At 37.3% G+C, this 201,997-nt stretch overlaps 1 protein-coding gene across 4 annotated transcripts; it reads left to right on the forward strand.

The window, feature by feature from the left end:
• Window positions 1-57,827: 57,827 nt before the first annotated feature.
• Window positions 57,828-186,300, forward strand: LOC131432916 (probable 3',5'-cyclic phosphodiesterase pde-5). 4 transcript variants are annotated; one of them, XM_058599503.1, is made up of 8 exons: window positions 57,828-57,909; window positions 78,433-78,483; window positions 139,137-139,711; window positions 139,765-140,461; window positions 140,531-140,925; window positions 179,946-180,104; window positions 180,159-180,413; window positions 185,234-186,300. In XM_058599503.1, the coding sequence occupies exons 1-8, from the start codon at window positions 57,855-57,857 to the stop codon at window positions 185,486-185,488; spliced, it is 2,442 nt and encodes an 813-aa protein (XP_058455486.1). In that variant the 5' UTR covers window positions 57,828-57,854; the 3' UTR covers window positions 185,489-186,300. The 4 variants fall into 4 exon arrangements, with proteins under 4 accessions (XP_058455486.1, XP_058455488.1, XP_058455487.1 ...); XM_058599505.1 differs by lacking the exons at window positions 57,828-57,909; window positions 78,433-78,483 and adding exons at window positions 107,882-108,285; window positions 108,610-108,863; XM_058599504.1 differs by lacking the exons at window positions 57,828-57,909; window positions 78,433-78,483 and adding an exon at window positions 107,882-108,863.
• Window positions 186,301-201,997: the final 15,697 nt, after the last annotated feature.

Genomic DNA, 201,997 nt, shown 5'->3' on the forward strand with positions numbered 1-201,997 from the left:
GAATCAAATTCAAACAAGCATGGAATTTCAATTCCCTAAAGCGGAAGCACTGCAGTGCATTCCAGAGTTCGATGGAACTACCGAACAGTTAGATGCGTTCATCTATCATATTGAACATTTCGAAAAACAATTCCCAGAAGAGACATCTAGAGACGATCTGATCTACGTAATATTATTGAAGTTAAAAAAAGAAGCAGCAGCTAGATTACTGCACATAAAAGCCGAAAATTGGCCTAAAATCAAAGAAAATCTTATACGCGAATTTGGAGCAATCGAAAGAATCGAAGACGTTGTTTTAAAAATAGAAACTTTGCGGCAAGAACCCAATGAACCATTCAAAAATTACAAAAAGCGCATAATGAAAATTAAAGAGCAGTTGGACAATTACAATGAAGGGTGCTTTGCTCGGGAATCGCCAATGGAAGTCAGTCTAAGACTACATTGCTTAGCAGGCTTATACAACGACGAATTGAAACGAATGGCACAAGGCCACAAAAAAAAAGACATTGTATGAGTTACTGGAGTATTTAGAAGAAATTGATATAGAACGAAAACATATCGAAGTACTTGAACACAGACTTCAAGCAACAGAGCTGGGCTATAGAGTTCTTATGAGGAATCAAAAGTTTAGAACTTACGAAGGGTACCAATATGAAAATAATGAGTATCAGCAAAAATACGATTTAACAAATCGGTATGATAATAGAAAACCACCTAATAGATACAATGGTAATATTCGAGAGGAAAATAATGGGCTTGATAAAAAACACTACGAAAATAATGAAGTACAGTTATGGGTAAATTGCATGACTTACGATAATAGAAAAATATTTCGAAGATATGATCATAATATCAGGACCAGAAATATGCCTGATCAAATGAGATATGGAGCATCAAGAACTCCGAATGCAAATTTAGCCAAGCAAACATGTAAAATGCAAAATTGGGATCGATACGGGGAGAATGAAAATGACGATAACAGTAAACCAATGAAGAGTGATGTGTACAAAAAACGTAAAGAAGGGATATGGGTCAAATTACATAAGACGAAAGACAACGAATTTATGATGCTGTTGAGATCGGCAAACGAACCAAATAACGAGATGGGGTTGCTGGTAGACACTGGAGCATCTGGCAACTTGATAAGTAGACGAAATGCAGAGTACATGGGAGCATATACAATTAATGATAACGAAATCATAGAATATTCCGGGATAACAGGTACTGTTATGAAAACATTAGGTACCGTAGAACTAAACTTCATCATCGCAGGAAGAATTTTCCAAACGAAGTTCGACGTAGTGGAGAATTTGACTCCAGGGGGCATTTTGGGAATGACATTTATGAATAAGTATGTGACTAGCATACACAATGACCAAGGTTGGATATGCTTACGGAAAATAGATCTAACCTTTGAACCAAAAACAGATTCATATGAAGCTCATCAAAAACAGGAGAAGAGAGTCGCGAAATATGAGGCAGAGAACAATGTCAAAATACAGGAAAAATACCAAGCGTATGATCAATCCAAGCTTAGTCCACAGGGTACGCAGTGTACAGAAACGACAAAAAAATATACGGGGCAATGGCAAGAAGGTATGCCGCCTCACGAAATGTTAAAAATAGATTGTGCTAAAAACAACCAGTTATTTGTAAAAGTTGCTGCTGCAAATAGACCTAACGAAAAAATTAAGTACTTGCTCGATACTGGAGCATTTTATAACGTAATGAGATGGGATACTGTCGCGAAAATAGGATCAGAGAAAATAAACTATAAAGATAATTTATACATCGCAGGTTTTGATGGAACTCAATCACAGACTATTGGGTCAGTAAAAGTCACGTTGGTGATTGGAAAAACTCATTACAGAGTTAGATTTTATATAGTAAAAGATTTGTGTGTTCCTGGAATCATTGGAGCAGAGTTTTTAAAGATATACACAATTTATGTCACTCGGAATTTCGAGTACATATGCCTAAGTGTACCAAACGAGCACAATAATGTAGCAAATATACCAGTAACAGGAAAAGAAAAGGTACATGCAACTGAGCATTATGGGATGCGTCCTGCAGATAATAATGGGTGCAACATTGAGTTAGCCACCCGCATAAATAATGAAAGAAATAATGAAGTAAATGATAATAAGGAGACGCCAAAGATGTCTTCAAACAGTGCAACTAAAGCAAAGAATAATTTTGAAATAAAAAAATCTCCTAGTAGAAATAGGACAACCGAAAAACATATTAAAACTGATGCAAAGAGTGTCAAAAATGAAGTAATTATCGTCAATGCTGAAGTCTTGGAGGGCAGTTTAGCGAAGTATAATAAATATGAAGTGAATAAAAAGCACGTGAATAAAAATGATAACATTAATGCATCGTATCAGAGCAACTATGAGTTATACAAAAACGACTATCGTTCAGATAGTATGCTTCCACGTTGTGGAACTAATATTACTAATGAAGAAGAAAAAGATTATATAGACAGAGAGATTGACGAGGAAGACAAATGTTTCCTTGATTTAGATTCAAATCAAGGCGTAATTCTTACGGAAAATAAAAGATACGGTCAAATAACTGGTCGAGACCGAACGGAAAAAGTATTAGAATCACTAAATATGAATCATCTAAAAAGAGAAAATTTTAGGGATATAGAGAAGATTATGGCATCATATAGCGATGTATTCTATCTGAAGGGGGATAAATTAACTATCACTGATGCGGCAGTGCACGAAATTGAGACCACGTCAAACGTGCCTATCAACAAACGGCAATACAGATTTCCGGAAGCTACAAAGAAGCATATTAATGAAGAAATTGAAGAAATGCGTAGACAAGGTATCATAAGGCCTAGCAAAAGTCCGTGGAATGCACCAGTCCTATGTGTTCCCAAGAAGGACGATGAATTTGGTAACAAGAAATACAGAATCGTGGTTGACTTCAGGGCTTTAAATTTAGTTACGAAGCCATTTGTATACCCAATTCCACTAATTGACGAGATTCTGGATAATCTTGGAAACAGTAAATATTTTTCTACCTTGGATTTAAAATCAGGGTTTTACCAAGTACCAATTAACTCAAAAGATGCAGCCAAGACTGCGTTTTCAACTCCAAAAGGCCACTTTGAATTTACAAGAATGCCTATGGGCCTGCGTAACAGCCCGTCGACGTTCCAAAGATTAATGAATACGGTACTTTATGAGATAGAAGGGGTTAAAGCAATCGTCTATCTGGATGACATAATTGTTTTCGGTGTTACTATCGAAGAACACAATGAAAACTTACGCAAAGTTTTAGAGGCTCTCCGTCGACATAATCTAAAAGTCGAGCCAGGTAAATGCCAAATTTTGAAAAATGAAATAAAGTATTTAGGACATGTAATAGACAAAGAAGGAATTCGCCCTATGGAGGACAATATAAAAACAATTAAAGAGATGGCGGCACCAAAAACAGTCAAAGGTGTTCGGTCATTTTTAGGAACAGTAAATTTTTATGGAAAATTCATACCGCACATAGCAGAGAAACGTAAACCTTTGAACGATCTCTTGCGAAAGAATGTTAAGTTTACTTGGACAGAAGAGTGTCAAAAATCTTTTGAGGAATTGCGGAATTTTTTAACTTCTGACACACTGTTAGTTAGACCGAACTATAAAGATACGTTCGTGATCACGACAGATGCAAGCGAGTACGCTATTGGAGCAGTACTCTCGAATGAAAAATCGATCGACAGGCCTATTTCATATGCAAGCAGAGGTCTAGTAGGTGCTGAAAGAAAGTACCATACGATTGAAAAAGAGTTGTTAGCCATCGTATGGGCAGTGAACCGTTTCAAACACTTTATTTATAATCAGAGATTTATTGTATACACTGATCATAGACCGCTAATTTCAATATGGCATTTAAAAGAAACCTCGCCTACGCTAACGCGTTTACGTCTGAAACTTCAAGGGTTGGAAATGGACATTCGCTATAAACAAGGCAAAGACAATGTCGTAGCAGACTTTTTATCCAGACTGCCCGAACAGGCCGAGTCCTTACACCCTATTTCAATAGTCACTAGACAGCAAAAGCGTCGACAACAGCAGCAAGCAGAAAAAAATGAACTTGCGAAGCGGAAAGACGCGGAGAATAAAACAACTTCCCCAAAACAACTGAAAGACGAATCAGGCAGGTTTACGCTATATAAAAATAAACAAAAGACAGAATGGAATCCGCACATGGACGGATTAGAAAATATCGATTTTGGATGGGACGAAAAGGAAGATTTGGGAGTACTCTCACATTTCGAAGAATACGAAATATGCATAAATAACAATGACATCAAATTTGATCTGCTGAAATTTTCAAAACAAAAAACTAACGAAAGTGATTTTGATGGTACTTTCGTAATAGTAAACAGTAGATCAGCATATAAAGAACTAGCCGAGCTGATACACTTACCACACGGTTTAAAAGACTACCTAAATGGAAGAGTATTTTCAATCCCAGATCGTAAAATATGGGGATTGGTTCTAAATGGCTCGAGTAGATCAATAACCGATACAAGAATTCTAATAGATGGGTTAGTAGATGCATTCACTAACTGCCCTGAAGACATGAAAAATGCAAAGAACATGCAAATTATCTCTTTTCGAAACATGCAGAAAACCCCTGAGGCAAATGTGTTGAGATTTATTGCCGAGAAATTTGATAAAATTTTCACACTATATGCACCGGAAAAAGACAGGATGTGGGTGCCAGAAAAAGACCGCGAAACTATATTGAAAGAATTCCACGATGCTCCTCTAGGCGGACATGTTGGAAGCAAACGAATGTTGAAAAGAATGAGTCCACTATTCCATTGGACTAATATGCGGAAGGATATTGAAAATTATGTTAAACAATGTAGCTCGTGCCAGAAAAACAAAATCGGTCGAGCGAACAAAATTCCAATGAGAATTACCACGACATCGTCCGAACCGTTCGAGAAATTGTATATGGACATAGTGGTTTTACCCGAGTCAGAATGGGGGAACAGATACGGACTTGTGATGCAAGACGATCTGACTAGATATCTAATTGTAGCACCGATGGAAAATCAAGAGAGTGCCACGGTCGCGCAAACTTTCGTGAATAATTATATTTGTAAATATGGAACACCCGTCGAATTGGTAACCGATAATGGAACCAATTTCGTTAGTTCTCTTATGAAAAATGCATGTAAAATTTTAAAAATTAAGAAAATTACTACAAGTACATATCATCCACAGGCAAACTTGGTGGAACGATCGAATAGGGAACTGAAAACCTATTTAAGACAATACGTAGGTAACGAACCGAAAACATGGGATCAATTACTCCCATTCTTCAGTTTCGAATATAATACCACTGTAAATTCCTCAACGGGTTATACACCGTTTGAATTATTATACGGAAGACGGGCGAACATCCCAAACTCCGTCTACAAATACGATAATGATGGTCTCTACTATGAGGACTACGTCAATGAAATGCGATCTACATTTAAACGACTTCACCATCAAGCCCGGGAGAATCTAATTGCGTCTAAACACAAGCGCAAAGAATTATATGATAAAAACTCCAACGAATGGCAGCCAATGTGGGGAGACTTAGTGTTAGTAAAAGCCAATCCCACAGGCGCAGGACAAAAATTGCAATCACTTTGGAGAGGACCGTATGAAGTAGTTGCTCTTCCTAGTGAGCAAACAACAACTATAAAGAATGGGAATAGACTAGAAAAGGTTCACAATAACCGATTGAAAAAGTATACGGATTGAGAAACTGAACCTTATCACAGAATATTGAGATGATTAAGAAATTATCCAAGAAACATTAGAAAAGTAATAAAAAGATTCAACATGTATACAAAGTGATACACGAAAATAAACATATTGTACTAAAAGTTTCATCGAAAAACTAAATACAAAGGAATAATAGTGAAAACAAAACTAAATTGAAACTCTGAGAGTAATTGAAATAAAGAAAAATAGGATACAGTTATAAAAGAAATTAACAGCAAACATCATACAATGATACGTTGACATAAGAATTCAACGAAAAACTTAAAACCACAGTGTAAGGAAAACAATGGATAAAATAAAAACATGAAAAATATACCAAGAAGGGAAAAATGTCAGCGACATATGTAAGATGAAAGTCGAAATGAATCAATTCGAACACGAAAAAAAAACATGATTGCGAGCAGAAGGATATTAAAACCGTTAAGAGGGTAATATACACATGTTTTACGATGTTATTAAAAAAAAAAAGTACGAGAGTCAATAAGAAATAAAATTATACTTCTGCGATGAAACAAACACAATGAAAACAAATGGACACCAAACGAAGAAAAAAAATAAGGTGAAACTGATGATTATAAACTGATGATAATAAAGATACATCAGAGGGACAATAAAGCAATAGGTTACATTGTCAAAGAAGATATATAATGGGGGGGAAAACATATGAAGAAGAAAAAAAAGAGAGAGTATACTTAAAGAAACGCAAACATATGGTTGAAGTAATACAAAGTGGAAACAAACTACGGGAAAATATGGGATTCTAATGATCCTAGATGAGTCAACCAGTCTAGAATATTCAAATATTTTATAAACATGGGAATCATGTCATACACAGCAATACCGTGCTGGTCGTAAGAAAATAAAAAAGTTAAATTCAAGAGGAAGATTATAGATGTGAGCAAAATGTGTTTTTGGGAGGAAGCTATAATGCTACAAATTAAAAATGAACTGGGGAAAAGTTACAATGCGTTTAGAAAAAAAAGAAGAGTACATTACACAAGGAAGGTAAACATAATGGTATAGAATACGGGAACAATGTTATAAATAAGGAGAATTTCTATGGTGAAATAAAATGGTTTATCATTCAATAGCATAAAACTAACACTGGAAATATACTTCGAATAAAAAAATAAATAAAATAGTGATGAAATATGACTGATACGACAAGAAAAGGATAAGACACAAGCGAACAGACTATCAAAACGACGCTGGCCAGCAAATAATTTCTATATAATGTATGCATTTATGCAATGATACTAGTATGAGTGATGAAGTGTGTGTGGACAAGGGGATCGCGACCCCGGAATGAAAAAAAAATGAAAGATGCATACAATATGAATGAATTGAGGATTTCTTAAGCGCAAATTACGCACTCAAATCAAAATGTCAATAAAATACAGATACGACAATATGGACATGTAAAAGTTACGAAAACACAATGAAAGTAGGATACAACAAATAATTAAAATATTATATACCAAAGAATTCATGGGGGATTACAAAAATACATATATATGAAAACTCTGCCACTAACAAACTAATAATATTTTAATACTTTATGGGTTACCGTTATTATTGGAAAAATATTAAAACCCAGATTTGAGTCTATTTTTAGAAAGGAAAAACAGGAACACGTACCGAAAGAACCAGCTCAAGTAGTGGGGGTGAGAAGCTGCGGCATGAGCACTACACAACCGACCAGTATTAGAACGGAAGGACGACTTCTGAAGCTATGGAGGCAAGGATGGTAAGACACCATTAAAATGAACACGGTATAGAAGCTAGTTGCGGGAAAAAATTAGAAAAAAGGGTTTAGAAAAGATTCATTATAACCTGCAACAAGCATTCGCATGCCGCAACTTTAATAACAATTTTATATCCACAGACAGACGTATTGTCGACAGACGGGTTGTCGACCTGTATCTACAGGTTAAAGGTACCTCAACAAAAAAAAAATATAAATATATATAAGTAAACAGAAAGAAGAAATATGATAATGAAAAAAAATACGATGCACAAAGTTACGATAACGAAAAAAATATAAGAGAATATGATGCACAATGCGATTATTAAGAGAAAAAAAATATACATATATACAAATAATAACAATCACAGAATAGACAATAGATCACGTAAGACGTTTATAAAAATAATAACAAGCATAGAATAGAAAAATGTTTACACTAAAAGCACAGAATCATACAAAACGAATAAAAGTTTTTTTTTTAAAGTCCCGAACTGTGTGTGAGCCCGAAAATAGTCGTCGCAGAAGGAAGGATGTCAGTAGTTAGCCAAGCTACCTAAGAGAACGAGAGGGTGTGATCGGATGCGGTGGCAAGTTGAAGACAAAGGTAACCGGGGAATCACCAAGATGTCAGAAGGAAGAACAGCAGAGTTGAAAATCGAGGCAATTACGAGTTGAAAAAAAAACGAGGCAGAAAAATTACGAAAAATTTTTATATGGAAGACGTGATAACAAATCGAAATAATGGCAATGCTACAAATTGCTACATCAACAAGTACAACTGATAACAAAACAAGAAGGAAGTAAATGCAGTCAACACAGTTAAAGATGACCTGCGTGGGTATGCCACAACGTTACAAACTGCTACCCTATAATTTATTCAGTGAGCATCGTCAAAGCTCAGCTGAATACCATAAACAATTATTGGAAAATCAAAGCTTATTAATACGTAAAAAAAAAAAATTAAACAGTTGGTTGTTTAAAAATACACTACGAAGAAGATAACCACGAATTCAAATGCAATGCATAAAAGTTGCTAGGAGCCTCAACACATTGTACCAAACGAGAAGCCAGGATGAGAAGCAACAATACAGAATACCAATATTACTGCTGACAGTAATCCCAATGATGTCCAAAATGCAAAGGAGTCAACGGTCAATTTTCAACTATGCCCAATGAAGCGAGTACATAAGCAATGAGAAGCCCTAATACGTATCACCAACACAGAAGAACGAGCTATTAGGAACGAGAACGACACAGAACCCAGAGTCCGAGACTAGCAACCGTTCGATCACTCCCACAGATAAAGCAACAATAGAAGCATACCATGGAGCAGGATGGCGTCAGAGGAGAACACACACACACACACGGACCATCGTAAGGTTAGGAAATTTAACTAACGTATAGCCAACAACGAAAAATAAACCAATTGGCAATTGTAAATACGGAAATTTGTGATCCAGCTACCAACCTCAATGTTATAAACCAACGCATTCGACTTGATGTCTACCCTTCAGGTAACATCAAGCTCAGTAAGTAAGGGGGCATGCAGCGCCCTTAGCAAATTTTCCTTCGAATTTGCTAATATTGTAGAAAAAGTAGGAAATTGTGAAGGAAACTCTCATATCAGCGTAGCTGCAGCCTTCAAGTATAAAATTTGTTATTGAAACGTGCACATTTGCGAACATTAGTCATCGCAACGATGTTTAAGAAACTTTGTCATAAAACCATAGACAGTTCCGGGCATTAGTCAGCGCAGCAATGTTGTAAAACAAAAGCTATTGTTATAAAACCATAGACAGTTCCGAGTGTTAGTCAGCGCAGCAATGTTGCAAAAACAAAGTTATATCTTTTTACGGACACTGCCTCTGGCCTAGCGACAGTGGTTTCGGCTGTCGGTAGAACTTCGGGAGAAAGTCGGATGAACTTTCTACTTGAAACAACAAGCTCGGCTTGTACTAAAATCTTCGGGCTTCACCCGAAAGTAAATGTTAGGAGCTTAAAAACCCATAGTTGGGTAGAGTTAGGAGTCAGTTCAATTTTAACGAGTGCGCGGTAAATAGCCGTTGGTCTCGGGCGTCGGCCCGTAGACAAATTAGCAGTTAGTTCAGTCTCAGAGTGCGCGGAAAATATCCGTTAGTCTCGGGCGTCGGCCCGTAGACAAGTTAGTGGCTAGTTCGGAGTATAATACAGTATCCATAGAAATATGTGTGCATTGTGAGGCTTGAGCATCAAGTGACCTCAAAGTCAAGTAAGAAATATTGTTTAAAAATGGGATATAATAAATTTCTGAAGACATTTAAAGAATTGAGTGAAAGATTGCTGTAATGAGTGAAGATTTAACAGTTTCATGTGCAGTGTTTGATATTCACATGCGAAAAAAAACAATAGTTAGACACAACCATTGCTCGTGTCAGGGTAGTGTTGATAATATACGACAACAAAAGTATGTGTTGAAGAATAACTTCTTTTATTAATGTAAGCAAGTAAATGTTGAGACATATATTCGACGAGATCATCATGAAGTGTTGGCCTTATTAATAATCGTTAGTGACTTTTGTTAGATTGTGGGAAAGAACTCCCTAAATAGCCTAATCCTTCACTATTGAGAATAAGTAGCTGTCAAGTGAAAAGCATAAAAAGAAAAAATTGAAACTCAGAAAAGGTGAATTTCGTGATATTAAACTAAAGTACGTGGATGAATCAATATAATGACATAAGAGATAAACCGAATGGGAGAGTGTTACTCCGTATAGAACTGAAAGAAACATCCTCTTCGTTATTCCTCTTCCGCCACCGCTCGGCCGGGAGATTGCACACGATCGTCGCACTGTTTCCGACATTTGAACCGAAAGTTTTCCAATATTTCCAGTGGTTCCGGATTGAAATGATTCTCGAGAGTTTGCACTTGTGTGAAACAAGGAGAAGAGTTGGCATCACTGGTAGCGCGAAGCGGTGTCCTGGTGATGCTCTCAAAAAAGTATAATTTCAATGTGTTGCTTGATACGTATAGTTAAACATTTGGTTTAAATAGTTATTTTAGGTGATAGCGCAGGTGTGGCAAGTGTGTGTTTAGTAGTGAGAGCGCTATTTATTGAATAATATTGATCCGCGAAACTAAAGATGCTCAAACGGCGCAAACTGAGAATTTACCGCCCCAAAATTCAACGATGTTAACCGATCGAAGCGCCGTCTGCATGTCATTGTCGGTGTTGTTGGATTTCTATGTAATGTGTGAAAGTTTACAAGTCGATCGTGTCATTCAGAATGAAGGTTTAGGGTTGGTCTGCCGTGGACCCATTCGCGAGTGTTTTAATTTCATTCTTTCAGTGGTCGTGTTTCATCTCGCGTTGCTGACAGCAGTGCAAGCAGGAGAAAAGGCATACTGGTGAGATCGTTCCTTGGAGATATTTTTTATTTTTCTTATTTGTTATATTTCTCCTGAGTATCGAAAATCAGGTTTTGTTTAGATCATATTGTTTACCAAAACATATCCGGATCTCTTTCCCTCCCTACTAACAAATCTCCTATCCCGTGATGCTCGTGGAGATACAGTGGTACCCGCGGTCTCTAGAAACAACGAGTGTCGAACTAACATTCCTTCCTTTCCCTCAGTAGCACAGCCTTTGGTCGTAGCCAGCGTCGTTATTGATCATTTAATAAACAGTTAGGAGTGAGTGGGTATGTACAGTGAAAATGATTTGCTTCTCCCAAGCTTCATTTTCTTGGTTCATTGTACATTTTCACTCATTCGGTCAATCACGAAGTGCAACTACGGGCGATCTACTTCAGCTCAGCTCAGCTCAGTTTGCACTTGTGTGAAACAACGTCGCCAGTTTGTCTGAAACAACGTTGCATGTTTCCGCAGCCATATAGTGTAGCAGCATCGGCAGCTTCGCGTCATCACGAACTCCGAAAAGCTGGAAAGCACCCTCCAATCGTTCAACCCATCGAGACCATTTCATTTTATAACGATCAAATGGCTCGATTGTAAAAGTAAACTGCATCGCGATTAGAGCCACAACAACAGCACCTCCAGCAGGAACTCTTCCACCATCCAATAAATTTCCGTCGCCGGTCATCCTCGAAGTCATAACTGTTGTGGCCGAGGTTTATTTAGTTATAAATAAATACAACAGTTAGCAATTTTAGATTTAATGAACACATTTTCTTTCGCGTGGTGAAAGTGTAACGTTTTTCTATTTACTTATATTCTTATTCTGACTCAAGGGAACGGAAGCAAAACAAAGAGAATACACACTGGAATTTAACTAGATCCTTTGAAAGGCAAGGCGTAATACTAAAGGTGTAACTATAACAATGACAATTCCTAATAAATTTTGGAGTCAGAAACAAATTTTGAAAAAATAACATGGCAACTCTTGTTATAGGCACTCTACACTGAAATGAAAATCTTATTTATATTCATTAGATTTGTCATATGAATCATATGCAGAATATAATTCATAGAAATTATATGGAAACTTATAATCTTTATTTAATGTGTACGTCAAATCTAAATGGACGTTATCATAATGAAAGTTATAAAAATATCCAATATAATTTATATGGAAATCCGATGGAAGTCGTGAATCGTACTGCTTGAAGCTGAAGAAATAGTTGTGTCTCCGATATTCATCAACTGCTCCAGACCATTTTTTTTCATGAAGTTCCGCATCTCAATGTAATTTAAAATCGCTGACAAGACAGCTCATCCAACTTCGTTCAAGGATATGCGTTAACGGACCATGAAATATATATCCGGTACATTTCATTACTCTATCTGTCTAGTAAGATTCATTTTTATTTTCAGTCTCGGGATCTCACTTAGCAAATATCATGAGGTGCTCCCTTACCGAACGGAATACTAGTAAAGCAATCCTCAAAGAAAAGTAGTAGTTGGCGATTATCTGCTATTCGTATGAGCTCCATTGAAAGTTATATATATATATATATATATATATATATATATATATATATATATATATATATATATATATATATATATATATATAAATTTTATAAAACTAGTCATATGGTATATATGAACCTATCTAAATAAAATCGAAGTAAATATAATATGCGCTTCATAAATTGTTCCAATGTATGTTGTGCGGATATCTAGTAATGGTTATAAGACGCGCCAATCAATTTGACTCAGACCGAAAATTTCATTCGTTATATGGAAATCCTGTAAAAAAAACGTTAAGAAGAGTTTTATGTTTCAAAAGATTATCTCATATATTTGACATGATGTTGAACACATCTTGTAACTATTATTGGAAATGCTAATAGTGCAAAATCATTAGAATATCATATAATGTGAAAAAGAAAATTTAGCTCAGTGTAGTATATACAAGTACACTGAAAATAATCTGCACGGCGCTTCCGATGGCTTTAGATTTGAATTTATGCTAAAAAATTATCTAGTTGAAATGCATGTTCGAACAACTTGAAAATCTACCAGGGTGGCGCACAACTAATTCAACAGTAAAATACGTGTTTTACACAGAAATCAATGAACCTTTCTCTCTGCAAACAATAACATTCCATAATGAAATCAATATTGTGATTAATTATATATTTATTTATTTTTTTGCTTAACTTTTTATACACAGCCTTGCCAAGTGAGAATAATGTGATAGTTTAGATTACATTTCAATATTCCGGTGGAATCTGTTTTCTACATAAAACTCGCAGCAGCTTTTCTCGTTGCTCCACAAAATCGATACAGTTAAACAGTATGTGATTTGCTTCTGCGATTGCGGAACCGCAGGAACACATAGCATCATCGACTATGCATTTGCGACACAGATGAGCGGGTAGCCGTGAATGGCTGCTTTTTTTTTTAATAACTATTTTATTTGAATATGAGTTAAAATTAAATTATTAAGATTTAAATTGGGTGTTCAGTCACAAGTGGTGACTTTTCAGCCCTGTTATATATATATATATATATATATATATATATATATATATATATATATATATATATATATATATATATATATATATATATATATATATATATATATATATATATATATATATATATATATATATATGATTTGGTTATTACCATGAAGACATCATTTGCTTCCGCAATTCTGAGATTTTTGTGTATGGAAAATTCTAAACCTACTTGTATTGTGTAATGGGGAAAAGGAACTTACTTATATACTAACTTACTAACTAATACAGAGAGCGAATCGATTCAAATGAAGATTGCATCGATTTTTGTCGGAATTTGCTTATAATATTATGTGACATTACATCTAATGGTTCTATATTTGTGAGTCTGTGTAACTCATTTGTACTAAACCAGGGAGGACGCTTCAGAATCATTTTCAGAATTTTATTCTGAATCCTTTGAAGCGGTTTCTTCCTGGTGGAACAACAGCTTGACCAAATTGGTACCGCATAAAGCATGGCTGGTCTGAAAATTTGTTTATAAATTAACAATTTGTTTTTTAGACAGAGCTTAGAATTTCTGTTTATAAGAGGATATAAACATTTAATATATTTATTACACTTCGCCTGGATTCCTTCAATGTGATCCTTGAAAGTGACTTTTTTGTCATACGTTAAACCTAAGTATTTAGCTTGATCAGACCATGTCAATTCCAAGCCATTCAATTTGAGAACGTGATTATTGTTTGGTTTAAGAAAAGAAGCTCTTGGCTTGTGAGGGAAAATAATTAATTGCGTTTTTGCTGCATTTGGTTTAATTTTTCATTTTGACAGATAATCACTGAAAATATTTAAACTTCTTTGTAGGCGACTGCAGATCACTCTTATACCATGTTCACATTAGCGCTTATATCACTTGATATACCGAGATGATATGCATATTATGTCGAAGTGTTCACATATGATCGAAATGATATCGTTTGACAATCAAGTTGTCATATAGAATGTTCCCATTAGAAGTAAGATAAATAATATTGCTTTTCTCTCCTAAAATTCAATCAATAATTGAGGTCTCGCATTTATCGGTCTCCGAACGCCAATATTCGTTGATAAAATCAAAATTATAATGATTGGTTATTGTCACTCTCAAAGTGACGTTCATAAATGAGTGCGTTCAATGCCATTATCCGTGTTGCTAGTTGCGATTTTTGACAACTCGACATGATATCTCGAATATCATGCTAAAATGGTGATACGCGTTGACATCAAATTCTATGGGATATCAAGTGATATCGCACATGATATCATCGGATATCAAGTATATCCGTATATCACTTGATATCAGCGCTAATGTGAACATACAGACTTGTGTCGTCACAGAATAGCGATTTCTGACAACCAACGGGTAGATTTGGAAGATCAGAAGTGAAAATATTATACAAGATTGGAGTTACACTCGAACCCTGCGGAACACCGGCTCGTACGGGTAGCAATTCAGATTTACAATTCTGATAGCTAACCTGAAGAGTACGATCAGTTAAATAATTTTGAATCATTTTGATCAAATAAATAGGAAACTGGAAATCAGACATTTTTGCTATTAAACCTTTGTGCCAAACACTGTCGAATGCTTTTTCTATGTCTAGAAGAGCAACTCCAGTGGATAACCCAGAAGATTTATTTGATTTTATCATGTTCGTTTCTCTGACAAGTTGATGAGTAGTTGAATGTTCATGACGAAATCCAAACTGCTCTGGTAAAAAAATTGAATTCTCATTTATATGAGTCATCATTCTCAACAAGATAATTTTTTCAAAAAGTTTACTGATAGAAGAAAGTAAGCTAAATGGGCGATAACTTGATGTTTCTGCTGGGTTTTTATCAGGTTTTAGGATAGGAATTACTTTAGCGTTTTTCCATCTTTTTGGGAAGTAAGCTAATGAAAAACACTTGTTGAAAATTTTAACCAGGAGTCTCAAGGCAACATCGGGAAGATTTAATAAGAATATTAAAAATTCCATCATTACCAGGAGCCTTCATGTTTTTGAGTTTCCTAATAATTGATTTAATTTCATCAAAATTCGTCTCAATAATGTCATCGTGTGATAACACTTGGGTTGAAATATGATCATATATCAGTGAGACTTCATTTTCAATAGGACTCACAACGTTTAAACTAAAATTGTGGACACTCTCGAACTGCTGAGCAAGTTTTTGAGCTTTTTCACCATTTGTAAGAAGTATTTGATTTCCTTCCTTGAGAGCAGGAATTGGTTTCTGAGGTTTCTTAAGAACCTTAGAAAGTTTCCAGAAAGGTTTAGAATATGGTTTAATTTGTTCAACTTCTTTAGCGAAATTTTCATTTCGCAAAAGAGTAAATCTATGTTTAATTTCTTTTTGTAAATCCTTAACTATGTTTTTCATAGCAGGATCACGAGAACGTTGATATTGTCGTCGACGAACATTCTTCAACCGAATGAGCAGTTGAAGATTGTCATCGATGATAGGAGAATTTAATTTAGTTTGAGCTTTGGGAACTGAAAGATTTCTAGCTTCGATAATATAATGATTCAAATTATCAATTGCTGTGTCGATGTCCGCAGAATTTTCTAAAATAGTTTCATGATCCACATGATTTTCAATGAGACATCTGTAATCCAACCAATTAGCTCTATGATAGTTGAAAATAGAACTAATTGGATTAATTAAAGCTTCGTTGGAAAGTCTGAATGTTACTGGAAGATGATCTGAGTCAAAGTCAGCATGAGTAATCGGTTCACTACAAATGTGACTTTGATCTGTTAGAACCAGATCAATTGTAGACGGGTTTATCACGGAAGAGAAACAAGTAGGATTACTGGGATGAAGAACTGTGAAGTAACCAGCTGAGAGTTGATTATGAAGTATTTTACCATTACTGTTATTTTGCCTACAATTCCACTGGACATGCTTAGCATTTAAGTCCCCTATTACGAAAAATTTCGATCGATATCTTGTAAGTTTTTGCAAATCGCCTTTAAAGAAATTTAATTGTTCACCGGTGCATTGGAATGGCAAATATGCTCCAGCGATGAAATAAATTCCATGAATGGTTTCAACTTCGATTCCCAAGCTTTCAATAACTTTAGTATTGAAAGAAGGTGAAATTCGATGTTTAATTTGCCGTTGGACAAAAATGGCAACTCCACCACCCATTCCAGTAAACCTGTCAAATCGATGAACCACATAATGTGGATTACTTTTCAATTTTACATTTGGTTTAAGAAAAGTTTCTGTCACAATGGCAATATGAATTTTGTGAACTTTGAGAAAATTATAAAATTCATCTTCACTCGATTTCAAAGATCGAGCATTCCAATTTAAAATATTCAAATAATTATTTAACATCACTGTTAAATTTTAAATTCATTATAATATTATTTGCAAATTTCCATCCGATTTGAAATGCTTCAAAAAGTGATGAAGTCGAATTCATTTAGATGATCATTTGAAAAAGTTGATCTTGTAGGTAGATCATTTTATTTTCAGTTATATCGCCTAAATCGACTTCATTTAAAGAAGCGAATGGCATTGAAGGAATATTTGTAGGTAGACTGCCATTAGAAGAAGATGATTTGGCCGGTCTACCTATTAATAAATTGTTTTCGTTAGAAGAAGAACTGCAAGGCGGTCCTGTGTTTTGATTATTTACATTAGAAGAAATAGGTGATAGATTTCTACCTAATATACCAGCATAACTGACATTAGAAGAAGATGATGACGAGGTCGATCTACCTGTCAATAAATTGTTTTCGTTAGAAGACGAATTGGCAGGCGTACCTGTTTTTTGTTTCGAAGAAATCAGTGCCTTAGAAGAATTAGGCGTGGCATTTGTAACGGATTTTTGATTTTCAGGTATGTTCTGTAAATTTAAGGTCGTTGATTTGACTTGTTGTCGAAGCGAACGAGCGTTTAAAATTTTTTCCCTGACAGGACATTTCAAATAATTGGATTTATGATTTCCATTGCAAATTGAACATGAAAATTTATCAGTGGTTTCATTCATTGGACAAACGTCTTTCGAATGCGATTTACCACAATTCAAACACCGTATATCCATATGACAATTTTTGGTTCCATGACCGAAGCCTTGGCAACGACGACATTGCGTTAAGTTTGCAATACGATTATGCCGTTTTGAATGGTTGCTTATTATTTTGCAAAGCATCACTATCTGTCTTCATGTAAGATTAAGATGCTCAAACCACGGTTTAATCGATATCTTGGGTAGAATATCGTAGCAAAAACGTCCTTTACTACCCTCGGTTCACATCGTCTGCCATCTTTCTTTAGTGCGTAGTCTATAGGGGAATGTGATGTCAAAGCTAGTAATATGATAGTCTTTTTCACTGGTGCCATTTCTCAAGGCTGACTTGGCTGCTTGATCAGCAAGCTCGTTTAATATGATTTCCTCATGTGATGGAACCCAAAGGAAAGATATTCCTCCTCCTCTGTTAAAATCCAGAGAAGGAGGAATATCTTTCCAACTTCTCGTTTGATATCGTACCATGCCACTGGTAAAGTAGGATCCAATTTAGTACTAGAAAGGCTCATTATACTGTTTAAACTGTCCGTTATGATGACATACCATGAAGGTTCCATCGAAACAATTTGTTGTACAGCTTTACGTATGGCATGTAATTCCGCCATGTATACTGAGATTGTAGAAGGAAGTTTGGTAGATATGGTGGGATGATTGACGTTATTAACTACAGCATATACTACCAGGAAGAAAACGCTTCAAAGGATTCAGAATAAAATTCTGAAAATGATTTTGAAGCGTCCTCCCTGGTTTAGTACAAATGAGTTACACAGACTCACAAATATAGAACCATTAGATGTAATGTCACATAATATTATAAGCAAATTCCGACAAAAATCGATGCAATCTTCAATTGAATCGATTCGCTCTCTGTATTAGTTAGTAAGGCTGTGAACCATTTCGCGGTTAATTTTAACTTTTGGTTAAAATCTGACACTCGAGTGGTTAAGTTGATGTTGTCAAAAACAACCCTGCTCGAGAGCATGGTTATTTTTGACAGATCGATAGTTATTTTCCAACACTGAAAAAAATTTCGCAATGAAAATTCTAATACTAATTCTTTAGTTGAAATTATTTCCAGTGGAAAATAAACCCAAATAACTTTCCGTCCGTCAAATTTTGAAATGGGCCACAGTTTTAGTCAAATTCAACTACTCGACACCAAATAACCACTCAAGTGTCAGCTTTTAACCAAAAGTTAAAATTAACCGCGAAATGGTTCACAGCCTAAGTTAGTATATAAGTTATTTTTCCTAATTACACAATACAAGTAGGTTTAGAATTTTCCCTACACAAAAATCTCAGAATTGCGGAAGCAAATGATGTCTTCATGGTAATAACCAAATCATATATATAATAGGGCTGAAAAGTCACCACTTGTGGCTGAACACCCAATTTAAATCTTAATAATTTAATTTTAACTCATATTCCAATAAATAGTTATTTAAATAAAAAAAAACTAGTTTGACTAATAGTAATACGTATTCCCACACTGGATCCTCGAGAGGTACGAAAGGCCCAGTTATCAACGTAAAATAATGACGAAAGAATCGCATTTCGGCAGATGTTATTCGCGATTTTATCGATTATGATTTGTATTTTGAATCGTAAGTATCTTCCAAATCTGGCAAATGCAATAACGATTCATTGTAAGCTTGTTTTTTTTTTTGCTATTATTCTTCTACGTAAATTATACTCCACGAGGATGAAGTAATTTCGGGCGTATATAAAACGTCTCAAAGCATTTTCGAACCCATGTTTACATACACATACATATGTTTTTGGTTACTTGGAAGAACGGAAGACTGGAAAATTCTGTTCTGCCTTTGGCACCAGTATATTTCATTTTCCCGAATAAAATATTTTGATTATAACTTGTGTTCGTCTATATCGTATTGAAGTTTTTGTCGTGAATACGGCTTACTTTACTATGGGGCGCCTTTTTAAAATTACTCATATGGAGGCATGGATAGAACTTAATCGTGAATATCTCGACTTGTATTAACATAATTCGTTCACTATTTCAAAAATATGATCAGGAATTTAGGATAGTATTTTGAACAGTGTGAGATAACCATAAACAACTGCAGCGCCCTTGGCAAATTTTCCTTTGATTTTTTTCCCATGAATACGTTTATTTCATAGGCAATATACATAAGTTTTTTCCGCCGTGGCATCCACAATACATAGTACTGTAAACCTAATACATTTCGAATTTCATATTAATATTTTGGTATTTATTAGTTAATCTAAACACTGTTTATATCAAGCGATTTACTATTATAAATTACATTAAATAAAATACATTCATTTTGTACATGATCTTATAACTATTTCAAGTTTGTTTCATCACTTTTATTAATTATAAACGACATGATCAATATCGTGATAACCTTCGCCACAAGCACAACGATTAGTCTCGGAAAGTCCAATTCGAAGGAGACGTGCATCTAACGTGTAGTGATTGGACATGAGTCTGGACATCACACGAATGAAGTCCCTACTCACATCCAGTCCCCTGAACTAAGCCTTTGTCGATATTTTAGGAATAATTGAGTGCATCCACCGACCCAGATCATCTGTATCCCAAGAAGCTTTCCAGCTGGCAAGTGTTCTTTGGCGAGACGCGCTATAGAATCCGTTGAAAGCAATCGGTCTCTCATAAATTTCACCCTCAATAGCACCACGTTTGGCTAAACTATCGGCTCTTTCATTGCATGGAATGGAGCAATGAGCCAGAACCCAAACTATTGTGATTTGATAATTATTATTCAATATGTCGTTCAGACACTGTTTTATTTTGCCCAAGAAAACCGATTCATTTTTGCCAGCAGCGTTTAATCGAATGGCTTCAATTGCTCAGACTATCTATGAAGAGAAAATAATGGTTTGGAGATTATGTGACAATTACACTCAAACTATAATGAACTGCTGCTAATTCTGCAATATATAGACAGATGCAGGTTCTTGAAGCCTAAATGAAGCCGAGACATTATTGTTGAACCTACCAAACCCAGTTGCCTCTTCAATTCGTGATCCGTCCGTGTAAAATATTTTTTTTTTATAATAAAATTTTTATTGGGCTCATTTGCGTTAGCTTAACGTGGCCGATTGTCTTATTGTTAGGTGGAAAAGAGTGGAAGCCGTATTATGGGGCGACCTGCTCCCCTAGAGTTAGTAAAGGAGTGTCAGGAGGGTGGGACCTATACTGTATTGATTTTGAACATATTTTGATATTACAAATCATTCATTAATAGCTTGCATCTTTTAAACACACTTTGCATTTCCGGGTTCTCGACGTTCTCCAGATTGTAACGAGGAAGAGACTATACTAAATTCGGATGCTTTGTTGGTGTACTTTGATGTTGGTGTGTCATTTATGGATTGTTTCCAGCAATTCAGCTTGACCAGTGTTTAGTTCGTTTGGGGTAGGACCACTGTATAAGAAAGAAAGAGAAAGAGAGGGAACTAGATTTGCACGTTTATAGCTTTGAGGAAGTTATAGAGGTAGGTCATGTAAAGGAGATCTCGGGTTGCCAAAACGTCACGGACTGGAACATAAGGTGGTCTACCTCGGGCCCGAAGGGAATCAATTAGCTGGAGTCTGACGTCGCAATACTCGGAGCACACCCAAACAACATGTTCGATGTCATGATAACCGTCTCCGCAAACGCAAAGATTACTCTCACTAAGGCCAACACGATGAAGATGCGCTTTGAGCCAGAACCCAAACTATTGTGATTTGATAATTATTATTCAATATGTCGTTCAGACACTGTTTTATTTTGCCCAAGAAAACCGATTCATTTTTGCCAGCAGCGTTTAATCGAATGGCTTCAATAGCTCAGACTATCTATGAAGAGAAAATAATGGTTTGGAGATTATGTGACAATTACACTCAAACTATAATGAACTGCTGCTAATTCTGCAATATATAGACAGATGCAGGTTCTTGAAGCCTAAATGAAGCCGAGACATTATTGTTGAACCTACCAAACCCAGTTGCCTCTTCAATTCGTGATCCGTCCGTGTAAAATATTTTTTTTTTTATAATAAAATTTTTATTGGGCTCATTTGCGTTAGCTTAACGTGGCCGATTGTCTTGTTGTTAGGTGGAAAAGAGTGGAAGCCGTATTATGGGGCGACCTGCTCCCCTAGAGTTAGTAAAGGAGTGTCAGGAGGGTGGGACCTATACTGTATTGATTTTGAACATATTTTGATATTACAAATCATTCATTAATAGCTTGCATCTTTTAAACACACTTTGCATTTCCGGGTTCTCGACGTTCTCCAGATTGTAACGAGGAAGAGACTATACTAAACTCGGATGCTTTGTTGGTGTACTTTGATGTTGGTGTGTCATTTATGGATGGTTTCCAGCAATTCAGCTTGACCAGTGTTTAGTTCGTTTGGGGTAGGACCACTGTATAAGAAAGAAAGAGAAAGAGAGGGAACTAGATTTGCATGTTTATAGCTTTGAGGAAGTTATAGAGGTAGGTCATGTAAAGGAGATCTCGGGTTGCCAAAACGTCACGGACTGGAACATAAGGTGGTCTACCTCGGGCCCGAAGGGAATCAATTAGCTGGAGTCTGACGTCGCAATACTCGGAGCACACCCAAACAACATGTTCGATGTCATGATAACCGTCTCCGCAAACGCAAAGATTACTCTCACTAAGGCCAACACGATGAAGATGCGCTTTGAGCAAAGAGTGGTTGGACATAAGTCTTGACATTGTGCGAATAAAGTCCCGGTTCACATCCAACCCTCGGAACCAAGCTTTCGTCGATACCTGCGGTATAATGGAATGTAACCACCGTCCTAGATATCCATCATTCCAGGAGGTTTGCCAGCTGACGAGTGCCTCTTGACGAGAACGACTGAAAAATTCATTCAAATTGGTCTTTCATAGGTTTCACCTTGTAATGCGCCCACCTTGGCCAGTGAGTCCGCCATCTCATTACCCCTTACGGAACAATGTGATGGGACCCAAACCAAGGTAATCCGGTATGATTTTTCAGATAAAGCACTCAGTTGTTCCCGTATTTTCCCCAGGAAATACGGCGAGTACTTTCCATGCTTCACTGAGCGAAGAGCCTCGATAGAGCTGAGACTGTCCGATACAATGAAGTAGTGGTCTGTGGCAAAGTTTCAATGATCTCAAGGGTATACTGAATTGCAGCTAGTTCTGCGACGTAAACTGAAGCCGGATCACTGAGTTTATAGGAGGCGGTGAAATTTTCATTAAAAATACCGAAGCCAGTGGACCCGTCGAGATTTGATCCGTCAGTGTAAAACATTTTATTACAGTCGACTTCTCTAAATTTGTCATTAAAAATATTTGGGATCACTTGAGGGCATACGTGATCCGGGATTCCATAAATATCTTCTTTCATGGATGTGTCGAAAAACACCGTAGAATTAGAAGTATCATAGAAACGAACACTGTGAGGATTGTAGGAAGAAGAGTTATTGTTACGTGACATGAAATCAAAGTACAATGTCATAAATCGGGTCTGAGAATTAAGCTCGACTAGCCGTTCAAAGTTATCGATAACCAACGGGTTTAAGACGCTACATCGAATGAGTTGTCGATATGAGAGATCCCACAAACGGTTTTTCAACGGGAGAATTCCCACCAGTACCTCGAGACTCCCCGTATGAGTCGACTGCATACAACCCAAGGCTATACGCAAGCAACGATACTGGACTCTCTCCAGCTTGATAAAGTGTATTTTCGCGGCTGAACGGAAACAGAAACATCCATACTCCATCACTGACAATATCGTTGTTTGGTACAGCCTTATAAGATCTGTTGGGTGAGCTCCCCACCAAGTCCCGGTCACTGTACGTAGAAAGTTGATTCTTTTTTGGCATTTTCGTTTCAGATACCTAATGTGACATCCTCAGGTACCTTTGGAATCGAACCAGACTCCGAGGTATTTGAATGTGAAGGCCTGAGCTATGGTTTGACCCATTAGTTGAAGCTGTAGTTGTGCAGGTTCACGCTTCCTGGAAAATACTACCAACTCAGTTTTCTCCGTGGAGAATTCGATACCCAGCTTTAGAGCCCATGTAGACAAAGTGTCTAAGGTAGTTTGTAATGGTCCTTGCAGGTCGGTAGACTTGGATCCTATAATAGACACTACGCCATCATCTGCAAGTTGCCTTAACGTGCAAGAATTTTCAAGACATTCATCGATGTCATTGACGTAAAAGTTATAAAGAAGGGGGCTGAGGCATGAGCCCTGGGGAAGGCCCATGTAACTAATTCGTGAGGTCGTCAAGTCTTCATGTGTAAAAAACATGTGCTTTTCCGATAATAAGTTGTGCAAAAAATTGTTGAGAAGTGGGGAAAGACCATGCTTGTGCAGCTTCTCCGAGAGAATTTTTATGGAAACTGAATCAAAAGCCCCCTTTATGTCCAAGAATACTGATGCCATTTGCTTCTTGTGGGCGAATGCCATTTGAATTTCTGTAGAAAGCAGCGCAAGGCAATCGTTCGTTCCTTTGCCTTTACGGAAGCCAAATTGTGTATCTGAAAGCAAGCCACTTGTTTCCATCCATTCATCGAGACGAAACAGAATCATTTTTTCCAGCAGTTTCCGAATACAGGAAAGCATTGCAATCGGCCGATACGAGTTGTGGTTGGAGGCTGGTTTGTCCGGTTTCTGAATAGCGATAACCCTCACTTGTCTCCAGTCTTGAGGAACAAAGTTCTGTTCGACGAACTTGTTGAACAAGTTCAACAGACGTTTTTTTGCGATATCGGGAAGATTTTTAAGCAAATTGAATTTAATTTTATCACGCCCTGGGGCATTGTTGTTGCACGATAAGAGGGCAAGAGAAAACTCCGTCATCGTAAAGGGGGTATCGTTTTCAGTGTATCGAGAGGACGCGACGCGATAGGTATTCGATTCCCGAACAAAATCCGGGCAAACTTTCTTGGCGAAGTCAAATATCCAGCGATTTGAATATTTTACGGGTTCGTTATTAGTGGTTGTATTTCTCATACGACGGGCTGTATTCCACAGAGTGGTCATCGATGTTTCCCTAGATAGGCCATTGACGAACCGACGCCAGTAACCTTTTTTTTTGCTTTAATCAGATTTTTCATGGTCTTTTCTAATGATGCATATTTTTCGTAGTCTTCGCGCTTGCCACTGTTCCCGAATTTTTTATACGCGGATGATTTTGTTTTATATATTTCCGAGCACTCTTTATCCCACCATGGGGTTGAAGGTCGCGTAGTGATTGTAGTTTTGGGCACTCGTTTGGTCTGGGCTTGAATCGCGGCGTTGAGGATCAAGTCAGCTAGGGATTTGTATTCTTCTTCAAGCGAATCTGGTTGTTTCGTTTCAAGAGCTTGGGATACCGCGGTCGAGTAGGAATTCCAGTCGATGTTTTTCGTGAGATCATATGTCATATCGACTGATGTCGGTTTTTGTGCACCAGTGGATATTGAAACCAAAATCGGCAAGTGATCACTACCGTGGGGATCAGGGATTACCTTCCACTTGCAATCTAGCTGTAGTGATGTCGAGCAAAGGGATAAGTCCAGCGCACTAGAGCGGGCTGGCGGTCTTGGATTGCGTGTCATTTCACCCGTATTTAAAATTGTCATATTGAAGTTGTCGCACAGATCATAAATTAACGAAGAACGGTTATCATCATATAGGCAGCCCCACCCCGTACCATGCGAGTTAAAGTCTCCTAAAACGAACCGCGGAGTGGGAAGAAGCTCCATGATGTCTGCAAGTTGTCGATGCCCTATCGAGACTCTGGGAGGTATGTAGATAGAAGCTATACAAAGATCTTTGCCTCTAATTCTGCTTTGGCAAGCAACAACTTCAATGCCCGGGATCAAGGGGAGGTTAATTCGATAAAATGAATAGCACTTTTTGATCCCTAAAAGAACCCCTCCATAGGAGTCTCCTCGATCCAGGCGTATAATGTTGAAATTGTGGAAGTCAAAGTTTATATTTGAAGTGAGCCATGTTTCACACAATGAAAATACGTCGCAGTTACGCGAATTTATCAAAAATTTGAAAGAATCTAATTTTGGGATGATACTTCTGCAATTCCACTGGAGTATAGTGATCATATTCTCGATTTCTGTAGGTATTTCAGCCATCGATAGATACGATCGCTGTAAGGAGGGGCCGTTGTTCAGTAAACTGTTTTAAAAATGTTCTTACTGTTGGTAATAAAGCCGTTAGAATACTTTTAAGAGGATCAGTTATATTGAAGGCTGGTAATATCCAGTCCATGATATCAGAGAGTTTCAGTAATCCAACGTTTGTCGGGTTTTCTGGTTGTGTTTTGGGATCACTTGGGATTTTCAGTGTCCCTGGAAGTGCTGGAAATTCCTGGTTGTAATTCGATTTTCGAAATCCAGGAGGTATTGGCTTCGGCTCTGTGACATTGTTGTTTTGGTTCCGTTTCAATATTTTAGTTTCTAGTATTTTAAGACCTTTGCGAGGAAGCTTAGGAGAGGACATAATTGGTCGTTTCCTGTTTGTTCCTAGCTGAACAGAAGAAGGTCCTTCGTCGGGGTCATTTGAAACATCAGCGTCAGTCGACAAAAAAGCGAATGGGTTGTCAGAGATATGTGGAGTAGCTCGTTTGAGGATTTCCGCGTAAGATCGTTTGGAATGCTCCCTCACGGTTCGCTTGAGCTTTTCCTCGCGTTGCTTATATTTCGAGCACTCAAAAAGAGCATGCGGATTCTCACCACAGTAAATACACTTTTCGATTGACTTCCTGCAGGAGTCATCTCTGTGTCCCTCACCACATTTACCACATCGTGGTTTGTTACAACAGACTAGAGCCGTATGTCCCATCTGTTTGCAGTTTGAGCAGTGCATTACTTTCGGTACATACAACCGAACAGGTAGACGAACCCCTCCCACTACAACGTAATTCGGAAGTGCAGAGCCGGCGAAGGTCACACGAAAAGAGTCTGATGGATGATACTTTCCATCTTGTGTCGATTTAGAGTGCAATTGCTTGCACTCCAATATCTTCACTGGTTGAAGGTCGGGATTTTTGAAGCGGCCAATCCCATCCTTCAACAGATCTTCGACAGTTAAACTTTCTTCGCGGACCACACCGTCGATCTCCACCATCCGAGAAGGTACGTAGACGCGATATTCCCTCGTGAAAATCTCATTGGTAGCAATGTCGTTTGCTTGTTTTAGATCAGTTACGACAACGCGCAGTTTGTTCGGAGATACCTTGTCCATGTGTTTTACTGCCGAGTAGTGTTTAGCCAGATCTCGAGCAATATTGAGGACTCTGAGGGATTTAGCTATGGGCCGGAAGTATACCACCCACGGCCATCCGATCCGTAATCCTGATAGACCTTCCGACGGATTGGTGGTTTTCCCAGAGGGGGAGCGGGGATATCCATTTCAGATGTATCACTATCAGGATATTCATCCAAACGTTCCTCATCTCTAGGTTTATCATCATCTTCGACGAGGTTCCCCTCATCGGAAGACATATTTTCTGTGCAGGAGAAACAAAGTCTCCCACACTATCAAGGAAAATAGAAAAAATAGATAGGATAGTGAGAAGTAGGAGAAAAGTTGAAATATAAAATGAAAAAAAAACTACTTCACCGGTATGGTTTGTTGAGCTGATGGGTGAGTTGGTCCTTTGCTTGGATTATTTCTCTCGCGTGACCTTGATGATCCAGTCACTCACTGCTGCTGCCGATGCTATTGAAGCGACAGGTAGAAATGGTCGCAAGCAAGTGTGTATACCACTGTCTGCTGCCGGTGATTATCACTCGATCAACCACTGGATCTAAGAGAACAAAAAAAAATGTTTCCTCCAGCCCTTGCTAGGGAAACACCTTCGCACTCGAGGTTTTGTAATCGATACCGTCCCGATACGGAGCGAAAAAACAACAAGTGTATCGCGGACGACTGCTCGGATACGAATGTGTAAAATATTTTCTCAGAGTCATTTTGTCTGAACTAAAATATATTTTTGGATTTCCCATCGAGCGTAGGTGTTCCGGGATTCCACGCACGTCACGCTGCAAGGATGTAGATAGAGTTGAGTCAGGGACATTTAGGAGGGTGTCACGGATAGGAATATACCTTGAAGGGTTGATTTCCTGTGACATATGGTTAAAGTATACTGTCATGAATCTTGTTTGAAATTCATTCAGTACCTCTTATTAGCAGTCGCGATGAAAGCTCGATCAAAAACGATATTTCAATGGAAGAGCTCCCACCAGAACTTCAAGACTCATTGTATGTGTCGAATGCATGCAGCCTAAAGCAATTCGCTAACAACGATACTAAATTCGCTCCAGTTTGATAATATGAGAGTTTGCAACAGAACGAAAGCAAACGCATCCATATTCCATCACTGAAAGCATAGCCTTGGTATTGCATTCCTGTAGTGGAATTTGACCTTCTGTTTCAACAGACTTCGCAGCCGACTCAGAGGGTACAGAACCATTGCATGGCTAGTGCTACGATTCTTATGACACTACGAATCCATCCAGGTCGGGGCTCGAACATACTGGTTTTTAAGACCAGAGCCATAAGCATTGAACCGCCAACCCGGGACATATATATACAGTTCTATTAGATCTTTCGAATAAGCATCCCACCAAGATCCTGTTATTATTCGAAGAAAATTTACTCTTTGTTGGCATTTTGTTATCAGATACCTAATGTGTCCTCCCCACGTGCATTTGGAATCAAACCGCACCCCGAGGTATTTGAAAGTCAAAACCTGTTGGATCATTCTTCCCATCATATGAAGCTGAAGCTGCGCGGGATCATGCTCTGTGTTCTCCGCAGAGAATTCGATACCCAGATGAACAGCCCAAAAGGACAAGTTATCTAAGGTATCTAGCAATGGTTTTTGCAGATCAATAGCTTTGGGTCCAGTAACTGAAACCACGCCATCAACTGCCAATTGTCTTAGTATACATGGGGATACTAGACAGCTGTCAATGTCATTCACGTAAAAATTATAGAGGAGCGGACTGAGGTATGAGCCTTGCGGGAGACCCATGTAGCTAATTCTGAATGTTGCCGAATCGCCATGTGAAAAATACATGCATTTCTCTGACAAAAGATTGTGCAAATAATTATTTATAATCGCTGGAAGTCCATGTTGATGGAGTTTGTCTGAAAGAACATCAATGCAAACTGAATCAAACGCAATTTTTTATGTCTAAAAATACAGATACCATTTGATGTTTTTGAGCGAAGGCAATTTAGATGTCAGATGAAAGTAATGCAAGGCAATCATTCGTCCCATTATTTCTACGGAAGCCAAACTGAGTATCCGACAAACCGTTCGTCTCGACCCAAGTGTCGACACGTCGAAGAATAAATTTTTCGAACAATTTTCTGATGCAGGACAACATTGCAATGGGTATAGGGTTTGAAGGCCTTCTGTTAGACGATGGACCAAGAAATCGTTTGGTTTGTGCTTGATCTGCGGCCTCCAGAATCGAACAAACGAGGAAGTCATATTCTTCAAGTGGGTGAAGCGCTTTTATTGAGTTCAAAGTACTTGAGATACTACTTTGGTAATTAATCCAGTCAATATTTTTTTGTCAAATCATATGGAATATTAACTGAATTAGCAATGCCTTTGTTACTGCTAATGGGGATGAAGATTGGTAAATGATCACTACCGTGTAAATCAGGAAATACTTTTCAGGTGCAATCTAGTCGAATTGAAGTCGAGCTGTCGCTGTTTAACTTGAATATATACCGAAGCAATGCAAATGTCCTTTCCTGTAATGTTTATTTGACAAGCAAGGCTACGATGTCATTATAGAAACGATGAATCCTAGAAAACTTTACTCGCACGAGAAAGTATGAAAAATGACTTCTCCATCATGTGCAACGAAAAAACGAAAGTGAAAATTCGCGGATTACTAGACGACGGCCGATTTTTTTATGTCATTTTGGCTTTGACAGCCGTCACTGAATCGGTCTTGGTAGCCTTTTTGTTTTCGGGGCTATTCAGGTAGCCAAAACGCCATGCGGGTATTGTAGAAAAATTAGGAAGTAGTGAAGGAAACTCTTCAAGGAAACTCTGTTATAGAAACCTGGACATTTCCGAGCATTAGTCATCACAACGATGTTGTAGAAAAATTTGTTATAGAAACATGGACATTTTCGAGCATTAGTCAACGCAACGATATTGTAGAAAACTTTGTTATAGAAACATGGACATTTTCGAGTATTAGTCAACGCAGCAATGATGTTGAAACAAAATACGGACACTAGTCACTGCCACTGGCATAGTGCCAGTGGTCTCGGCTTTCAGTAGAACTTCGGGAGAAACTCGGATGAAGCTGCAAGCTCAGCTTGTACTAAAATCTTCGGGCATCGCCCGAAAGTAAATGTTAGAAGCTTAAAACCCATAGTCGCCGTAGTAGTCCGCTAATCAGCAGTCAGTTTCGGAGAGTTCGCGAAAAATATACGTTAGTCTCGGGCGTCGACCCGTAGACAAGTCAGTCAGTTCTCGGATAGTGTACGGATAGCAGTCCGTCAATCAGTGATCAATCAGGTGCGAGTCACGATCGTCATAGTTTAGAGCGTAGTCAATTAAATTTCAGGACGAAATGAAAATATTATTCATTGTGCGATTAACATAAAAAAGAAAAAGGTCGTTGTCGTGTTAATAATCAGTATTTGAGAAGTACCATTCCGTGTACAATATCGTTGTAAGAAACGTATCCGCTAAATGTGGCTGACAGAAATACATGAAAACAGTTTCTGAATAGTGATAAGAAAAGAATCCGCTAAATGTGGCTGACAGAAAAGCATGCAAGCAGTTTTGAATAGTGATAAATAAAAGTAAATATCGGATTTGCCAGCACAAAGTCTGATGGTAGCAAGTGACAGATTAAACATTCACTGAGGGATAATAGCTATTTTTCGTGAACAAAACATACAGCACAAGAAACGTAGATCCACTTTAGTGTTACCGAAAAGAGAGTAACAAGTCGAAGATTGCAAAAGTGCCAATGAATAAAAAGTTTGTGTAAACGGCACCCGTTTTTTTATATTCACTGGCACTGGCCGCGGGCGGAAGAAAGATGCGGTAAGAAACGCCAATAGTGCTAGAGTAAAAAAATTTGAGGCAAAAATGATGATCAACGGATCAAAAATAATAGGGTGAGTAAAGTAAAATTGATTACCGCCATTTACTTTGATCGGAGCTGGCATGAGCTCGATCAAGTTTCAAGTTAGTTAGGAGAAAGAAACGTAGAGACTACGTTTGCATTTTATTTGTTTACGCTTTTGACCACGGTCAACACGGAGCACATGTACTAGGGGCACATGAACTAATGAAAAAAAACCCGCGGGTAAACTATTGAAGTGGCCATTCTGGCGTTAAGGCGGAAGAATTTTTATTTTTTTCCTCACTAAATGCACAATAAACCACGACCAGCAAAACAGTTGGCATTGGTAATATGTATATAAAGTCAAGGTGACTGCGAGGGGGCCAACCGAACCTTACGCGTATGAGCGAGGGAATAGGTATTTTGACGCATCTTTTTGCGAGTAAGCAAAGGTCAGCGAATTCGGCAACAGGAGTGCATGCCAAGAAGTAGGGTAAGGGCTCTCTATTTCATCTCATTTGTAAGGACTTCGCCTTCAAACCCCGATTTAGCCACTAAAATCACTATAACTATTACAAATTACTGCTTCATTCGCCTTGCTCCACGTTGAGAATTGATTCACATTTCTTGAAAATTTAACTAATATTCATAAAACAGCTAAAAACACTTATGATGTGTTCAAAACTCTGCTCCTAATTACATCTCAATGGATTTTTATCCATCCTATCGTTGATCCTTTATTCATCGTATAAATCAGCAATGGCAACAGCAATCAAAACAAAATATTCCACTATTACACTCTCAGGTTCAAAATGTCAGAATTCTTCTTAAAAACGGCCTAATGCAAACTATGATTTTTTTAGAACCAGTTTGAAATCATTTCAACGTTTAAAATTTTTTCGGTCGTTTCCGTTACCTTTCGCTTTGAATTTAAAATTTTACTGTAAAGTTAATTTGGTGAACTTTAAATAAAAACCAAAATGTAATTGTTACTATTTATTCATTAGCCCTTCTTAAAACAAAGTGTAGAGCCAGAGAGTATTGTATAGATTTTTGCGTGAACACTTACAAACATTTATATTAAAATTTTGAACCAATTTGAACTGATATATATATATATATATATATATATATATATATATATATATATATATATATATATATATATATATATATATATATATATATATATATATATATATATATATATATGTTTATATATATATATATATATATATATATATATATATATATATATATATATATATATATATATATATATATATATATATATATATATATATATATATATATATATATATATATATATATATTGTTATTATATCTATTATATCTATTTTCTATGAAAATATCTGGCATCTCTGTGCACAGCCGATGAAACACACACACTTCACAGCGTTATGTTGACGTATAGCGGAATGAAACCAGTGTTACTAAATTTGCCACAATGGTTATTTCATTAGTATTTAACACGCTCTTTCTGGTAATATTCAAAGCAAAAACAGTTTTATTGAAGTATTAATATCTATAATATAATTAAACTAGTGTCACGGACACCAAAAACATACTTTTTGATAATAATTTGAAGAAGAAAAACAATTTATTTTTTGTAACATTATGAGAAAACTTGGCAACTTTGCGAAACTAAATGAGATGAAAACAAAGCGCAATCAAGTGAACTAAGTGAAAAACTTTCATCTCATATTTTTAAAGACTTTTATTGTTTGTCGGGTAGTTTTTGAAGTTTTAATTCGTTAATTAAACAAGTGGCAAGTGAACAATACTAATTATGAAGTCATCCAGCATTCAATGGTGGTGTAATTGTGCGAAAAAGTGATCATGTTTTGAGACGAATCGATTAGTAGATAATCAGAAACATGACGAACTGTAAATCTTGAGACGAAAATGTGTCCTAAATTGAAAAGTGAGTTTATTTTAAATGAAAAAAACGATAAACGAAGAACTTAAAACCATTTCTTTCAATAGGAAAGTGTGACAATAGCTTTAATAATCATTTTGAAACATTTCACAGTTTGCTTCAGGTAGGTTGTAAAATATTATTCATGCTCAAAGTAATGAGGTGAACGGATGAGATGGAAATAGGAGCTGAGATGAAATAGGGAGCCGTTACCCTATATATTTAAAAAGGTGAAGAACCAACCCGTATTAGGATCTCTGACAGCTCACTTACAACCACAAATGCAAATGAGATTGGTTTGTTTTCATCAGGAAACGCATGCATTAAACACTATTCAGACGATCAATCAACTGCCGTCGACGTCCAGATTATTTTTATTAATTTTTTTAGCCGAACATTGCTCACGTATCCGACGTTGAAATTTTCCGTGAACTTGACGTAGTGTCCTTTCATATGAATTGCTTACAATTAATGTTGTTGTTCCGTAATCGTTCCATGCAGGCGATAGTCGCTTGATGCTGCGTGTGAATCGCTTTTACATATTGTTTTGTTTTCATCAGGAAACGTGTAGGCCACCCATTTTTCAGTAGGGCCGCCGTTCATTTTTCACCGGGCATAGAAACCTCAATGGGCGGAGCCTACAGCAAAATGCGTTGCTAGGCAATACACCAAAACGATCGCGGCCGTATTTGCAGCTAGAAGTCTAGCAACCAAAAAACGAATAGAGTACGGGCGACGACACGACCAGGCACTCCGAAGAAAAATCAGCATTAAAACTATTCGCTAACGATTCACCGCCAGTTACCACAAATCTAGCGACCCCTTGTAAATGATAAAAATAATCTTCTCGAGCAACACTGTTTAAGTTGCTATGGACTAGTTACCAAAGAACCCCAAAACAAATAAACATGTTTTGAAAGCGGTGGAATAGTTCTATTAGTGTTAAATTTTGTCCAAATTAAGCAGAAATGCATTTAAATGAACTCGATTTTCGTAATTTAATCGAAACTATGGATGAAACCAACGAACGAGGACAATGATCTGCTTCCAGCGATTCATCCGTACACTTCAACTGCTAGCTTTTCTGGGTAGTAGGATTCGGTGTAATATGCCGGTGTCAAAATTCTTTTGTGTCGGTTGATTGCGCAGCAGTGGAAACAGTATTTCACCTTGTTGGCCACTATTCGAGGATTACTAGTGGAATTCCACAAAGAAATCATTTTACCGTACGTTATGCAGAGCACTAGCCTCGCTCAGCTCGTTGTCGATCATTTCCAAGTCTTCCTTTTCACACAACGGTTTTAAGTCAAGACCTGAATTTTGAACTTGGCTTTATAAAAGACATAACTCATACTCCTCAATTTTTACATTCCGCTCGAATCAGGTAAATCCTTAAAAATGTTCCGTAATATAATAACCGATCTGAAATTTATTTTGTTTACATTCATCTTGCCTTCGATATGCAGTAACCAAGGTTATGGAGACTGTTATTCAAAATCAATAAATGTATCAACTTGTGCTGCCAGTTTAAAAAAATTTACTAGCGTTTCCGATTTGACATTTCCAGTTACTGAGGGGTAGTTAAATTTACGATACAGTTTTGATAGACGAGTGGCAGGTCGTGTCGTCGGTACGGGGGTATGTGACAATAATAATAATAAACCAACATTGACTTTGAGTCGCGTACGGTAACCAATAACGTTCAACCACGAGTATGGTACGGTGTGTTGTGACAGACTATGGTGTCGACCCTTATAGCGGAATTATTCTTGTCTGGAAATGATCTTGTAGTAAAATCAATAACATTGGTACATTGGTACTAATAAAAGGGGATCGTACTTGCATATTGGGTTTTCTTGCAACAGCCTGCAATATTGTTAGGGAAAGAAAGTATGGAATCAGTACATGTGACGCGACGTCATTAATCCAAGTTGCACGTATACCGCAACAAGAATCAAACGGCTCCATCGAGCCTAATGAGCCGATCGAATATAGGTTGCACGACTTCTTTTTAAAATAATGAATGACATCGACAGTTTGGTATTTTGTGCTGATCGGAAATGCGCACACAGAAACCTCTACTAAATGTAGTACTAATGAAATTAAAAGGTAAAGCGGCAACCTTTATTAACAGAATATGAACCGACACAGTAAAGGATATGTTCAGGAATTTAAGAGACATATTCGGTTTGAAAATCACAGTAGAAGAGATTTTTATGAGGATCGAAACTCTCGAACAACAATATGGAGAAACATTTGAAGAGTACGCTACGAATAATGGAATATATTGACACTCAGCAAAGGAATCAAGGCCAAGAAAAAGTACAGAAATCCTTCGCAGAAAGAGGATTAACGATTCATTTTATAGCAGGATTATCGAATGAAAGCTTAAAACATTTAGCCAAAAATCATAGGCAGCTTAAGTTTCAAGAATTAATAAGATTCCTAAAAGAGGAGTCGGAATTCAGCTATATATTATCAAATATTGAAAAAACGGCTGCTATCCTACCAAGCAATTGATAAACCAAAACTCTGGACAAACAATAAATATAAATGTTCTTCAGAGGGACAAATCGAAAATTCTCATAAACACAACCGAAGCTTACGCAACAAATATTATCGCAACGACGGGTGCTTAATCAAAGTTAACAATTTTGATAATAAACATATCAAACACAATGCGAAACTATGGGCAAACTGCGTGACATACAGTAACAGAAAAATATTTCGAAGATATGATCATAATATCAGGACCAGAAATATGCCTGATCAAATGAGATATGGAGCAAAAACCCGAATGCAAATTTAGTCAAGCAAACATGTCAAATGCAAAATTCAACATTCGTGCCGCAACCATCGGATCGGTCGGACGTAAATTCGCCTTTCTCCAATCGTGTATTGAGTTGAATTATTTCGTTATCAAGGTCATTCCATATTCAATTGTGTCTGCATTAGTGCGATCGAGTGATAATCCGAATTAATCCGTTCTCAAGGCCGACTGTGTGCTTGTGTAAAGCAGCACTGCGTGAGGTACCGTTAGCCAACGCCAGCGCAGGGCGCTGCGTATATATTTTTTACATATACATTAGAAACAGTAATGAATATATAAAGTGATAAAAAGAGAAACGTTTCATTGGACAGTGCAGTGAGAAACTGAAAAAAGTGCTTTTTCCTCAAGAAGGTTTTTTGCGCTCTACTGGAAGGAATATTTACCGATTGCCTCGGACCGGGTCTTGGCAGCCGTTCACCGTATTTGGAGCCTAAGCTAAGTAAAACTTTCTTTTCCCTTGTTGATTAATGCCACTTTATTTGCACCCCGATTTTGACCGCACGGACACAAATCCGTGATATGACAAGCAATATAAAATTGTCTGACCTTCCCCCCGATGATCGAATGGATGCTTCTGATGGCAATAAATCTCGCATTAGAAGCTATCCCGATGGGCTTGCACTCCCGGCCGGACCGTATGCGGTTTACATTCGGACCAAAGCCAAGTTTAAAAGTTCAAAAGACCTAACCTCGCGATACAATACTGTACAAAAAATTGAACAAGTACCAAATTTTGTGCTAGGGCACATAACCGTTTTCATTATTTTTACGTTTCGTCTTTGACTCATCAGTGCAGAGCAGTTCAAATTGAACTGCTTAGTGCTAAACTCGGCAGTTCAATTTGAACCGCTAAGCAGACGTAAAGTTTCTGCTACTTACAGAACACTTTTTGTTTTGCAACGAAGTGCAATGTCTTTTCTGACGTGCCGAACGAAAACGTGTTTTCGACTTTTCTGGCCGATGCAGGTATGGTCATTTAGGGGTTAACCAAATTTTGTGCTAGGGCACATAACCGTTTTCATTATTTTTACGTTTCGTCTTTGACTCATCAGTGCAGAGCAGTTCAAATTGAACTGCTTAGTGCTAAACTCGGCAGTTCAGTTTGAACCGCTAAGCAGACGTAAAGTTTCTGCTACTTACAGAACACTTTTTGTTTTGCAACGAAGTGCAATGTCTTTTCTGACGTGCCGAACGAAAACGTGTTTTCGACTTTTCTGGCCGATGCAGGTATGGTCATTTAGGGGTTAACCAAATTTTGTGCTAGGGCACATAACCGTTTTCATTATTTTTACGTTTCGTCTTTGACTCATCAGTGCAGAGCAGTTCAAATTGAACTGCTTAGTGCTAAACTCGGCAGTTCAATTTGAACCGCTAAGCAGACGTAAAGTTTCTGCTACTTACAGAACACTTTTTGTTTTGCAACGAAGTGCAATGTCTTTTCTGACGTGCCGAACGAAAACGTGTTTTCGACTTTTCTGGCCGATGCAGGTATGGTCATTTAGGGGTTAACCAAATTTTGTGCTAGGACACATAACCGTTTTCATTATTTTTACGTTTCGTCTGTGACTCATCAGACGAAACGTAAAAATAATGAAAACGGTTATGTGCCCTAGCACAAAATTTGGTTAACCCCTAAATGACCATACCTGCATCGGCCAGAAAAGTCGAAAACACGTTTTCGTTCGGCACGTCAGAAAAGACATTGCACTTCGTTGCAAAACAAAAAGTGTTCTGTAAGTAGCAGAAACTTTACGTCTGCTTAGCGGTTCAAATTGAACTGCCGAGTTTAGCACTAAGCAGTTCAATTTGAACTGCTCTGCACTGATGAGTCAAAGACGAAACGTAAAAATAATGAAAACGGTTATGTGCCCTAGCACAAAATTTGGTTAACCCCTAAATGACCATACCTGCATCGGCCAGAAAAGTCGAAAACACGTTTTCGTTCGGCACGTCAGAAAAGACATTGCACTTCGTTGCAAAACAAAAAGTGTTCTGTAAGTAGCAGAAACTTTACGTCTGCTTAGCGGTTCAAATTGAACTGCCGAGTTTAGCACTAAGCAGTTCAATTTGAACTGCTCTGCACTGATGAGTCAAAGACGAAACGTAAAAATAATGAAAACGGTTATGTGCCCTAGCACAAAATTTGGTTAACCCCTAAATGACCATACCTGCATCGGCCAGAAAAGTCGAAAACACGTTTTCGTTCGGCACGTCAGAAAAGACATTGCACTTCGTTGCAAAACAAAAAGTGTTCTGTAAGTAGCAGAAACTTTACGTCTGCTTAGCGGTTCAAATTGAACTGCCGAGTTTAGCACTAAGCAGTTCAATTTGAACTGCTCTGCACTGATGAGTCAAAGACGAAACGTAAAAATAATGAAAACGGTTATGTGCCCTAGCACAAAATTTGGTTAACCCCTAAATGACCATACCTGCATCGGCCAGAAAAGTCGAAAACACGTTTTCGTTCGGCACGTCAGAAAAGACATTGCACTTCGTTGCAAAACAAAAAGTGTTCTGTAAGTAGCAGAAACTTTACGTCTGCTTAGCGGTTCAAATTGAACTGCCGAGTTTAGCACTAAGCAGTTCAATTTGAACTGCTCTGCACTGATGAGTCAAAGACGAAACGTAAAAATAATGAACAAGTACGCCCGGACAAGCTTAGGGTCTTGTTAGCCAGTGTAAAACAGGCTATTGGGATCGTTCAAAGTGAGCATTTCACGCGGGAGTATCGCGTATACGTACTAGCTCGCGAAGTCGAGATAGACGGCGTGTTAAAACATTTTTGAAGCAGTTGACTGCAAAATGGCCCCTTTTTTCAGCGATCGTATCCTTCGATGGCTAAGTCATCCCCTGAGGTCACCGATACAATCACTGTTATTCAGTGGAATTGCAGAAGTATCATCCCAAAAATAGACCCTTTCAAACTAATCTGAAATGTGAGGCATTTACATTTTGAACTTCTGAAATACCCTTAAACTTCCACGATTTTAATATTATTCGCCTGGATCGAGATGATCCCTACGGAGGAGTACTTTTGGGGATCAAAAAGTGCTATTCTTTCTATCGCATTAAGCTCCCCTCAATACCAGGTATTGAAGTTGTCGCATGTTATGTTACAATCAAAGGCAAGGACCTTTGCATTGCTTCCATCTATATTCCCCCACGAGCCTCGTTTGGGTATCGGTGGCTCAGTGATATCATTGAGCTCCTTCCCTCACCGACGTTGGTTTTAGGAGACTTTAAACTTTAACTTTTAAGATCAGCTATGCACGTTGTGTTTTGCTTGGGTTGCGTCAACCGGACGAATTTTGCGCTAGGTTTCCGCCACCCAGATTCTTGAAAGTTCAAGTGTTTATGTTATGAAGGGAGATTTTGTGTGTGTAGAGGAGAGATCAAAGTAGCCCAGATTGCAAAGAGTACTCGTAGCAGGCGGTTACTCCTTGTTTTTTTATTGCGTGTTATGTTCGGGCTACGCCATTCGGAATTCTACTTGTACTCGGTCTTGCATTCCGAGTGTTCAAGGATTTTAGTTGAGCGAAGCGGATAATGATTAGAAGAATCGCTGCGCAGATGGCAAAATGTCTAGGATTCATTTTTGTTTGTTTTTCTTTTTTGTAAATACAGCAAGAAAAGACACTATCGTATTCTACCTACTAAATTAGGGAAGACCATCTCGAGTGCATATTCCCTTTCGGTAGTAGTGCGCCATCTAGTGGCGGGTAGCCAATACCGTGTTAAAAGTTATAGCTGCGCCCAGGCGCGTATACAGGGGGGGGGGGGGGGGTTTAGGGGTTCAAACCCCCCCCGAAACAAAAAATTATAACCCATGGGAAACATTGTGATATAAATTGTACATGTGTTGATTTGTCACCATGTTCTAAAACCCCCCCCCCGAAAATTTTCTCTGGCTACGCGCCTGGCTGCGCCATATAGATGCAGATTTCAGCAGCAAATTTTCGGTCGGTATTAATAGGACTGATGGCAACTTTGGCAAACGTACTGGAAGTACCCGAGCGCATTGATGAAAATGCCGGATATCGGTGAGATCGTTTCATATTATTTACTTGATGAAAGTAATACTCTTCCGACACAGAAATGTGTGCTTTCAAAATATAATGTAAACGTTACATAATAATACAGTATACTGTTATTTTATATTATGTTATGTTGTATTATATTAAATTGTACCATATTATATCACATTATATTATATTATATTATTATATAATATTATTTATTATAACATATTGAATTGCATTACTTTATCATATATTTTAGTACATCATATTTAATTATATTTTATCATATTGTATTACATTGTATTATATTATATTGATAAAAAGCATTTATCATGGGAACGTAATGGAAGGGAGCATCAGGGCATCGGACGAATTGATGACTGGACGAGGGATTGTGGATAGCCAGCCCAAGTCACTTGAAGGGAACTTGTTTCCTTCTGTAGGTTTGAAATGAGTCTGACGCGCCTTTCTCAAACAAACCATCAGGCGGGTTCAAGCATGTAAAGCGATATGCTTCACCCATGCATTGGATATTATGGTTGGAAGAGCATCTTTTATGCCCGCGGAATACGTGTAAGTGACTCTGCTGACATATCCGCCCAATCCTTTTTGTTCGCTTTTCGATAACAGCTATAGTAAGAAGGTGAATGGGTGAACCATATCGGGGCTACTGTAAGTCTACCCGCATCCACTGGCAAGACCTTGAACTGATGGTGGCTTAACTTCACATCACATCACATCAGATCACATCACGACGATAACAGATCAGCTATGATCCATGATATCTGCGACAACTTCAATATGACAATCTTGAATACGGAAGAAATGACACGAATTCCTGCACCACCAGCAAGACCAAGCGCGCTGGACTTATCCCTTTGCTCGACATCGCTACGGTTGGACTGCACGTGGAAGGGGATCCCTGATCCCCACAATAGCGATCATCTACCTATCGTGATTTCAATCACCTACGGATTAAGACCATCGGAGACAATCAATGTATCGTATGACCTCAAACGAAATATTGGTTGGAAATGCTTCGCAAATTCGATATCTGAGAAACTTGTAACAACACAAGAACTTCCTCCGGAGGAAGAGTACACGTTTTTGGCTGGCTTGATTCTCGATACCGCGACTCAAGCTCAGACGAAACGTGTACCCGGCGCGAAAACTAACATTCGTCCTCCCAACCCGTGGTGGGACAAAAAGTGCTCAAAATTAAACACGGAGAGAGATTCATCATTGATCGAGTTTAGGAAAAGCGGAACACCTGATAATTTTAGAAACAACGCGGCATTAGACGTTAAAATGAAAAGCTTGATTAAAGCAAAGAAAAGTGGTTATTGGCATCGATTCGTAGACGGATTATCGAGAGAAACATTAATGAGCACTCTTTCGAACACAGCAAGCGAATGCGCAACAAAAACACCACGAACGAAAGCGAGGAATATTCTAACCGCTGGATGTTCGATTTCGCTAAAAAAGTATGCCCAGACTCTGCTCCGGACCAGAGGATCTCCCGCACCGTGACGTCAAATACAAACGAAACACCGTTTTCGATGGTAGAGTTCTCACTTGCACTCTTATCGTGTAACAATGAAGCTCCCGAGTTAGACAAAATCAAATTCAACTTGTAGAAAAAATTACCTGACTCTGCCAAAAGACGTCTATTGAATTTATTTAATAAGCTTCTTGAGAAATATATTGTCCCACATGACTGGAGACAAGTAAGAGTTATTGCCATTCAAAAACCAGGGAAACCAGCCTCCGGTGACAATTAGTATCGGCCGATTGCTATGCTTTCCTGTATCCGGAAATTGTTCGAAAAAATAATTTCTGTACACAATTCGGCTTCCGCAGGGGCAAAGGAACGAACGATTGTCTTGCGTTGCTCTCAACCGAAATTCAAATGGCATTTGCTCGCAAAGAACAAATGGCGTCAGTTTTCCTAGACATCAAGGGGGCTTTTGACTCAGTTTCCATAAACATCCTATCTGAGAAGTTGCATCAGCATGGTCTTTCACCAATTCTGAATAATTTTTTTGTATAATCGTATTTCGCTCATGGTGAATTGTCGACAATACGAATCAGTTACATGGGTCTTCCTCAGGGCTCATGCTTGAACCCCCTTTTATACAACTTTTACGTAAACAACATTGATGAATGTATCAACACATTTTGCACGCTAAGACAACTTGCCGACGACAGCGTCTATTATAGGACCCAAAGCTGCCGATCTCCAAGGACCATTGCAAGATATCCTCGACAACTAGTCGACATGGGCTCTTCAAATGGATATCGAGTTCTCTACGGAGGAAACTGAGCTGGTTGTATTTTCAAGAAAGCGAGAACCAGTACAATTACAGCTTCAACTAGGGGGTGGAACCATAGCACAGGCCTTCACATTAAAATATCTCGGGGTCTGGTTCGACTCGAAAGGCACCTGGAGATGTCACATTAGGTATCTGAAACAAAAATGCCAGCAGAGAATCAATTTTCTTCGCACAATAACCGGAACTTGGTGGGGTGCCCACTCAGGAGACCTGATCAGGCTGTACCAAACAACGATATTGTCCGTAATGGAATATGGATGCTTCTGCTTCCGATCCGCCGAGAACACCAATTTCATTAAACTGCAAAGAATTCAGTATCGTTGTTTGCGTATTGCCTTAGCGTGCATGCAGTCGACTCATACGATGAGTCTCGAAGAGCTTGCGGGCGTCTTACCGTTAAAAAATCGATTCTGGAATTTCTCATATCGATTACTATTCCGATGTGACATCTTGAATCCGATGATGATTGAAAACTTTGAAAGGCTTCTTGGATACTTCTTATTCTACTGTGTTTTTCGATATATCCATGAGAAAAGAGATTCGTGGAATTCCGGATCACGTACGCCCTCGAGTGGCCTCTAATATATTTTCTAATAAATTTAGATCAGTCAACTGTGAAAAGATGTTTTACACTGACGGATCAAACATCGACAGGTCCACAGGCTTCGGCATCTTCAATCAGAACATCACCGCTTCGTACAAACTCAGTGATCCGGCTTTAGTTTACGTCGCAGAATTAGCTGCTATTCAGTACACCCTCGAGATCATTGAAACCTTGCCCAAAGACCATTGCTTCATTGTCACGGACAGTCTATCAAGAATCAGAACAAATTGGCTCAAATGGCACGTTCCCTTTGATATTTGGAGATTTGTGCCTTGCCATCAATTTGTTTTTAGCATCATTAAAAAGAAAATAAAAGGAAATGGTAAGGGTTGGACTAGGAGGATGGGAAAAATTGACGACACAAAAACACATAAAAGCAGAAGTAAATTCTGCACCCCCAAGGGATGCTGAACAATCTGCTGAGGATCACATTTAGTGGAAACAGAAGCAAATTCTGAACCTCTACGAGGTCCCGAACAGTCTGCTGTTAATAAAACCTCAACCCCCGGGAGGATTTAGAGATCTTACAAAAGCGACACCATTCTGCAATCCCGGAAGAATGCAGAACGATTCGCAGTATGTACGAGCAGAAGTAAATTCGGTACCCCCTAAAGCATGCCAAACAATCTACTAAACCCTATTTAAGGTGATTACAAAAGGGATTCATTCACTCCAGGAAGAACGATGAACCCTTCTGACTATAGCTCCTTACCACATTGGGTAAGAAACGAGAGAATATCCTTCAATTTTAGCTTCGCATACACAGACTCAACCATGTATGGAGAACCAAAAACCCGGATACGTAGCTGCGTCAATGCAGGACAGTTACATATCAGATGATATGAAGTACCATAATCGCATTCACACAAATCACACGAATAATACTCAGCACGTTGAATAGTAGCCATGTGATAATTGAGTTTGCAATGTCCAGTCAGGACCAACGGAATCATTCGTTGCACCAGCTCTAGCCAACTCATCAGCCCATTCATTTCTAGTAATACCAGAATGGCCGGATACCCATAAGATGTAAACAGCATTTGAAATGCTGAGGTCTTCAATTTGAGTTCGACATGCGATCACTAGATTCGACCGTGAGTTATTCGAACTGAGTGCTTGTAAGGCTGACTGTCGGAACAAAACTAAATTCGTTTACCACAGATCCTCTGCTGAAGTGCCGATTGTACTCCACACAGAATTGCGTAGGTTTCTGCTTGGAACACAGTACAGTATCTACCAAGTGAAAGAGACTGCTCCAGCCTCATTTCACGACAGTAGACACCAGCACTACCATTCAACAGAGAACCGTCCGTATAACAAACTATGTGTTCATCAAGTTGTCGTTCCAGACAACCATTCCTCACGAAGAGGATAGCTCACATAGAATGTTTTGAAAGGAAAACTGCATGTGAGAGTTAGATCATTAGGAGCGAGTAAATACTCATCCCACGTAACCATTTGATACCACAAGCGAGTGTGGCTGGTAGCATAATCTAATGGGTTACTGTTCCAAAGCCCTGTAACCTTAAGACGGTATGCACAAGATAATGCTTCTTGTTTTAGGAACACATGTAGTGGTTTAATGCACAGTAGCGCCTCTAGAGCAGCAGTAGGAGTTGTCGCGAATGCTACTGTAATCGCCATTAGGACCATCCTTTGGAGATGATTTAGCTTTGACTGAACTGTCGCGACTTCTCCTATCTGCTACCATACAAGACATCCATATGCTAAAATTGGTCTAACGATAGTTGTGTAGATCCAATGAATATATCTGGGTTTTAGTCCCCATGATTTTCCAAAAGCTCGTCTGCATTGGCCGAAAGCCATGCAAGCTCTTTTAATCCTGAAGTCAATGTGAGCAAACCAATTCAGTTTTGAGTCAAGAATAACCCCGACGTATTAAACTTGATCGACCACAGTGACCTCTGAACCAAAAAACTGCAACGGACGAGCTCCTGTGATTATCCTACGATGAGTGAAAAGAACCATTGATGTTTTGCCCAGATTTACAGATAATCCAACCTGACAACACCATTGTTCAACAGATCGCAGGGCTTGCTGCATTAAATCAAAGAGAGTGTTAATGCTTATACCGGCCATCAATATATGATAATCGTCGGCAAAACCATAAGTCGGAAATCCAAGGTTATTAAGTTTTCTTAACAAACCATCAGCGACTAGGTTTTATAAAAGTGGGGATAGTACACCACCTTGAGGACACCCACAGACACTCAGCTTTTTAATCTCTGCTTGCCGAAGCGATGAACAAAGAAGTCGATTGCTAAGCATTGCGTGTATCCAATTTGTGATACTTGAAGGTATGCCATGATCACGGGCTGCTTCCAGAATTGAATTGAAAGACACGTTATCAAAGGCACCTTCAATATATAGGAAAACTCCCAAGCAAGATTGCTTTAGTGAGAAAGCTTTTTCAATGTTGTACACAACATCATGTAACAGGGTTGTAGTGGACTTTTCACGCTGGTAAGCATGTTGCATTCTATGTAGCGGATGCACGCTTAAACTAACATTCCTGATATAGTGATCTACTATGCGTTCCACTGTTTTAAGAAGAAATGAGCTTAGACTGATAGGCCTGAAACTCTTCGCTTCCTCCAGAAGTTTCCCTTTTGGAAATATGTTTCTTGAACCAAAGCTATAGAAGCTTTACCTTCTTGCAGAAGTCTGGATAGATTCATAATTGCTGTACGTTTATGCTGAAGATTGATTTGTGCCACTCTTACCATTATCAATTAGAGTAACGAACATTTCACCTCCAGCACTAACCGTACAACAACTACAAGAAACCAAATATATTGGCTTATAATCGCCTATAGCGAACCATATAAGGATTTTTTCAAATGTTTTAATCATTTAAATCCCACGAGTTGCGAAGAAAGAAGTCGTCCACTGTGCCAGAGCTTCGCTTAACACAGTAAGAGAAAACCCCAAGATATTCCGTCAACGACTGCATTGCTTCACCTCCTGCAGCCATCGGCACGGAAATACACCTTGACTTAGGAGTTCCTATTTTTGTGGCCTTTTACGACATGGAACAGGAAACCAGTGGATCAATTCTTGGTAAAAAATAATTCCGCCGGATGCCACACGGCTTACCTGTTTGGTGGACTTATACCACCGGTACAGGTGGATCGTAGCGTTATTCTTAACCAGTTGGGAAACCGCTACCGACACTACACGGCTATCTAGGCTGCTCAGAGAGGGAAGTTGACATTGATGGTCAACTTCCATGGATGGCCGAGCAGCCCAAAGACCATTACTTCTTTGTCACGGACAGTCTAAGTTCAATAGAAGCTCTCCGGACAATGAAGCCAGGAAAGTTTCCCCCATATTATCTGGGGAAAATACGGGAACACTTGCGAACTTTATCTGAACGGTCTTATTCAATATCGTTAGTCTGGGTCCCTTCGCATTGTTCCATTCCGGGTAATGAAAAGGCAGACTCATTGGCTAAGGTGGGCGCATTAGAAGGTGACATTTATGAAAGACCAATCTGCTTCAATGAATTTTTCAGTATCTCTCGTCAAAAAACTCTCGAAAGTTGGCAAACTTCATGGAGCAATGGCGAACTGGGACGATGGTTACATTCCATTATCCCTAGGGTATCGACGAAACCTTGGTTCAGGGGGATGAACGTGAGTCGCTATTTTATTCGTGTTATGTCGCGGCTCATGTCAAATCACTACACTTTCAACGCACATCTCTGGCGTGTTGGGCTCGCGGAGAGCGGTCTCTGCACCTGTGGCGACGGTTATCAGGACATCGAGCATGTCGTGTGGTCGTGCGTAGAGTATAGCGATGCCAGATCGAAGCTACTAGAATCCCTTAGGGCCCGTTTTAGACCACCTGAGGTTCCGGTTCGGGATACGTTGGCGAGTCGGGATAGTCCATATATGCTTCTCATATACCATTTCCTCAAACACATTGATATCCAAGTGTAATGTGTTATTCCTCGCTTAGAAAGTATTATCTCCATCTATAGGTACGACACTAACATCCGCTCGATTCTCTCGATCCCCGTCCCTGTCCACCATCTTCATTAGAACTAACAAGATCATTTTTTTTGTCACTAGCTTTTTCGTTCCCCCGTTCTTCGTCTCTTCACCATCTCGATGGCAACTAATTAGGTCTTTGTAGTTTTCAGACATTTTGTTTTCATACTTGCTTTTTTACCTCACTTTCCACAATATTTACTTTTTTTTCAGTCTCTTCTGTAACATCACCATCACCACCCACGGAAGACCGCTCCAGTCGATGACCAGCATGCGGGCCACCCGCCGGGCCTTCGTAGCCTGGGGGTGTATCCCGCGGACCCACACAAACCGAAGGAAACGGCCATAGATATTTAACAACGCCTTCTGGAAGACTCATGCAATATTAAATTCACCGACCACTGTCGATCGTCAGCTGAAAGCTGAATTATAGAAAATCCGTGACGACATAATCTAATGATACTATTCTAGTTTTGAGTTAGTCGTTAATTAAGATTAGAAAATACCCTTGGCATCTTAGAGCTTAAGCAATGTTCCTAAAAATATATTATATTATTGAATAAAAAATTGCAAATTTGGGATCGATACGGGGAGAATAAAAATGACGATAATAGAAAACTAATGAAGAGTGATGCGACCAATCACCTTGAAGAAAGAGATAGCAAAAAACTACAAGGATCAGCCCCATGGGGTTGTTCGAGCCATTGATGTGGAACAAGGCAACCAATATTTCTAATGATCTACAATCAATCGTCACACTTGAATTCGCAAATGCAAAAGAGTCTGCTTAGATTGAACTTTATTAGGAACCAAAACCGAACACGCGAACCCAGAATATAGACTTTATTTGTAGTGATTTGTATTTGTTTTGTAGCCGACGAAATTACACCAATAGCCCAAATGTATGCAATTATATGTTTGTACACGATACGGATATCGATATTTAAGCTTGCGATACGGATATCGATATTTAAGCTTCTCTTCGCCAAGCTTGTGTTCAAGTTTTGTATGCAAGCAGTTATTTTTATAGCGTTTCTCTACCATTACTACCACTCTGCGATTTCGGTTGAAGCGATAAACTTTTCTTATTATCAATCGAGTTCATCTTATATAAATTGGAAATTAATCTTATGTACTCCAAATTTACCCTGGGGTAGTTGTCAATTTATCAGGCGAAACGACATAACATGGAATTTCATCCGAGCTTGCATGACACAAGATCAGAGCATACCAATTAAACCTTCAAATCGTTTTATGGCACTTTTTGTCTTGCTGTCTTGCAACAACCTATCTCTAGCAAGCTATGCGTAGGACTGAAACGTTAGCTATAATTTTGCTTATATTTATAGATTCGCGTGCTTCCAACAGCTTCGCTTTCGCATCGATTGACCAATCAGAGCAATGCTTTCCCTTTGATATATCGCTTACTCCTTCAAAACCGTAGACTATGGCAGGAAAATCAAGTATGCCGGAGATTTTTTGCAGACAAAATAGGACACTGCTAGCTATTAATCAACATTTCAATGATATACAATTAAAAATACATGGCTATGAACATTCAAATCAATACGTAGAAATATTTCCAATCAAATGGTGACATAATATTAATAGTTGATACAAAATTGACTGAGCTGTAATTGTTCAAAACCTGACCACATTTCTACGTGTATTCATCATGAGTTTCTAATTTGCACCCCTTTATAGAAAACAAAAATGTGTTCCACATTAAAACCTAAAGAAGGGATATGGGTCAAATTACATAAGAAGAAAGACAACGAATTTATGATGTTGTTGAGATAAGTAGACGAAACGCAGAGTACATGGAAGCATATACAATTAATGATAATGAAGTCATAGAATATTCCGGGGTAACAGGTACTGTTAGAAAAAACATTAGGTACCGTAGAACTAAACTTCATCATCGCAGGAAGAATTTTCAAACGAAGGTTGACGTAGTGGAAAATTTGACTCCAGGGAGTATTTTGGGTATGAGATTTATGAATAAGTATGTGACTAGCATACACATTGACCAAGGTTGGGTACCCAAGTAACAATGTTTGTTATGCTAGCTTATTTGTGACTAGTTTGCAACTAGATATTTGAGTTATTGTTACTAACATCTAACCACTTGCGTGACTCAAAAAGCGCAGTTTCTACTAGTTTCTATGTCGGTTAAAAATAAGTTGTCGTTACGTTGTAATGCCATACTGAAATAACTTATTTTCAATAACTTGAATATAACTTATTTTCAAGTAAACTAGTTGAAACTTTGTTTCCATCGACATTATAAACATTGAATGAATCCATAATGTTTTCCTATCAACAATAAAAAGACAGTATAGTACTTGAAATTAAAAGTTTAATACAAGGTACAAATTTCACAACGATTATAAAACTGTCGAGCGGAATTCTATTTTACTTAACTGTTTTTTTATGCGCCGTCAATCAAAATCTGTTTATAAAAATATAAAGAATAAACAACAAAATAATTATATGTTCAAAATGCTCAAAATTGTTCCAAGTAGAGTGATTTCTCATCATTTTAAATTCATATATCATGAGAATTATAATATTATCAGAATCGATGTTTCTATATTGTTTTCTTCGAGTTTATAATAGTACATAGAACAAAAATTATTTTCGTCAAAAAGTAGTTTTAAAAAAAGTAATATCCTGGTTTTATTCACGTTTCATACACTTTTTGAGACTCCACATTGTGTTCGCCATATTCAAGCCAATAAAAGTTTTTTTGGTTACATTTTCGTTATCATAACGTTGCGAAAACCTACCGATAACTATCTGAATCAATGCAGAAATTGTATGTTATAATCCTATAACATCAAAGTTATTGCTACATCACTTAACCGTAACGATTTACATATACGCTTACGCATTTATAATGGTTTCGCAACCTTTTTTTAACTAGTAGCTAAAACCAGAGCTGTGATTAAAGATATGTTAGAATCAAGTAGCGATAACTTACAAATGATAGCTAGTTCAATGTTTATGTTATAAAGAAACACTGCTGTCACCTTGTTTCAACCAGCATAACATAAAAAACATGTTCGTGTTCTTGTTGCAACATAGTTGGGCTAAGTGATATCAGAACTAGTTACGGGTTGCCAATATTGGAGTCAAATAAACTTATTTTCAACTAGTAGCTAGAAGCATAGTTGTTATTAAAGATATGTTTGGATTAAGTAACGATAGCTTATAAATTATAATTAATTCAATATGACAAAAAGATGTGGTGATTTGAAACCTAAATAACTATTTCGTAACTAGTTGTGTTATGAAGAATCATTGATGTCACCTTGTTTTAACCAGTATAACATAAAAAACATATTCGTGCTCTTGTTGCAACATAGTTTGGACTTAGTCGCATCAGAACTAGTTGCGGATTGCTACTCGGGTATGCTTACGGAAAATACCTCTTACCTTCGAACCAAAAACAGAATCATATGAAGCTAATCAGAAACAGGAGAACAAAGTCTCAAAATACGAGACAGGTAACAATGTCAAAATACACGAAAAATATCAAGCGGATGATCAAACCAAGCTTAGTCCACAGGGTGTGCAGTGTGCACAAACAAAACAAAATTACACGGGGTAATGGCAAGAAGGTATGCCACCTCACGAAATGTTAAAAATAGATTTTGCTAAAAACAATCAGTTATTTGTAAAAGTTCCTGCTGCAAATATACTTAACGAGAACATTAGGTATTTGCTCGATATTGGAGCATTTTATAACGTAGTGAAATGGGATACTGTCGCGAAAATAGGATCAAAGAAAATAAATTATAAAGATAGTAAAAGATTTGTGTGTTCGTGGAATCATTGGAGCAGAGTTTTTAAAGATATACACAATGTACAGGGTCAGCCATGTAACTTTTTTTTAAACATACAATAAAACACAAACGGTTCATCCGAATTCGAAATTTATTTTTTCATATTAAAGTACGGTTAATCGGGAAATATAATTTCAATCAAATGGCTGCCTCGGCTGGCCTTGCAGTACGCCATACGGTCGGTCCAGTTTTTTAGTACATTTTTGATTGTATACAGCTTTATTTCAGCAATGGCTGCACGAATGTTATCCTTCAAGGCTTGAATTGTCTCTGGCTTGTACACATAACACTTATCTTTGACAGCCCCTCAAAGATAATAGTCTAACGGCGTCAAATCACAGCTACGAGGCGACCAAACGACATCTGAATTTCGACTGATAATTCGATCTTCGAAGACTGTGCGGAGAATATCGATCGTAGCGTTGGATGTGTGGCATGGAGCGCCGTCTTGTTGGAACCAAATAGTGTCCAAGTCTTCCTCGTCAAGTAACGAGAAGAACCAATCACTAATCATGGCGCGGTAGCGTGGCGGCGGATCCTGCCTCATTTTCGAAGAAAAATGTCCCAACGATGCCGCCAGACCAAAATCCGCACGAAACCGCCACTCTCTGAGGATGGGCTTCTTCATGATAACGTGCGACATATAGATGTGAGAAAAATGTGATCTTGGGAGGAAGCAATAATGCTACAAAATAAAATGAACTGGGGAAAAGTTACAATGCGTTTAGAAAAAAAAGAAGAGTACATTACACAAAGGAGGTAAACATAATGGCATAGAATACGGAAATAATGTTATAAATAAAGGGAATTTCTATGATGAAATAAGATGGTTTATCATTAAATTACATAAAACTACCACTGAAAAGACACTAAAATAATACTTCGAGCTAAAAAGAAAATAATGATGAGATAAGACTATAATACAAAGAAGACACAAGCGGGCAGAGTAACGATTATCAAAATGACGCTGGCCAGCAAATAATGGCTATCTAATGAATGCATTTATGCAATGAGCTTAGTATGAGTGATTAAGTGTGTGTGGACGAGAGGGTCGCGACCCCGGAATTAAAAAAAAGGAGTGCGTACTATATGAATGAATTGATGATTTCTTAAGTGCAAATTACGCACTCAAATCAAGATGTCAATAAAATACAGACACGACAATACAGAAATGTAAAAATTTAAGACAACACATTTAACAAGGAATTAGAATCTAAGTTTCGTCCCCCATCTGCGACAATTTTGCTTATTAACATACCCGCCGAGATGAAAATGCGCCTCATCCGAGAAGATGATTTTTTGGCAAAATTCGGCGTCTTCAAGCTGATTTTCAAAGTAAAACCGCACTATTTTCACGCGTTCCTCAAGCGAATACACAACCATTTTTCGTTCAGCGGAAGTATAAAACAAAGTTTCTGTCAAATCAGAAGTGACATTAAGGTTACCAATGTGGAAATAACCGCTAGTTAAAAAAAAGTTAGATGGCGGATCCTGTGTATTGAAAGAATTCTACGATACACTTCTAGAAAGCAAACGAATGTTGAAGAGAATGAGTCTGCTATTCCATTGGAATATGCGAAAAGATATTGAAAATCAGTCGATCAAACAAAATTCCGATCGGTCGATCAAACAAAATATCAATGAGAATTACTACGACATCGTCCGAAGAATGGGGCAACAGAGACGGACTTGTGATGCAAGACGATCTGACTAGATATTTAATTGTAGCACCGATGGAAAACCAAGAGAGTTCCACGATCGCGCAAACTTTCGTAAATTATTATATATGTAAATATGGGACACCCGTCGAATTAGTAACCGATAATAGAACCAACTTTGTTAGTTCTCTTATTAAAAAAGTATGTAAGCGAGAGCTATATTGATACAACAAAAAGGGAATATCCTAAGAAAATCAAACATATAGTTGAAGTAATACAAAGTGAAGGAAAGAATATCGGAAAACATGACGATTCTAATGATACTAGATGAGTTTGGAAATCAAGAAAAAAAAGATAAATTCAAATTATCAATATGGGAATCAACAATACCGTGCTGGTCAGAGGGATAAAAAATGTTAAATTGTAGGGGAAGATTATAGATGTGAGAAAAATGTGTTCTTGGGAGGAAGCAATAATGCTACAAATTAAAATGAACTGGGGATTACACAAAGGAGGTAAACATAATGGCATAGAATACGGAAATAATGTTATAAATAAAGGGAATTTCTATGGTGAAATAAGATGGTTTATCATTAAATTACATAAAACTACCACTGAAAAGACACTAAAATAATACTTCGAGCTAAAAAGAAAATAATGATGAGATAAGACTATAATACAAAGAAGACACAAGCGGGCAGAGTAACGATTATCAAAATGACGCTGGCCAGCAAATAATGGCTATCTAATGAATGCATTTATGCAATGAGCTTAGTATGAGTGGTTAAGTGTGTGTGGACGAGAGGGTCGCGACCCCGGAATTAAAAAAAAGGAGTGCGTACTATATGAATGAATTGATGATTTCTTAAGTGCAAATTACGCACTCAAATCAAGATGTCAATAAAATACAGACACGACAATACAGAAATGTAAAAATTTAAGACAACACATTTAACAAGGAATTAGAATCTAAGTTTCTTTATGGGTTATGTTATTTTTGGAAAAATATAAAAATCCAGGTTTAAGTCTATTTCTAGAAAGGAAAAACAGGAACACACGCCGGAAGAACCAGCTCGGGTAATTGGGGAGAGGAGCTGCGGCATGGATATTAGACAACCGATCAGTTTAGAAGCGATTCCAGTAATAGAACGGAAGGACGACTTCTGAAGCTATGGAGGCGAGGATGGTAAAGTACCATTAAAATGAGTACGGCATAGAAGCTAGTTGCGGGACTGTTTAGAAAAGATGGCATATACATTATTGAAATTAATAACCTGCAACAAGCATTCGCATGCCGCAACTTTAATAACAATTTTCTTTTCACATACGAAGACGGTTAGTCGGCCTGCATCTACGGGTTAAAAAGGTGCGAGGTACCTCAAAAAATTAAAAAGCATAGATTCAACTAATAGAAATAACAAGTATGATAACGAAAACATAAAAAATACGATGCACAAAGATATGATAATGGAATAAGAATATGATGCACAATGCGATTATGAAAAAAAACCGTATATAAAAATAATAATAATAACAATCATAGAATAGAAAATAGATTACATTAGAGGCACAGAATCATACAAAATGACTAGTTTTTATAGAGTCCCAAACTGTGTGTGTGCCCGATAATAGTTGCCGCATAAGGAAGGATGTCGGTAGCTTAGCCAAGCTACCTAAAAGAAAGAGAGGGTGTGATCGAATGCGGTGGCAAGTTGAAGCCAAAGGGAACCGTGGAACCACCAAAATGTCAGAAGGAAGAACAGCAGAGTTGGAAAATCGAGGCAGAAAATTTACGAAAGCTTAGTATGGAAGACCCTGATAACAAAACAAGAAGGAAGTAAACGCAGTCAACACAGTTAAAGATGACTTGCGTGGGTATGCCACAACGTTACAAATTGCTGCCCCATATTTCCCTCAGTGAGCATCGTCAAGCTCAACTGAATACTATAAACAAATATATGAAAATCAAAGTTATTAATACGTGGAAAACCAAAACACTACGAAGAAAACAGTCATGAATTCAAATGAAATTCATGAAAAAACCGCTAGAAGCCTCAACACATTTTACCCGACGAAGAAGCTTCATCACATTTTTGCGGAACGATTATCACTACTGGCAGTAATGATGCCCGAAACGCAAATGAGACAGCGATCAATTCTTATCTATACCCAATGAAGCGAATGACTAATCAACGAGAAGCTCTAATATGAATTACCAACACAGCAGAACGAGTCATAAGGAATGAAAACGACACGGTACCCAAAGTCCGAGACTAGCAACCGTTCGATCACCCCACAGGTAAAGCAACGATAGAAGCATACCATGGAACAGGATGGTATCAAAGGAGAACACACACACGAGGACCACCGTAAGGTTAGGAAATTTAGTTCACGTATAGCAAAAACGAAAACAAGAAAAAAAATCCCATGTGTAAATAAGTTGGGCAACAGTAATTAGAAACACAGAAATTTGTAATCCAGCTACAAACCTCAATGTTATAAGCCAACGCATTCGACTTGATGTTTACCCTTCAATAGCATCAAGCTCAGTAAGTAATTTTCCTTTGAATTTGCTAGTATTGTAGAAAAAAAGGAAGTTGTGAAGGAAACTCGTCAAGCGAACTCTCATATCAGCGTAACCACCGCCTTGTTGTAGAAGCACTAGTCAGCGCAGAAACAAAGTCATTTTCACGGACACTAGTCACTGCCACTGGCATAGTGACAGTGGTCTCGGCTTTTGGTAGAACTTCGGGAGAAAGTCGGATGAACTTTCTTATTAAAATCGCAAGCTCAGCATGTACTAAAATCTTCGGGCTTCACCTGCAAGTAAATGTTAGAAGCCTAAAAAACCCATAGTTGGGAAGAGTTAGGGGCCAGTCAGTTTCGGAGAGTTCGCGGAAAATATCCGTAAGTCTCTGGTGTCGACCCGTAGACAGAGCCAGTCAGTTTTCGGATAATGTACGGATAGTAGTCCGTAATCAGTGGTCAATCAGTCGCAAGTCACGGTTGTCAGTGAAACTTTAGGACGAAATGAAAATATTATTGATTGCGCGATTAACACTAAAAGAAGAAAAGTTCTCGTCTTAGTAACCGTCTTCAAGTAGTGCCAATCCTTATACAATATCGTTGTAAGAAAAGAATCCGCTAATTGTGACAGACAGAAAAACATTGAAAACAGTTTTGCATAGTGATAAGAAAAGAATCTGCTAAATGTGGCTTACAGAAAAGCATGAAAGCAGTTTTGGAATAGTGATAAATAAAAGTAAATATTGGACTTGTCAGCACATAGCCTGATTGTAGCAAGTGGAAGAAGAAACATTTACTGAGGGATAATAGCTATTTTTGTGAACAAAACATGCAGCACAAGAAGCGTAGATCCATTTTTAGTGTTACCGAAAAAAAGATAACGAGTGATAGCGGTTTTGCGAAAGTGCACTTAGAGTGTTGATTAGAAGAGAAGCTGGAATCCAGAACCGGACAGTTCAGTCTACTTTAGAAGCCAGTATAGCAAAGGCATCCTCCTACAATTACGAAAATGAGAGTAACAAGTCGAAGATTGCAAAAGTGCCAATGTATAAAAAGTTTTTGTAAACGGCACCCGTTTTTTTATATTCCCGATCAAAAAGAAACACCCCTCCAATCCTCGACGCACGTCGCTCGGACTGCGCGGCAGAATACAGGCTACTCATATATCTAACATGAATAACCGTTCTGTAGCAATTGTGAAACATGCTAATTTTAACAAGTTTTATTTGCTACTTCTATTAAATATATAAAAAAGCTGCATGCTCAGAGCCTGAAAGCAGTTTCGTTTAAATATTTGAAAACCGCTTCTTAGGGGCAATTTACAATCTTAGGAAAATGGTCACTACTGCAAAATTCAAGAGCAGTTTTCTTCATTGTTGTTTAGCGGAAATTTAAAAGAAAAATATCAGATTGTTTGGTACATTTTCAGTAATTGTTATTTAATCAACTCAAACCAAACAATAGATTGTTTCCTGTTTTTTTTTGGAGCGTTTAGTTGCATGCATCTTGTACACACTAAACATCATAGGGGAAAAGGGTTTATTGATTATTTTCGCTATTCAAATGAGATATTTATGGCGTATAGAAACTTGCTTTGTCTTTAGTAACTAATAATCCGAATAAAAACTGTTTTTATCCTGAATATTCGTAACATTAAGTAATTGTTCAGAACGATCTAAAAAACTTTTCTTGGGGTCTTTATAAAATCCTACGATAATACTTTTAACATTTACATTTATTTATAAATATTTGAAAAAGCAATATTCTGTCAGCAATTGATGAAAATTATTTATTTCATTTCTACAAAAACTGTTAGATTACATCTAGTACAAAATTATCTTTGGCATATCATTCAGTCGAAAAATTTTTTTAAAAAAACTTATACAATGAGATACCTCACGTGCGATTGAAAATTTCGAACGATTCTAATGACGCATTGAAACAAAAGACTTGTATCTTCAATATAATATTTCTACAAGAAAATTGACGAAAGCACATCTTAAAGCTCGAAGGTGTTCCAAAACGAAATTCCAGATTTTATCGGTACCTGTCACGAAATAGAAATATATGAGGAAATATCATTTTGATTGAGTGTCTAATTAAAATGTTGTATAAAGCAAAAATCCCGCAATTCCTTATTTACTATGATTTAGAGTCAGGGAAAGCCAACGAATTAATAAAAAATTTAAATAAATGCTTGAGCAAGGAACAAATTTTAGATATTCATTTAGTTTTTTTCAATTCGATACTTTATCGATTTCGGAAATTGTGTCACTTATATTCTGCTATCACTTTACCTCACAATATTTCTACTCCCGTGAGCAACAAACATTACTATTAGTTTACGCCCAAAATAGATCGAAAGATAACGCAAATGGAGTCCCAAAAGATATCCTAATAGTCAACGTCTAAAACGACATCAGAGCTAGGATGTGTCATATCGTATAGCATTAGAAAAAAGATCTTTGAATAATTTGCATGAGTAAAACCCTTTATGAATATTAAAAGTCTGATTAAGAAACAAATGGTGAAAATATTCCTTCTTCCATTAATTCAAAACTATCCAATCAAGTATTGAAGCGTTCTAAGTAGAATGTATAATTGGATTTCTATCACTTAAATGAGTGGCAATCAATCAAATGGTAACTGTACCAATATTCTTTTCATCCGTTAAACTAATTTTTTCAAATCGTTTTCTACTCAATACATAAGCTCAATTGTATGAATGAACTTAAACTTTCCCATTTGAATGAATATCCTCCCGCATTTTTATTCTTTATTCCCAGTTAGATATTATGTATGAATATTAAAGAACAAAAATCTATTGAAAGTGTAAAGGCAGTGTACAGTATGTTGTTGATTATTCTAAATACGGATGAAACACAAGGGTAGAAGTATTTCCGGTTCTGTCGAGTAGGAGATAATATTATTTTCTTTATAATACTGGAAAAACTATTTTTGTTGAGAATAGCAAACGTAGTTTTCTTCAAATCTGCTAAACAAATTCATATTAAAATTAAATTGTTCTACTTACCATTTCGCATAGTGAAAATTAATGTCTGAAAGATAAACTTTTTTAGTGTGAATATTTTACAATATTCTCAGTACTGACTTATAATAGACACAGACACCCTACTCATCACAGTATGATGAATTCATTCAAATGCCGAACAAAGCAAACTATGTTTAATTGCTATCATCAAAAAGGTGATAGTTGGGAGAGAGTTATCAATAAAGACCATTTTTGTCATTATGTATTGCTTTTCCATACTGTATATAGTGACACGATTCAAACATAACATTTTATAAACCCCCTTTCTTTTAATTCCAGCAGTACACTAAACTTGTTGTAATGAATGCAAGTTTAGTCATCAATTACTACTTCTTGTTAGAAGTAGATGCTAGTGTTTCTCTAGGTTAACAGTGAGTAGCAATGAATCCAACAGAACTAGGAAGGCGCACGACTTCAGTAGAGAGAAGGAATGCTGGTACGATTTTGTTTCATCTATGTGAGCTTTACAATAATATTACTGCAACATTTAAAATTTAAGTCTCTGTCCAAACCATTGGCTCGGTTTGTACAGGCACTTGTTTCCTCAAGTGAATTTAAAATCATAAATGATTGTTATGGGGTGTAAACCATTTTATGAATAAGTTTTAACTTTGGATAAAAATTAGCAGGTCGATAGTTGCTTTTAAGCTAATGATAAAATTTGATTCCAGATATGACCCATTGATTTTGCTTATACCGTTTTCGTTTTTGAACCTAGATTCGGGCGACTCTGACTCCGAGTAAAACGAACACGTGGTACGCGCCCTAAACAACAACACATGAAAAAAAGAAAAAATAAACAAACTTGCATGGATGTGTGGTGCGACCCGAGAAAATTTTCAGAGCGAAACTACGCGATTGGAGTCCGATCTAGAGCGACCTCAGGTTGCTAAAACAAACATATCAAACGTTGTTTGGGCGACTCTGGATCAGCTTTCGGGCTGCTCTGATCAATAAACGAAAACGGTATTAGTAAGTAAAATCATGAGGAGTAATGTGGTAACAATGAAGAAAACATGAGGCAAGCTTTGAGAAAAGCTTAGTTTCAGTGACAATATGCATTGCGTTGATTAATTGATTGGTTGACTAATAAGATTTTATCGCTATCCACCTGCGCGCCTCATGTGATAATTTTTTTTTAAATAAATATTTATTGACATATGAGTGAAAATTGACTTTGCAGCCCTATTATATACATGATTTGGTTATTACCATCAAGACATCATCATGCTTCCGCAATTCTGTGATTTTTGTGTAGGGAAAATTTTAAACCTACTTTTATTGTGTAATGGGAAAAAGGAACTTATATACTAACTTGCTAACTAATACAGAGAGCGAATCGATTCAATTGAAGATTGCATCGATTTTTGTCGGAATTTGCTTATAACATCTGTGTAACTCATTTGTACTAAACCAGGGAGGACGCTTCAAAATAATATTCAGAATTTTATTCTAAATCCTTTGAAGCGTTTTCTTCCTGGTGGAACAACAACTTGACCAATATACATATCGTTTGACGCGCAACGAGTAGTTTTGGGTGGAGATTTTACATGCATAATTGATTCGTCATTTGGAAACACGTGCCTAATAGGGTATCCAAATCATCACTTGCCAAATGACCTTATGGTGGAATGCACATGACTGTTTTAGCTATACCATAAATAGAAGCAAAAGTATTGATATCATTTACCAGTAGATGTAGTTAGTTGAATAATGTTGGCCATCGTGGGCGTGAGTTGAACAAATCAAATTATGTAACGATTTTTTACGTATCAATGACAGGATTCTGCTGTTGAAATAATGAGTTCAGATGAAAATATTTTCCTGGCATTAAGCATGCTGAAGTTCGTTCAGCCGCTTCGGGTAAGTTTTCAAGAATGGTTCACTTCAAAACGGTCTGCTTAGGATGCTATTCATGACATTTGTGAGCTGCTTAAGCCAAATCATTTCATTTCCCGAACTTTGGATTTCTTGACGAATTACCATATGCGAATCGTGAATATCATATCTGAAGGAGGAATCGTGGCATGTGAGAACCATTAGTTGAGATCTGCTGTTTTATACATTGGCTTTAACGATAAGAAGAATACTGGTATGTTCACTCCTCATATTCACTCCGCTAGAACAGAATATTGATTCTCAGGACTAAATACTAAGCATGCGTTCATTTAAAAGTTAATGGACACAATATTAATAAAAGGGTAATTTGAACTTTCAAATGTCCAAGATATTTACATTTTATCGCTAATTCGTTAATCGAAAATTTATCCTGTGATTATCATGCTACGAACATTCATCAAACACGACCAAGTAATACACCTGCGGTGAAGCTGGTTATGGACAACCGCTCGAAACAAATTTATTCCTTCCGATAATCCCTAAGGATGTCAAACCTTTAGTTTGAGGGAGATCTGCAATCTCTCACTGACTCGAAGTATGAGATAGCAATCGGTGCATTTGTTTAGTTTTTGCGTAACAAAAGCATTGAACATATCCACAATAATTATTGATGATATTTCTTCAGGACGAATATGAATTTGTCGTAATTCGTTTATTGTAAGCCAAGTAATTAGTAGAATAATAAGAGAAACATTAACGTTTGACAACTCTGCTGTACGAAAACAGAAATTTAAAAAAATAATTTCAGGCAAGACGAAGTTCGACGGGTCAGCTAGTAAATTGATAATTTGTTTTTTAGACAGAGCTTAGAATTTCTGTTTATAAGAGGATACAAACATTTAATATATTTATCACACATTAATATATATATACCAGGATTCCTTCAATGTGATCCTTGAAAGTGAGTTTTTTGTCACACGTAAATCTAAATATTTTGCTCGATCAGACCATGTCAATTCCAAGCCATTCAATTTGATAATGTGATTATTGTTTGGTTTAAAAAAAAGAAACTCTTGGCTTATGAGGAAAGCTAATTAATTGCGTTTTTGCTGCATTTGGTGCAATTTTCCATTTTGATAGATAATCACTGAAAACATTTAAGCGACTGCTGATCTCTCTTAGATTTCTACCTGTGGTTAACAGACTTGTGTCGTCGCAGAATAGCGATTTCTGACAACCAGCAGAACTGTTGTTGTACCGTTGAATTCCACTATGTTATATCACGTCATTACACTCTCACAAAGTCACTATTTTTCCGAAAGTGTATCAAACGTTATAATACAGATACGTATTTCGGAATGCTATTTGCATCCTTCTTCAGTGTATCGGTTTTATAAGTTTATTGAAAGAATGCTGCAGTGAAGTTCCTTTTATACAAACGTAAGTAGGTAGAAACGTAAGTAGGTAAACCACAAAATGAAAGGTAAAAACAGGTAACAGAAAACTGGAAGAGTTAAGTGTTTTCTATGTTTGTTTTTATCTTGGATATGGGTAGTAACTGGAAAAGCCAAGAAGATCTATTCCCTTGGTCTCGGTTTAATAAAGAGATGGAGTTGTTTTTGAAAATTTCTAAACTTTCTGCTGAATCTAATTTCCATGGATTGGAAATTTGTCTTAAGATTTTTATGTCATTAGTAGTGAGTTCATGATCTTCAAAAAAGGCATGTTCTGCTACTTTTGACTTGAAGTGATGTGGTAGTCCCTTTTCCAATTCTTTGGATGCTTTCGCTATTTCTGAGATATGTTCCTTGAACCGAATGTCCAGTGTTCTCTTTGTTTGTCCGATGTATATTTTATCGCAATGAGGACACGAGATTTTGTATACCCCAGACTTTTTCAAATTCTCTGTAGGATCTTTTGTAGAACCTAGTAGAGTTTTCAATTGGTAGTTCATACTGCTGAACACTAAATCTAAACCAAATTTTCTTAGTTTTGATTTTAGTGGGTGTGAAATGTTTTGATTGAAGTCCACTGATATTCTTTTAAAATTTTCAGAAGGGGGGGTCAAAGTTGTAAGTGATTGTTTTTTCAACAGTCTTAATTTTTTATCGAAGATGGTTTGAATTGTATGCTCTGGATATCCATTGAACTTTCCAATTTCGAAAATAAAGTTTTTCTCTTTTATCGCAGCATCTTTTCTAAGGGGCAAGGATAGCATTCTGTGAATCATATGGTGGAATGCTGCCATTTTGTGTTGATGGGAATGATTAGAAGTATTTGGTATGACACGGTCCGTATTGGTTGGCTTCCTATATATTTCGAAAGTTAAGGATTTTGCCTCCCGGACAATAAGAATGTCTCCATTTTGACAGATAATCACTGAAAATATTTAAACTTCTTTGTAGGCGACTGCAGATCACTCTTAGATTTCTACCTGTGGCTAACAGACTTGTGTCGTCACAGAATAGCGATTTCTGACAACCAACGGGTAGATTTGGAAGATCAGAAGTGAAAATATTATACAAGATTGGAGCTACGCTCGAACCGTGCGGAACACCGGCTCGTACGGGTAGCAATTCAGATAGCTAACCTGAAGAGTACGATCAATTAAATAATTTTGAATCATTTTGATCAAATAAATAGGAAACTGGAAATCAGACATTTTTGCTATTAAACCTTTGTGCCAAACACTGTCGAATGCTTTTTCTATGTCTTAAAGAGCAACTCCAGTGAATAACCCAGATGATTTATTTGCTTTTATCTGCTACTCTGGTAAAAAAAATCATTATCGTTTATATGAGACATCATATTTTTTCAAAAAGTTCAATGATAGAAGAAAGTAAACTAAAGTCGCTAACTTGATGTTTCTGCTGAGTTTTTAACAGGTTTGAAGATGCGAATTACTGTAGTGTTTTTTCATCTCTTAGGAAAGTAAGATAATGAAAAACACATGTTGAAAATTTTAACCAAGAGTCTCAAGGCAACATTAGGAAGATTTTTAATAAGAATATTAAATATTCCATCATTACCAGGAACCTTCATGCTTTTAAGCTTCCTAATAATTGAATTAATTTCATCAAAAATCGTCTCAGTAATGTCATCTTGTAACAACACTTGAATTGAAATGTGATCATATATCTGTGAGACTTCATTTTCAATAAGACTCACATCGTTCAAATTAAACTTCCATACACTCTCGAACTGCTGAGCAAGTTTTTGACCTTTTTTGCCATTTGTAGGAAATATTTTATTTCCTTCCTTGAGAGCAGGAGTTAGTTTCTGAAATTTCTTAAGAAACTTAAAAAATTTCCAGAAAGGTTTAGAATATGGTTTAATTTGTTCAACTTCTTTAGCGAAATTTTCATTTCGCTAAAAAGTAAATCTATGTTTAATTTCTTTTTGTAAATTCTTGACTATTATTTCATAGCAGAATCACGAAAACGTCGTCGACGAAAATTCTTCAATCGAATGAGCAGTTGAAGATTGTCATCGATGATAGGAGAATTTAATTTAGTTTGAGCTTTGGGAACTGAAAGATTTCTAGCTTCGATAATATAATGATTCAAATTATCAATTGCTGTGTCGATGTCCGCAGAATTTTCTAAAATAGTTTCATGATCCACATGATTTTCAATGTGAGATCTGTAATCCAACCAATTAGCTCTATGATAGTTGAAAATAGAACTAATTGGATTAATTATAGCTTCGTTGGAAAGTCTGAATGTTACAGGAAGATGATCTGAGTCAAAGTCAGCATGTGTAATCGGTTCACTACAAATGTAACTTTGATCCGTTAGAACCAGATCAATTGTAGACGGGTTTATCACGGAAGAGAAACAAGTAGGATTACTGGGATGAAGAACTGTGAAGTAACTAGCTGAGAGTTGATTATGAAGTATTTTACCATTACTGTTATTTTGCCTACAATTCCACTGGACATGCTTAGCATTTAAGTCCCCTATTACGAAAAATTTCGGTCGATATCTTGTGAGTTTTTTCAAATCGCCTTTAAAGAAATTTAATTGTTCGCCGGTGCTTTGGAATATATGCTCCAGCGATGAAATGAATTCCATGAATGGTTTCAACTTCGATTGTTTTTTTCTCTGAGAGATCATTTTTAAGAATTTATAAGATTTACGTGCTCTAACTGCGACATCAAAGTCGCTCAGATTCCACTTCCGGATTTTTACTTTCCATTTGTAGGGAGAATATCTGGAAATTTGTTAGCTCTACTCATCGCCTGATTGAGTCTGTTTAGCGCTGTCTCCCGCTTTGGGGTCAAAGGAATCCTTGCAGTTTTGATGACCTCAGTTGCAGAATACTTCATTTTCTTCGTCAATAATTGATACGCTTCATTGATGTCACTTTTCTCCCACTCCATTTGCATCTCTCTTAGCTTTTTATGGTATTTTTCTTTGATAGGTTCTTCCTTGAGTGCCGAAATATCCAATCAGTTTATTTTTGCCTTTCTCATATAGAAAGGCTATGCAATCACTGTGAAAATCGACATTTTAACCGAGGCCCGGAGGGCCGAATGATATATACCATTCGACTCAGCTCGACGAACTGAGCAAATGTGTGTGTGTGTGTGTGTGTGTGTGTGTGTGTGTGTGTGTGTGTGTGTGTGTGTGTGTGTGTATGTGTGTGTGTGTGTAACAAAAATATGCACTCACTTTTCTCAGAGATGGCTGAACCGATTTTCACAAACAAAGATTCAAATGAAAGGTAATATGGTCCCATAGTTTGCTATTGAATTTCATTTGAATGTGACTTCCGTTCCGAAGTTAAATGGTAATATGTGAAAATTTGAGAAAAAGTTTACACTCAATTATCTCTGGAACAACTCAACCGATTTTCGCAACGTAAGATTCAAATGAAAGGTCTTATAATATCCTAAAAATTTGTGGAACATTTTATTGGGATCCGACTTCCGGTTTCTGAACTAAACAGTGATAAGTGGAAAATTACCAATTTTATTAGTATTTTTCCACGAACGATGGTTAAAAACAGGTAAAAATCCCATAAAACTGTCTGATAAATTCTTCTAGTTTGCAGAGCTTGTTAGTTTGTGGGCATGAAAACTTAATTCGGCACTACTGGTCCCCTCTTCTCCTGTTCCGAGAGCACCGAAAGTGTAGAAGAGAACTCCTAAAACTAAATTTACTTCGATTTCTCTGCGATGTTTGAACCGATTTTCACAAATCTTGATTTGAATTAAAGTTCATACTGTCTTTAAAGCTACTGTGAAATTTCATCCGGATCCGACTTCCGATTCCGCAGTTACAGGGCGATGGGTGTCAAAGTTTTTAAATCGCTATATAGAATAAAAATAATAATAATAATAATAATAATAATAATAATAATAATAATAATAATAATAATAATAATAATAATAATAATAATAATAATAATAATAATAATAATAATAATAATAATAATAATAATAATAATAGTAATAATAATAATAATAATAATAATAATAATAATAATAATAATAATAATAATAATAATCCTACTACATGTTTTATGCTGCTGATTCATGATGTTTAACTTGACTTACATATGCAAAAATAACAGAAACGCAGGTTCGTTTCGTTTGTTAGATTTCGTTCAATTGGTTTAATCGAAATAGAGCATGAGATAGTAAGTATAGGTTTAACTACGTTCAAAACTGTTCCAATTTGTAGGTCATATTTGTTGGTAGTAAGCGAACCAACTTCGGCTATTCCGTTTATCTGAATCCGGTTTCGGAAGAATTGGAAATAGTGAACAAAAACTGCAAAAAGGATCACTTACTTTTTTTGGAGATGGCCAAATCGATTTTCACAAAGGTTCAAAGGAAAAGTCATACAGTTTCATACGGAATTCCTTAATTTGTTGTGGATACTACTTTCGGATCCGGAACTACAGGGTAAACAGGTTTTATAGAGTTTGTGAGATTAGATCCAAACAAATTATCATATTTCTATACAATAAACAGTTGTTTTAGCGAATTTCACGTTTATATTGATGATGTAATGAGTAATATGAGAAAGGCATCATTACACCACTAGGTGGATTAAAATAGGTTTTTTTTTCTTCCTTTTGCTGCATTTTAACTGTCAGTTTTGTTACAGTTGCTAACAAGAATTTATGGTCAGTATAAATTCTCGTCCATTTTTTTCCATTGGATCTTATCCTTAGCCTTCCATCAATTGGTTTAACAATATGGTCTATTTGGCTTTCCTTGCTCTTGTTGCGCCAAGTTATTGTTATGTCCGATTCTATCACCGATGATAAGTTTATTGCTCTATGTATATGTAAAAACATTTTAAATCCCTCTCCATTATCGTTGCTGTTATGGAAGCCTAACTGTTTCCCGATGTATTTACTATCCTCTTCCGTTATTGATTCTTTACCCATTTGTGCATTCCAATCTCCGATTAATATTATTTTTTCAGAGAAAGCTGAGCCGGTTTTAACAAGCCTAGAATCGTTTGAAGGCTATTATTGAATTGTGGATAAAGTTCGTAGCTCAAATGGCTGGTTCTTCCGGTTCTGGAAATGTAATGGTATAAGTGACAAATATAAGCGGAAACACCGTCGTTGGCGTTCTACTGAAACTAATAAAAACGTCAAAAAGTCTAGCGATGAATATCGTTTACTAAATACCGGTTTATGGAAAGCTTATGTTATGCGAGTGCAGAATGACTTACGACGGAACCCTAAACAATTTTGGAGCTTTGTCAATTCGAAACGAAAATGCTCGTCTATTCCTCCATCCGTTCGTCTTGATGGGTTTGTTTGCGTCCACGTCTTGACTGATCCTTTGTGTGTGATATTCAATAAGTCGTTCGAACAAGGCATATTTCCGACAATCTGGAAACAGTCTTATGTGTTCCCAGTATTCAAAAGTGGCGATTGTCTAAATGTACGAAGTTACCGTGGTATAACCAGTTTGTCAGCAGCGTCGAAGCTTTTTGAGTTGGTAGTTAGCATTGTCTTACTTTTTCAAACTAAAACGTACATCTCTTGAGATCAGCATGGTTTTATGCCTGGGCGATCGGTGAACACGATTCAGTTGGATTTTACATCAACCTGTATCACTCGGATAGAAGAAAAATCTCAAATTGACGCAATTTATACTGATCTGAAAGCAGCGTTTGATCGAATAGATCATGAAATACTTTTTACGAAATTTCTTTAACGATACTACTTTACTACTTGGTGCTGGATGCAGACTGGTTTACGCTGATGATCTGAAGCTGTATCTGGTAGTCCGATCTATTGAAGATTGTGCTCGTCTCCAGGAATTTTTAAATAATTTCGTTTGCTGATGTAGAAGAAACCTTTTAACTATAAGTACCGTGAAATGTCATCGCAAAACCAACCCCATAATATACGACTCAAATCAAATCGATGGACAAACGCTTGGCAGAGTCGATGTTGTCAATGACCTCGGCGTTTCACTGGATGCTAAGTTTACCGATCAACTTTGATTTCCAAAGCAACACAACAACTCGGCTTCATAGCGAAAATTGGCCGAGACTTCAAAAAAGACCCGTACTGTCTAAAAGCGCTATTCTGTTTGCTGGTGCGTCCGTTACTCGAAAACGCGTGTTTGGTTTTAGCCCGTACCAACTCGTTTGGAACATGCGAATAGAGCGTGTACAGAAGAAATGCGTTTTTCCCGCTCTGGGCATCTTCCATGGCAAAACCCACTGGATTTACCACCGTATCCTAATCGCTGTCGTCTGATTGGCCTGGAATCGTTAGAGCGACGAAAAAAGATGCAGCAAACGTTACTTGTGGCTAAATGGCGATATTGATTCCCCAAAAATGTTATCTCTCCTTGACTTTCGTGCTTCTCAGTGATCTCTAGGCTCGACGAGTCTACTTTAACCAAGATTTCATCGTACTACATTCAGACTACATGAACCAATGACAGCATGAAAACGTGCATTTTCCAAAGTTGAGCATCTCTTTGAATTTGATGAACCGACGCACAAGTTCTCGCAGAAATTATCAAGTGTATCATTTTTCTTCATGCGGTTGTATCAACATAAGGAAACTATTTCGATAGAATATAATCAAACTATAATAAACCACAATTTCTTTTTCTTATTCAAAAAGAGGTCAAATTACTTGTTTTATAGAGAATACTTGACTAGAGTTATATTTATATTGTTGAAATATACATTTCATCCGTGGTAGCGGTCAATTTGTCATTCTTGTCAATATGTGCTTGTGAATCGCTATCAGCACAAACTAAATACGGCGAGAAGATATCTCACCACAAGAAGTAAGAAGTGACGCAGAAAGCGAGCGGGGAACGCAAGCTTTCTGCGCACAATAAACAACAAGACAATAGTAGCTATCTCTCTTTGTGTGGATACGATACGCACTGCTGCTGAACAATACCATATGATCGACAGTGGCCGATCATTGTAGTATAGTTAAACATCGCTTGAGTAATATGTATTATATTAAGAACTAGGCTAAGCTTGTAAATAAAGTTACCTCAATTTAACCTGAAGTGAAGTACTCTGCTTTATTTTGTTCTGCTCATTTCAACAAGGTTATGGGCCCAGGATTGTAAGGTTCGAAGGTTATTCGGTTCCTTACATCTTGACAAACAGAATCGAAAGTTATTCGATTATTCGATCAAAGGTTATTTGATCATTTCTAGTAGGTGGTTAATCTACGGGACAGTACAATCGTAGATATCGATTGAAGCAAACGGACAGTTTGTTTACTGTGCAAACGGACAGTTTGCATAATCCAGCGAACTATTTAGAACTGTACAACGTTCTTTTCGTTCCAAATTTGGAAGAGAACTTATTTTCGGTTAGAAAAGACATTGTGGAAAAAGGGTTACTTTTATGGATAAAGAGGTCATCTTTGAATCTAATGAAGAAATCATTGCAGTCGGAAGTCTCATTGAGAACTTATACTACCTAGATTTGATTGACGATGAGTCGTCATTGGTGGATAAGAATCCAGCAGCGTATGTCGGGAAACAAGTCAGTCTTAAAACATGGCATGAAAGACTTGGACATTTGAGTTGGTCAAGAATCGAAATGCTTTTTAAAAAGCAAATGGTTGAGGGTATCAATGTGAACCCTAGAGATTTTCACGAACGGGAAGTTTGTGACGGATGTTTAGCTGGGAAACAGCAAACGATGAAGTTTATTAACATGGAACTACCAAATTCTAGAAGACCGTTAGAGATAGTTCATACGGATGTTTGTGGAAGTATGGAAAAGGACACATATGATGGTTTTCGCTACTTTGTAACATTTACCGATGATTTCACGCATTTTGCGGTAGTTTACCTCATGAAAAATAAATCAGAAGTCCTCGAAAAAATGAAAGAATATGAAGCAATGGCAACGGCATGTTTTGGTCAAAAAATGTCGATGCTACGTTGTGATAATGGCGGCGAATATACGAGTACTGAGTTTTAGAATTTCTGTAAAGAAAAGGGAATTCGAATAATGTACACAGTACCATACACGCCACAGCAAAACGGTGTAAGCGAAAGATTAAACAGATCTTTGATGGAAAAGGTTAGAGCAATGTTGTATGCTAGTGGTTTATCTAAAGATATGTGGGGTGAAGCATTGTATGCTGCAACATATCTATTAAATCGTTCACCTACGAGTGCTCTAACAGAAGCTAAGACACCATTTGAAATGTGGTTTGGAAAGAAGCCAAAAGTTAACCACCTTAAAATATTTGGTTGTAAAGCTTACAGACAAATACCCAAAGAAAAACGTCATAAACTGGACTCAAGAACACAACCGTTAATTTTTGTGGGATATGCAAATAATGGTTATAGATTGTGGAGCATAGAAACACGTTCAATTGTAATTGCCAGAAACGTCACATTTGATGAGAAATTGATGGGTAATCATAAAGAAACATCAAATGACGAAGGACAGGTTACAATGTGCCCCATTGATGTTGTAATCCAACCCGAGAGAAGCCAGACAGAGGGTATCTACGAAGAACTGGAATCGGAAAATGGAAATGATACAACTATAATAGAAAATCTACACAATGCTGATTCGACAGAAGAAACTGACTACGAAAGTACGTATGAGGACAATATAGATTATGAAACAGCAGAAGAAGGCACTGCTGGGGAACAGCAGGAATTGCGAAGAAGCGCTAGAAACAGAAGAAAGCCTGAAAGATTTTCAGAATACGTTGCTAAATTGACATTAGCCTATGATGATGAAATTCCACAAAACATTGAACAATTGAAAAAGCGGGATGATTGGCTAAATTGGAAAGCAGCAATCAAAGAAGAGCTCAAATCTTTGCATCAAAACAAGGCATGGACAGTGGTTAACTGTGTGCCAGAAGGTTTTAGAGCAATTCATTCAAAGTGAATTTTCTCAATTAAGGAAGACGGCAGATATAAAGCACGATTAGTCGTCAAAGGGTGTTCGCAACGTCCAGGATTTGATTTCAGTGAAACATTCGCACCTGTGGCCAAATTGGAAAGTGTTCGTAATCCTAGCACTTGCAAACAGCATTTCTCAATGGAGAATTGGAAGAGGAAATTTACATGAAATTACCTGCGAATGAAATCAGAAAAATTATTCCTGTCCGTCTACACAGAAGTATATATGGATTGAAGCAAGCAAGCAGATCATGGAATAAACGGTTTGACGATGAAATTAAGCAACTTGGATTCATCGCATTAAAAAGTGACTGCTGCATCTACATGGAAAAATCAAAAGAAATATTTCTGATTTTATATGTAGATGACATACTGTTGATTTCCAAGGATATTGGTAATTGATTGGATAAAAATCGAGCTTGGAAGGATATTCCAAATGAAAGATTTAAAAGAAGTGAAACATTTCCTTGGTATGGAAATAATTTGCGATATTGAAAAACAAACGTTGGAAATTTCACAAGCAGAATATGTGGAAAAGGTCCTGAAAAGGTTTGGAATGATTGACTGTAAACCAGTGGGGACACCGCTGGATGCAAATGCAAAATGGTCAAATAATGGTGGCAAGCCAACTGAGCATCCTTACAGAGAACTAGTAGGGTGTTTACAATATCTCTCTTTAACTTCAAGGTCGGATATATGCACTGCAGTTAGCAAACTTAGCAGATATAACAACTGTGCAACAGACGAGCACTGGTCAGGATTGAAACGTATATTAAGGTACTTGCAAGGAACCATGCATACCAAAATAGTGTATACACATGGAAATGATCAATCACCATTAGTAGGATAAGCTGACGCTGATTTTGCAAACGATACTGATGATAGAAAATCTGTATCAGGTTTTGCTTTCCTGTTATATGGAAACTTGGTTTTGTGGTCAAGCAACGATTAGCTTATCAACGAAAGAAGCTGAATTAATTGTATTATGCTCAGCGGCAACAGAAGGAATGTGGTTAACAAAGCTTCTGAACGAATTGGGCATAGTGGTAACATTTATCATCATGGACGACAGCATCCCTTGCATGCATATTGCAACGGAACCAATGTCACATCAGAGAATAAAACATTTAGGCATCAAATATCTTTTCATCAGGGAGCTGATCAATGAAGGAAGAGTTCATCTTCAATACATCCCAAGCACCGATCAACCAGCCGATGCATTCACCAAGGGGTTACCAAAAAGTACGCACAGAAGGTTATTCAAAGTGCTGAATGTACAAATTGTGGGGAAGTGTTGAAATATACATTTCATCCGTGGTAGCGGTCAATTTGTCATTCTTGGCAATATGTGCTTGTGAATCGCTATCAGCACAAACTAAATACGGCGAGAAAATATCTCACCACAAGAAGTAAGAAGTGACGCAGAAAGCGAGCGGGGAACGCAAGCTTTCTGCGCACAATAAACAACAAGACAATAGTAGCTATCTCTCTTTGTGTGGATACGATACGCACTGCTGCTGAACAATACCATATGATCGACAGTGGCCGATCATTGTGGTATAGTTAAACATCGCTTGAGTAATATGTATTATATTAAGAACTAGGCTAAGCTTGTAAATAAAGTTACCTCAATTTAACCTGAAGTGAAGTACTCTGCTTTATTTTGTTTTATTCACTTCAACATATATTGAGTTGAAGAAATTAACTTTTGACATCAGTGTGGAATGATTGTATGTTTTGAACGTAGCTTAACATATTGTTGACAACAGCGTCACCAAAACAAAATTCGTCAGTTTCAGGAATCAACTTCCATAGCAGGAGGGTAATTTTAACAAGCCTAGACTCGTTTGAAATCTTCTGTTGAATTGATATATAATAGTATAATAGTATGAGTGACGTGACCGACTAGCCGCACATTGTTCATCGGCTGAATTTTCTCGCAGGTGACTCAATAAATTCCGATTAATTTATTTATATGTGACGTCACCGATAAATCACAGTGTTTTGCAAAGCAACAAAATTATTCGGAGATGAAAGAATCAATTTCGAAAGACTTAGACTGGTTTGCAAGGTACTAATAGGTTATTTGATAAGCTTACAATACTAATGACCGAGGATAGAATCTTACAATGTTTTAATGAGACTATTTAAATGGTAAGAGAAAGACATTATCGCACCAGTTGAATTAAGAAGAGTTTTGCCTTTCTCTATAGAAAAGTATTAGAATTGATGGAAAAACCTACTTTCGAACGGAGCCTCGGAGACCCATAGTGTTATATACCATTCGACTCAGTTCGATGAGATCGGAAAATGCCTGTGTGTGCACTATTCGAAGATATTTATACGCGCTTAATTTTCTCAGAGATGACTGGACCGATTTTAACAAACTTAGGCTCGTTTAAAAGTTACTGTTAAACCATTGATCAAGTTCGAAGACCAAATGGCTGTGACTTTTGGTCCCGGAGATATAATGGTATAAGTGACGTAACCGGGTAAGGGGTGCTGCCCAGCGGTTAAAGTTTGAAAATTTTAGACCTTGAAAAAGCACAAAGGGGAAAGCACATGAAATTTCCGAAATCGAAAATTTTTTTGATGCCAAAAATCTTAAAATTGCACGAAAAGTCGAGATTTAACCTGACTGGCGTTTTAGAGTGACTAAAAGAAGATTCAGAGTGGCGAAATGGTAGTGCGTATGCACGGAATGCATAAGAACGCAGCTTCGAGTCCTATCTCTGAGCGTATCTTTTTCCAATAAATCATCTTTTTTTAATATATATATATATATATATATATATATATATATATATATATATATATATATATATATATATATATATATATATATATATATATATATATATATATATATATATATATATATATATATATATATATATATATATATATATATATATATATATATATATATATATAACACTTCAGCTTGAAGCACCAGTGCCGAAAATAAAACAGCGCCACGAGCCTAAGTTTGTTAAAATCGGCTTCGGATATTGCGTTTCGTGTTTCTCTTTGTGCACTGGCACGCAATGGCATTCTCAATACACGCGATGGCGGTGGTGAAGCACGCAGTGCAGTGCAGTGTTTGGACATGCCTGATTTGACACTTTACCCTATATTTCCGGATCCGGGAGTCGGATACGGATGAAATTCAGGAATTACGTATGGGACCACAGGACCTTCCATTTGAAGTTTGTGAAAATCCTGAGTTTGTGAAAATCGGTCGCGTCATCTATGAGAAAAGTTAGAACACATATTTTCATTTTTTTGCACATTCTACCCCATAACTCCGGAACCGGAAGTCGGATCCAAATAATATTCAGGAATTTTGTATGAGACTACAAGACCTTTCATTTGAATCTAAGTTTGTGGAAATTGGTTCTGCCATCTCTGAGAAAAGTTGGTGCAAAATAACGTTACATACACACATACGCACATACACACACAAAAACACAGACATTTTTCGTACTCGACGAACTGAGTTGAATTGTATATGATACTCGGCCCTCCGGGCCTCGGTTCAAAAGTCGGTTTTCACAGTGATTGCATAACCTTTCTATTTGAGAAAGGCAAAACCCTTCTTAGTCTACTTAGTGGAATTTTCATATATCTTGAAAAATCACCATAGGAGGGAGTACATTAAATTTTCGAAAGCGAAAAAAAAATTTTGATGCCAAAAGTCTTAGAATTGCATGAAACGTCGAGATTTAGTGTCATCTCGAAAAAAAATTTGTTGAAAATATCGACCTTCTGGGACTTTTGTCTAAGTCTCAGAAAGTCGATTTAAAAAAAATAATTTGAGATAACACTAAATCTTTACGTTTCATGCTTGATTGATGGTGCTTTTTCAAGATCGAAAATTTTCAAACTTTTACCGCTGGGCAGCACCCCTTACCCATGTTCGATTTAGCGCAAATTTTGCATGAGGCCTTTTTTCGAGATGCTCAAACTTCTGAACAATAGCGCTTTACGAAATTAGAGGTGATCCCAAAATATTGGCACCCTTATATACATTAGAGCGGTAACAAACAACGTATTTTATCGGTTACGTCACTTATACCATTATATCTCCGGAACCAAAAGTCACAGGCATTTGATCTTCGTACTTGATCAATGGCCCGACAGTACCTTTCAAACGAGCCTAAGTTTGTTAAAATCGGTTCAGCCATCTCTGAGAAAATTGAGCGGTAAAAATATATTCGAAAAGTGCACACAGACATTTTCCGATCTCGTCGAACTGACTCGAATGGTATATAACACTATGGATCTCCGAGGCTCCGTTCGAAAGTCGGGTTTTCCAGCAATTCTAATACCTTTCTATAGAGAAAGGCAAAACCCTTCTTAGTCCACTTGATGGAATTTTCATAGATCTTGAAAAATCACCATTTACATGAAATTTCCGAAACCGAAAAAAAATTTTTGATGCCAAAAGTCTTTGAATTGCATGAAACGTCGAGATTTAGTGTCATCTTGAAAAAAAAAAATTTTCGTAAAATTGACTTGCTGGGACTTGGAAAAAAATCTCAAAATTTTTCTAAGTCCCAGAAAGTCCCCGATTTTTTTTCTGAGATGACACTAAATCTCGACGTTTAATGCAATTTCAAGACGTTTGCCATAAAAAAATCGAATTTCGGAAAGCTCATGTACTCTCTCCCCTATGATAAACTTTCAAACCTTAACCGCTGAGTAGCACCCCTTACCTCTGTCCGATTTAGGTCTAATTTTGCATGAGAACTTTGTTCGAGGTACGCCTAACTAAATTAGAGGTGATCCCAAAATATTGGCACGCGTATATGCATTAGAGCGATAAAAAAAAAAGTGTTTTGTCGGTTACGTCACTTATACCATAATATGTCTCGTCTGTCTCGATCAATTGTTTTTGACGTAAAGCCGCCATAACTAAGTTCAGTTTTGCAATGTCTGAGCGGATATATATATATATATATATATATATATATATATATATATATATATATATATATATATATATATATATATATATATATATATATATATATATATATATATATATATATATATATATATATATATATATATATATATATATATATATATATATATATATATATATATATATATATATATATATATATATATATATATATACTTTTCTCATAGATGGCGCGACCGATTTTCACAAACTCAGGATTTTCACAAACTTCAAATGGAAGGTCCTGTGGTCCCATACGTAATTCCTGAATTTCATCCGTATCCGACTCCCGGATCCGGAAATATAGGGTAAAGTGTCAAATCAGGCATGTCCAAACACTGCACTGCACTGCGTGCTTCACCACCGCCACCGCGTGTATTGAGAATGCCATTGCATGCCAGTGCACAAAGAGAAACACGAAACGCAATATCCGAAGCCACGGTGCTCGTGGCGCTGTTTTATTTTCGGCACTGGTGCTTCAAGCTTCGGCATACACCGAAACCGCGTGTTTTCAGTTTCGTTAAACACCGAAGCCGATTGTTTTGAATTTCGCGAAGGCACCGAAGAGCGCCCATGCGTTGATTATATTGTTAATCAATTGAATTCAATCAAACGCGTATTGATGAGAAAAGAATTATTAATTCAAACGCATTTTTCGTCATAAAGTGGCACTTTCAATTACACGCACCTACGGGTGCTGTTTTTGCTGCGTTCGGTGTTTGTAATTCAACACGGACACGAAGCGTAGCGTTCAATACTCCTGGTGGTGTGCTCACAAGTGGAGGTGAGAACCGTGCGGAACGGATCCGTGTTTTTGCCATGGTCCAACTACTTGGTTTCGCTGATGATATTGACATTATAGCACGCAACTTTGAGAAGATGGAAGATACGTACATCGGACTAAAAGCTGAGGCCAAGCGGATCGGAATAGACATCAATGTGTCAAAGACAAAGTACATGAAAGGCAGGGGCTCGAGAGAAGATAACGTCAGCCACCCATTACGAGTTCTGATTGGTGGTGATGAAATCGAAATGGTCGTCGAGTTCGTGTACTTGGGCTCACTGGTGACTGCCGATAATGACACCAGCAGAGAAATTCAGAGACGCATATTGTCAGGAAATCGTGCTTACTTTGGACTGCGCAGGACGCTTCGATCGAGCAAAATTCGCCGTCGTACGAAAATAACTATCTACAAAACGTTGTCTAATCAACGGTTATCCTCTACGGGCACGAGTCCTGGACAATGCTTTCGGAGGGTCAACGCGCACTAGGTGTTTTTTTAACGGAAGGTGTTGCGAACCATCTTTGGCGGAGTGCGGATGGAAGTCGGTACGTGGAGAAGGCAAATGAACCATGAACCAGGTGCTGGGAGGACCATCCCTCGTCCAAACGGCGGTTGCGGTGGGCCGGGCATGTTGTTAGAATGTCGGAGAACAACCCGGTTTACAAAAAGTCCCGAAGACCTTATATATTTCGAAAGGAAATGACGACGACACGCCGTGGTTGAGAGATAGATAGAGTTGTGTCTAATCTTCGTTATTTCATGTAGGTCGAGTTTCAAGTACTTTTTATAAGTTTCAAGTACTTTTTATAATATAAAGAATGTTTGCGTATAGAACTAAAGAGTCGCAACTTCACATCCAAAGAGCCGCAGGCTGCCGACTCCTGCTTTAGGCGGCCTAAAGAAGGTTTTCAATTATTCATTCTAATCTCCGTTCTTTTACAAATCAAGTAATTCGAATTTCGATACTGCTTGCTGATACAACAGTACACGGAAAGACCGAAATTAGCATTTTGGCGAAAAAATTAGTTGATTTTCTGATTTTAGTTAGTTATTTTTTGAGACAACTAAAAAAATCTTACTTTTGCTAATTTAGATTTTTTAATTCTAATTTTCTTAATAATAATAAAATATTTGTTGAAATGGCTATTTTTTTAGTTGAATTCACCAATTAAACGTGCTGTCATTTCTTAGCTAAGGCACGCTTCATATCCATTCAACTCATTTTTTAGTTGAATTAGAGAAATAAAACGTTGTTTTCAACCAACATAAATGGTTGAATTGGTTTCTGCAATTAGCAGCTATATGGCGCTCGTTAGCACGTTAATGACTACTAGCCACTAGATGGCACACTACTACCGAAAAAAATTTCAGTCGCGGTTATCTTTTCTATATTGGTAGGTATAAATACGATATTGTATTGGAGAAAAAGACATAAGCGAAACATAAACTTCTTTTTGAAAATTTTACTTCTAAATCGCTGTTTTCTTCATTCGACTTCGCGAAATCGACTCTCTCACTGAAAACTTTGAGCACTCGGAAAACAAAAAACCGAATACAAATAGTACACCGGAGAAGATACAAAAAAACATCATTTGACGTGTACAATTAGAGTGCAACATTCGAAACTCACTTCACTGTTTCGCGTAAAAACATTATTACCCACAATCGCTTTAACTGCGCACAAATTCTGAATAAATACACTTTCCACTAACAGTTTACGTCATTTTTACATATCGGTTTAGAAAATTATATAGCACATGCGAAAAACATCTAAACAATTTGCGAGCAGTTTCAACAAGACTGTCCCTTTTAGCTTTTTAATGGATTGTTTTGCTTTGACACTGCTGTCCTTCAGTAATGACGGTGATAGATAAATAGAATCAAAGTTTCTGATTTTAATAACGAAATTAGTTGTCAATGAGAATTTCGTGTTGGATTGAAATATTGCTGGTTTGTGTCCAAAATATTCGCCAACTAAACACTTTCTCTAAAAATAAGAGTTTTTTTCAGCACAGTAAATTCTAAATTTTAACTAATTTTATAGTTATTTTGGAAATTTTGTTGTTAAAATCAACTAATTCAAAAACAGTAACACGAATTAGGCGCAGAGCTAATTTCGGTCGTTCCGTGTATATATTTGATTTTCAGAAGAATCAGAGTTCGATCTTGTTGAACCACCAGCAATTCGAAGATTAGAAAAGAAGATTTATATATTGAAGAGGATCGTTCAGTTATTGAATCTATATCTTCAATATTTTAGATATCGCTCCGCACTTTAATATGATAGATATCGTTCTCACATAGCACTAAAGGAAAAGAGATAATCAGATGGATGTTTGAGCTCGAATTCCATTTTTTTTTCAACCTGATCCCATTCCAACGATCTACGAATTTCTGTCTATTCTAGAGATTTACAGACAAACCACTTGAGATATACGGATTTGTCATTATTTCTCCACAAACCTCTAACTTTTACGTAATATCTCGATGTTTATGCAAAAAACTGTTCCAATGCACGAAGTGCTGTAACGATGCACTTCTCGCAAAATATTATTAGACGATTCTATAAAAAAATTATTGGAAACTTGAATAAAATTTAAATAGTTTTTTTGGGTATATACTAACATAACCGGTCAATTTGTAAACAATCTCCCATTTTTTTGCATATTCGTCCTAAGTGACGGTTCGGAATATATAATGAAACTTTAATTTTCAGAAACATGATATCTTTGTCAATACTATTCTAAAATTATGGAAGATTTGAGAAAATAACACCTTTAAAAAACACTCGTATCTTCAATTGGTTACAATTTTATTCTAAATTTAAAACATAATATAAGTAATTTAATATACATAGTTGCAAAAATACTGAAATGTACTTACGTCACAGATAGATGAACATTTGGTCGCTCACGATTCCGCAAAGCATACATACACAGCACGTCATTACAATATCATGTTTCCAATTTATTTCAGAGACATCTCCAACTCCCTTAATCAGATGGTATTCACATCAAAATAATATCGGTAAGTTTTGCCTTTCTCATATAGAAAGGCTATACCTGTACTGTAAGGACCGACTTATGGAACCAAGCCTCGTGTCACACACAATTCGAATCGATTCGTCGATGTCGCAAAATGTTTGCTTTTTCACTTACTTTCTCAGAGAAGGCTTGGCCGATTTCAACGAACTTATATTCAAACAAAGGATTTTACGGTTCCATATTAAGAGCTATCATATTTTTCGGAGACGGCTGAATCGATTTTCACAAATTTAGTTTCAAATAAAACGGGATTCCATAGAAAAGTCCTGAGCTTCATTCAAGAATAAGGGCAAAATATTCGATTTCAATAGTGTTTTTTATAAGTGATCATGCAAACAGAAGCGATTTCTGCTATACTGACTAGCAAAATACTCTGATTTGCAGATCTTTTTAGATGGCCAATTACCGGTAAAATTGATTAAATACTTCAAAATTAAACCTAATTCGGTTTTTCGAATACAGTTCGATTGATTTTCACATATCTACATTCAAATGCAAGATCGTATTTATAATATTTTCTATCTTATAATTCTAAAACCGGTTCTAAATAGAATATGCATGTCTTGTTAGTTGATGGCCAAAAAAAAGGTTATCATTCTTAATCTAATTAACCCCCACACGGAACGACCGAAATCAGCAATTTCGCGAAAAATTTAGTTGATTTGCTGATTTTAGTTAGTTATTTTTTGAGACAACTAAAAAAATCTTGTATTTGCTGATTTAGATTTTTTATTCTCATTCCCTTAATAATAATAAAATATTTGTTGAAATGACTATTTTTTTTAGTTGAATTCACAAATTAAACGTGCTGTCATTTCTTAGCTAAGGCACATTTCATTTCCATTCAACTATTTTTTTAGTTGAATTAAAGAAATATAATGTTGTTTTCAACCAATATGAATGGTTGAATTGGCTTCTGCAATCTGCAGCTATATGGCGCCCTGTCACCGAAACGATAACACCGTAATGACTACTAGCCACTAGATGGCACACTACTGCCGAAAAAATTTCAGACGCGGTTGTCTTTTCTATATTGGCAGGTATAAATACGATGTTGTATTGAAGAAAAAGACATAAACGAAACGTAAACATCGTTTTGAATTTTTTTTCTTCTTAATCACTGTTTTCTTCATTCTCACTGAAAACTTTGAGCACTCGGAAAACAAAAACCGAATACAAATAGTACACCGGACGGCGCAGCTCGGAAGGTTTGAAGATACAAAAAAACTTCATCACAATTAGAGTGAAACATTCGAAATTCACTTCACTGTTCCGCGTAAAAACATTATTACGCACAATCGCTTCAAGTGCGCACAAATTCTGAATAAATACGATTTCCACTAACAGTTTACGACATTTTTACATATCGGTTTAGAAATTTATATATGGATATTACACATGCGAAAAACATCTAAACAATTTGCAAACAGTTTCAACAAGACTGTCCCTTTTAGATTTTTAATGGATTGTTTTGCTTTGACACTTCTCATGAGTTTTTAGCTATTAAACTTGTTAATAAAACCAATTTCATTTTTGTTTTCTTTGTCCTGTCCTTCAGTAATGATGGTGATAGATAAATAGAAACAAATTTTCTGATTTTAATAACAAAATTTGTTGTCAATGAGAATTTCGTACTGGATTGAAATATTGCTGGTTTGTGTCCAGAATATTCGCCAACTAAACACATTCTCTAAAAATAAGAGTTTTTTTCAGCAAAGTAAATTCTCAATTTTAACTGATTTTATAGTTATTTTGGAAATTTTGTTGTTAAAATCAACTAATTCAAAAACAGTAATACGAATTAGGCGCAGAGCTAATTTCGGTCGTTCCGTGCAGTGTACAATGGGGTTAGGCCAAACCCACCACTTTTTTATCGTGAATAAGACTTACTTTACTAAGGGGAGCCTATTCAAAATTGAGAGAGTGATAAGTTTTTGATCGTGAATATATCTTGTGGTATCTAAGGTATAAACATTTTTTTTTCTACATGCCACCTGAAAAATGATCATCAACATATGATAACATTTTCAATTGTATGCCATAATCACAAATAATTCAAAATTGAAGGTTTTTAAAATTTTTGGTATCAACAAGTATCGAAAAAGAAAACTCATTACGCCTTTTTCATGCCTGGGAAGGTATAATAGGCTAAAACTTGATATATTTCGTTTATTCTACACTGAAATGAAAATCTTATTTATATTCATTAGATTTGTCATATGAATCATATGCAGAATATAATTCATAGAAATTATATGGAAACTTATAATCTTTATTTAATGTGTACGTCAAATCTAAATGGACGTTATCATAATGAAAGTTATAAAAATATCCCATATAATTTATATGGAAATCCGATGGAAGTCGTGAACCGTACTGCTTGAAGCTGAAGAAATAGTTGTGTCTCCGATATTCATCAACTGCTCCAGACCATTTTTTTTCAGGAAGTTCCGCATCCCAATGTATTTTTAAATCGCTGACAAGACAGCTCATACAACTTCGTTCAAGGATATGCGTTAACGGACCATGAAATATATATCCGGTACATTTCATTACTCTACCTGTCTAGTAAAATTCATTTTTATTTTCAGTCTCGGGATCTCACTTCTTTTTCGCAAATATCATGAGGTGCTCCCTTACCGAACGGAATACTAGTAAAGCTTGAATCCTCAAAGAAAAGTACTAGTTGGCGATTATCTGCTATTCGTATGAGCTCCAATGTATGTTGTGCGGATATCTAGTAATGGTTATAAGACGCGCCAATCAATTTGACTCAGACTGGAAATTTCATTCGTTATATGGAAATCCTGTAAAAATGGATGTCGTGAATACGAAAAAACTGACACGCTCCCATCACTTTTCCGAATATCAGTTAGTTGATTGATTGTATGAATTGTGCAAGCTTTCCTCTTTTTCACTAATAGAATTTGAAGCGATACACCTACATTAAAGTACAGATTAGTTACATTAAACAGCTACTATTCTACAACTATATATTCCAAACATGAAACAATTCCTTTTTAATTTGCTAATATAGGAAGCTAGGTACAACAAATTTGTAGTTTATTTTTATTGAAGCTATGACGTTCGAAGATATCTGATTCTTCTCGAAATTTCAGTACGAGACAATTGCAATGGCCTGGTCTGAAATGTATCTACGATCTTCGGTATGCAAGAGTGATTCTAATAATAATAATAATAATAATAATAATGATGATAATAATGATAATACAGATTAATCTGTATATATGGCAACCCTGTTTCGCAAGGCATATTTTCACACGACCCCATACTAGTATAAAGATGTGTTCAACATTCGCTTTCGCATTGCCGTTCGTAATTGAATGTGTTAGTAATGGTACAAATCTGCTTTTCTACCTGTTTTCGGAGCCATCGTTCTGACGGTGTCTCGTACGTACAGAGTAGCTGCTTTAACCTAAATGACGCTATTTCTCACATCACATTTCCTTTTATACGTGCTAGTAGTAGCGGTGGACGGACATCCCCTTTGTTAGAATTCCTTTCCTATACGCAGAACGGGAAACAGTGAAACGATATAAAAGAGAGAGTTAGCAGAGCGGCTGCCAGTACTGAATTGGTCATCGAGCTGTTAACTGCGTATTGTGGAATTTTTACGCAGAAACACGCACGCAGGAGGAACAGTTGAAGGCAAGGCAAAGTCCCGCTTAAACCGTGCTGGTCTGAAGTGCCCAGTTGGCGGCAGAATCCATCGTTTGCCTCGGAAGGGGAACTACGCCGAGCATGTCAGTGCTGGTGCATCGGTCTATCTGGCGGCAGTGATGAAGTACTTGGTTGCCGAAGTGTTGGAATTGGCCGGTAACGCTGCCCATGACAACGAAAACGAAAATCATCCCTCGCCATCTGCAGCTGGCCATCCGTTGAAAACCCCGTCCTTTTCAGGATGACCACATCACTGTGATAAAGAAATGTTTAGAATTGCTTTAAGTTTAGCCAGTTCTGATACGCCTGGAAAGTAGAATGCGCAAATCAAGTGGAAACATTTGTTCTAACAATTTTTGTTTTCGGCCGCATACTAAAGTAATCGCGACAAAAATACATATTGATCTGTGGCAACTCTGTTTCGCACGGCATATTTGTATACTAGTATAAAGATGTGTTCAAAATCATCACTTTCGCTTTCCCATTGCCGTTCGTAATTAAATGTGTTAGTGACGGTGCAAATTAAATTAACTTCCATCTTGATGAATCTTTTGGTAGGAAATATTGAGATCTGAGATGGTTCTCGTGTGTGTCTTGTTTCGGCAATGGGCCTTGCTGGACTTTTTGGCTGCCTTTTTCGGTGTCATTGTGCTGACGGTGTCTCGTGCATTCATATCGGGAAACAATGAGACGACAGGTCCTCGATGTTGCTGTCGTGTGGCTTGTTTCGGGAAGAGTTGCTCAGCAAATGGTAGGAAAAATGAACCATTCAACTTTTATATGGATGCTCTTGTATAGATACAGACATCTCGCGTTCTGATTGGCTGGTGCTGTCATGGGTTAAATCAAACAGGTTTTTCAATAGTGTACTATTGAAAAACTTCAATATTGTTGTAATACACGTTCAAGTTGAAGATTTTCGATTCTATTGGTAGTTAGATTATATAAATCCTTCTACAGATCACTGAGCTATGAGCTTTCAAAATACGAGAAAGGCAAACGCGCCTTATGAATTATCTTCTTTGATACTCGTTTATATATTTCAGAAAAGTTTAATTGTGAACTATTTAAGAATATGTCACACAACTGAAAGTTTTATCATAAAATTGTGATCATATTTCCGATGGCATGTAGCAAGAAATATGTTGATTCGTTAGATATAACAGGAGATATTCACGATCAAAAACTTATCACTCTCTCAGAGGGTAAATTTTGAAAAGGCGCCCCATAGTAAAGTAAGTCGTATTCACGACAAAACGTTAAGAAGAGTTTTATGTTTCATAATATTATCTCATATATTTGACATGATGTTGAACACATCTTGTAACTATTATTGGAAATGCTAATAGTGCAAAATCATTAGAATATAATATAATGTGAATAAGAAAATTTAGCTCAGTGTAGCCTGCGCAGTTGACTGAGCAGGAAGTAAGTTCAGTTCAGTGTTGAATCAATTGCGGGACGTTCGCAGGGCCAGTTTCCCTTCAAAGAATATCCATTGCGTCATCCTGCTACTGGTCGTTTGCATTGAAGCAAAATACAACAAAAAGTGAAGAGCGATGGGAAACTTTATGCAAAATCAACCCTTCTAATAGCTCCAAATATTATCCAATGAACTATAAAGACTGTTCCTTTGCAAAACGGAGATAAAAATCATCAGCTTACAGCATTTTGATAGTTTGTTTCGTTGAAATAAACAAATCCGGAATGAAACAATGAACATCATAGTTCTATGGATCATTATATAGAAATTTTACATCCAAAATTTATATTTTCAACCAGTATTTTTATTTATACTTTATTCTAAAATATTCGATACATGTTTTTTATTTTGCTGTACGAAGACTAATTTGGAATGTATGATTCGCCCGGTCGTGAGAGTGATCTTTTTCAACTATTTATAATAAAAAAAATATATTTGAGATAGGATTTTTTACTTAGTATTCTCAGTTGTCTTAATTTTTATATGAAGGGGCTGGGGTACACTAGAAGATTGATAGTACCTATTAGTTCTCTCCGGACAGTACCAGCCTAGATGCAGTGTGGAATCCGGCGGAAAAAAATGAACCAAGAATAGATCCACTGGGTTCCTGCTTCCATGTCGTAAAAAGCGACAATTGCAGGAGTTTCTTCTTCCTTTCAGTTATCTGATATTTTCAATGTTTCAATTCTGATTACTCTATTTTACTAAATTATCTCTTCATTCAACCTATCAATTTCCGCTTCGGTGAAAAGTTTTATTTGGAATGTTTTCTTCTTCCTGTTATTGATTGTCTTTCAGGATTATAAATTGAATAATAAAAATCATCTATTGCGCAAATCCGTTAATATTACAAACTTAATAACAGAGATAACATATATCGGTATATTGAATACATAGTAAAAAACACTTGATATTAATATTTCAAACAATAAATTAATATTTTTCTCGGTATGTATTAAAATTATTAATTGGTTATATCGGTACCCAGATCAACCAATATAACCAATTATTAATTTTAATACATAGGGTAAGGGCTCCCTATTTCATCTCATTTGTAAGGACGTCGCCTTCAAACCTCGATTTAGCCACTAAAATCACTATAACTATTTCATATTACTGCTTCATTCGCCTTGTTCCACATTGAGATTTGATTCACATTCCTTGGAAAATAAAATAATGTTCATAAAACAGCAAAAAAACACTTATGAAATGTTCACTACTCTGCTCCTAACTTCATCTCAATGAATTTTTATCCATCCTATCGTTGATCCTTTATTCATCCTATAAATTAGCAATGGCGACAGCAATCAAAACGAAATATTCCACTATTACACTCTCAGGTTCAAAATGTCAGAATGCTTCTTAAAAACGGCCTAATGCCAACTATGAGACAATATACGATATTTTTAGAACCAGTTTAAAATCATTTCAACGTTGAAAAATTTTTCAGTCGTTTCCGTTACCTTTCGCTTTAAATTTAAAATTTTACTGAAAAGTTAATTTGATGAACTTTAAATAAAAACAAAACTGTGATTGTTACTATTTATTCATTAGCCCTTCTTAAAACAAAGTGTAGAGCCAGAGATGCCGTTTATACATATTTATATGTATAGTATAGATTTTTACGTTCGCATACTGGTTTAAATCAAAGTACCGATTTTGTAAAGATTTCCTAAATTTAATACAGATTTGTACAGGTTCATAGAAAGAAAGAAGTAAAAAATTAGACTTTTCTCTCTGAGTATCTATTAGTATTTGATTGCAGTGATTCTTTAAAAGTTTATTAATCAACGGACAAATCACATGTTAAAGTGGAAATCTTTTATGTAGATAATTGATTATGAACAATGACAAACATTTATATTAAAATTTGAAACCAATTTGAACTATTTAAAGCCAGATATTATCATAGAATATGTATTACGTTGCATAGAAAGTCTATATATGGTCTATCTGTTTTCACTAATAAAATGATGTTAACAGATTTTATTAGTGAAAACAGATTTAACATCATTTTATTAGTGAAAACAGATAGACCAGATATAGAGTTTCTATGCAACGTAATACATATTTTCTATGAAAATATCTGGCATCTCTGTGCACAGCCGATGAAACACACACACTTCACAGCGTTATGTTGACGTATTAGGTTTTTTATCGTGACGACACAAATGAACAAGTATTCATCCTTGACAGTTCAGCGGTACTGTTTACAAACAAGCTTAAACAAAAATCGAAGAGCACATCTAAAACAATCATCTTTACACTTTGCAACTAGTCACTTTTATTTAATAAATATCAAAAACGAACCGTATTCAATCGGGAACAAATGTTTTAAAACTTTATTTAAGCGATACGGACCGTAAATGGTCTGATCCAATTTGTCAATAAACAAACAAAAGAAATTTCTGTTTACAAACAGTACTGCTGGACTGTCAAAAAGTGTTCATCCGATTGAGGTTAGCAGTGACGGTAAAAAACCTAATAGCGGAATGAAACCAGTGCTACTAGATTTGCCACAATGGTTATTTCAATAGTATTTAACATGCTCTTCCTGGTAATATTCGAAGCCAAAACAGTTTTATTGAAATATTAATATCAATAATATAATTAAACTAATGTCACGGATACCAAAAAACATACTTTTTGATGAGATTTTGAAGAAGAAAAAAAATTTTTGTTTTGTAACATTATGAGATAATATGGCAACTTTGCGAAACCAAATGAGATGAAAACAAAGCGCAATCAAGTGAACTAAGTGAAAAACTTTCATCACATATTTTTAAAGACTTTTATTGTTTGTTGAGTAGTTTTTGAAGTATTAAATCGTTAATTGAACAAGTAGCAAGTGAACATTACTAATTATGAAGTCATCCAGCATTCAATGGTAGTGTAATTGTGCGTAAAAGTGATCATGTTTTGAGACGAATCGATTAGTAGATACTCAGAAACATGACGAACTGTAAATCTTGAGACGAAAATGTGTCCTAAATTGAAAAGTGAGTTTATTTTAAATGAAAAAAACGATAACCGAAGAACTTAAAACCATTTCTTTCAATAGGAAAGTGTGACAATAGCTTTTATAATCATTTTAAAACATTTCACAGTTTGGTTCAGGTAGGTTTTAAAATATTATTCATGTTCAAAGTAATGAGGTGAAGGGATGAGATGGAAATAGGAGCTCAGATGAAATAGGGAGCCGTTACCCTAATTAAAATAATAAAGCGGAAATAATAAAGAATCAAGACGCGCGTGAAATCTGTTTACCTTTATTTGGTGATTTAAAATGATTATACAACAACTGTTTAGAATATGTCAATGCAATGAATCAACTATTTTGTCTAAATCCTATTCACTCGTTTATTTTGTATCACGTAATTTCATTTATAAAAAAATAGGGAAATTTTTATTCTTTACGCGATAGTATTGCAAATTTTTCTTCAGTTTCCTCGAATAAGAGCTGTAAATCAAGACTTCCCGGGACTTCAATATAGGATATTGCTGAAACGTTCACTCGGGAAGTCAGTGAGTTTAGTGGTGCATCCGAGCATCTTGAAACCGGAACATACTGAGTCGCGCGCGAAACCAATACTGAATTTTACTAACAAATATCCTTCTCCCGTGACACTTGTGGAGTGCGCAGTAGTATATACGGCCTCTAGTAACAACAAGTGTTGGACTAACATCCCTTAGACGATCTAATACGATCGGGCCTGGCCGGCGCCGGTACTAATCAATGAATTCTGGGATTACCAGAAGATGTACATTGAAGGATGATTCACCAGTCCCGGGTCGGATCATCTAGAATTGTACAATTTCAGCTAATCCCGATCAGTAACGAAGTAGCAACCAGGGGTGGTCGCTTAAGCTCAAGCTCAATCTCAGTTGTCTTAATTTTTATATGGGAAACATTATAAGAAAATTGCATAAAATTTTCTTAAAAATAAACTGTTCTTTTTTTATAAACAATCGGGTGTTGTAAAAAATGGAACTTTATTTCATTCATTTTTTTAATTGGATTATATTACTGTAGCACCACTGAATTGACTGCAAAAATTTAGTAATGGGGAAATGAACAGTTTCGGAGTTACGATTTTTCAAAGTAGAAGGGTTTCACGCGGTTTCGTTTCTCGAGCGCGCGCTATCGGAGAGTTCAGACTAATTCAGACCTGTACATTACTGTCGGATGTTTTGAAAAAATGTGACATTCTGTGTTCAAAGTGCAGATTTGAAGCACAAAAACTTCCTGTTGAAAGTTCCGGTAAGCTTTTTAAAAATAACTGTTTCACTTGATATGTGATGTTTCCTTGGAATATATACTAAAATGTCGAGTGACAGAAGGTCGAATGACAAAACGTTGATGAACAAAATGTCGAAACACCAAAAGGTCGAAAGAACAGAAGGTCGAATTCAACAAATGGTCGAATACGACATAAAGTCGAAAAAACTAAACGTCGAATATAACGATAGGTCGAATGTAACAAATAGTCGAATAACCATAAAATCGAATACACCATAAAGTCGAAAAGGACAAAAAGTCGAATAAAACGGAAGATAGAATACAACAATAAGTCGAATACAATGTAAGGTCGAATTCTGGGTGTGTTGAATGGCATATATCCATTGAATATCAACTGTTAAACTAAATTAATGGCCAGGGTTAAGCCGAGGCAAAGTATGCAAAGTGTTTATTCCCAAATTTTTAATTGTTGTTGGTAATCACTATCACTTCACGTAATTGCACTTCATAATTATTTGTTGAAATGAGCAGTGTCAATCTTTAATTGCTAAAGCATAAAATATTAAAATCATTTTTAATATGTTTTAGTGAGAAGTTCATAATGTATACGAAAAGTATATATATACAATTTTACTCCGTGATTACTATTGCATCAGCAGAATTTTCCCTCACAGCTGAATAGTGAAAATTGCTTCATTTAGCCACTTTTCCAAAACTGTATGTCATCATTATTTTAATACTCACGTAAATCCTCTGCCCCAATTTTACTCGCTTCATGCTTACACAGTGCACACAAAACATCATTTTTTTATTTGTTTAATAATTTTTAACTTTTTTCATAAAATAATTTACATGCATATACCACCTTGTAATTACGAAACCGAAATTCGGATACGCATAATGTTCACGAGTATCGTATAAAATTATAATACCTTTTAGTTTATGAAAATATACTCATTCATCTCTGAAAAATCTCCACAAACAAAATTCACTATTTTCCGGTACTTACTTAACCAGAAACTAGGGACCGGTATAACAGTAGTGCGATTATTTTGTGATCTGTCAGCAAGAACTAGAAAAAATTATGATCAGTTTTCAAGCGAATCGCAGCTCTCTACACGGCCAGTTATGAAAAGCACCCTTAAAATAAAAATTTTTAAACTCATCTCCCTGTAACTCCGTAACCGGAATTCCGATTCGACTAAAATTCTTGAGCATTGTATAGGATCACAAGACCTTTTATATGAATCTAAGTTTATGAAAATCAGTTCAGCCAACTGTGAGAGAAAGTGCACTCAATTTGTTGTACACACATATACAGACTTTTCCGATCTTGACGAACGGATTCGAGTTGTATATGACACTCGACCCTCTGGGGCTTGGTTCAATAGCAGATTTTCACAGTGATTGATCAACCTTTCTATATGAGAAAGTCAAAACACAGTAATCAGTGAATGTAAATTTGTAAATCAATGCAAACATCGGATAAAAACATTGAGTGTAAAAAACAGACTCGGGTCGTATATATATAATGCAAAAATTGTTGTAAAACATCTTCATTTCTAGACCCGCACAAAAAAATTGTATGCAGAAACAGGTTTATAACATCTGCTTAGCTGGTTCTTCCGAAAGAAATGCCTATATCCGATTACTTTTGGGCCGACGGGAGCGGGTCATTTCGCCGAATATCATTTCGCCGAATGAGTAATTTCGCCGAAAGGGTTATTTCGCCGAAAAAAACATTTCGCCGAAAGGGTAATTTTTTTTAGGGTCAAAAATATTTTTTTGCTTTGAATTTCCGCATGTGGCGCAGCCACATAACCGAAGCTAAGATGGCTCGGCGGCACCAACAAAACGATGTGGCGAAGCCGCATTAGATATTTTTCCATCTGCACTCAGTTATCGGAAAATTTCACAAACAATTGCCTGATAGCTACACTAATAAAGTCAACAAGTTATTTTGGGAATTCCGTTCTGAGGATCATGAATAAACCTACGAAAATTATTCAAGTCTCTGGATCATATCAGAAGTACGATTGTAGGCGAACAAAACGGGAGTAAACATAATCATTTTTTATTTGTCTTCTTCTATCAATTTCAATTACGATATTAAGGCTAATGACGAATTCGTCAAAATTACCCTTTCGGCGAAATGACTTTCGGCGAGATGACCCTTTCGGTGAAATGACTCTTTCGGCGAAATGGCATTCGGCGAAACGGTTTTCGGCGAAATGACCCTGACCCTGGGCCGACTATCGTTCAGGAACGCAGCGTGGATCAGACCCTGTAACAAATAAACAAATTGTTCTTCGTTCGCAGCAAAATTCGGCCAAAACTAAACTCGTTTATTCGATACAAATGTCTGTTCAGTTCTCACAACATACTTTTTTTCTAAACGATTTTAGTAATGTTAAGTCTGTGTTCGATTTCTGCATTTCGATTAAACTGCGATTTCTGCATTTCGATTAAACTGCTTTTCTAAATTTAATTGTATTCATCCGATATTGACATATTAAAAGTTGTCAGTTAATTTAGTGACGTGATAAATTTGTACAAGCTTTTGGTTGTAAATTTAAGTAAATTGAGACATAAATTTACCTGATTTTCTCTTAGTGTGTCCCTTACAAACATTTACAAAAATGCCTCTTCAGAAATGGAATAGACGAAACGGATTCCGGTAAACATATATTCTGTTAAGTCTTTACAAAATGTGTTTTTTGGGGGACGGGTCTAACTCCATGCTAGTTCCCTGCACATTTGAAATATTTTCTTCCTTTGTATTATCGAATTACGGTCTGTAGTATCCGCTTGTCATAAAATTATATGTGTTTTTCTGCTAAAAAGATTAACCTTATTCCTTTTCAAAAGCCGTAATAATTAAGAAATCGTTTGTCTGTCGATTCCAGAACTCTGTCAAAACATTCGAAATTACTGCAGTGTACCGCAATATTATTTACGTAGAATAGAATTATAATTTCGTAGAGGTGCGATGAACAAGAGCTCATTGCGTGGTTATTTACTTGAAAATTGTAATATACACACTAAGATTTAATTTCTTTGTTCGGTAATATTTTTGACGAGAACTTTCGGTAATCTATAGAAATAACCGATATTTCGGTACATGGGTTTTATTTTACAACAATTATGCAAATTTTCACCGAAGGATCAGTTTAACGTAAATTTTCATTACACAATTCTGTATTAGATATACAATTGATACGGTAAACCTGAACAGTCGCCGAATACGGTAAAAATCATACTGTCCGTTTGGTAAAGTTATCTTCCAATAACCGAACTTCTGTAAAAACTGATTGTCATGACACTAACTGTCAAACAGTTATTAAAATATTCAGTGAGTGTCTTTTTATTAACCAAACGAAAACAATGTTGAAGGGTTCATCGAATCGATTGAGGTACAGGTGATAAAAGTTTTTAAGACACTAGAGCCACTAACAGCTTTTTGGAGAAGAGTTGGCATCACTGGTAGCGCGAAGCGGTGTCCTGGTGATGCTCTCAAAAAAGTATAATTTCAATGTGTTGCTTGATACCAGACCCTGTCAGCTTGGAGCGAAATCAATTTTCAGTTCAGCAACGCCATCGCACGGCATCACATTCAACATATCATGTCAATTGTATGGGTGCGCAGAGTTGCTATCTTGGCGCGCACGAATTTGACATTTCTTCCCTATACTTCTACGTAGGAGATTCGATGCGGACTCACCTGAGGGCGCCATGCTCACAAAAAAGGATGTTGCCAATGATTTGTTCGAGAAATGTGAGAGCTGGATATCTTGTTAATATGATATCTTTGTTGATACGTATAGTTAAACATTTGGTTTAAATAGTTATTTTAGGTGATAGCGCAGGTGTGGCAAGTGTGTGTTTAGTAGTGAGAGCGCTATTTATTGAATAATATTGATCCGCGAAACTAAAGATGCTCAAACGGCGCAAACTGAGAATTTACCGCCCCAAAATTCAACGATGTTAACCGATCGAAGCGCCGTCTGCATGTCATTGTCGGTGTTGTTGGATTTCTATGTAATGTGTGAAAGTTTACAAGTCGATCGTGTCATTCAGAATGAAGGTTTAGGGTTGGTCTGCCGTGGACCCATTCGCGAGTGTTTTAATTTCATTCTTTCAGTGGTCGTGTTTCATCTCGCGTTGCTGACAGCAGTGCAAGCAGGAGAAAAGGCATACTGGTGAGATCGTTCCTTGGAGATATTTTTTATTTTTCTTATTTGTTATATTTCTCCTGAGTATCGAAAATCAGGTTTTGTTTAGATCATATTGTTTACCAAAACATATCCGGATCTCTTTCCCTCCCTACTAACAAATCTCCTATCCCGTGATGCTCGTGGAGATACAGTGGTACCCGCGGTCTCTAGAAACAACGAGTGTCGAACTAACATTCCTTCCTTTCCCTCAGTAGCACAGCCTTTGGTCGTAGCCAGCGTCGTTATTGATCATTTAATAAACAGTTAGGAGTGAGTGGGTATGTACAGTGAAAATGATTTGCTTCTCCCAAGCTTCATTTTCTTGGTTCATTGTACATTTTCACTCATTCGGTCAATCACGAAGTGCAACTACGGGCGATCTACTTCAGCTCAGCTCAGCTCAGCTCATTAGAGCCACTAACAGCTTTTTGTTTACTTATAGGCAGAAAATAATTGTGTATCACTTGTCCACTTGCTGCCAACACAAATCGTTCAAGGTTAATTTTTGTTGAACTCGACGGATTGTGCAGTGTTTTGGAAGGCGCTCATAATTCCGGCCAGTCGGAACATCTGACACTTTTTAAATTTCTCGTGGAATAAAACCATTTTCTTCATTCGTTTTTGTGAATATGTGTTGTTTTTTGAAATCCGAAAATCCAGAATTTTAACCAAAGGAAAACAAACAAACAGAAATTACCGAACAATCTGTTAGATCTATTTGGTTTACAGTTTACGGTAGTTGTTTGACAGTTCAGCAATTACCGAACGATCGGTAATGAATTCAATTACCGAACTGATTACCGAACGTTCAGCTGTTGAAAATTCGGTAAAAAATTACCGAATACTGCGAAATTTTCTAAGTGTGTAGTAGTTATGTTTTTACTACATATCACATGGATGTACTTGGAATGCATGCACAAAAGTTCATTAATCTTATTTATTATTTGTATATTTTTGCATCACATCCATTGATGAAAGAAAATGAGAGTCTTTGAAGCCGATAAACGTTTTTTAATACCCAAGTCAACTCAAACAAATAATAAGTGATAGTAATTAAACGTTGAATTTTCACAGAACAACCAGAACCATCCCGCTCTTATTCCACGAAGACTTAGAAAGTTGCTTGTCGAAGTAAATTCAATATCTGTATCCCTCATTCACATTCAACAAAGTATTTGTTTATGCTTGAGAAACGATTGATTTTGATTTTAGATAAATAATAGTAAAAGCAGACCAGATTTTGTAATTCGATAATTCATTACCACGAAAAGCGAAACGTCGAACAAAAAGTTAAACAGTTCGAAGCAGCGATGAAAGCGTTCTCATATCTGTGTGACGAAGTCATTTAGTAGGGCTTATAATATAATGGCTGTATTTCAACTCACTACCAATCGGATGTTATTGCCTTGCGTTGAAACTACCGACTTCCACTTTTAAAGCGTAGGTTCGAAATTGCTTCGTTTTTAAAACAAACATGTTCAATAATATATTTCCATAACTAAATTTAGCCTTCAAGTATGCAATTAAGCTCTCTGCACCGCAATTATTTCTATGGCAAATTTCATACGCCTAAATGTTGGCTATAAATACATTAAGTTTGTGATTCTATTTTTAGATCAGCACGACTAAATCGTAGTAATCCAAATTGGGTACAAATAGACATCAAGAGTATAAACTAATATTCCTGTGGTATTGTTCTGGTATCTTAAATAGCTCAACTAGTTATGAATCTGGTATGAATGGTGTTAATTTTTTGTATTCAGTTTTTATATTTTAGCTCTTAATTCAACCTAACCAATACCAATTAAAACTATTTAGCTATTCTGGAAAGAATGACATAATATGGTCTTCGTTTGATATTCTCTTCTGATCGGGATATGTTTATATGACATTCAAGAAAGGAGAAGCATTGGCTTTTGTACTACAAGAGCACGTGCCAAAAGCTTTTCAAATCATAAAATCTTATGAAAAATTATGTTCTCGGCAATCATAAAAAAGCTCAGAGTAATGGAAAGTGAGGTAAACCATTATTTGAAATAAGTTTATGGAATGTGCACTAAAGTGTTCGAACCACTAATCCTTTGGAAGATTGACACAATAGATAGCGGAATCTGAAAGATTAGAAAACAGATGGAAAAGTATGACAAATTATTTAAAATTGTGGAAAAGTTTGCAGTAACAGACAACACTTATGATGACATTACGGGTATTGCATAATTATTAGAAGAGTATTAATTACAATAATTATATTCATTTTGTTTCATGAACGTCTTTCTTTCTGTGATTCCCTACTTTACATGTTCAAGAATGGTTTTTATCAACTTCATGAAGACATTATTTTATGTTACAAAATAACACACGAGATAATATTTCGAGCCAACGGATAGATCACAGGTTTGAGTGCCGTCCGACCTCGCTACCGCTCGATCGAACCTAAACAAGACAAACAAACGAGTGGATCACAGGCTCGTATACAAGAGGCCGCCGCTTCCGACGGCGGGTCGGCGGCCAAATCGGGCTGACGGAAACCTCGGCGGCTTAGTGCCGCACCGGTTCCTGTGAGCATGTATCACCATTTTCTTTTTGTATTTCATGACAGTATTTCTACTACAGACTTTCTCACCATTCACCATTTTGTCGTATTCGACCTTTCGTCGTATTCAACCTTTAGTGGCATTCGACCTTCTGTTATATTCGACGTTTCGGTATCTCGACTATCTGGTACTTCAACTTCTTGAGTGTTATCGAATAATTATCAAACCATCAATTTTAAGTAACGAAAATTCATGAAGCTGATACAATTTCATCGGATATTGATGCTTTTGACGACGATGATGATGACAGCGACGAAGCAAAAGCATAAATTACACGTTCATTTGCAACTATTTTCTTGGATTTTTAAAAACTAAACGGACTTTCAAAATATTTCACACGAATTTATTACACTATTGAAACAAAAATTTCACGGCGGTAATACCATTGAAACTGAAAACGTGCTAGTTTTAACACTTTTGCCAAACAATTGGTCATTCAGTAGAGCTGCTCGTGAAATGGGGCCCAGTCGATATTTCACAAAAATGCAAGGCAGTTGAGAATTGAAATCGAGATTTTGTCGACTCCAGAGAGAATAAGTAAATTACTTTTTTTTACAAAATGTAAAAAGTATTTCATGAAGAAGTGTTTCTGTTTTTGAAGGGGTACTATTTTCGGATGAAACAATTGAAAAAGTGTTACAGTTTTTTGAAGATGATGATGTCAGTTCAATAATACCAGGCCAAAAAGATACAAAAACGGTAAAAGTAGATGGGCAAACTCACATTCGTCAGAAGAGATTTATTATTGAAAATCTTAGATACGTTTACAGTTATTTTACTCGTCAACATCCGACTATAAAAATAATTCTCAAAATTTTGCTCATTATGACCAATCACTGTATTTAGCAGGCTCTCGTGAACCCACACTGTCTATGTTTGTCCTATCCACGAACATATAAATCTGATGGTGTCAGATAATTAGTACATATCAGAGCTTGAAATTGTCACGCATTCTCAATAAAAGATTCCAAAAAAAGAGAATATAATTGCCAACGGCGCTTTTTCCTCTATGACAAGACGAAACCAAAATAATGTCTGCAGGGAGAATCAGCAGAATTTTAATTCTCATTCTTTCATCTATGTATTGAAAATATATGACGCTTGGCTATAAACAGTAGCAAAAATATAATAAATCGAAGTAGTTACACCCCAGAACTTCTACAGACTCGAGCACCAACAGGTGAAGGTCATTGTGAATCGTTTTCTGTCATTATCTATTTGCAAAGCTACGGTTGAATATCGACACTGTATACTGTAAGATTTCACTGAAAACCGAAAATGACTGAAAGGACAAATAAAGGATCATTTTGAAACTTCTGTTCCGCTTAAGTCGTTGACTTTACATGGGTTTCGTTCTCATAGTTTGGAAGCGAAACTGAGAGTGACATTAATTACTCGTCATTTTCGTCTATTTTGAGTCAATGAAAATGACCTTTATTAGCTCTGGTACACATTGACTGATACCAAATATACTATATATCAATATGGATCACTCTTCCGATTCAGGAGGGACAGCACAGTAACAATGCGGTGACAAAAAACGGTTACTAATACATAAAAAAAATTTATGCACATAAGACAGCTTTTACAATCACTACACTAAATCAAACAGCCCTAAATATATCAAACATTTCTCAATATGCACTGTTCGAAAAAAACTGTGAATGCGGCTTAAAATACAGTCTTTTACCGATTCGAGAGAGAATACATTGTTAACGCAGAACGAAACGAATTCATCGTAATGCTAATTCAACAATTTCGCCAACATTTCAGAAAAAAATATTTCAATTTCTTGATTTTAGGGATCAATCCAGGTATCATTGTATTCAGTTTTATGATGATGATGATTTCCAATTCCAAAGGTATAAATACATAATATCAGGTCGTTTTATTTTCAGAACCACTTCATCACTTTTAAATGTGAAGACGATAAAATTGTTATGTTGATTGTCGTATTGTTCATAGGCGATATTTTATTTCACCAGTAAAAAAACACTTCAGTATAGAAAAGTTTCCACCTGTAAGTGGGATCAATTAGTTTTGACATTTCAGATTTGTATGCATGCTAAACGCAAACTAATAAACAATATTGAATTAGCAACCTTTTCCGTCACGAGATGGTGTAACTTTGATGTCGTTTTCGATTTGTGTTGAATTCCCTGGAGTGATCAATATTGATATATAATATATTTGCTGATACATAAGAAAATTTGACAAAATTTATTTCAATTTTCTATAAAATTAATCGTGTTATTTTCCAAATTGCATATTTTTTATTGTTTCTTTTTTGGCATTAAAAACACCTTGCTTTTCACTATACGGGGCCGAGTAGTTTCCAAAATAGCCGCGTAACCTTTTTCTGTCATAATTTTGAACGATTATAACTGAGTCATTTGTTGATGGATTGATATAATTTATCAACCAATCGATTCGGAAACATTTAACTTAAACATGTATGGCAACGTCGTTTCAGTATTTCGAAAGCATATATCTGAAAAAAATGGTTTGAATCGACCTGTTTTAACGAGCCAATAACAGCATGCCATAATGATGTCATCCGTTTGATTTCTCTCACACGGCCGATGGTTTCGATCGTTGCTTACTCCTCGAATTTCATTTAGTAGCATTTTTTCTTCGATCAGTATAGGGAGACTTGGCATCATGCATTAGAAAATATCGCATCGTTCTGGATAGTAAGAACCTTTGCATAAAGAGGAATCTATAAATGTAGGCACCTGGATAAAGTTAACAAAGAAAAACTATCATTGGCACTTAGGACTAAACCTAATGATCATCGAAATTTAACAACCAGTAGGTTAGAAATACTATTTGCTATTCATAATAATGATTGTTTGATGTTTAAAAGTGTCAATCAGAGCACGTCAACCAGCTTCATGATTATTGTTGTCGATACTATTTCAAATCTCTACATATGGGTGTTTTGGAATTGGTTCGACGAAAATGTTTCAAACATTGATGTTTTATGTCACTATTAAACCGACTTCCACTTTATCGAGGTTGAAGCAAATTTTTACAATAATTTTATTTTGGAACAAGTATGGCGAATTGCTGTCCAAAAGTAATGTTTTGGGTTATGTTCAAATCCAAAATGGCGACTTTCTGTGTTGTCAGGACTTAAAAATGATGCTTTAAGTTATTTTCTAAATCAATCTTGGTAGTGTATTACATACCTTTCCTTATTTTTAACCACAATGCTGAAAATAATCAGCATTTTCAAGTTTAATTGGCATGTGCTAGTAGGCAATACTAATCGCTAATTTTATTTTAACTGCTTTAAATACGCAATAGCAATTTTCAATATAAATTTAGTGAAAAATATATTCCATTTTTAAGCTGGTAACAGGGGCGCAGTATTTTTCTTGTCTTGAGCACACAGAAAGCACACCGTTTGAACGCTTGTTTGTGTTCAATGTATATGCTGAATTTGCCAGATAATTGCAAAATTTGGCGAAAAGACCTTTTCGGTGATCTTGGCCAGTGAAATTGTATTGAAAAACCTGTTCTAATCCACATAAGGGTGTAATGATGTCTTTCCCTATTTCATTTTCTCCTATATATTACAGCAGAAATTGTCGAAGTACTACAGTTTAAGAAAGTTTAGAAAATATTTTTGAAGATTTCTGTTGCATAAAACTACTATAATATACTACATTCGAATTTAAGTTAGTGAAATTCTATTTAAGCGTATGTGAGAAGATGAAGTGAGCTCCATTTTATCACATTTGATTATTATTCTCGGTACTTCCGGACCCGAAAGCTAGATATCGGTATAAAGACAATCAATTCATTCAACTATACACTAATATGGCCTACAATTTTTTTTAATGATTCTGTACGACGATTTGAATTTTGGAAAAAATGTAATGCTAGTCGGACTTGGATAAAACTCTGCTCTAAGTCATTTATGGGTCTATCAATGGTTTATTTGTTTACAGAGTCTCATGGTCTGAAAACTGAAGAAATTCACTAGTCAATATAAAGAGGTTAACTTATGAAAATATATTCTTGAAATTGACATTTTTACAATAAGCACCCTACCTCCATAACCAGGGTTTGATCCGAATGAAAATTGGAATATTTCAGTAGAATCTAAGATGGTGAAAATCGGTTCAGCCATCTCCGAGAAAAATGAGTGACATATTTTCACATTTTTGGTGCATATCACCCCGTAATTCCGGAACTGAAAATCGGATCCAAATGATATTCACGAACTATTTATGGGACCATAAGACATTACATTTGAATCTAAGTTTGTGAAAATCGGTTCAGCCATCTCCTAGAAAAGTGATTGACATTATTTTCACAATTTTGGTGCATATCATTCTGTAACTCCGGAACCGAAACAGATAGTTTAGATAACATTTAGAGCTCTTCAAAGAACTGACTTTGTAGAATGCTCCCCATCGTTGTTCACTTTTCATTGTATTTTACTCCAATGCAAACAACCAGCACCTGGATCTGTGAACGTCCCGCAGCAGAACTGCTTCCTGTGCGGATTCAACTAAATTCTTGGAACTGGAACTGAAACTGAGCTCTGGATTTGAACCAACCAGAATCATGTACTTGTTTTACTTCTTATTTACCAAGTGTTAACCTTTTATATCTACTCAGTAACTACTAACTTATCACTCTCTCAGAGGGTAAATTTTGAAAAGACGCCACTCACTATTACTCTCTGCTATCGTGCTATCGCTGCGGCAACTTAGGCCACGATAGTAAGACTTGCACCCGAGCAGAGATACTGTCAAGACCAACACTCAACCCGGTTACGAAAGTGTCAATTCTATGTACGAGAAGAAGAAATAATACGGGTAAAGATTGACCGAAATTTGAGATTTACCAAAGCAAGGAAACTGGTTATCGGTCAACAAATCACTCAATCATACATAGACACTATTAGAAACAACAACAACCAGCAGCAAACCCCAAACATTAAGTTTCTACAAGACCCAATTATTTACATCAAAAACTAATACACTGAAATCTTTTTTTATGCGAATTTACGTACCGCATTAAAAAAACCGCATAACTCTGAAACTTCGCATAAAAAAAACCGCATAACTCTGAAACTTCGCATAAAAAAAGACCACAGAAGGGTAAACCGCAAAACTCTGAAAATTCGCATAAAAAAAACCGCATAACTCTGAAACTTCGCATAAAAAAACCGCATAACTCTGAAAATTCGCATAAAAAAAGTCGCGTAAAAAAACCGCATAAAAAAAGACCTCAGTGTACTGCGCCAAGGTCACCAAAATAGTCGCCAGTAAAGACCTAGAAATAAACCAACTAAAATCCGAAATGCTAACCAACAGTCCAGAAATCTATTACAAAAACTGAATCTGGAACATAATGAAAAAAATTACAGGGTTGTGTACGACACACGATCGATCATAATGACATTAAAATTCAATTTTGAAACTCTCTCATCAACAGATTTAAATTTGAAAAATATCCCAAGTAACAATTTTTGTTACGCCAGCTTGTTTGTAACTAGTTTGCAACCAGATATTTGAGTGATTGTTACTGACATCTAACCACTTGTATGACTCAAAAAGTGCAGTTTCTACTACTTGTTAAGTCGGCTAAAAATAAGTTGTCGTTACGTTGTAATGTCATACTGAAATAACTTATCTTTTCATAACTTGAAAATAACTTGTTTTCAAGTAAACTAGTTGAAACTTAGTCACCATCGACATTATAAACATTGAATGAATCCAGAATACTTTTCTATCATCAATAAAAAAAACAGAAGAGTACTTTAAAACACAAACTTGATACAAGGTACAAATCTCACAACGATCCAAAAACTGTCGAGCGGAATTCAATTTTACTTAACTGTTTTTATGCGCCCTCAATCATTATCTGTTTATAAAGATATAAAAAATAAACAGCAAAATACCCTATGTTCCGAATGGTCAAAATTATTCCAAGTAGAGTGATTTCTCATCATTTTAAATTCATATAATATGAGAACTATAATATTATCACAATAGATGTTCAATCCCTATATTATTTTCTTCGTGTTTATGACATAGAACAAATATGACTATTCTGCCTATTCACTATTTTCGACAAAAAGTAGTTTTGAAAAAAGTAATATCCTGGTTTTATTTACGTTTCATACACTTCTTGAGACTCCATATTGTGTTCGCCATATTCAAGCCAACAAATATGTTAGAATCAAGTAACGATAACTTACAAATGATAGTTAGTTTAATGTTTACGTTATAACATATAAAACATCATTTAGGGGTTAGCCAAATTTTGTGCTAGGGTACATAACCGTTTTCATTGTTTTTACGTTTCGTCTTTGACTCATCAGTGCAGAGCTAACCCCTAAATGACCATACCTGCATCGGCCAAAAATAGTCGAAAACACGTTTTCGTTCGGCACGTCAGAAAAGACATTGCACTTCGTTGCAAAACAAAAAGTGTTCTGTAAGTAGCAGAAACTTTACGTCTGCTTAGCGGTTCAAGTTGAACTACCGAGTTTAGCACTAAGCAGTTCAATTTGAACTGCTCTGCACTGATGAGTCAAAGGCGAAACGTAAAAATAATGATAAAAAAAACATGTTCGTACTCTTGTTGCAACACAGTTTGGTTAAGTGGTATCAAAACTAGTGCCGGGTTGCTACTATTGAAGTCAAATAAACTTATTTTCAACTAGTGGCTAGAAGCATTGTTGTGATTAAAGATATGTTTGGATTAAGTAACGATAGCTTATAAATTATATTTAATTCAATATGATACAAAGATGTTATGATAAAAGTCCTAAATAACTGTTATGATGAAACATTGCTGTCACCATGTTTTAACCAGTATAACATAAAAAACATATTCGTGCACTTATTGCAACATAATTTAGACTTTGTCGTATCAGACCTAGTTGCGGATTGCTACTTGGGTAGACAAATAATTGTGAAATACTAACGTTACTAACATACCATCGTCAACTGCGTTTAAGAAGTATTTATAATAATATTCTTTGTTTTTTGCGAACTTCGGCTTCCGTTCGTAAATAAAGATTTCTGTTCACGATCAGCGCAGTCGCAACCTAATCTAATGTTCATCGAGAAATAATATAATTCAATCCAAATCGTTTAAAATTACGGTAATTCTAAGCTTACTCTATAAGTAAAGCGTTTTCTGCAACCAGGCTGCCGGGCCGCACGTATATTTTTAAAACATTAGTTTGAAAAGCGACAATCCGATAAATATTATGTAATTCAATTTTAATTTCCGTGTTGAGCATTAAGACGTTTCTAATCGTCAACAGTTTCATTGGTGCTCAGTTCCAGTTTTCCTCAATTCATCCAACAATCCCCCACCGCTCACGTGCGAATGGTTTTTTTGCGAGAGAAGGTTGTAACCCTAGCAACCCACTCTCTCACCGATGAATCAAATGCAGTGAACACCCACACAAACGAAAACATATTTGGCATACTGCGCCGCTCTGTACACATGTCGAATGTGACAAATCCATCATCAAATTACCGAGACATAAGCGCTTCAAATTGGGTCCAAAAAGCTATTTGAATTATCCTGTTATCAATAGGATGACACCATTTGCTCTGCTGTGATTGGTTAGTGAAAACAAGTTAATTTAAACCAATTTCCAGTAGGATGCAATTTAAATACTGAAACAACGTTGCCATATATGTTTAAGCTAAATGTTTCTGAATCGATTGATAGTTAAATTATATGAATCCATCCGCAGATCACTGAGTTATTAGCGTTCAAAATTAGTACAAAAAATCTAAACCGGCTAGTTTTTAATTTTTTATTAACACCCGGCCACGTATAGTGAAGAATAAGTCATTTTTAATGCCTAAACCCACGGCTCACATGGCATCAAACCAAAATACAACCCAAGTTCTCCGACTCGTACCAACAAACCACCCAGATCTAACGGGTCCTCTAGCTCAAAGTCAGACAAACCCAGAACAACACTGAAAAACTTAATCTACCCGGAATTACCCTCATCAAAAGAAAATCTGATAAATCCAAAAAAGGAATCAACATCCAACCGCCAAGAGCCCAAATCTTTTCTTTCTCTCAGATCCCGAAAAAGATTAGATTCAAGAACCATTTTCACTGGGTTGTCGTCCGACATCCTTATGACATGCCCAGCCCATCGTAGGCGTCCGATTTTAGCTGTCCGTACGATGGGTGGTTCTCCTAGTAGCCTAAAGCAATTCGTGATTCATATGCTGTCTCCACGTTCCGTCTTCCATCTGCACTCCGCCATAGATGGTCCTCAGTACCTTTCTATCGAAAACACTAAGGACGCGTTGGTCCTCTGCCAACATAGTCCAGGTCTCGTGGCCATAAAGAACAACCGGTCTAATGAGCGTTTTGTAGATAGTCAATGTCGAGCGGTGTGCGTACTTTTCTCGATCGAAAAGTTTTTCTTAGTCCAAAATACGCACGATTACTTGCCAAAATAAGTCTCTGAATTTCTCTGCTGGGGTCATTATCGGTGGTCACCTGTGAGCCCAAATACAAGAACTCGTCAACCACCTCTATATCGTCACCGTCCATCAATATATGTTACATGGTGGGAGGCGTAGTATTTTGTTTTTGACGTATTTATGGCCAGTCCGATACGCCTAGCTTCAGCTTTCAGTTCGATGTAGTTTTCCATCATCTTCTCAAGGTTACGTGTCACAATATCAATATCGTCAGCGAAGCCAAACAGTTGTACGAACTTTCGGAAGATCTTGACTCTTGTCGATCCTCGCTCCTCGAATCACACTATCCAAAGCAATATTGAACAAGATACAAGAGAATCCATCACCTTGCCGTAGCCCTCTCGGAGATTCGAAAGGATTCGAGAGCGTCCCAGATACTCGGACGTAGCACATCACTCTCTCCATCGTTGTTTTTACCAATCGTGTCAGCTTTGAAGTCAATAAATAGTTGATGCGTGGGTACGTTGTATTCACGACACTTCTGGAGCGAATATGTGATCCGTTGTGGTGTGGGCTCCAGTAAATCCCGCTTGGTACGGCCCTATGAATTCCTTAGCTATTGGTGATAGACAACAGCAAATGATTTGGGAGAGTACCTTACAGGCGGCGTTCAGCAATGTGATTGCGCGGTAATTGCAACAAACTAGCTTATCACCTTTTTTGTAGATGGGACATACCACTTCTTCCATCCATTTCTACGGTAGAATCTCGTCCTCTCAAATCTTAGAAATCATCCAATGCAGCGCTCTAGTCAGTGCCTCTCCTCCATGTTTGAGCAGCTCGCCTGGAAACTGGCCATTACCCGCAGCTTTGTTGTTCCTCAGCTTGCCGATCTCCTCACTTATCTCCCACAGATCAGGTGCAGGGAATCTGTCGCCGGTTGAGCGTGAACCCAGATTAATTCCTGTGTCGTTCTCTGTATCTTGTGCTTCGCCATTCAGATGCTCGTCATAGTACTGCTTCCACTTTGCCGATAACCTCACGTTCGTTCGTGAGAAGATTACCACTTTTATCTCTGCACATTTCGGCCTGTGACGTGTAGCCTCTATGTGAGCGGTTCACCTTCTCATAGAACTTACGTGTGTTATATGGGCGGTACACCGAGTTCTGTCTGTTCCGTGCCTGTCTGTATCGTTCCTCGTTCGCTCTCGTGCGGTGTTGCGGCATCCTCGACCTAGCAGCATTCTTCTCTTCGGGCAACTGCTGACATTTGCCGTCAAACCGGTCATTTCCTCGATTCAATAACCTCGTACCTAGTACGGTTTCAGCGATGCTACTCACAGCGGACCTTATATTCCTTCAGCCGCGCCAAGCTTCTCTTCTATTAGTATCACTAGTACGAACGCTACGTAGCTGCTCGAAATTGAGTCCCGGCTTTCCTGTGCGACGAGTGTTGTTCACCGTCGATAGTTTTGAGCGCATACAAACCTCGGCAAGGTCAGAATCAATGTTGGCACTGCGGTAAGTGCGGACATTGATGACGTCGGAGAAGAGTCGCCCGTCGATGAGAACGTGGTCGATTTGATTTTCTTCGATTTATAGTGTTGCTTAAGTGAAATTAAATTTCACCTCATTATAGGGCATCACGTTTCGTCAGTGTCCATTTTCGAAATATACAGTTTTATTTTAAATAATTGGCATGCCTGTATCTTCTCCATATAAAGACAGGTTCAAAGATTTTATCGTTGATACTAAATCACACTCATACTAGTATAAAGATGTGTTCCACATCAATACTTTCATTTTCGCATTGCGTTTGAGCCTTGACCGTTGTAATTGAATGAATTAGTGATGGAGCAAACTTTTTTCAACTTCCATTTTGAAGAACCCTCTTTTCTCTTTTGAATGGGCCCCCATAGTAAAGTAAGTTGTATTCACGACAAAATTAAATTTTCTAAGTATATCATAGGTTCATACACTCATCCGTTTAACATCTTACAAAACTAAAGTAAACGTTCTTGTCGGTTGACAAACCGACCGACCTAGAATCCGACTTTTGATCGGAGCTTCAGAGACCTTAGTGTTATATACCATTCGACTCAGCTCGACAATATCAGAAAATATCTGTGTGTGCGCGTGTGCATGTAAAGGGTATTTTTTGGGAGGTTTGTTGTTTCAATTGAGATTACTCTATAAGTTGTTTTGGCAATGTAAAGTGACATCTCTACTCAGTATCAATAAAATCAGTTTAAGTAAAAAGCTCAGCTGTATTAAAAACGTTTATAGAGCATTTCGTGACTATTATGGTGCACATAATCGTTCGTCTGAGACTACCATAAAGATCGTAATTATCAAATTTCAGTCTATAGTCTATATTTCAGATGCTTTCAGATCAAACCATCGACAATAATGAGAAGAGTACAGAAGAAAATGTTGTTGTACTTCAGTGCGGTCTATGGGCTGGTGGAATCATCGGTCCTTATTTCTTTAAAAATCAGGAAGAACGACGCGTTACCGTGATAGGAAATCAATACAGAACCATAATGAATGAATTTTGTCGTGAACACGACTTACTTTACTATGGGGCGCCTTTTCAAAATTTACCCTGTACAAGAATGGGCAGAACTTTATCGCGAATATCTCTTGATTTACTCAACCCAACAAAATATTTTTTTTACAAGCTATCAGAAATATGATCAATATGAAATATGATATGATGAATTTTAAACAGCGTGAGATAACCATAAATAACTGAAAAACAAAGTTTTCGAACACTTTTGGAAATAATGAGGAAAATTCATAACGCTTACTTGCTTTTTTCGCACCCGGACGACGGTTTTGAGGTAGTCAAGCAAATATCAGTTCCAATTGCCTACTAGATGAGTATAAAAGGTAAACTATGATTGAAAATCGTTCATTTCTTATAGTGCTTGAGACGGAACTGGATGTCGAGGTGAGGTTCTCCCACCAACATCAGTAACAACAAACCAAGTATAAAGCTTGAAACGTTCAGATCGTGCTTTCATTTGGATTTAGATCGTCGGGAGGAGCAGTCGGCAATGAAAACGCAGACCTTTTGCGAGGTACAAAATCTCAAATACACAGGTCGCAGAGCCAGTTTCCATTCAAAGAGAATCGATTGCATCATCCTGCTGTTGATCGTTTGCATTGGAGCGAAATACAACGAAAAATGGACAACAATGAGGAACATTATGCAAAATCAGCCCTTCTAGTGGTTCCAAATGTTATCATAAAAACTACAAAGATTGCTTCTTTGCAAATCGGAAATTAATACCTTCAGTGTACTGCAAATCTAAGATAATTTGATTAATTTTGTGCAATTTTCGCAGTGCCAAATTCGCAACAGTGTTTAATTTCGTTTATACCATAAAGAACTATGCTGGTTATTTGGTAATATTTAAATGTATGTCAGAATGTTTAACATAACTAATCTGTACTTTAGTTTAGGTGTATTGTTCCAAATTTTAGTAGTGAAAAAGTGGAAAGTTTGCACAATTCACACAGTCGATCAACTAATTCATATTCGGAAGTATAAATAAGGAGTGTCAGTTTTATTCGTATTCACGACATCCAGTTATGTCTCTTACATTACGTACCCTAACTTTTTGTTACCAAATCTTCAAGATGTGGATGGATATGGACAAAATGTGGTTTCAACAGAATGGCGCCACTCGTCATACTGCGGCCGAAACAATCGTCTTATTGAAAGAACATTTCAACAAAATTATTTCGAGAAATGGACCGGTGAGTTGGCCTTCGCGTACGTGTGATTTGACGCCACTCGATTATTTTTTGTGGGTATACGTGAAGTCATTGGTTTTGTTTGGTTGCTACTACCAGCAAAAATTTATGCTGTAAAAATTAAATGACTGACACTTCTGATTTCGGAGATATGATTGTAGAAATGACGTAACTGACAAACCGCTCTTTTTCAAATCACTTACTATTCTCGGAGGTGGTATAATCAATTTTAACAAGCTTAGGCTCATTTGAAAGATACTATTAGTTTATTGATCAAGTTCGATGACAACTAGCTAACTGTGCCTAACTTTCGTATCTGTAGATATAATCACATGAGTAACGCAACCGACAAAGAGAACTATTTTCTTTTAAGACTGTGTGAATGTCAAGAGATGCATAATCACACCACTAGGTGTGATTGAAAATAGGTTTTCCTTCTGTCGAAATATTGAACGAATTATAAAGACGTCAAAAATGCACTGAAGTGATCTTGATTTTAATTAAACAATAAATTAATTCACATACTTTATGTTTCATCTTCGACTCGTCAGTACATATCAGTTTATGTTGAACAGTTATGTGACCCAGCAGTTCAACATAAACCGCTAGGCAGACATAGAACAAATTAATTATTTTCTCAAAAAGTGACCCCCTTAAGTGCAGAAGGAGATACTCATCATGCACACCACGAATTACACACTAAATGTTCTATTTATTCACTCAAAGGGAATATATACAACTTGTGATCTGGCGTATCCTCGTAATCACGAACACCATTACATAAGACACTTGTTGCTACAATAGAAAATCTACTCATAGGAACAAATAAACCAGACGAATATTACTTGGAAGTATTGAAATATCTACCGAATTTTAAATGTATCTCATATATACTCTCTCCTCCGCATCGCGAAATATTTCCCCTAAATCACTACATTTTCCATTCCACTCAGTATTGTAGATGAAGAAGCTAAACAATGGGAAGTGGGGTAGATCGGCGATAGCGAATTCCAACCCCAATCGAAAAAATACGATTCAGTATGATTTTTGGTACGACGCTGTATTGTGCTCTTTTACTTCGCAGGGACACGCATATGAGCAAGCAGCAGTTAAATGAGATATTATTGCACAGACGCCGTATCTGGAATAGAGATGTTGTCATTTTGTCATCAATAGATAAGCTTTAGTAGTAGCAGTGAAGTGTAAAATAAAACTGATAACTTCATTGAACTTTCAATGAAAACAAATTACACCTAGTGTATCTGTAAGAAGTCGGTAAATTTAAGATTGAATGAACAATACAGTAAACGGATAATGGAAATGGAGTTTATTTTATCCACGCATCACAAAATGTGAATTTTATTAGTTTTCAATCACAGGTGAAATTAAAAATAATAAAATCAGCTGGTTCTGGATAAAGTTCATTGATAAATGATGTATTATGTGTTTATGTTATTGGTGTAGGAGTGATAACAGCAGTTGTGAAAGAACAATTTACTGCAATCCTTAACTGAAATTTTCACTGCTATGATAAAAATTTACAAATGAAAAACCATTTGCACTTAATTGATTTTCATAAAAACTAATTATCTATCAGTCGTTACTATGCAATTATAGATTAAATTTACAAAACCTCAAAATCGAGGAAACAATAAAACTAATGATTAGGATCAACTCTTTTTCCAAATTATGTGTTCATATAGTGATGCTTTATGAAGTGGTTTCGCCGCAAGCATATCGTAGAGCCATAACGAAACGAAAAAATATACTCAATCGTTAATATTTTCGTAAATAATTGTAAGTGTCGCGTAAGAAAAAACTGTCTTGAATGAAAATACGATGCCATCACTATATAGAAAAAGTAACGGACTACTATTATATACAAAACACACAATTTAGATGGAAATTTTAACACGAGTAGCCGGCAGCTTCGCTGGTTTTTGGAGGAGTCGAAGACGTAAGTAGGCCTTGAATTATATTGTTGCATAGCGGACATTTGTGATAGTCAGCTACATTTCTGATGGTCAGTGATAGTTCAAAACAATCTAACAAATGTGGCGGCAGTTAATTGAACCATTCCGTCAACTTGATATTTTAAGATAATACACAAGATTATTAAGCGGCCCTACCTAATTGTAGACATTCAAGATTTTTCTAAACAAAAGTTTTATCGCTTTTCGTAGGATCTTTCTGCTATGTGAGTTTGGCAGTTGGCGTTTGCTGGAAAATATGAAAAAAACTTAAAATATCATTAGGCAGCTTCTCGATGTAAGCTTATGTTTCGAATAAATAAGCATTTCATGCCTACAAAACGTCTAATGATCGGTTGCTATTTAGCAACTAACTTTTAGCAGTGCTAATGGTCTCTTTTTACGGTATAACCATGCAGAGAAACAAATCCATTTCTATGATATACTTATTTTCTCATAACAGTCACTCTACGGACATTATGTCCAACCCTCGATTCAACAGTATGCGTCGATATAAAATATTGTTTTGAAGAATTATAACGATCATTAATACAAAATCGTTGGATAGGTCGAAAATGTTGTTTCCTGGTTGCTATTAGTTGAATAATTTCAGATGCAAATAATATTTCAATAATAATAATAATAGTAATACTAATAATAATAGTAATAATAATAATAATAATAATAATAATAATAATAATAATAATAATAATAATAATAATAATAATAATAATAATAATAATAATAATAACAATAATAATAATAATAATAATAATAATAATAATAATAATAATAATAATAATAATAATAATAATAATAATAATAATAATAATAATAATAATAATAATAATAATAATAATAATAATAATAATAATAATAATAATAATAATAATAATAATAATAATAATAATAATAATAATAATAATAATAATAATAATAATAATGATAATAATGATAATAAAAAAACCTGTTTTAATCCACCTAGTGGTGTTATGATGCCGTTCTCATAACATTATGAATATTGCTGTGAAATTCCCAAAAACAACTGTTCATTGAAAAGAAATAGGAAAGTTTGTTCGAACTTAATCTAAAAAAACTCTACAATTCCTGTTTACCCTCTAGTTCCAAATCCAGAAGTAATATCCACAACAAATTTAGAAATTCCGTATGAAACTGTAAGAATTTTTCTTTGAACCTATAAGTTTGTGAAAATCGATTTGGCCATCTTGAAGAAAAGTGAGTGAGATCTTTTCTGCAGTTTTAAATCACCAATTTCAGTTCATCCGAAACCGGATTCGATTGACCGGCATAGCCGAAGTTGGTTTCTTTTGTCAGCAACAAATATGACCTCCAAATTGGAACAGTTTTTAACCTAGTTAAACCTAGACTTATTATCTCAAGCTCTATTTCGATTAAACTAATTGAACGAAATCTCTCAAATGATGCGAACCTGCATTTCTGTTACTTCTGCGTATGTAAGTCAAGCTAAACAGCATGAATCAGCAGCCTAAAACATATAGTAGGATTGTTATTATTAATATTATTATTATTATTATTATTATTATTATTATTATTATTATTATTATTATTATTATTATTATTATTATTATTATTATTATTATTATTATTATTATTATTATTATTATTATTATTATTATTATTATTATTATTATTATTATTAATATTAGTGAAAACTGCATATAGGATCAAATAAATTTCTATTCATGAACATTTTTTAATTCATTCAGTCACACTTCTCATAAAATAGCGAAAATATTTATCAACCGCAGCACCGTCTTTTATCAATATCACACACTAGTAGCAGACATGGTTGTCAAATGGTGAGATAACTAAGCCCTCACAAGTTCCTATCTCATGCCTCCCCAAGCGTCTATGATGACATTTGGTCAATGTAACGGCGTCGACTGTGTGCTATCGCCTTCTGCGTCGTTAGTAGCAGAATGAAAAATGGTCCGAAATGGCTTGTAGGTTGAAGCCCATCCTAAAGTGTAATATTTATCATAGCATATTGCAACATGTGGTTCTGTTGTTTGTTGCATTATTTGCTATATATTGTATCATGTTATACTATGTTGTATGGTATTATGCTGCATTGCATTATATCATATTGTATTGTATTATATCATATTATATTATATAATTTTTTTCCATGAATACGTTTATTTCATAGACACTATGTATAAGTTTTTCTTCACCGTGGCATACACAATACATAGTACTTTAAACCTGATACATTTCGAATATCATATTAATATTTTGGTATTTATTAGTTAATCTAAACACTGTTTTTATCAAGAGATTTGCTATTATAAATTACATTAAATAAAATACATTCATTTTGTACATGATCTTATAACTATTTCAAGTTTGTTTGTATTATTTCATCACTTTTATTTAATATAAGATAGCTGGCTATTGGTTGAACTCATGGAAAGGAAAACAGTGTAACATAAAAAAAAGTTAAATTGGAACTCCAATGGACTTAATGCAATGATAAAGAAGTTTCATGAAAGGAAGGTCACGACAAGCAAGAATGTCGCAAACGGGGACATTGAATAGTCTACCTTGGGAACGCAAGGAATTTATTAGTTGAGATCTGACATCACGATACTCCACGCATGTCCAAACGACATGATCAATATCGCGATAAGCTTCGCCACAAGCACAATGATTAGTCTCGGAAAGTCCAATTCTAAGGGGATGTTTATCTATCGTGTAGTGATTGGACAGGAGTTTGCTATATAAACAGATGTAGGTTCGTGAAGCCGGAACATTATTGTCGAATATACCAAACCCAGTAGCCCCTTCAATTCGTGATCTGACCGTGTAAAATATTTTCTCAGAGTCAATATGCCTGAACTTACTTGTAAATATTTTTGGGATTTCCACCGAGCGGTATTCCACGCACTTCACACTGCATGGATGTGTCGAAAAATAGATTTGATTCAGGGACATTTAGGAGGGTGTCACGGATAGGAATATATCTTGAAGGGTTGATTTCCTGTGACATATGGTTAAAATATACTGTCATGAATCTTGATTGAGATTGAAGCTCAACTAGTCTTTCGAAGTTATTAATAACCAGGGGATTCAGTACTTCTCATCTTATTAGCAGTCGCGATGAAAGCTCCCAAAAACGATCTTTCAATGGAAGAATTCCCGCTAGAACTTTAAGACTCATTGTATGTGTCGAATGCATGCAGCCTAAAGCAGTTCGCAAACAACGATACCCAGATGAACAGCCGAAATGGACGAGTTATCTAAGGTGTCTTGCAATGGTTTTGGCAGATCAATAGCTTTGGGTCCAGTAACTGAAACCACACCATCATCTGCTAATTGTCTTAGTGTACATGGAGATACTAGACAGCTGTCAATGTCATTCACATAAAAATTATAGAGGATCAGACTGAGGCATGAGCCTTGCGGGAGATCCACGTAGCTAGTTCTGAATGTTGCCGAATCGCCATGTGAAAAATACATGCATTTCTCTGACAAACGGTTGTGCAAATAATTATTTATAACCGCTGGAAGTTCATGTTGGTGGAGCTTGTCTGAAAGAACATCAAAGGAAACTGAATCAAATGCTCCTTTAATGTCTAAAAATACAAATGCCATTTGTTGTTTTTGAGCGAAGGCAATTTGGATGTCAGATGAAAGTAATGCAAGGCAATCATTCCTTTATTTCTATGGAAGCCAAACTGAGTAACTGTCAACAAACCGTCGAAAAATAATATTTTCGAACAATTTTCTGATGCAGGACAACATTGCAATGGGTCTATATGAGTTGTAATTGGAAACTGGTTTCCCCGGCTTTTGATTTGTGATAACTTTCACTTACCTCCATACAGGTGGAACAATATTTTGCTCAAGAAACTTGTTCAACAATTCCAACAAACGTCTTTTTGCAAGGTCGGACAAATTCTTAACCAAGTTGAATTCAATTCTGTCCAACCCAGGAGCGTTATTGTTACAAGACATGAGTGCTATGGAAAATTCCATCATTGAAAAGGGGCTGTTAATGGAACCATTATTTGGAGAAGACTCCCTAATAATGCTATGCGTAGAAACAGAATCTGGACAAACTTCCTCGCAAAGTGAAATATCCATCGGCTCGAGTATTCCTCACTCTCATTTCCTACGTTACGATTCCTAGATCGTCTGGCCGTATTTCAAAGAGTGCTCATTAAGGTTTCTCTTGACAAACCTTCGACAAAATGTCTCCAATAGCTACATTTTTTGGCCCGAAGTATGCTCTTGTGCTTGGTTTCAAAATCAAGATTTTTTCAAAATTCCGAGGAGTTCCACCTCCTCGTTTTAAAAACGTCTTGAAATCATTTTGTTTCGCGTGTTTAGCATCTGAGCACTCTTTTTCCCACCAAGGGTTTGGAGGGCTTCTGTTAGGCGATTGACCAAGACATCGTTTGGCTTGTGCTGGTTCTGCGGCCTCCAGAATCGAACAAACGAGGAAGTCATATTCTTCAAGTGGGGGAAGCTCTGCCATTGAGTTCAAAGTACTTGAGATACTACTTTGGTATTTAATCCAGTCAACATTTTTTGTCAAATCATATGGAATATTAACTGAATTAGCAATGCCTTTGTTACTGCTAATTGAGATGATGATTGGTAAATGATCGCTACCGTGTAAATCAGGAAATACTTGCCAGGTGCAATCCAATCGAATTAAAGTTGAGAAAAGAGATAAATCTAATGCACTTGGACGTGCAGGTGGTCTTGGGATTCGTATCATGCTACCCATATTTAATACCGTCATGCTAAAATTGTCGCAAATATTATATGTTAAAGATAATCTGCTATCACTGTAAACGAAATCCCACATCATTCCGTGCGAATTGAAATCTCCTATTATCAAACGTGGATCAGGAGGGGCTTCGACAATTTTATTAAGCTGTCGCTGTCCAACTTGAGCTCTTGGATGAATATATACCGAAGCAATGCAAATGTCCTTTCCTTTAATGTTTATTTGACAAGCAACAACTTCTATACTAGAAGTCAAAGGAATGTTTAATCTATAAAAGGAATAACATTTCTTAATTCCTAAAAGCACTCCACCATATGGGGAGTCTCTATCGAGATGTATAATGTTAAAGTCATTAAAATTTAAGGCTATGTTTTATGTAAGCCATGTTTCGCACAAAGCATATACATCACATTTTTGACTATGCAACAAAACTTTAAATAAATCAAGTTTTGGCATGATGCTTCGACAATTCTACTGCAGGACAGTGATTGAATCATTCGCGGCGAATGATAAATTATCCATCAAATGATACAAAACCTGAGAGAACTGGCCATTGAGCTGATAACTGTTTCAAAAAAGTTCTAGCTATTGGAAGGAATGCCGTTATGATGGTCTTTAGAGGTTCAGAAATATTGAATGATGCGAAAATCCATTTTACAATTTCCGAAAATTTCAGTAATCCTGATGGTGGCTGTGAAACTTTTCTTGTGCTAGCTCCTGGATTGGTTTGAGAATTTGACAAACCAGGAGGTACAGTTTTTGGTTTTAAATTTGACTTTTTAGATTTAACACGGGAATCTTTTTTGAAGGTGTAATTTTAGGTGTCTTTTTTGGTATTTTGTGGTTTGTTAATCTCCTCTTAACAGACCCTTGAGGAGTGAAAAACAAGTATCTTTACTATTTCCGTCAGAGTCAGATTCCTCTGACTCCGCGAGATATGAAAAACCGTTTTCGGTTTCCAAAGAAGGGACATCAATGATCGTTTTAAGCATTTCTGCATATGTGCGCTTAGACCGTGCTTTAAAAGATAGCTTCATTTTGTCTTTACACCACTTGAATGCAGCGCATACCGGAAGATCATGAGGACTCTCCCAATAATAAACACTTAAACATCCGGTCATGAGGACTCTCCCAATAATAAACACATAAACAGATCCGGCAAATATTACACGAAACGAATCTATGGGACGATAAGACTTAATACCATCAACAATAGATGCTGAGTACAATTGATTGCACTCGAGTATCTTAACTCCATCAAGCATGGAGTTTTTAAAACGACTAACTCCATTTTAAATAAATCATCGGCTGTCAGACTTGCTTCAGTCACAACACCGTCAGTTTCCACCTCTTTCGATGGAATGTAAACATTATATTCAACAGCGAATAATTTACAGGTTACAATATCGTTTGCCTGTTTCAAACCGTTAACAACAACTCGAATTTGATCACTATTAACTTTAGAGATTTCTTCAACTTTTGAAAAGTGTTATGTCAATTCCTTTGTAATTTGAATCAAATTTAATACCTTTTCTTTTTTTCGAAAATAGACTATCCATGGCCGTTTGGTACCCTCTGGATAATGTTTAGCCCTTGGAGTACTTGAGATTTTACTAGTATCCGGAATCGGATTCGGATGATCTTCCATGTTATTACATTAACTGTTTCTTTTTTTTGTAAATTAATAACATCAAAATGAAAACTTATGTATAGCAAAATTTCAGTTATAAGAGAAATATAAAAATTCAATTAAATTAAATCTACCTTGTTGCTGTTGTCTCTGTTCCTCTATCGTAAAGAACGACGTGAAGCTCATCCAAAGATTTCCAATTGGCAGTCTTTTGGTATCGTCTTCTGTATTATATAATATTATAAGTATATGTATTGTGTGATATTGTATATTATATTATATTATATTATATTATATTATATTATATTATATTATATTATATTATATTATATTATATTATATTATATTATATTATATTATATTATATTATATTATATTATATTATATTATATTATATTATATTATATTATATTACATTATATTGTATTATGCTCAAATATGTCGTCAACGGAGAGGGGCAGGGAGTGCATCAGGGTATCTTACAAGTGAATGACTGGATGATGGAGTGAATTGCCAACCTGAGTCACGTGGGGAAAGCTTTGTGTTTCTCCCTGAAGGTCTGAAATGAGTAAGACGCACACTTCTAACAAACAAACCATCAGGCGGGTTTAAGCTGGTATAGCGAAAATCTTTATTATATGGTTGGATGTTCTTTTTCGACCCGGGTTGGTGGTTCATAGGACGCTGGTCTTACAAGCCAGTTGTCGTATGTTCGAGCCCCGACCTGGAAGGATTCTTAGTGTCAGTATGATCCATAGTACTAGCCATGCAATGATTCTGTACACTAAGAATCGGCTGCGAAGTCTGTTGAAACAGAAAGGCCAAATTCCACAAAAGGAATGTAATGCCAGGACTTTGCTTTATGTTCTTGCTGGAAGACGCCTGGTTCTCTAAACCCATTTAGGCTTTCTTGCAGCAGTTATATGAAAGCTATCTGATAATCAAATTCGGATCTACTGTAAGTCTACCCGGATACACTGGTAATGCCTAATGGTGGCTTAACACATACATACATACACATCACACACATCCGACATCCGTTTCGTTTTCTTTATACCGTGTGAAAAATAGAACAAAACACGCATCGTTCTGAAAAACAATTTAGAAAATTCATAACCTTTCATTTGATTCTTAGTTTGGGAAATTAGGCTGAGCCGTTTCAGAGGAAATTGAGTGCACACTTTTTCTCTAAATTCCACATATTACCATGTAACTCCATAACCGGAAGTCGGATCCAAATGAAAATCAATAGCAAACTATGGCGCCATAAGACCTTTTATTTGAATCTTAGTTTGTGAAAATCGGTTCAGCCATCTAAAAAATAATGAGTGCATATTTTTTCTAGCAAGAACACCCAACCATATAATAAAGAATTTCGCTATACCAGCTTAAACCCGCCTGATGGTTTGTTTGTTAGAAGGGTGCGTCTTACTCATTTCAGACCTTCAGGGAGAAACACAAAGCTTCCCCCACGTGACTCAGGTTGGCAATTCACTCCATCATCCAGTCATTCACTTGTAAGATACCCTGATGCACTCCCTGCCCCTCTCCGTTGACGATATATTTTAGCATAATATAATATAATATAATATAATATAATATAATATAATATAATATAATATAATAGAATATAATATAATATAATATAATATAACATAATATAATATAATATAACATAATATAATACAATATCACACAATACATATACTTATAATATTATATAATACAGAAGACGATACCAAAAGACTGCCAATTGGAAATCTTTGGATGAGCTTCACGTCGTTCTTTACGATAGAGGAACAGAGACAACAGCAACAAGGTAGATTTAATTAAATTGAATTTTTATATTCTCTTATAACTGAAATTTTACTATACATAAGTTTTCATTTTGATGTTATTAATTTACAGTTAATGTAATGGATGATCTCATGGAAGATCATCCGAATCCGATTCCTGATACTAGTAAAATCTCAAGATCTCCAAGGGCTAAACATTATCCAGAGGGTACCAAAAGGGCATGGATAGTCTATTTTCGAAAAAAAAGAAAAGATATTAAATTTGATTCAAATTACAAAGGAATTGACATAACACTTTTCAAAAGTTGAAGAAATCTCTAAAGTTAATAGTGGTCAAATTCGAGTTGTTGTTAACGGTTTGAAACAGGCAAACGATATTGTAACCTGTAAATTATTCGCTGTTGAATATAAAGTTTACATTCCATCGAAAGAGGTGGAAACTGACGGTGTTGTGACTGAAGCAAGTCTGACAGCCGATGATTTATTCAAAATGGAGTTACTCGTTTTAAAAACTCCATGCTTGATGGAGTTAAGATACTCGAGTGCAATCAATTGTACTCAGCATCTATTGTTGATGGTATTAAGTCTTATCGTCCCATAGATTCGTTTCGTGTAATATTTGCCGGATCTGCGTTGCCTAGCCATGTCTATGTGTTTATTATTGGGAGAGTCCTCATGATTTTCCGGTATGCGCTGCATTCAAGTGGTGTAAAGACAAAATGAAGCTATCTTTTAAAGCACGGTCTAAGCGCACATATGCAGAAATGCTTAAAACGATCATTGATGTCCCTTCTTTGGAAACCGAAAACGGTTTTTCATATCTTGCGGAGTCAGAGGAATCTGACTCTGGTGGAAATAGTAAAGATACCTCGTTTTTCACTCCTTAAGGGTCTGTTAAGAGGAGATTAACAAACCACAAAATACCAAAAAAGACACCTAAAATTACACCTTCAAAAAAGATTCCCGTGTTAAATCTAAAAAGTCAAATTCAAAACCAACAACTGTGCCTCCTGGTTTGTCAAATTCTCAAACCAATCCAGGAACTAGCACAAGAAAAGACAATAATTCAGTGGGCTCCGTTTCACAGCCACCATCAGGATTACTGAAGTTTTCAGAAATTGTAAAATGGATTTTCGCAGCATTCAATATTTCTGAACCTCTAAAGACCATCATAACGACATTCCTTCCAATAGCTAGAACTTTTTTGAAACAGTTATCAGCTCAATGGCCAGTTCTCTCAGGTTTTGTATCATTTGATGGATAATTTATCATCCGCCGCGAATGATTTAATCACTGTCCTGCAGTGGAATTGTCGAAGCATCATGCCAAAACTTGATTCATTTAAAGTTTTGTTGCATAGTCAAAAATGTGATGTATTTGCTTTGTGCGAAACATAGCTTACATCAAACATAGCCTTAAATTTTAATGACTTTAACATTATACGTCTCGATAGAGACTCTCCGTATGGTGGAGTGCTTTTAGGAATTAAGAAATGTTATTCCTTTTATAGATTAAGCATTCCTTAGACTTCTAGTATAGAAGTTGTTGCTTGTCAAATAAACATTAAAGGAATCGACATTTGCATTGCTTCGGTATATATTCCTCCAAAAGCTCATTTGGACAGCGACAGCTTAATAAAATTGTCGAAGCCCTTCCTGTTCCTCGTTTGATAATAGGAGATTTCAATTCGCACGGAATGATGTGGGGTTCCGTTTACAATAATAGCAGATGTTCTTTAATATATAATATTTGCGACAATTTTAGCATGACGGTATTAAGTATGGGTAGCATAACACGGATCCCAAGACCTTCCGCACGTCCAAGTGCATTAGATTTATCTCTTTGCTCGACTTCAAATCGACTATATTGCACCTGGAAAGTATTTCCTGATTTACACGATAGTGATCATTTACCAATCATCATCTCAATTAGCAGTAACAAAGGCTAATTCAGTTAATATTCCATATGATTTGACAAAAAATGTTGACTGGATTAAATACCAAAGTAATATCTCAAGTACTTTGAACTCAATGGCAGAGCTCCTCCACTTTTAGAAACCAAGTACAAAAGCATACTTCGAGCCAAGAAATGAAACTTTTGGAGACGAAGGTTTGTCGAGAGAAACCTCAATGAGCACTCTTTGGAATACGGCCAGACGAATGAGGAATCGTAACGTAGGAAATGAAAGTGAGGAATACTCGCACCGATGGATATTTCACTTTGCGAGGAAAGTTTGTCCAGATTCTGTTCCAACGCATAGCATTATTAGGGAGTCTTCTCCAAATAATGGTTCCATTAACAGCCCCTTTTCAATGATGGAATTTTCCATAGCACTCATGTCATGTGACAATAAATCTCCTGGGTTGGACAGAATTAAATTCAACTTGGTGAAGAATCTGCCCGACCTTGCAAAAAGACGTTTGTTGGAATTGTTCAACAAGTTTCTTGAGTAAAATATTGTTCCACCTGACTAAAGGCAAGTGAAATTTACCGCGAATCAAAAGCCGGGGAAACCAGCTTCCAATCACAACTCATATAGACCCATTGCAAAGTAGTCCTGCATCAGAAAATTGTTCGAAAAAATTATTCTTCGACGTCTCGACACTTAGGTCGAGACGAACGGTTTGTTGTCAGATACTCAGTTTGGCTTCCGTAGAAATAAAGGGACGAATGATTGCCTTGCATTACTTTCGTCTGGCATCCAAATGGTCTTCGTTAAAAAACTACAAATGGCATCTGTATTTTTAGACATTAAAGGAGCATTTGATTCAGTTTCCATTGATGTTCTTTCAGACAAGCTCCATCAACATGGACTTCCAGCGATTATAAATAATTATTTGCACAACCGTTTGTCAGAGAAATGCATGTATTTTTCACATGGTTTATTGTCGTTTCGCTGCACACTCTCATATTATCAAACTGGAGCGAATTCAGTATCGTTGTTTGCGAATTGCTTTAGGCTCCATGCATTCTACACATACAATGAGTCTTGAAGTTCCATTGAAAGATCGTTTTTGGGAGCTATCATCGCGACTGCTAATAAGAGGTACTGAATCCCCTGATTATTAATAACTTCGTGAGGCTAGTTGAGCTTCAATCTCAGTACAGTATATTTTAACCATATGTCACAGGAAATCGACTCTTCAAGATATATTCCTATCCGTGACAGCCTCCTAAATGTCCCTAACTCAACTTTATTTTTCGACAGATCCATGCAGCGCGAAGTGCGTGGAATCCCAGAACACCTACGCTCGATGGAAATCCCAAAAATATTTACAAGTAAGTTCAGGCATATTGACTCTGAGAAAATATTTTACACGGACGGATCACGAATTAAAGAGGCTACTGGGTTTGGTATATTCAACCATAATGTTTCTGCTTCATTTAGGCTTCAAGAACCTGCATCTGTTTGTATAGCAGAGTTAGCAGCAGTTCAATATAGTTTGAGTGTAATCGTCACATTATCTCCAAACCATTATTTTCTCTTGAGTGATAGTCATATTGAATAATAATTATCAAATCACAATAGTTTGGGCCCCGGCTCATTGCTCTAGGCAATGAAAGAGCAGTTAGTTGAGCCAAACGTGGTGCTATTGAGGGTGAAATTAATGAGAGACCGATGGCTTTCAACGAATTCTATAGCGCGTCTCGCCAAAGAACACTTGCCAGCTTCTTGAGATAAAGATGATCTGGGTCGGTGGATGCACTCAATTATTCCTAAAATATCGACAAAGGCATGGTTCAGGGGACTGGATGTTAATAGGGACTTCATTCGTGTGATGTCCAATCACTACACGTTAGATGAACATCCCCTTCGAATTGGACTTTCCGAGACTAATCACTAATCAGGGCGACGGTTATGGGGATATTGATCATGTCGTTTGGACATGCGTGGAATATCGTGGAATAAATTCCTTGCATACCCAAGGTAGACTATTCAATGTCCCAGTTCGCGACATTCTTGCTTGTCGTGACCTTCCTTTCATGAAACTTCTTTATCATTTCAATAAGTCCATTGGAGTTACAATTTAAATTTTATTTTTCGTTAGACTGTTTTCCTTTCCATGAGTTCAACCAACAGCCAGCTATCTCAAAGACTGTTCCAGAAAGTATGGACGCACTTTGATTTCGCTGTAAATAATTCACAAGTGTTAGATATTCAAATTTTATTCGATATACTGATAATATTAGACTACAACAACAGAATATTATTCTCAACATTTGCTACTTAGCCATTGTAGACTAGCTGGCGCCAGTCCCGTACCCAGGATTTGGTTTCGGGAGGGGCCCAGAATGAAAAAATAATATTACTGAAAATTTTCTTAAGCAGATAATTTTCGGTGCGTTTTTAACAGACACCTTAAACTTTTACACTAAAACTATCATTAGTAGATATTTAAATAAAATTTGTGACTAAGGAGTGTATCGAAAAGTAGTTAGCAACATTGATTATTGAATAAAAAAGCGACAAAAAAAACATATTTTGACATCAGTTTTCGATATATTGTAGGAAAATTACATTTTTATGCATTTCGCTGATTATATTGAAGAAAATCCTAGGTTCTGTAAAACGCTCGCACTTTGGACTTGACATTCTTCATTAAATTATGCACAATTACTTTTGTGACTTTCCTGGTGGCAGCTGTCCAGTTTTTGTTTAGCTCCTGCATGTTTTGGGACACTGTACCATCCTTCCGAAAGTGCCGCTTGACAATTGCCCAATGCCTTTCAATTGGCCGTAGATCCGGGCAGTTCGGTGGTTTGATGTCCTTTTCCACGAATTGTACATTATTTTTGACAACCACTGTAGAACGGAGTTGGCGTAGTGGGATGAAGCCAAATCCGGCCAGAAGAGAGGAGGAGCCTTATGCTTTCTGTACAGTGGCAGCATTCTCTTCTTCAAACATTCTTCCTCGTACACCTTGGCGTTAATTGTGCCCTTCGTGAAGAAAATCGACGACCGCAAACCACAGGTACAAATTGCTTGCCAGACCAACACCTTCTGCCCAAACTTTTCCATCGCCACCGTGGTGTCCGCGTCGTCCAGGTCCTGGTACACCGATTTCGTTTAATATTGCGGTCCGGGCAGCGCTCGGGAGTCTTCCTTGACGTAGGTTTCGTCGTCTATCAGAATACATCCGTCTTTATTCTGTAGAATCCGGTTATACAGTTTTCGCGCTCTTGTTTTGGCTTGAACTTGCTGTACCAGTGACTTTTTCGACACCTTCTGTTCCAAACTTTGATCCGTTGAATCATCCCGATGCTGATGTTGAACTGCTTGGCCAAATCCCGCGTCGACGCCGATGGGTTTTTACCGATGTACTCAACCACTTTCAAGTCCCGGCCGGGCTGGCTGGGACCCGTTTTCCTACCAGATCGGGGCAAATCCTTCATGGAAAGGGTCTTACCGAACTTTTCGATAATATTTTTTACACTGGTGTGGTCCACTTTCACCCGTTTTGCAATTTCGTTGTACGTGACACCACTTTCTGAGCAAGTGTGCAGAATTTTCTTTCGCCTTTCCGGATCAATTCGACTCATCATTGGAACGATAAATGGTACCGAAACCAATCGATTGCGCAGCTGTTATTGACATGTAAACAAACATGTCACCGCAAAACACGCTGCAAAAAATTAAGCCATTTCAGAGTAATAACTGTTTGAATATTGCTAACTACTTATCGATACACTCCTTATGACCGAGAGAAAGTTATTATATTACATTTCTTAACGTTTAATGTTATGCCATTTCAATCCCACAGACCTTCTAAGGCTGTGAACCATTTCGCGGTTAATTTTAACTGTTGGTTAAAATCTGACACTTGAGTGGTTATTTTGTGTCTACTAGTTAAGTTTAATTAAAACTGCGGCCCATTTTAAATTTTGATGGATGGAAAGTTATTTGGGTTTATTTTGTACTGGAAATAATTTTGACTAAAAAATTGATATTAAAATTTTCTTTGCAAGATTTTTTTTCAGTGTCGGAAAATAACCATCGATCTGTCAAAACTAACCATGCTTTCGAGCAGGTTTATTTTTGACAACATCAAAATAACCGTTCGAGTGTTAACCAAAAGTTAAAATTAACCACGAAATGGTTCACAGCCTAAATGTCCATTTCTAGAGCAAAAAAAACCCCAGGACTTATTGGTTGATGGCCATACAAACTTACTTTAGCTATACAGGTTTCGGTATCAGTAGCGGTTCCGAAAGTAGCGGTCTAAAATTCCAAAATTCACATCGATTTCTCAGAGACTTCCTTTAGGTTTGGGAATAGATAACAGTTCGAGTAGACCAAATCAGGTGAACAAGGTGGATGGGCAATTAATTGGAGCACTAAATCGTTGATTTTAACTATGGTATTGATGCTCACGTGCTGCATGTAAGACCCTTTCACAGCGATTTCGGTCTTCAATCAATTTAGTACTCCAAAACTATACTATGACAATCCCAGAAAACAGGCATCATGATCTTTCCGACCCATTAAGCCTCCCTTCCAGGCACTCATGCCGCGACGACTTCAGTCCATTGTCGTTTAATCATTCATTTCTCTGGCGTATAATAATAGATCCAGCCAAACTTGTACTCGAAGTGCACTTGCGCTTGTCTTTTTAGTCCTAAACAAGTATGTGCGAGATCCAGCAACAGGATATCTTTCTAATTTGCAGAATCTTTTTTTTTTCAATTATAGATGTTTTAACCTTATGGTCATTCGCCTCTTCGGGGTAGAAAAACTTTCTGATCCTATGTTCGGGTTTGGGAATCGAACCCAGGCGGGCTGCGTGAAAGACATCGACTTACCCATCACGCTATACCCGTCCCCTTGCAGAATCTTGCTCAACTATGGTAAGCTTGCGCACTTTCATATTCCAGTCATCCAGAATAATTAAGTGTATTTTTATTATTGTCGTTCATTTGGCCCGTATTTAATTTTCATTTTATTTAGTTTTGACACTGTTCGCTTCGAATCAAACATTTTTTATTTCTGTTTCTCATTTCGGGAGGGGCCAGGGCCCCTCGGGCCACCCCTATGGGTACGTGCCTGGCTGGCGCACCTTCTTGCGAACGTTCCTTATTAAATTCCGTACAGACTTCTTGGCGACAAGTTTTGACACTTTTTTCCAATCTTTCTCGAACTGTTGAATGGTTTCTGCTGCCGAGACATGTTTCCTAAGATGTGCCTTCGTTAATGCCCAAAATTCCTCAATTGGTCGAAGTTGTGGGAAATTTGGTGGATTCATGTCTTTTGGGACGAAAGTGACATTTTTGGTAGTATACCATTCTACCATTGATTTCGAGTAGAGGCAAGAATCAAGATCTGGCCAGAAGACAACATGATCCTTGTGGCTTCGAATCATGGGTAGAAGTCGTTTTTGTAAACATTCCTTGGTGTATATTTCGCTGTTCATTGAAGCAGTGGTGATGAAGGGTTTCGAAATCTTACCGCAGCTAAAAAATTGCTTGCCAGACCATAGCTTTCTTACCAAATTTTTCAACTTCAATCGACGTCTCGGACTGGTTTAACACTTGCCCTTTTCGCGCCGTATAATATTGTGGTCCCGGCAAAGATTTAAATTCGAGTTTCACGTAGATTTCGTCGTCCATGATTATGCAGTTCAAATTTCCAGCAAGAATCGTATTGTACAGCTTTCGAACCCTCGGCCTGATCGATGCTTCTTGTTTCGGACTACGTTTTAATTGTTTCTGCTTCTTATAGGTTCGAAGATTCAAACGTTCTTTAGCACGAAGAACATTGACTTCGAAGTTCCCACTTTTTTGCCACAACCCGAACTGAAACTTACTTCTTTTGCTCGAACGTCTTCAGTATACGTTTATCCAACTGAAATAGAAATCGACAGATTCTGAACCATTGCGAAATGGCAGCGGTTTTTGGTTGTGTTCATATTTTCTGGAACAGTCTTTAATCAATATTTGGAATGATTGATACCATTATTTCGGAATTCTCTATGTAATTTGGCCATTTGTTTATTATTATTAGTATTATTTTTATAATGCTAAAAATCGATATTTGTTGAAAAAGTGTTTGAAGTGAGCGGGACCAAAAATTCGGGTAATAATAATAATAATAATAATAAGCCATCAGATCCGTAAAACTTTATTCTTCATAAATGACACACTTGAGCATATTAGTTTCCAATTAGAAGCACAATACGGAGCACTCCGGGACAAAAAAAAAACTACGTCGATGGCACATGTCGGGGCCGGCGTACCTTATAAATGCGCACGCCTGCAGCTGTCATAAACGAAGAGATAAAAATAGATCGACAGTGTCGCTCACGACCAGGTGCGGTTAGACCTTAAAGGTGACGAAAAATAGAAGCTAGGAAAAATAATTTTAAAAGTATTGGTGAAAATATACATTTACATACAGTAATGACATTTGTAAGCAAAGAGAAATACATTTGCAAAAACAAAAATAAAATGTGAACAATAAAATTTATTAAAATCGATTATCTTATATTCTTGCATTTTCTGGATCTCCAGATGTGCGATCATTATGCATTATCATTTATTCAAGAAATACAAACACATCCAGCCCCCTGAATCAATGGAATGGAGCAATGAGCCGGGAATGGAGCATTGAGCCGGGACCCAGACTATAGTGATTTGATAATTATTTTTCAAAATGTTGTTCAGGCACTGTTTTATTTTTCCCAAGAAAAACGGTTTATTCTTGCACTCATGTTTGAGCAAATGGCTTCAATTGCGCTCAGACTATCCGTGAAAAGAGAATATTGGTTTAGTGATAATGTGACGACTACACTCAAACTATAATGAGCTGCTGCTAGCTCTGCTATATAAACAGTTACAGGTTCTTGAAGCCTAAATGAGACCGAAACATTATTGTTAAATATATAAAACTCAGTAGCCTCATCAATTCGTGATCCGTCCGTGTAAAACATTTTCTCAGAGTCAATATGCATGAACTTACTTGAAAATATTTTCGTTTGAATATATGGTCGTGATGAAAGCTCCCAAAAACGATTTCAATGGAAGAACTCCCGCCAGAACTTCAATACTCATTGTATGTGTCGAATACATGCAGCCTACACTGAAAACCATGTCCAGCTAGCGACTGGCACCCAGAGATGTCTATCTCCTCTGTGTGACGAAGAGCAAGCAAAATTTCTCCCCTCGCACTGACAACTTCAACGAGAGCTCTTCTCTTTCACATTTATACACCACTGTTGTGTAAAGTGTACACGCATCATGAGTGCGTTTGTTTATTTCCTTTTATCTCTTCCACTGAATCGCACCAAAGTGCTAGAGCATTAGCTAATAAATTCTCTGAGGTGGATGCAGATACTTTCACAGAGGTGTACACGCCGGTGAGCACTCTGCTGTATGGTTTTCGTAGATGAAGCGTGGACACGCAAAATCAGCAAAATAAAACAATTTATCGTAAAATTTTCGGTTTTCCTTGCAAATTTTTCATAGCAAGGCCAACAAGGCCTCTATTAATTGAAGTTCACAGAAGTGTTCGCTCTCCATCACGCGCCAGTGGTCACTTGGGTGTATTTAGACGAGAGCGCGTGTGAGCGATTCATGCGAAGAGAATGTGTTTCACTCGCGCCAGCTGCTTTAACCACAAGCACACACTCAAATGCTGTCTATTCGACACTGAGAAGAAGTGCGCTTTCCTCCTTGTGCGGTGCTTCGTTTTTTTCATCCTCGGTGTGGCAAAAATCTGACTCTAGCGTGTATCTCTCTGGTGAAATGCCATCTCTGCTGGCACCATTAAAGAAGATGACAAGCGATTATAAATACACTCTCCTACTCCAATGCTTGATCGGAGAAATAGGTATAAAGCGAGAGGACTAGTGTTTGATGGACAGAGAAGATGTTTGGATATAAGGTATCGGTCGGGTGACGGCCAGGATGTAGACCATGTTCGATGTACGTTGCTCTATGTCTGTGAGTTTTAGTGTGGCTAAAGCAAGATCAGAGTGGCGAAATGGTAGCGCGTATGCACGGAATGCATAAGAACGCAGGTTCGAGTCCTGTCTCTGAGCGTATCTTTTTCCAAAAAATTCATCTTTTCTGTTAGTTTTGCTTTCACTTGGCTTCTCCAATATATATTTCCGCTCAGTCATTTCTACTTATTTTTTGAGGAGAAATCACTCATTGCCGAGCTCTTCTATAAGCTACCCAAAATTAGGTCGTTATCTACTCAAACTTTGAGTTGATCGGTAAAAATGGGTAGCGTGCTTTGTTATGGCATAACATTTGTACTTAACTTACAGTTACCTAAATTTTGAGGTCATCACTCGTTACCCAAAATTAGGGAGATGCACTTTAGTTGATTTTGGGTAGGTTTTGACCCAAAATTAGGTAGCGGCTGGTAAGAGTGTAAGACGATTCGCAATTAACAATACTAAACTCGCTTAAGTTTGATAATATGAGAGCTTGCACCGAACGAAAACAAACGCATCCATATTCCATCACTGAAAGTATCATTGTCTGATACAATTTTATTAGATCTTCCGGATTAACACCCCACCAAGATCCTGTTATTGTTCGAAAAAAATTTACTCTTTGTTGGCATTTTGTTATCAGAAACCTAATGTGTCCTCTCCACGCGCATTTGGAATCAAACCACACCCCGAGGTATTTGAAAGTCAAAACCTGCACGATAATTCTTCCCATCATATGAAGCTGAAGCTGAAGCTGAGCAAAAAATTGTAACTGAATATATTTTGCGTTCCTTGACAACGGTAGATAAGCGAATAGAGTTACGGATAACTTGGAGTTTGAGATGAAAATTATGAAAATGATTTCATTATTTGCAAAAAATAGGAAGTTTCAAATGGTGATAAAGAAATATAGTTAAAATCCGTTAGTTTCAATAATAAAAACCCTTCTTAATACACCTAGTGGCGTGATAATGCCTTTCTCTTCCTTCAAAACAATCTCATAAAAACATTTTTTATCTTTTTATAAAATAATTTGTGACACTAATTTGGGCTCATTTTTAACACCATTTGATTCAGATTGAATCGAGTAGTTCACAAAAGCATTCTACAGTGTTTATATCACATAGTAGGCATCATTTTTTCAACCAAGCGCTTGACATTTGACTTGCCTATTTGTATGAGAAGGGTGATGCTAATCTAATGTCGTTTTCGTTTTTAAATTGCACTACACCGGTGTAGCGAAAGCTGCACCTAAACCGTTCGTTTTTACCAATTGCACTACACCAGTGCTACACTTTTTCTGCACCGATACCACTGGTGTAGCACTCATGAAAAGTTTGGTGTAGCTCTGTGCAATGGAATCGTTTATTGTAGTCAATGGTTACTGTTTATGTTTTCGTCATTTTTGTTCGTTTATTCATGCCTCAGTGTAGCACTGCACCGGTGTAGTGCAAATTAAAAACGAAAACGCCATAAAAAAACCTGTTTTTATCCACCTAGTGGTGTAATTATGCCTTTCTCATATCAATCATACTATCATATAAAATACAAAAAAAAATTTTTTTCTTCGATTCTTAAAAGAATAACCGAAATCGGTTTGTTTTACCGTCTACTGATAAAAACCATCTAATTGGGAAAGATTTGAGGTCGATTTAGAATTTTTTTAAGGTTTTTCCCCATTTTCAGTGATGGTATACAACCGGAACCGGAAGTCGGATCCGCATGCAATTCAGGAATTACGCATGGGACCACAGGACCTTTCATTTGAACCTGAGTTTGTGAAAATCGGTTACGACATCTATGAGAAAAATTAGAACACATATTTTCTTTATTTTTGCACATTTTACCCCATAAATCCCGAACCAGAAGTCGGATCCAAATAATTTTCAGGAAATTTTTATGGGACCTCAAGACCTTTCATTTGAATCTAAGTTTGTGAAAATCGGTTCAGCCATCTCTGAGAAAAGTTAGTGCACTTATTTTCACAATTTTTGCACATTTTACCCCATAATTCCGGAACCGGAAGTCGGATCTAAATAATATTCAGGAATTTTGTATGGGACAACAAGATCGTTCATTTGAATCTAAGTTCCGGCTGAAAATCGGTTCAGCCATCTCCGAGAAAAGTTAGTGCAAAGAAACGTTACATACACACATACGCACATACACACACATACACACACGCACACACACACACACACACACACACACACACACACACACACACACACACACACACACACACACACACACACACACACACACACACACACATTTTGCGTACTCGACGAACTGAGTCGAATGGTATATGAAACTCGGCCCTCCGGGCCTCGGTTCAAAAGTCGGTTTTCACAGTGATTGCATAACCTTTCTATATGAGAAAGGCAAAACCCTTCTTAATCCACCTAGTGGTGTTATAATGCCTTTCTCTTTCTTCAAAATTAGTCTCATGATTTTTTATCTTTTTATAAAATAATTTCTCACACTAATTTGGGCTCATTTTATGATTTTATTTTTAACTTTGAGAAAAGTGATGCTCATCTAAAAAACCCTTCTTAGTTCACTTAGTGGAATTTTCATAGATCTTGAAAAATCACCATTTACATGAAATTTCCGAAACCGAAAATTTTTTTTTAACGCCACAAGTCTTAGAATTGCATGAAACGTCGAGATTTAGTGTCATCTTGAAAAAAAAATTTCGGAAAATTGACTTGATGACTTGATGAGAAAGTCGATTTTTGGAATTTTTTTTTTCAAGATGACACTAAATCTCGACGTTTCATGCAATTTCAAGACGTTTGACATTAATTTTTTTTTATTTCGAAAATCTCATGTACTCCCCCCTATGGTAATTTTTCAAGATCGTAAATTTTCAAACCTTAACCGCTGGGTCCGATTTCGGTAAAATTTTGCATGGCGACTTTTTTCGAGGTACTTAAACTTTTGAACAACAGCGCTTAACTAAATTAGAGGTGATCCCAAAATATTGGCACCCGTATATACATTAGAGCGATAAAAAACAACGTGTTTTGTCGGTTATGTCACTTATACCATTATATCCAAAAGTCACAGGCATTTGATCTTCGAACTTGATCAATGGCCTAATAGCAGCTTTCAAACGAGCCTAAGTTTGTTAAAATTGGTTCAGTCATCTCTTAGATAATTGAGCGGTAAAAATATCTTTGAAAAGTGCACAAACAGACATTTTCCAATCTCGTCGAACTGAATCGAATGGTATATAACACTATGGGTCTCCGAGGCTCCGTTCAAAAGTCGGTTTTTCCAGCAATTCTAATACGTTTCTATAGAGAAAGGCAAAAAGTGATCATATAGAAAGAATATTCAATCACTGTAAAAACCGACTTTTGAAACGAGTATTATATACCATTCGACTCAGTTCGTTGAGCACGCCAAATGTCTGTGTGTGTATGTAATGTATTATGTATGTAACGTTTTAGAGAAGGTTATTTTTTCGGAGACGGTTGAACCGATTTTCACAACCTAAGATTCAAATGGAAGGTCTTTTTGGAATTATGGAGTAAAATATGCAAAAAAATGAAAATATGTCCAATAACTTTTCTCGGAGATGTTGAAATGGAAAGATCGATTTTTAAAAATTTATGTTCGCATGAATGGGCCAATCCCGAAGCTCGGTTTGGAAAACACAAGCGAGTTCATCAGCACAGGAGCACGAGTTTTCAACCGTTTTGAAAAAAAAATCAGAAACACGGTGCAGCGACGAATTTCTGTTCCCGGTGCGTGATTTTTGTTGAACATGGTTCTGAGGTAGAAACAAATTAATAGCCACTTTACGAAATGTACGTCCAGAAGAAAGAAAGAATTTCAATGTATTCAAGTTCATTTTTAAAGATATATTCGTCGGAATGTCATTTTTTGCAATTTACATGAAATTTTTACAGGCAGTAGTACAGTAATATCTTTCCTGTGGTGTATCGATGTTAATGGAAACTGTAAATAGTATTTACCTACTATACATTCAAAAATAAACAGGTATAGCTTGATTAGCTTGATTTTCATATACAAAAGTAACAGAAGTGCAAGTTTTAGCTTGTTTCGTTTGTTTTATAATTCGTTGGTTTAGTAAAAATAGAGCATAAGAAATAAGTCAAACAACTCGAATTAAAACAATGACTTTGTCTCTATTCATTTATTTGTTCATTTGCTCTTACGATTCATCTGACAATATGTGTGTATATTAATGTAAAACGTGCTTAATCCGCCTAGCAGTGAGATGATACCTGTTTTTATCAATTCGCATGTGTTTTTTTCATGAATTTTCTTCGGTGTTTCAGTTTTCATGACATTATTGTAATGAGCGACGTTGTAAGCGGCAGTTTGAGATTTTAATTTGAATCTAAAAGTGTAACAATCGATCAAACATTCCACGATATGTCGAAGTAATTTCCACTTTAGAGTTTACGGTTATTTACGATACATCCAGATCCGGTATTCAGGAACTAGCATAGCTCAAACCGATTCGTAAGCCATGAATTGACTTGCCGAATAAATTGCAATAGTTTTGAGTCCAACTTTAATGCTTTTAGGGATTGTCATCTCCTATATCGGTTTGAATTGTAAAAAATCATCTTCCTGTAATTCCAGAATCGGAAGTCAGAATTGGATCAAATTAATTAATTTTTTTATGGGACTATAAGTTTATTTTATTTTGAATTTTTGTTTCTTGAATTCGATTTGGCTTTTTTTGAGAAAACGATTAAGTTATGAGAAACGATTCGATACTGGAACCGGAATTCGATAATCGGAGTAGCCGAAGTCAGATAAATTCACCTGAGTAGCTGTATAGTTTACATTTGTTTCAAGATGTTTGAAAATCAGTGTTGACATCTTTGAGAAATCGTATCTCACGGAAAGACCGAAATTAGCATTTTGGCGAAAAAATTAGTTGATTTTCTGATTTAAGTTAGTTATTTTTTGAGACAACTAAAAAAATCTTACTTTTGCTAATTTAGATTTTTTATTTCTGATTCCCTTAATAATAATAAAATATTTTTTGAAATGGCTTTTTTTTTTAGTTGAATTCACCAATTCAACGTGCTGTCATTTCTTAGCTAAGGCACACTTCATTTCCATTTAACTATTTTTTTAGTTGAATTAGAGAATTAAAAGGTTGTTTTCAACCAACATAAACGGTTGAATTGGCTTCTGCAATTTGCAGCTATGTGGCGCACTGTCACCGTAAAAAAGGTTAACACCGTAATGACTGTGCCACTAGATGGCACACTACTACCGAAAAATATTTCAGTCGCGGTAGTCTTGTCTATATTGGCAGGTATAAATAGGATGTTGTATTGGAGAAAAAGACATAAGCGAAACATAAACTTCTTTTTGAAAATTTTTCTTCTAAATCGCTGCTTTCTTCATTCGACTTTGCGAAATCGACTCTCTCACTGAAAACTTTGAGCACTCGGAAAACAAAAACCGTATACAAGTAATCCCACATTATCGAAATGACGGAATGCGTAATGAATTCTTACTCGACTGCAGAATTTTCGCCTGAGTTGGCTACTCGATCAACCTGATTGACAGTGACATTATAAATGTCATTGAATATTCGCTCATTTTATGAATGTGTTAGTGTAAAATTTAGGCGACTTAAGCCATTTCATTACACTCCAGCTAGAGGAATGGATGATGCTGACTAAGGTAGGCCGTTCTGTTAATTTCCAGCGAATTTCAACAGTTTATGTTGGAATTCTAAGAAGAACTGGTTATTTACTAGCTTTGTATATCCGAAAACCATGAATATTTCAATGTGTATAATCAGTTATGTAATGTTTTCATTTAAAAATAAACTGAAAGTCAGCACGAAAACGTGCAAAATCGGGAAAGAAGAAGAAGAAGAAGACAAATTGACAATTCAGTCCGCATCTTCTCACTCAATTCCGACTGATTTCCGAATCAACCGGTTGTAGGCGAAATGCATTCGGAATCGGTTGTTGCACTGGAGTTGGAATTGATTCGGAATTCATTATGATTTCCACATGAAATTCCGAATGAAAATTTCTCGCCGATTTGGAATCCATTCGGAATCCATTCGGATCTGATAATGTGGGATACACCGGACAGCGTAACCCGGAAGGTTGGAAGATACAAAAAACATCTTTTGACATATACAATGAGAGTGCAACATTCGAATCTCACTTCACTGTTCCGCGTAAAAACATTATTACGCACAATCGCTTCAAATGCGCACAAATTTACATATCGGTTTAGAAACTTATATATGGATATATCGTAACACATGCGAAAAACATCAAAACAATTTGCAAGCAGTTTCAACAAGTCTGTCCTTTTTAGCTTTTTAATGGATTGTTTTGCTTTGACACTTCTCATGGGTTTTTGGCTAATAAACTTGTTAATTAAACCAATTTCATTTTTGTGTTCTTTGTGCTGTCCTTCAGTAATGATGGTTTTAGATAAACAGAAACGAATTTTCCGATTTTAATAATAAATTAGTTGTCAATGAGAGTTTCGTGTTGGATTGAAATATTGCTGGTTTTTGTCCAGGATATTCGCCAACTAAACAAATTCTCTAAAAGTAAGAGTTTTTTTCCAGCAAAGTAAATTCTCAATTTTAACTAATTTCATAGTTATTTTGGAAATTTTGTTGTTAAAATCAACTAATTCAAAAACAGTAATACGAATTAGGCACAGAGCTAATTTCGGTCGTTATTGTAGTGGCGATATCTGTTGCTTCTAATATTTATCAATATTCAGAAAGGAATATATTTTTCATTAAATTTTTTGTTAGTGAGTATTGAAAATGGAACGAACTACTTAAAACTAGCATGTAAATTCTTCCAGTATGCAGGTCTTATTAGCTTATAACTAAACAAACTAACCGCGACTAAACTGATCGAACCGATATTTAATTATTCCTATTGAATGAAGTTGATGGGTGTGATGAAATGTCTAACCTTCCTGTAGCTGACGACACAAAAAAGTGCGATCCAGTATGTGTTGATCAGTCGTTCACGCCGCACACGAAGAGCTCTTGACTTCGTGTCAAGGCTACCTGAATCATTAACAGTCTTTTTGAAGAATAATAACTAGTCAGCCGTTTGTAAGGCTATCCAAAGAGTGATATTCCGACCAAATCCGTCTTTTTCAAGACTAATAAATTAATCAGCCTTTTTTAAAGCATGCTATCTACAGAAATATACTTCGAGCTAATTAGTTCTTCTTAAGACTACCACAAAATCAGTCTTTATTAAGACTTATCAAAACTAGGAGCCTATTTCAAAACTAGTCTTAAAACAGGCTCGCCTTCAGCTTCGCCTTCTAATGAAAAATTATCATTACCAGGTAAATTTGTCCCGTCATCTTCTTTATCTGGTGACAGTTACACTAGCGTGACAGGTAGACAATTACCTACTACTAATCCTTTGATGCTACTGGCTTCTTTTAACGAAGGCAAAATAACGCAAAATTAAAATTGTTCAGCAATCTGTAGCTGTAATTTTCGTGTGCCTCATTTCTCGAATGGACAATGTATGAAACACTTGTAGGACTATTATGATACTATTTTTTGCTAAGGAAAGTATGTTGATACGTTAAGGAGTTTAAGAGTTATGCAATGTTTTTGAGTTTTTTGAAGGTATTTTTAAGACTAATTCAAATGAGTTAAAAAATAACACCCTTCCAATTTTCTCTTAAATGTTTACTTATATTATGAACTTTCAGGAACCGCATAGGATACATTTTGATCGATCTGGCATCTAATGAATAATGATATTTAACGGTTGACAAGTTTTTGATGAAACAATAATCATCACTTTTAACTGGTAGCTGATATGAAAAAGCTTGTTTCTTTACTTTTACTCGGGAAAATTGATGTTACTCGATCAAATGAAAAGCTAGAGTATATATGTATGTATGTATTTTTATAGACTTGAGAAGATAACTTAGGGAGTGGAGTTGGTGGTAGATCGACCCACTAAACTCACCCAAGTAACATGTTATTACTTGGATTACCCTCTTCTTCTTATAACTCGATCCAGTACCAGTGTTGATTCTCTGATCAGACCACCACTTCCTCTGCAACTTTGAGAGTATCCGCGTGACTTCCTTTTCGAACTCGTTCCATGTGCTTTCCTCGCTTCAACATTATTCACTCGTACTGCCTCAAATCGAAGGCATTCGAGTACCACATGCTCCGATGTCTTCTCGACGTTCTCACGCTCCAGGCACAGCGGTATTGTAATGTTCTTGAAGCATTCGTGACTCGACAGGAACTGCATCAGGTAAAAGTTCTTTTTTCCGTGCTTTTTAAACCTATGCGTCCACCTTACTTTCTTTGCACTATCCTATTCCTATTCCATGTATGGTGTCTATCTGCTGGTAGCACTCGATATCTTCTGCCAGGGTGATGCAGGTCATTCCGGCGATAACGCATGCTGCCTCAGACAATATTGTCCTGTATGCACTCGCGACTCGTATGGCCATCAGTCGGAGTGCACTGTTCCGCTTTGTTTCAAGTGGTCTACTCCACGCAGGGACCCCATACCGCAGTATCGATGAGGAGACTTTAACCAGCAGTTTTTGAGTTATTTCTCGGACCACCGACGATTGCCATGATCCTCGATATTGCGTTCACTGCCCTTGCCAAATTTTCACAGGAATAGTTGATGTGGCCGTTAAAATCTAATCGATCGTCACTTCCAGGTATTTTAGAGCACGCTTTGATGTTATGTCCTCCGACTTACCCCTAAATTTATGCTAGGTGCACATGCTCATTTTGGCTAATTTTACGTTTCGTCTTTGACTCATCAATTTATGTTGAAATGCTACCGCGATCTGACGGCTCAACACAAACCGCTAGGCAGACGAAAAGTTAATGCTATGTACAAAACACTTGCATATTATCTAAACTGACGTCTCGGACGAAACCAGATTGTGGTAATTTGTTTTTTTCTCTTCGCATTAAAGTTGCATATTGTCAAAGTGATGTAAATATTAGAAAATCATGAAAAAAATATTTTTTTATTTTTCAACGAAATTTTAATTTAAATCAAAATTTGGCCATATGCTACCGTTCTCGAGATACAGCGGTTTAAATATAAAAATTCGGAAAATTTTCATTTTTGTAACTCATTCCACCTAGCAAAGTAAGCAAGTCTTGGCATTACATTCCTTTTATGGAATTTGGCCTTTCTGTTTCAACAGACTTCGCAGCCGACTCTTAGCGTATATAATCATTGCATGGCTAGTACTACGTTCCTACTGATTCTAAGAATCTTTTAAGGTCGGAACCCGAACATACGACAACTGGCTTTTAAGACCAGCGCCCTATGCGTTGAACCACAGACAGACCCATTAAAATATGTTTTGTCTCTTTATTGATATAATTGGTGAAAATATATTGGGCTCATTTTTTACACTAATATATATATATATATATATATATATATATATATATATATATATATATATATATATATATATATATATATATATATATATATATATATATATATATATATATATATATATATATATATATATATATATATATATATATATATATATATATATATATATATTGCGTATGTAAAGAGTTTCATAATGAAAATTTATTTTAATATTTCAACTACACTTACTTCTTTGGAACTGGCTGATCTCATCGGATATTTACTGTTACTAGGCGAATCAGATGCACAACGAGACGGAAGCTACTTCTTTTCTCGAGGATTTAAGCTATACTAGTTGTTAGTTTTGTAAGAGAGCACCTCCTGATATTTGCGAAGGAGAAGTAGGATCCCGAAACTATAAATAAAAAATTTAAATCCTCTTATTAGACAGACAGAATGATGAGACGTACCGGGTATTTATATCATAATCCGTTAGGGATCATATCCCTAGAGATATCATATCCTTGAACGAAATTGAATGAGCTGTCTTGTCAGCGATTTAAAATAACGGAACTACCTAAATAAACTGTCTGGAGCAGTTGATGAATATCGAGGACACAACTCCTTCTTCAGCTTCAAGCAGTACGATTTATAACTATTCTTTCGTAAAAACAAACTCCATTATATGTCTAAGTTAAAAAATTATTTCTTTTTATTTTCTTCAGCTGTCTCGTTTTCTTCCTTGTTGCAGATTTGATGTGCGCTTCCAATGAAAATTATAAGTTTTCGCACGACTTTTATTAAGCATAATCAGCATGCGATTAATAGAAAAATGTAATGAATATTAAGTTTTATCGACTTTTCGCATAACTTGTATATGGTATTTTTATCAATATCATAAAAATTATGAAGATATAAAATTTATTCAACATCATTTAGATTTTATGTAGAGTTCCATTAAAGGTCATAAGTTATCATATGTCTTTTGTGAAATATCATCTGCGTACGCTTCATAAAACATATCCAACGAATATAAATTATGTAACGAGTTAGGTTTCCATATAAATTATATAGGATATTCTTATAATTTTCATTATGGTAACGTCTATTTAGATTTAACGTACACTTTAAATAAAGATTATAAATTTCCATATAACTTCTATAAATTATATTCTGCATATGATTCATATGACAAATCTAATGATTATAAATAAGATTTTCAGTGTACTTTACCATATAATTCTGGAACCAGTAAGCCGGGTAATTCAGCTATTTGTTCTACTAAAGACAATGTAATTTTTTATGCGCAATGAATATTTCATTTAAATAGTGAAAATAACCATTAAATCAAAATGTTTCCGTTTTGCCAGTGTCAACAAATTTACTTGAAAACAAATTGTTTTCATATGATGGAAAGATAAGTTTTTATAGCATGGCACTGCTATGTATTGATAACTTATGAGTAACCGATCTCCAATATGTTGCTAGTCACTGGTACAAACTGCGCTTTTTAAGTCAGGCAAGGTTGGAGATCCAAGGTGTTTTAGTGGGTAGTTCCAATCAACAGTTGGGTAGTCCTGTGGAGAGTCCCACACTCCGTGCGTAAATGCATTTCACCTTGTAAAAAAAAAAAAAGTCAGGCAAGTAAATATAGATGTTAGTAACAATCACTCAAATTTCTTGTTGTGAACTAGTCGCAAATAAGCTAGTGTAACAAAAATTGTCACTTGGGACTGTCCCCACTTGTCGATCACCCACATTCGTTAGGGAGATGGTATATCTGCACATTTCAGCCTGTGGCGTGCGGTCCCTACGTGAGCGATCCACATTCTCATAAAGCTTCTGAGTATCATTTACGTGGTACAGCTGTTCCATCACTTTGCGATTACTACCTTGCTGGTGGAAAACCGGAAACCGAGTTCTGTCTGTTCCAAGCCTGTCGGTATTAGGTTTTTTACCGTCACTGCTAACCTCAATCGGATGAACACATTTCGACAGTTCAGCAGTACTGTTTGTAAACAGAAATTTCTTTTGTTTGTTTATTGACAAATTGGATCAGACCATTTACGGTCCGTATCACCTAAATAAAGTTTTAAAACATTTGTTCACGATTGAATACGTTTCATTTTTGATATTTATTAAATAGAAAAGACTAGTTGCAAAGTGTAAAGATGATTGTTTTAGATGTGCTCTTCGATTTTTGTTTAAGCTTGTTTGTAAACAGTACCGCTGAACTGTCAAGGATGAATACTTGTTCATTTGTGTCGTCACGATAAAAAAAAACCTAATTGTTCTTCCTTGGCCCTCCTGCATTCTTTTCAACCGCGCGATCGATTAAACGGGCGGATTATATTTTAACGATTACTGTTATTTTTCAGACGCATTAGTTGATACTTTCTGACCACGTTTGACGGAAAGATATCAAAAATTAATGATTGTGTTTAAAAATCCTAGATGACGACATCCAGATTGTTGATATTATTCAACATCATTATATAATCTGAATTTTCAAGACAGGTTTTAAAAGCTGCTTTTATAATCAATGTCATTATAATTCCTAGCTTTAATTTTGAAATTCTAGATGGTGACACTTTGTGTATTTTCTAAATTTAAATGCATTTATGATTGAATTAGAAGACTGCACTTTTAATTTCACCGTTATCAGTCGTGTCTTGTACACATCCCTGTAATTTTATTAACTATTTTTGGTTTACTTGTTTGCTTCAGGTACACACCAAGAAGATGATACCTCACGTAATCAAATCATGGGAACATACGAAGAGCTTTCTGCTATTCAAGTTAAAAAATATTTGCAAAGTAATCCAGAATTCTTGGATACATACGTCATGGATGAAATGCAGCTTGAGCAGCTTGAAAGATGGATGATACGAAAAACACAGCGTGCTAGAAAAATTCCACAACCTATTGGCAAAAATGGAAGAAAAACTAGTCTTAGCCGATGGAAATTTTGCGTTCACGCTGATAAACGACAAATGTTACAGGATTTGATAAACTCTTTACAATTGAGGCCAACCAAAATGCATGTGCTGTGGGAGCTGGCTTCCTGCATATGTTCGGCAGTGAATGCCGATGGGTTTCGATTGTATCTCACCGATGCTGTGGATACTGAATGTCTTCATCTCTGTTTAAGTAACAATTTCATCGATGAGAATGGAGATCCGAAACCTCTAAGAATAAAATCCGATGCAGCCATACCCAACTATGTGGCTAAGACTAGGGAACCAATCCGTTTTTCCAAAGGAGACTGCGATCCACGATTTGATCAGAATGTGTTAGACAAAGTATAACGGCTACGGTAAATCATAATCAGATTTTTTTCATGTTTTTATTGTAGAGTGAAATGGTACACGTTATGTGTCAGCCTATTGTATATCCTGATGGATCACTAGTGGCAGTACTTGAGTTATGGCGTCGAGATTGTGGAACACCATTCTATGAGGAGGATGAAGAAATTGGCTGCAGTTATTTAGTATGGGGTGGTATCGCTATACATTATGCACATTTAAACCTAGTTGGATTGAAACAACGTAAACTTAATGATTTTCTATTAGCAGTAGTCAAGTCCATATTTCAAGATATGGTTAGCATGGATATGCTAGTATCAAAAATAATGAACTTTGCTCAGCGACTTGTGGATGCGGATCGGGCTTCCTTGTTTCTAGTAGATTCGAAAAGCAAAGAATTATATGCAACAATTTTCGATGTGGGTTGTGAAGAAAAACCTTCTAAAGAAGAAAACGAAAACGATAATAAAGTACCCAAAGAAATACGATTTCCTATTGGGACGGGTATAGCAGGTCAAGTTGCTATGTCAGGTGAAGTTCTTAACATTGCAGATGCCTACGCTGATACAAGATTTAATCGTTCCATTGATCAATTAACTGGGTATAAAACAGAATCTATTTTGTGTATGCCTATTTTTATTCGTGGGAATGTAATCGGTGTAGTACAAATGATAAACAAACGGATAGGATATTTCAACAAGGAGGATGAAGAAGCGTTTGAAATGTTTGCAGTTTACTGTGGATTAGGTAATTGAGTTATTAAGTTATTTAAATGAAATAAAATTGCACATATATATATTTTTTTTTAATTTTTAGCTCTTCATCATGCCAAACTATATGATAAAATACGACGATCAGAACAAAAATATCGCGTAGCTCTCGAAGTATTGAGTTATCATAATACTTGCTCGGAAAAAGAGGTTACAAAATGTCTTGAAGTGGGTATACCACAGAGAATATCGAACATCGACAAATATGACTTTAGCCCATTCGAAATTAACGATTTCCAAAAAGCTTTGTACAGTGTTTATATGTTTAAGGATTTATTCGGTTTGGGGAGATTCGACAAGACTAGTTTAATTCGCTTCACTCTGACAGTCAAAAAAAATTACAGAAGAGTTCCATATCATAACTGGACCCATGGATTCTCAGTTGCTAATACAATGTACAGCATGATAAAAAATTGCAACACAATATTTAGACCGAATGAGGTAAGTTCACCAGATTAATTTTCTTACATATTTTTAACCTTCCTGTATAGAAAGATAATAGAATTGATGAATCGGATCGATCGAGTTCCAGAGTTCCAGAGACCCCTAGTGTTATTACCATCCGACTCAGCTCGATGAAATCGAAAAAAATTGAACCTTTCAAAAAATTTTCTCTATGCCATCTCTCTCGAGGTTTTTCATTGAAAGATGGCACCCGGCTTTGCGAAATATTCGAAACGAAAAATGAAAAACAATATATTAATAAACAATTCGTTTTTACTTATTGTTTGGAACTTACATGAAATTGTTTTAAATATTAGATGACGACAGTCTGATTAAGCAATCACGTTTTTTGGCATTGAAAAGGCCTTGCTCTTCACACGATATTCATGACCCAATCACTTTAAGCCATTTTCTAACACAGCCGATGTTTTTGAGCTTCGCTTCGCATTTTAGAAATTCTTTACTAGGATGTCAGACCCTTCTGCACAGCATGAATATTCACTAATATACACATCATTAGTAGTATAAAATGATAGACTTCGTGCTCGTGCTCTAACCAACCGAAGCGAACATTTGATTACAAATACTCACTTCACGTTTAATGAATTGCGATGGTCTTATGGTCTTATACAAATATTCCGAATATCATATCATTTCCGACTTCCGATTCCAGAGTTACAGGGTGATATAAACCAAAAATGTGAAAATAATATCATTCAATTTCCTCGGAGATCTTCCGGTTCCAGAATTACTGGATAAATAAAAAATGAAAATGAATTTCATCTGGATCCGACTTCCGGTGCAAGATTTACAGGGTGATGCATAAAAAATATGAAAATAATGTCACTAATTCTTCACAAATTTCCTGAATTTTATCCGGATCCATTTTTCAGTTCCAGAATAACTGGATTATTTGTGTTAAAAAATGAGAGTACGGTAATTTCACCCACTTTTCGCGAATATGCCTCAACCGATTTCATTGTATAAGATTCATAGGAAGAGTCTTGAGATTCTATAAGAATATTCCGATTTTTATTCAGATTCAATTTTCTGTGTAAAATGTCAAGTAGTAGCGAATTCTTTAAATCGACTCAAGTTTGCAGATCATGATATGACCAAATAAAATCAATTCAATTTGAATAAAACAACCAATAGTCTAAAAAAAATTACTGAATTTTCTTTCGAATCTAACTTCCGGTTCTAGAATTGCGAGGTGATAAGTTTCTAAAATTTCATGCCGATATCGAAAATCGGAAAAAAAAACTCTTCTAAGCTGGCCTCAAAACTGCTTCAACTTATAGGTCATGTTAGTTTACGGCCAAAGAACTGTTTTTGGTTATACTGAACTTGTAATCTATTTCAAACTGTCATTTAAATCAAAGGTGCAGAAAATTTATAAATTGTTTTATATTTGGCTCAAAACCATTTCAATTTGTAGTTTATATTATTTGATGATTGAATGAATCAAATTTCCGTATATCAATTTATTACGTTTCGCCTTCGGCAATTAGCAGATTATGTTGATGATCTGCTGGACTTTGACTTTTTAAAATGTTTGTTTACTAACAACACTTGTGATACTAGCTTCAAGTTGAATTGTTATTGATGTTTTTAAAAAGATTGTGTTTTCGCGTCCGTTTGAGCAATGTCTGTTTGTGACTATGTGTCAAATAATGTCACCCCATGCTCGATAAACTGTTGCGAATAGTATAGAACATTTAGCCCTCCAGGCCAATTTTCACTAGTCAAATTTTTCAAGTGATTGCATAAACTTTCTATATGAAAAAAGTAATGAGTGTACTTTTATAGAAAAGCATCGTTATCATGATTTTGTAATAACACTAACAAGTAGGCACAAATTGAATAAAAGTTTAACAAATTTACATATTTTTCACCTGAAAAATATAGATTAACCCTGCACGCAATACGAAATTGAACAAAGCACACTGTGAACAGAGCAAAGTCGCACGTACCGACGCATACCAGTTTTGCATTGTCATTTTCAATTACGAGTTGAATGTTTTGACACTCATCGCCCTATAAATTTGGAAGTGGAAGTCGGATCTGGATGAACTTGCACAGCATATTTTGGGACAACGAGAGCATTAATTTGAATCATGCTTTCAGCAACGGAAATCGGGAACTAGTAGTCCTAAAGTAGTTTTATATATTCTCTAACTAACAAGATCTGTCAACTAGATGAATTTAGTAGCAAGTTTTACAAAACTGTGCACCTCGTTTCACCATCGCTTGTGAAAAAACACTCATGAAATTGAAAATTTTCACTAATCGCTCTGTAATTCCGGAACTGGAAGTCGGATCTGGATCAACTTTTTGGGGACTTTTTAAAAAATTTCAAAACCTTTCATTTTTATCTTAGTTTGTGAAAATCGGTTAAGAAATTCCCGAGAAAATTGAGTGCACTTTTTTCCTCAAATTAAGTTTGAAACATTCCTTTTGCTAAATTCGCCCTTCCTGTTTCAACAGATATCACAACCGATTCTTAGAGTAGAGAATCATTGCATTGCTAGTACTACGATTCTTCTGACACTTTAAATCCTTCCAGATCGGGGCTCGAACATATGACTGGCTTGTGAGACCAGCCTCGTATGCATTGAACCGCCAACCCGGGTCGACGTAACGTAACCGACAAAGCATGTAGTTTTTTCAAAGCTTAATTCTCTCACAGCTACTATTGAGTTTTGGATAAAGTTGTCACTTCCGGTTCTAAAGATATAATAGAATAAGTGACATAACCGACTAACCGCACATTTTTATCGGCTGAATTTTCTCGAAGATGAATCAATGAATTTCGATAAACTCGGGCTTGTTTGAAAGCTAACAATGTCAATAAAATTTGAATAGGTTATGGTAAGCATTTCCGGTTCAAGAGATGTAATATTACGTGCTACGTAACCGACAAATCCCAGTATTTTTCAATGCTACAAAATTTCTCGTAGATTTCGAGAACAGAATCAATTTCGTGAGACTTAGATACGTTTGAAAGCTACTATTAGACTATTTGATAAGCTCACAATACTCATGGCTGAGGATAGAATCTAACAGATAATAATCAATTTATGATTAAATTTTCAACAGTATAACATAACCATCAGTAAATCAAAAATTAGGTTTTCTCAAACCTTTGGAAATAATGAGAAAAACTTATCACGTTTGCTTACCAGTCCCGATGTTCAAATGAAGGAGTATAAAAAGAAAATCATGATCAAAAATCGAAATTTTTCCTCGTGCTTTACATGGAACTGAACGTCGTAATGAGGACCTTTCACCAACAGCAGCTACAATAGATTATCAGTAATCGCATTCAGCTTCTGAATGCTGGATCTGGAATCGGGAACTGAGTTTTGGATTGGGTTCTGGAACAAAATCCTGAAACTGAATTCTAGAACCTGGATTCTGGTCCACCTGAATTCTAAACTTAATTCCAGCTATAGGATTCAGATCAACCTCTGAATCTTGGAACAAAATTCAGGACATGAATTATAGATCTGGATTCTGGAACTAAATATTAGATCTGAATTTTAGAACCTTGACTTCTGAACCGGAATTTTATTCCTGAATTGAGTTTTATAATTTAATTCCTAATTCCCGTTTCAGAATTTAATACCTAAATTCAGTTTCAGAATTCATTTCTAGTATCCAGAACCTGCATGTTGAATCTAAATTCGGAACTTGGATTCCGGAACTAGAATTTGGAATTTAATTCAGTTACTTTATTCCGGGTCGAAAGTCAAGTCTAAATTCAGTTTCATAATTCTAGAACCAAACTTATAAACTGAAGTATCTATTTGGATTCCGAATCAGAATCTTGAAACTGCGTTCGGAGTCTAATTTCAGTTCTTGAATTCAGTTTCAGTTCTTGAACCCTGGTCAATAATTTTGGTTATATGATTAATGATCAGGGTTTGGATGAATGAAGCAGTGAAGATGAGTATACATGCTTCACAGTGTATGATATTCATGAATATACCTGCTTTATGAACCATGTCGCTTTTGAGGAAGCGTGAGCCTTGTTGCTTTATTGAAGTGGCTGTCCATTAGAGATGGTCGGGTATAGAAATTCTTATACCCGAACCCGACCCGTACCCGAGTGATCAGCAAAAAAAATTACCCGTACCCGACCCGTACCCGATTAAAAATTTAAAAAATTACCCGTACCCGACCCGTACCCGATCAATAATAAAAAAAAATTACCCGTACCCGACCCGTACCCGATAAAAAATGAAAAATTTTACCCGTACCCGACCCGTACACGATTAAAAATTACCTGTACCCGTACCCGACCCGAGTGAGTAGTAAAAAATTTTACCAAAATTTAGAATGGAAAAAATAAAGTGTTTTAGATAGCGAGCCGTATCAGGCTCTAGTTTGTAAGTAAAATACATTAAAATGCTTGTTCACATTTAAACATATAAATACACTGTGAAACATGAATAGATTTCCAATGTCTTTGGTACTTTATACTCATTTACAAATGTCAACGAAAGGGAGTAATATCTACTCAAGTTTTTCGAGAAGCATATTTATCCAAAATGTCGTAATACCCGTTGTATTCAATTTTGGGTAGGTATGGTTTTTACGAAACAGTGCTACTTTTGATTCTATTCTTTAAAACCACAAGTAAGCGTGCTCATTATCTTGATACACAAATAAAAATTCACATTCGAATTACTTGAAAAATCACGAACATCCCCTAAAATGAATAGAGTATCATCGGTTCGTTTACGTGAATTGACCAAACATTAAATAATGTACGTGTATTCCCGGTGTGAAAAATTCAATTTTGAAAATGGTGAACTGTGAGTCCTTCAAGTGTATGTAGTTTGAACATTTGTGAGCAATTTTTTTTGGTTACATTTTTTTTACTACAAAGCGAAATGAATTATGATTTTGATTTAAATTAATCTGTCAAATATGCCCGTTTTGTAAGCCACACAAACCCACACCAACGATGTTAACGGGAGCTGGTGACGATTTATTAATTTTTAGTTTGACGTAAAGCCGCCATGACTATGTTCAGTTTTTGCAATGACTGAGCGGAAATATATATTGGAGAAGCCAAGTGAAAGAAAAACTAACAGAAAAGATGAATTTTTGGAAAAAGATACGCTCAGAGACAGGACTCGAACCTGCGTTCTTATGCATTCCGTGCATACGCGCTACCATTTCGCCACTCTGATCTTGTTTTAGCCACTGCAAAACTCGAAACAGACACAATAGCAACGTACATCGAACATGGTCTACATCCTGGCCGTCTCACCCGACCGATATCTCACATCCAAACATCTTCTCTGTTCATCAAACACTAGTCCTCTCGCTTTATACCTATTTCTCCGATCAAGCATTGAGTAGGAGAGTGTATTTATAATCGCTTGTCACCTTCTTAATGGTGCCAGTCGCTGGCTGGACATCGTCAGCGACAGACCCCTACGAAGGTTGTATTGATTGTCTGCCCTTTCCTACCAGAAGCAGATTGTTACGGAAAATCAAACCGCAATTGTTTTTAACGATTTATTAATTTTTAGTTTGACGTAAAGCCGCCATGACTATGTTCAGTTTTTGCAATGACTGAGCGGAAATATATATTGGAGAAGCCAAGTGAAAGAAAAACTAACAGAAAAGATGAATTTTTGGAAAAAGATACGCTCAGAGACAGGACTCGAACCTGCGTTCTTATGCATTCCGTGCATACGCGCTACCATTTCGCCACTCTGATCTTGTTTTAGCCACTGCAAAACTCGAAACAGACACAATAGCAACGTACATCGAACATGGTCTACATCCTGGCCGTCTCACCCGACCGATATCTCACATCCAGGTATAAAGCGAGAGGACTAGTGTTTGATGAACAGAGAAGATGTTTGGATGTGAGATATCGGTCGGGTGAGACGGCCAGGATGTAGACCATGTTCGATGTACGTTGCTATTGTGTCTGTTTCGAGTTTTGCAGTGGCTAAAACAAGATCAGAGTGGCGAAATGGTAGCGCGTATGCACGGAATGCATAAGAACGCAGGTTCGAGTCCTGTCTCTGAGCGTATCTTTTTCCAAAAATTCATCTTTTCTGTTAGTTTTTCTTTCACTTGGCTTCTCCAATATATATTTCCGCTCAGTCATTGCAAAAACTGAACATAGTCATGGCGGCTTTACGTCAAACTAAAAATTAATAAATCGTTAAAAACAATTGCGGTTTGATTTTCCGTAACAATCTGCTTCTGGTAGGAAAGGGCAGACAATCAATACAACCTTCGTAGGGGTCTGTCGCTGACGATGTCCAGCCAGCGACTGGCACCATTAAGAAGGTGACAAGCGATTATAAATACACTCTCCTACTCAATGCTTGATCGGAGAAATAGGTATAAAGCGAGAGGACTAGTGTTTGATGAACAGAGAAGATGTTTGGATGTGAGATATCGGTCGGGTGAGACGGCCAGGATGTAGACCATGTTCGATGTACGTTGCTATTGTGTCTGTTTCGAGTTTTGCAGTGGCTAAAACAAGATCAGAGTGGCGAAATGGTAGCGCGTATGCACGGAATGCATAAGAACGCAGGTTCGAGTCCTGTCTCTGAGCGTATCTTTTTCCAAAAATTCATCTTTTCTGTTAGTTTTTCTTTCACTTGGCTTCTCCAATATATATTTCCGCTCAGTCATTGCAAAAACTGGGAGCTGGTGGTTTTTACAGCTATTAAACTTCTTTTCAACCTCCCTTGGAACCCTCAACGAGTGAACACGGTGAAAATTTGAGCACTTCGCGTGAAAAGATTTTCACCCGTACTTTTGCGACTGTCACGCATCGAGATTTTCAGTGAAAAGGAACTTAAAATAACTCGACGTCAACATTTCAAAAATAGGCCTTTTTGAAATGTTGACATCGAGTTAATTTACAATCGACAGATTTTCTTTGTTTACTTTCTCTTTCGACTATATCTGCGTTATTATACAAACGTTTGGTAATGTTGGAAACATGGGGATATTGTCTTTAATTCTACACGAATACTTTGTAGGTAGACGTGAAAATTAAGGAGATATTCACAAAAGAGAAAGTAAACAAAGAGAAACTCTCATTGGTTTATGTGCCCTTATGAAATGTTGACATCGAACTGGCAATATAGCTCAACTTGCTGTGCCATCAATCGGTGTCATTTCAAGTGAGGTGACACCACCCAGAAGTGAAGAATAAGAAGAACTTCTATGCAGATTTTCTGAAATAAATGTTCATGTTTTTATGGTTAGAAGAATAATGATTTATATGTCAATTTTGAAAATCTCCAACCAATATTTAAAATAACAGTTTTCTGGTATCTGAATGTGATATGAGTACTACACTACATTTTATATATTAAACAAATAATTTTTACTAGATTGTGCATTAAACAGCTTTAAAATGGCAGTCCATTAAAACCTGATCCAAGGCGCGAATGTCAAAACCCCTTGAATCAAATTGTTTATTTTTCGGAACAACTGTTTTGCAATAAAAAATTCTCGTCAACGAGTAAACATATTTATGTGAAGTACAAATGGTCGGGTAATCGATCAGAAAAAAAAAATTACCCGTACCCGACCCGTACCCGAGTGAGCAGTAAATTTTTTTACCCGACCCGACCCGTACCCGAGTAAGCAGTAAATTTTTTTTACCCGTACCCGACCCGTACCCGATTGAAAATAAAATTTTTTACCCGTACCCGACCAAAAACCCGTCGGGTACGGGTACGGGTCGGGTTTCGGGTAGAATACCCGATACCCGACCATCTCTACTGTCCATGCACGAGAATAGAAGAGAGCGAACAATATTCACCCCTACTACTGTTTCTCCTTCTCTCGGTAAGAGAGAAACTCTAGCCCAAGGGGAGGACGCTTAGAACAATGTGCCAATCACACATTAACACAATGCGTTGGTGCATTCATCAATATTGGCACTTTCGTTTTCATACAGTTGCACAGTTGCGGCACACAAAGGGCACAGTTTTGACAAGTTGCTGTTTCATAGAGCACAGCATGGCACACTTAGACTCACAGTATATCACGGATGTTTTTAGAGGCACAATATAGTTTGTGTTAAGCGACTCTCCCCTTGCTCTAGCCCCATAATTCACTGCAAGCAAATTAGCTTCACGGTGCAAGATAGTGATGAAGATTGAATATTCAGTTTTCGCTAGCAGACTGATGACTGGCTCTTAACTGTCGCATGTTTCTTCGAGGTCCGAACGCGATTCACATTTGTTTATACAGAATTGCACATACAGGTGTGCACTGCCACCGCTCGAGCGTTTATTGGAGTAAAGGTTTTGCTGTAATGGTAACATGTGTTTCTTACAGCTCTCGAAGCTTATAGCAATACACAATGAAAATTCAATGAAAAAATGTTCAATGCGGAATACTGATTAAAGACTTATTTTTCATCCTATTGGTTGATTACCTACTACGATTAAACCCAATTAAACACTATTCAGTAGGAATTTGATTTACACAAGTAACAAGAGTTCAGGAGCTAGTTTCTCTCTAACAGCCAACAAACGAAGCGTTTGTTTGTTTGCAGTATTTGGTCGCTTCGCTCCTGTTACTTCTGTTTATAATATTCAAGTATAACTAAGAATTCTTACCCTCTACTAACTTGACACGAGTTGAATAAGTGATATGCAACAGTTTTCGTGGCATAAAGTCATCATTAACAGCCGTTCGCGTCGGAGAGCCAGTCATCAGCCTGTTAGCGAAAACTGAGTATATAATCTTCATCACTTACTAGCCCCGTGAAGATCGTTAGCTTGCAATGAAGTGTTTGTGAGAAGAACGACGTTCAGGACCACGAGAGAGCAAACTATATTCACGGCTACTGTGCTTCATGAAGACTCTAATACCAGCACACTATACCATCTGTGCATATGTGGAATATATTTGCTTCCACTAGCGTTTTGTTTGTGTGGTTCTTTTTGGCTGGAAAGGCGTCCTCTTTGTGAGCGGTGGAATTGTTCGCTCACAATGCAATGGAAACTATATATTCATTCACCGGTGAATGAATATTCCAAACCCTGTTAATGATGACAAAAAGTACTCAAGTAAACATCGGCTTAATTCCGTAAATTGGTTCTTTTCAGAGTTTGAGGTAATCAGTCTCATATCAGTTCCGACATTCTACTGGACAAGTATAAAAAGTAAACCATGGTCGTCTTGGGGAGATCCTTCGACCAACAGAAGCAGCAATAGACCTTGTATAAAACCTCAAACGACGTTGTATAAAACCTCAAACGCTCTTCAACCATCATGTCGAGCAGTTGCTTTCTTAAGCGCTATTCACACTAGGCCGTGACGTATCCGGAACGGGACCGCAACGTGCCGGGATTTATTTGTAAAATATTCTCATCATACCGTGCACTTTCCGTGTCGCTGACGTTGCTATTGGTAACATACACAATCGTTGCATTTGATGTTTTCCTGTTCCTCACGAAAATGGCACATTTTTCCAACGAAGAATTGGCCGTAATTGCAATTGCTCTGAATTACGGAGATAATCAGTTTAAAAACAAAAAAAGAAAGAAGATTTGGATGCACGAACTTTGGCGAAAAAGAGCAGTTGAGGATGAATTCACCACCTTATATAAGCAGCTTGTGAATGACGAGATCAAGGAATATTTCCGAATGTCAGAAGCCTGTTTCAACTCGCTGTTGAATAAAATTCATCCGTGTCTTAAAAATCATGACACTACATTTCGATTAGCAGTGACTCCCCGAGAGGCTGGCAGTTTGTTTAAGATATTTGCATTGATTTATTAACAAGATTTCTTTGTAAATATCAAGAAAACTCCAACCAAAAATTGTATAACGATCATTGAGATGGCTTATAGTTTGTGTTCGTCTCATGATTTCCGATATGTAGCAACTAGAGACACGGAAAAAACCATAGCATTTAGTTACAGCCTGGGGGCTGCCTTCCAGATTGTTCATGCGATATGTCGTGTGATTACCCATAAATTATTCGACGAAACCAACAATGCCAATGCCGAAACCAACAGAAGATTGCTAACGATTTTTGTGGAATTTCCCGCTGTGTCTTGGAGCCTAGGAAGGAAAGCATGTAACAATTCAAGTACCTGCCAATAATACCTTTGAGTCAACGCATGCTTTGACCGTGCTTCGAACGTGTGTAGATGCAGACACGGTCTAGTGAGAATATTCACATGGAGCTGCTAGGCCGTGACGTATCCAGAACGGAACTGGATCGGATCCCTTCCGGGTTAAGGTCAAACCGCATTCGGCCGACATTGCCATCGCTGACCTTTTTTCGCTCTTCGGTTTTGACTGAGCTGCCGGCATGCGCATGTATAGGTACGCCGGACCCTACATAAAATTCATATCTTTGGCAACGATATTCCTTGCCGAGCTTTTCGCACCGTGGCAACTGTGTCGGGTACGGCGTACCTATACATGCACACGCCCGTAGCTTAGCCATAGCCGAGGCAGAGAAAAAGTCAACGCCGAAGAGCTCGGATCGGTCGGATCGGTCGGATCGCCCGAACGCGGAGAGCCCTTTACGCTTCAAATTTGTTTAATGCAGCTCCATGTGAATATTCTCACTAGACCGTGCCGTAACTGTGTCTGCATCGACACACGTCCGAAGCACGGTCAAAGCATGCGTTGACTCAAAGACATTAGTTCGTTGACAGCTAGTCTGTATACAAATGCAAGTGCCTTTGAATATTAGCATGTCACATGCTTTCCATCCAAGGCTCCAAGACACAGCGGGAAGTTCTACATAGTGTGAAAATCGCAGCAATCTTCTTCTACATATCTTCTGTTGGTTTCGGCATTGCATCGTCGATTAATTTTGCGGTAATTACACGACATGTCTTGTGAACAATCGAGTGGACAGTACTTGCCCCAAGTCTGTAACTAAATGCTATAGTCTTTTGCGTGTCTCGTGTTGCTAAATATCTGAAATCATGAGACGAACACAAACTATAAGCCATGATCTTTATACAATTTATGGTTGGAGTTTGCTTGACATTTACAAAGGAATTTTGTTAACAAATCAATGAAAATACCTAAAGCAAACTGCCAGTCTCTCTCGGGGAGTCACTGCTAATCGGAATGTGTGTCCAGTCTTCGAAACACCCCTGATAGTCACTTTTTGTAATGCTCTGTAGCACTCTCAGCGATTCTGCCTTTATCTCTTCAATCGATGAAAAACGCAGTCCTTTCATGGGTCTCTTCAACTTTGGGAACAGGAAAAAATCACACGGAGCGATATCTGGTGAATAAGGAGGTTGGGGCATGATTAAAGTCTTGTTTTTAGCCAAAAAATCACGAATAAGCAACGATGAATGAGCATTTTTTCCACTTTTCCCACATTTTCATCGATTATTGACGTGCTGGGTCGACCGGAACATTCGTCGTCTTGAACGTCTTCGCGGCAATCTTGGAAACGCTTATACCACTCGTAAACACTTGTTTTTTTCATAGCAGACTTACCGTAGGCTCTCTGTAACATTTCGCACACTTAGTTACACTTTATTTCATTTTTCACGCAAAATTTAATACAAATTCTTTGACTCTTCAATTCTTCCATTGTTTAAACTAACAAAAATCGCGGAGCTCAAAAAAACACGTCTACACCAGACGCTACAAGACAGAATGTAAACAATGAATACAGCTGAAAATTTCACCATTAAAAAATTTCGGGAACTTTCTTGAACAGACCTCGTATAAGGTGGCGAAATCACCCTCAACTGCTCTCTTTCACCAAAATTTGTGCACCCAAATCTTCCTTTTGTTTTGTTTTTGAAAATGTTGATTAGCTTCGTCATCTAGAGCAAGTGCAATTACGACCAATTCTATGTTGGGAAAATGTGCCATCTTCGTGAGGAACAGAAAAACATCAAACGCAACTGTTGCGCATGTTACTAATAGCAACGGTAGCGAAACGGAAAGTGCACGATATGATGAGAATATTTTACAAATAAATCCCGGCACGTTGCGGACATGATCCGGTCCCGTTCCAGATACGTCACGGCCTAGTGCGAATAGCGCTTTAATCAGCAGCACCAACAGCAGACTATCAGCATTTGGCTTCTGAGTACTGGGTCCGGATTAAGGAAAAAAATTTTGAAACAAAGTCGGAAAACTGAATTTTTTAACCGGTCTCAGAACCTGGATTCAGATCCACCTGATTTCTGAACCTAATTTCAGGTTTAGAAATTAGTTCAAAAATTAAAATTGTGATATTGGAACTGAATTCTTATTCTGTAACTGGTTTCTTGACTTGATTTTGGACCTGAATGTAGAGAATACATATTCAGAATTTGAATCCAAATTCACTTCTGTAATAAAATTCAGAGTTTGAACTTTTGATCCTTTACATTTACATTCATCTGAATGTTAGATCTGAACTACGAACCTAAATTTTGGAGCTGATTTTAATTAGCACCAGCATTTAATTCCGAAATTCAGATTTATATATTGATTCCTGAATTCAGTTTCAGAATTGAATTCCTAAATACAGAATTCATTTCCAGAATTCAGCACCTGCATGCTGGAGCTTAATTAGAAACTTGGATTCCGGAACTAGATTTTGGATTTCGGAACTTTAGTCAATTTCAGAATTCAGTTCTAAAACTTCTGGACTCTGAAAACAAGTTCTGTTTCATAATTCTAGAACTGAATGCACGAACTGGATCAAGATTCCGAACCGAATTTTCAAATGAATTCTGAGCCTATTTAGTATATTTAATTCAGTCTTTGCATTCAGTTAGAGACCCTGCAAATCGATCATTTTTTTAACGATTATTAACTTATTTTGCTCAATTATACAATAGGCCTGTGATATGAAAAGTTTGAAATATATCTACGGTTTTCTACATTGATGTTCCTAGCAAATACGAGATCAAAACATGTGCCTCCAAGTGTAGTAGCTTGTGAAGGAGGAGATTCCATATCCAACTTGATACACTTTCTCATTAAATCAATAAATTTATTATTATATTGTTTTGAGGCATCCATATTGAAACACCCCACAACTATCATCGGCGTAACCTTACGAGAATATGAAAATAAATTACGCGTGATGAGAAATTGCTTCTCTGTGTAGGTTATATCTGGTGACATATATAGAACAACCAACAGTATTTTTATCGATGTATTAATTTTTAGTTGGTTTGACGTAAAAGCCGCCATAACTAAGTTCAGTTTTGCAATGACTGAGCGAAAACATATATTGGAGAAGCCAAATAAATGAAAAACTAACAGAAAAGATGATTTATTGGAATAAGATACGCTCAGAGACAGGACTCGAACCTGCGTTCTTATGCATTCCGTGCGTACGCGCTACCATTTCGCCACTCTTAATCTTGTTTTAGTCACTCTAAAACGCCAGTCAGGTACAGTAGAACGTACATCGAACATGGTCTACATCATGGCCGTCAAGTGTGGATTTTCAGCGTTGTTAAGAAAACTTTTCCTTTCGCAACATTTAAATCTGTATTTTCAGGAGAAATTAAATGCTGTATGTGTAGCAACCCCTTTTCGTCGGCATATATCGAAACGACAGCCAGTCTAGTATAAAAATGTGTTTTGCACAATCTTTTTTAACTTCCATTTCGATGAATCTGATGCTTTTGGTAGGAAATGGAGAAAATTCAATCAATTCCTAATGATGATCTATGGCAGGGATTCCGAAACTATTTTGGGTCATGGACCCCTATACTTAGGCCTCAGACCCCCATCGTCAAATTCCTTTGAAAATTCAATTTCTTGCTTTTTTGATATTGATGTAAAATACTTACCAATTTCTGCGGATGGTCAAATAAACACAACTTTTTTAGCGTAAAGCTTGCTTCAGATAGAATTGGAACAAAGACAATTGTCTGTATTTCAGTTATTTATTATTGAATTCAAGATGTTGCGTTTTTTTCATACTTTAAAAAATACGGGTAAAATTATTCGCCTCGGTTTCGAAGGAATTCTCGATTTTTTTCTGTAATACGGCTCATTAGGCGGCGCACACCTTCTTCGTCCATCGTTTTAGCTATCTTATTCCACCGTCATCTGATTGATGTCTTCGACAACCTTTTCCTTTGCATTGAGTCTCCTCTTCATGATTCTCAATAGGGCGGAACTGGGGGCAGTTGGGTTGGTTAAGGTTTTTCGGAACATACTGGACCCCTTTCTCTGCATACCATCCTTGAACGACTTTGCTGTAATGACAGCTTGCCAAATCTGGCCAAAACATTACGGGATGGTCGTGGGATCGGATGAATGACAAAATTCGTTGTCTTATTTGTGACGAAACCTTTCGTTTTTTTGCCACAGCTGCAAATGCCCTGCCAAATCATGAATTTTCTTGCAAATTTGTCGGCAAAAACAAATTTAAATTTGTCGGCAAAAACAAATTTAAATTTCCCTCCGAGCCGTTGCCAAGTAAAATTTTTGACCTGGGATTTGCCCGAAGTCAGCCTTGACATAGGTTTCATCGTCCATCAGAAGACACCCGTCGAACTTGGTCAGCACCTGTTCATAACTAGCTCGTCACTAACTAACTCGGAAACTAGCACGAATTTTGACCATACTATTCTGTTTTATGGTCCGATTTGGCTGTTTGCTAGCTCGATACGACTTGATTCCTTCCCGGAGTTCTGGCCAAATCACGGTCCGACAGATTAGCATCCTCTTAATCTTCTTCAAAATCTTACCACGCAGTTTCTGGTCGACAGTTCCACTCTGACGATTAGCTTGAGCCTTCTGAATCGTCGTCAATGTTTCCTTATACCGTTTGATAACGCGCCATATGGTATTTCTGGGCAATTTCAGCTGTTTAGCAGCCTGGATGCAGACCACAATGGATTTTCCAAATAACAAATAACATTGTTTTCCTTTCTTTCGGCTTCCATGTTGATTGTTTACAAATTACAGTCGATTTGGGGAATGTGAAAAATCATACGTGAAGCTGACAAAATTCCCGACACGTGGGTGCTAAGAACTTCCAAATCCGTTCACCAGGAGCGCCACAATATGAGCAAAAGTTTGTTCCAATTCTAAATGAAACAAGCTTTAAATATTTCAAATAATAACTTATATCAAACAATTGGGGGTCGATTTCTAGACCTCGTCGACCCTCCATAGTCAGTTTTAGTTTACGTCGACCCCCGCAAAAAGGATATCGACCCCAAGGGGTCTATATCGACCACTTTGGGAACCCCTGATCTAACGTATAGTGATTGGACATGAGTCTGGACATCACACGAATGAAGTCCCTACTCACATTCAGCCCCCTGAACCATGCTTTTGTCGATATGTTAGGGATAATTGAGTGCATCCACCGACCCAGATCATCTTTGTCCCAAGAAGCTTGCCAGCTGCAAGTGTTCTCTGACCAGTCGCGTTATAGAATTCATTGAAAGCAATCGGTCGCTCGTAAATTTCACCCTCAATAGCACCACGTTTGGCTTAACTATCGGCCCAAGAAAAACGGTTCATTTTTGCCAGCAGCGTTTGAGCGAATGGCTTCAATTGCTTTTAAACTACCTGTAAAGAGGAAATAATGGTTTGGAGAGAATGTGACGATTACACTCAAGCTATAATGAACTTCTGCTAACTCTGCTATATAAGCAGATGCAGGTTCTTGACGCCTAAATGAGACCGAAACATTATTGTTGAACATACCAAACCCAGTAGCCTCTTCAATTCGTGATCCGTCCATGTAGAACATTTTCTCAGAGTCAATATGCCTGAACTTACTTGAAAATATTTTTGGGATTTCCATCGAGCGTAGGAGTTTCGGGATTCCACGCAATTTGCGCCACATGGATGTGTCGAAAAATAACGTTGAATCAGAAACGTTTAGGAGGCTGACACGAGTAGAAATTTATCTTGAAGAGTTGATTTCCTGTTACATATGGTTAAAATATACTGTCATGAATCTTGTTTGAGATTGAAGCTCGACTAGTTTTTCGAAGTTACTAATAACCAGGAGATTCAGCACCTCACACCGGGGCTGGTGGTTCAACGCATAGGGCGCTGGTCTTACAAGCCAGTTGTCGTATGTTCGAGCCCCGACCTGGAAGGATTCTTAGTGTCAGTAGGATCCATAGTACTAGCCATGCAATGATTCTGTACACTAAGAATCGGCTGCGAAGTCTGTTGAAACAGAAAGGCCAAATTCCACAAAAGGAATGTAATGTCACACACACTTCAGCACCTCACATCTTATTAGCAGTCGCGATGAAAGCTCCTAAAAACGATCATTCAAGGGAAGAAATCCCGCCAGAACTTCGAGACTCATTTTATGTGTCGAATGCATGCAGCCTAAGGCAATTCGCAAACAACGATACTGAATTCGCTCAAGTTTGATAATATGAGAGTTTGCAGCGGAACGAGAGCAAACGCATCCATATTCCATCACTGAAAGTATCGTTGTCTGATACAATTTTATTAGATCTTCCGGATGAGCACCCTACCAAGATCCTGTTATTCTTCAACGAAATTTTACTCTTTGTTGGCATTTTGTTATCAGATACCTAATGTGTCCTCTCCACGTGCATTTGGAATCAAACCACAACCCGAGGTATTTGAAAGTCAAAACCTGTTGGATCATTCTTTCCATCATATTAAGCTGAAGCTGCGCGGGATCATACTTTCTTGAAAAGACAACCAGCTCTGTTTTCTCCGCAGAGAATTCGATACCCAGATGAACAGCTCAAATGAACAAGTTATCTAAGGTATCTAGCAATGGTTTTTGCAGATCAATAGCTTTATGTCCAGTAACTGAAACCATGCCATCATCTGCCAGTGTACATCTGTTTTAGTGTACATGGGGTTACTAGAAAGCTGTCATGAAAGATGTCATTCACGTAAAAATAATAGAGAAGCGGACTGTGGCATGAGCCTTGCGGGAGACCCATGTAGCTAATTCTGAATGTTGCCAAATCGCCATGTGAAAAATACATGCATTTCTCTAACAAAAGGTTGTGCAAATAATTATTTATAATGTTGATGGAGCTTGTCTGACAGAACATCAATGGAAACTGAACCAAATGCTCCTTTAATGTCTAAAAATACAGATGCCATTTGTTGTTTCTGAGCGAAGGCGATTTGGATGTCAGACGAAAGTAATGCAAGGCAATCATTCGTCCCTTTATTTCTACGGAACTGAGTAACTGACAAACCGTTCGTCTCGACCCAAGTGTCGATACGTCGAAGAATAATTTTTTCGAACAATTTTCTGATGCAGGACAACACGACATGGGTCTATGTGAGTAAGTAATTGAAAATTGTAATTTTTACGCTAATCGCCCTATAATTCTAAAACCGGAAGTCGGGTACAGATGAAATTTACCAGTTTCGCAAAGGACCATAAAACCATTCATTTGAATCTAAGTTTGTGTAATTCGGTGGCGCCATATCTGAAAAAGTTACAGAGAGCGAGCCTACCTGAGCGCCTGTTGCCCATGTTGGGGCGGTTCGAAACAGCGTCTATTCTCCATGTTAGGAGCGGCTGATTACCGTCCTTGTGTCAGTGTGGGGCTCTAAATAGTGCTGACACGACGGCCCTCCGGCTTGCATGCCTAACAAGCCGCCCGGAAGACACATGTTACGCACAATCAAATAAGAAATAAGACTCGGAATAATCGCAAAGACCTAGGCAACGAACAAAGAACTACGATTGGAAGCTTGGCACACGGAACTGCAAATCGCTTGGCTTCCCAGGATACGACCGAATGCTGCATGGTGAGCTTCAAATCCGCGGCTTCGATATCGTAGCACTACAGGAACTTTGTTGGACGGGACAGAAGATGTGGAAAAGTGGGCATCGAGCGACTATCTTCTACCAGAGCTGTGGCACAACCAGCGTTCTAGGAATGGGATTTATAGTGTTGGGCAAGCTGCGTCAGCGCGTGATTGGGTGGCAGCCAAACAGTGATAGGATGTGCGTATTTAAGATCAAGAGCCGTTTCTTCAATTATAGCATCATCAACGTGCACTGCCCACATGAGACGAGACCCGATGACGATAAGGAACCATTTTAGGTGCAGCTGGAATGAATCTACGACAGCTGTCCACCGCGGGATGTAAATCTCGTCATCGGCGACATGAATGCTCAGGTAGGCCGGGAGGCAATGTACAGGCCCGTATCGATCTGGAGAGCCTGCACGCGGTAACAAACGACAACGGTCAACGATGCATAAACTTTGCAGCCCCCTGCGGAATGGTAGTTCGAAGCACCTTCCCCCGCAAAGATATCCACAAAACCATCTGGAGATCACCTGATCAAACTACAGAAAATCAAATAGAGCACGTTCTCATCGACGGGCGATTCTTCTCCGACGTCATCAATGTCCGCACTTACCGCAGTGCCAACATTGATTCCGACCACTACCTTGTCGCGGCTTTTATGTGCTCAAAACTATCGACGGTGCACAACACTCGTCGCACAGAAACGCCGGGACTCGATCTCGAGCAGCTACGTAATGTTCGTACTGCAGAGGAATACGCGCAACAACTGGAGCTAAAGCTACCAACAGAAGAGCAGCTTGGCGCGGCGACTCTTGAATACGGCTCAAAGAACATAAGGTCCACCGTGAGTTGCAATGCTGCAACCATACTATGTACGAGGTTATCGAATCGAGGAAATGACTGGTGACGGCGAATGTCAGCAGTTGGTCGAAGAGAAGAATGCAGCAAGGGCGAGGATGCGTAGGAAACGAACCAGGGACTCAAGAAGAAGGCTCAAAACCACGCCACGGGCGGCGCCTTCTGCCCCTTCGACGGAGGAAATAAGACGGATGAACGTAGTGCAACTAAATTTCAACCACTATGCAACTGCGCAGTAATTGCTGCATCAGTCTGCTGTATAATGGAGCGCAGACGTCGTTATCCTCTCTGACCCCTATCGCATCCCCGCCGACAATGGGACAATTGCGGACGGATTCAGGTCAGCGACCATCTGGACCACGGGTCGATATCCAATACAGGAAGTGGTGACAACGCAAGCCGAGGGAGTAGCCATTGCGAAGATAAATGGCGTATGCTATTGCAGCTGCTAGGCCCCATCGTGATGGTCAATGGACCAGTTAACCCAACTGGTCGACAGTAGACCTGGCTGACAGTAGACCTGGTGGGCCCAGCATCAGCACCGCTACCAACGACGAACGAAGAGTTGTTGTCAGCGGCGAGATCACTCGACACTAAGAAAGCCTCCGGGTCAGATGGTATCCCCAACGCGGCTCTAAGAGTTGCGAAAACTTAAAAATCGGATATGTTCAGGGCGGACATGCAGAGATATTTGGACAGCGCAGTAGTAACGGTTGACGTCAAAAACGCTTGCAATAGTGCTTGTTGGGTGAATATCGCTGAATCCCTACTTCGACTTGGAGTATCAGAAGGGCTGTACAAGATTCTGGAAAGCTACTTTGGTATTGCTTTACGACACCAAGGAAGGCTTACGCAGCTCTCCTATCACGGCCGAAGTACCACTGGCATCCATCCTTGGCCCACTCCGGTGGAATATAATGTACGATGGTGTACTGAGGTTGAAGCAAGAGGCGTCGGCTCATGTTGGTGATTGTATGATTCCCTCCAAGAGATCACTGAAGCAATTGGATGTGATACTTGACGACAAGCTCAGTTTCGGCTAGCACGTTGAATATGCCTGTAAGCGCGCTTCAATGGCGATTACGAATGATGGCCAACAGCTCGCTGGAGCGTTCCAGCAAACGCAGGTTACTGACAGAAGTGGCAGTTTCGATTCTCACGTACGGAAGCCCGGTATGGGCGTCGGCACTCAGTATAGAACGCAACAACCAATTGCTAAAGAGAACGCACAGATTGATGTGTCTTCGTGAGACGGCAGCACACGTCCTGTTTTCTTGCCCTCGCTTTGAGACTCAATGAAATGGTCTACTGGATGTATGTGGCAGAGAAACTACAGCTGGGAACATAGTCCAGAGCATGGCACAGTGAGAACGCAGTGCATCCCAGATCGCGGGCATCTTGCTGCGGAATTGGAGCGCAAAACAATTGGCAGCCGCGACCGCAGGTCGCTAAAAAGGGATCAGCGAACTAGCGTCGGCTCGGGAGTTTTTCCGTTGTCGGGGAACTCTCCGACGGTGTAGTCTAAGTCCTTCGCCGGGGATTAGACGAGTAGATTGTGACGAAGCCCCGGTATGGATCGTGACAGCACCAGTGAACCGGAAGCCATCCTCCAACCAAAATCAGTCGAGCGACCCAGGCATCTTGCCGATGCTCAAAGTCAAGAGCTAAATCGTCCAAAAGTAGGAGAGAACGATGCAGGTAGGGTGGGAGATCCAAGGTGTTTTAGTAAGTAGTTCTAATTATACAGTTCACATTATAAAAAAACAATGATTTACAAGGATATGGGGGATAAAAGTTTAGAACATGCCGGTTCCAAAAACACAAGAACCTGGTTCGATCTTTTGTTAGACTAATAACGTACTATGGTCGATTTTTCATTAGTTTGAGTACGATTCTGTATCCGCTCAATAATCGTTTAAAGGAGGACGATTTGTTTGTTTGAAACAAGAAGTGTAAGAAATCTTTCGGGTTCGTTAAGAAGAAGATGTAGTCTGATAAGGTTCAAGTTCCCTAAAATTCAACTGGTGTGATGGCGGTCCTTAGTCATCAAACTGTTATTGTGTTTAATACGAACGATGTTTAAAGACAGGTACAAATCCCATAAAACTGTCTGATAAATTCTTCTAGTTTGCAGAGCTTATTAGTTTGTGGGCAGCTTATTAGTTTCCGGTTCCGCAGTTAGAGAGCGATGAGCGTCAAAGTTTTCAAATCGCCACATAGAGTGACAATATGTACAACACCGAAAGAAGAAGAAAACACAAAACGACCAAGACGTGCTTTGTTCTAGTTCGTACACGTTGTGTAGTGATGTCAATAATAATGATAATAATAATAATAATAATAATAATAATAATAATAATAATAATAATAATAATAATAATAATAATAATAATAATAATAATAATAATAATAATAATAATAATAATAATAATAATAATAATAATAATAATAATAATAATAATAATAATAAATATAATAATCCTACTACATGTTTTATGCTGCTGATTCATGCTATTTAGCTTGACTTATATATGCAGAAGTAACAGAAACGCAGGTTCGTTTCGTTTGGCAGATTTCGTTTAATTGGTTTAATCGAAATATAGCATGACCTATAAGTTTGTGATAGTAAGTATAGGTTTAACTACGTTCAAAACTGTTCCAATTTGTAGGTCATAATTGTTGGTAGCAAACGAACCAACTTAGGCTATTCCGTTTATCTGAATCCGGTTTCGGAAAAATTGGAAATAGTGATTAAAAACTGCAAAAAGCATCTCACTCACTTTTCTTGGAGATGGCCAAATCGATTTTCACAAACTTATAGGTTCAAAAGAAAAGTCTTACAGTTTCATACGAAATTCCTTAATTTGTTGTGGATACTACTTTCGGTTCCGGAACTACAGGTTAAACAGGATTTATAGAGTTTGTGAGATTAGGTCCGAACAAATTTTCCTATTTCTATTCAATAAACAGTTGTTTTTGCGAATTTCACGGTTATATTTATGATGTAATGAGTAATATGAGAAAGGCATCATTACACCACTAGGTGGATTAAAATAGGTTTCTGTCTAAATGCATTAAAACATACGAAGATGCGCATATCGGTTTCTGTTTCGTTAATGTGCAGCGAGATCTCGTTCGAGCAGCTGAAAAACGCGGCCTATCACCAGCGCATTGTTTTTTGATAATGAGAATTCTTAGTGCAAAAGAGTGGATTTTGTTGGCTTCGTTCCTATCAATGATCAGTCTTCCGAAAATCTTACTGAAGTTTTTCTGAAGCGGTGCAACGAGCTCAACTTAGACATGAGTAAGTGTGTTGGCCAAGGATATGACGGAACAGGAAACATGGCAGGTAACTTGAGTGGAGTTCAAAGGAGAATTAAAGACCAATATAACAAAGCAAGTTATTATCATTGTGCCAATCACCGTTTGAATCTTGCTGTCAAATGCGATGTCAACGCCCGAGATACGCAACTGTCAATTAATCGTTAGTCAAGTTGTTAGCTTATTCAGGAACTTATCGAATGCTAGTAAGACCTTCAAAAAATATAGAAACGCAAGCTCCAGAAATAAAAAATAAACGACTGCTACACCTTTGTGAGACCAGATTTGTTGAGAGACACGAGAGTATAATTACATTTATTAGACTGTTTGAATGCATTGCTATCAGTCTGGAGAAAATCTTTGGCAAAACTTGGTCCATATCTTCTACAGCCGTCAACCTTCTCGCTGCAATTCAAAATAGTGATTTCATCGTGAACCTCGCACTTTGTGAGAAGCTGCTTTGTCTGACTTTTCCATTATCTGTACTTCTCCAGGCAGAGATGTCCATCTCCTCTGTGTGACGAAGAGCAAGCAATATTTCTCCTCTCACACTGACAACTTCAACGAGAGCTCTTCTCTTTCACATATATACACCACTGTTGTATAAAGTGTGCACGCATCATGAGTGCGTTTGTTTATTTCCTTTTGCCTCCTCCACTGAATCGCACCAAAGTGCTAGAGCATTAGCTAATAAATTCTTTGAGATGGATGCAGATACTTTCACAGAGGTGTACACGCCGGTGAGCACTCTGGTGTATGGTTTGCGTAGAAGAAGCTTGGGCACGCAAAATCAGCAAAATAAAACAATTTATCAATAAATTTTCGGTTTTCATTGCAAATTTTTCATAGCAAGGCCAGATCTACTCTCTATTAATTTAAGTTCACAGAAGTGTTCGCTCACCATCACGCGCCAGTGAACACTTGGGTGTGTTTCGGCGAGAGCACGTGAGAGCGATTCGTGCGAAGAGAATGTTATTCTCTCGCACTAGCTTCTTTCAACACAAGCACGCACTCAAAGTCTGTCTGTCTGGCCACTGGGAAGAAGTGCGCTTTCCTCTTTGTGTGGAGCGGAGCAAATGTATCCGCAGTTTATAATTGAAACCTACGCCCTGATGTATCACTCTAGTGAAATGCCATTCTGTCTCCAGGAAAAATCGTTGGATTTTGTCTTCGTAATCAACCGTTCAAAGGAAATTATATATTAACTTAGTTAAATTCGGGAAACTAAGGATAAATTTTTTCAATGAAGTATTTTAATATGCCTCACAGCTTGCTGAAGAACTTTTTAATAAAGATTCCAAACCTTATTCAAGATCTTAGTTCAGTTCCAAAATCTAGTTCCAAATTCCAAGCTCAGAATTATGTTCCAACATGTAAGTTGTGAATTCCGCACCTGAATTCTGGAATTGCTGAAACTGAATTCTGGAAATAAATGCTGGTTCAGAGGTTAATTTTAAAATTCTGGTTCGGAGATCAAATCTAAAATTTGGTTACAAAATCCTCAGATCTAAAATAACTATCTTGAATTTTACCCCAGAATTTTGAAGTTATGTTCAAAGTCTGAAACTGTATTTTGGAAATAAATCAGAAACTGGAAATTAAATTCTAAACTCGAAATTGAATTCAGAATTCAGGTTCTGAATCCAGTTCCAAAATTAAGGTTTAGAATTTAGTTCCAGAATCCAATCCAAAAATCAGTAATTAGTAAAAATCAAGATATTTACGATCAAGCTCGAACGATGATACTGACAAATTTATACTCGCGATAGTGGTTCGCTTTTTGGTTCGGAACGAACACGTTTTGCGTGCTCGGAATCCATGCTTTACCACCACTGCTGATGAGTCAAAGACGTCCGTTACCCGAAACTTTCGACTTTCAAACAGAATAGTGATATAAAAGAAAATCTTTTTAATCACATTACAATAATCGAAAGAGGGAGTGATTGAAGAGAAACTGTCACTTGCTTATACGCCCTTTTGAAAAATTGCCCGAGAATTCTCGGTGTGCCTTTTACGGGTGTTTTTAAGAGACACTTTGAACTTTTCCACTGCAACTGTTATTGTGTTACATTTCTTTACGTTTACTGTCTTGTTATTTCTGCAACACATGTCTTAGACCTTCTAAATAACTATATATCTGTTTTTGATTTCGGAAGGGGCCCGGGCCGTGTTGGTAAAATACAATAAAAATATTTGTTGAATTTAGTTTATTATGGGTTCAAATTGTCTTTAGGCATTTTTTCTAATCTTGCTGCAAACACTGCGAAATACGATAAGAATAACCCTGTGGTAAAAAAAAACAGTATAACACCATAAACATCACAGTGGCTCCCATATTTGGCTTTGAAATCGTAACGTGAGCTGTCTTGTCTTGTCTTACAGCGAGAGTAATGCAAAAATGGAATATACGCAAACCAGTTCTTGTACCGTTTTAGTTAAAATTTGTTCTAGTAAAATTGCCATTTTTGTATGGTAGCGTTACTTAACAGCCTATTCGGTATATTGTAAAATCGGGCCTGACCATAAGAAAAATAGTCAATAAGATTACCAGAAACGTCAATTTATCATTTTCTGAACAATAAGAGAAAATGGAACGGAACAATAATTTATCCTCGAAAAACGATTCCTGAGGACGTAAAGATATGGTTCCGATGTATTCGGGTGGTAATCATTTCATTGTTTATTCATTCAATCGGTTGTATCTTAACTAAATGGCCTCAATGGCATGTTATAAATACAATTATTCCTTACTTTAGCTTTAGCGAAGTATAATTATTCGTTATTTTATTAATAGTAATACAACCTTTTGAATTTTATTATTTTATATTATCACTTTTTCAGGCCAATTCAACTGTGTAGATGTTCACTTATTAGGAAAAAGCGGAAAATTTACGTCTTCTGAGACCGACATATTCCAGCATGCAAAATGATAAAGTTTTACAATTGTTCTAATACAAAATTCGTGCATTTTGATTTGAGCCTGCGTCAAAGAATGGGTATTACTGATTCAGAGTTAAAGCATTCTTGTAAAATTCAGTCATTTAACGAATTACGCATTTATAAATTAGGTCATGTGTGAATTTGTCTCAGTTGTAAATTTCATTACTCTTTTCTCTGTATGCTAACCAACTTAATATTATTAACTGCACTAACTCACATCACCGTATCGGTCGCACATGGAAATACATTGGAATTGAATAGTTGTTTCATGAATTTGAATCAATATTCAAAGCACATTTGTACCATTCCTTCCTTTGGTTTAAATGCCTAATGAGTTATGTTATACCATTTATCGGATTGCGTGTAGTTTGTCGCCAGTAATGGAATGCAGTAATTTTTATTCCTAGCAAATTTATATACGTAATGATGAATACTCGTAGGGAATTCGTAACACGTACAGAGGGTTTGCTTATTTTTTATGAGTATTTCGTAAGCTTGCAGCAATCGATGTCTATTGAGTATCACAGCGCATTTAGGACAACTACGCTATTTTCTATCTTAATTGCAGTGAGTATTTCAGGATATACTGTTTCACCCACATTTAATAAGATATTTATGTTCAAATTAGAGATGTGCATTTTGTTTGCAAATGGTTCAAAATATCTGCGTTCTAGCCATCAGAAAGGATATTGCACCTGAACAGTCGTTCGCACCTCACGGCTCTTGGAAAAAATTCTGCCTACCTAGAGTTCATTGATTCAAGGCATCAGTCTTTTTCAAGGTTACCTGTATCGCTAACAGACTTTTTGAAGATTAACAATTGGTCCGTTTTTCTTAAGGCTATACAAAGAGTTACATTCTAAATTAATCAACCTTTTTCAAGACTAAGAAATTAATCAGCCTTTCTTAAGGCTAGCCATCCAAAGAATTGTGCTTCGAACTAATTAAACTTTATTACGACTACCACAAAATCAGTCTTAACCAAACTAGGAGTCTAATCGAAGACTAATTTAGCCTAGTTAATTTAAATTCTTCAAAAATGCCTGTGACCAACCGGAAAAGCAACAAGCATAAGGTTAAAAATAATAAAATACGGAAGAAATCCCAATCCGTACTTCCAAATCTTCCTAACAACATTGACGATCTTACAGAGTCTGAATGTAAAAATAAAAGACAACGGACGGCCTCTTCCGTTGATCCTATGCCGTTCAACAATATTTAGGATATTCTTCCTGAATCTGATTGTAGCGACATAGAAGAAAATTCTTCGCAAATTCCCAAAATGGACACTTGCCTTTCTGGGAAGAAACAACAATCTATGCCTCAAGTGACGGTGATGACGCTTTTTACTTTTTCTCTCATTTGGATTAGAAAATTACGAACATCTTATCCGGTATTTGTTCAAAATCTTCATAATTTTTATTCATATTATATAAAATCAGACAGACCCTTCAAGGTTGTCTTGATAGGTTTATCAAATGATCAAAGTACTGATAAACTAAAGGAATTGCTTGGTTTTGCCCATTCTCAAGTAATAGTTATTCTAAATCTAGCTCTGGAATTTCCCATGAACTTTACCTAATACACTTCAATCGATGTAAACAATTTGAAAACTTTAAAAAAGTACGTTTGATTTTCCTCATTAAAATTCATTGGGAACATTTTAAACATAATGGTGTTGCAAACTTAACGCAATGTCGTCGTTGCCAAAAACTGTCACATACGGTGTTTGAATTGCGGTAAATCGCATTCGAAAGACGTATGTCCAATACATGAAACCACTGATAAATTTTCATGTTCTAATTGCGATGGAAATCATAAATTGAATTATTTGAAATGTCCTGTCCGGGAAAAAAATTAACTGCTCGTTCGCTTAGACAACAACAACGAAGTTAATTGCACATCTTAGAACAAATCTCAGTTTTTCTTTTTGCCTTTCTCTATAGAAAGGTATTAGAATTGCTGGAAAAACCGACTTTCGAACGGAGCCTCGGAGACCCATAGCGTTATATACCATTCGACTCTGTTCGACGAGATCGGAAAATGTCTGTGTGTGTGTGTATCTGTGTGTGCACTTTTAGAAGATATTTGAACGCGCTCAACTTTCTCAGAGATGGCTGAACCGATTTTAACAAACTTGGGCTCGTTTGAAAGCTACTGTCGGACCATTGATCAAGTTCGAAGATCAAATGACTGTGACTTTTGGTTCCTAAGATATGATTGTATAAGTGACGTAACCGACACAAAGCGTTGTATTTTAACGCGCTCAATTTTCTCAGAGATGGCTGAACCGATTTCAACAAACTTGGGTTAGTTTGAAAGCTGCTGTCGGACCATCGATCAAGTTCGAAGATCAAATGGCTGTGACTTTTAGTTCCGGAGATATGATTGTATAAGTGACGTAACGGACAAAAAGCGTTGTATTTGAACGCGCTCAATTTTCTCAAAGATGGCTGAACAAATTTTAACAAACTTGGGCTCATTTGAAAACTACTGTCGGGCCATTGATCAAGGTCGAAGATCAAATGGCTGTGACTTTTGGTTCCAGATATATGATGGTATATTTGACGTAACCAACAAAACACGTTGATTTTTACCGCTCTTATATATAAGGGTGCCAAAATTTTGGGATCACCTCTGTTTTTGTTAAGCTCTAGTGCTCAAAAGTTTAAGCACCTCGAAAAAAGCCTTCATGCTAAATTTGAGCTAAATCGGACATGCGTAAGGGGTGCTGCCCGGTGGTGAAGGTTTGACAATTTTCGATCTTGAAAAAGCACCATAGGGGACATGAAATTTCCAAAATCGAAAATTTTTTTTTGATGCCGAAACTCTTAAAACTGCATGAAACATCGAAATTTAGTGTCATCTCAAAAAAAATTTTTTTGAAAAAATCAACTTTCTGGGACTTAGAAAAATTTTGATTTTTTTTTAGTATCCGAAATTATTTAATAAAAGTATGAAATATATTTTCATGAGACTGTTATGAAAGAAGAGAAAGGTGGATTAAGAAGAGTTTTTTTTAAGTTTTAAAACTGCCAGTGTTAATGAACTGAGATTAGTTGCGTCCATTACCAGGGGGCTCCTTGTTGAGCTTTTTGGTGTGGGGGAGTTTGGTGGGCAATTAAAAAAAATCTTATTGCTGTTGTGAAAGAAACATTTCTTAAACCAAATGTCAAATTGAAAAGCAATCCACATTATGTGGTTCATCGATTTGACAGGTTTACGGGAATGGATGGTGGCATTTTTGTCCAACGGCAAATTAAACATCGAATTTTACTTTCTTTCAATACTAAAGTTAGTGGAAGCTTGGGAATCGAAGTTGAAACCATTCATGGAATTTATTTCATCGCTGGAGTATATTTGCCATTCCAATGCACCGGCGAACAACTAAATTTCTTTAAAGGCGATTCTAAAAAACTCACAAGATACCGAAATTTTTCGTAATAGGGGACTTAAATGCAAAGCATGTCCAGTGGAATTGTAGGCGAAATAACAATAATGGAATAATACTTCATAATTAACTCTCTGCTGGTTACTTTACAGTTTTTTATCCCCGTAATCCGATTTGTTTCTCTTCCGTGAAAAATTGTTTCTAGCAGATCAAAGTCACATTTGTAGTGAACCGATTACACATGCTGACTTTGACTCAGATCATCTTCGTGTAACATTCAGACTTTCCAACGAAGCTATAATTAATCCAATTAGTTCTATATTCAACTATCATAGGGCTAATTGGTTTGAATGCAGATCTTACATTGAAAATCATGTGGATCATGAATTTACTTTAGAAAATTCCGCGGACATCGATACAGCAATAGATAATTTGAATTTAGAAATCTTTCAGTTCCCAAAGCTCAAACTAAATTAAATTCTCCTATCATTGATGACGATCTTCAACTGCTCATTCGGTTGAAGAATTTTCGTCGACGACAATATCAACGTTCTCGTGATCCTATTATGAAAAACATAGTTAAGGGTTTACAAAAAGAAATTAAGCATAGATTTACTCTTTTTCGGAATGAAAATTTTGCTAAAGAAGTTGAACAAATTTAACCATATTCTAAGGTTCCTAATAAATCTCAGAAACCAATTCCTGCTCTCAAGAAAGGAAATCAAATACTTCTTACAAAGCTCAAAAACTTGCTCAGCAGTTCGAGAGTGTCCACTATTTTAATTTGAACGTTTTGAGTCCTATTGAAAATGAAATCTCACTGCAATATGATCATATTTCAACTCAAGTGTTGTTACAAGATTGTTGTTACATTACTGAGACGAATTTAGATAAAAATTAAGTCAATTATTAGGAAACTTAAAAACATGAAGGCTACTGGTAATGATGGAATCTTTATTATTCTTATTAAAAATCTTCCCTGTGTTGCCTTGAGACTCTTGGTTAAAATTTTCAACTTGTGCTTTTCATTAGCTTACTTCCCTAAGAGATATAAAAACGCTAAAGTATTATCCATTCTCGAACCTGAGGAAAACCCAGCAGAAACATGAAGTTGTCGACCAATTAATTTACTTTCTTCTATCTGTAAACTTTTTGAAAAAAATATCTTGTTGAGAATGATGTCACATATGAATGCGAATTCAATTTTGTCGTGAATACGACTTACTTTACTATGGGGCACCTTTCCAAAATTAGCCATATGGAAGAATGGGCAGAACTTAATCGTGAATATCTCGACTTGTATTAATGGCAGCAGCATAATTCTTTCACTACTTCATCAAAAATATGATCAGGAATTTAGGATAATATTATGAACAGTGTGAGATAACCACAAACAACTAAAAAATTGAGTTTTCTGAAAATTTTAAAACAACGCGGGAAACTCTTTACTTTTGCTTGGGTTTTTCGCGCAAAGACGACGATTTTGAAGTAGTCAGGCACATATCTTCAATTGAACGTTATAAAATGGGAACCGTGGTCGAAAATCGATCATTTCTTCTTGTGCGTTGGATGAAGGTAGACGTCGGGGCGAGAAGACGCATTCAAACAGCAGCATCGGAGAGCGCACCTTCTGCGTGATTAAAAACCTCAAACGCTCAGGTCGTAGTTCTCATTCCGTCTTTAGCTCTCTCCGAGTAAAGATGCATTTTCGAACGTGTTATTAAGTTATTGGAAAGTTTTCACGCGTTATTCGCTAGTTCGTCGGTATCCCAAGTAATGGGAAAACCCGGGTTTTAGTAAAGGGCAATCCAGCTCAGGTGCTGGCAAACGTCAGCATGATCCAGATGCCGGCGGAGACGAGACGGCTGCAACCAAACGCCTGTTAGGCAAAAACAAGTTCACTGGACTTTAAGTTCAGGAAATTGAAAACAAGGAGAAACTACCACCTTTTTACATACAGGGATTTCATGCTACCCTTCATGCGGACCTCAACAGTTTGATCAGCCACGGTTTACAAGCAACAATCCGTATGTGTGCAAATGGATACAAAATCATCGTACCATCTCGACTGCATTACAATTCAGTAGAGAACTACGTGAAGATGATGAAGCTGGAGTACTTTACCCACGACATCGCTTCCAGTGAACTATTCAAGGTAGTTCTTCGTGGCCTACCGGATATGCTGTTGGAAGAGCTCCAGAAGGAACTGGCAGATAATAAACTGAAGCCATTGGCAGTATACAAGATCAAACGGCATAACCAAGACGTGAAATACCGGGATCAGCTCTACCTGGTACATCTTGAACGAGGTTCTACAACGCTAAACGAATTGAAGAACATCAAAGCTCTTTTTCACATCATAGTCGAGTCGGAACGCTACAAACCAGTCCACAGTGAGGTAACACAGTGTACAAATTGTCTCAAATATGGCAACGGCGCACGGAACTGCCACATCCAAAGCCGTTGTTCGAACTGCGCAGGCAAATACCATTCGGATGAATGTGAACCATAGGAGGAAACAGCTATTAAATGTGCAAACTGTGAAGGAAGTCATCATGCAACTAGTAAAGAGTGTCCGCAGAGTGCAGAATTCTTGAAAATACGTAAAGCAGCAATGGAGAAGAAACAGTTGAATAAGAAATCGAAACCGATTAACACAAGGGAGATGAACTTTCCCCTCTTCCAAATCCAAACGGAAATCAACAAGGCAATGGTCAACCCAGGGATGCAAACTGCCTCCCCTTCTTTATTACTGTAGTCTGTTAACCCACATTTAAATTTTCTATTATTCGTACTGCACCACGCTGCTGCATCCAAACAAAAATTCTAACAACAAATTACCGGATTACAGTAGGCATGCGAAGTAGTATCGCGTTAAAAACTACCGTCGAAATCACCGCCGCTTGAGGTAGGTAGAAATTCTATCTCTCTAAATTTTACTGTCTCCTTGTTCGTGCTACTGTAGCACAAAACATGTAGCTCGCTACGGTAGAAAAATGTACTTTGCCGCTGTAGAAAAAGGCGGGTGGGTAATGTCAGAGACATAACTGGATGTCGTGAATACGAAAACAAATGACATGTTCCTTAACACTTCCGAATATCAATTGTATGAATTATGCAAGCATTCCCCTTTTTCACATTTTTCGCAAAAACAAAAAAAGCTTCACTTGATCTCGATTACTGTGAATTTCACACAGCGAAAAGTGCACAAATCCAAGCAAACTGTTCTTGATTTGCACTAAACTGAGGATATTTACCTTCGATTTGCGAACAACAAATCCTAATAGTTCTTTAGAAAACTTTCAGAGCCATTAGAACGGCTGATTTTCCACCGTTGTTTTTTTTCCAATGCTAATTACTGGCAGCTGTGACGTAATCGCTCTTGTCGAAAGCGAAACTAGCTGTGCAAACACAAAACACATCTGCTCGCAGTGGCGATAGAATCCAAACTGATTCAATTTTTGTTAAGAGATTTCCTTTTATGTGATTTCGTTTGTAGCTTTTCACTAATGGGCGGTCCTAACGGCTATAAAAATAGCCGCATACAGAATTTTAATGTCGATTATTTCATTTCGGATTTGCATAATATATTGAAAAAAATTATCAATATGCTGCAGGGATTCGTTTCCAGCATTCAGAAGAGTCAAATTGCGTAACTCTCTACGACATTAAACTCTGGAACATTTTTCGCAAAAAAAGGCTTCACTTGATCTCGATTACTGTGAATTTCACACAGCGAAAAGTGTACAAATCTAAGCAAACTGTTCTAGATTTGCAGTAAACTGAGGATATTTTCCTACGATTTGCGAACAACAAATCCTAATAGTTCTTTAGAAAACTTTTAGAGCCATTAGAACGGCTGATTTTGTGCAATGCTCTCCACCGTTGTTTTTCCCCAATGCTAATGACTGGCAGCTGTGACGTAATCGCTCTTGTCGAAAGCGAAACTAGATGTGCAGACGACAAATAACCAGCGATGCCAGATAGTAGTAGTGTCATTTCCGTAGATTGGCATTTTTCTCGGAAGCTCTCGCGGTGAAAAGCTTTTTTTTGGCTCGTCAGACAAAACTAGTTTCCGTAGTTCTCCGTTGATAAATTTAAATTTCCGTAGATTTCCGTAGAAAAAATTAAATTTCCGTAGATTTTGTCTACGGATCCGTAGGTCCGTAGAAAATGGTCGAATCCGTAGATCTACGGAGATTTCCGTAGATCTGACATCGCTGCAAATAACACATCTGCTCGCAGTTACGATAGAACCCAAACTAATTCAATTTTCGTTGGGAGCTTTCTTTTTACTTGATTTCGTTTGTAGCTTTTTCACTAATGGGCGGTCCTAACGACTATAAAAATAGCCGCATACAGAATTTTAATGTTGATTATTTCATTTCGGATTTGCATAATTTATTGAAAGAAACTATTAATATGCTGTAGGGATTCGTTTCTAGCATTCACAAGGACCAAATTGAGGAACTCACTGCGATATTCACCACTTTTCGGAACATTTTTCCCGGACGATTTGTTGTACAGCAGCAGATATTTTGTTCTCTTCCTCAGAACGCGTTCTGATTGGCTGGTGTTGACATGGATCAAATGAGACAGGTTTTTCAATAGTGTACTATTGAAATACTTCAATGCTTTTGCTATACACGTTTAAATTGAAAAATTTCGATTCTATTGGTAGTTAGATTATATAAATCCTTTCACAGATCACTGAGCTATGAGCTTTAAAAATACGAGAAAGGCAAACGCGCCTTATGACTTATCCTCTTTGATACTCGTTTATACCAAACATTTCAGAAAAGTTTAATTTTGAATTATTTGAGACTATGTCACAAAACTGAAAATTTTATCATAAAATTGTGATCATATTTCCGATGGCATGTCGCAAGAATTATGTTGATTCATTAGATACAACAAGAGATATTCACGATCAAAAACTTATCACTCTCTCAGAGGGTCTATTTTGAAAAGGCACCCCATAGTAAAGTAAGTCGTATTCACGACAAAAAGTACATTAGTGCGATAGGAAAATGTACTTTACCGCGGTAGTTAACAGTGGTATCGAAGAGCAGTAAGCGCAGTACATTGCTTATATTCTTCGCTATTTTAAAAATGATTTTCGCTTATTCAGAATGTTTATAAAGTAGTATTGCTAATATCATTTATTTAACCCCGGTTTTAAGCTTTTGATCGTTGCCAGGAGGTATGAATGGTTGGTTTTGCCAGAGGGTATTAATGAATTATTTTTCTCGAACAAAAAATGTTTTGAAGTAAAATAATTAAGTTGTAGGATTATTTATGTATTTCAAATAAAGAAATTATGTAATCGCTGTGAGAATCAACTTTTGAATAGAGGCTCGTAGGGCCGAGAGTCTTATACCGTTTGAATCAGTTCACTTAGTTCGCACAGTGACTGTGTGATTAGTTCAATAAATTATTCATGTTTTCTGGACTTGTTAATTGATGGACAAGTAAACTACCACAGATACAGTTTGTGGTTATCTCAATTCGACTTTACTGGTTCCGGAAAGTAGTGGGCGAAAGATATTTTTGAAATGGTTTGATCTATTCTCACTAACTTCGTATAAAATTGAAAGACTAGTTCCGAAATGACATATTTATACGTGTAAAATAATTCAAACAGTGATATGAACAAAATAATAAAATCAATTAGTATTTCGATCGAAATGAATGAAAAACTCACTCGGAATGGAAATACTCGAAACTCTGTATGTTAGAAGGTTTTGTTATTTTAAGAACAAATTAACGGATTAATGAGTGCGGTTCACAATAAAATATAATCAATAATTAAACACAGTACTAAAGAAACAAATTACAATAGTAACTTAAACTGCCATAATTAGATTCATCATACTCTATGTGTACTACCGTCAATCATATGTATTAAAAAGAAGTTTTGTACTGCTATCCTCGTCAGCTGATTTTGTACTTACTATCCTCGTCAGCTGATTGTTCATTTATATTATTTTTCCAAAGGTGTCGCATTAAAAAGAGGAAATTTGGGGCTTCGCATATCGCGTTCTCTCTGACAGCAACCTAAGGACCACCTGAAAAGTGTTGACTTATGACCACTACCGTTTTTTACACTTTTCAATCTGTTACGCACTAAACACAGAATTGAGTCAAAATCGGTAATATCAATCGAAAGCTTCTGCCAAGAGCCACACTTCAGTAAACTCGAAGAAAATTAAATCTCTGATAAACAAATAATTTCAACTGCACTGACTCTGTCAAACGGAAACCTTTATGATAATTGTTAGGTTAGGTTAGGTAGAGCTAACACCCTCGCTGTATCTGAGAAACGCTGGAATTGCGACTTAGCCCACAGTGGGAAGTTTGGGCCACCCTCCTCTAATAAGAAAAAATCGGGAAAAAAAATTTGCTGACTTTCGAACAGCTCAACAATAAGATCAGTAAAAAATATCATTTACCGATCGATCGGTAGAGCTGAGCTGAGACTCATTTCTTCATAATTTTATACTGAATTATTTATCACTCCATACTGAAGTTTGAGGACATTTACATAAAAATTGTAAATACACGAGATTGGTAAGCTATAGAGCATTATTGCTATTTTGGTCGGTTTGGATTAAAACCTGGTAAAATATCATCTTTGGTCCCGCAAAATCGATTTATTGAAGTGTGCTCGAAAAAACATTAGGCTTACTGCCCAAAACATGGTAAATATTCAGATATCGAAGACTATCACCCTCATTCTTGTTTACGTCCGTATCCGCAATACGACGAACGGGTACTTTCGAACGAATACGAATAAGCCATTCTTGTTCTCACTCGAATGAATTCGAACGCGACTCATTTGCCACAAAATATTCAAATATCAGTAAACTTCTTAAAATAAATGCTAAGCCTTGATGTAATCAGTCCAATTCATGTGATTAACTATATGCGAAACGCTAGAATGTATGCCATTTTAGTTTCAAACGAAACGTGTATTCGAACATCATTCGTACGAACGAAATGTCCCATTCCCGTTTACGGACGAATAGGCGAAATGCCGTGGTTTCGATTCGTCAGTTTAATGTTGCGAATCAACCGTTCGAACACATTGAAAAAACTTTAACCGATCTCTAACAAAATTATTTTCGAATCTAAAGGTGATTTGTAATCAAATCATAAATTTGTGTTTTGCATAAATCATTTAGAAAGCATAGCAGTATAGTAAAATGCTGTTTTTTCTGGGGAGCCTTTGAATATATGCGAGGTTCAAAGTTTTTACGCATCAATTTTGCATCTATTAAGTACTTTATGGAAAATACGCCATGGGAAAACATGCTTTATTTTATATTAAATGCATGATTTTACCAATGAAATAAATATGTAGGCATCGAAAACATGACAAAATTGCAAGAAAAATGCAACATATTTTTCGCAGATACTACTGATCGGACTGCTATTTCAAATGCTTTTTTTTACTTTGCACGAAGTTTAATTTGAAAATTTCTTTTACCGACTTGAATAAAATTGGTCCTGAGTACGATATTTATTTATTATGTAGCATTCGTCACTTCCTAGATGCTTGGAATCTTCCTTAAAAAACTACCTGCGCTACCGATCCTTCTTTTGCACAGGAATCGCGTACGTACACGTTCGAGTGAAAACAAGAATGGCTTGTTCGCATTCGTTCGAAAGCATGTGTTCGTCGTATGGTCGATACGGACGTAAGCAAGCATGAAGATACAAAGTCAGCGAAAAAAACAAGTCAAATAACAAATGATAGCAAAGATTTTTAATTACAACTAAAATCTGTACCAGAACTGATAGTTTAAAGTTGGATGGGCGTTGTTTTTATGCATGTACGATGTTTAAAAGTGTGATTGATTCGAACGTAAACGGGAATACGAATTTGCTATACTTTCGAACGTATCGCATACGGCCGTAAACAAGAATGAGGGTGTATATCTTTCTGAAATCATTATTAGCTTTTCAATTTCAGTAAATTATGTAATTATCCGAAATTTAATTTGAGCTGATGATGATCGCTAGAAAGCATATTAGCAAGTGTGTTAGTAAAACAAAAGTTTACCATTTGTATTTTTTATCCTCATGTTTACCAGAATGAATTAAAATTCAACGCAGCTTTTATAGATTTTACGATGAATTATTCTTTTGCTTGTTATTTACTAAAAAAAATTTCTGACGAAAAATGATTTCCACTTCGATTCACTGAAATTCTAAACGTAGCGAAATACTTAACGATTTCTTTAAACTCGACATTTGATTTTTCTAGTTGAGAAAGAGTTGTACAACCAATACTAATCGTTCAATAAAAATACATCTTTAAAGATAGTAACATCGACAAAAGGTTCGAAGAGGAATTCAAATTTCTTCTTGTCCTTATTTGATTAAACCTAGCTTCTATTGGGTTGTAAACACAGCCTAAATGTATTGTATGCATGGCTAGATTACAGGAAAAGGCTTCTGTGTTTTCATTGAAGAGACTTAAAAAGTTCTTTGAAGAATCCCTTAGGAATGCATACGTTTGAAATAAAGTCTTTCCGCAAAATTAATACTTATGCATGTGAAAGATTAATTCAATCAACCTTTCACTACACACCTTCTGAGCAAACACCGTAAAGTACAGCGGTAGAATACATTTTCGTCCGCAGCTGTAAAGTACTTTTTCATCCGCAGTAGAGTACATTTTTGTCCGCAGTAGAATACTGTTTTTCGTTGGCGGTAGGATGCTACAGTACATTTTTGAAATCTACGGGAGTTTCAAGCAGCAGTACAAGGCCATACCATCAAGAAAAGGTAGAATGAAGTAGAGCAAAATTTGTTTCTACCTGTACCGTTCTGATCGTCGCTGGTACTTTCTCTGCGGTAAATGTACCATCAAGCAGTTGTAGCAGGCTGTAGAATTTTGAATGTGTAGAACGTACAAGGATAAATATATTCTACCGCTACCGGTTGCATCCCTGGGTCAACCACTACCAAGTTTGCCCTATTTTCCTTCACCTGGATGGGAGAATCTCAACCAGCAATTTCAGCAACTGCCGGATAAACCGCCTCTATCCTCTGAGAGCACTTCCCCGCTATACTCCCCAGTGCAACTCGCAGCATTATTTCAACAACTTGCGACCAGCCTACGCAATTGCAAGTCAAAATTTGAACAAATTTATACCCTTGGTCTTTTCGTCATCGAAAATGGCTGTTAAGTTAAACCTGCTTAATTGGAACGCTTGCTCTCTCAAGAGCAAAATTTACGAACTGGGCGCTTTCTTGAAGAGAAAAATACTCACATAGCATTCCTCACCGAAACTCACCTCAAACCAGACGTGAGCATCAGCATACCGGGATTCCGGCTGGTAAGACTGGATCGACCAAACATCAGAGAAGGAGGTGTGACGATTGCGATCCGTAAAAATATCTACTGCCGAGCTTCAGTTTGAAATTCATCGAAGCTGTTGGAGTGGAGATAACAACATCTGCTGGTAACATTACCTTCATTGTGGCTTACTGTCCAAAGCAAGCCTCAGCCCGGGACGATACAACAACTGTTTTTCGTCGTGATATCAGAAAGCTGACTCGGTGACGAGGTCAGTTTATCATCGCCGGCGATTTCAACGCAAAACATCCATCATAGGGAAATCTTCGTTGCAATAAAAATGGCGAAATCTAGAATAATGACGCCAACGAAGGGCACTACGTCATCTTGGGCCCGGATGGACCTACACGCATCAATCGTTCCGGTAACCACGCTACTTTGGACTTGTATGCCACGAACCTGAGCAACATCTCCCAGCCGATTGTACATCAGGAACTCAGCTCGGACCACTATCCGGTGGTGGCTGAAGTTTGCTCCTCAGTCCTACGAGTTGAGCACACCAGGCTAAACTACCATCGGATTAATTGGAACCAGTTCCAGTGCATCACAGACGAACACATCGATGTCGAGCTACCGCTGGGTTCCTCGGCGGAAATTGACTCGGCGCTCTCAACCATACAACAAGCGATTGCTGCTGCTCGAGATAGGACGATCCCGTTAGAAAGCAGGGTGCCTCTCTCCAAATCGACAATTACACTAAATTCATCATCCGTCTCCGAAATATCCTTCGGAGACAATTCCAACGTATAGGTAATCGTCATAAGAAGATCATCTGTAACAAACTAACTAGGGTTATCCAGGAGAGGATGACAAATTTGAGATCGTGACTTAGTCTCATCCCCCGCGATCGATACTGAACGCAATTGCTTGCAATCCAGTATCTTAACGCCCCATACACAATATCTTTTGTGGGCCAAAATGAATGAGTCTTGCATTCCGTTGATTATAGATAAAGTTATCAGCAAAATAATGGAGACAAATACATAGACGTTATATATATATATATATATATATATATATATATATATATATATATATATATATATATATATATATATATATATATATATATATATATATATATATATATATATATATATATATATATATATATATATATATATATATATATATATATATATATATATATATATATATATATATATATATATCTATATATATATATATATATATATATATATATATATATATATATATATATATATATATATATATATATATATATATATATATATATATATATATATATATATATATATATATATATATATATATATATATATATATATATATATATATATATACTAATTCTCCATTCAGTACTGTACATCCGCTATAATGATAAAGTTTATGAAGCTTTCCTTATTCTTTACTCGACAGTGTTTAGCACTTTTTATTGGATCCCTCTGCCATGACCTGGATCATCGCGGAAAAAATAACAAATTCATGCTTGATACAGAATCACCTTTGGCAGCCATTTATAGTACATCAACAATGGAACACCACCATTTCAATCAGACTGTCACCATACTACAACAGGTAAATGAAATTTTGACTTCTTGTTTACAAATCATAATATATTTCTTTTTCTAGGAGGGTCATAATATTTTTAGCAAGTTGAGTAGCAGTGAATATAAACAAGTTTTGAGTCTTATTAAACACTGCATACTTGCCACCGACCTGGCACTTTTTTTCCCAAATAAGGAAAAATTGAACACTTTAGTGGACGAGGAGAAATTTTCGTGGACCATATCAGAACATCGTATGCTAATACAGGCTATCGCAATGACCGGAGCTGATTTATCTGCATCGGCCAAACCGTGGGAGGTGCAAACCGAAACTGTCAAGGTTTGTATCGAATTAAATATATCGATTGTGAAAACCTGTTTAAATCCACCGTATAGTGCTATGGCCTTTCTCATTAGCAGTTCATAAGAAATCGATGCTAGTTTCACATTGGAGACTCTGACAAACTGTTTTCGGATCCCAAACAGACAGTCGTATTAGATTTTCACGGCTATCAAATAGCCAACCATGTTTTGATTATATGACGTTGAATATTTTTAACTTTCCTTACCCTGTATTTTTGGAACTGGAAGCCGAATCCGGGTAAAAGTGGAATTGACTCGGGTTGGCGGTTCAATCCATATGGCACTGGTGTCACAAGTCAGTTGTCGTTATTTCGAGGCCCAACCAAGAAGAGTGTCAGTAGGATCGTAGCACTAGCCATTTTATGATTCTGCACGTAATGAATCGACTGCGAAGTCTGTTGTTCAAATTCCTTAGAATGAATGTAAAAACAATGCTCTCATAATTCCATAATAACATATTTATTTGAATCGAAGTTTTGCCGATTTTTTTTTAGATTATAAACTAATAAGACCTGCATACTAGAAGAATTTAATGACTACTTTCAAGGAATTTGTACCATTTTTCAATACTTACATATTAAAAATCCATTAAAACCTATCTCCTGTCACTGATACAGTCTCATTAAAACAACAGCTTGTCTCCAATTTCAATAATATAATATATTTTTAGGCACACTGCTCAAGCTCTAAGATGTCAAGGGTATTTTCTAATCTTAATTAACGACTAACTTAAAACTAGAATAGTATCATTAGATTATGTCGTCTCGAATTTTCGAAAATCCTGCTTTCAGCTTGCGTTCGGTAGTGGTCGGTGAGTTGAATATTGCATGAGTCTTCCAGATGGCGCAATCTATGGCCGCTTCCTTTCGGTTCGTGTGGGTCCGCGGGAAACACCCCCAGGCTACGAAGGCCCGGCGGGTGGCCCGCATGCTGGTCATCGACTGGAGTGTAGGACCGTAGGCGGTGATGGTGATGTTACGGAAGAGAATGAAAAAAAAGTAAATATTGTGGAAACCGAGGTGAAAAGGGGGTATGGAAACAAAATGTCTGAAAACTACAGAGATCTAATTAGTTGCCATCGAGATGGTGAAGAGATAGGGAAAGGGTGAACGAAAAGTTAGTGAAAAAAAAATCTTGTTAGTTCCAATGAAGATGATGGACAGGGACGGGGATCGAGAGTTGTCTCCAATTTCATTCGAAAGTAAATGTTGAAAGGCTGCTTATTGGCCATTATCACAAAAACCGCATGATTTGAACTTTGTCACTGGTCACTTTCTTTAAAAAAAATTATATGGGTAGAAAAAATTGATTTATAGGTTACGTAACTCCGCAACCCATTATAAATATCGAACGTGTCTAACATGATAGAAATCGCTTCATCCTTATTAGAGAAAATTAAGCAATGAGTTTTGTCGTTTATGTCATTTATACCATTATATCACCAGAACCGTAAGTGACAAACATTTGAATTTCGAACATGATTCACGACTCAATAGTATCTATCAAACGAGCTTAAATTTGTTAAACTCGGTTCAGCCATCGAACTTCACTTATACTATTGTCTCTAGAACTAGAAGTGTCATCAATTTGAACTTCAAACTTGATCAATGACCCAATTACAACATTCAAATAAGCCTGAGCTCTTTGAAATTGGTTTGGACATCTCCGAGAAAATTGAGCGATAAAAAACAGGCGTCACTTATAGCATTATATCTCCGAAACCAAAAGAGATAGCCATTTGACTTTCGAACTTGACCAATGACTCAATAGCAGCTTCCAAACGAGCCTGAGCTTGTTGAAATCACTAAATTTCTGTTTGAATATTTCCAAATATTTCACATCCAATAAAATCAAAACTAAAAAAATTGGTTTAGATTTAATGTTCAGCAGTATGAACTACCAATTGAAAACTTTACTAGGTTCTACAAAAGATCCTACATAAAATTTGAAAAAGTCTGGGGTATACAAAATCTCGTGTCCTCTCTCGATAAAATATACATCGGACAAACAAAGAGAACACTAGACATTCGTTTCAAGGAACATATCTCAGAAATAGCGAAAGCATCCAAAGAATTGGAAAAGGGTTTACCACATCACTTCAAGTCAAAAGTAGCAGAACATGCCTTTTTTGAAAATCATGAACTCACTACTAATGACATAAAAATCTTAAGACAAATTTCCAATCCATGGAAATTGAGATGTGAGAGCTGGATATCTTGTTAATACGATGTCTTTGGTCACAGTCAACCTCCGTCACCGTCAACATTAATTACATGCATTCTTATTGAGACATTCACACGTAACGTCACCGTCACGGAACGTCTTGCCGGACGGAGCATGTGAACGTTCCGGTAAAGAAAGTATTAAACTAATTTTGACGGAAGCTGACGTTCCGGTGACGGTGACGTAAGAAGGCGGACCGTCTGAATCTTACATAATGCGAATCGTCAAAACGCTCGTGCGAGCTAGTTCGATTTGATCAAAGCAAACCTGTCAGAGTGAATGCGATGCGAAGACAGTACATCACATTGAATCGCTTCGCTTCGGTTCGCGTTTCGCGCTCACTCTTTCATCAACCTAAGATGGAACCCCGAAACATCTGTATGCACTCAATCGGTGTTCGCAACAGGAACGTCAAATTGCTCAATTGAGCAATATCAAGAGCCTATAAAGCAGTTCACTTTCACATCTCATCCAAGTCAGTCGATAAAACAAAACCGTCTACGTTCGGGACGAAACAACCAAGTACAGTATTGTGTAGTGAACAATAGAAAGATCTCGAAATGAGTCAACCAAACGAACAAAAGCTACCGCCGGTACGAAATAATACAATTACTGTTGACTTAAGACAGTGCAAAATTCGACCTTCGATACGAGAACTTGAAGGTTTGCTTAAGGTGACCATGGAAGCGAGCCACAAATGGCAACCAAGAAACCACTTACCCTCGCACTACACCTTCCGCTATTTTGCCCTGCTCTTGATGAAAACAAACCATGAAACAATTTTTTTCTACGCTTAGGGGTAAATATGTTGCGTAGAATTGCTACTGCAATTTGGTGACAAAATCACTCATCGTATTGATATATGTTTACAATAAACTATCAACTCTGAAGAATGATTTGTGCAAAACTTTTTCGGACCTTCATTAGAAGGTTTCTTCTTAGAATGTTATTATTTTTCATTCACCTCAAGATTTCAACTGCTGTTTATAGCTCTGTGACATAAGCAAGCTTTATGAAACACTTTTGAGTTGCTCTTCACCAGTAAACTTATCCTCTGATCTAAACATTTTATTATAAAACCTTTGAATAACTCACAGTTCTGGTTTTGAAAACTATCCAAAAATCCACGATAGTTAGTTTGCCGGCCTGCTTTAGTATTGGTAATACCACCCTTTTATATTGGCAGTGATGCCATACATAATTAGAGAAAAAAACCTTGCAATGCACTCAAAATGGCATTATTTTCAATTAGTCGCACATTGATATAGTAAAAATTACGGATCAAAACTACTTTCGTATGTCACCTTCTAAAATTTCAAAAAATTTAAAAAAAACTATAACATTTCCCTTATTTCCATTTCAAACATTGCTTCTCCTCCAAGTTATCCGCAACGCTATTGTCTTATTTACCGTCGCTATGGAATGCAAAAAATAAACAAACAGTTCAAGTATTGCAACCTTTTCAAAATGCCTTGTCCATCTAAGAAGAGGAAAGCAGCGCTCAGTCGCGAAAATCAAAAGAAAAATAGACGGAATACGTTGATAGAGTGTGTTTTGGGTAGTGAGTATGTGCGGGATGCATCAGTTCAAACAGTGGAAGAACTGCTAGATGTGCCGGTTCAAAACAATACCACGGAATCTAGAAACTGTACTGGATCTAATAATTTGATATCAATACGTAAAGTTCTAAAATATTTTCGTCAATATACGAAATTATATCGTCAAATTAGCATGATAAATCTTTTCAGAGCAAACAGTCGATTTGTCATTAAGCCCTCTCGTCAAGTGCCACTTGACTGTTCTCTGGGTGAGGTTGCTTTCCTATCCGAAAACGATAATGTTGTCGACAAAACGGAAAATGTAGAATTTGTTGGTATGTATTTTTTGAATATGGGAGCTTCATATTAAAAAATTAAAATTAATATAAAAATCCATTGCAACAGAGTTTGTTCTGATTTCGTGTTACTATACTTAATCCATCAACAGCTTCCTTTTTACTTTGTAATGTAAGAAAAATGATAAGAAACAAACAGTAAACTATCTTCTTTGGTACAATTCTTTTGGTCGCATGATTGCAATTTGTAAACTCCAGAATGAGATGAAGATGAGATAAGTCCACTCTGTTCTGCTAGGTGATTTGAATAGTTTCAATCTTTACATTAAAGTTCTTGCACCTGTACTCCTTCCAGCACACAAATATTATTATTTCATTCCTCTCTACTCACACTCTCACAAATACTATAACTATATGAAAAAGTATTGTTTCACCAATACTTTTACATTTATTTTCCTTGGCTTCTGTCCACGGTCACCTTAAGGAACAAATGCATCTTGACATTAAACGTGTGCATTTACTTTAATGCAATAATATCGATCCAATGCAATAATGTTGTTTACATCCAGTTTTATAAAACGATATCTTGCGTAAAAGAATTCAGTAACCAGTTCGATCTGAATATTTTTTCTCTTAAATAAAAAAAAGCTCTATTACTCTTCATAGAAGTTATTATTTACTTGATTTCCTTGTCATCAATCTTCATGCAGTAATATAAATTTCTTCATTTCTTCCTGTAGGTTATATTCGCAGAGTTCTACGATCAAGGAGATGAAGAAAAAAAAGCAGGGCGTGCACCTATTCCGATGATGGATCGCGATCAACCAGAAGAACAAGCCGCGTCACAATTAGGATTTCTAATGGGAATATGTATACCATGTTACACCTTACTTCATAGATTGATTCCGGAAACAAAACCAATGCTAGACATGTGCAATGAAAACTTATCGAAATGGCAGGATATCGCCAACGGAAGCCGAAAGTTTGATCAATAGAATCCAAACAGGCAACGTAAACATGCTCGCTATATGATATAAATCTTAAGTGTAATATTATAAATACATATACATGTACATATATATTTTTTTTTTTTTTATAATAAAATTTTTATTGGGCTCATTTGCGTTAGCTTAACGTGGCCGATTATCTTGTTGTTAGGTGGATATGAGTGGAAGCCGTATTATGGGGCGACCTGCTCCCCTAAAGTTAGTAAAGGAGTGTCAGGAGGGTGGGACCTATACTGTATTGATTTTGAACATATTTTGGTATTACAAATCATTCATTAATAGCTTGCATCTTCTTAACACACTTTTCATTTCCGAGTTCTTGACGTTCTCCAGATTGTAACGAGGAAGAGACTGTACTAGACTCGGATGCTTTGTTGGTGTACTTTGATGTCGGTGTGTCATTTATGGATGGTTTCCAGCAATTCAGCTTGACCAGTGTTTAGTTCATTTGGGGTAGGACCACTGTAGAAGAAAGAAAGAGAAAGAGAGGGCACTAGATTTGCACGTTTATAGCTTTGAGGAAGTTATAGAGGTAGGTCATGTAAAGGAGATCTCGGGTTGCCAAAACGTCACGGACTGGAACATAAGGTGGTCTACCTCGGGCCCGAAGGGAATCAATTAGCTGGAGTCTGACGTCGCAATACTCGGAGCACACCCAAACAACATGCTCGATGTCATGATAACCGTCTCCGCAAACGCAATGATTACTCTCACTAAGGCCAACACGATGAAGATGCGCTTTGAGCAAAGAGTGGTTGGACATAAGTCTTGACATTGTGCGAATAAAGTCCCGGTTCACGTCCAACCCTGGGAACCAAGCTTTCGTCGATACCTGCGGTATAATGGAATGTAACCACCGTCCTAGATATCCATCATTCCAGGAGGTTTGCCAGCTGACGAGTGCCTCTTGACGAGAACGACTGAAAAATTCATTGAAGCAGATTGGTCTTTCATAGGTTTCACCTTGTAATGCGCCCACCTTGGCCAGTGAGTCCGCCATCTCATTGCCCCTTACGGAACAATGTGATGGGACCCAAACCAAGGTAATCCGATATGATTTTTCAGATAAAGCACTCAGTTGTTCCCGTATTTTCCCCAGGAAATACGGCGAGTACTTTCCAGGCTTCACTGAGCGAAGAGCCTCGATAGAGCTGAGACTGTCCGATACAATGAAGTAGTGGTCTGTGGGCAAAGCTTCAATGATCTCAAGGGTATACTGAATTGCAGCTAGTTCTGCGACGTAAACTGAAGCCGGATCACTGAGTTTATAGGAGGCGGTGAAATTTTCATTAAAAATACCGAAGCCAGTGGACCCGTCGAGATGTGATCCGTCAGTGTAAAACATTTTATTACAGTCGACTTCTCTAAATTTGTCATTAAAAATATTTGGGATCACTTGAGGGCATACGTGATCCGGGATTCCATGAATATCTTCTTTCATGGATGTGTCGAAAAACACCGTAGAATTAGAAGTATCATAGAAACGAACACTGTGAGGATTATATGAAGAAGAATAATTGTTACGTGACATGAAATCAAAGTACAATGTCATAAATCGGGTCTGAGAATTAAGCTCGACTAGCCGTTCAAAGTTATCGATAACCAACGGGTTTAAGACGCTACATCGAATGAGTTGTCGATATGAGAGATCCCACAAACGGTTTTTCAGCGGCAGAATTCCCGCTAGTACCTCGAGACTCCCCGTATGAGTCGACTGCATACAACCCAAGGCAATACGCAAGCAACGATACTGGACTCTCTCCAGCTTGATAAAGTGTATCTTCGCGGCTGAACGGAAACAGAAACATCCATACTCCATCACTGACAATATCGTTGTTTGGTACAGCCTTATAAGATCTGTTGGGTGAGCTCCCCACCAAGTCCCGGTCACTGTACGGAGAAAGTTGATTCTTTTTTGGCATTTTCGTTTCAGATACCTAATGTGACATCCCCAGGTACCTTTGGAATCGAACCAGACTCCGAGGTATTTGAATGTGAAGGCCTGAGCTATGGTTTGACCCATTAGTTGAAGCTGTAGTTGTGCAGGTTCACGCTTCCTGGAAAATACTACCAACTCAGTTTTCTCCGTGGAGAATTCGATACCTAGCTGTAGAGCCCATGTAGACAAAGCGTCTAAGGTAGTTTGTAATGGTCCTTGCAGGTCGGTAGACTTGGATCCTGTAATAGACACCACGCCATCATCTGCAAGTTGCCTTAACGTGCAAGAATTTTCAAGACATTCATCGATGTCATTGACGTAAAAGTTATAAAGAAGGGGGCTGAGGCATGAGCCCTGGGGAAGGCCCATGTAACTAATTCGTGAGGTCGTCAAGTCTTCATGTGTAAAAAACATGTGCTTTTCCGATAATAAGTTGTGCAAAAAATTGTTCAAATGTGGGGAAAGACCATGCTTGTGCAGCTTCTCCGAGAGAATTTTTATGGAAACTGAATCAAAAGCCCCCTTTATGTCCAAGAATACTGATGCCATTTGCTTCTTGTGAGCGAATGCCATTTGAATTTCTGTAGAAAGCAGCGCAAGGCAATCGTTCGTTCCTTTGCCTTTACGGAAGCCAAATTGTGTATCTGAAAGCAAGCCACTTGTTTCCATCCATTCATCGAGACGAAACAGAATCATTTTTTCCAGCAGTTTCCGAATACAGGAAAGCATTGAAATCGGCCGATACGAGTTGTGGTTGGAGGCTGGTTTGTCCGGTTTCTGAATAGCGATAACCCTCACTTGTCTCCAGTCTTGAGGAACAAAGTTCTGTTCGACGAACTTGTTGAACAAGTTTAACAGACGTTTTTTCGCGATATCGGGAAGATTTTTAAGCAAGTTGAATTTAATTTTATCACACCCTGGGGCATTGTTGTTGCACGATAAGAGGGCTAGAGAAAACTCCGTCATCGTGAAGGGGGAATCGTTTTCACTGTATCGAGAGGATGCGACGCGATAGACATTCGATTCGCGAACAAAATCCGGGCAAACTTTCTTGGCGAAGTCAAATATCCAGCGATTTGAATATTCTACGGATTCGTTATTAGTGGTTGCATTTCTCATACGACGGGCTGTATTCCACAGAGTGGTCATCGATGTTTCCCTAGATAGGCCATTGACGAACCGACGCCAGTAACCTTTTTTTTTTTGCTTTAATCAGATTTTTCAGGGTCTTTTCTAATGATGCATATTTCTCGTAGTCTTCGCGCTTGCCACTGTTCCCGAATTTTTTATACGCGGATGATTTTGTTTTATATATTTCCGAGCACTCTTTATCCCACCATGGGGTTGAGGGTCGCGTAGTGATTGTAGTTTTGGGTACTCGTTTGGTCTGGGCTTGAATCGCGGCGTTGAGGATCAAGTCAGCTAGGGATTTGTATTCTTCTTCTAGCGAATCTGGTTGTTTCGTTTCGAGAGCTTGGGATATCGCGGTCGAGTAGGAACTCCAGTCGATGTTTTTCGTGAGATCATATGTCATATCGACTGATGTCGGTGTTTGTGCACCAGTGGATATTGAAACCAAAATCGGCAAGTGATCACTACCGTGGGGATCAGGGATTACCTTCCACTTGCAATCTAGCTGTAGTGATGTCGAGCAAAGGGATAAGTCCAGCGCACTAGAGCGGCCTGGCGGTCTTGGATTGCGTGTCATTTCACCCGTATTTAAAATTGTCATATTGAAGTTGTCGCACAGATCATAAATTAACGAAGAACGGTTATCATCATATAGGCAGCCCCACCCCGTACCATGCGAGTTAAAGTCTCCTAAAACTAACCGCGGGGTGGGAAGAAGCTCAATGATGTCTGCCAGTCGTCGATGCCCTATCGAGACTCTGGGAGGTATGTAGATAGAAGCTATACAAAGATCTTTGCCTCTAATTCTGATTTGGCAAGCAACAACTTCAATGCCCGGGATCGAGGGGAGGTTAATTCTATAAAACGAATAGCACTTTTTGATCCCTAAAAGAACCCCTCCATAGGAGTCTCCTCGATCCAGGCGTATAATGTTGAAATTGTGGAAGTCAAAGTTTATATTTGAAGTGAGCCATGTTTCACACAATGAAAATACGTCGCAGTTACGCGAATTTATCAAAAATTTGAAAGAATCTAATTTTGGGATGATACTTCTGCAATTCCACTGCAGTATAGTGATCATATTCTCGATTTCTGTAGGTATTTCAGCCATCGATAGATACGATCGCTGCAAGGAGGGGCCATTGTTCTGTCAACTGTTTTAAAAATGTTCTTACTGTTGGTAATAAAGCCGTTAGAATACTTTTAAGAGGATCAGTTATATTGAAGGCTGTTAATATCCAGTCCACGATATCAGAGAATTTTAGTAATCCAGAGTTTGTCGGATTTTCTGGTTGTGTTTTGGGATCACCTGGGTTTTTCGGTGTCCCTGGAAGCGCAGGAAATTCCTGGTTGTATTTTAGAAATCCAGGCGGTATTGGCTTGGGTTCAACGGAATTTTTCTGGTTCAACTTTAATGTTTTATTTTCATTTTGATGTAGTACTTTTAGACCTTTGCGAGGAAGGTTAGGAGAGGACATAATTGGTCTTTTCCTATTTGTTCCTAGCTGAAGAGAAGAAGGTCCTACGCCGGGGTCATAAGAAGCATCAGCGTCAGTCGACAAAAGAGCAAACGGATTGTTAGGGGTAGGGGGAGTGGCTCGTTTGAGGATTTCCGCGTAAGAACGTTTAGAATGCTCCCTTACGGTTCGCTTAAGCTTTTCCTCGCGTTGTTTGTACTTGGAGCATTCAAAAAGATCATGCGGATTCTCGCCACAGTAAATACACTTTTCGGTCGTTTTCCTGCATGAGTCATCCCCGTGTCCCTCGCCACATTTACCACACCGTGGTTTGTTACAACAGTATGGTGCCGTATGTCCCATCTTTTTGCAGTTCGAACAGTGCATTACCCTCGGTACATACAACCGGACAGGTAGACGAACCCCTCCCACTAAAACGTAATTCGGAAGTGCCGAACCGGCGAAGGTCACACGAAAAGAGTCTGATGGGTAGTACTTCCCATCTTGTGCCGATTTAGAGTGCAGTTGCTTGCACTCCAATATCTTCACTGGTTGAAGATCGGCATTTTTGAAGCGGCCAATCCCATCCTTCATAAGATCTTCAACCGTTAAACTCTCCTCGCGAACCACACCGTCGATCTCCACCATCCGAGAAGGTACGTAGACGCGATACTCCCTCGTGAAGATCTCATTGCTAGCAATATCGTTTGCTTGTTTCAGATCAGTCACGACGACGCGCAGTCTATTTGGTGACACCTTGTCAATGTGTTTCACTGCCGAATAGTACTTATACAGATCTCGAGCTATATTAAGGACTCTAAGAGATTTAGCTATGGGCCGGAAGTATACCACCCACGGGCCAACCGATCCGTCATCCTGATAGACCTTCCGACGGAGGGGTGGTTTTTCCAAAGGGGTTGCGGGGATATCCATGTAAGATGTGTCACCATAAGAGTATTCATCTAAATGTTCCACCTCTTCAGGTACATCATCATCTTCCCCGGGGTTTCCCCCATCGGAAGACATATCTCCCACAACAACAAGATAAATAGAGCAAATAGATAGGGTAGTAAGAAATAGAAAGATAAAAATAAGGAAAAAACTACTTCACCGGTATGGTTTGTTGAGCCGATAGATGAGTTCGCTTCGATTGTTTCCCTCGCGTGACCTTGATGAATCAACCACTGCTGGTGCCGATGCTATTCAAGCGACAGGTAGAAACGCTGAGGCACACAACTGTCTGCTGCCGGTGTGTATCACTGCCGATCACTTATTAGATCTAAGAAAGATCTCACAACAGAAATGTTTCCGCTAGCCCTTGCTAGGGAAACACCTTCGCACTCGAGATTTTGTAATTAATACCGTCCTGATACGGAGCAGAAAAAAAACAAGTGTATCGCGGACGACTGCTCGGATACGAATGGTACATGTACATATCTTAAGCATAATATTATAAATGATATTGAAGAGCGTTTCAAATAAACACAGAAAAAATTGAAACAATACATCCGTAATTTGGACTTTACAATAGTGACAATCTTGAAGTAATAGTAGTAAATATTCTGACAAAAATAACAAATATTTTACTTGTGCGTTCCTGTCAATTACTTGACAAACAAACTCACAGTGAAGTCAATTCAAAAACTAGTTTTAAATGGATAAAGTTAATAAGCTAGTTTTTTTGTTGGAATCATTAATTGTTGTTTGTTTTTAAGAATAATCATAATCATGTTATTCTTACCAACTAATTTGTTCTTAGGCACTATTACCGTAAGATGATCGAATCTTTCACGTATAACTATCAAGCCATGATATCTTCAATCAGAACATTACCGCTTTATACAAACTTAGTGATCCGGCTTCAGTTTACTTCGTAGAATTAGCTGCTATTCAGGACACCCTTGTGATCATTGAAACCTTACCCAAAGACCATTACTTCATTATCACGAACACTTGAACACTTGAGAACTTTATCTGGACGGTCTTAGTAAATATCGTTAGTCTGGGTTCCTTTGCATTGTTCCATTCCGGGAAATGAAACGGCAGACTCGTTGGCTAAGGTGGGTGCATTAGAAAGTGATATTTGAAAGACCAATCTGCTTCAATGAATTTTTCAGTATCTCTCGTCAGAAAACTCTCGAAAGTTGGCGATAGTTGGCAAAGTTGGTTACATTCCATTATCCCTAGCGTATCAACTAAACATTGTTTCAGGGGGATGAACGTGAGTCGCGATTTCATTCGTGTTATTTCACGGCTCATGTCAAATCACTATACTTTCAACGCACATCTCCGGCGTGTTGGCTTGATGAGAGTGGTCTCTGCGCCTGTGGCGACGGTTATCAGGACTTCGAGCATGTCGTGTGGCCGTGCGTAAGTCGAAGCTACTGGAATCCCTTAGGGCCCGAGGTAGACCGCCTGAAGTTCCGGTTCGGATGTGTTGGCGAGTCAGGATAGTTCATATATGCTTCTCATATACCATTACCTCAAACACATTGATATACAAGTGTAATCTGTTATACCTCGATCAGAAAGTATAATCTCCACCTATAGGTTCGACACTAACATCCGTCTGATTCTTTCGATCCCCGTCCCTGTCTACCATCTTAATATGAACTAACAAAATCTTTGTCACTTACTTTTTCGTTCCTCCTTCCCCCATCTCGATGACATCTAATTAGATCTCTGTCGTTCTAAGACATTTTGTTCCCACACCCCCTTTTTACCCCGTTTTACACAATAATTACTTCTCTTTTATTCCGTTCCGTAATATTACCATAGCCGTAACATTACCATAGATATTCCCCAACGCCATTTGAAAGACTGTCATCCTATATTCAATTCACCGGCCACTGCAGATCGCCAGCTGAAAGCTGGATTTTCGACAATTCGTTACCCCGATACGCCATTACCTAATGATATTATTCTAGTTTTAAGTTAGTGGTTAATTAGGATTAGAAAATACCCTTGGCATCTTAGAGCTTAAGTAGTGTGCCTGAAAATTATATTATATTATTGAATAAAAAAAGCCGTGATATATTAATTTTAATAGTACTGCTACTCTTGTTGGGTTATTTTAAGTAAGCTTCATTTCTCTAAGTATGCATGTGGACTATGCAGGTCAAGTGGAAGGCTCTATATTCAGCGATTTCAGATACTAGTAGTGTCATTTCCGTACATTGGCATTTTTCTCGGAAGCTCTCGCGGTGGAAAGGTTTGTTTTTGCTCGTCTTACAAAACTAGTTCCCATAGTTCTCCGTTGATAAATCTAAATTTACGTAGAAAAAAAACAATTTCCGTGGATTTTGTCTATATTGTTTAGTTTACGCTGAAATCTTTCCATACGCTACCTAATTCTGGGTAGAAACCTACCAACCAACATCTGGATCACCGCATTTTTAGGTAATTAGAATATTAGGGGAGACCGGAGCTAGTTGGCCGAGTTTCGCATTCAGAATTTCTGTACTCGTTCTGCTTAGACTTTTTGATAAACGGTTTGCTCTATCATAAAGATACACCTTTCGAGCACATGAGTGATTTTTTTCATTCTTGAGTAAAAATCAGGAAAATAGTTATAAAGGACTATTCACACACTTCAGTTCCGTGACGGTTCAGTGAAAGTGCCTTCAGTGCGCCGTCAGTGTTCTTTTTTTGTCGGAATCCTTCCGTTCTGTTTCCGTGCTGTATCCGTTCCGGCACAGCAAATGCAGTGACATACCAACTTCAGTGAAAATAAAAAATATCGGTGACGACGAATTTGTGTTTACCGGACGGACGCTACACTGATGGCGAGTTGCACTGAAACGGTACGGTGCCGGATAGGTGTGAATGCGCGCATAGAAAACGAATGAAATAATATCAGTATCCGTGCACAGTGTCGTCCCGGTACTGAACCGGACCGGATATATGTGAATAGTCCTTTAACAATGAAATACGGAGAAAAAAATCGGCCAGCAACCCCAGAACCGGAGTAGGTTGGCCGAGTTAGAAAAAATATGTGAAACGCATCAAATGTATTGATAACCTTTTTCCTTAGTTGAAAAAAGTTAGTATGGATCATATTTTGAAGAATCTCCCCTGTTTGGTTTTTGAGTCTTTTTAACTGTTTTGGAATTAATTTCGACAGCATTAGTGAACTTTTTCAGCTTTACTTCTGACAGGTTATTTTAGTTCTTTTGGTAGATTTGGTAACTACATTGTGTCGAAATGAAATGTAATATTGAAATTGTTCTGATTATGCGGATTAGGATTAACGTGGAAAACGTGGTGGTTTTGAAATTCCGCCACACTTTCCTCCACCAGCGTTCGCACTTATTATTTTATTGGAGAGTTGATAAAATTTCTAGTCCATTCGCGATTTACGGTCTTGACGCTTATCCGAATCAATTCTCATACTCGCCTTGAAGAAGTCTGAAAATTTCAGGATGGACTACATCTGCAGCAGGTTCTATACTGATGGACAAGCTTTGTTCGGGGTTTGGTCAATTTGAGACAAATCCTGTCAGGAACTCTAAATGCTAAAAGTTTTGATGGCATTTGATTCATAGAACATAGGAATCATCTTTTGTATCGACAATTTTTTGCTTTTAATGATTCTTTTCTCTTATTTCTATTTGTCATTAATGTTAATTTATTTCCATTACTTATTTCTCACCTATATATTCCCTTATAATCATCAATATAAGCATAATATCCAATTCCCTCCAAAAAAAAGATAACATTTCACAAATATCCGAGTTCACCTTACTTACTCTTACTCTTTCAGTCGTAGACCACGCGGGTCTCTGCTGTATACAGGAGGCGTCTCCATTCAACTCGGTTCATGGCTGTTCGCCGCCAGCCTCGGTAGCTGCGAAGGGTCGTCCTCAATTTGATCGATCTATCTTGCCCGCTGCGCGCCTCTTCTTCTTATACCGGATGGATCATTATCGAGAATCATTTTAACCGGGTTGTTCTCCGACATTCTAACAACATGCCCGGCCCACCGTAACCGCCCGACCTTGGCCGTTTGGACGAGGGTTGGTCCTCCCAGCAACTGGTGCAGTTCATGGTTCATTCGCCTTCTCCACGTACCGTCTTCCATCCGCACTCCGCCGAAGATGGTTCGCAACACCTTCCGTTCAAAAACACCTAGTACGCGTTGATCCTCCGCAAGCATTGTCCAGGACTCGTGCCCATAGAGGATAACCGGTCCAATCAGCGTTTTGTAGATAGTTAACTTCGTACGACGGCGAATTTTGCTCGATCGAAGCGTCCTGCGCAGCTCAAAGTAAGCACGATTTCCTGACAGTATGCGTCTCTGAATTTCTCTGCTGGTGTCATTATCGGCAGTCACCAGTGAGCCCAAGTACACGAACTCGTCGACCATTTCGATTTCATCACCACCAATCAGAACTCGTAATGGATGGCTGACGTTATCTTCTCTCGAGCCCCTGCCTTTCATGTACTTTGTCTTTGACACATTGATGTCTAGTCCGATCCGCTTGGCCTCAGCTTTTAGTCCGATGTACGTATCTTCCATCTTCTCAAAATTGCGTGCTATAATATCAATATCATCAGCGAAACCAAGTAGCTGGATGGACTTTCTGAAAATCGTGCCACTCGTGTCTATCCTCGCTCTTCTTATCACACCCTCCAAAGCAATGTTGAATAGCAGACACGAAAGGCCATCACCTTGCCGTAGCCCTCTGCGAGTTTCGAAGGGACTCGAGTTTATCCCCGATACTCGAACACTCGAACAACGCACATCACTCGATCCATCGTAGCCTTGACCAATCGTATCAGTTTGTCCGGGAATCCGTAGTCGTGCATGATTTTCCATAGCTGTTCTCGATCGATTGTGTCGTATACTGATTTGAAATCGATGAATAAGTGATGTATGGGCACATTGTATTCGCGGCACTTTTGCAACACCTGGCGGATGGCGAACACTTGGTCCGTGGTAGCGCGCCATTGAGGTTCTCGTCGAAATACTGCCGCCACCTTTCGATCACCTCACAGTCGTTCGTGAGAAGATCCCCGTTGGTGTCCTTGCACATATCGGCCTGTGGCACATGACCTCTGCACGAACGGTTCACCTTCTCGTAGAACTTTCTTGTGTCATTAGCACGGAACAGCTGTTCCATCGCTTCGCGATCTCGGTCTTCCTTTTGGCGCTTTTTTCTACGGGATACCGAGTTCAGTCTGTTCTGCGCCTGTCTGTATCGCTCCTCGTTTGCTCTCGTCCGGTGTTGCAGCTTGCTCGCCCAAGCTGCATTCTTCTCGGTCACTAACTGTTCACATTCGTCGTCGAACCAGTCGTTCCTTACGTTCGAAGCCGCCGTACCTAGTGTTGCTGATACCTATGGCAGAACAGATGTCTCTCCAGCCATCTTCAAGAGTAGCTGCACCAAGCTGCTTTTCCGTTGGTAGTGCCACTGCCAACTGCTGCGCGTAATCTTGGGCTACTCCAGCATCCCGGAGCCGCGCAATGTTAAACCACGACGTTCGGTTTCGACGTTGGGTAGCCACCGTCGAAAGTTTTGAGCGCATGCATACAGCAACCAAGTAGTGGTCCGAATATATATTCGCACTGCGGTAGGGGCGAACATTGTTGTCCGAGAAAAATTTTCCGTCGATCAAAATGTGGTCGATTTGGTTTTCGGTCTGTTGGTCAGGTGATCTCCAGGTAGCTTTGTGGATATCCTTGCGGGGAAAAAAGTGCTTCTGACTACCATTCCTCGGGAGGCCGCAAAGTTGACACACCGTTGGCCGTTGTTATTCGATGCGACAAGCCTGCATGTTCGGCCCGATTACCGGTCGATACCTCCCTTCCTATCTGGGCATTCATGTCACCGATGACAATTTTTACGTCTCTGCGTGGGCAGCCGTCATAGGCTTGTTCCAGCTGCACGTAGAACGCTTCTTTCTCGTCAGCACTATAAAGCCAATTCCCAGCTCGTTCGTTGTGCCACAGCTAGCCGCTCGATGACCGCTTTTCCACACCTTCTGTCCCATCCAACAAAGCTCCTGCAGCGCTACGACGTCGAAGCAGCGAGGATTTAGTTCGTCGTATATTATCCTGTCGCAGCCTGCGAAACCTAGCGACTTGCAATTCCATGTTCCAAGTTTCCAATCGTAGTCCTTATTTCGTCGCGTGGGTCTATGCCGATTGTTCCGGGTCGTATTCTCTCCTGTATTATTCGTAATAGATGTTTTACGGGCGGCTTATTAGTCCTACGCCAACCCCCTGTCTCTCCGGAGGATCATCGTGCTTGCTCTGTTTAACGTCCCAACTAGCACTAGGACGATCCCGTTGGTGGGGTTGCCACCTTGGATTTAGCTGGACGGGATGCAGCATTTCATACTCAGCCGCTGAATACCAGAACAGACGCTGTTTGAAGCCGCTCCTAACATGGAGTATAGACGCTCCGACATCCTCTAAAGAGGACCCCCGCACCTTGCTCTAAGCTAAAATTAAAAACACCTGAAATTACGTCGGTACGTGGGTGACTTAATGCTCCACCAAAATCATTATAGATGACACCAATGCGAGTAATATTTTGTTCAGAAAAGCCACTCGGTCAATCTGCCCCTTCGGCCAACTGATGATGACCTCAATATTTAGGTGAAAGATTGCTTAAATTGCTGTCATGGTAACTTTGGCCTTACACGATCATTAATAGTATGATCACTAAAATATATCATTTTAATCAACGTGTAAGATGCAGTAATGACCAGTTCTCCATGCAAATTTGGAATATCATTACATAGAGATCATTAAAAATGACATTAATAATTCTCGTGTAAAGGCCGCTTTTAGCCTACTCGTCGACGTACACGCTCTTTGAACAAAACTCAAGGTTTGAGTTGCGATTACTCAAATTCATAAACTGGAACAATATGTCAAAATTTGAGTATGGATTTGAGTAAAATAAACTCATTGCCATGAGTTCTCTCGCATTTATTCATATATTAGAGTGAGCGTTGAGTTTTTAAACATTTGAGTGAAAAAAATACTTCTTGCAGTTCAGTGCGTTTTCATTCTCGGAATATTCTTATCAAAATAAAGAATGCAAGAATACGTCGTTTTCCATTGCCGTTTCTAGATCCGGTTTTGAAAACATAAAACAACGTCAATCATCGATGTTTTGTGGTTTCAATTATGCTTAGTAAAAAGCCCAACATAGGGATATCAAAATAATTCAATTTTGACTCCAAACCGTTCAAAAGGAAACGGTTTTTAATCACTATTTTGCGCATTCAAAAGAAAGAAGAATAACTTTGTATATGAAAATATCGAAGAAAATTTTCTTCATTTTGAGAGCAAGGAACTCAAATTTTGAGTTGAACTTACTCAAATTTTGAACAGAATATTTTGTCGTGAATACGACTTACTTTACTTTGGGGTGCCTTTTCAAAATTTACCCTCTGAGAGAGTGATAAGTTTTTGATCGTGAATATCTCATGTTATATCTAATGAATCAACATAATTCTTGCTACACGCCATCGGAAACATGATCACAATTTTATAATAAAATTTTCAGTTCTGTGACATATTCTCAAATAGTTCAAAATAAACTTTTCTGAAATGTTTGGTATAAACGAGTATCAAAGAAGATAATTCATAAGGCGCGTTTGCCTTTCTCGTATTTTGAAAGCTCATAGCTCAGTGATCTGTAGAAGGATTTATATAATCTAACTACCAATAGAATCGAAAATTTGTAACTTGAACGTGTATTGCAACAACATTGAAGTTCTTCAATAGTACACTATTGAAAAACCTGTTTGATTTAACCCATGAAAGCACCAGCCAATCAGAACGCGGGATGTCTGAATCTATACAAGAGCATTCATATATAAAAGTTGAGTGGTTCATTTTTCCTACCATTTGCTGAGCAACTGTTCCCGAAACAAGACACACGAAAGCAACATCGAGGACCTGTCGTCTCACTGTTTCCCGATCTGAATGCACGAGACACCGTCAGCACAATGACACCGAAAATCGGTAGAAAGGCAGTCAAAAAGTCCAGCAAGGCCCAGTGCCGAAACAAGACACACACGAGAACCATCTCAGATCTCAATATTTCCTACCAAAAGATTCATCAAGATGGAAGTTAATTTAATTTGCACCGTCACTAACACATTTAATTACGAACGGCAATGGGAAAGCGAAAGTGATGATTTTGAACACATCTTTATACTAGTATACAAATATGCCGTGAGAAACAGAGTTGAACAAATTGAACAAATGAAAGAGATGAACAAATGTTTCCACTTGATTTGCGCATTCTACTTTCCAGGCGTATCAGATCTGGCTAAACTTAAAGCAATGACGGGGTTTACAACTCCTCATCGTTACGGATGGCCAGCTGCAGATGGCGAGGGATGATTCTCTTTTTCTTGTTGTCAAGGGCAGCATTACCAACACTTCGGCAGCCAATTCCAACACTTCGGCAGCCAAGTACTCCATCACTGCCGCCAGATAGACCGATGCACCGGCACCGACACGCTCTGCATAGTTTCCCTTCCGGAGCAGACGATGGATTTTGCCAACTGGGACCTGCAAACCAGCACGGTTCGAGCGGGACTTTTCCTTGCCCTTAACTCATCCTCCTGCGTGCGTGTTTCTGCGTAAAAATTCCACAAGATGCTGTTAACGGCTCGACAGTCAATTCAGTATTACTGTCTGCTGCTATAATGTTTTTTTTGCATAAATATCTGTTTATTAATCCTATTTTTTGTGTATTACATCAACATTTTACAGTACAAGTGTTTTGCTGGAATATTACTGGAAAGTGGTCAGAAGAGAGCTCGTTGAAGGCAACCGGAGAGCTGTCTATGGCGATGTTGCTGATGAATATATCCAAAATGGAATGAACTTCCGATCTGGAAAGTCGCGTTGGTTGATCCGGAGCGAGGATGTTGTATTGTCCAGCTGCGTAATCTTCGGCAAGTACGAATCCGTTTCGATTCTGTCTTTTGTTTCCCCACAGCTGATGCCGTGCGTTCAGGTCCCCAGCAATGATGAATTTGTTCAGTCGTCGAGTGTGCATAGCCAGATCTCGCTTCAATGATGCACACGTACCATCTCGATGATTTGTTTGTTTGGGGCAGTATGCTGCAATGATGATGATGGGTCCCATCGTCGTTGTAATCTCAATTCCGATGGCTTCTATAAGTTGCAATTTAAAGGCTGACAGAAGCCTGTGTTGAATGGATCGTTTAACGGCAATGGCAACTCCCCCTCCTCTGGTAGTTGTTCTGTCGAGCCTATGAATCCTGTAATTGGAAATAAAAATAGAAATTTCAGGTTTAAGATGAGTTTCAGTTAAAATAGCAATATCGGCATTCTTCTCTTGAAGAAAGTCGGACAATTCAGCATTTTTGCTCTTGAGTGAGCAATCATTCCAATTTACTATAACCAACTCATTATATTGCATATTCGATGATAAATTTGCTTAATGCGTTGATTTGATCTAACCGCGTTCTGCAGTTTCGTAGTTTTTTTGTCATTGTTTCAAAAATGACGATCAGTTGTTCAGCAGAGAATAAATCACCAGAGTCATCCTTTGCTTGTGGTTGATTATTGCCCCATCCTGGAGGGATTTTTGAGGAAGATTCTTTTTGTGATCCAGCGGCTGAATCTTTTGGATTGCTGCGAGCAAGTGGCGGCAAATTCGGAATATCCCTCTTCGGTGGGAGCCGTGGAAAATTAATTTCATCCTTCTGTGGAATATTCTTGCGCGTTGATTGTTTACGGGACGCCTGTTGTCGAATTTTTGTGAACTCAGCACGTTTGGGACACGATTTGGTAGTAGATGGATGGTCGCCATCACAGTTCACATATTTTACAGCGATGTCAACTAGTAGGCAATCGTTGGTATTGTGTGATTCGGCACATTTCCCGCACCGACTTTTCATGTGGCAATTTCTCGCTCCATGGTCGTAGTTCAAACAGTTCGTGCACTGTGTGGCATCCCGATGTACCGGTTTATACTTTTGCCATTTGATGATTATATGGAATAACGATTTTATCATTTTCAGTTGACTCATGGTGATTGAGCCCTTCTCCAAATGAACCAAGTACAGTTGATCTCGATACTTTCGATTGTCCGTGTTGTGTCGTTTCATTGTAAACGCCATCACAGTCTTTAGTCTAGCCTCCGACAGTGCCTGCTTTAGTTCGGCTTCCATCATGTCGGGTTGTCCTAGAAGTACAACCTTCATAGGTTTGTTGGCGGCAATATCGTATGTGAAGTATTCCGCTTTTGTCTGCTTCAGATAACATTCCACTCCTTTGTAGTGGTTCAAAGCCGGAACAGTTATTTTGTAGCCTTCAGTACATAAACGGATTGTTGCCTGTAGTCCTTTGCTGATCAGTGTGTTGAAATCGGAGCGTAGAGTTGGTGGGAAGCCCTTCAGGTAGAAAGGCGGTATTTTTTCCTTCTTCTGCAGTTCCTCTTCGACATCAACTGGCAGATCAGCATATTGGTTTCTACTCAGCAAACGGTCGTTTACCTGTACATCACTTGGCTTCAGACGATTAGCATCCTTTGGATCCTTCTCGGATCTATGGTGCGTTTTACCCATAGCTTGGGTAGGTAGACAACTGCGAATAAAAAATAAAACAAAATCGAAATTAGTCGTAGTAGGTTATTCGTCTATCCACATCGAATGTTAGATGACGAATCGTCTGCTGCTATACTAACTCTCTCTTTTATATCGTTTCACTGTTTCCCGTTCTGCCTACAGGAAAGGAATTCTAACAAAGGGGCTGTCCATACACCGTTGCCAGTAGCAGGTATAAAATGAAATGTGATGTGAGAAATAGCGTCATTTAAGTTAAAGCAGCTACTCTGAACGTACGACCCACCGTCAGCTAGATGGCACCGAAAACCAGTAGAAAGGCAAATTTGTACCGTCACTAACACATTCAATTACGAAGGGCAATGCGGAAGCGAATGTGATGATGTTGAACACATCTTTATACTA

This window comes from Malaya genurostris, chromosome 2 (assembly GCF_030247185.1).
Source record: "Malaya genurostris strain Urasoe2022 chromosome 2, Malgen_1.1, whole genome shotgun sequence".
NCBI lineage: Eukaryota > Metazoa > Arthropoda > Insecta > Diptera > Culicidae > Malaya > Malaya genurostris.

Bases quoted from the DNA above. Each gene is read 5' to 3' on its own strand.
- LOC131432916 (XM_058599503.1), top strand. From the start codon at position 57,855: ATGAATCCAACAGAACTAGGAAGGCGCACGACTTCAGTAGAGAGAAGG. The intron at 78,484-139,136 runs GTAAGTTTTGCC...TGTTTGCTTCAG, and splicing joins TTCACATCAAAATAATATCG to GTACACACCAAGAAGATGAT. The intron at 180,414-185,233 runs GTTTGTATCGAA...TTCTTCCTGTAG, and splicing joins TGCAAACCGAAACTGTCAAG to GTTATATTCGCAGAGTTCTA.